A 288358-nucleotide genomic window follows, 5' to 3' on the forward strand; every position below is an offset into this window, starting at 1 on the left:
GTCTGTGCAGTTTCTAGCTCCTCTGCAGCCATCTTTGATATCCCATATTGTTTTAATCTATCTATATAAAACCCTATTATGCATATTGACCAAACAGTGGAATGACCTGCAGAATGACCAGTCAGTGGAAAGCAGGGCTGAAGAGTGGGCAGTGCCAGGCCAGCCAAAGAGGGTGCCAGTGAGCAGAGGGAGGCAACCGGCCGTGGCAGTGGCCGGGGGTGGGGCCAGCCAAGGCAGGTGCCAGCAGAGACCCTCCCCCCATTGCCTTGCTGGTTGCCTCACGGGTGGGCCGAGATTGCTGGCCAGGCCTAGGGACCCTTCCCTATATATTGGGAACAGTCTCTTAGATTAAAAAATTAAAACCAGGTACTACTCTAACACTAAAAAAACAGGATGATGCAGCGATGATATGCATGGACTCTGGCTTGCACATTTTGTGGTCAGCCCTGATTCTGACATTTATAACTGTGTGGCAAAGCCAATTTACTTAACTTCTCTCTGCTTCAGTTTTCCACCCATAAGATGGAGAAAATGGTACTAGTGCCTCAGAAGGATCATGTGCACTACTTTTTATAATCAGGGCAAACAAATATAGCTGCCCATACAACAGCAAGATGCCTTTCACCTGTATGAAAAGTATGGTCGGAGATGGAGAAAATGGTGACAGAATACACAGACGTGTTCCGAGCCTTGTCCAGGAGCAGAAAGAAAGAACAGCTGAGGGTCTCACGGGGAGTGTTTGTTGGCAAGTTAAGGGACAGCTGAACTCCAGGAGAAGGCGGGACTGCTGGATAGGGTTCTCCTGACCGGGCAGCCCCCATTGCGGCTGGGCCCCCTCCTGGAGCTACGGGCTCAGTCATGGAGACTGTGCCATTTTGAAGGGGAAAGTGGATCTTATTGGAAGCCTGAAAATCTACAACTATGGCACCCACCAATCAGCTGTGAGCCCCAGAACACGGGTCCCCAATTGGCGCAAACATGCGGATTCAAAGGAGCTCTTCACTCCACATGGAAAGGTCAGATTTCACCTGGGATAGCGTGGTCTCTCCCATGGGAGAGAGAAAGGCGTGCACTGCGGGAGCTGTAGGACCGGGGAAGTCTGTGCCTAGAAAAACCCGTGGCTGTTGGGGCTGGTGTGTTCCGTGAATGTGGAAGGGGTCCTCAGAGCTGCTCACAGAAGGGGACTCTAAAAAGCATCCAATATTAATCTGATTTGGAGGAACAGCCTAAGAATTTCAAAGGTGTGCCGGCTGCTTAGACTGGCGCACAGACCCATTGTTCGCACACTTGGGCTTCTTCCTCTTCAAATCCTTGCTTCTGATTACTAAGCCCAATACGTAGGACCACCCAGTTGGGGACACCCTGGAGACTGCAGGGGAAAGTTGTTTTTCTGGAACCTGGGGATCGGAGCAGGGAGTGACCATTGCAGAGCCAGCTCTGAGGAAGCCCACTCCCACAAACCGGTATTGAGTGTGACAGGGAAAGAAGGATCTAAACACAGGCTAGAGAGGCCAAATAGATCCGGAAGTTAATCCAGAAACACTGCCACCCAGGGGGCTGAATCACAAATTGACTCTTGTGTAATAAAAAATAAAAGAATAGCCAAAAGCGGTTTGGCTCAGCGGTAGAGCGTTGGTCTTCGGACTGAAAGGTCCCAGGTTTGATTCAGGTCAAGGGCATGTGCATTGGTTGTAGGCACATCCCCGGTAGGAGGTGTGCAAGGGGCGGCTGGTCAATGTTTTTCTCTCATCGATGTTTCTAGCTCTCTATCTCTCTCCCTTCCTCTCTGTAAGAAAATCAATAAAAAAATATTTTTAAAAAAAGAATACAAGAAATTAAGACACACTACTTGCTTAAAAATCAGGACTGGCTTACAACACTGAGAAGCAGTGGAACGCAGGGAACTGCAATACTGTCCTGACTAGGAAACAGGCATGCCTAACATAACAACAGAGGAAGTGAATGATCTTCACTACTGCACATTTCATTTTTTTAAATTTTTGTTTACTTTTAAAAATTTTTATTTTCATCTTTTGCTTAATAAACTAATTTTTTCCCCTCACTTTATTTTACCTTATTACATTTTTTATTTTCAATCAATATTATTACTATTACTATTTTACCTTTTCCCCCCTTTTTTTAAGTGTCATTTATTTTCTCTTTATTGTACTTTGGGATTAGTGTTCTACATTCTATTTTCATCTTTTCTTTAGCATTGTTTTACTCTATCTCAACTGTACCTTTAAGCCATCACTCTGTTCCTAACCTTTCCCCTTTTGATGTCTTTTATCTTAACCCTTTCTTGCTTTAGATTTTCCCAATTCTTTCTGTTTACCCCATTAATATTTCACCCTACTTATATATCTAATTTTCAATCCCCTGCTCCAACTCCATACACACCTCTCTCTTCGCTGTCTTAACTATCCAAAAAATTGTTTTTCTCTCTGTACTTTTGTTGTTGTTTGCTTGAATGTTGATTATATCAAGTTTTTATGTTTTTGTGAGATTGTTTTGCTTCTTTGCTTTTTGTTTTGTTTTTGCTTCTGTTTTCCCTCACCTCATTTGATATTAGTTAGTATTGTAGTTTGTATTAATCTACAGGTACTTGTTGCTAGCATTTGCTGGGATTAGTGGTTGTTCTATTGGAGTTTTCTCCATATACACATACATACACACACTTTGTTCCCTTTTTCTTTCTTAGTCGTTTTCTTGTCTCTCTTACTTTGTTTTTCCTTTTCCCAATTTCAGTTTGACACTCATTTTTTTTCCTTTCTGTTTCCTCTTCTTTCTCTCCTATTCCCTAATTTGCCTTTCTCTGGTAGTCACCATTATTGGAGGTTATAAATATCATGAATACATTTCTGTTCAGTGCCTTGTGTGTTGTACTTGGTTGCATTGCATTTTGTGCCTTTAAATCAATGCAGGAGAGAGAGAACTACATAACCAGACATCTGGAGAAAAGAAACCAGAGGGAGACAAAGAAATAGCCCACATATGAAAGAAAAGCAGGAATCACCAGAAAAGGAAGTAAACGAAATGGAGGCTAACAATATGTGAAAGAAATAATTCAGAGAAATGGTCATAAGGTGGCTGAAAAGAATGGGAGCCAAATTCGACAATATGAGTAAGAATAAAGAGAAAATGAAGAACCAAGAAGAAGTGAAAAATGGTACCATCTCACGCCTGTCAGATTGACTGTCATCAACAAATCAACAAATGACAAGTGTTGGCGAGGATGCGGAGGAAAAGGAACCCCCGTTCACTGCTGGTGGGAATGCAGACTAGTGCAGCCAATGTAGAAAACAGTGTGGAGTGTCCTCAAACTGAAAATGGAACTCCCATTTGACCCAGTAATCCCACTCTCAGGAATATAGCCTAAGAAACTAGAAAGACCAATCAGAATGGATATATGCACCCCTATGTTCACAGCAACACAACTTACAATAGCTAATATTTGGAAACAGCTTAGGTGCCTATCAGCAGATGACTGGATCAGAAAACTATGGTACATCTACACAATGGAATACAATGTTACCATAAAAAAGAAGGAATTCTTACCATTTGCAGCAACCTGGATAGAATTGAAGAACATTATGCTAGGTGAAATAAGCTAGTCATTGAAAGAAAAATACCACATGATATCACTAATTTGTGGATATAAAAAACATTATAAACTGATGGAAAAAAAGATAGATACAAAGGCAGTAAAGCATCAAACAGACTGTCAAATTACAGCAGGAAGGTTAGGGAGAGATGGGGGAGAAAAGAGATCAACCGAAGGACTTATATGTATGCATATAAGAATAACCAACAGCCGAAACCGGTTTGGCTCAGTGGACAGAGCGTCAGCCTATGGACTGAAAGGTCTCAGGTTTGATTCTGGTCAAGGGCATGTACCTTGGTTGCAAGAGTCAGCTGATCAATGATTCTCTCTCATCGATGTTTCTAACTTTCTATCCCTCTCCCTTCCTCTTTGTGAAAAATCAATAAAATATATTATAAAAAAAAAAGATTAACCAACAGATGCAAAACATTGGGGTGTGAGGGCATGTATGGGAGTCAGGTGAGGGGGCCAATATAAGAAATGTACACATATAATACCTTAATAAAAAAAAAAAGGAAAAAAAAATAGAAATGAAGGCCTGTCAACTGAAAAAAAGAAAAGTATGGTCACCGGCGCACGCAGCATCCCAGGGTGCAAGAGGGCTGTCTGACTGCTGGCTTGGGCCTATAACCTGGCAGTCCGCCATCTCCCGAGGGGTCCCAGATTGTGTGGAGGCACTAGCTGGGCTGAAAGACCTTCCCCCTCCCCCACCTAAGCATGAATTTTGTGCACCGGCTTCTAGTAGTAATTTCATCCCCACTAAGGCAAATTTCCAAAGAAGTATAGTTTCCAAACCAAAAGCAATTTAGCTTGAGTAAATATCCAGCAATGATATGTCCTAGCATAATATTATTCAAGCTGCAAGCCAAGAAATCAGTGTAGTTTTCATTATAACACTTTAAAAATGAAATGATAGAAAGTAGGATACACTACAGTATTAAAGGTAATTTTTATGCATACGTGTGTGTATGTGTGTGTGTGTGTGTGTGTGTGTGTGTGTGTGTGTGATATAACTGGTTGTCTAACAAAATTCATTTCTTATTGGGGGAGGGTCAATGTTTTCAAAAGGGTAAGGAAGTCATAGCTTAATGGATTAGTTTTACATGTTTTTTTTTCATTAAAAAACAAACAAACAAACAAACAAACAGAAAACTATGGTACATCTACACAATGGAATACCATGTTACCATAAAAAAGAAGGAATTCTTACCATTTGCAGCAACCTGGATAGAATTGGAGAACATTATGCTAAGTGAAATAAGCTAGTCATTGAAAGAAAAATACCACATGATATCACTAATTTGTGGATATAAAAAACATTATAAACTGATGGAAAAAAAGATAGATACAAAGGCAGTAAAGCATGGCGGACTGCCAGGTTACAGGCCCAAACCAGCAGTCAGACAGCCCTCTTGCACCCTGGGACGTTGCGTGCGCCGGTGACCATACTTTTCTTTTTTTCAGTTGACAGGCCTTCATTTCTATTTTTTTTTCCTTTTTTTAATTAAGGTATTATATGTGTACATTTCTTATATTGGCCCCCTCACCCGACTCCCATACATTTAAACCCATACTCATAGAACACAATACACTTATTAAAAACTTGGAATTGTACAAAATTAAAGTCTGTATATCTAATCCAAGGTTTAATGTTGGTATTATCTTGCAAGGTAATATCTTTCCTTTAATCAATAATATAAAATACATTTTATTCTGGAAGCAAATCATCTCCTAACTCTTCATCAGCAAAATCATCCTCCTCCAGTCTTTTCTTGGCCGCAGTCTTTGGTCTTTCTACTTGAGGGCCAAGTGGATCCACATATGAGGCATCTAGGTTGAAAGCAGGTAGTTCCATTAGAATGATATAAAAACAATAACAACAAAACAAACATGAAGCCATTTAGTCTCATTATCAAAACTGTGAGAACAATGCAGAGTGAACAGAAATGCTCTCCCCTGTAATTTTAATTCTCTGTATATATTAAATTCTTAATGCCCAATTATACATTTTGCCATCTCACCAGTTTTCAGACCTGTTGTGCCTGTGGGCTGGGTGGGGAACATGGGCACTTGCCTATTTCTTTGTGACTGCTACTTTCATAAGGCTCGTTTGTCCCGGGTAAAGCTCTGAGTTTGGCACTTAGCTGTTCACCTTTACTATTGGCACTACAGTTTTGGCCACTATCTGAAAACACAAAAATAAAAATGCATTTGTTTAACAATTTGAGAAAACAATACTACATCATGAAGTTAAAGCATACTTATTTACCAAGGTTGTTTCGTTTGAAGCCAACTTTATATGTATTTTTTCAAATGTGTGCTTAATTATAGGTTTCAATTTTACCAATTCACTTGTGAAAAGCTATAGACCACTTTGCCAAGTTTAATCTAGCAAAGAACAAAGTAACTGGAGAACGAACAAACAGGGTGTTAAGATCAATATGAGCTGTGTCATCAACCTCATATCAAGGCAGCTGAGTGTCCCTAAAAGCACATCAAATGGAAAAAAAAACACAGACAGAAACCCAAAAGAGACTATGCAAGCTCAAACTAGGTATGAAATAACATAGATATCCAATCAATTTTCTTCAAACATTTGAAGAATATTCATATAAAGAATATTAGATTTGCCCTGCATAGTATAATCCATCTTGGCTCAATATAAGGAATAATTTGAAAAGGATTATAGTGCCTGAATATGGAAGGCTGCCATGGGAAATAATGCAATTCACATCACTGCAATAAAGTTAAACACTCACATTAGTAAGAAATATTAGCAGTACTTTTGAATCTTAAATCTCTATTATATATTTTAAAGAACCATTCTTCCAGTCCCACAATTTTTATTTCTTCCTCTTAAAATAACTACAATATTCTTTTTTTTTATTGTTGTTATGAAAGCTTCACTTTCAATGAGAGTAGTCCACAGATATGCTCTGATCATTTTTAAGTATACTTTATATTTTAGCTTATTGACAATGTCAATAAATATACTTCAAAACAAGATGGCCTTTAAAATACCCACATTTTAAGACTATACTTTCAGGGATCATTTCCATAGTTTGTTACTAAAATACCCACATTTTAAGGCTGGTCAAATGAACCAAAATTATAAGTCCTCTCTGGGTTCTTATAAAAAACTTACTATTTCCCTGCATTGTTGATATTATTAAAAATAAAATGCAGAGAAAACCAAGAAGGAGGCATAGATAAACACTTAAACTGCTGCCTCGCACAACAATTTTAAAACTACAATTAAAAGACAAAACGTCTATCACCAGAACCATGGGAAAGCTGGCTGAGTGGAAGTTCTACAACTAGAAGAAAAGATAAAAGAGCACTGAGACATGCACAAGCACCGAAAAGCTGAAGTACGGAGGAGCGCGAATTGGGCTGGTGGCAGGCAACTGGATGTGCTGCTTTTTTCAGTCCTAAGGGAAACAAGCTCCCGATTACTCTGAAATCCAGTTTCTGGAGAGACACTGGCGACCCAAACTCCTATGGGGAGAAGCTGGACTGTCAACCACCGGGTCGGAAAGTGAGGGTGGCTTTCTTGCAGAGGTATGCCCAGCAATCATTGTTTACTGCGCTTGGGCGCAGGGCGCAGGGACTTGGAAACACGGAAACAGAGAGCAGGCTGACTGGCAGCCATTGCTGTTTGCCACGCCCTAGCCTAGTGACGCCCTGAGACTCCACCCCACACAATCTACAAACCCACCCAAGCTCCTCGAAGCGGCTTTTGCATATAAATGGCCTGCCCTGTCACAGCTTAACCAAACAAACTGCAGCTCTGGTCAGACAGCTCCAAAACTTCCAAACCCCAAGAAAAGAGGAGAAAACAGTAGTTCTCGCTGAAGCTCCTCCTAGGTGGCCTCAGACAGTAGCTGACCTGCACCCCATTGGAGATCCAGAAGCTAGTGTATCTAGTGGTACGTGTGAGACGACACCAGATTTCAACTACTCTCATAAGGAACACATTCAAGAGGCAGACTCAGTGAATACCAAAGCCTCACTGAAACAAGTCCTGCCCCATAAATGTATCTCCTGCACAGCAATTCTTCCATTATAGACTGAGTGGGTCCTCACAGCCAATTGGCTTGGAGGTCAATTCCTCCCAGTGACACCAAAAACAATCAAGACTTAACTACAACAAGTCTGTACCCACAGGCCACAAAGGGGTGCATCAAGAGTGTCCACCTCAGGTAACTGGGGAGGCTGACCCACCTGGGCCATAGGACACCAAACACAAAAAGCTACCCTACCAACTCAGGGAAGCAGCAAAAATGAGGAGACAAAAAAATAGATCACAAACGAAAGAAATGGAGGAAAACAAATGACTGAATAAAGAGTTCAAAACCACAGTTATAAGAATTGCCTAGAAAAGGTTGATAAATTTAACGAGACCCTTGAGGATATGAAAAAGGACTAAGTAGAAATTAAACATACGCTGACTGAAATAAAAAATATTATACAGAGACTCAACAGCAGACTAGAGGAAGGCAAGAATCAAGTTAAAGATTTGAAATACAAAGAAGCAAAAAACAATCGGAAAAGCAAAAATAAAAAAGAATCCAAAAATTTGAAGATAGTGTAAGGAGCCTCTGGGACAACTTCAAGTGTACCATCAGAATTATAGGAGTGCTAGAAGAAGAGAAAGAACAAGATACTGAAAACCTATTTGAAGAAATAATGACTGAAAACTTCCCCCACCTGGTGAAAGAAATAGACTCAAGTCCAGGAAGTGCACAGAACCCCAAACAAAAGGAATTCAAAGAGGACCACACCAAGACACATAAAATGCCAAGAGCAAAAGACAAAGAGAAAATATTAAAAGTAAGGTGACCAGATCGTCCCGCTTTTGGAGGGACAGTCCCGATTTTTAACAATTTGTCCCGCATCCCACAGCATTTTAAAAAAGTTGGGACTTTTTAAAAACGCCACGGGATGCAGGACAAATTATTAAAAATCGGTACTGTCGCCGAAATCGGTTTGGCTCAATGGACAGAGTGTCGGCTAGCGGACTGAAAGGTCCCAGGTTCGATTCCGGTCAAGGGCATGTACCTTGGTTGTGGGCACATCCTCAGTGGGGGGTGTGCAAGTGGCAGCTAATCGGTGATTCTCTCTCATTGATGTTTCTAATTATCCCTCCCTCTTCCTCTCTGTAAAAAAAAATCAATAAAATATATATTTTTAAAAAATCAGTACTGTCATGCCAAAAACAAGACAATCTGGTCACCTTAATTAAAAGCAGCAAGAAAAAAAAACCAGTTACCTACACGGGAGCACCTATACAATTGTCAGCTGATTTCTCAACAGAAACTATGCAGGCCAGAAGGAAGTGGCAAGAAATAGTCAAAGTGATGAATAGCAAGAGCTTACAATCAAATTACTCTACCCAGCAAAGCTATTATTCAGAATTGAAGGTCAGATAAAGAGCTTCACAGACAAGAAAAAGCTAATGGAGTTCATCATCACCAAACCAGTATTATATGAAAAGCTGAAAGGTGTTCTTTAAGAAGAGGAAGAAGAAAAAAGTAAAGATAAAAATTATGAACAACAAATACATATGTATCAACAAGTGAATCTAAAAATCAAGTGAATAAAAAAATCTGATGAACAGAATAAACGTGAATATAATAGCAGCATTGAATGGGAGGGGATTGATAATTTTCAGGGGAAAAGGGGTGTGGAGGGTACGGGAAGTGACTGGACAAAAATCCGTACACCTATGGATGAGGACAGTGGGGTGGGGGAGGTAAGGAGAAACAACTGTAATAATCTGAACAATAAAGATTTATCAAATTACAAAAAATGAAATTTCAAAAAATTTTTTAAAAATGCAATAAATGTGACCACAGTATTTATTTTGTTCTTTTCTAATTTTTTATTTTGGTAAAATTAAGTCAGATTTTTTCATCTACAAATGCAAATGGGGGTCTTTCAAAGTGCCTGAGTGAGCTCACCCAAAGAAAGTTTGAAAACTATTGCTCTGGGCAATATTGCTTTCACTTCACTTTTCATACAGATATAAGTTATCTATATGAATATAACAAAACCCCAACATTGCTCTCAGGCATCCAAAGCCTTTCTGAAATCCTAATGTGTAATTCCAAGACTGAAGTACTACAGTCCCACAGAAAGAATAAACTTTTTTTTTCTTTTAAAAACAGTCTTTTAAAGGTGAAAACTGGCCCTAGCTGGTTTGGCTCAGTGGATAAGCATCAGCCTGTGGACTGAAGAGTCCCAGGTTCAATTCCAGTCAAGGGCACAAGACTGGGTTGTGGGCTCAATCCCCAGTAGGGAGTCTGCACGAGGCAGCCAATCAATGACTCTCTCTTATCATTAATGTTTTTATCTCTCTTCCTCCCTCTCCAATTCTCTGAAATAAAAAAAATATATTTTAAAAAAAGATGAAAGCTGAACTCTTCAGAAAACTTTAGTTGTCCAGTTGAAAAGTCGTGAATAGAATTGATAAATATTTTATATTTTAAAAATCTCTAAGGTTATAATGTGAATATCTTCATTTCATTATTTTCATAAACTTTCATGGAGTAACATTGCCATAAACGGGCAGGTAAAAATGGAGCAATATTTGTAAGTTGGGGTGGGTTTTATGTCCAACAAACAACAATTACTATTTCATAAAGGGAAGATAAAAACAAATAGGTTCAGAAAATTGAATTGTGAAAGATCAAAACATGCCAGGGCATGAACTAAGCTCTGGAAAAGCAGCTGCAAGAGCTGAAGGATAAGCAGAAATCCGATGTTAGTGCTATGCAGGACACAATCAACAAATTAAATGAGTTGAGAACTACAGAGAGTGAAATGGCATGATATTTAAAAGAATACCAGGACTTCCTCAAATTGGCTTTGGACATTGACACTGCATCTTACAGGAAACTCTTGGAGAATACCCTGCTCAGTTCACCGGTGTGGGAAGCATAGCCAGTGGCTACACCCCGAGTTCCCAGGTCTTTGGCAGATCTGCCTAAGGTGGTTTACAGACTAGCTCTTACTTGATGTCCGCTCGCTCCTTTCCTTCTTAATACACCAGCCACCTCCAGGAGGAGCAGATTGAGGTGAAGGAGACCATTAGGAAGCTAAGGGTGAGCTCCCGTCTGAAGGAGAAGCTGAAGAAAAGGAAAAGGAAGAGGCTGATGAAGAGGAAGGAGAGGAAGAGGAAGAAGGTGCCAAGGAAGAATTTGACGATGCAAAGGAGGAAGAAGGAGGAGGTGAAGGAGAAGATGCCTGAGAAGCTGAGGATGAGAAGAAAGATGAAGGTGCTGGGAAGGAGTAAGCAACTAAGAAAAGATTGAGCCACCCTTTCCTTAATTATTCCAGGAATAATCCTCCTGAAATCAGGTCAACCTGTCACCACCCAAGCAGTTGAGTTTCTGATACTGTATGCATTAAGAAGTCAATATATATAACATTCTGAGGTGACTCAGGTTGAACATTAAATATTGTGTTATGACTTTTCTCCTTGTGCAGAGTTATCTGTTTGCTTGCAGAGTGGCTTCCTGGCTTGCTGCCTGCCTGAGCATGGTACATGCTTATGATTTCGGGATCTATGACAATGTGAATAATTCAGATGTTTATAATAAAAGTACATGAATTCACTGATGTTAATGTTAAACCTCATGAAAAAAATAGTCCTTTGAATCTTTGGTGGTTAGAAATTAAAGACCTCAAATCATGTGCAATAAACAGTAAATAAAGTTACACTGAATGACAAAAAATAAAAATAAAATAAATAAATAAATAAATAAATAAATAAAATTAGGGGCCAGGAAAGGTTCAGAGAGCTGGGGAACCATTCCCAAATCAGGAAGGAAAGTCACAGGGTGTATATTATTGCTATGAATATGGTATTTTCTACTACTTACAACATATACAATGTAATGTATTAGATGCCTTCCTATCACATGAAGTATGTATTCTCATAGAGTAATGCTGATACATGTTATAGTTATGGCAATATGTCATATCCTATCTATATTAATAAAAGGGTAATATGCTAATTAGACCATGAGACCTTCCAGAATCCTTCTGGACAAAGCCATGGTGGCAGGGCCGAGGCAGAGGTGGTTAAGGGTGATAAGGCCAGGAGGGGAAGGCAATTGGGGGATGATCAGGCCAGGAGGGAGCCAGTTGGGGATGAGCAGGCCGGCAGGGGGGTGCAGGCAGAGTGCTTAGGGGTGATCAAGCAGGCGGCAGGCAGGCAGGTGGGTGGTTAGGAACCAGCAGTCCCAGATTTCGAGGGAGTTGTTCGACTGCCAGTTTAGGCCCGATCCCACAGGGATCTCAGATTGGAGAGGATGCAGGCCAGGCTGAGAGACACCCTCCGGCCCTTCCTGCACAAATTTTGTGCACCGGGCCACTGGTCCTATAGAATAATAGCCTAATATACTAAGTGTCTGGTTGACCGGTCGGCCATTCAACCAATTAAAGCATAATATGCTAATGATATGCTAAGGCCACTCAATTGCTCACTATGGCATGCACTGACCACCAGGGGGCAGACAGTCAACTGGTTGGGCAGTTACTATGACATGCACTGACTACCACCAGGGGGCAGATACTTGGCTGGTAGGTTAGCTTGCTGCTGGGCTCCAGCTGATCGGGACTGAGCGAGACAGGCCGGACATGCCCTGGAGTTCTCCTGCGGTCCCTCTGGTTTGGCGGTGATGAATTTTTTTAGCTTTTTATTATCTGTGAAGCTCTTTATCTGACCTTCAATTCTGAATGATAGCTTTGCTAGGTAGAGTAATCTTGGTTGTAGGTTCTTGATATTCATCACTATGAATATTTCTTGCCATTCCCGTCTGGCCTGCATAGTTTCTGTTGAGAAATCAGCTGATAGTCGTATGGGTGCTCCCTTGTAGGTAACTAACTGTTTTTCTCTTGCTACTTTAAATATTCTCTCTTTGTCTTTTGCTCTTGGCATTTTAATTATGATGTGTCTTGGTGTGGTCCTCTTTGGATTCCTTTTGTTTGGAGTTCTCTGTGCTTCCTGGACTTGTAAATCTATTTCTTTCACCAGATAGGGGATGTTTTCTGTCAATATTTCTCCAAATAGGTTTTCAGTATCTTGCTCTCTCTCTTCTTCTGGCACCCCCATAATTCTGATGTTGGTATGCTGGAAGTTGTCCCAGAGGCTCCTTACACTATCTTCATATTTTTGGATTCTTTCATCTTTTTGCTTTTCTGATTGGGTGTTTTTTTGCTTCTTTGTATTTCAAATATTTGACTTGATACTTGCAATCCTGATCCTCTAGTCTCCTGTTGGATTTTTGTATATTACCCTTTATTTCAGTCAGTGTATACATAATTTCTAGTTGTTGTTTTTTTTCATACCCTTGAGGGTCTAAATTTATTGGCAGTTTCTAGAAGATTCTTGAGTAACCTTATAACCGTGGTTTTGAACTCTATATCCAATAGTTTGCTTTCCTCCATTTCTTTCATTTGTGACATGTTTCTTTGTCTCTGCATTTTGGCTGCTTCCCTGTGTTGATACAGTGGCCTTGTGTGCTGGGTGTCTTCCCAATTATCTGAGGTGGACACTCTTGGTGCACCCCTTTGTGGGCTGTGTGCACAGTTTTGTTGTAGTTAAGCCTTGATTGTTGTTGGTATCACTAGGAGGAATTGACCTCCAGGCCAATTTACTGTGGGGACTAGCTGTGGGGGATGTGCCCGCAAACAAGGTACTTGCCCTTGACAGGAATCCAATCTGGGACCTTTCAGTCTGCAGGCCGATGCTCTATCCACTGAGCCAAACTGGTTTCGGCAAATGTGGGTTTATTTTAATAGATATGCTGGATACAAAGGGCTGAAATAAATGAGTAATTGTTAACATAAACTAATATATTGATAACATTTTTAAAAAAATGTATTTTATTGATTTTGTACAGAGAGGAAGGGAGAGAAATAGCTAGAAACATCAATGAGAGAAACTCATCGATCAGCTGCCTCCTGCACACCCCCTACCGGGGATATGCCCGCAACCAAGGTACATACCCTTGACCGGAATCGAACCCAGGACCTTTCAGTCCCCAAGCCGACGCTCTATCCATTGAGCCAAACCGGTTTCGGCCTAATATAACATTTTAATAAAAATTAATATTTTTTTTCTTGAACATTTACCAGCCACTGAATAACTACACAAATTAATAAGGGCAACACAAATAAACCAAATTTTCTTGTGTGTTTTTAAAAAAATATTTTTATTGATTTCAGAGAGAAAGGGAGAGGGAAAGAGATAGAAACATCAATGATAAGAGAGAATCTTTGATTGGCTACATCCTGCACACCCCCTACTGGGGACTGAGCCCACAACCAGGGCATGTGCCCTTGACCCGAACTGAACCTGGGACCTTTCAGTCCACAGGCAGATGCTCTATCCACTGAGCAAAACTGGCTAGGGACTATTTTTCTTATTCTCTGAAAAGGAAATATTTCCTGTTGCGCACACCAAATAAATCAGTTCAAGACTAATGACATGACAATAGCTGATAAAATATTTGCTGCTAGTATTAGTGGAGAGAAATGGTGTGCCTGCATATAAGGCACATAAGGAAAATGAATGTATCACGATTATAGTAATCAGTCATTAATGAACATTGGAATTCGTTACTGATAACTAGTGGCCTGGTGCACGAATTCATGCACATTGAAAGGAAATTAATTAGAATATTTTAATATTGCTGTTTGCCCTTTCTCTATAATAGAAGTGTCAACCAAAGTCACAATTGACAATGACAGATCAAAACACACTTGTGATTAGCGCCAGCAAGATCTTTACATATACCACGTGTGCGTGAGTCCACTTAGTCTTTTATATATATATAGAGGCCCGATGCATGAAATTCTTGCAAGGGGGCACCTTTGCAGCCTCAGTGGATTGCCTCAGACCTCATAGCCGTGGCTTTGCCTGAAAGGTCATTCAGAAGGACATCTGGTTTAATTAGCATATTAAGCTTTTATTATTATAGATAAACTTGCTTAAGTAGACCTGCTTTCTTATTTAGCTAAACTTTTCCAGGCCCAGTGAAGCACCCCAACTTCTCTTTCAAGTAATTGTCAGTAATACAGCAGTAAATATCAACATGAAGATCATGCAGGGAGAACGAAGGGTAAAATATTTAACTGCAGCAGTGTTTGATTATAATCTGTGTAGTGAGAAATCCTGAAGTCATTTTCTTTTTTTTTTTCTTTTTTTTTTTTTTTAAATATATTTTATTGATTTTGTACAGAGAGGAAGGGAGAGAGATAGAGAGCTAGAAACATCCATGAGAGAGAGTCATCGATCAGCTGCCTCTTGCACACCCCCTACTGGGGATATGCCCGCAACCAAGGTACATGCCCTTGACCAGAATCAAACCCGGGTCCCTTCAGTCCCGAAGCCGATGCTCTATCCATTGAGCCAAACCGGTCTCGGCAATCCTGAAGTCATTTTCAAGGTCCACCATTTCTTACTTCTTTTCAGTCGGGTCAAGTTTCTAAGCTTTCTAAATCAATCTCCATTTTCTGGCTAACGAAAAGATTCTACTGAGTCTCCTATCTATCTACTCCAGGATTTCTGTGAGGATCAAATGAGATGAGGCATGGGAAAATGCTTCACAGACATTTGGTTAAGGTGTAAAATGTTTGCACCTGGCTATAAAGCAAGTCGTGTTCCTGGGCTGAAGAAACTCCAAGGAGGCTACTCGCTAGGGAGAGGAAGCCGGGCATTGCTATGTGACATCATTACCTGGTGCCCACAGCGACTGTTTCTGGGCTGGGCTGGGTTGTGGGCCACATTTTGCACCATGGGGTCTTGGCAGCATTGGCTGCAATTTGGTGGGTTGTTGCTCTGGGGTGGTGGTGGGGCCTGTGTCCTACTTGAGGGAAGTCGAATGTTGCATTGTGGGTGCTGTTTCTTTGTAAATGGCCAGTGCGCATAATGGCAGCTCCTGTATTGAGCATCTACCTTCTGGTGGTCAGTGTATGTCACAGCAACCAGTTGGACACTTAGCATATTAGCCTTATATGTACATAGATTATGTATAACAGGATATTGTAAAAATTAAATTACAAAATTTTTATTAAAAGTTTCTTACATACTGTTATATTGGTTGGGCCACAAAAATATTTGTTGTGGGCTGCATATGGCCTGTTTGACATGCTTACCCTAAACAAACTAAGAATAGAAGGAAATAACCTGAACATAATAAAGGGCATACAGTATGTGAAAAACCCACAGTGAACATAATACTAGAAGGTGAAAAACTGAAAGCTTTCCCTCTATGAACAGGAACAAGGCAACAATGACCACTCTCACCACTTTTATTCAATACTAGAGGCCTGGTGCACAAAATTCGTGCACTGGGGGAGAGAGGGTCCCCTCAGCCTGGCCTGCACCCTCTGGCATTCCAGGATCCCTTGCTCCTTACTGCCCTCCTGCTTGCTCCTTACCGCTTGGCTCACTGATCCTTAGTCGCAGGTTCCTTACTCTTTGGCTTGCTGCTCCTTAGCACTGCCGTGGAGGCGGGAGAGGCTCCTGCCTCCCCCCCCCTCCCCCCCCCCCCCCCCCCCGCACTTGCCAGCTGTAATTCTGGCTTCTGGCTGAGCAGCGCTCCCACTGTGGGAGCACCCTGACCACCAGAGGTCAGCTCCCGAACTGAGTGTCTGCCCCTGGTGGTCAGTGCACATCATAGCGACTGGTCATTTGGTTGTTTTCCTGTAATGGTCACTTAGACTTTTATTATATAGCTAGTACTGGAAGTTCTACGCAGAGTAGTTAGAAAAGAGAGAGAGAGACATTCAAAAAGAAAGGGAAAAAGTTAAATTCTGTCTGTTCATAAATGACAAGAACTTATTATACATAGAAATCCCTAAAGAGACTGTCAAAAAACTGTTAGAACTAATAAACAAATCCAGTAAAGTTGTAGGGGCAAAATCAATTGCATTACTATACACTAACAGTAGACTATCTAAAAATGAAATTAAGAAAACAATTCAATTTACAAATGCATAAAACATAAGATACTTAAAATATACGTATATATATGTAAGAGGTGAAAAATTTGTACACTGAAAATTACAAAACACTACTTAAAGAAATTAAGGAAGACACAATGATAGAAAGACATTCCATATTAATGGGTTCTAAGACTTAACACTCTTAAAATGGCCATACTACCCAAAGAAATATCCAGATTCAATGCAATCCCTATCAAAATCCAAATGAATTTTTCCCCCAGAAATTAAAAGACATTCTAAAATTTGTATAGAATTTCAAAACTAGCCTAAACCATGCTGAAAAAGAACAATAAAGTTGAAGACTTTACACTAAGAGATTTTAAAACATACTGCAAAGCTACAGTAATCAAACAATATGGCACTGATATAAAGACAGACATAGAGACCAAAGGGACAGAATAAGTAGTCCAGAAAGAAACCTAGATGTATGACCAAGTTATCTTCAACAACTGTATTAAGACAATACAATGGGGGAAGGATAGTCTCTTCAACAAATACTGTTGAAAAAACTGGATAACCATATGCAAAGGAATGAAGCAGGACCACTACCTTAAACCATATATAAAATTAACTCAAAATGGATTAAAGATAAAAATGTCAGACATGAAACTATGTAACTCTTAGAGGAAAACATAGAGGAAAAGCCATGACACCAAAAGCACAGGCAACAAAATAAACAACTGACAAACAAAACCACATCAAACTTTAAAAACTTCTGTTCAGCAGAAGAAAAAATCAAGAGGGTGAAAAGATATCCTAAGGCACAGGAGAAAATTTTTGCAAGTCATATAACTGATAAGAGGCTAGTATACAAACTATATAAATTCCACAACTCAAGAACAAAAACACAAACAATGTAGTTTTAAAATGGGCAAAGGATTTAAATAGATATTTATCCAAAGAAGACATTCAAATGGCCAACATGCATATAAAAGATACTCAACATTGCTAATCATCAGGAAAATGAAAATCAAAACCACAATGAGATAACACCTCACATCCATTAGATAACCAGTATTAAATAATAGAAAATAAGTGTTGGCAAGGATGTGGAGAAATTAAACATTTGTACAGCACTGGTGGGAATGTAAATGTTGCAGTGCTATGGAAACAGTATGAAGGTTCCTCAAAATATTAAAAACAGAACTATCATATGATCCAGTAATCCCATTTCTGTGTATATATCCTATCTAACAAAAGAGTAATATGCAAATTGACCATAACTCCAACACAAATGGCTGCTCCCATGTAGTCAAAGATGGCTGCCCCCATGTGGACACAAGATGGCCGCCATAAGATGGCCAGTAGGGAAGGGTAGTTGGGAGGGACCAGGCCTGCAGGGGAGGGCAGTTGTGCTCAATCAGGCCAGTAAGGGAGGACAGTTGGGGGTCATCAAGCCTGCAGGGAAGGGCAGTTGGGGGGACCAGGCCAGCAGAGGAAGGAAGTTGGGGGCAAACAGGCTGTCAGGGGAGCAGTTAGGCATTAATCTGGCTGTCAGGGGAGTAGTTAGGGAGTGATCAGGCTGGCAAGCAGAAATGGTTAGGGGCAGTCAGGAGGCAGGCAGGCAAGCAGTTGGGAGCCAGCAGTCCTGGATTGCAAGAGGGTGCAGGCTGGGCTGAATGACACCCCCCACCCAAACCACCTGCGCACAAATTTCATGCACCGGGCCTCTAGTTAAAAATAATTGAAAACAGAATCTCAAAGAGATATTTGCACACCCATGGTTATAGCAACATTATTCACAACAGCCAAGAGGTGAAAATAACTTCAACATCCATCAAAAGATAAATGGGTAAAGAAAATGTGGTAATGACATAAAATGGGATATTGTTCACCTTTCAAAAGAAAGAAAATCCCGACATATGCTACACTATGAATGAACCTTGAGGACACTATGCTAAGTGAAATAAGCCAGTCACAAGAGGACAAATCCTGCATGATTCCACTTATATGAATTATCTGAAGCCGTCAGTTAATTATAAACTGAGAGTAGAAGAGTGGATGCAGAGATATGGGAGGGAGAAAGAGCAGTCATTGTTCACTGGGTTTAGTTTCAGTTTTGCAAAATGGAAAAGTTATAAAAACCTACAGCAGAGCAATATACACTAGTTAATACTGTATGCTTAAAAAAGATTGATGACAAATTTTACATTTTTTACTACAATTTTCAAAAATTATTAAAATTTATAAAACTTTATATTCAGCAATTCCATCCTAAAATATTTTACTAAGAAAATCATGAAAATATTTGATGATAGGAAAGTAGACATGATATAATGCTGAATGAAGAAAGCAGAGCACCACAGTGTATAGCACTATGATCTCTTTTAAAAACATACTAGTACAACATTCATCTTTGGATATGATGTTTTGAGTTTATTTTTATCTAGAAGCCTACATTTTCTAAGTTAGACAGTATTCACTTTTTTGTAGTATTTTAGGAAATGTTATTACCTTTATGAAATAAGAGACTTCCCTGAGGACAGCAAAGTGATGATTTAATTCCATATTTTTGGTTTTCATTTTTGACTTTGAAAAGTCAGCAAGTTGCTGGGACCAGTTTGGCTCAGTGGATAGAGCGTCGGCCTGCGAACTGAAAGGTCCCGGGTTCGATTCCAGTCAAGGGCATGTACCTTGGTTGCGGGCTCATCCCCAGTAGGGGGTGTGCAAGAGGCAGCTGATTGATGATTCTCTCTCATCGATGTTTCTAACTCTCTGTCCCTCTCAATTCCTCTGTGTGTAAAATCAATAAAATATATATTTTAAAAAAGAAAAGTCAGCAAGTTGTTTTTTTTTCTCTCCAATTTTTGCATATTGTAATTTGACTGTGATATATGGAATTATTCTATTTATCCCACTTTTTGTTGTTGTTAATCCTCAACCAAGGATATTTCTTCCACTGACTTTCAGAGAAGGGAAGGAAAGGAAGAGAGGGAGAGAGGGAGAGAAACATCGATGTGAGAGAGACACATCGATTGGTTGCCTCCTGCTTGAGTCCCAACCAGGGCTGGAGAGTGAACTTAAACCCAGTATGTGCCCTTGATGGAGAATTGAGCTGAGACCCTTCAGTCAGAGGGCCAATGCTCTAACTACTGAGCAACATTAGCCAGGGCTATCTCACTTTTGATTTAGCTTTGTAAATCTGAGTAACATTGAAAATTCTCAGCTATTAATTCTTTACTTTCCCTCATTCTGTCTTCAACATGTATATCCCTTATATATCTCTTAATATCCCTTAATATTAATATCTTTTAATCACTCCTATTTCCCATCACTTGGACTCTGTCCTGCATTCTGAGTAATTTCTTCAACTCTCTTCCAGGACATGAATTCTCTCTTCATCTAATCTAATTTGCTTTTCAGGTGTTAGGATGCTTTTTCTGTAAATGACCAGACAGTAAATACTTTAGGCTTTGCATACCAAATGGTTTCTGACTACAAATGATTGAATATGGCTGTTTTCCAATAACACTTTACTGTCAAAAGCAGGTGGTAGATCAAGCCAAATTTGGTCATGTAAGTTGTAGTTTCCAGACCTCTGCTTTAAACCATCTATTGTGTTTCTGATTTAAATTACATTTTTCACTTTTGGAAATTCAATTTGTTTTTTTCAAGCCTGCCTAGTATAATAATTTTTATATTATTTTATTCTGTTGTTGTCATACTTAAAATACATAAGTATGACACTGTTTGAATCCAATTGCTGAGTTTGTATAGTGAGAATTTGGATAGTGAATCATTGTGTGTTACCTAATTCCTAATCTTAAATACAACACACACACACACACACACACACACACACACACACACACACTGATTTCATAGAGAAGAGAGAGGGAGAGAAAGATAGAAACATCAATGATAAGAGAGAATCATGTGCATGAATGCCCCCCATTGGGGATGGAGCCCTGACCAGGAATGGAACCGTGACCTCCTAATGCATAGGTCAACACTCAACCAGTTGAGCCACACAGTTCAGATTCCTAAATTTTAGATAGCGTTAGAGTTCAGATAGCAGGAATTTTAGGCTGTTATCCCTACCTAAAAAAAGTTACCTGAATCTATTCAGTTCTAGAATTCAGATAACAAGAGATATGTGTATTCTTACCTTTACAATATATTCTTTATCTGATAATTATAATATACTAGAGGCCTGGTGCACAAAATTCATGCATGTGTGTGTCAGGGGGCTGTCCCTCAGCCCGACCTGCACTCTCTCCAATATGATACATCCCTCTCACAATCCAAGACCACTGGCTCCTAACTACTCACCTGCTTGCCAGCCTAATGCCCCCAACTGCCCTCCCCTGCCAGCCTGATCTTGCCCCTAACTGCCTAGGCATTGGCCCCCACCACCGTGGCTTTGTCTGGAAGGAAGCCGGACATCCGGAAAATGGCTGGATGACCTGGTCTAATTATCATATTCCCCTTTCTTTTATTAGTATAGATATGTAGTCTTTGAAGACTACATTGTATAGTTTCTGTTGCTCACTCATAGAGGCTTATTTCCTCATGTGTTTTCTTAAAGTAGTAGGTTCCTGTTCTTTAGAACTTTATCTGAAAAAATTTTTGAAGCTTATTTACAGTGTGTTCCTCCAGGAAGGGTTACGCTTATTTCCTCCAGGTTCCCGGGAGCACCACAACTCAATCCATTCGATTCCAAAGTTCCAGGTTGGATTCTTCAGGCCACACAGGTAATAATGTATTCTAGCTCCAAAACCATATGAAAACTTATGGTTAGGAATTTCAAGGAAGTGCTTCCTGTTTATCACATTCCAGTAGAGACAAGGTGGAAACGCATCCTTTGTGGGTGAAATTCTTTTCTATTTGATCCACTGAGGGTACTGTTTATTAGGGACCTGGCTTTCTGAAGGGGATTCTTTGGTCTGACCTCTGACCTTTTGGGGGCCCAGGTTTTATCTTTTGTTCTCTATGAGTGCCTATAAACCCAGGCTCTAGGCCACAGGAATTTGCTAGAAAAAAACATTAGTTTCTGTACTTAATGTTTTGCATTTAAAATTTCTACTCACTTTTAGTCTCCAAATAATATCCTTCTTTATTAACTCAGCCATAAATTTTAAAAATGTTTTTCATTTTCTCATTTCTTTTTCCTTCCTTTTTAAAAAACAAAAACAAAAAAAAAACAACCTGATTTTAGAGAAGGGAAGGGAGAGGGAGAAGAGGGTAAAGATGGAGAGAGAGAAACATTGATTATTTGCCTTCCATACACACTTCGACCAGGGATTGAACCCATGACCTGGGCATATGCCCTGACTAGGAATGGAACCCTCCACCTTTTGGTGTACAGGATAATGCTCCAACCAACTGATCCATACTGGCCCTGAACTTTTTTATTTTTATTTTTATTTTTTTAATACTCAGTCCACCATTATCAGGAGTGCTCTACTTGCAGGAGTTTCCCTGAATATTCCATCTTACTGTCAGAAATAGAAGTCTATAAGAATTTCAGTCAGGAAAAACACACAAAAATGTAATTAAAAAGGTTAAATCTAACTTCTTTGTTTTAAAGGTGAAAAAACAGGCCTAGGGAGGTAAAGTAATTTAATAAGAGTTCCTAGTTAGTGGCAAGACCAACACCAAAATCCAGGTTTTCTGTCTGCCAGCATGGTTCTTAACCATCACATAGGAATGTCTATTTTGGCAAAGGATCTATGTAAAGTCATAAAGACATGGAAAGTTTATATGAATAACTATGGCCTCATTCACATATTCCTGCCATATGCTATTCTAAGCTTAGCAGCTTAACTGACCATGAAATACAGCTGTCTGAATAAAGACAAACATCCAGACATAGTTAACTCACAATCTCCTTTCACAGTCCTGTTTTAGACTCTCCCCCCATCCCCAGTGACCATCTTCTTGTCTTGTGACTTACAAAGCAAGTTTGTAATCTTGAAACTTGGAAAAATCTCATACTCCTTTGCTACAGGGGAGATGACATCCTGCTTTGACCAATTTTTTTTTTTTTTTTTACAAGGCAATTTATACTAAGAAGGTGACCTATTGTAACATTTTAGAATGTTGTAGTTTTTATTTTATTTTTTAATTGTTTTATTTTATTGATTTTTAGAGAGGGAAGAAAGCAGAGGGAGGGGAGAGGGGGAGAGAGAGATATGAGAGAGAGAGATATGAGAGAGAGAGATATGAGAGAGGGAGAGGGAGGGAGGGAGGGAGTGAGATATGCTGTTCCACTCACGCATTTACTGGTTGATTCTTGTATGTACCCTCACCAGGATCAAACCTGCAACCTTGGTATAGCCAAATGACGCTATAATCAACTGAGCTACATGGCCAGGGCTAAAATGTTACAGTTTTTATTTTTACTTTAAAAAAATATATATTTTTACTAGAGGCCTGGTGCACAAATTTGTGCACCATAGAGGTCCCTCAGCCTGGCCTGCAGGATCAAGCTGAAACTGGCTCTCTGACATCCCCTGATGGGTCCCGGATTGTGAGAGGGTGCAGGCCAGGCCAAGGGACCCCTCTGGTGTACAATCAGGGCCAGGAAGGAACATGGGAGGTTAGCCAGCAAGGGAGGGACCATGGGAGGGCTCCAGGGTGTGTCTGGCCCATCTCACTCAGCCCCCATCAGCTGGACCCCAGCAGTGAGCTTACCTACTTGATCAGTGCACATCATAGCGACTGGCCAATCAGTTGACCGTCTGCCCCCTTGTGATCAGTGCACGTTATAGTGAGCAGTTGAGCAGCCTTAGCATATAATTAGCATATTATGCTTTGACTGGTTGAATAGATGACTGGACACTTAGCATATTAGGCCTTTATTATATTGAATTTATTTCAGAGAGGTAGGATCAGGGGGAGAGAGATAGCAACATCAATGATAAGAATCACTGACTGGCTGCTTCCTGCATCCCCCACAGTGGGGACTGAGCCTGCAACTGGGATTGTGCCCTGACCGGGAATCAAACCATGACCTCCTGGTTCATAGGTCAACGTTCAACTACTGAGCCATCCCAGCTGGGCTAGAATGTTACAGTTTTTAAATACAAGTTCTTTTTTGGTGAGAAACTGAGTTTCAAAACATAAGCTCTATTTATGGAACAAATTAAGAGGCTAACTACATAAACTTCCATTTCCAAGGGAAGACAGTCTTTACTTATTTAGAAAGAATATGGTTAAGAGCATGAAAATTATTTACAGTTGTAGATAAACTGAAGTAGAAAAGAAAAACTAAAGAGAAGATGAAAAGCCATGTACTTCATTTTTGTTAATTCTTTAAACAATTAGATTATGGCAAATATTTTATGATTTAAATTCAACAATTTTATCAAATTGAGTACATAATACATTTACTCTAGTAGTGAAAATAAGAAAAATATATAGCTTTTTAAAATCTTTAATACCACCAATGATACTTAAAAATTCTGGTGACTGCCGAAACCGGTTTGGCTCAGTGGTAGAGCGTCGGTCTGCGGACTGAAAGGTCCCAGGTTCGATTCTGGTCAGGGGCGTGTACATTGGTTGCGGGCACATCCCCGGTAGGGGGTGTGCAAGAGGCAGCTGGTTGATGTTTCTCTCTCATCGACGTTTCTAGCTCTCTATCCCTCTCTCCTCCTCTCTATAAAAAAATTAATAAAATATATTAAAAAAAAAAATTCTGGTGACTATTAACTATGCTCCATGGCAGAGGAAAAGGAGACATAGCCACCACCATCAGTCAGGTCCACCGACTGTGGGTAACTTTTACCAGAAACGTTTGCTATAAATAATTTTCCATGATGTTACACCTTTAACACACTTTTGAAATCCAATAAAATATCTGACTTTTCTGTCTATTTCTTATTTTATTGACTTTCGTATGCTTTTAAGTGGACATTATTTTCTTTATAGAAAAGTGAGAAGGAAACCACATTGCAAAATTACTATTAATCACTGCTCTCTGGTTGCAAATAAGATTGTTTCTCGGGAACTGCATGTTCTCCAGCTTTGGGGCTTCCAGTGGCAACATAACGCCTCCTAGATGAGGCGGGAAGCAGGATGTGGAATCGAGCACAGGGAAGGAGAAAGGGGCCTGTGTAACTGCCACAGTGAGGAGACTGTGCAAAACACAACCAAGCCCATGATTACTCCTGTTGAACATTTCACTTATTCTCAGCATTTTCTGTCATATATAATATGACCAACATGTGTGTATATACAGTAATTCTCTGAGTTTATGGTGTGGAACTTTTAAAGGTCTTGAAGAATATTACCAAACACACCCTGCAAAGTCCCACTTCCAGCTTCCACCAGCAGCATTTAGCTCATAAATACAGTCTTCTCTCTGGGTCCTGGAGAACTGGCCTTCCTGACGGTGCAGCCTTCCCTTAATAACTGGTGAGGCTGCACACACACCACCATTCACAAGAGAATGACTTATACTTTTTAATCACCTTTCTGCATCCCACACTTTCCTCTCCTTAAAATCATGGAAATCTGACTTTTGCCTCCAACAGTGTATTGAGAATGCTGTCTTTAGGGTTTCCAACACTGTAGAAATTGAAAAACTGAATGGCCTCTTTTTTTTTTTTTTTTGGCTTCAAGTTTAATTACATAATATGTACCTGAAAATTCCTTAAATTATCTATATATATAAACACCTAAGTGACCATTCGACCAATAGCTATGACATGAACTGACCACCAGGGGGCAGATGTTCTGACCGGTAGGTTAGCTTGCTGCTGGGGTCCAGCTGATTGGGATTTGGTGAGATGGGCCGGAGATGGGCTGGACACACCCCCGCACATGCATTGGTGCGAGGGACCCCACCAGTGGACAAATCCATGCACTGGTCCTCTAGTCAGATAATAATTGATTATCTTCCCCCACCACTTCCCTTAAGTTAAGAAGCCTTATCAATTGTTCCATCACGTTCTTATTTTTTGACAATGTATCCAAATGAAACTTAAAAAATTCTTCTCATTTCTCGGTGTGTTACAAACATAGTGCCCTTACTCACTGAAATATCTTCTGAAGGGATCCTCTATTGGTGAACTATAAACTCTGATTTCACTCTTCATTAGACATTAAACTTTTTTTGGTGTCTCTCTTTCATCCCCAGGATGATATTCAATTTAGCACCAACTAAAATGCAGTCACTAAGGAAACTACTCACTCCATAAGTATGAGGGAGTTTTTGTTTATGGTTACAAACACTAACGGACTTCAGAAAGCACACTGAGACCTTTTGCATGAAGCTACTATCCATCTTACTTCATAGTCTGACTTGCAAGTGACCTACCCTTTGTCATGAGGAAACTGCTCTTCCTTTGCTTCATCTCTTTACAGAGTTAAGGGGCTACAAATCCAAAGTTCCCTCCCAAGCCCCAGCATCATGGCCTGTAAGCACAGATGATACAATCAGTGCAAAACTACACAGGGTCCAAGGCTAGGGCCCAGCTGCACTGTGAGAATGTCAGCTCATTTTTACCTTGTTCCCAGCTGTAAGGCTCAGTTTAACTCCACCACTCCCCTCCCTCCTTCGTTTACCTAACTGTGTATAACCATCAAAACTGAAATTAGCTCTGACAGCCACTGTGATAGGCAACACTCAGGGGCAGAGTGATCCTGTGGAGAGATCAATGAGGATGAAGGCAAAGTAGACAATTCATTTATTCTGCTTTAACTATAATTCATATCCTAAATGCTTAACTCAATGCTTGGCATATAAAAAGGATTAGAAGAAGTTGGAAGGGAATTGGTACTTCCTGAGTACCTAGGATGGTCAGGAACTCGGTAAAAGTTTGTTGATAGGAAGGCAGAAAGATAGGAAGGTGATCAGTGCACATTATAGTGAGCAGTTGAGCAGCCTGGGGGGAAAGAACTAGATGTATAAAATATGCATACATGTGAATATATTTATAGATATACAGTAATACATATACTGCACAGATTTTATATTTAAATATATAGTACACATATCTATAAGATTTTTAGACTGGATTTCCTGTGTCTTTCGTAATTTGCCTCTGATGGAAATTCCAAAAAAGGTGTTTGATGAATGTTTTGATTAACTGCAGCATTACTGGAATAAATATTCCACTTTCCAAGTTGGTAACTTCAAAACCAACATTCATTTGTAGATATAATTTCTAGTATTTTGTTAAATTTTATAAAAGTAAGGCAGTGGGGTCCATGTGTTGACATTCACCTTCATGCACAAACCCACGTGAGCCTTCAGAGTCAGGAAAAAACTGAGAACAACAAACTCAAGGTCATACGTCAAGCAAAGGTACACACATGGACCCTCACTATATCCACAGGTGGACACTAAAATTTGGATTCTCTTTTGTCAAAGGAATCACCCTTGCCAGTGCTTCCTGGTTATAACCTCAGTTCCTTCTCTCAACCACCCTACCAGGTACATCCTTATTTTCACTACCATTTAACTGATGAAACTGTGACAAAAGATTAAGTAACTTGTTGGAGATCGCATAAGATGCAGTAACTTGAAAAAGGGAGTCCATGGATGCCATGGATGCTGAATGAACACCAGGACTGAGGAACTAATTCAAATGACCTCAGACTAAGGGCAGTGAGCCAAGGGCCAGAGGGAAGGAGCACCTTCCTTTGGTGCTCAAAGTCTCATCACTGCGTTGTTCTGTGTGACGTATTTGGAGGTGGCTGAGCTGTAAACAGTCGAGATCACTTTAAGAGGGAAAGGTAAACAATAGTCTCATTGTAGAGCTGTATCTTTAGATTAGATAGCTGTAACTGGTGCTTTGGTCAAAAGGAAATTCCTGAGTCCCCACCGGTTATGACTGAGAACATTCATGTAGAGCTGGGTGTAGAGTAGGGATCAGCTAAGTATAGTCTGTGAACCAAACCTGGCCCGTCCTGTTTATGTATGTCTAGTGGGTTAACAATGGTTTAGATACTTTTTTAATGGTTGCAGAAAAACACTAAAGAAGAATATTTTGTGACACAATGATATTTATACAACGTTCAAATTTCAGTGTCTGAATATGAGGTTGTGAGACTCACCTACATCCACCCCCTTATATGTTGTCTATGCTGCCTCTCACCACAGTGGCATGAGAGGACGTGGCCCTTGAGTCTAAACTACCTGCTGTCTGGGCCTCTGTGGGAAAAGTGTGTTGAGAGGACCACTCGGCTTAGAGAACCTGTGTGCCAGAAGATAGGCCACTTGTTAGCAGATCAGACCAGCAGGGTCTGTGACTGTACATGCTGGTGCGACCGCCATCCTGCTAACTATCCTCTAATACTTATCACTAACAACGTTACACTGTGGCGTCAAGCCGCAAAGTGCACAGCAGTCAGGGTGTCCAGCACAGTTATCCTGAGACTTGTGTGAAGTGGGCACTTACATGGGACGAAGCTGTTGGGAGTGCCGCTCTTTAGAAGTAAGAGCCCCAGTCCTGCCAGCTTCTGAAGGCTTTTCCCACCCTGTACAGACTCACTCTCTTTTTCCCAGGAAATTACCTTCGTTCTATTGATTTGATTGTGTGAATTGGCTGTATTCACATTGATTTTCTATCTCCCCTCCTTAGTCAGTGATCTTTTATCCCTCATATGTGGTGGGCACTGAGCATGCACCACTGGATCCCAGAAAAACTGTGCAAAGGTATTCTAGTCAAAGAACTTGTTCATCCTTGACTATAATCTTAAAATAAAAAACTTTGATTAAAAAAATGGTTACAATTTACTTTATAAAAGATGTTCTTTAAAAAGTTGATCTTACAATGAATTTCTGTTCATTGAGTCATAATATCCTATAATTTTAATGATGAAATTATTTTAGGTATGAAATTGAGACATTTTTCTTAGGAAAAGTTGGCACCCAAGGCATAGTAAAAATTAAGCGTAAAATGCAGCAAACCATTAAGTACACATATTAACAAAACACAACTTTAAAAAGGAATGTTAACAACATAGCACTCAAAATTTTTTTTTGAGTCAGGACTGCCACCATCATGCAAAGGGAAGAGGCCCTCCGGAAGGCTCTCCCTGTCTCGAGGACCGGGGCTATGAGAAGCAGAGGTGTCCGGTGGTTTCCTGGCCTTTAAATGCAGCCGGCACACGGGCGGGCGAAGCTCCATCCACTTCCCCCGTGCACAGGCTGACTACTGAAGTTACCAATTTGGATAGTGGAGGACACAGCTCTACTTGTGGGAGTTGATCTTTTATGTGACACGGTTTAATTTTTCTTCTAAACTGATTGATGCTTGGCACTGAGCTGCTAAAACCTTAACTCAAAATTGTGCATTTAAAAGAAAAATACGGCGAAACAGGTTTGGCTCAGTGGATAGAGCATTGGCCTGTGGACTGAAGGGTCCCAGGTTCGATTACGGTCAAGGGCATGTACTTTGGTTGTGGGCACATCCCCCGTGGGGGGTATGCGGGAGGCAGCTGATCGATGTTTCTCTCCCACTGATGTTTCTAACTTTCTATCCCTCTCCCTTCTTCTCTGTAAAAAAATCAATAAAATATATTTTTAAAAAATAAAAGAGAAATACATCTTTACTTCAAGTAGTTAAAACAAGTTCATGTCATTTAAGTTAATTCTATTTTGCCTTCGCTGGCATTGCTCAGTGGTTAGAGTGTAGGTCTGTGCACCAAAGGGTCATGGGTTTAATTCCTGGTCAAGGGCACATACCTGGGTTGCAGGTTTTATCCCCTGCCTGGTTGGGGCACGTGCTGGAGGCAACCAATCGATCTCTCTCTCTCTCTCTTTCTCTGTCTCCCCCGTTCCCTTACCCTCTCTCTAAAAATCATGGAAAAAATATCCTCAGGTGAGGATTAACAACAACAACAAAATAAGTTAATTCTGTTTTAAAAGAAAACTAATGTACTAACAATCCTGGAATAGATATTCATAATTCTAAACCAGATAGTACTGCCTTTCAATGGGATTTGTATCAAGTAATAATCAATAACAGTCACACTCACTCAGCACCAGCATGTGCCCTCTGTGGGTTGTGCGTGTAATACTTATATCACCTGGGCTGTGACAGAGCTAGGAAAAGAGGCCGAGGCTGGATGACTATGCACTGCCACACACTGTGGTTTTAAATGTGGTGCCCTTTTTATAGACACTCTGTCACATCGAATCCTGTAGTATCTCAATGGAGATACAGCAGTGGCTCTCAAAGTGTGGTCCCAGAACCAGCAGCATCAACTGGGACCTTGTCAGAAATGCAGATTCCTGGGCCTCCAATGTGGGTGTGGGGCATGGCTGCTTCATCCCTCATATCCACATTGGCCACCTGGCTGCTCCGACCCGCACAGATCTGCTGCTTCCATCATTGCCCATTTCTCGGCTGTTCAAAATGAACCTGTGGTCATTCTGGAAGGAAACTTGCCCAGCAGATCAAGTAGGAAGTGAGGCAGGACGTGGAAGAGTGGGTGGCAGCCAGCAACAAACGGCCATACCTGAGCGTGGTTCTGGTTGGCAAGAATTCTGCAAGTCATTCCTGTGTCCCCAACAAAACCACGGCTGCTGCCGATGTGGGAATCAGCAGAGACAATTGTGAAACCCGCTTCAGTTTCAGAGGAAGAGCTGTTGAACTTAATCAATAAGCTAACTAATAATGGTAACATCGATGGCCTCCTTGTTCGGCTGCCGCTTCCTGAGCTCATAGATGAGAGAAACATCTGCAACGCTGTTTTTCCAGACAAGGATGCTGATGGCTTCCATGTGATTAATGTGGGGCAAATGTGTTTGGAGCAGTATTCCATGTTACCGGCTACGTCATGGGGTGTGTAGAAAATAATTAAGCAAACTGGCTTTCTAACCCGAAGGAAGAATGTGGTTGTAGCTGGAAGGTCCAAATACGTTGGGATGCCCATTGCAATGTTGCTACACACAGACAGGGTACATGAACGTTCTGGAAGTGATGCCACTGTTACAATATCTCATCGATATACTCCCAAAGAGCAACTGAAAAAACATACAATTCGTGCACATATTGTGATCTCTGCCGCAGGCATTCCAAATTTGATCCCAGCAGATATGATCAAGGAAGGAGCAGCCGTCATTGACGTGGGAATAAATAGAATTTAGGAACCTATCACTGCTAAACCCAGGTTGGTTGGAGATGTGGATTTTGAAGAAGTCCGGAAAAAAGCCGGTTACAGCACTCCAGTCCCTGGGGGTGCTGGCCCCACGACAGTGGCGATGCTAATGAAGAATACCATTATCGCTGCCAAACAGGTGCTGAGGCCTGAAGAGCGGGTAGTACTGAAGTCTGAAGGGCTCGGAGTGGCAACTAATGAACTATTGAGTGTTCTGGGTCATGAACAGTAATCCACGCCAGTTCAAGAGGCAAAACAGGCCAGAAATGCAGCATCTCTTATTTACTCTACTGACATGTTTTTTACAATAAACAATGCATTGTATTTATTGAAAGCTTAAATGGGTGGATGCTTGTGCACATAGCTCTCCTCAGTACCTTACCAGGGGTCATGCCATTATCATGCTGGGGCATGCGATCTGGCTATAAGAGGAGCCAATAGCCTGGTGATTGCATGGGGCACACTCATATTGAGAAGGGGTGCTTTACTTTTCTGACCACTTCAATTACAAATTGCCTTTTCCAGGATTGCATTTCCCAAGTGCTATTCCAATAACAGCTGATACTCACTTTTGAGTTCAACTGGTCAAAGCAAAGGAAAAATGTTGCTAGAGAAAATTAGGGGAAAGGTACAAAAGAAGAAATGATAGTAATCTGAGTAGAAAAAAATTACCCCAATTTTATATTGACTGATAACCAGAAGAAAAGCTACCTGTTAGTAGCATCCTGTCATTTTAAAGCTTAGTCGTTGGGAAAACGTCTGTGTGCTATTAGCCTTTGTTTTATGTGTGTTACCATTCATGAGGTCTCCTTTTGGTTTTCTGGGATTGAAAGGCTTATTTCATAAATAATTCACGTGTATTTGGTTTTTCCCATATCCTTAATCTTTATTGTTAATTTTTTTGTACTTATGGGGATATCTGTATCATTTCTTTAAACCCATTTTTGAAAAATAAAACGTGGGCTTGATAATCATTAGGGCAATTGCCTTTTCCACCAAAGAATTGTCAGCCTGCTGCCTGCTTTCTCTGATGTACCTATTGGCTTTCATTGATAGGTTTTTGAGAGCTTGAGTTAATATTGCATTTAATCAGACTTTCTGATTAAGTTTTTTGTTTTATTTTGTTTTTTAAATAAAATACTCTGACGAGCATGAAAAAAAAAGAAAGAAATATAGTCTATCATAGGTTGACTGACTCAGAAGTACTAGAGCTCTGTGGTCAGTCTCAAGTGATTCTGACTAACATCTGAGAACCACTGAAAGGAAAGGAGGTGAGGTTTACTGAGCAAATTAATAGCAAAAATCAGACTTCCAGGAGACTAGTCCGATCCACAAAAAGGACAATTTCGTAGGATCTCCGAGCATTTCAGAAATAGTTATTTTATATAAATAATGATGATGTATTAGTTCTCCATGGTCTTCTGTCCTAGGCAATTCTTCAAAAATCAAGTTGCAGGAATGCATTTAAATTATTATATTTACACTAGCTCATGACTAACTTTATTTGGATTCACACAAAAATTGTTCTTTCAGAGGGAAAAACCAAGATGGCGGCATAGGTAAACACCTGAACTGCTGCCTCTCACAACAATTTCAAAACTACAACTAAAAGACAAAAAGGACACCATCCAGAACCACAGTAAGGCTGGCTGACTGGAAATTATACAACTAGAAGGAAAGAGAAAAGTACACTGGGACTCAGAGGAACTGTGGAAGGCAGAGGTACTGAGGTGCATGTGTGGAGAGGGCTGGCAACTGAGTATGCGGCTGGCTTTCTCAAACGGGAGGGAAACAAAAGCTCCCAATTGCTCTGAACTCCAGTTCCAGGTGAGACTCTGGGGACCCAGACTAATACAGGTAGAAGTTGGACTGTCTGGCAGCAGGTGAAACTCAAGGGTGGCTTTCTCTCAGAGGTGCTTGCAGTGATTACTACGGGACACTGAGACACAGGGGCCTCTTAGGGCAGGGCTGATGGGAAACCATTGCTGTCTGCTCCACCCTGAGAGTCCGACCCATCCTAGCTGAGCACAGAGGCTTTTGCAAGTCTTGTCTCATGAGAGTGTCTCCAGCACAGAAATTCTCCTAGCATAGACACGGCTGATCCTCACAGCCAATTGGCCTGGAGGTCAATTCCTCTCAGTGATACCAACAACAATCAAGGCTTAACTACAGCAAGACTGTGCACACAGCCCACAAAGTGGTGCACCAAGAGTGTCCACCTCAGGTAACTGGAAAGGCTGAGCCACTGGGCCCTATAGGACACCCACACACAAAACCACTCTATCAACTCAGGGAAGCAGTGAAAAATGCGGAGACAAAGAAACAGGTCACAAATGAAAGAAATGGAGGAAAGCAAACGAATGGATATAGAGTTCAAAATCACGATTATAAGGTTTTTCAAGAATTTTTTAGGATAGGCCAATAAATTTAGCAAGATCCTCGAGGATATGAAAAAGGACCAACTAGAGCCGAAACCAGTTTGGTTCAATGGATGGAGCGTCGGCTTGGGGACTGAAGGGTCCCGGGTTCAATTCCCGACAAGGGCATGTACCTTGGTTGCGGGCACATCCCCAGTAGGAGGTGTGCAAGAGGCAGCTGATCGATGAGTTTCTCTCATTGATGTTTCTAGCTATTTCTCTCCCTTCCTCTCTGTACAAAATCAATAAAATATACTTAAAAAAGAAAAAAAGAAAAAGGACCAACTGTTGTAGAAATTAAGCATACACTGACTGAAATAAAAAATATTATACAGATATCCAACAGCAGACCTGAGGAAGGCAAGAATCAAGTCAGAGATTTGAAATACAAAGAAGCAAAAAACACCCAACTGGAAAAGCAAAAAGAAGAAAGAATCCAAAAATATGAAGATAGTATAGGGAGCCTCAGGGATAACTTCAAATTACCATCGAATTATGCGGGTGCCAGAAGAAGAGAGAGAGCAAGATACTGAAAACCTATTTGAAGAAATAGTGACAGAAAACTTCTCCCACCTAGTGAAAGAAGGAAGCACAGAGAACTCCAAACAAAAGAAATACAAAGAGGACCACACCAAGACACATCATAATTAAAATGCCAAGGGCAAAAGACAAAGAGAAAATATTAAAAGCATCAAGAGAAAAACAGTTAGGTACCAACAAGGGAGCACCCATACGACTGTCAGTTGATTTCTCAACAGAAACTATGCAGGCCAGACGGGAGTGGAAAGAAATATTCAAAGTGATGAATAGCAAGAACCTACAACCAAGATTACTCTACCCAGCAAAGGTATCATTCAGAATTGAAGGTCAGATAAAGAGCTTCACAGATAAGAAAAAGCTAAAGGAGTTCATCATCACCAAACCAGTATTACATGAAATGCTGAAAGGTATTCTTTAAGAAGAGGAAAAAGAAGAAAAAGGTAAAGATAAAAATTATGAACAACAAATCCATATATATCAACAAGTGAATCTAAAAATCAAGTGAATAAAAAATCTGATGAACAGAATAAACTGGTGAATATAATAGAATCAGGGGCATAGAAAGGGAGTGGACTGACAATTCTCGGGGGAAAGGGGTGTGGGGGGTGCGGGAAGAGACTGGGCAAAAATTGTACACCTATGGATGAGGACAGGGCCGGGAGTAGGGGTGATAAGGGCAGAGGGTGGGGTGGGAACTGGGTGGAGGGGAGCTATGGGGGAAAAAAGAGGAATGACTATAATACAATAATTGGAACAATAAAGATTTATTTTTAAAAAAGTTGTCCCTTTCTCCTAACTGCACTGGGTATCTAATCCAGGATGAAGGCTCAAACATTTCCAAGTTAAGCTATAAATGTGCAAGTCTACGTTTTACAGGTTAGAGGTGGGAGATGGGTGAGATCGGGGCTTCCTTTACATAGAGGTTTGTCCTAGAATTTCCTAATGGCAAGTGGGTGACAACCATGCAGAGGGACTGCTGTTTGCGTGGAAGTGGGGGAGCCTGCAGGATAGCTGCTGAGGATAGGTGTGTCCAGTGTACAAGGAGAAAAAGAGGAGACAGTGAGAGAGGGGTCCACAGCATGGTTTACGCAGACTTCAAAGCAAGGGATAGCCTTGCCCTGGGCTGTGCTGAGAACTGGAGAAAAGAGGCAGAAAACATGATTCCTGTCACCAAAAGTGGCACTCCAACTTGGACTTCAGGATGAGGGAAGAAATAAGGAACAAAAAGGCAAATGGTGGGGAAAGTGGGCAAGTCCCCTAGGAAGGAATTGTTTAGTGCCTTCAACTTGTGCCAAGGAACTGGGAACATGAAAACCGGCTTGTAAAAATGCCTCCAAACCACAGTTTCAACTCCAAACTGCCTTCATGTGAGAATAAAACTTATTTATGCACTTGAACTGACTATTTGTGCTGGACTGAAGTGGACTGGAGCAGAGAGAGGAAAACTTATTTACGAAGAACAAGAACAAGCAACAGTGGGGAGGCCAAGACCACAAGGTGACTTTCTACAGACGCCTCTCTCTGCACACAGGCGTCAGACAAGGCAGCTCGCCTTCCCACACTTCAGTCTTGGCTTCACTGACCTGCCTGACTGTGAGGAGGTCTGGGCCTGTTTTGTTCTGAGGCACAGCATGCGTCCACTAGCATGAGGGAAAGGTCACCTAGGCAGGCCGTGCAGACCTTTATGTCAGAGGACTTGGAACCTGGTGCCCCGAAGTGCAGCTTGACCTTTCTGATGTTTCCGAGAGGCGGACATTGGAGTTGGCCTGGGGTACTTTCTCAGGGTTCTGGTTAAGCCTCAACCTGCTCAACAGTTCTAGGCCTGCCCCAGCACCCTGTTAGGAGGTCCTGATGTTACAGATTTTCAAAGTGAAGACATTGGGGTAACTTAGGCTCAGGTTAGGGATTAACACTGGAGACATTTCATGAGTGACCAGGGAAGGCTGAGAACATCCCATAAGGCTGCTGCTGCTATTTTGGGAGAGACTGGTTAGTGACTGACTCTGAACTTAAAATTCTTAGAGGATGTGCAGGATACTAGAGTATCTGGTCCCAGAATGTTAGTTTATAATTAACACTTCCCTAAGGGTTACTCAAAACAATTATTCCTTAGCGGAACATTCAACCTCAAAAGAGCTTGTATCAAATGGCCTGCTTTCTAAAAGCAAGCATGAACCAGCAGCAGAAGTGGGTCTGGTAGCCTTCCAGTGGTTCTTTTGTGGAAACAGAGTGCCTGGTCTGCTGACTTTGTGGCCATTCAGATCATGTTTGGTAATATACATCCACGATTCCGCATCTACAATTCCAAATAAAGAGGTCTGAAAGCTATGTGTTCAGGTGGCAGTATGTAAAACTTAACTTGCCCTGAAGCAATTTTTAGCCACTATCTATCCTAAGTGTGAGTATTCATGTTTCACTGAATTAATACTTTATTTGGTGATGAGGTGTTCCTATGGGAATTAGATGCTATATAGCTAATGCACCTCATTACTTTTTAAACTCCAAAAAAAAAAAAAAAAAAATGCCGAATTCAACAGTATACTTGGCCCCAAAGGCTTGCTTAGGGGCTGTGGGCCCGAATTGCTCTTTGGCTTAAAGGCAATTGTAGGGGCCTGTTTCTTAGACCCAGGATGGAGCTAAATCCAACCCCAGACAGCCAAAGGAATATGGTAAAACTGGAGTGGGGTTGGGTTAGGGACAAAACAGAGGTATATCTGAAGGCTGGGGGGACATATGGCAATATCAGTGTCCATCATGACCAGGAGTCTGACAAGACAGGAATCGGCTGCTCCTTGAGGTGGGAGCCCCTTTGCACTCCCAGGATGCAGGCTCTGGCACCAGCCCCTGTGACCTGAGGGCTAACTGGCCAGGACTCTGAGGTTCAGTGGGAGGAGCTGGACTCATCCTTGGAGAGTCAGGCTGTCTCACTGGAACTAGAGGCCCAGATGACTACTAGTAAACACCTAATGTACTTAGTGAAGCAGAGCTCTGATTTCTACAGAGTCTTTGTTCCTTCTCAAGTCCTGAATCTTGGAAGACACACATGCTTTTGTTGTGGCAGCATCCTCATCACTAGAACCTTGTGTGTCTTTCCAGCTAGATTAGAATTTTCTTAAAAAAAAAATATTTTATTGATTTTTTTACAGAGAGGAAGGGAAAGGCACAGAGAGCTAGAAACCTCGATGATAGAGAAATACTGATTGGCTGCTTCCTGCACATCCCCTACTGAGGATGGGCCCGTAACCAAGTTACATCCCCTTGACTAGAATCGAACCTGGGACCCTTCAGTCCACAGGCCACCGCTTGATCCTATCCACTGAGCCAAACCAGGTAGGGCTAGATTAGAATTTTCTTGAGCACAGGGGCCACCATGTATTCATCCCTGTGATCTTGGCACTGAGCACAGTGTTGGGCACTGAGAAGGTATCCAGTGAACGTTTGTGAATTAGTGAAAGGCCTGCCTATCTAAGGGTCACACCTTGCTTTGTCCTGACTCCTAGATCAGAGACAGATACTATGCAGCTGGGCAGTTGCATGGACCTATGTATGTAGGGATGTGAGAGAATGGAGCTGTATTTAATGGTCACATTTAGCATTCGTTTTTCCAATGGTTTATTTAAAACCACCAAATTTCTACTAAGTTTAACTTAAACTATCCCCAAAGCAGAGGGAGAAGGTAGATTTTGCTGACTGGGAAAAAGAGAAGGAAGATTTGCCAAACAAACATTCTTAAAGTAACTAGAGACCTGGTGCATGAAATTCATGCACTGGGGTGGTGGGGAGAGGTGTCTCCCCTTAGCCCAGCCTGCACTCTCTCCAATCCGGGGCATGTCTGACTGCCGGTGTAGGCCTGTTCCTGGAGATTGGGCCTAAACCGGGCATTGGACATCCCTCTCATAATCGGGGACTGCTGGCTCCTAACTGCTCATCTGCCTGCCTGCCTGATCGCCCCTAACTGCCCCCTTGCCGGCCTGATCACCTACAACTGCCCTCATGCCAGCCTGAGCACCCCACACAGCCTGCTGTTCATTTGGTCATTCCTCACTAACCCCCCTGCTGGCCTGGTCGCCCCCTGCAGTCTGCTGCTTGGTTGTCTATCTGGTCATTTAGGATGTGATGGCCCCTGGCTTTTTATATATTAGGATGATGTCACGAGCAGTTACAGAGTCAAGGAATTTGGAGATGCACAACTTCAGAAATCACCTAAATCCTACAGCAGTTATGTGGTTGCTCCAGAGACACATGGTTATCATGATCAAGTCTGGAACAAGAACCATGCCCCTGAGTTCCCAGACTGGCACTATTTCTACACTGAAAGTGGAACTGAAGACCTGAGACTGTCTGCATTTTATAAGACCACCTTACTTCTCATGGTACTTCCTTAAAATGTAAATTTTAAACATCACACAGTAAAGCCTTATTAGGATGGACACAGAGAGCTAGAAACATCGATGAGAGGCACAGAGAACTGTTTACAATAATTTATCCAACCCAAACTTGTTTGTTATGCTATTAGCAGAAACAGTTCTGGTTAAGAACTAAAATTGCTTACTGGCCAGACAGCTCAATTGGTTACAGTGTCATGCCGATATGCCAAGGTTGAGGGTTTAATTCCCACTCAGGACACATAAAAATATGAATCAATAAATGCATACATAAGTGGAACAACCAACCAATATTTCTCTTTCTCTAAAATCAATAAAAAAACAATTTAAAAACGAACTAAAATAACATTTATATTTAATTTATAAATCAGACTGACTGCCTACAAAATTAATTAGAATAAGTGAGGTTTAACTGTGTATACAACACACACACACACAGAGATAAAGGACATTTTTAGATTGTTCCAAAATGTTTCCAGAAGCCCATGTACTAATCTGCAACTTCAAGATGACAGAAAAACTTACCGCTGCCAGCACTACCCTCTCTCTTGCCGCGGGAACCTCCGGGGCCATCTCTGCCAGACTTGATACGCTAGAACAAGAAGATGAGTTTAAAAGAATAACTCACATTTCTTCAAAGTTGAATATAACTAAATGTTGATTTTTAAATTAACGTTACTATGTAACTCTGAAGACTTATTGCTCCTACATTTCTGAAAACTGGGGTCAGATTGATTATTACCTGAATTGGTTCTATAGGAATAAAGACTATGTTGTGTAACTCAGAAATTCAAAGCCTGCCCTCTAACGTGCTGAGTGATCAGTCCTTGTCACACTCAAGTGGCACTTATACTTCAAACTGCAGTGAAATCTCTGCTTGTACAAACATCCTAATAACCAAATATTCTGTTTTTAAAAAATATGTTTTTATTTATTTTAGAGAGAGAGGCAGAGAGAAGGGCAGACAGAGGGACAGAAACATTGATGGGAGAGAAACATCCATCTGCCGCCTCCTGCATGCCCCCATTGGAGATCGAGCCCCGGCCGGCTCCATTCGAGGACCTTTGGTTCACGGGTTGATGCTCAACCACAAAGCAACGACGACCAGGCCCCAAATATTCTCTTGATGGGGAAGTTCAGGTTTAAACACAAGTAGAAGGGCAGATAATCTATTAAAAGGCTATTTCCTGTCTTGTTCTATTCTATAATAGTTGGACCTAAACTATTATAGGGATAAAGGCAAAATGGCTTTTGAAATTCAACTTCTATAATAAACATGCTATTAAAATCTCAGAAAATGCCTAATCTGTTCAACAGTCTACTTTCTTAAACACAAACTCACCCTTAAAGAAAAATATCTCCAAGCTGTGACATCCTTATGTTTCCTTTTGTATAGAGTCCCGGTGCATGGAATTCGTGCATGGGTGTGTGTGTGTGTGTGTGTGTGTGTGTGTGTCCCTCAGCCTGGCCTGCACCCTCTCCAATCTGGGATCCCTCGGGGACATTCTCCTCACAATTCAGGACCGCTGGCTCCTAACCACTCTCCTTCCTGCCTGATTGCCCCTAACCTCTTCTGCCTACCAGCCTGATCCCCCCCAACTGTTCCCCCCTACCCACCACTTCCCATCTCCTTTTCCGGGACCCACCTCCTCTGTGCTGCGCAGAGCCACAGGACCCCAGGCCTCACTGCACAGAGCAGCTGCTGGGCCCCCACCTCTGCCCTGAGCATGGCCATCTTGTGATGACATGAAGCGTGACGCCACCTAGGCTATGATTAGTATAGATTGCTTTGTATTTTGCTTAAGTGTTAGATTTTTTTAAAAAAGAGGAAAGCCTTTAAAAATATTTTTATTACCCTAGCTGGTTTGGCTCAATGGATGGAGTGTCTGCCTGTGGATTGAAAGGTCCTGGGTTTGATTCCAGTCAAGGGCACATACCTGGGTTGCAGGCTCGATCCCAAACGTGGAGGAGGCAGCCAGTCAATGATTTTATCTCTCATCATTGATGTTTCTATCTTTCTTCCCTCCTCTCTGAAATCAATAAAAAAATAAAAAAAAATAAAAAACTTTCATTGATTTTTAGACCAAGAGAAAGGAAGAGGGACAGAGAGACAAAAACATCGATGAGAAAAATTGATCGGGTGCCTCCTGCACACCCCCTACTGGGAGTCCACAACCTGGCATGTGCTCCGACCAGAATCAAACTAGTGACCTCTTGGTTCATGGGCTGAGGTTAACCACTGAGCTACACTGGCTGGGAAAGTGTTAGAATTTTTATATCAACACAAATATACCTCAAGTCGCTCTGTGACTGGTGTGAGGCAGGTCCTGACAGCAGGTAAAAGCAGCAGCTTTGGAATAATAACTGACAAAATGATTCTCATCACAGCAAAACTAAAATGTGAGGGAAAGAGCCACATAACGTAACACAGATCAGAAAGTGACAGAGGTCTACACAGAAAGCTGACCATGTTATTTTGGGGAAAACATATGGGGGGGGGGGGAGAAAGTCCCATTAAAAAAAGATATATATTGCTATGTTTGTGTTTATTTGTAAAATGCCCAGGAAGACACATACTAAAATGCTAGTGTTCTGAAAGTGCTAGAAAGGATGATTTTCACGTCTGTATTTTTATTTGAATTAAAATATTACTTACAAGAGTGATCTACCTGACTTTTTAAAGGAATGTCTATTTTTTAATAATTTATTAAAAGTTGACATTCTTATTCTAAAAAATATGATGCCATTCCCATTTTGAAAAAAAAGAGAGAAGGTACAAGTAAAGTAATATAGATAACAAATAACAATGGGACAAATTAAAAAACAGGCATTGAGAGTAAGAAACATTTTTTCCTTTTACATCTACTGTTCAATATGAGCATGACTATTATATGTCTTCTACTACTATTCTGGAATTGGAATAAAACCAGAGCCTTACACGTTCTACTCAGAGTAGAGGTTGAAAACCTGCCACCCTACAAACTGTTACCTGTTCTTGATGAAGTGAACAGAACTCAAGGTGGAGGGCTGACAAACTTGCATACCAATTTCATGTTTCTGACATCCAATTGCATGATCATTTTTCTAGTGGCGTCAATGACAGATTGAGACAAAAAAATTAACTGCACCACAGATTGTTGAGAAGCACTGATCTAGAATACTCTTCCAATGTTACAGCTAATGAGAATGAGAACCACTGTCCCTTCCATGTCTCAGAGCTGGCCAATGGTCAAGCCAGGAGAGAAGTCCAGGATCCTGTCCACCACACTTGCACTTATTACATAAAACTTAGATATTTGTCCAATAGTACAAGTAGCAGTTAGTTGTTTCCTAGTTAAGGATTCCTAAGAAGATTGGCCCTGACTTCAAATTCAAGAGAAAACTCCAAAAGAATGCATGGACCTGGCTGTAACTTCCTGTACTCAGACCTCTATACACACTTCTTTGTAGAGATCTCCATACCTTATTAAGCACTAGCTCCCCCAGGAATGATCTCTGAGTCCTCCTCTGAAGCTGAACCCCTCCATCTCCATTCCCACAGCTCGTTTCCCTCACATGCCCATGACCCTGGAAGAGGAACTCCCATGTTACGAACACTTTCAGCATGTGGCTGATTCTTCTACATCACTGTGTCTTCCACAGAGCACAGCACTGTGATAAATGTTTCCTGAGAGGAGGAATGAGGAATAACACCAGGCAACACATGAAGACACTGACATCAGTGGCCTTTAACAAAAGAAGTGATTAGGAATTTACACCTGAAAAATGTAACTAATGCTCAAACAAGTACTATGAATTTGATATCAATGATGCATATTTCTTCCACATTTTTGTTAGACTTTGTAAATGCATTAATGTATAAAATGTGTAAGACATTCTTGTAACTTTCATTAAATACATAAACTTTAAAGCCATGCCTTTATGAGGTCTTATTACTAAACTAGAGGCCCTGCACTTGAGGGAGGGGAGGTCCTTCACCCGGGCTGCACCCTCTCAGTCTGGGGCCAGCTGGCATGAACTGAAAAGCAATCTGCACATGCTTTCTACTTGTGCTAGTCTTGAAGGTGCCCAGGAGAAAGCCAAACTGCAAACCAAGGTCAGGTGCCACTAGTGCTGGGCCTGTGGCCACTTAGTGAGCGGTACCAGCCATGCCCAGACCAGGTGCTGCTTCTTTAAGAGAGTTTAGTAATGCCTAAAGCATGAGCCAATACAGGCCATTTGTATGGAAAAGCCATTGAAAAACAGCTTGGGTGGGCCTCTAAGTCTCAGGGAAGCACCACGGCAGGATGACTAGTGTGAGCCAGATTGATGAGGCTCAGCCCTGGCACCTTCCGGGGGCTCTGTACGGGGAAGGCTCAGAAAAGGAACAATGGCCTCTGCCAGCACTTCTACCTGGGAGAAAGCTGCCCTTACAGCTTGTGTGCTGACGTTAGACAATTCCGTTCCTCCCTGTATGTCTCTGGTGGCTTTCGAGTTGCTGCCCCAGCACTGGAGCTCAGAGGGAACGAGTCCCAGTCCGTCCGTGTCCTTCTGAGAGGAACTGCCTGAGTCTCCAGCTGCACTCAGCCTCACGCAGCCACGATCCTCACTGGGTTTTACAACCAGAAGTTATAAGGACTTCTCTTCCTGGCACAGCTGGTACAGGCTGGGGAGAATGGTGTGAGGCTTGGACCAGTCTCTTCAGGGAGTCTCTACAGCCAAGATATCACTATTAATTTTTATCTTTTACATATTGGTGTAGGGCTGTGGGACCAATATGTAAAAGATAAGGGGCCCTCCTACCAATCTCAATGTGATTTCTTTATTATTATTTTATTTCAGCGGGCATATGCCCTGACTGGGAATCAAACTGTGGCCTCCTGTGATGCCCAACTACTGTGCTATGCTGGCTGGGCTCAATGAGAATTCTTTATATCCTTAATTGTAGGATTTCTGTTTAGCTAGATTTTAGGTGATTCTGAATGATGCTTATTCTGTAGTTCAGTTATAATTTTGATGCGGTTGTGGGAGAATGTGAGTATCATGTTTACCTACCACTCTATATTGAACAGAACCAAACTTATATGAAGTCTTAAAACTTTAACTCCTTCCATAAGAATCCTGGCTTCTTTATTAGATAACTTTACATAACTAATTAAAAGATATGTATTTTTAAACTTATTTTTAGAGACAGAGAGAAAGAGAGAGAGAAAGGAAGAGAGGGAGAGAGAGACATTGGTTTGCTGTCCCACTTATTATGCATTCACTAGTTGATTCCTGAATTTGCCCTAACTGGGGATAAAACTCACAACCTTGGTGTGTCAGGAAGATGCTCTAAACAACAGAGTTGCCTGGCCAGGATCTTGATTCTTCTTAATGAAACAAATTTAATAGTAATTATGATGACAATTTTGATAACTTGAACTTTCATTTATACAAGTTTATACTTATAAAGCTTTCACACAGATTATAACATTTAATTAGCAATTGGTATATGGTAATAAATTGGTATTCACAGCATGTTTTAATGATATACCCTAGTGTAGCATTACAATACCAACTTGATATTTTAAGAATTTTTGAGGTAAAAATCTATATCATGGTCATATTCTTTTCCTGTTGACACTTTATTTTTAAAATCTTTATTATTGAGAGTATTACAATTGTCTCTCCTCCCCACCCCCCACTGCCTAACGCCACCTGGCTCCCACCCCACTGTCTGTGTTCACAGGTAATGCATATAAGTTCTTTGGTGATTCTCTCCCTGCCTCCTCTCCCCTCCTTCTCTCTGAGATTCGTCAGTGTGTTCCATGTTTTCATTCATCTGATTCTATTTTATTCATTAGATTTCTTGTTCATTTATTTTGATTTTTAATTCAATTGTTGATAGATATGTATTTATTGGCATTTTATTGTTCATATATATATATATATATACATTTTTTTTTAATATATTTATTGATTTTGTACAGAGAGAAAGGGAGAGAGATAGAGAGTTAGAAACATCGATGAGAGAGAGTCATCGATCAGCTGCCTCTTGCACACCCCCTACTGGGGATATGCCCGCAACCAAGGTACATGCCCTTGACCGGAATCGAACCCGGGACCCTTCAGTCCCCAAGCCGACGCTCTATCCATTGAGCCAAACCGGTTTCGGCTGTTCATATATTTTTTATAAATGCTTCTTAAAAAAAAGATATTTTATTGATTTTTTACAGAGAGGAAGGGAGAGGGATAGAGAGTTAGAATCGATGAGAAACATCGACCAACTGCCTCCTGCACACCACCTACTGGGGATGTGTGTGCAACCGAAGTACATGCCCTTGACCGAAACTGAACCTGGGACTTTTCAGTCTGCAGGCCGACACTATATAAACTGAGCTAAACCGGTTAGGGCTGTTCATATTTTTTAATCATTTTTCTCCTTTTTCTTCTCCTCCTTCCTCTTCTTAAAGACTACCCTTCAACATTTAATGTAATATTGGTTTGGTGGTGATGAACTCCTTTAGCTTTTTCTTGTCTATGAAGCTCTTTGAGAGCTTTGCTGGGTAGAGTAATCTTGGTGTAGTTCCTTGCTATTTATAACTTTGAATATTTCTTGCCACTCCCTTCCAGCCTGCAAAGTTTCTGTTGAGAAATCAGCTGACAGTCCTATGGACGGTTCTCTGTAGCTAATTGCTTTTCTCTTGATGCTTTTAAAATTTATCTCTTTGTCGTTAAGACTTGGCATTTTATTAATTATGTGTCCTGGTTGGGCCTCTATGGATTCCTCTTGTTTGGGACTGTGTGCTTCTTGGACTTGTAAGTCTATTTGTTTCACCAGGTGGGGAAGTTTTCTGTCATTATTTCTTCAAATAGGTTTTCAATATCTTGCTCACTTTCTTCTCCTTCTGGCATCCCCATGATGAGAATGTTGGTATGCTTGAAGTTGACCCAGAGGCTTCTTAAACTATCCTCACATTTTTTTATTCTTTTTGCTCTTCTAATTGGGTGTTTTTTGCTTTCTCATATTTCAAATCGTTGATTTGATTTTTGGAATCCTCTATTCTACTGTTGTATCCCTGAAAATTATTCTTTATTTCAGTTAGTGTATGCTTAATTTCTAATTGATCCTTTTTCATGTCTTTGAAATTCTCATTAAGATCTTTCAAAGTCTCACTAAGTCCCTTGAAGCTCTCATTAAGTCTCTTGATAGATATGTATTTATTGGCATTTTATTGTTAGGGCCCTTGAGCAATCTTATAACCATTAGGGCCCTTGAGCAATCTTATAACCATTGTTTTGAACTTTGTATCCAGTAGTTTGAACCCTTCCATTTCTTTCATTTGTGACATGTTTCTCTCTCTCCCTATTTTTGCTGCTTCCCTGTGTTTGTTTCTATGTATTAGGAAGATCTGCTCTGTCTAATGGAATTGGAAGATTGGCCTTGTGTATTAGATGTCCTGTAGGACACAGTGGCTCAGCCTCTGCAGTCACCCGAGTTGGGCACTCTACGTGTGCCCCTGTGCAGGCTGTGTGCAGTCTTGTTATAGTTGAGCCTTGATTGTTGTTGGTGTCACTGAGAGGAAGCGAACTCCAGACCAATTGGCTGTAAGGACTAGCTGAGACTATAATAGAAGAGCTGCTATGCAGGAAACACCCCTATGGAGCAGGACTTGCTTCAGTGGGGCTTTGGTGCTCACCAAATCTGCCCCTTAAATATATCGCTCATGGATATGTAGAGCTGTAATCTGGTATGATCTGAAGCTTTCCACCGGGTGCATTAGTTCTGGGGCCTCCTGGCAGATGCAGTCAGCCACTGTCTGGGACTACCTGGCAGGAGGTACAGAGAGGTCTGCAGATGGCTGCTACTTGTATTGTGCTTATAAGTCTCCAGGGCAAAAACCAACTGTGAAGCAAGGAAGGCTGGTGCTAGTGTCAGTCTTGGGCCTTTTATTGATATGTTTGCAGCACATTGATGCCAGCTGCTGCTTGTTTGAAAGATTTTAACAAAGTCTGAAGCCTGAGCCAGGACAGGCCATTCATATAGAAAAGCTGCTACAAACAGCTTGGGTGGGGTTGCAAATTGGATGGGGCGGGGTCTCAGGGAATCACCAGGGTGGAGAAAACAGTGTGAGCCAGGCTGATGGAGACTCAGATAGCTGGTCAGCTCTGTGACATGGGAGATCCCAGCATAGGAACAATGACCCCTATGAACGCCCCTGTCTGAGAGAAAGCTGCCCTTGAGTTCTTGACCTGATGCCTGACAATCCAATTCCTCCCCAAATGTCCCTGGTTCCTTTCAAGTCATGGCCCCAGTGCTGGAGCCAGAGGGACTGAGTCCAAGTAAGTTGATGCACTGCCCCTTTAAGAGGATTACCTGGTCTCCAGCAGCCTCTGAGTCCCTCAGCCACAATTCCCCACTGGTTTTTACAGTCCGAAGTTATGGGAACTTCTCTTCCAAGCTCTGGAACCCAGGGCTGGAGGTCTGGTGTTGGGCTGGGATCCCTTGCTCCTCACTGGGGGGGAAGAGGGGGGTAGGCGGGGAGGGAGGACTCTGCAGCTAAGATATCCCTCCTGATTAAAAAAACAGCACATGTGGATATCGGACCAGTCCATTCCGCCCCTCTGCCCCTCCTACCAGTCTCAATGTACTTTCTTCTTTACTTTTCCAGTTGTAGGACTTTCATTCAGTTAGCTTTTAGGAGGTTCTGAACAATGGTTGTTCTATAATATATTTTTGTTGTAATTTTAATGTGGTTATGGAAAGCTGCAGGTACCAGCGTTTACCTACACCACCATGTTGGTTCTCTCCCCTACACTTGATACTTTAAAAAGACTGTACAAATTTCAGATCACATCTTCAAAGCAAAAACAAGGTATCCACATTTTGAAAGCAAATATGGAATTTAGACTTAATTATCCAAGATAAAAAGTCTAAGGTAAAAAAATATATCTTTTATGAAAGGCAGACACTTAAAAAATGACATTAAACTTTTAAATATTCTTGGCTCAAAGGAGAAATTATTCTTTTAAATAAGATAAGTACATTGTTACTCCACATACTTCATGGAACATGGAAATAGACTTAAAATGCTCCCATGTATGTTAATGTTATTCTCAAAGCCATCTCTACTATACTAGTGTAAAAGTACTATGTTGTATACAAGTAACTGTTTCTTAGTTTCCATGCGTCACAGGACTGTCAAATTAAAATTAAGTCTATAATCTAACTTATTCTCTAAAAATCAAGTCTGGAAAACGACTGAACAAATTACTTTGTATGGTGGAAAATTATAATTATTTGCCCATTAGTATGATCCACTAAAAAGTATGAGTCTACTGAACTTCCTCCTATTTGGAACTCACTCTTGACAGAACTTCATTCTAACATTAGGATTTTAGTTATTGTTTTTCCTTTATGCCAGAGCAGAAAAAAAGTTCAACTTCAGCCGAAATCGGTTTGGCTCAGTGGATAAGAGCGTCAGCCTGTGGCCTGAGAGGTCCCAGGTTCGATTCCGGTCAAGGGCGTGTGCCTTGGTTGCAGGAACATCCCTAGTGGGGGTGTGCAGGAGGCAGCTGGTCGATGTTTCTCTCTCATCAATGTTTCTAGCTCTCTATCCCTCTCCCTTCCTCTCTGTATAAAATCAGTAAAATATATTTAAAAAATTCAACTTTATTTTACTGACAGAAGCCCCAACATCACTCAAGTTATAGAAGGCTGACATTTTGAAAATTAACAGACAGTAGTTTTTGGCCCATATGGGATACCTGTTCTTTTATTTCTTTAATTTTTTCCAATCTCTTGAGTTTTGTTGCATATTCTTGAACTTCTTTTAATCCAATATCTGTGCAGAGACGAACCAGGAAACGCAGACCTAAATTGTAAAAAATATATTTAGAAAAGTATTTGTGTATTGTGTTGAAAGTCTAACAAATCATTAACCATAATCTTTTGGGACACAGGAATGATGCTCATGAACAGTGATTGTTTTTCTCATGAAAATTGTGTTATAGAATTGTGCATTGAATCTTATATAATTTTATTAAACAATGACAGCCCAATAAATTTTTTTTAAAAAGTATCTACACTCTGTATTTTCTTGACATGGCAAGATAGACTTTCCTGAAAGGGGTTTAAAGGGACTCTCTTGACTCTGGCCGAGTAGCTCATTTGGTTGGAGGGTTGTCCTACAACAAGGTTACAGGTTCAATCATAGTCAGGGCACAAACAAGAATTGACCAATGAATGTATAAATAAGTAGAACAACAAATCAATGTTTCTCTCTCCTGTCTTTTCTCTCTAAAAATAAATTAAAAAGAAAATAAAACAAAGGGACTCTTTTTACTCACCTGTCCACACCACCTATAATCAGAGCCCTTCCAATGCGCTTTACCCTCCTTGTCTGCTTTCCTTCATGGCACTTCTAACTTCTGACATATTCTGTAAGTGTGTTCTCTTAGTCTTTCCACTAGCAAGCTCCATGAGAGCAAAGACTTTCATCTGTATTGTTTTCAGCTCAGTGCTATGCCAACACAGTAGTTAAAGAAGTGCAAGAATATGCAACAGAACTCTGTAAGAACTTGTAAATAAATGACCTATTCATGACCACCAATGTTTTGCAAATAACAGTACTAAAATAATTTAATATATCATACATACATTAGCATATAAATTGCCCACACATACATTAGTAATTCATAATAAGGTAATTTAAATTTCCTATAAATAACACACAACTATTCCTCTTTACCTATCCTTAGAGTGACTTAGGAATATTTAGTGTAAAACGAAAATTATTGTTTTGAGTATATGTTCTCTGAAATTCAGTATGTCAATAGTAACTCCATAGTGCAGGTCAATTTTTGATAAATGAAGGATATATTTTAAGACTAAATGATCTTGTTCAGTTCACTGGAAAACTAATCTGCTCAAAACAATATATTCCTAAGACTACAGTGAATATAGACTATTTAAAAAAATATATTTTATTGATTTTTTTTACAGAGAGGAAGGGAGAGAGTTAGAAACATCGATGAGAGAGAATCATCAATAGGCTGCCTCCTACACACCCCCTACTGGGGATGTGCCCACCACCAAGGTACATGCCCTTGATTGGAATGGAACCTGGGACCTTTCAGGCCACAGGCTGACGCTCTATCCACTGAGCCAAACCAGTTTCGGTTAATATAGACTATTGATGACATTTGTTTTGAAAATTATCCAGGCCAAGTTCATCTTGAACATTCCCTGAGGCACAGGTAAACATTCATTTGATATTTAGAGTGAACCTTATACTCTCCATAAAGGAAGACATTTGGTGTTGCTTGAAGACAGTCCCTTCACTGGTCCAGTGCCAGGTGCTCAGGTTACCGCAGTAATTCTGAACAGGCAGCAATCCTGCCCCCAAGAGACACCTGGCAATGTGTGGGGCATTTATGTTTTTAATAACAACAGTGTGGGAATAGTGGGGAGTGCTACTGCTATCTCATGGGCAGAGGCAGGAGTACTGCTAACACACTGCAACCCCTGGGAGCCAGAATGGTCCGTCCCAACGTCAGTGGTCCTGAGAGATTTTTTCCCAGGTGACTTTTCGCTTGCATCATATCCACAGAAAATATCACTGCTCTCTCTCATTTAATCTCTAAAGCACCAATTCCCTAATGTGACTGAGAATGAGAATTAAATAATAAGCTTAAGTAGGGAAAATTAAATATCTGGGTTCACTTTGAACCTACATGAGAATCTCTATAAACAGGGCAATAAGACTGTAGTTCTTGAAAGTGTGACAAGGAATTCCTCCCAAGAACCTGTTTTCTGACTGGCTTACAGAAACCACTATTGAGGGTTAATGAATCTGCTCTAATTAGAACTAAAAATTACTTACTCCTAAGCTACCAGTAACATTGAAGCTCTGAGTCAGCTGCTGCTGAGCTTTTATAAAAGCCAAAGTGAGGAAAATGTTAATTAAGGAAGGGGCAGTACTTTTTTTATTTATTCATTTTTTGATTAAGGTATTACGTATGTGTCCTTATCACCACATTGCCTCCCCAACCCCCCACTCATGCCCTCATCCCCCTGGTGTCTGTGTCCATTGGTTAAGCTTATATGCATGCAATAAGTCCTTTGGTTGATCTCTTCCCCTTACCCCTACCCTCCCCTACCTTCCCTCTGAGGTTTGATGGTCTGATCAATGTTTCTCTGTCTCTGGATCTGTTTTTGTTCATCAGTTTATGTTGTTCATTATATTCCATAAATGAGTGAGATCATGTGATATTTATATTTCTTCAATTGGCTTATTTCACTTAGCATAATGCTCTCCAGGTCCATCCATGCTGTTGCAAATGGTAAGAATTCCTTCTTTTTTTACCGCTGCGTACTAATGGGGCAATACTGCTAATCCCAAAATCAGGAACATTGACTTTACTAAGTTGCAATGTGCTGTTTTGTGTTCATTATCATTAAAGGACAAAATTAAAAATAGTTTTTCCAAGTATGCTATTTTATTTGCTGTAGGGATGTTTTAAAGCAAGGAGCTGCATTATCTTTCAATGGCTTTATCTATTGTATCTCTCAGTGTCTCAACTTGAATGAATTACAAGTTGAAAAATGTTTCTTCTTCCTAAGGAATTGCTTTTTATTTCCTCATAAACAGTAAAGATTATAGAACAGATTGCCTTTTATGTCTTTCCCTTAGCCGCAAAGCTATTCAGGGCCAAATATACAGTCTAGTGGAGATATACTACATATGATTATGGTTATTTTGTGTTTTACCTGATCCTGATTTGTTGTTATTGCTGTAATACTTCACACTATTTTAAGTCACATCAAATCCATTGTACGTCAAGATGGGAAATATAGATGCTTACTTTTGAAAAGAATTCAATGGTTCTCTTCAAATGTAAATCCATCAACAATTAAATTCTATAAAGATGTGTATAGTCAGATACTCTGATCCTGTAAACTCCTATTTAAACATATGTACCAAAATTATAACTTGGTATTTATATATGCAATTATAATACTATAGCAAATGTAAAATAGGGCATAAAACATGAGAACCTACACTTTCAAGCTATAAAATGTAATCTCACTTACATTCAACATTTTCTGGAAATTTTCTGTGAATATCTTTATAAGTATCTAATGCTTTTTGGTAGTTACCTACAAATAAAAAAAGAAAGAGAAACCCATTAGCAAATTATAGAAATTAATAGGATTCAGCAAAAACAATTTGAATTCAATATACTGGCACCACTAATTGGTTTAGCAGGAAGACTTTTTTTTTTTTTTAAAGCAGTAAGACTTGCATGTTTGCCTCAAGGATATGTAACAAGTAACATAACTTTTGGAAGAAAATGTATAGAAAAATAAATTTGAAAAGGTTTACAGCAGAAGGAAATGGATGATGGTTAACACTTAGTTCCATTTCTTAAAATAAATGTTTGTGGTACAAATTAAGATGCATTCAATTTAATTTCCTAAAAATTAAATATTTCAAGTGAAAAACTGAAAATTTAAAATAATTTACATGATTACATGATAATTCAATGTCATTTACTTAATTGGAAAAGATGAAACATTTTCTTTAGTTGTCATTATGGAACATTAAAATGTTTACAGAAAACATTTTGTTTTGTAATAAAATAATTAAGTTTCATGAAATAGCAAAGAATGAGGAAATGAATTTTGGGTCAAGATCTTGGCTAAAATCTCAGTGAATGAGCTAAGAATCTTTCTGGGCCTCAGGATTCAAGAAGGATAGCTATACTAACCTCAAAGTGTTGTGAGAATGAAATCAAATAGAGAGGAAGCAGGTTCTCAATAAATACTAGTTTCTTTTCTAACTTGCCCTTCAATAACTCCAGAAGGTATATGTCTTTAAATTATTCAGAATGCCCCACGAATGTACTACTCTACATATGACTGATGTGGAAATGAACAGAGGCAATCAGAACTCAGCTGAGATAAAGTGTATACGTTGTATGTTATTCGATAGGACACACAGTCACATTAAAGATCAACCCTTCAAAGACTTGATGATGACACAGAATACGTATTTTGATGGCACTCCGAAGGAGCTCACAGAGATCCATCAAGAAAGAAGCTATAGCACTCAGCAAGAGAACCCTGTTAACACTTTTATAACAAATGCTTCCCTGGGATTGAGGAGTTTCTTTTCCTGGGTCATATGTATGCTCTACAAGAGGGATCACATATTTGTTAATGCTCGTCTCCTGCTCAATCTTTGTATTTTAAACATCATTCTCATCAGTTCAAAACTATTAACATCGCTACCCTTCAGGACATGGTCAACAGCACAGAACCTAGTAGAGCAACTGATGCAAACACAAATGATATCTGGTATAAAAATATAAATCAGTGTTCCAGTCCTGGGCCTTCCCCAGGGAGGTGAAGATAGTCTCATTAATGTGGCCGCACACATAGGACATTTAGAATTAGGTGGCAGAAAATCTATACTATAATAGAGGAATGTGCAAATTGTCCAGGACACCATCACAGTAACAATAACTATCAGCAGGCTGCCTGGTGCAAGAAGGCTGGCAGGGGGGTTAGTGAGGGACGACCAAACGACTGAACAGCAGGCTGTGTGGGGCGAGAAGGCCAGCAGGGGGGGGTCAGTTGAGGGCAACGGGCCAGCAGAGGGAGCAGTTGGGAGTGACAGGTCAGCGGGGGGTAGGGGGGTGTGGGTGGAGGGCATTTAGGGGTGATCAGGCCAGCAGGCAGAGGTGATTAGGGGTGATCAGGCTGGCAGGGAGGCATTTAGGGTTGATCAGGCAGGCAGGCAAGTGAGCAGTTAGGAGCCAGTGGTCCCGGATTGTGAGAGGGATATCTGACTGCCAGTTTAAGCCTAATCCCTGGGATTGGGCCTAAACCAGCAGTTGAATATCCCCGGAGGGGTCCCGGATTGGACAGGGTGCAGGCTGGGCTGAGGGGACTCCCTTAGTGCACGAATTTCGTGCATCAGGCCTCTAGTGGAATATAAATTGATGTGTACAGAATGCCTGTTTTTCTGTAGCTAACTTGTGAAAATGATTACATGTTAACTTGAGAGATAATAAATCTGTGTCCAACAGTGGTGTTGAAATACATGACTAAGACCTACTTTTAAAGCATAACTTTTTTCTGTCTGTAGTAATTATTATGTTTTTCATATAATGCTTCAAATATGTATAGTTAGCAAAAGTTAATGTTTTAATAAATAAATATGCAATTGGAACACATTTTATGCATAATTACCTAAAATACAGAAGCAGCAAAATATGTTAAAAATAAATAAAAGCATTTACCACTTCTTCTAAAACAACTAGCTACCATCAGCTGCCATTTCACTTGTGTGGGCCTATAAGAGAAATAAATAATATGAAATTAAAAAGGAAACAAAAGTAACCTGAGATAGTCAACCATACTTATAAAGCTACAAATCTGTGCTATCTTTCAATTTCTTTTTGGCCTCTGATTAAATCATCTTTATTATTGAAAAGAGCATACATACAGATATTATTTCATTCTCTCCATTCACCTTAAAAAAAGAAACAGACCAGCCAAGGGTAAGAGCTATGTCTACGATGACACGCCCAAGAGTATATACCAGTATAATATCCCATGTTAATCCCTCATTTCACATTTCCACAAAGCAATGAGATGAAGTTTGAAAACTGACACCAGGAAGAATTATTTCTGTGTTTGGAATAAATAAGTAAGTACCTGAAAGAGAATCATGACGTGGTTTTAAAAGGGCAGAGTAAAGACTTTTTACATTGCAACGTCTCTTCTAGAATTAACCCCAAACAAGAAGGAGAAAGGCAGTCTCATGCTCCATCTCAGATGAAACTGGAATGGAATAAAGCCACAGACAGATGATGGGTGATGGATGAAGGAGATAGAAACTGCCTTCAGCAGGACAGAAAAAGCTAAAACCCAAGGGTGAACAAAGGGCATATGAGGAGAAGGAGCAGATCTTCCCTGAAAATCTCCAGAATGCTGGAGAACTGAAAACAGCAGGACAGACTAGTAATGTTACTGGGAAGCAGCTGGCCCCCATGCTCCAGAGTTACCCACGGAGGCTGTAATCAGGGCTCAGGCTAGTTCGAGGTGAGAAATGAAAACTGGAGGATGAAGTGGGAATCACTTCAGGAACAGTGAGACCCTAAGCCCAGGCCCCTTCCAGCTACAGGGATGGCAGCAGTCAGGTTGACACTTTCCCTTGAACACATCAAATGGCCCCAGAGAAAAGACTTTCAAGTTTTAAGATGACAGACAGTCTCAGTGACAAAGCCATACAATTAACATGCTCTATACTAGTGGAAGGTGCTGTTAGCATTTGGGGTGACACTGTTCACTATGCAAATCCTCTACACATTACTGAGTGTTCACCATCTCAGGCAGCTGCCCACCTAATACCCACTGTGTCCCCATCATCAAGACCATAAAATGTCCCTTCCCCACATTTCCAAATGGTGCCACAAGGGTGGGGCAGCAGTCCTTTCTTGACTTGTGTTGCCTTTTTTAAAAAAAAACACACACACACAAAAAAAACACTTTTAAATCTTTTATTGTGAAGTATAACACATGGAAAAGCACACAAAACATAGCTGTGCAGCTCAGTGAATTGTCACATGTAACTGCACATGTAACTGCTCTGCAGTTCAAGAAACAGGACACTGCCAAGGCCCCCGATGTCCTTCTCGCTCCCTTCCACCACGCCCTCCTTCACTGTGAAGGTAACTGCTATTCTGACTTTAAAACTGTTGACTTAGTCTGTTTCTGAACTTCATATGAATGAGCTAACAGAGCTTGTATCCTTTTAGAACAGCTTTGAGACATAACTCATGCAACATATAATTTACCCGTTTAAAGTGGGTAATTCAAAAGCTTAGATATATTACATTAATAATTTTAAAAAGTTATTATTGAAACAGATGTAACAAAAACTTGTCATTTTAACCATGGTTAGGTACAGAATTCAGTGGCATTAATTACATTCGCAATGTTGTGCAACCATCACCATCATCTATTTCGAAACCCTCTTACCAAGGCAAATAAACCAGCACCCCTCCATAAAGTGCAAATTCTGATGTATGGCGCAAAAAATAAATGTTCAGGAAGAGGAGAGGTAACCAATGCATATGGAATGTCTCTGTCATTTAGTCAGAAGGAGGCAAATCAAGATGCAAGTGAAAGCAAATTTATAGGGAAGCAGGGAGAGGGAAATATTAGGGGAGTTCCTGGTAAACTGAAGTATAAAATAGAAACTTTGAGGTGATCTGTGAGGGAAATAAAAAGGGGAGTTAATGAGAAACACATCAGATTTATGAGCAGTTTTCACATAACACAAATATGTGTGGCATCAGTTTAGCCATGTAGGATAGATCTTCCCAGGCTGCAAACAAGAGTGGGAAGGCTGTATCAACCATGAAATTTTGGGGGACAAATGGGACAGCAAAGTAATTAAAGAATGTTGGCAAAAAAGGGCACAGCTGTGAACAATGAAGCAGCCTAGGAAGAACAGGTTCAGAACTACAGCCTGAAGAACCTGTGATAGGAAAGAGGGTCAAGAGACTAGAGGTCTTGGTCTTACCCAAGAGAGGCACACTGAGAGTAGGGGTAGAGAAGAAGAGAGATTATGTTTAGGCAGCTGGGTGTTATAACAAACTAGAGGCCCAGTGCACGGAATTCATGCACGGGGGAGGGGGAGCGGTGTCCCTTGGCCTAGCCTGAACCCTCTCCAATCTGGGACCCCTCAAGAGATGTTTAGGCCCGATGCCTCTCACAATCCAGGACTGCTGGCTTCCAACTGCTCGCCTGCCTGCCTTTCTGATTGCCCCTAACAGCTTCTACCTGCCAGCCTGATCACCCCCTAACCAGTCCCCTGCCAGCCTGATTGGTGCCTAACTGCTTCCCTGCCAGCTGTATGCCCCCAACTTTCCTCCTCTGCAGGCCTGGTCACCCCTAACTGCCTTCCCCTGCAGGATTAATGACTCCCAAACTGCCCTCCCTTGCAGGCCTGGTCCCCCCACCTTCACCCCCAACTGCCCTCTCCTGCTGGCCATCTTGTGGCTGCCATCATGTGTCCAAATGGGGGCAGCCATGTTTGACCACATGGAAACAGCCATCTTGTGTGTTGGAGTGATGGTCAATCTGCATATTACTCTTTTATTAGATAAGATAGAGGCCTGGTGCACGGGTGGGGGCTGCCTGGTTTGCCCTGAAGGGTGTCCCAGATCAGGGTGGAGGTTCCCTTGGGGCATGGGGCGGCCTTGGTGAGGGGCCTGTGGTGGTTTGCAGGCTGGCCACGCCGCCTGGCGACCCAAGCAGAGGTCTTGGTATTTATTTATCTTCTACAATTGAAACTTTGTAGCCTTGAGTGGATGCCTGCCAGGGTGTGCAGAAAGCTTGGCTTCCTCCATTGCTGGGGAAACCCAAGTGTCCTGCTTGCTCCTTGGCCGCAGACATCTTGACTGTGTTAATTTGCATACTCACTTCTGATTGGCTGGTGGGCATGGCTTGTGGGTGTAGTGAAGTGATGGTTAATTTGCATATTATTCTTTTATTAGATAGGTTATTTGATTGGTAAAAATATGCTGGGTGGTAATCACGTAAGATCTAGATGGCTATTCTAGATCAATGAATTTAGGGAGGTTGACACTTGTGAGGCTCGACTACTGATGGGATAGAAAGAGAGCATGAACTAGATGAGATCAACATGTGACATTCATATGGGAACAATGGTAGATGGAGTCTCAAAGGAGGAAGGATCTTACCTGAGCTAAAAGGGCTAGAATTAGGATTAAGTATAATAAAAAGGTTACAGTGTATTATCTCTGCAGCCATATCTAGAGCATATAATTAAAGTTAAAGCTTTTCCTCTTATACTTTTTGTTCTATAATTCTCAAAATGTCATACAAATTAATTGTATAATATGAATTCTACATAGAGATCACTCAAATTTTTAAGCATTCCTTTATTATTCAAATGATTAAAAATCATATTTAATGTTAACATTAAATTTGGCCAAATACAAAGCAGAATATTATATACTAGTATTTCAATTATTTTTGAAACATTCATGTACAAAACATTGATATAAAATTAAAGATATTTTTAAAAGTTTAATTTTTAATATACAATGTATACCAATTAAAATTGAAATTTATTTCAGAATTGAAACTTTGTTCTAGAATTGAGATAGTAATTTTCTTTTTTTCTAGGGAAGTAAAAAACTTTTTTTTCTTTTTCTTTTTTTTTAACTTTATTTTTCTCTTTGAAAATTTTATTTTTCAACTACAGTTTACACTCAATATTATTATTATTTTTATTTTAGATATATTTTATTGATTTTTTTATTTTAGATATATTTTATTGCTTTTTTTTTTTTTCCAGAGAGGAAGGGAGAGGAGAGAGCTAGAAACATCGATGAGAGAGAGACATCAACCAGCTGCCTCCTGCGCACCCCACACCAGGGATGTGCCCACAACCAATGTACATGCCCTTGACTGGAATCGAACCTGGGACCCTTCAGTCCTCAGACCGATGCTCTACCCACTGAGCCAAAGCAGTTTTGGCCATTCAATATTATTTTGTATTAGTTTCAGGTGTACAGCATGGTGAATAGACAATCATATAATATATTAAGTTCTCCCCTGATATTTCCAGTGCTCACCTGGCACCACCCATAGTTATTATAATACTAAAGGCCTGGTGTGCAAAATTCGTGCAGGAAGGGGGGGTTCCCTCAGCCCTGCCTGCATCCTCTGAACTTTGGGACCCCTACACCTTTTTCTTATCTAGCTAACCTCTTCACATTAAAAAAAATAATAATAATAACGGAGGACCGCATCAGTGAGCTAGAAGACAAGATGGAAAAAAATACCCAATTAGAGTAACTTCTAGAGAGAAAAAAATTAAAAAGCAGGAGGAGAGCCTAAGGGAACTTTGGGACAATACAAAACAAAACAATATTACTTAGATCTGGAAACAAAACAAAACAAAAAAATATTAGAATAATAGGGGTTCCAGAAGGAAAGGAAACTGAGGAAGACATGGAAAACGTATTTCAAGAATAATGACAGAAAATCTTCCTGAGATAGAGAAGAAAACCCCCACACAAATCCAAGATGCTCGCAGAGTCCTAAGTAAAATGAACCCCAGAAGACCGATGCCAAGGCACATTATAATTAAACTGGCAAACACCAACGACAAAATAAGAATCTTAAAAGCAGCCAGAGAGAGACAGAAAGTTATATATAAAGGAACCCCCATCAGACTAGCAACTGATTTCTCAACAGAAACTCATCAGGCCAGAAGGGAATGGGATGAAATATACAAAGTCATGCAAAGGAAGGGTCTGAATACAAGAATACTGTACCCAGCAAGGTTATCAATCAAAATTGAAGGTGAAATCAGGAGCTTCACAGACAAAAAAAAAAAAAAAGACTGAAGGAATTTATCTCCACCAAACCAGCAATGCAAGAAATGCTAAAGGGTCTACTGTAAAAATAAAGAAATAGAAAGCAAAGAAGGAACACAGGAGTATAGAATAAAAATGGTGTCAAATAAATACCTATCAATAATAACTGTAAATGTAAATGGATTAAATGCTCCAATCAAAAGACATAGGGCAACAGATTGGATAAAAAAACAAGACCCATATATCTGTTGTCTACAAGAAACCCACTTCAGAAAAAAAGACGCACACAGACTGAGGGTGAAGGGATGGAAAAAGGTTTTCCAGGCAAATGGAAATGAAAAAAAAGCTGGGGTAGCAATATTTATACCTGACAAATTAGACCTCAAAGTCTAAACAAAAACTCAGCAAAGAAATATCAATCCTAAATCACACACTAGACCAGATGGAATTAATCAACATCTTCAGAACATTCCACCCCAAAGCCACAGAATATACATTCTTCTCAAGTGCACATGGGACATTCTCAAAGATAGACCACATGTTGGGACATAGGCAAAGTCTCTTCAAATTCAAGAATATAGAAATCATATCAAGCATCTTCTCAGATCATAGTGGCATAAAACTGGAAATTAACTACAATAAAAATAATCCAAAGAAATCAAACACATGGAGATTAAACAACATGCTATTAAACAAGGACGGTTACCAGAGAAATCAAGGGAGAAATTAAAAACATCCTGGCAACAAATGACAATGAAAACACAACAATCCAAAATCTATGGGACACAGCAAAAGCAGTTTTGAGAGAGAAGTTCATATCTCTACAAGCCTATTGCAAAAAACAAGAAAAAATGGTAACAAATTATCTAACTCTACAACTGAAAGAGTTAGAAAAAGAGCAACAAGAAAAGCCCAGTGTAAGCAGAAGGAAGGAAATAATAAAATTCAGCGGAGATAAACGACATAGAGACCAAAGAAACAATACATAAGATCAACAAAACCAAGAGCTGGTTCTTTGAAAGGATAAACAAGATAGATGAACCTCTAGCCAGGCTAACCAAGAAACAAAAAGAGAGGACCCAAATAAACAAAATCAGAAACGAAAGAGGTGAAATAACAACAGACCCCACCGAAATACAAAGGACTGTAACAAAATACTATGAACAACTCTATTCCAACAAACTGAACAACCTGGAGGAAATGGACATATTCCTAGAAAAATACAACCTTCCAAAACTCAATGAGGAAGAATCTAAAAACCTCAATAGACCAGTGACTTGTGAAGAAATTGAAATAGTCATCAAAAAGCTTCCAGCAAACAAAAGCCCAGGGCCAGATGGCTTCACAGGGGAGTTTTACCAAACATTCAAGGAAGAACTAAAACCTATCTTCCTCAGACTATTCCAAAAAATTCAAGAGGAAGGAACACTTCCAAACTCCGTCTATGAAGCCACCATACCACTCCTGATTGGCTGTGGGCATAGCGGATATATGATCAATTAGCATTTTTCTCTTTTATTAGTGTAGACTAGTGGCCCAGTGCATGAAACTCGTGCATTGTCGACAGGGGTTGGGGTGTGGGGGAAGGGAGTATTCCTCAGACCAGTGTGCACCTTCTCCAATCTGGGACATCCTTCTCACAATCTGGAACCACTGGCTCCTAACCGCTTCTGCCTGCCGGCCTGAACACCCCCTAACGGTTCCCCTGCTAGTCTGATGGACACCTAACTGCTCCCTTGCAGGCCTGATCGCCCCCAAATCCCCTCCCCTGGCTGCACCTGGAGAGTTTCTTAAGTGGAGGCACAGCTATTTCAGCTAAGTGTGTAATGTTGAATTAGGTTACCCAGAGACCAGATGCATAAGTTACTTCAAATAAACATATTTGAGGTGTGTGTGAAAATTTAGGTCTCTGATATTGAGAGGAAAAAACAATTGCTTTAAAACAGAAAAGCACAACACCTATTTCAAATATTGTAATAAAAGTATGAAAAAAAAACACCTCGCATAAAAAGGCTGCAAAAATGTTATTTTACTTTGAAGATAGTAATAAATGAAAATAACAGGTTTTTTTCAGGCCACATCCTAAAAATGTAGATGCTTTTTCTTTTATGTTTTAGGACTATACAAAGGTCTTAAAAGACCCCTAACCCTGCCTTCTGAAGATTTTAGGTTAACATGTTTGTCTTAAAAACTGTGAAGTGCCAAATTTTTAAAAACAACCGGCCATACCCTCTTCCTCAACCATATTGTCACATCATCCAAGTTATATTTTATAAACCTTGATGTGCTACACACGTCAAAAAGTACACAAAGTGAGTAAACTACTTTGCCTTAGAAGTATATATTTAGTACTCAGTTACATTGTTTTATTTTTGTGAAATGAGAACTGATTGACTAAACCTTTCAAACAGACCCACCTGATGATAAATATCAGCATATATTTGATTCACAGTACATTTGGGCATAAACACTTTATTTATTTATTTCATTTTTTTTTATTAAGGTATTATATGTGCACCTATCTTACCAATTCCCCCACACACACATTCCCATACATGCCCTCCCTCCCCAGTTTTGCGTCCATTGGTTATGCTTATATGCATGCATACAAGTCCTTCGGTTGATCTTTTATCTCCCCCATATCTCACTCCCCTCCCCACTATAATTTGACAGTCTGTTTGTTGCTTAACTGTCTCTATATCTATCTTTTTGTTCATCAGTTTATAATGTTCCTTATTATCCATAAATGAGTGAGGTCATGTGGTGTTTCTCTTTCATTGACTGGCTTATTTCACTCAGCATGATGTTCTCCAGTTCCATCCAGCTTGCAGCAAATAAGAATTCCTTCTTTTTATGGTAGCATAGTATTCCATTGTGTAGATTTACCATAGTTTTCTGATCCAGTCATCTGCTGACGGGCACCTAGGCTGTTTCCAAATCCTAGCTATTATAAATTGTGCTGCTATGAACATAGGGGTGCATATATCCTTTCTGATTGGTGTTTCTAGTTTCTTAGGATATATTCCTAGGAGTGGGATTACTGAGTCAAATAGGAGTTCCATTTTCAGTTTTTGAGGAAACTCCACACTGTTCTCCACAGTGGTTGCACCAGTCTGCATTCCCACCAGCAGTGCACGAGGGCTCCTTTTTCTCCACAACCTCGCCAACACTTGTTGTTTGTTGATTCGTTGATGATAGCCATTCTGACAGGTATGAGATGGTACCACGTTGTTGTTTTGATTTGCATCTCTCGGATAATTAGTGACTTTGAGCATGTTTTCATGTGCCTCTTGGCCTTCCTTCTGTCTTCTTTTGAGATTCTATTTAGATCTATTGCCCATTTTTTAATTGGATCATTTATCTTCCTTTTATTGAGTTGTGTAAGCTGCCTGTAGATGTTGGAGATTAAACTTTTATCAGTGGGCATAAACACTTTAATTACACCTTTGTGTTTAGTATCAAAAACATTTTCTTGTGTGCATGTTTTTGCTACAGATCCCTTGCTCTGGATTACATTTTGAAAACTTCCTCTTACAGATAAAGCACCTTTCCAGGTATGCTTCTGAGAAACAGATGTATTTATGCACACAAAGGTGTGCACACCTTTCACACACAAATGTCCATATGATGCCTGCGCCGGGCTCCCAGCACATGCCCACAGCGGCCACTCACCCGGGTCCCGACATAAACGTGCTGCCCTGGAACACGCTGGAGCCCCTTTATTTTATTTTGGGTTTTTTGTTTTTTTTTACTTTGAAATAGTTTTATTGGCTCATAAGACCTTTGCATATTAAAAACATAACCCAGAACACTATGCAGTATTAAATCACAATTGGATTTTTTTTTCAATTAAAAGTATCCAGAATATACATTTTAAAAAATATATATTTTATCGATTTTTCACAGAGAGGAAGAGAGAGGGATAGATAGTTAGAAACATCGATGAGAGAGAATCATTGACCAACTGCCTCCTCCACACCCTCTACTGGGGATGTGCCCGCAACCAATGTACATGCCCCTGGCCGGAATTGAACCTGGGACCTTTCATTCTGCAGGTCGACGCTCTATCCCAGGTGTCGGCAACCTGCAGCTCCAGAGCCGCATGCGGCTCTTTTGAAGCTTTACCGCAGCTCTGACAACTTGCAAGCCTGTGTGAAAATGAAGGTAATGTCTTACAGCCCTGATGTGCTGACACTGTGCACTGAGGTTCAGGAGCAAAAATCCCATTAACCAGGTAAATTAAATATTTTAATTAGCTATTAATTTGCAAAAATATATTTTACATTGTTAAGTGAAAAAGTCCTTTTTTTCTTCAGATTGACAGCTAACTGCACGATCTGGTATATAGCATTAAGGTAAGAAACAATATATGCAGTGTTATATTTGTTTTAAATGTCGCAATGGTTTTGCAGCTCTCAGGTTTTTTTTTCCTTCGGAAATGGGTCCAAGTGGCTCCTTATGTCTTAAAGGTTGCAGACCCCTGCTCTATCCACTGAGCCAAACTTGTCTTGGCCAGAATATACATTTTTAAAGGGAAAAAAATCCTACAGAACTGAATTCTGAAATAACATTATATTAAGTATCCGGGCTGAGTGGCTGGGGTGGGTGTGGATCATACTCAGCCAGTATGATTTAAATACTATGACAAAATAAATATTCCTTATAACATTAATCCATTGCACCAAGCTGCCAGACACTTCCAAACGCATAATCATTGCAGAGTGCAAATGAACACAATTCATCATTACACACTTAGCTGAAGTATCTGTGCCTTCACTTAAGAAACACTCAAATTTCTGGCACAAAAAGTTGGGCTGTTTTAACTTTTACCAGGAAACCAACTTCACAATCCATTAACTCTCTGGCCATTTCTATTAAAAAAAAAAAAAAAAAAAAAAAAGAAGAAGAAGAAGAAGAAGAAGAAGAAGAAAGGAAGGAAGGAAGGAAGGAAGGAAGGAAGGAAGGGAGGAAGAAAGAGAGCCTCAAAGAGTCAGCATCGCTTCTGCTTGAAGAAATCCACTCCTCTCAATTCTTCTGGTAGGTATTCCCGGTCCAAAGGCTCACTGTACAATGCAGCCCTTACCATAGCCCAGGTCCTGTGTGAGCTGGGTCAGCGCATTCCTCCAGTGCAGCGGGAGAGGGGAGGGGGGGGTGGCAGAAGCCCCTTGTGGTTCCGCAGGGAGGCTTTGATGCTGTTGAAGGCGCTATACAGCTCAATAGACTTGGGGTTCTGGCAAAATGGACTACACACTGGGCCAGAAGCACCTCACATTCGGGCATGCCTATGAAGTGACAGCCCTGGTGGGCGGCCACTGCTTGTGGTAACGTGGATGGGTCTGTCAGACCTATGTCTTCATGGCAAACCTCACCAGCCTCCCTGCCACATACAGCGGGTCCTCTCCTCCTTTGAGGATGCGTGCCAGCCAGTAGAGGGAGTGGATGAGCCCTGAATCGACTGATGAGGAGCAGAGATGCACATGTAGTGCTCTTCTCCTGCTTGGTCAGATAACATATGAGACTTCTGGAGGCCTCCCTTCACATCATTCCCAGTGATCAGAACTCTACTGGGAGAATAGGCTTGCCCACTCTTCTTAAAAACATTTTCCTAGAGCCGTGGTCGGCAAACTGCGGCTCGTGAGCCACATGTGGCTCTTTGGCCCCTTGAGTGTGGTTCTTCCACAAAATACCACAGCCTGGGCAAGTCTATTTTGAAGAAGTAGCGTTAGAAGAAGTTTAAGTTTAAAAAATCTGGCTTTCAAAAGAAATTCCAATCATTGTACTGTTGATATTTGGCTCTGTTGACTAATGAGTTTGCCAACCACTGTCCTAAGGCTTAATCTGGCCAGCACTGCCAGCTGCAGTCCATTCAGTCCAATTCGGACCCCCCAGCAAGTTAACCGGCTTCAGCAGGAACCCTCCACCCACAAAGTCCACACCCACCCCAGCCGCCCAGCCTCAGGCTCAGCACAGGGTGGGGGTGGGGCGGGGCAGCCAGTACTAGGAGGCACCGGGAACGCCAGCCAGTCTTTATTTTTATTTAATTTTTTAAAGGCAAAAACCTATTTTTCATTAAAACTGAAAAACTATCAGGGACAGGAACGACGGAGGACCTGTCTTAGGTGGATGGTATCCTGGGTGGTGGTGGTGGGGAACATTGTTGACACAGTTGTCAGAATTCAAATGGGGTCTGTGGATTGAACCTTAAAACCGTTTGAATGGAGATTTCCTCACGTGGTAGGAGTGTCTGCTTTTGAGAAACACACAGGGGAGTATCCGGGCATCTTGTCATGTGTAGAATATGCTCTCAAACAGCTCAGAAAAAGACTGGGGGAAATTGGCATATATGTGTATAAATGCCCAGTCTAGCCTTGCTATTTTTGATTCCACCTTTGTGCCCCTGCCTACTTGCTAAGATCCATACTCCAGAAGCAAGGCCTGCAGAGCTCCCTGAGCCACTGGATGCGGAACCCCGCAGACAGACTTGTGGGCACAGACCCAGCTGAGGTCAACAGGTGCCACTGTTTTCTTGTTTCCACTCCAGTATGTGAACTGGGGTCTATTTCGCGATGGGTTCCGTTGGGGCTTTGGCATTTCTGTGCTTCCTGTGGCCTCTGGCTGTAAAGATTGCGTTGTAAGCAAGTTCAGGCTGCTTGTTTCAACCGTAAGGAATCAATAGCATCATCACATACAGTGTCCTTTCCATGGAAACACAGAGCGCGCTGCCCTGGGCAGCACGGTGTCGGCTAACGTGGCCCACAGACCAGCAGCCATGGCCACTTGCGGGTGACGTTGTGACGCTGAGGAGACCGGGGGGAGGGGGGGGGGTGAGTCAGGCCGCCAAGGCCATATCCTGGCCCACGTCCAGGCCTACGCCCCACAGTGAGGCCTGCGGTTAGGCACCAACAGATGGCTCGGGGAACCGACATAGCCATGTTGGTACCGCAGCAGTTTCTCTGTGCACATTTAAACCATCCGCGTTCACTCTGGACGGCCACGCTCCCCTGGTGGTGCCTGAGGACCCTGTGGGCCCCTGCCCGAGCAGCTCTGTACCTCTGCGGCCCTCCGCGCAGCCCACGGCGCTGTCCAGTGTGGTCCATCCGCTGGGTCCGTCCATCAGCCTGGCCCCTGGGGCTTCCCAGCCACACGCGCTCGGACCACTCCCACCCGGGCTCCGCTTTCCTGCACCTGGTGGTGGGCCCAGTGAGCCTGCGCAGAGCTGCGCCATGGTGGCTGCACTTTGAGAAGCTGCCCTTTCTTTATTTTTAAAGACTACATTGTACATGCCTGGTCTCCAGCGCAGCCCCTGCCTGGGCTAGAGGCCACCGTGGTTTGAAGGTCGGCCACGCCCCTGACCCAGGCAGGGTCCCCTTATGGTGACCAGTCGTCCAACTGGTCAAGAGGGCCCTAGACTATAATTAGTATAGACTACTGAACTGGTGCATGAAATTCATGCATGGCGGGGGGTTCTCTCAGCCCAGCCTGCACCCTCTCCAATTGGAGACCCCTTGGGGGATGTCCAACTGCTGGTTTAGGCCTGATCCCACAGGAATTGGTCCTAAACCAGCAGACAGACATCCCTCTCACAATCTGGACTGCTGGTTCCTAACTGCTCATCTGCCTGCCTGTCTGATTTCCCTTAATTGCCCTCCCCTAACTGCCTCTGCCTGCCTGCCTGATCACCCCTAATTGCCCTCCCTTGCTGGCCTGATCTTTCCCCCAACTGCCTGATGGCCCCTAACAGCCTCTGCCTCGGCCCCCTCCACCATGGCTCTGTCCAGAAGGAAGTTAGACATCTGGAAGATGGCTGGTCAAGCTGGTCTAATTAGCATATTACCCTTTTAGTAGTATAGATAGATTATACAAGATAGGATTGCTTAAATGGGGGAGGGGGGGCTAATGGAGATGCTCTTGGCAGACAAAAACACATAATCCCTATATCTGGACTGATAGCCATCCACATGCACTATACTGCCAAACTGGTCATTACAAAATTGAACCGCTTTCTTACATCTTACACCAAACAGCTGCTGCCCTTAAAACCTCTCCTCAGCCCCCACCTTAGGTTCTGCCTTTACAATTCACCCAGATTAGGTACTGATTGGTTGGTTTCTATGCCAGTCAGTGTCAAAAGCTCCACCTCCTAGGCAGTCATTGGCTCCTCTCACTTCACCCAGATTTGGTTCTGATTGGTCGGTTTTTATACCAGTCAGCGTCTCTCAGCCTATCAATGGGCCTGATCAGAGAGAAAGAGAGAGGCAAGTGTGGATCAACAGCTGCCATGGAGGCTACAGATGAGACTCTGCTTCTCTCTCCAGACCTCTCTTCAGGGCCTGATCCACAGCCGGCAGCAGTCAGTGCTGAGTCGCCATGGCAACCATGCACTGACCTCCTGTTGGTTGAGCCTTTGGTAGTTTTGGATGTTACAGACCCTGAGTTTCTATATATTAGGATTATGACTACATTCCATATACTGTACTTTACATCCTGTGACTATTACGAGATAGTAATTTTTCTGGCTGATAAAGAAACAATACTTGCTTGCTGAGATATGAATAAGAAAAATACATAAAGTATTTTAAAACAGGTATTTTTAAAATTTTTGCATAAAAAAGAAATATATTTATCCCAATAAAAGCCAAGTAAAATGGAAAATAACACAAGAAAACAGAAATAATGTTCATTAATATTTGTTCATGAACTTAATGTGTCTATCAGATTCTAATTATATAAATTAAATTAAATCATATCAGGAGACATTTAATTAAACATAAACAAAAAAACGGTTACTTACTGAATAAGAGCGGCTCTTTCAAAGTATTGAATGGCTTTTTCACAAAACTGGGTGTCAATATAATAGGCTCCAAGCCACTCAATGACTTCAATGTTAGAAGGGAAATACCTGTATGACTAGAGAAAATACAGAACATGACAATACAACTTTAGTTGCAATTCATAATTTACTTCCTGGACATTTTACTTATTGAGTGGGTTAATGTATCCAGTGTAGAATTTCTTAATAAAAGAAGTATGAGCTGTCATATGCACTTCAAAAGACAAACTATATAAGATTTAGAAAACAAGACTTGTTTGACACATTTTCTTGACTATCTTTTTTATGTACTGATACATAATCTGAGTCAAATCAAATATGTAATAGAATAAAAAAGATATGAAAATCATGCTTCAAGAGAAAAATGAGTCTCTACTAATTTCATTTATTAAATTTAATAAACAACTTAATATTCCACAAATGCATTAATTTTAAATCATTATTCATTTAAAAACTAATAAACATTTCTACAGTGTAATGATGGCCAGAGGGAGGAAGGCAGGGGCTGGTAGAAGGTGGGGAAAGGGGGGGAACATTGGGGGCATCTGTAATAGTGTCAACAATTTAAAAAACTAAGTTAAAAGGCCACTGCATTTAATAAAACAATTCATAAAAGCTAAAAAGTAGCAGGAAAGATTATCCACCTACCTCATAGTAGTATTGAAACGCTTGTGACTTATCTCCTTCACTATCATATAATTCTCCTAGTTTAGACAGAGCTCTAGAATCAGTTGGAACAACACTGATCAGCTGCATTAACCATTCAATAGCTTGATTGGGATCTTCCATTAATTCATATCTTGGACAATTTCAGTTAAGGTTAGCACAGTTTTTCTGAATTCATCCTGATCAATAAGCAAACTTAAAAATAATATTACAACAAAAATATTCCCTAGGCTATGGTGATGTGCCTTTTAATACTATTTATTCTGGATTTCCTTAGGGATGAAAACGAAAAATGGAGCAGCGCTATACATGACTCTTGTTCCATATGTACACTTGGCTTTTCCTTTGCCTCATTACTATCCATAGAATCGATTTCCAAAGTATTGTCCAAAGTTTGTCCTTAATAAAAGGCCTGAGTGTTGTATTCAATCATCCTACCTCTTGTAACACATTCAGCATATTCAGGGCATAGTTTCATGTATTTTCCTAATTAGAGTATGAGCCCCAAATAGGGAGTTCTTTTTTTTTGTAGCCTTTGTGCTTAGTGGGTCCTTTGGATACACTCAGATACCTTGTTCACACTTATTCCAATCCTTTTTTTTAAAAATAAGAGTCTCCAATTTTTAATGATGAAAACTGTGATACTATAAGGAAAACATATAAAAGAAGGAAATATATTCAAACAGCTTTTTACTTGACAGGTTCCAAACTGATCGTGATACTGGCAATTTTAGATAAATTAAATGAACAACAACAAAAAAAGGCTAAAAGAAATAACTATTAAGTCATTTGCTCTACAACTAAATTTTTTAATAAAAATATTTTTATCTACTCTACCAAAAATGCCAGATAGTACTTAAGCTTATTAATGGTGCCCTGGCTGGTATTACTCAGTGATTAGAGCATCGAGCCACGTGCCAAAGAGTTGTGGATTGATTCCTGGTCAAGGGAACACACCTGGGTTGAGGGTTTCCTCCCCACCCTAGTCAGAGTTGCTGTGTCTCTCTTATGTTGATGTTTCTCTTTCTCTCCCCCTTTCTCTTTTCCTTCTACTTTCTTGAAAAGCAATAGAAAAAATCCTCAAGTGAGGACTAACAAATTAATGGTACACTTCAAAATATATTTTTTTCTAAATCTATTTGCATAAAGTTTTTATCAAGATATAACTTAAACCTTCATAAAATTTTAATCCTTCACAAAATTTTCAAAGCTTATTATTATCTATATTAATAAAAAGGTAATATGCTAAGTAGACCGGGTCAACTGGACATCTTCTGGACGTCCGACTTCCTTCCGGACAAAGCCACAGTGGCAGGGCTGAAGCAGAAGTGGTTAGGGGTGACCAGGCTGGCAGGGGAGTAATTAGGGGGTGACCAGGCTGGCAGGGGAGCAGTTAGGGTGCGATCAGGCCAGCAGGGGAGGGCAGTTGTGGGTGATCAAGCCAGTAGGGGAGGACAATTGGGGCAATTAGGCTGGCAGGCAGAGGCTGTTAGGGGCCATCAGTCAGGTGAGCAGTTAGGAGCCAGCAGTCCTGGAATTTCTTGCACCAGGCCTCTAGTTTCTATATATAAAAGCCTAAGCAACTAAATGACCAGACAACCAAATGACTGGTCGACTGGTCACTATGATGCACACTGACCACCACTGACAGACGCTCGATGCAGGAGCTGCCTCCTAGTGGTCAGTGTGGTTCCACAGCCAACTTCCCATGGCTGGTCCACCTCCCACGGGTCCTTTCCCCCCGCCTCCCAGCCAACCTCCCGCAGTCCCTCCCTCCACCTAGCCAGCCAACTTCCCACAGTACCTCCCCTTGGCCAGCCGGTCCCAGTTGGCTCTGATCAGCCCCGATCTGGCCAAGTGGAGGGATTCCACCTGTGCACAAATTTGTGCACTGGGCCTCTAGTTTTTAAAATAAGAAGAGAAAGTAAAGTGTTTTTTCAAATAGTGTCAAAGACATTAAATATATTTCATTGATTTTTTACAGAGAGGAAGGGAGAGAGATAGAGAGCTAGAAACATCGATGAGAGAGAAACATCGACCAGCTGCCTCTTGCACACCCCCTACCGGGGATGTGCCCGCAATCAACGTACATGCCCTTGACCGGAATCGAACCTGGGACCTTTCAGTCCGCAGGCCAAACTGGCTTCAGCTCAAAAACATTAAAAACACTAACAGATTTCTTCTCTTCCAACCAGAAAAGCTAAGAGTTGCAGAAGAAACTGACAGGAGAACAATGTTTTATATTTTAGCAGTTCCTGAGTCCTAAATAAAACATGGCACATACATTCCACAGTCAGTGAGTATACTACTGAGAAAATAGAAAGAATAATTTCAAATTCAATTAGTAGTACTAATTAGTAATAAACAATATTTTCCTTTTAATTAGTAATTTACTGCTTCAAAAATACCCTATGAAACTCAGAGTTGCCCTAACCGGTTTGGCTCAATGGATAGAGGGTCAGCCTGCGGAATGAAAGGTCCCAGGTTCAATTCCGGTCAAGGGCATATACCTTGGTTGTGGGCACATCCCCAGTAAGAGGTGTGCAGGAGGCAGCTGATCGATGTTTCTCTCTCATCGATGTTTCTAACTCTCTATCCCTCTCTGTAAAAAATCAATAAAATATATTTTAAAAAAACACCTCAGAGTTAATACATTCTAAACTATCTAATTTACATTTGATAAATAGCTTATGAGTACTCAACACGTTATACTCAATTACTTTAATGATTATTTCTAGAAATTTATAAGTTTTAACCTTTAAATAATTCCTCTTACAATGCAAATGATCCTTTAAAACAGGATTGCTCAAATAATATTTTCGCCACATATTAATCTATTAGGTTTTAAAATATTACCCTCATCAATTACTTAGTTAAGCTTACATAATAATTGGTAGGCAATTACCAATTGAATGAATTAATAATGATCCCTAAATTTTTCACGTAGGATACACATTGGCTATCTGGTACAAAACTTGAGCGCTATTTCTCAGGATTGCATGAAGCTTCAGGAAACAGTCCAAAGCCTCGTCAAGCCGGTTTAGCTTCTTATAGGTAAGGCCTTAAAAAGGAAAGAAAAAAAATTATAAGGAAGTTTCTCAAAATAACAAAAGGAACATTTAAATACATTTAAATATTCATCCAGAAGAAAAGATGAACAGATTATTTTGTTGTTGTTAATCCTCACCCAAGGATATTTTTCCATTGATTTTTAGAGAGAGCAGAAGGGAGGAGAGACACAGAGGGAGAGAGAGAGAAACATTGATGTGAGAAAGACACATTGATTGGTTGCCACCTGCATGCACCCTGACCAGGGCTGGGGATTGAGCCTGCAACCAAAGATACATGTCCTGGATCAGAATCAAACCTGGGACTCTTCAGTCTGCAAGCTGAGGCTCTATCCACTGAGCCAAACCAGCTTAGGTCAATTTTTATTTTATTTATTTATTTTTTTTAAAGAACAAGTTGGGTCCTGGCTGGGTAGCTGTTGGTTGGAGCATCATCCGGAGGTTTCGGGTACAATCCCTGGTTGGGGCACAAACGAGGAGCATTTTTTAAGTGAAATAACAAATCAATGTTTCTCTCTCTAAAACTTAACAAATAAATAAAAAATTAAAAAAGAACAAATCGGGGGCAGAAATGATCTACTAATATTTGGCAGACACCAAAAAGTTTTAGTGATGGTAAAGTGTGGTAGGAAAAGGAAGAGGTAAAAAGATTAATAGAATAGCATAAGCAGTTTAGAAATGGACTCAGTTACAGAATTTAGTTAATGGGCATTAAAAATTAATGAGGACTTAGGGACTAGTTGAATATGGTGCCAGGACAACTGATTATGCAAGAAGAAAAAAAATGTAGATTCCCATTTTCAATTTGAATAAATAGGAAAAGTATTTTAAAACTAAACAAAGCTGTAAACTATAAGAACAAAATAAAACAAAACAGAAAATCTTGGGGAAAAGAAGGACTTTATAAAGCAATAAACAGGCGAAGCCACATATTTTCTTTCTTTTTAAATATATTTGAATACATTTAAAAATATATCTTTATTTATTTCAGAGAGGAAGCGAGGGGAAGAGAGATAGAAACATCAATGAGACAGAATCATTGATAGGATGCTTCCTATACGCCCCCACTGGAGATGGAGTTCGCAGCCCTGGCAGGTAGCCTTGACCAGAACTGAACCCAGGATTCTCCAGTCCACAGGCCGATGCTGTATTCCCAGAGTGCCACATATTTTCAAAAAGCAAAATTTGTATAAAAAAGTAGAAAAATTCTATTTGACAAAAGAGATGATAAAGTCAAGCAATGAACTAGGACAAGTATTTAAAGTGTATAAAGAGGATAAATATGTACCAAGGCACGACACCTCCTGCAATGGAGGCCTTTGCTCTCTACCTGTCAGTAATGTTAGTTTCCCGGATGCCCAAAAGGCAGTACCCTCCCTACCTTCCAGGATGACTGCAAATGTCTCCTCAGGAGGTTCTTCTTAACAACACCTAATTTATAAATTCCCCCTGCCTCCTTGCCTCTTGGCCCAGCTAGGTCTTCCTTTTTTAGTCTTCCCTGGGGGAGAGATCTGCAGATCCCCGATTGGACAGGTCAGACAAATGGCCTGTGGCAGATAGTAGGTACGCAAACAGCCTCATTCATGCCTTGCAGCTCCTGCTTGGCTTCAGCTGCACACTCCTGAACGTGAGGACACAGCAGTATACTCAAACATCAGAGAAAAGGTCATAATGAGTAAGAGAGGATAAAACCACACACACATCCCAATATACAGGAAAAGAAAACTGGAAAGCAAACTTCATAAATAACCCGAGATGAGACATACTGCATTGAACTATGTATGAACACTGCAAACTCATGACAGGGAGGAATGCACTCATTTCAGGTGACCTCTGACAGGGAAGGGAATGAGGTGATGAGTTTTCAGGTCTGGTATCATTTTCTTAATTAAAAACTGATAGATCGTCCCTCTCTCCAATAAAAGCCTGTCTCCTGGCATCCCGGGTTTCGGCACCATCATGATAGATTAAATAGAGAAGGTAGACCGGAGACCGGGATGGCAGGACACAGGCTTTATTGGAGGGAAGTGTACCCCTGCTGGCTGCTTCCACGGAGAGGAGCGGAAGAGAGCGAGCGAGCGAGGGGCTTACAAGCACCTTTAAGGATAGGGGGCGGGGCTTAGGACACTCAGCACATGCTGATTAGGGACCTAGGGACTTAGGAATGGGGGCTTAGGGTATTTGGCAGGTGCTGATTGGTGGTTCAGAGCTCAGGAATGTCTGGCCGCAGGTGGGGTTTATGTCTGTCCATCAATTGGAGAAAGGGTGATCTATCAAAAGCAATCCGAAATAAATATTACAAAATGTTAAAATACATGAAATATAGGTAGTAGGTACATGGGCATTTATTTTTTCAGTATAATTTTTTTTAATATTTGAAATTGTTCATAATTAAAAAGAAAATAAGATTTCCCCTCATACCTATCAGTTTGGCAAACATTTAATTACTAGAGGCCCAGCGCACAAAATTCATATACAGGTAGGATCCCAGGCCTGGCCTGCAATCAGGGCTGATCTTCTCCGGCTGCTGGCAGCTGGCCTTGTCCCCCTGCTGGTTGCCCTCTGTGTGTGGGCAACCGGTGGGGCTATCAGGGCCCTGCTCACACCCACCTTCGCCTGCCGCCACCCGTATCCGCTGCCACCCACTCCTGGTTCCCTGTTTCCCATTGGGTGATTGGAGCCTGCTGGCTATGGGGAGGGACTGAGAGGTTGGCTGGCAGGCCCTGATCAGGTGATCAGGGCGTACAGGCTAGGGGCTGCTTCTGTGTTGAGGTCATTGCACATCACAGCAACTGGTCATTCAGCCAACTGGTAGATTTGCATATTATACTTTTATTATATAGGATAATATGCAGCATTAGCAAAACTTTGGGAAGTTAGTCTCATAAACCATGGTGGAACTAGACATTGGAAAAACCTTATTTTTATTTAATTTTTAATCTTCACCTGAGGGTATTTTTTTCCTTTGATTTTTATAGAGAGTGGAAGTGAGGGAAAAAGAAAGGGAGGGAGGGAAGGAGAAAGAAAGGAAGGGGGAGAGAGAGAAACATCAATGTGAAAGAGACACATTGACTGGTTGCCTCTGGCATGTGCCCTGACCAGGGCCAGGTATCGAACCTGCAACCTAGGTCAGGTAATCGAACCTGAGACCCTTCAGTGTGTGAGCCAATGCTCAAACCATCAAGCAACATGGCCAGGGTGGAAAAGTGTTTTTAGAGGGCAATATGGCAACATCTCTGTAAATTTTACAGGTACACAGCTTTTGTCGGCATCATTAATTCCATTAAAAATAACCTATAATCCAAGAGTCTTCTTTTTAACTGTTTGTTATAAGGAAGTCAACTCCTCATGAATTATAGCTCATTAAGTAAAGAGAGAAAAGGAAAGATAATTACAGAGTGCAAGGAGCAAAACCAAAAACAATAACAAAACAACAACAACAAAAACAGGGCACATCCCCCCGGGGGTTGGAAGATAGTGGCAGAAGGTGGATCTTTCTCCCACTTCCTCCCAGACTCTAACTGGAATTAAAACTAAATTGGGGAATATCACCCTGAAATAGCTGATGATTGGCTGAAGAGACTTTTGACCAAGGAAGGGCAGGAACCACCTTGTGATCGGTAGGAAGGGAGGGGACACGAGAGGTGCTGGCCTAGTACCCAGGAGCGGCAGGCCAAGGGGGATCAGGATTCCCCTCGAGAGGAGAGGCCTGGACCCCAGGAAGGGCTCCCCGTCATGGATAGCCAGAGCTGGAACAGCCTCCTCTGTGGCAACTAGTGGCCAGAGCTCTTATTATCCAGGGAGCCGAGCTGTCTGGAAACAAAGCCACCCTTTAAAAGGGCTGGCACACAGGAGTTTCATTCCCAAAGACTCACCCTATGCTTTGCTGACGGGAGGGCGATGTGGAAGGAGTAGGGAAGAGTCATGAGGAGGGAGGCTGCAGGGATACCCGAGTTGAGTCACTCCCCCTCACCCCCACACCACATATGGCAGCAGCCATTTTTCCTGAGAGGCACAAGCCCTTCCCAACAGCAGAAGCTAGGGAAAGGCAAATACCTGCCCTCTGGGATACAGCTCACCCCAAACTAAGGAATCCCACTAGCACCACCTCTGTAATCCAGTGCTCCCACCCTGTATCTTGACCCCTGCTGAGGAGGCAGCAGACTTGGGGGCGGGGAAGTAGTCTCAAGTGACTGTCAATGGCTGGTTCTGGGCGGGGATATTCCCCCCATTTTCCTGGGAACCGGCACTTCTCTCACACAGAGAGCGGACAGAAACTTCTGGCTCACTCAGACCCACCAGCTGGCCTGACAGGGACTCCACCTGGCTGACGACAGGGAAATGGTCTACCTAACATATTTCGTGAAGCCTGAACATTTGCAGATTTGCCTTAGGGACCTGTATTGCTAAAAAACTGGAGGCAGCCACAAGCAGTGGATTGCTTGAAGCTTTGAATAGGGTACTAAGAGCCAAGATTGGAAAGCTTCTGACATTGGCTAGCACAAAGGTACCTGCTGGGAGGTCTGAAATCAGCATACAAAATAGCCTCAGACAACATACCGATATAAGCAGGACCCAAGGGAAATCCTAGTAGGCACTAAAATCTGTTGAGACAAATATTACGTGATTGGATTTTTTTGTCTCCCCACCGCCCCCCCCCCATTATTTTCCTTTTATTGCTTTAGTATTACTATTGTTCCTCATTCTAATTTCTTTCATATCTCTTATTTGCCTCTTTCCTTACTCAATTTTTTTGTTTCTTTAGCTTAATCTTCCTTTGTCTTCTATTCATCTTTTCATAACATTTTTCTTTCATCTTTTCCTTTTTACCTAATCATTATTCTTAATCATTATTCTTTTTCCTAATCATTATTCTTATTTTTCCTCTCCTTTGTTCTTTTTCAGAATCCTATACCTTCCTATTTTCTCTTCTAGTATTATTTTAGTTATTACTTTATTCCTTTTTAGTTTATTATTCTTATTCTTTAATTTTTATTTAATTTTTATTATTTAAAGTATTAGAAATAATAGTACATATGTCTCCTCCCCCCCCCCCCCCATTGACCTTCACCTGGCCTCCCCTAATCCCTGTCACATGCCCTCACCTCCCCAGTGTCTGTGTCCATTGGTTATGCTTATATGCATGCATACAAGTCCTTTGGTTGATTTCTTATGCTCCTCCCCGGCCCCCGCCACACTCCCCATCCTTCCCGCTGTAATTTGACAGTCTGTTTTAGGCTTCTCTGTTTCTGTATTAACTTTTGTTCATCAGGTTATAAAGTTCTTTATTATCCATAAATGAGCAAGATCATGTGGTATTTTTCTTTCATTGCCTGGCTTATTTCACTTAGCATAATGCTCTCCAGTTCCATCCAATTTGCAGATACACTCAAGGTGTTTTCCATATGAATGGCCTGTCCTGGTTTGGGCTTCAGATTTCACTAAAATCTCATAAATTAGCAGTTGAACACATTATGCCTCATACCTCTGGGTAAATGACCCATGGCTAGGCACTAGCAGCAGCCTGCCTTGGCCCACAGTTTGGTCTCTCCTGTGGATACCATAGGAAGAAGAGAGCAAGAAATTGAAAACCTATTTGAAGAAACAATGACCAGGTGAGAGAAATAGACTTACAAGTCCAGGAAGCACAGAAAGTTCCAAACAAGATAAACCAAAGAGGCACAAACCAAGACACATCATAATTAAAATGCAAAAGGTAAAGACAAAGAATCTTAAAAGCAGCAAGAGAAAAAGCAGTTAATTACCTACAAGGGAGTGACCATATGACTATCAGCTGATTTCTCAAAAGAAACATTGCAAACCAGAAGGGAATGGTAAAAAATATTCAGAGTGATGACAATAAAGGACCAAGATTACTCTACCCAGCAAGGTCTCATTTAGAATTGAAGATCAGATAAAGAGCTTCACAGACAAAAAAAAAAAAAAGCTAGAGGAGTTCATCATCATCAAACCAGTATTACATGAAATGTTGAAGGATTTTCTTTAAGAAGAAGAGAAAAAAGAACAAGAACAAGAAAAGAACAATAAAACGACAACACATATCTATCATCAACTGAATCTAAAAAAAATAAATGAACAAGGAATCTAATGAACAAAATTAAATGATGAATAAAATAGAATCAGAGATATGGAAACATGATACAGACTGACAAATCTGAGGGAAGCAGGGAGGAGAGGGCAGGAAGAGATTAACCAAAGACCATATGTGTATATATGCATTACCTATGGCCACAGACTATAGGTTGATGAAAGCCTGGGGCAGGGTAGGATCAGTGGGGATGAGGGACGGGCAGAGGGACATCTTTAATATTCTTAGTAATAAAGATTAAAAAGATAAGAAAGATAAATTAGAAAAAAATACTCAATTAGAGCAGCAAACAAAAAATTAAAAAGCATGAAAAGAGTTTAAGGGAACTTTCTGACATTAAACAGAACAACATTTGGATCACAGGGGTACCAGCGGGAGAAGAATGCAAGTAAGGGATAGAGAAACTGTTTTAGGAAATAATGGGAGAAAACTCCCCTAAATTGTTGAAGGAAAGACTCACACAAGTTTAGAATGCAAATAGAGTCCCAATCAAATTGATCACAAAAAGACCTACATCAAGACATAACATAATTAAAATGGCAAAAGTAAAAACATAGAGAAAAATCATAAAGGCAGCAAGAGATAGTAAATTATGTACAAGGTAGCTCCCATAAGGCTGTCAGCTAATTTCTCAACAGATGTGCTACAGAATAGATGGGAACAGAATGAAGTATTCAAAGTAATGAAAAGTGAGAATCTTACCCAAGAAATTCTACCCAGCAAGGCTATCATTCAAAATTAAAGGTGGTGAAATGATAAAAACAACAACAACAACAAAAACCCAGCTAGTTTATTACCACCAAACCAGTTTGCAAGAAATGCTAATGGGACTGTTATATGAAAAAAAGAAAAAAAAGAAAAAGAAATAGAGAAACATAGGCATAAAGAATAAAAATGGCAATAAGTAAGAATCTCTCCATAATAGTCTTAAATGTAAATAGATTAAATGCTCCATTCGAAAGACACAGGGTAGCGGAACAGATAAGGAAACATGAACCATCTTGGTTGAGGTTAATTTGCATACTTGCTCCTGACTGGCTTGTGGGTGTAGCAGAGTGATGGTTAATTTGCATATTACTCTTTTATTAGATAGAATGAATGGGTTACCAATGAGATCAAAAAGGAAATAAAAAACTTACTGGAAACAAATAAAAATGAACACTCAACAACCCAAAATCTCTGGGACACAGCAAAAGCAGTCATGAGAAGGAAGTTCATATCACTACAGGCCTACCTGAAAAAATAAGAAAAATTAATAATTTTTAACTTAAAGAATTAGAAAGAGAACAACAAGAAAAGCCCAGAGTAAGTAGAAGGAAGAAACTAATAAAGATGAGAGCAGAAATAAATGACATAGAGACTAAAAACAAAAAAGGGGAAAAAAAAAAACCCAATGGAACCATGAGCTGTTTCTTTGAAAGGATAAACAAGATTAATCAAATTAGCTAGACTAGTCAAGAAACAAAGAGAGAGGATCCAAATAAATAAAATCAGAAATAAAAGTAAGTAACCACTAACACTACAGAAATGCAAAGTATTGTAAGAAAATACTATGAACAACTAGATGCCAACAAGTTGAACAATGTGGATGAAATGGACAATTTCCTAGAAAAAGACAATTTCCCAAAACTGAATCAGGAAGAATCACAAAACCTAAATAGGCCAGTAACTGATTAAATAGAAGCAATAATTATAAAACTTCCACCAAACAAAAAACCTGGTCCACATGACTTCACAGGGATTTTTTACCAAACATTAAAGGAAGAACTAACACCTATACTCCTCAAAATATTCCAAAAAGTCCAAGAGAAAGGAACACTTCCAAGATATTTTTATAAGGCCAGCATTATCCTAATTCCAAAACCAGATAAAGACACTACAAAGAAAGAGAATTACTGGCTAATATCTCTGATGAACATAGATGCTAAAATCCTCAACAATATATTAGCAAATTAGACCCAGTAAATATGTTAAAAATACCATACACTATGACCAACTGGGATTTATTCCAGGGTTGCAAGGCTGGTACAATACTTGCAAATCAATAAACGTGATACATCACATAAACAAAATGAAAGACAAAAATCATATGATCATATCAATAGATGCAGAAAAAGCATTTGACAAAATCCAACACCCAGTTTTGATAAAAACTCTCAGCAAAGTGGGAATAGAGGGAGTATATCTCAAGATGATAAAGGCTATATATGGCAAACTTACAGCCAGCATCATACCTACTCAATGGGCAAAAACTAAAAGCATTTGGTGTAAGAACAGGGACAAAACTGGGAAGTCTGCTTTCACCACTCTTATTCAACATAGTAAGAAAAGTCCTACCCATAGCAATCAGACAAGAAGAAGGAATAAAAGACATCCAAATTGGAAAGGAGGAAGTAAAACTGTCATTATTCGCAGATGACATGATATTGTACATAGAAAACGCTAAGGACTCCATAAAAAAAACTACTAGATTTAAGAAATGAATTTGGCAATGTAGCAGGGTACAAAATTAACACGTAAAAATTTATGGCTTTTTTATACACTAACTAGAGGGAAAGGAGGGGGAGGGTGTTCCTCAGCCCGGCCTGCGCCCTCTTGCAATCTGGGAACCCTTAGGTAGGGTCCCAAGTCTGGCCAGCAATCAGGGCCTATGTGGGTCTTCCTTCCCCTGCTGCTGGCAGCTGACCCCTACCCCACCACTGCCACCACTTGCCATCTGTGCAGGGCTGCCCCCACTCCCTTGCCACCAGTCACCTCCCTCTGTGGGTGATAGGCATGGGGTGTGATTCCTTGGCTTACCTGGGCCTCCCTCTGGGGGGCAATCATGACCAGCCCCGCACACCCGCCACAGCATTGCTGGCCAGTGGCCTGGGCTGCCCTCTGTTGGGCTATCAATCATGGGCCCCCCAAGATGGATTGCCCCACAGAGGGAGGCCCTGCTTGTACCTCCCCCTATGGCTGCCAGCTGGGTGGCCTAGGCCTCCTTTTTTGGGGCACTTGACTGCAGGACTTCATGATCAATTGCCCAGCAGAGGTAGGCCCCACCCACCTGAGATCGATTGCCATACCGAAGGTGGCCTGAGCCTCCCTCTTTGGGGCAATCACAGAGCCCCTTCTTCCCCGCTTCCCCCGATTGATTGCCCAGACAGCCCGTGGCCTGGGCTTCCCTCTTTGCGGTGATTGATCGTGGAGACCACCTTCAACTGAACTGCAGAGGGTGGCCCGGGCCTCTCTCTGTGTGGTGATCGTGGGGCAATGGTGGGGTCCCCCAGACCAATGTCATCGCACCCACTTTGGCTGGCCTGGTGCCAGTGTGTGTCATAGCATGGTAGTCCTGACGGTCATTCTGCTGTTCGGTTGTTTCGGTAGATTTGGATATTACTCTTTTATTATTATAGATAATGATTCTCAGACATAGAAACTAAACAATCTCATTTACCAGTACAACAAAAAAATTAAGATACTTAGGAATAAACTTAACCAAGGCAGTGAAAGATCTATACTTGGAAAACTACAGTTCGTTAAAAAAAGAGATAGTGGAAGATATAAACAAGTGGAAGAATATACTGTGTTCATGGATTGGTAGCATCAGCATCATTAAAATGTCTATACTACCCAAAGCAATCTACAGATTCAATGCAATCTCTATTAAAATACCAACAGCATATTTCACAAACCTAGAACAAATAATCCATAAATTTATATGGAACCAAAAAGACAAAACAAAACCCAAACAAAATCTAAGACCCCTAATAGCTGCAGCAATCTTGAGAAAGAAGAATGAAGTTGGAGAAATCACAATACCAGATATCAAATTATGCTACGAAGACATTATACTTAAAACAGCATGACATTGGCACAAGAACAAGCATACATATCAATGGAATAGAACAAAGACCCAGAAATCTACCCACATCATACAATGGAATTAAGATAGTCTCTTCAATAAATGGTGTTGGGAAAATTGGATGAATACACTTAAAAAAATAAAATTAGATCACCAATTCTATCTAATAAAAGAGAAACATGCAAATTGACTGTACCTCTGCTACGCCCACCAGCCAATCAGAGAGAGTATTCAAATTAACCCAACGAAGATGGCGGCGGCCACGGAGCTGGAGTGAGCAGGAGGCTTGGGTTGCTCCTGGCGATGGAGGAAGCCAAGCTTCCCTCCTGCCCTGACTGGCCTCTGCTCAAGGCTACAAAGTTTCAATTATAGAAGATAAATAAATCCCAGATACCTGCTTCCAGCCGCCCTGGCCTCCACTCAAAGAGGCACTGAAAAAAAAAGGAGGAGCTGAGAGGTTGGGTCGCTGGGGGAGGGGGTGTGGGGGAGAGTGTGTGAGGGGGGCGTGTCTAGCCTGAAAACAGCCATCAGCCCCTCACCCAGCCTGGCCATTCCCCTGGGGTGAGGGTCCCCATTGGGGGGCTTGGCCAGCCTGAAAACGGCTCTCAGCCCTTCACCCAGGCTGGGCAGGCCAGGCTGGGCAGGCACCACAGTTGGGACCCTCAACCCATGGGGGCAGGACCGACCTACAAACACCACAGGCCCCTAGCTCAGGCTGTCCCATGCCCGAAGGGAACCCCCACCCTGATCTGGGACACCCTTCAGGGCAAACCAGCCGCCCCCCACCCATGCACCAGGCCTCTATCCTATCTAATAAAAGGGTAATATGCTAATTAGACTGGGAGACTTCCCAGGAGACCTTCCGGATGTTCTTCTGGACAAAGTCATGGTGGCAGGGCCCAGGTAGAGGTGGTTAGAGGCCAGGAGGGGAGGGTGGTTGTGGGTGATCAGGCTGGTGGGGGGCAGGCCATTGGGGAAAAGCAGACCAGCAGGGGGGCCAGTTGGGTGTGAGCAGGCCATCAGTGGGGGTCAGTTGGAGATGATGAGGACAGTGGGGGAGCAGTTTGGAGTGAGCAGGTCAGCAGGGGGGCAGTTGGGGGCAAGCACACTGGCACAGGGGGCAGTTTGGGGTGATCATCCTGGCAGGGGGTATTTGGGTCAAGCAGGCTGGTGGCGGGGCAGTTGGGGTCAAGCAGGCCAGTATGCAGAGTGGTTAGGGGCAATCAGGCAGGCAGGAAGGTAAGCGGTTAGGAGCCAGCAGTCCCAGATTGTGAGAGGGATGTCTGACTGCCAGTTTAGGCCCAATCCATGTAAACCGGCAGTAGGACATCCTTTGAGGGGTCCCAGATTGGAGAGGGTGCAGGCTGGGCTGAGGTATGTCCCCCCCACCCCTGTGCATGAATTTTGTGCACTGGGCCACTAGTTTATACCATATACAAGAAAAACTCAAAATGGATAAGACTTAAATAAAAGTTGGGAAAACATAAAAATCCTAGAAGAAACAATAAGAAGCAAAATCTCAGACATCTCTTGTAGAAATAGGTTTATGGACACATCTCCTAGGGCAAAGAAAATGTTTTAAAAGGATAAAATAAACAAATGGTACTATATCAAAATTAAAAGCTTTTGCACAGCAAAAGAAACCATCAACAAAACAAGAAAGCCCACTGTATGGGAGAACATATTTGGCAATGATATATCTAACGAAGGGTTATTATCCAAAATATATAAGGAACTCATACAACTTAACAAAAGACAAACAATCCAATTAAAAAAATGGATAAAGGACCTAAATACACACTTCTTCAAAGAGGACATACAGATGGCCAAGAGACATATGAAAAAATGCTCAATGTCACTGATCATTAGAGAGATGCAAATTAAAAGGACAATGAAGTATCACCTCACACCTGCCAGAATGATTACCATCAAGAAATCAACAAATGACAAGTGCTGGCAAGGATGTGGAAAAAAGGGAACCCCAGTAGTGCTGGTAGGAATGCTATATGAAAAATAGAATGGAGTTTCTTCAAAAATTTAAAAATGAAACTGCCATTTGACCCAGCAATCCCAACCTTGGCAAAATATACTAAGAATCCTGAAATACCAATCAGAAAGAATATACACACCCTTATATACACACCCTTATGTTCACTGTATAGGTATTTACAATAGCTAAAACCTGGAAACAGCTTAAGTGCCCATTAGTAGATGAGAGAATAAAATAGCTGTGGTACAATCACACATTGGAATACTATATAGCTGTAAAGAAGGACCTCTTACCCTTTGAGACAGCATGGATGGACCTAGACATTATTATGCAAAGTGAAATAAGTCAGAGGAAGATGAATATCCCATGATCTCATTTATATGTGCAATCTAATGAACGAAATAGGTCGAGTCATGGATGCATGGAACAGACTGACAGATATCTGAGGGAAGTGGGGAAGGGAGGGCAGGAAGAGATCAACCGAAGAACTTAATATGCATATTAGAAGCCCAGCACGCGATTGAAATCGCATGAGGAGGCGCCCGTGGCGGGGCGGGGATCCGCGCCTGACCCACATAGTGGGCCACTGCGTGTGTCCACTGGGGTGGGAGCGGCTCCGAGCTGCGCAGCGGCAGCTTGGAACACGCCCCAGCCACTGCGATGTGTCGGCTGGGGCGGGGGCAGGCGCTCCGGTGTGTTGTGTCTCCACTCCAGCCCTCTCCCAGCCCCAGCCTCTCCGTGTGTTGTGTTTCCACTCTGGCCTGCCCCCAGCCCCAGCCTCCCTGTGGCTGTTGGGGCTGGGGGGGTGGCACATAGCTCCCTCCCACCCATCTGCATGCGCAGCTCCTCCTGAGCGGTCCTGAAGCCTGGCTAAATTAGCACATTCCTGTTTATATATGCATAGCCCATGGACACAGACAATAGTGGGGTGAAAGTCTGGTGGGGTGGGAGCTGGGAAGAGGGGAGCAAAGGGGAAAGTGGGGGACATTTGTAATACTATCAATAAAAATAAATTTTAAAAAGTACAAAAAAAAAGTCCTCTCTTACTTACCAATATTATAAAGTGCTTCAGTACAAGAAGAATCATTTCTCAGAGCCTCTTTATAGAATTCAGCTGCCTTCTCATAATCACCATTTGCAAACACTGTATTCCCTTTGTTAGTAAGAGCAGATGGATTATATCTATCAGAGTTCACAGCTAAATCTGCATAGCTGCTGGCTTGTACAAAGTCATTTTCCTAAAGCACAAAATATATACAATTTATTTGAAGTTCATCAAATATTTTTTTGAGATTATAAACAGGAAAAACAGAAACAAGTATTTTACATATCTTGGTTTTGCTAGGCTTATTCTACAAAAGATTTGTACTTGTCAGCAATTTCAACTCCACAGTGTCATGTTTTGAATAACATCACTATATGTAGATGGTTCCATTTCAAATGCCACACCATGCTTCTTAAACCTCGAATCCTAAAGAAGCTATGATCTAACTGGGTGGGTCACCTACTAGGTCCTGCATTTCTAGCCCTCGGTTGTCTGCACTCCTTCATGCTGCCTTGCTGCCCTGCTCCATCAGGACCCTGCCATCCTTCATGTGAGCCACGGGACCTCACAGCTCTCAGGTGGTGTGGCCTTTGGTGCTCTATTGCCTCAGCAAGGCTAGGGGCCACAGTTCCCAGAACACCTTTACCTGCGTGGGTCTTGTTCAGAGTTGGCTGAGGGAACTTCTAGAATATGAAGCAGCAGCCTTCCTCACAGGTCCTTTTCTGGCCATCAATGCATGCCCCATGGAGAGATGCTGGGTTTCTAGCCTGTCCTCATTCACACACTCCATACTGACTTTTCTCCCTGCACTGTCCCTCCTAATAATGGTGACCCAGATCCATGCTAAGGCTTGGCAGTGGACCCAGAGGAGGCAGCCACTCCATGAAGTCCCCCTTGGGTGGCTTCTGGATGTGCTAAGCAATTCATCTGAATGATGACCTTTGCTCAGATCCCCAAACACCTCTTCTTCTCCTTAACCCCCACAGCACCCACTACTGTGCATGTTCTAAATCCTATATCCCTTCTTTCATAACACTCTCTGATGGAATTTCTGAAAAATGCAAATATATTTTAAATATTTACCCTTTAAAAATGTACAGTTCAATGGCATTTTATATATTTTATGTGATCAGACCGGAAAGAGGCAGTTGGGGGCAATCAGAATGGTAGGGGGGCAGTTGGGAGAAGGCCGGGGGTGGTGGGGCAGTTGGGGTCGAGCAGGCCGCAACCAGAGTGGTTAGGGGCAATCAGGCAGGTGAGTGGTTAGGAGCCAGCGGTCCCGGATTGCGAGAGGGATGTGCTAACTGCCGGTTTAGGCCCGAACCCACAGATATAGCCGGATATTCCCTGAGGGGTCCCAGATTGGAGAGGATGCAGGCCAGGCTGAGGGACACCACCACCCTCCCCTGCACCAATTTTGTGCACCAGGCCACTAGTCTTTTATGAAAACTTATTATTCACAGAGACAATAATCAAATTTTATCTCTATTCTGACTTCCAGTCTGAGATCAGTGTTCCACATGCTTCCTTGGCCATTTGAGTTATATCACCATCACTACAAAATTTTAAAAATGTATTTAATAACAAACTTGGTATCTTTCCCTCTAATTCACACACTCATCTGGACATGCCCCTGGCATCACTCTCATGCCAACAGAATAAAACCTGGGGTCCTTCCTCACCAGGGGTTTTCTCTCTTGTCCCTCTTCACACTGAGGGCTGCAACACCTTGCCACCATAACAGAGGTGCTATATGGCAACAATTCTCATTGTGCACAAACCAGAAGCTGAGAGGGACTGAAAGTGTAGTAGAATCGAACACAATGATCCTAAGCACCCCTTCCCTCCCAGCTTTCTTGCCTCAGTGCTTTGTTTACTCCCTTAGTTCCTGACAAATGTCCCCTTCACTTTTATCTACAGTCTGACTTCTAAGATCCAACTTCTATCTGGGATTGTCCCCCAATCTCTAAGTTAAAATGCTATTTGCTTCCTCAGAATTTTTTTTTTTTTTTTAAATAAATTTTTATTGTTCATATTATTACAAGTGTTCCTTTTCCGCCCCCTTCCCACCCCACCCTCTGCCCTTTCCCCAACCCCCATTGTCCTCATCCATAGGTGCACAGTTTATGTTCAGTCTCTTCCCACATTCCCGTCCCCTTTTCCCCAAGAATCATCAGTTCACTCCCCTTCCATACCTCTGATTCTATTATATTCAACAGTTAATATTGTTCATCAGATTTTTTTTTTTAATTTCCTTGGTTTTTAGATTCACTTGTTGATAGTTACGTATTTGTTGTTCATATTTTTATCTTTATTTACTTTCTCTTCTGAAAGAACCCCCTTCAGCAATTCATATAATTCTGGTTTGGCAGTGATGAACTCCTTTAGCTTTTTTTTATTAGTGAAGCTCTTTATCTGACCTTCGATTCTGAGTGATAGCTTTGCTGGGTAGAGTATTTTTGGCTGTAGGTTCTTGCTATTCATCACCTTGAATATTTCTTGCCATTCCCGTCTGGCCTGCATGGTTTCTGTTGAGAAATCAGCTGACAATCGTATAGGTGCTCCTTTATAGGTAACCACCTGCTTAGCTCTTGCTGCTTTTAATATTCTCTCTTTGTCCTTTGCTCTTGGAATCTTAATTATGATTTGTCTTGGTGTGGTCCTCTTTGGATTCCTCTTATTTGGAGTTCTGTGTGCTTCCTGGACTTGTAAGTCCAATTCTTTCCCCAGGTGGGGGAAGTTTTCTGTCACTATTTCTTTCAGTATGTTTTCGATATCTTGCTCTCTCTCATCTTCTGGGACCCCCATGATTCTGATGTTGGATCGTTTGAAGTTGTCCCAGAGGTTTCTTACATTATCTTCAATTTTCTGGATTCTCTTGCCTTCTAGCTTCTGTGGAGGAGTGTCTTCTGGCTCTTTATGTTCCAAATCTTTGACTTGATTCTTGCGATCTTCCCTTCTGTTTTTAGGACTCTGTAGAATATTTTTTATTTCAGACAATGTATTCTTTATTTCTTGTTGATCCCTTAGCATTTCTTGTTGATCCCTTTTCATATCCTCATAGGTCTGATTTATTTTATCGGCCTTTTCTAGGAGTCTCTTGAAAAACCCTATAAGTGTGGTTTTGAACTCTATATCCAGTCGCTTTTTGTCCTCCATTTCTTTCTTTTGTGATCTATTTGGTTTAGGCATTTTCGCAGGCAGCTTTCCTGATGGGGCGGCGTTTCAGGGTGGAGCCTACAGCCTCGGCTTCCGTCAGCCCCGCCCTATGCGACTCCTGAGACTCAGGGTCCTTCAGTACTTGTTGCAAGCGCCTCTGAGAGAAAGGTGCCCTCGATTTTCGCCTGCTACCAAACAGTGTAAGCTCTCCCGCAATGGGCCCGAAACTGGGGTTCAGTTCAGTTGGAAGTGGAGTTGGAGGTGGCGTTCACAGCAGTCTGGAGCCCCAGTCTCCTTCCCGTCAGGGCAATCCCGCGGCACAGCCGGCCGGCCCTTCTCTGGGGGCAGTGTGCGCGCCTCCGGGACCTCCTTTCTCCGCTACCCCGGGGTTCCGACTTACAGCCCAGCTCCCTATGGCTGAGCCTGAGTCCCCGGGGTCTGGCCCAGAACTGGGGTTCAGAGCAGTCGGGGGCCCAGCACAGTCGGAGTTTTATCTCCTTTCCGCTAGGGAACGCCCGCCAGGCACTCGGCCTCCCTCCTCTCCGGCTCCGTCCTCTCCGCGTGCGCCGCGTGTCTCCGTACCTTAGGCTTTTACAGCTCCTCCGTGCTTCCTTCTGGTTTTCTCCTTGCTTCTTGTTGTAGGATTTCCAGTCAGTCGACTTTCCTGTAGTTCTGGGTAATGTCCATTTTATATTTTAGTTGTATTTATTAAAATTGTTGTGTGCGGCTGCGGCTAGTTGCCTACCCGAGCAGCCATCTTGGATTCTCTGCTTCCTCAGAATTTCTAAAGCATTTAACATCTCACATTAATTTTATATTCTCTACTTTCAACCAACCTTTCTCCTTCCTACTCTACCCACCTGCCACCTTCACTCTAAATTATAAATGTTCGTTTTTAGGAAGCTTTTAGCCTTTAGTCTTCCCCATGATTGGCATCCATAGATATTCAACTTCTGCTTGTTACAGATGACACTGTGACCTTACATAAGTCATATAACCTAAGATGTCACTTTTGTTATTACTAGGATTGAATTGAAATATGTCTCCAGCTCATCTCCCAGGTCTACACTCTATAATTTCATGATGTGATTTTTCCACTACTTTTCACCCTCCTTTCTCCTCCTGAGATGGTCCTCTTACTCATGCCCATAAACTCAACCCCTTACCCAGAACTTTTCATGACCTGGCCCTCCACATATGCCATTCCACTGACATTCTGCATGTCCTCTCGTGAGCCTCTCCCTACGCATGCTCCTCAGCCAGAAATTTAGCAACATGAAAATACCACATTTCAACTCTTAATTATAAAAACATAAAACTTACTAAATAATACAGGAATGAGAGGTTGGTTGCAGCTGCACTTTTCACTCTACTGTCCTTTTTTTCAAACATTTTCAAAGTCTCTATAGCCTAGAAATAAAATATCTGGAAGTTATTACCATTGTAATATGACAATGTTCAAGCTTACAGTTGGGGAAAGATTAGTATCAGAACTGTAGGAGCAGGGACTGACAAAAGGCAGTTTCACTAATATATTTTTTAAAAACAGATGACAAACAGAGAATTTCATTTGAGAATTAAATTTTATAAAAAATAAAATTACACTAAAATATAATATCTAAAATTAACAATGGCCCTACCTGGTTTAGCTCAATGGATAAAGCGTTGGCCTGCAGACTGAATGGTTCTGGGTTTGGTTCCGGTCAAGGGTACATGCTCAGGTTTTGAGCTCGATCCCCAGTAGGGGGCTTGCAGGAGGCAGCCAATCAATGATTCTCATTACTAATGTTTTTATCTCTTTCTCCCACTCCCTTCCTCTATGAAATCAATTAAAATATTTATGTATTTAAAAAATAAATAATAAAATTAAGAATGCAATAGATGGGTTTAATTCTATATTAGACACAGCCAAAGAGAAAGTAAATATCTAGCCAGTGAGTTTTGTTATATAGTTTCATTTGCCCTGCATAATGGGGTGGGTGATAAGATTTTACATAAAAGACATGATCCAATTTGCTCTTTGCAAAATAATTCTAGAATTTCTGCTTCTGGCTATTAGAAACTAGCCTATAGAAGACCATTCTCACCAAAACCGGTTTGGCTCAGTGGTAGAGCCAGTCTGCGGATTGAAAGGTCCCAGGTTCGATTCCGGTCAGGGGCATGTACGTTGGTTGCGGGCACATCCCCAGTAGGGGGTGTGCAAGAGGCAGCTGGTCGATGTTTCTCTCTCATCGACGTTTCTGGCTCTCTATCTCTCTCCCTTCCTCTCTGTAAAAAATCAATAAAATATATATATATATATTTTTTTTTTAAAAAGACCATTCTCCTACAGAGAACAATTAGAAAATTAGATAAAATACTGAAAATATTTTGTGAAGACACTGAAGAGCTACAGAGACAAGAAGAATTTGAAGATCAAACAAGAACCCAGAAAATGTTCCAACTAAATACTAGTAAAATAAGCACAGAAAAATAAAAGGCTTCAAAATGTTCTTAGAAAAGACCGTAAGAGACATATAGAAACCCAGTGAAATCTCATATAAACATGTTCGAGTAGGCAGCTAGAAAGATTTGAGCTGGGAGAGGCAGCTGGGGCTTGGAGAAAATACGTGTGAGAAGCGACAAACTGAAAAGAGACAATGGAGGTGGCAGCCTCTGTGCGAGGGGGAAAGATTCAGAGCCCTCCAGGAGGTGGTCTAACTGGTGCGCAGCACCTAGATGAAGGAGCCTTATAACTTACAGATACATTGTTCTGAGACATGAGGAAGAGGGTGACTTGTTCCTTGCTTAGGAGTGTTCCAGCCTAGGAATATAAACCTCTAAACTTCCAAATATCAGGGCACTCGGTTTGGTCTCAGCCAGCTGAGCTGCCCGCTCAGGGCACTTGGTTCAGCCTTGCTGGCTGAGTTGCCCATTCAGGTCCTGAGTATATTTCTTTCCTACAAATAAATCCTCACCTATTTTTCCTATTTGTTGTCTCTTGTTTGGATTCATTCCTATAAGCAAGACAAGAACTAGGGGCATAGAGTACTGTCTCTGTCAGAACTTACTTTCCTAGGCCAGAGACCCCCCCCTTGACCACCACTGACAAACATAACTGGAATTCCAGAAGGGGAAGAAATACAAAAAATAATATGAAGTAGACCCAAATAGAAGTACATTTTAAAGCTATGAGAAATCAAAGTTCACTTTTAACCACCTGGAGGTCTGAGATAATCGTAACCCAACAGGACATTTGGAATGGCCAGACACCTTGCATGAAAGGTGAATGAGTTATCAAACTAGATATTACTGAGATATATCAGAGTGTAAAAAAAGATTTTAAAAAAGATGATGGTCTTCCTTCCTCCTCTCTCCTTTTCGTCCCTGCTTCCCTTCCTCCCTTCCTCCTTTTCTTCCCCCTCCCTTCCAAATGCATTACTGAGTAAAAAATGCTTTGCCTCGTTGTGCCTCCTGCTCCCAGAGAGCACTGTGTCCCAGCAAAAGTCCTATTGAGTTTTGACAATGGCTACCAGCCACTGGTATTGAAAATATCTGACCTATACAAACTCTGACCTATACGCTGTTCAAATGTCTGAACTCAAAAGAAGTGCCATGAAACATAGTTCACTCAATGTTTTTAAGGGTAGAAGATTTAAAAATACTAGATTCCATAAGCCTTGGTTATAATATAACTAAACAACTATTATTTTCAGGGGTTTTTATTACTTTAAAGAAAACTGTTGGGAGTTTTGGGCCAGCAGTTTATAATTCCACAAAGTAAAATCTGGAAGAAAAAAACATAAGCACGCCCTTGCTTTTGAGATTCTCTTTCACTTATATTCTTGAACAAATCCGCTATTAAACTGCCAAGAAGCTCCTAAAACTTATATCAGAAGTGACTGTGGCTTTTACTGCTCACCAGTGGAAGTCACCTCATTGACCCCTCACTCAGTATCCACACTATTCATGGAAAAGCCACTATTTATGCAAGTTTATAAGTTGCATTTCACTTTGAATAAGAATTGAGATGTTTTCATCTTTTGTAGGGAGCAGTTATAGGGTTAAGCCTCTGACTGACTTGTGGCAAAGTCACAAACAAGTCCCAGTTTAGAGGGCACATAACTTTTTAAAAAAAATATATTTTATTGATTTTGTGCCGAGAGGAAGGGAGAGAGAGAGTTAGAAACATCGATGAGAGAGTCATCGATCAGCTGCCTCTTGCACACCCCCTACTGGGTGATCAGCTGCCTCTTGCACACCCCCTACTGGGGATCGAACCCGGGACCCTTCAGTCCCCAAGCCAACGCTCTATCCATTGAGCCAAACCGGTTTCAGCTAGAGGGCACATAATTAAGCTTGGTTTTGTGACTGCTCCCTAGATCTTTCCTGGGTAGCTAATGGGCTGTGGGAGGGGCAGCAAGTGCTGCCAAAACAAGAGAAACTTACAAGAACATTGTAAATTACCTTGTTTGTCCCTGACTATAAATAAAGCATCAGCTTTGCAGTTTGGATCTATTCTGTGACCTCAGCCAGGCACAGAAGATCCACCTAGACCCAGCTTATTCTGTCTGTCTTTTCTTCATCCTTCACCAGCCCTCCCTCAGGCTCACAGAACCCTTGGCTGTGCTGGCACTTCAGATTGTGTCACAAATGTATTTGCTTATTTACTTATTTATTTTAAGTATATTTTATTGATTTTTTACAGAGAGGAGGAGAGAGGGATAGAGAGCTAGAAATGCTGATGAGAGAGAAACATCGACCAGCTGCCTCCTGCACACCCCTACCGGGGATGTGCCCACAATCAATGTATATGCCCTTGTCCGGAATTGAACCTGGGACCTTTCAGTCCACAGACCGACACTCTACCACTGAGCCAAACGGTTTTGGCTGTATGTGCTAATTTAAAACATAAGTCATGTGAACAGGAATTAGTACACAGCCATTAATACCTGAAGTCACCTGAGAGGGAAAGAAATCTGCCCCCTAGTATGCGATAGCCACGTTGAAAAGAAAACAGAAATTACATTCTGACTTAAAATACAGGTAAAGAGATTGTTATTAAAGTCTTAAACTATGATATACATTGTTAAATCTATCTAAAAAGGTCATTTAGCCAGCACCGGTTTGGCTCAGTGGATAGAGTGTCGGCCTGCGGACTGAAAGGTCCCGGGTTCGATTCCGGTCAAGGGCATGTACCTTGGTTGCGGGCACATCCCCAGTAGGGGGTGTGCAAGAGGCAGCTGGTCGATGATTCTCTCTCATCGATGTTTCTAACTCTCTATCCCTCTCTCTTCCTCTCTGTGAAAAATCAATAAAATATATTTAAAAAAATAAATAAATAAAAATAAAATAAAATAAAAAGGTCATTTAAAAATAAAATGTTGAGAAAATTGGCAAACATTTTTTCTTTTCTTTCTAGTTTGTGACCTATAACAGTACTTACCTCACAAACTAAAATTATTACTTTTGGTCCAGAGATGACCTTAACAGGTTAACAAAGAACAAGCTGTCTCACTTCACTTCCATTCAAACAGCATGACAGCAGCATTAAAGAGTTATCAGTGGCACTTTCAATGGCCAACAGTGTAATGATCAAATGAAAGAATAGACATAAAGATCCTTTGTAAAGTCTTTTTAGTGCTTTATAAATGCTAAAAAAAATTTTAAAACCCTCACCTGAGGATATTTTTTCCTTTGATTTTTTTTTGTGTGTTTTTTTGTGGGTTTTTTTTGTTATTTTTGTTTTGAGAGAGTGGAAGGGAGGGAAGGAGAGAGGCACTGATGTGAGAGAGAGACATAAATTGATTGTCTCCCACACACTCCGACTGGGCTGGGGATGGAACCTGAAACCCAGACACCTACCCTTGACTAGAAATCAAACCCTCTATCCTTCAGGGCTCAGACTGACACTCTAATCACTGACCCACACCAGCCAGGGTGCTAAAACAATGTTAAGCGCACTAAATTCATACACAAAATGGAATTAGTCCATGGCACTGTATTGTACTAATCACATAATCATAACATGAACAGGGTACATGGCATTCTCCTCACTGCTCTAGAAATGACTAGAAGGGGTTAGTCATTCCTATTGTCTCCGAGACAAAAGAAAGGCCTTTCAGTTGGAAGAAAGCCTGAAGACTCAGGCTTGGGATAGGATGCTCTCTGGTCCTTGCTCTCTGAGTCTAAACTCAAAGGAGCTGAGCTTTCTAGTTGCTCGCACATATGACACTAACCATTGGTTTTACAAACTAAAATATCAAGTTTCATTCTGTTGAATTCTCTTTTGTCCCCCTTCCCCTTTTATAAAGCTGTCTATTCTGGTTTGTCAACTATGTTTCACCTGTGCCACCTTCATCCAAGGCAGCAAGAAAGCCGTGGCAGCAGTGAGAGATCCTGGAGGATTCTAAAACTGTGTTATCAGTAGGACCCTTTTAGGCCCAATGCAACATCAAAAACGAAAACAAAAACAAAAAACAGAGAACAGGTGAAAACAGTGGATGGGAGCACCAGGCTGCTATTCCAGATCCTGGACTTCCTTCTTATACACATAATAACTAATTCTGAAAAACCTTGCAGCTTCAGATAGCAGCTTGAAAACCTCTAGGAGAAAGTTAATTTCTGGATTAGAACATGGTTTAGTAATTTAGCAAACAACCATGTTTTACCTGAAAAGCATTTACATTTTAAGAAGCAAGACTGCCTTGGCCAGGTGGCTCAGTCGGTTAGAGTGTTGTCCCATGCACCAAAAAGCAGCAGGTTCAATTCCTGGTCAGGACACATACATAAGGGTGCAGGTCCAATCCCAGACAAAGTGCATTCGGGAGGCAACCAATTGATGTTTCCCTCTCATATTGATGTTTCCTGTCTCTCCTTTCCTCTCTAAAGTCAATAAAAACATGTCCTAGGGGAAGGAAGGAAGGAAGGGAGGGAGGGAGGAAGGAGAAAGAAAAGAAAGAAGGAGAGAGAGAGAGAGAGAGAGAGAGAGAGAGAGAGAGAGAGAGCGCGCGCGCGCGCGCGCGAGCAGGCAAACCGGTCAAAATTCAAACAAAGTATCATATAGTGGAAATTATGATCAGACGGAAGTCACTCAACTTCAAAATATTCAGAGGTAACTTTATTCTAGAGAGGAGTTTCCCAATACTATTCGTTTTGCTCCATTAATATATGAAATTTCATCTAATTTTTTAAACTTACTTGGTTAAAGTCCTTTTGCCTCAAATATGTAATTGCTTTATTTATTTCCAGGTCATTTGCTAGCTCTACATATTGAGAAGCTTTCACAATTTCGACACACCTATAATGTAAAGTGGAAAAAAGGTTATTCGTTTTAGTATTTTGTTATTGTTGGTTTTTTAAATGTGACTTTTGAAAAAAAAATTTTCAAGTGCCCCTAGTATTATGTAAGGCTAAGTACTTGCTTTCTTCCAATAATGACAGTAAGTAACTGAATTTTTCAGTTCTCAACTGATTTCCTCACCCAATTTTTCACTAGCTTGCTGTCATTTCTAAATATTTATGGTATTTTAAGTGAAATTGGATTGATAGCTACATTCTGATTTTTTTTATTTACTAAAAAAATTTCAATTTCCAACATATAAAATTTATATATATATATTTTTTTTCACCTTAAATGATGTGATGGTGAAAAAAATTCAAAATAAATTATAGAACATATTTAATTTTTTTTAGTTCAAACTTGAACAAACAATAGTAGGTCTGTTCCCCAAAGCACACATAATGTCTTTTTTTTTTTTTTTAACAATATATTAGGCACTGTGCCAATTCTTTACAAGCATTGTCACATTTAATCTCCATAACATCTTTGAATGACAGGCATTGTCTCCATTTTATGGGTAGGAAAATGGAGACCTGAGCCAGGTAGGAAACTGTCAAGTAAGAATTTGAACCCAATACCAAAACCCATTTTAAGAAGACTATTGGTTTTAAAATTTGAGGTCAATTGAGATGAGTTTAGGGTTAGTTAGATTAATTAACATGATTAATTTAAAATATCATCATGAACCGTATCTTTAAAAAAACAGAATACAGCCGAGACTGGTTTGGCTCAGTGGATAGAGCATCGGTCTGCGGACTGAAAGGTCCCAAGTTCGATTCCAGTCAAGGGCACGTACCTTAGTTGCGGGCACATCCCCAGTGGGGGGGGGGGGTGGTGGTGGTGCAAGAGGCAGCTGATCCATGATTCTCTTTCATTGTGTTTTTAACTCTCTATCTCTCTCCCTTCCTCTCTGTAAAAAAAATCAATAAAATATATTTTAAAAAAAAACACAGAATAGAAAAATATCAATGGGCATTGTTCATAATAAGGGCAAGGACTGTTTCATGAAACTTTATAAATTTCAGTAAACAATAGAAAATATATTTCTTACTGAGGGTCTGGTTACCAAATGTCTCAAATTCACTGGCTTAAACCAATAGTTTAAAACTATTAAAGCAGATCTCTTTCTTTAAGCAGAATCTTTAATTTTGATTTATAAAAGAGACCCTGTGCTTGAAGTGGGGAGAGAGGACTTGAAACCCAGCCTGCTCAGTGCTCCTTTCAATGACCCTCTGTGCACAAATGTGGAAGACCAAAAAAGCAGGAGCTATTTAAGAAGTGGATTAATTCACTCTGGTGCCATTGACAATTCAAGGGCCTCAAAGACAAATGCATCGTGCTCTCCTGCCTATCTTTCTCAATGGGGTTCTGCAAAGAAAAATTATTTAGTAATTTTCCCACAATTTTTCTAAAGATGGTACATAGATCTCATCATTCTAGGTGCACACGATGCCTCAGAACCTTAGGACTTAACTGTATAGAGCACATATGACAAACACAAGGCCCGCGGGCCAAATCCAGCCCGCCAGGCCTTGCAATGTGGCCCGCACCGCGCTGTCATCACTGCACTCCGCTGTCAGTTTATGACATTGTCAGTTTATGACTGTTCAGTAAACCATTCGGCCCGCGATTTAGGCTGGATTTTAGATTTTGGCCCCTTCTCTGATTGAGTTCGACACCGCTAGTATAGAGGATTCTATGTGAGAAGGACTGCTAGTGCTTGCCCTTTCAAGAACACTCTTCTTTACTTAGGATGTCCTTCCTTTCCTCCCTTTTATTCTTACTAACCCTTTACTTTAACTGGACATTTGACTGTGTCACCCCAAGCCCCAACCCACCCCAGCACTAGGCCAGATGTTTCAAAGCCACTGGCCAAGACCAATAGACCAGCTAAGGCCAGCTCCCATAGACTCAGATTTCTGGTCCACTTAAGTGCCACAACAATCCCTACAGACCCAATCTCCAAGTCAGTTCCTGAAGGCCCCAGGCTACAGGCCAACTCCTATAGCCCCAGACTCCAGGACTGCTCTGGGGCTAGGCTGGTCCATGTAGCCCTAGCTTCCAGGTAGATTCCTGCAAAACCAGGCTCCTGGCCAATGCCAGTACCAGACCAGCCTCTGTGGGCCTAGATGCTAAACACATCCCAGTAGTCCCTAGTGCCTGATTTGCCTTTAGAGACCTAGAATCCAGATGTGTCCATGCAGACCAAGTCCCAGCCACAAAACCAGATTCAAACACAAAGCCTATCACAACTGATCCAAGTTCCAGGTCCATGCCTACAGATCCAAGTACTAGGGAAGTCCCTATGTACCTAAGTACTAGACCTGCTGGTCTGCTAACTCAGGCATCAGACCTGCCCACACAAGTACTCCAGCAGCCTGCTGGCAAACACCACCAGATGGTTCACCCAGAATCTCTGCACAGGCTGGTTGGTGAGGGGCTTTGCCCAACAGAGTCAACCCGTAAAGACTGGAAGAGGTTCCAACTTCCTCAAATGCACAGGCACCAACACAAGGGCACAAGGATCATAATCAATGAAATATATTATCACCAAAAGAAACTAAAGACACTTTAATGAGTGACCATAAAAAATGGAAATCTATTAACTGTCTGACAAAAAATTCAGAATAATCCTCTTAAAGTAATTCAGTCAATTACAAGAAAACAGATAGAGAACTAAATGAAATTAGGAACACAATGAATTAATAAAAAAGTTCAACGAAGACATAGAAACCATTAAAGAACAAATAAATCCTAGAGGTGAAGAATACAATTACTGAACTGAAGAATTCATAAAAAGCTTCAATAGGAGACTCAACCAAACCAAGAAAGAATTAGTGGACTAGAAGACAGGTCATTTGAAATAATCAGTCAGAGGAGCAAAACAGAGAATGAATAAGAGTAAAAAAATCCTACGTCCATTATGTGATATCATTAAAAGAAATAATCTATGTATTACTCAAGTCCCAAAAGGACAAAAGAGGGAGAAGGAGCAGAGAGCTTATTTTAAAGAAATATGGCCAAGAATTTCCCAAATCTGGAGAGAGGTTTGAACATCCAAGTTCATGAAGCTAATGGGTAACTTTCAAAATTTTAACCCAAAAAATCTTCTCCAAGACACATTATAATAAAGCTGGTTAAAGTTACACACAAGAGAAAATTTTAAAACCAGCAAGAGGAAAATAATTACTTACATATAAGGAACCCCCACAAGGATTTTAGCAGATTTCTTAGCAGAAACCTGCAGGTCAGGAGAGTGAAATGATATATTCAAAGTGCTAACAGAAAAAAAGAAAAAAAGAAAACCAAGAATACTTTACCTGGCAAAGTTGTCTTTCAGAAATGAGAAATAGATTTACCCAAATAAACAAAGCTGAGGGAATTCATTACCACTAACCTGCTTTATAAGAAATGCTGAAAGGAGTTCTTTTAAAAATATATATATTTTATTGATTTTTTTACAGAGAGGAAGGGAGAGGGATAGAGAGTTAGAAACATCAATGAGAGAGAAACATCGATCAGCTGCCTCCTGCACACTCCCTTACTGGGTATGTGCCTGCAACCAAGGTACAAGCCCTTGACCGGAATCGAACCTGAGACCCTTCAGTCTGCACGTCGACGTTCTAGCCACTGAGCCAAACTGGTTAGGGCTGAAAGGAGTTCTCTAGGATGAAATGAAACAATACTAACTAGTAACATGAAAATGTATAAAAATATAAAATATACTGGAAAAGGTAACTATATAGTCAAATTCAGAATACTTTAATGTTTTATTATGGTGGTATGTCAGTCACTTAACTCTGGTGTAAAGGTTGAAAGACAAAAGTATTAAAAATAAGTATAGCTACAAGAATTTGCTAATGGATACACAATATAAAAAGAGGTAAATTATGACATCAAGATCAAAACTGTGGGAAGTGTAAGTAGATAGCTTTTATATGCAACTCAAGTTATTAGCTTAGAATAAACTGTTTTATCTATAAGATGTTTAAGCAAAAACCTACAGTAGATACACAAAACAGAGAGAGAGGGGGGGATAAAACCATACCACTACAGAAAATCATCAATTCACAAAGCAGCAAGAGAGAAAGGAGGAAGAAGGAATAAAGCAACTACAAATGAGCCAGAATACAATATGATGGCATTAGTGCCTATCAATAATTACTAATTAACCGATAAATATTCTTAGCCATAAAAAATTACTTTTCGTGTAAATAAATTAAATTTTCCAATAAAAATACATAGAGTGTATTTTTATAATACACTTCAGCCTGAATGGATTAAAAACACTTCAGCAGTAAGGACACACATAGGCTCAAATTCAAGGGATGGAAAAAAAATTCCATATATAAGGGAAAGCAAAAAAGTAGCTATACTTAGACAAAATAGACTTTAAGTTAAAATCTGTAACAAAATATAAAAAAGTCACTATGTAACAACAAAAAGGTCTAGTTATCAAGAAGATATGATAATCATAACATACAATACAATATCAGCAGAATACACATTCTTCTCAAGCAAACACACAACTTTCTCCAGGATAGATCATGTGTTGTTACAAAACAAACCTTAGCAAATGGTACGGATTTATAAATAAATAAAAGAGGAAAACTGAAAAATTCACAAATACGTTGAAATTAAAAATCACATCCGTGAATAACATAAGGGTAAAATAAGAAATCAAAAGAAAAAAATTAAAAAATTTTTTAATTTTAAAACAAATAAAATGAAAACAAAACATACCAACACTTATAGGATGCAGCAAAAGCAATTAAAAAAGGGAGGTTAATAGCAATAATACCTACATTAAGAAAAAAAATCATTTAAAAAAACTCAACCTAATTATATACCTTAAGGCAGCATTTTTCAACCGCTGTTCCGCGGCACACTAGTGTGCCGCAAGATGTTGCCTGGTGTGCCGTAGGTGCAGACAAGACAAGAATTTTATAATTTTTCACTATTTTGTTTACTTAATATTTCATAATAAAGTAATTATAAAATACTTTCTGTTTATTTGATTCCTATTCAAGAGAATTACTTTATATATAGTCAATATAGGCACAGAGTTAAATTTTTTAACATTTTCTAATGGTGGTGTGCCTCGTGATTTTTTTCATGAAACAAGTGTGCCTTTGCCCAAAAAAGGTTGAAAAACACTGCCTTAAGGAACTAAAACTATAAAAACAAACTAAGCCCAAAGGAAAAAAAAGAAGGAAATAAAGGAAAAACACAAAGACCAGAAAAGAAATAAATGAAATAGAAACTAGAAAAACAGTAGAAAAGAGCAACAAAAATAAGAGCTAGTTTTTTTGTAAAGAAGGCAAAACTGGCAAATCTTTAGCTAGATTATCTGGGAAAAATAGAGAAAAGACTCAAATAAAATCAGAAACAAGAACCATAAACTTCCTAGAAAAAAACCCACACACATGAGGAGAAGTTCCTTGGCATTGGTCTTGGCAATGCCTGGATATGACACATAAGGAGCAAAATAAAAACTAAACAAGTGACGCTACATCAAACTAAAGTTTCTGCAAAGCAAAAGAAACAATCTACAAAATAAGAGAAAATATTTGCAAATCATCCTATATAATAGAGGCAATATGCAAATTGACCATCACTTCAACACACAAGATGGCCAGCAGGGGAGGGCAGTTGTAGGTGATCAGGCCAGCAGGGGAGGGTAGTTGGAAGGAACCAGGCCTGCAAGGGAGGGCAGTTGGGGGTGATCAGGCTGGCAGAGGAGGGCAATTGGGGAACTCAGGCCTAAAGGGGAGGGCAGTTAGGGGTGATATGGTCGGCAGGAGAGGACAGTTAGGAGCAATCGGGCTGGCAGGGGAGGGAAGTTAGGGACAACTGGGCCATCAGGGGAGCAGTCAGGTGTCAATCAAGCTGGCAGCGAAGTGGTTAGGGAATGATCAGGCTGGCAGGCAGAAGCGGTTAGGGGCAATCAGGCAGGCAAGCGAGCAGCCCTGGATTGTGAGAAGGATCCCAGATTGGAGAGTGTGCAGGCTGGGCTGAGGGACACCCCCCACCCATGCATGAATTTCGTGCACTGGGCCTCTAGTCTATATATATAAAAAGGCAGCTACCATAACAGCCATAACGACCTAACAACTGGTCACTATGATGCCCACTGTGGCGAGTGAACTGGCTGATCAGTGGGTGGGGCTGGTGGCCAACTTCATGGCCCCTCCCCCCCGCCTGCCTGCCCCTGATCAGACTCTCCCACTCTGATCATGAACAGGACCTGCCAGCCAAATGCCCCCTCCCTTACTCTCCTCCCCTGGGCAGCCGTGCCCCTGATCAGCCCACCCCACCAAGATAGACCCATAGCCCCTCCCCCTGGCCAGCTCCCAATAGGAGGTGAGGCTGGGCAGCCCAACTCCTGCAGCCCCTCCCCCTAGTCAGTCCCACTCCACACCTACCCCCCCCCACCCCAATCAGGGGCAGGGCCGGCTGGCCAACCACCCATGGCCCTGCCCCCAGGCTGCTGGCCCCTGATTGGCACCCCCACCCACCCCATTCAGGGGCAGGACTGACTGGCCCACCGCCCCTCCCCATGGATGGTCCCACACCCAACTGGCCCCCCATCCCCAGTTGGGGGTGGGGCCCACCAGCCAATCAGTCGCAGCCCCTTCTTCCAGCGGCCTGGCCCTGATCAGGGGCCCTGATTGGGCCCTAATCAGGTGGGTCCTCCTCCTGACAGGCCCAGCCCTGATCTGCCCTGATTGGGGCTGGGCCGGCTGGACCCCACCCATGCATGTATTCATGCACTGGGCCTCTAGTATCATAAAATTTTACACCAGTAAAAGTATAAATTATGAAAAGATAATGCCATACACATCTACTTATAATGAATATCCCTCTTACCAATCATATCCTACAGCAAAAGATGTTTCAATTACAGGAGCAATGAGTTTTGCAGCTGTCATGATGTATTTTTCGGCCATGGCTTTTCTATATCAAACAAACAAATTTTTACATTTTATATATAAAAAAAAAGTGTAAACATTAATATATCAAAATTAACATACCATGAAGCCTACTAAATTGTTAACAGCTTCACTAGAAATCTATTTATAAGTCAGGTTGAAAATCATGACTAGGAAATGGAAGCCATGACTGCCTTCTGAGTCAACAGTTCACTTTTCTTCTACTTTATGATAAATGCTGACAAACTAAAGGAAGAAAGAAGAACTTGGGAGAAAAAAGGCTCTGCAGCTGACATTACATAACCTACACTATCTGTGGACATTAAAGAAAATGGCCATTAAAGAAATAGTGTGTGGTAAACAGTAAAATTGAATTACTACATGTGTATATAAACTTGCCTCATCTCTACATTTCTTTCATGTAAGTGAAATCACAGGATATGTGGTCTTTTGTGACTGGCTTTTTTAATCCTATATAATAATAGGCTAATATGCAAATAATAGGCTCCCTCAACTGGGAGTTTGACTAGAAGTTCAACGAGGAGGCAAGGCCAACAGGCCAACTGCCCACAGCCCTTCCCCACAGCCAGCCCGGCCTGATAAGCAGATCAGGGTGAGCTGACTGGACCTCACTTGTGCATTAATTTGTGCACCGGGTTTCTAGTTTATCATAATGTTATGGTTCATATGTATCAGTACTTCATTCTTTTTTATGGCTAAATATTACTCCACTGTATGAAATAATACAGTTTGTGGACATTTGGATTGTTTCTACTTTTTGGATAGTATAAATAATGCTGCTATAAACGTTTCTATACAAGTTACTGTATGGGTAACTGCTCTAATTTCTTTTGGGTACACACGTAGGAGAGAAATTGCTGGGATCAATCTTTTGAGGAATTTCCAGTTTTCCAAGTGGCTGTACCAATTACATTCCCACCATCAGCATATAATAGTTCAATTCCTCTACATCTTTGCCAATACTTATTACATCTGTCTTTTTTATTAGTCATACCAGTGGCTGTGACATCGCCAATACTTATTATTACAGCTTGTCTTTTTTTATTATAGGTATATTAGTGGTATCTCATGGTGGTGCCAAGTTATACATTTCTCTAGTAAGTACAGAAGTTAAGCATCTTTTACAATACTTATTAGGCATTTGCATATCTATTTTGAAGAAATGTCTACTCAGATCCTTGTACATTTTTAACTAGGTTATGGTCTTTTAATTATTGAATTAGAAGAGCTCTTTATATATCACAGAAATAATTCCCTTCTTGAATACATGGTTTGCAAATATTTTCTCCCATTCTGTGCATTGTCTTTTCACTTTCTTGAAATTCTTTGAAGAACAAAAGTTTTAAATTTTGATGAAGATTAATTCACCCATTTTTTTCTTTTCATGTACTTTTGGTGTCATATCTAAGAAGCCATTGTCCAACACAAGGTCTATAATATTTACTTCCATGTATTTTTTTCCACTAAGAATTTTTCAGGTCTAGCTAGCCCTTACATTTAGTTAGGGCTATGTTCTATTTTGAAGTATTTTTTGAGGTTGGTGTGAGAGAGAGGTCCAGCTTCCTTCCTTTGCATGCAAATATCTATTGTCCAGGCACAATTTGGTGAAAAGATTAACTTTTCCCTGTGGAATGGTACTGGTACCTTTATTGACAACCAGAGGCCCAGTGCACAAAATTCGTGCACTCAGGCAGGAAGGTTCCCCAGCCTGATCTGTGCCCTCTCTCAGTCCAGGAGTGGGCCTAGGCCATTAGTCAGACTTCCTTCACGCTGCTGCAGAGGAAGGAGAGGCTCCCGCCACTGCTGCTATGCTTACCAGCTGTTAGCCTGGCTACTAGCTGAGCTACTAGCACTTGTGTTGAGCGTCTGCCCTCTGGTGGTCAGTGCGCGTCACAGTGACAGGTTGTTATTTATTAGCCTTTTATTAGCCTTTTATTATATAGGACAGGGGTCCTCAAACTTTTTAAAGTGGGGGCCAGATCACGGTCCCTCAGAGAGCTGGAGGGCCGGACTATATGAACTACTAATTCCTACTGTAACACCTCGGCTGCGCTCACTGCCCAAAAAACCTGGCGGGCAGGATCAGACTCCTCTGCGGGCCGCATGTGGCCCGCGGGCCGTAGTTTGAAGACCCCTGATATAGGATATCTGTAAGAGTTTATTTCTCGATACTCAATTTCATTCCAATGATGTGTGTATATGTGTGTGTGTGTGTGTGTGTGTGTGTGTATACCTTTATACTACTACTAGATTAAACACTAACACACTATTTTGATTGCTATAGATTTATAGTTTGAGTCCTCCAATTTTGTCTTCTTTTTCAACATTGTTTTGGCTATTCTGTATCCCTTACATTTCCATAGAAATTTTAGGCTCAACTTGTCACTTTCTTAAAAAACAAAAATAAAAAACTGATGGGATTATGATAGCAATTAGATTGAATTTATAAATTAATTTGGGGAGTACTGCCCATCTTAGTAACATTAAGTGCCTATCCATTAACATGTGATGTCATTTCATTTATTTAGCATTCCTTTCAAAATGGATAATAGTTTTCAGGGCATAAGTTTTGCATTACATTTATTCCTAATTATTTTATGCTATTGTAAATATAATCATTACTTTCATTTTCATATAAGTCATTAGTTGTAGAGGGCGCCTGGGAAGGCACATGGGCATTTCTTTAATTATTGTCAGCTGAATCCAGTGGCGTTGGCAAAGCTACATCCTGGAAACACGCTTTGCCAAAAGGCAGGAGTGTTATCAACTTGACCTTCAGTCCAGGTGCCAGGGAGTGCGTTTTGTTATTAAAATCCAGCCAACCATTAGGAATGAATATGACTGGGGCCCACCCAAGAATGAGCATAATCTCCTTTGTCTTGACTTTTAATAAAACTTCCTGTCTTTTGCTGTATAAAATAAACACGCTGTTTTGGCTCTGGGTCCCTGTCTCTGTCAAAGAACAGTGGTCTCACCTGGCACCAGTTTTTCCCTTCTATCTGTGTGTCTGTCTCTTTCTTTCATTTTCTCAATCCCCAGCAGCCCCTACTCAGGAATTGGATCGCTCTCTAGCTGCGCTGGACTCAGAAAAGAAAGAAATATTTATAATGAGTATAGTAGCCCTAACTGGTTTGGCTCAGTGGGTAGTGCGTCAGCCTGTGGACTCAAGGGCCCCAGGTTTGATTCCAGTCAAGGGCATGTACCTTGGTTGTGGGCACATCCCCAGTGGGAGGTATGCAGGAGGCAGCTGGTTGATGTTTCCCTCTCATCAATGTTTCTAATTCCCTTCCTCTCTGTAAAAAATCAATAAACTATAATTATATAATATCTTTCTATAATATACATTGACTTCTGTACATTGATCCTTTACTCTGCAACCTTTGCTGAACTTATTAGTGGTAATAATTTTTTAGTGGGTTCTAAAATTTTATGTTGGATATTCTGTACTTAAGATCATGTGATCTATAAACAGAGATAATTTTACTTCTTCCTTTCCAATCTGGATGTCTCTTAATCCCTTTTATTGCCAAATTTCCATAGCTAGAATCTCCAGCATATGTTGAATAGAATTGGTGAGAGCAGATACCCCTTTTTTTTGTTCCTCAACTGAGGGGAAAGCAGCAAGCCTTTTTTTTTTAAAAAAAAAATTTTTTTTTTCTTTCATATCTTACCAACTCCCCCCGACCCCCATACATGCCCTCCCTTCCCAGAGTTTTTCGTCCATTGGTTATGCTTATATGCATGCATACAAGTACTTCAGTTGATCTCTTATCGCCCCCATATCTCTCTAGCCTCCACACTGTAATTTGACAGTCTGTTTGTTGCTTTACTCTCTCTGTATCTATCTTTTTGTTCATCAGTTTATAATGTTCCTTATTATCCATAAATGAGTGACATCATGTGGCGTTTTGCTTTCATTGACTGGCTTATTTCACTCAGCATAATGTTCTCCAATTCCATCCAGGTTGCTGCAAATGATAAGAATTCCTTCTTTTTTATGGCAGCATAGTATTCCATTGTGTAGATGTACCATAGTTTTTTTTGATCCAATTATCTGCTGATGGGCACCTAGGCTGTTTCCAAATCCTATTGTAAATTGTGCTGCTATGAACATAGGGGTATATATATCCTTTTTGATTCGTGTTTCTAGTTTCTTAGGATATATTCCTAGGAGTGGGATTACTGAGTCAATGGAAGTTCCATTTTCAGTTTTTTCAGGAAACTCCATACTGTTCTCCACATAGCTACACCAGTCTGCATTCCCACCAGCAGTGCACAAGGATTCCTTTTTCTTCGCATCCTCGCCAACACTTGTCGTTTGTTGATTTGTTGATGATAGCCATTCTGACAGATGTGAGATGGTACCGCATTGTTGTTTTGATTTGCATCTCTCAGATAATTAGTGACTTTGAGCATGTTTTCATATGTCTCTCGGCCTTCCTTCTGTCTTCTTTTGAAGATTCTATTTAGGTCCGTTGCCCATTTTTTTTATTGGATCATTTGTCTCCCTTTTATTAAGTTGTATAAGCTGCCTGTAGATGTTGGAGATTAAACCTTCATCAGTGATAACATTTGCAAATATGTTCTCCCATACAGTGGGCTTTCTCGTTGTTTTGTTGATGGTTTCTTTTGCTGTGCAAAAGCTTTTTATTTTGATGTAGTCCCATTTGTTTATTTTCTCTTTAGCTTCCATTCCCCTAGGGGCAGTATCAGTGAAGAAGTTCTTTTGGCATATGTCTGAGATTTTGCTGCCTGTGGATGTCTCTAGTATTTTTATGGTTTCCTGTCTTATGTTTAAATCCTGTATCCATTTTGAGTTTATTTTTGTGTATGGTGTAAGTTGGTGATCTAGATTCATTCTTTTGCATGTATCTGTCCAATTTTCCCAACACCATTTATTGAAGAGACTGTCTTGACTACAGTGTATGTTCGTGCCTCCTTTGTCAAATATTAATTGAGCATAGCGATTTGGGTTGATATCTAGATTCTCTATTCTATTCCATTGATCTATATGTCTGTTCTTGTGTCAGTACCAGGCTGTTTTGAGAACAGTGGCTTTGTAATACAGCTTGAAATCTGATTTTGAGATTCCTCCTATTTTATTCTTCTTTTTCAGGATTGCTGTGGCTATTTGGGGTCTTTTTTTGTTCCAGATGAATTTTTGGAGAGTTCTTTCTAGATCTGTGAAATATGCTGTTGGTATTTTAATGGTGAGTGCATTGAACTTATAAATTGCTTTGAGAAGTATGGACATTTTGATGATGTTGATTCTGCCAATCCATGAATATGGTATGTTCTTCCATCTGTTTACATCTTCCTCTATCTCTTTTTTCAGTGTCCTATAGTTTTCCGTGTATAGGTCTTTTACCTCCTTAGTTAAATTTATTCCTAGTATCTTAAGCAGCCAGTCTTTTACCATTAGTGTGATGTCAAATGTAGATTCGTCATATATGGCCTTATGGGGCACTTCCTTCCTACTTGGTTAAAGTTATTTGAATTTTGAATTTTGTCCAAAATGTTTTTTGGTTTAAACTGACATGATAATGTTATTTTTGTTTCATTCTATTCATATCATATATTAACTGATTTTTAAATGCTAAGCCAATCTTGAATTCCTAGAGTAAATCCTACTTTCTCAGGGTACATAATCCTCTTTATATTTTTATAGTATTTTGGTTCACTAGAATTTCTGAAATATTTTTGCATCTCTATTCATAAGATATTGGTCTATATTCCCTGCCCCCACCTCCTTGGTACTTTGTTTTATCTTGGTACCAGGGTAATACTAGCTTTATAAAATGAACTCTTTTCTAGAAGAGACTATATAGAACTGATGCTAATTCTTCTTTAAACATTTGCTATAATTTTTCTATTGGGTCAGATTTATTGGGATTTTTAAAATAACAAATTCAATTTCTCTCTCTCTCTCTCTCTCTCTCTATATATATATATATATATATATATACATACATATATATATATATATATACATATATATGTATATATGGTTCTTATTTCACATTAGGTGAGAAGTGGTAGCTTGTGTTTTCAAAAAAGTGGTCTATTCAGTCTAAGTTGTCTAATTTATGTGTATAGGGATGTTTGTAGTAACCCCTTATTATCCTGTTGATGTCTTCAGGGACAGTAGTGAGAGCCCATTTTGTTCCTGACATTGGTATCCTCTCTCTTTGTTTATCAGCTATGTTAGGAGTATTTCATTGATGTTATCTATTGTTTATCTCTCTAATGTTAATGATTTCTGTCATTCTTCTTTCTGCTTCCTTTGGGTTGGTTTTGCTCTACTTTTTCTAGGTTTTTCAGCTGAAAGCTTAGGTTACTGATTTAAGACTATCACTGTCATTCTAATCACTTTCCCCTTATGTGTTGTTTTTCTCTGCCTCGTTTCAAGATGTGGCGTTTAATTCCCAGAAGTTTAATCACTATATATCTTGACATAGATTTCCTTGTTTATCATCTTTGGGATTCATTCAGTTTTTCTAATTGTAGGTTTTTTCTTGCTAAGTTTGGGGAGTTACCAGCCATCATTTCTTTGGCCCAGTCTGTTTCTCCTCTCCTTCCCAGACATGGATGACAAATGTTAGATCTTCTGTTAAAGTCCGAGAAGTTCCTGAGGCTCTGTTCATTTTTTAAACATGGTTTGGATCCACTTTCCCTCTGTTGTTCAGATTCAGTGATTTCCATTTTCTATCTTGTAGTTCACTGAATCTTTCATCTCTCCTGTTCATTCTCCTATTGAGACCATTTGTGGAAATTTCTATTTCAGTTAGTGTAATTTGTAGTTCTAAAATTTCCAATTGGCTCTTTAAAAAAAAAAAAATATATATATATATATATATATATATAGTCTTACATTTATTGGAGGATGTTTAGGTGGTATAATAAAATGACCTAACTATTTATTTTATAATATTTTAACTGAGGTCCAATAGTAATATTTCCTTGCTGAGACTACTGCTTTTCTGAAGGGTTTTATTTTTTATTTATTTTTTAATCCTCAACCAAGGATATATTTTTTACTGATTTTTTTTTTTTTTTTTTTTTAAGATAGAGGACGGGAGAAAGAGAAAAACATTGGTATGAGAGCGAAACATCCATCAGTTGTCTTCCATACATGCCTTGACTAGGGATCAAATCTAAAAACTAGGTATGTGCCCCAACTGGGAATCAAACCTGCAAACTTTTGGTGTACAGGATGATGCTCCATGTGGGCCAGGTGGTATTCTATTTTTTAATTTATTTTAAGCATGTTCATAATTGCTTGTTGGAGCCCTTTTTAACAGTTGCTTTAAAGTTTGTCAGATAATTCTAACATCTCTGTTATCTCAATATTGGCATCTATCAACTGTCTTTATTCAATTTAAATTTTCTTGTTACTGTGAGTGATTTTTTAATAAAAACTTAAACATTTTGCATTATGAGACTGAATTTTATTTAAGTCTTTGTTTTGGCTAGTTGTTTTGTTTTTGTTTTAATATATTTTATTTATTTTTTACAGAGAGATAGTCAGAAACATCGATGAGAGAAACATCGATCAGCTGCCTCCAGCACCCCTCCAACTGGGGATGTGCCTGCAACCAAGGTACATGCCCTTGACCGAAATCAAACCTGGGACCTTTCAGTCCGCAGGTTGACGCTCTATCCACTGAGCCAAACCTGTTTCGCATTGGCTAGTTTTTTTGACATCATTATGGCAGTGGAAGAAGAGTATTGCTAGATAAAAGAAGTCCAATTCCCCCACATGGCCTCTCTGACACCCAAGATAGGAGGGGATCCTCATTTCTGCTTGGTGGTGTAGGAGTTCTTGCTCTCACCATGTTCCTACTGACACCTTGTTACTGCTGCTGCTGAAATTCCTAATTATCTACTACAGTGTTTCCCCGAAAATAAGACATCCTCCGAAAATAAGACCTAGCGCATGGAAAGATAAGACATCCCCTAAAAATAAGACCTAGCGCAACTTTGGGAGAAAAAATTAATATAAGACACTGTCTTATTTTCGGGGAAACAGGGTATCTCCTCTGACACCACCCCAGGTGAGAGGGAGCAGTGCTTCGTTCCTGCAGGCCGGGGTGGAATTCTAGACTCCACAGGCACTATCCACGGAAACCACAGAGTGGGAGACTCATTAGGGCCTTTGCAGATTAAAGTCCTGGTTCCCTACTTGGCTTTGTGAGGTCGGAGTCTGGCTCTCTCTCTCTTGGCTTTTGCTGGCATGCATGGGGTAGGGCCAGGTGTTTTTTTTTTCTGTGGTATTTGTCTAAAAGTTTTCTGTCTTGCTGGCCTATCCCTTTCCTTGTCCTGTGGCTAGAGAAAGTAGGTCTTTTGTTTAATGCACCCATGAGCATTTTCTGCTTTCCAGCTTCTTCAGCTCCAAGACTGGGAAAAATGAAGGGAATTCACTGATCGTGTCCCAAGATCCCTTGATCTGTCCTTTTTTTCCATCTCTCTCTCTCTCTCTCTCTCTCTCTCTCTCTCTCTCTCTCTCTCTCTCTCTCTCTCTCTCTATATATATATATATATATATATATATATATATATATATTACATATAATTTCCAGGGTTGTTATTTGATTTGGACTTAGTAAGAAGAATAGGGCAAAGTGCATCTATTCTTATCTATCCAGAGTATGTTTCTGTTTTATTTTTAAAGTTAAACTACTTCCTAAAGATTAAGGGCCCTCCCAAACATATAATGGAATATTGTACAGACTTAAAAAGGAAGGAAATCCTGACACTTGTTACAACATGGATGGACCTTGAGGACATTATGCTAAGTGAAATAATGTGATTCCACCAAAAAAGGTTCCTAGAGCAGACAAATTCATAGACCAAAAAATAAGTAGAAACATGGATGCCCGGGGCTGAGGCGGGGATGCTAGAGAGTTGTTCAATGGGTACAGAGTTGCAAGTTTAGGAATTTGGGGAAGTTCTTGTTACAAATCATTGTGAATGTACTTAATACTACAGAAACATGAAGAATTATGCACGATAGTTTAGATGGTAAACTATTGGTTATGTGTATTATACCACAATTAAAAAACAACTAAGGGCCCTGTATATCATGTGACATACTGCTAATATACAAGTTGAATATTCAATAAGTATTAGAAGTTTCAAAACATACTTAGCAGAGACTAGGTACCAGACTGAATGAAGGACTAAAATAGAAATAATTTTGTCTTTGGGAGTTGAAATTTAATTGGGAGGCTGGACAAAAACACATAAAGATATAATTAAAAAAAAATAAAAGTAAAACCAAATTCCAATGTTGCACCAAATACAGAGAAAAAGTGAGTTACAAGGAAATAAGAGTAACTGAGGGAGAATAACTGGAATCAAATGAATAATGTGATTATCATGAAGAAAAAGAGAATCCAGTAAAGTACAGAAATGATGAAACAGTAAGACTATTCAAGAAATATACCGCATATAACAACTTTTCAAAGAAATAATCATATGCACATTTAACCCTTTTATATAAACTTAACCAATATTATCAAGTTTTAATTACTTAGTGCCCCAAGCATTACCTTTCACGTTCCATTTGCCTTAAATGATCATTTTTTATAGCTTCAATCACTAAGTTAGTATGTGGATCATCCTGGGAAATAAAATTGGGGAGAAAAAAAGAACAAGTCACGAATAAAAACCAAGAACTTGGATTTGAACCTCACCACTAACTAGTTGTAGAAAAGTAACAGAAAATTAATCTTTTTACACCACTTTCCCTTATGTAAAGTAGAATTTTTTTTTTTTAAATTTTTGATTACCTGTCACATTTTTTAATGAACTAACAGATTCTGGGCAGCTGATAAAAAAGTCAGGCTAGACAAGTACACTGAAGCTTGTACTTGTGATATTGTCAATTCTTTTTGTGTTTTGTTTGTTAATCCTTACCAGAGGATTCTTTTTTAAGATTTTGACACTTCATTAGAACTGGTAAAATGATGACACCAGTAGACTTTAATAATATATATACAAATGTAATACCTAGAGCAATCCTAAAAATGCTATATGAAGTGATACACTCAAAAACATTACAAAATAATAAAAACTGAATCCCAGAAAACTCCTGCCATAAGCAGGAAATTAAAACAGAAACAAACAAAAATACAAAAATTACACACCTAACCTCTAATATAGTAATAATTAGATGAAAATATATGGTCAAACTGCACCAATTATAAGACAGAGATTGCCCAAGTGAATGACAACAACTATTTACTAAGTATAAAAAAACTTATTTCAAATAAAACAACATAGGCAGGCTGAAAGCAAAAGTATGAAACATATATATCATGAAAACAATCTTAAAATGTTATAGTGGCTACATAATTATCAGAGCAAAGAAAATAACCAAAGTCAGATTGGGACATTGTATGATGATAATGCATAGAAATTTGACAGCTTAGATCAAATGAACCAATAGTTTAACAATTACACACTACTACAATTCACGAATGTGAAATAGATAATTCAGATTGACTCACAATTATTAAGGCCAAATAGAGCAAGTGGATGCCAGAACCTGAAATGTGAAAGTCTCGTATAGAAAGCCATCTGGAAGGATGATGCAAACTTTAGTTGAAGTACAGCCAACCTAAATCAATATTAGAGAGAGGCAGCCAGAGGAACAGACATCTGATGGTACACATTTTTCCCTTCTGTCTACGATGCTCCCCATTAGCCAAACTCAAATACAAATGCTTTAATGATCAATTACTTAATAAAAGCTATATCTCTACTCCCTCTTAAAAAAACTGATTTTTCACAACATATATTTTTTTCTCAATATGAAAGTAATATATAATAGTTAACATTTACCCCAAACTTCCTATATTCCAGGTATTGTTTTAAGCAATTCATTGCATAACCTCATTTAATCCTCACAATTGTATAAGGTAGATTATTATAATTACATACCAGCGGCCCAGTGCATGAAATTCGTTCATGGGGTCGGGGGTTTTCCTCAGCTCAGCCTGCATCTTCTCCAATTGGGGATCCCTTGGGGTAGGGGTGTCGAACTCAATCAGAGAAGGGGCCAAAATCTAAAATCCAGCCTAAATCGCGGGCCGAATGGTTTACTGAACAGTCATAAACTGACAATGTCATAAACTGACAGCGGAGTGCAGTGATGACAGCACGGTGCGGGCCACATTGCAAGGCCTGGCGGGCTGGATTTGGCCCGCGGGCCTTGTGTTTGACACATGTGCCTTGGGGGATCTTAGACATCACCCAAGGGGTCCCCGATTGAAGAGGATGCAGGCTGGGCTGAGGGAGTCCCCCAACCCCGTGCACGAATTTCATGCACTGGGCCACTAGTATGCAATTATAATAACCTACCATATACGGTTGTGAGAATTAAATGGGGATCAGGCCTAAAGAGGTGGTCGGACATCCCTCTTGCAATATGGGATCACTGGCTCCTAATGGCTCACCTGCTTGCCTGCCTGATTGCCCCTAACTACCTCTGCCTGCTTGATTGCCCCTAACCCCTCTGCCTGACTGCCTGATCACCACTAACCTCTCTGCCTGTGTGCCTGATCACCCCTAACTGGCTCTGACTGCCTGCAATATCACCTCTAACTGTCTACCTTGCCGGCCTGATCTCACTCCCAATTGTGTCTGCTTGCCTTATCACCCCTAACTGTCCTCATTTGTCAGCCAGATCTCACCCACAACTGCCCTCTCCTGCAGACCTGATCTCACTCTCAATTGCCCTTTCCTGCCAACCTGGTTGCCCCCAACTGCCCTCCCCTGCTGACCTGATCTCGCCCCCAACTGCCCTCCCCTGCTGGCCTGATCTCGCCCCCAACTGCCCTCCCCTGCTGGCCTGATCTTGCCCCCAAATGCCATCCCATGCCTTCCTGGTTGCCTCCAACGGTCCTCCACTGTAGGACTGATCTTGCCCCCAACTGTCTTCCTCTGCTGGCCTGATCTCTCCCCAACGGCCCTCCCCAACAGCCTGATCTCACCCCCAATGGCCCTCCCCTGCCAGGCTGATCTTTCCCCCAATAGCCCTTCCCTGCTGGCCTGGTTGCCCCAAACTGCACTCCCCTGCTGGCCTGATTTCACCCCCAATGGCCCTCCCCTGCCAGCCTGGTTGCCTCCAACAGCCATCCTCTGCTGGCCTGGTTGCCCCCCAACTGCCCTCCCCTGCTGGCCTGATCTTGCCCCCAATTGCCCTCCCCTGCCGTCCTTGTTGCCTCTAACTGCCCCACCCTGCAGGCCTAATCTTGCCCCCAACTGCCCTCCCCTGCAAGCCTGATTGCCCCTAAAGGCTTCAGCCCCCACCCTCCACCATGGCTTTGTCCACAAGAAAGTCGGACATCCAGAAGATGGCAGGTTGACCTGGTCCAATTAGCACATTACCCTTTTAGTAGTATAGATTATATAGGATAGGATTGCTTAAATGGGGGGGAGGGGCGCGCTAGCCTTTTTCATCAGGAGGAGATGCTCTTGGCAGACAAAAATACATAATCCCTATATCTGGACTGATAGCCAGCCATATGCACTATACTGCCAAAAAATTGAACTGCTTTCTTACATCTTATACCAAACAGCTGTTGCCCTTAAACTCCCCCCTCAGCCCCCACCTTAGGTTCTGCCTTTGCAGTTCACCTAGATTAGGTTCTGATTGGTCGGTTTCTATGCCAGTCAGCATCAAAAGCTCCACCTCCTAGGCAGCCATTGGCTTCTTGCACTTCACCCAGATTTGATTCTGACTGGTCGGTTTCTATGCCAGTCAGTGTCAAAAGCTCTGCCTCTTGGCAGCCATTGGCTCCTCACACTTCACTCAGATTAGGTTATGATTGGTCGGTTTCTATGCCAGTCAGCATCTCTGTGCCTATCAACAGCCCTGATCAGAGAGGCGGGGCTGATGAGCAGCAGCTGCTGGCCAGGCCCAGAGCAAAAGAGAGAGGCAAGTGCTGACCAACAGCTACCAGGGAGGCCACGGATCAGACCCTCCTCTGTCTCCCCGGCCTCTCTCTGGGCCTGATCCACAGCCCCCTCAGCAGTCAGAGCTGAATCTGGGCTCCCACAGCTGAGGCAGTCAGTGCTGGGTCGCCAAGGTAGTTTTGGATGTTATAGACACTGGGTTTTTATACATTAGGATACTTTTTATGTTAAGGAATTGAGGTACAAGAGAGTAAGTACCGAGTGGTGGGGCCAACAAAAAAACTGCAAATGCCCTTAAAACCTATTAAGAAAATCAATTCAGTTCAACTTCTGAAATTGATAGTATTATACTATTTTGATTTATAAATACAGGCAAATTTATATGGTTTGAGTTAATGTAAAATAATAGTGGTTAATGAAAAATATTTTGAAAGCATTAAGAAAAATAATCTTTTTAAAAAAATAAATTTTTATTGTTCATATTATTACAAATGTTCCTCATTTTTTCCCCCTCCATTGCTCCCCTCCACCAGGTTCCCACCCCACCCTCTGCCTTTTCCCCACCCCGCATTGTTCTCATCCATAGGTGCACAGTTTATGTTCAGTCTCTTCCCACACCCCTCACTCCCCTTTTGCCCGAGAATCGTCAGTTCACTCCCCTTCCCTACCTATGATTCTATTATATTCACCAGGAAGAATATTGTTCATCAGATTTTTTTAATTCCCTTGGTTTTTAGATTCACTTGTTGATAGTTACATATTTGTTATTCATAATTTTTATCTTTATTTTCTTCCTCTTCCTAAAGAACCCCCTTCAGCAATTCATATAATTCTGGTTTGGCGGTGATGAACTCCTTTAGCTTTTTTTTACTTGTGAAGCTCTTTATCTGGCCTTCGATTCTGAGTGATAGCTTTGCTGGGTAGAGTATTTTTGGCTGTAGGTTCTTGCTATTCATCACCTTGAATATTTCTTGCCATTCCTGTCAGGCCTGCATGGTTTCTGTTGAGAAATCAGCTGACAATCGTATGGGTGCTCCTTTATAGGTAACTATCTGCTTTTCTCTTGCTGCTTTTAATATTCTCTCTTTGTCTTTTGCTCTTGGAATTTTAATTATGATGCGTCTTGCTGTGGTCCTCTTTAGATTCCTTTTGTTTGGGGTTCTATGCACTTCCTGGACTTGTAAGTCTAATTCTTTCCCCAGGTGGGGGAAGTTTTCTGTCACTATTTCTTTCAGTATCTTTCTCTCTCTCTTCTTCTGGGATCCCCATAATTCTGATGTTGGTTTGCTTGAAGTTGTCCCAGAGGTTTCTTACATTATCTTCAACTTTCTGGATTCTCTTGTCTTCTTGCTTCTGTGGAGGAGTGTCTTCTGGCTCTTTATGTTCCAAATCTTTGACTTGATTCTTATGATCTACCATTCTGTTTTTAGGACTCTGTATAATATTTTTTAGTTCAGACAATGTATTCTTTATTTCTTGTTGATCCCTTATTATTTCTTGTTGATCCTTTTTCATATCCTCATAGGTCTCATTTATTTTATCGGCCTTTTCTAGGAAATTCTTGAAAAACCTTATAACCATGGTTTTGAACTCTATATCCAGTCACTTTTTGTCTTCCATTTCTTTTGTTTGTGATCTGTTTCCTTGTCTCGTCATTTTTGCAGCTTCCCTGAGTTGGTAGCCTTAAAAGCCTCTGTGCTCAGCTTGGATGGGGCGGAGTTTCAGGGTGGAGCCTACAGCCTTGGCTTCCGTCAGCCCTGCCCTATGAGGTTCCTGAGTCTCAGTGTTCCTCAGTGTCCTTTGGTACTCGCTGCAAGCACCTCTGAGAGAAAGGTGCCCTTGAGTTTCGCCCACTACCAAACAGCCTAGGCTCTCCCCCAATGAGCCTGGAACTGGGGTTAAGTTCAGTTGGAAGTGGGGTTCAGAGCAGTCTGGAGCTTTTGTCTCCTTCCCATTAGGGCAATCCAGCAGCACAATCAACCGTCCGTTCTCTGCGCGCAATGTGTGCGCCTCCGGGACTTCCTTTCGCCGCTCCCCTGAGTTTCCGCCTTATAGCCCAGGCTCCCTACATATAGCCTGGGTCCCCAGGGTCTGGCCTAGAACTGGGGTTCAGTGCAGTCGGAACTGGGGTTCATCACAGTCTGGAGCTTTTATCTCCTTCCCATTAGGGTAATCTAGCAGCAGAGTCAACAGTCCGTCCTAAAGCGTACTGTGCACGCCTCCAGGACTGCCTTTCGCCGCTCACCTGAGGTTCGCCTTATAGCCCAGACTCTCTCCTTATGTGTCTGGGTCCCCAGGGTCTCGCCCAGAACTGAGGTTCAATGCTGTCGGAACTGGGGTTCAGCACAGTCTGGAGCTTTGATCTCCTTCCCGCTAGGGAACGCCAGCCAGGCACACAGCCTCCCCCTCCTCTCCGCTCTGTCCTCTCCGCACGCGCAACATGTCTCTGTACCTTAGGCTTTTACAGCTCCTCTGATTTTCCTTCTGGTTTTCTCCTTGCTTCTCATTGTAGAATTTCCAGTCAGTCGACTTTCCTGTAGTTCTGGGTAATGTCCATTTTGTATTTTATTGAAATTGTTGTGTGAGGCTGCAGTTAGGTATTTACCTATTCTGCCATCTTGGTTTCTCCTACGAAAAATAATCTTGGAAGTGAACCACGATGTAAGCATAGGTAAACACCGGAACTCACTACCTCCTACAACTACATTAAAATTACAACTAAAATACAAAGCAATCATCATTCAGAACCACCTGAAAGCTGACTGAATGGAAGTCCTACATATAAAGAAGTAAAGAACAAAACATATTGAGACAAGTAGGAGGTTGAAGACATGGAACAGACTGGTCTAGCACCATGTGTGCCATTTTTTAATCAGAAGGGAGATTGTCCCTGCAGAGGCTGCCTGTGAGGAGCAAGGAGTCTCAGCCCCATACCAGACCTCCAACCCTGGGTTCCAGAGCTGGCAAGAGAAGTCCCCATAACTTCAGGCTTTAAAAATAAGCAGGGATTGAGGTGAGCGACACTGAGGCTGAAGGAGACCAGGGGTCTCCTTCAGGGTTGGCATAGGAACTTACTCCTAAATCCTCTGAGCTCCAGCACCAGAAGGTGTTGGGGGACCCAGACACATATGGGGAGGAACTGGATTGACTAGCAACATGGCAGGAACTCAGGGGAGACATTCTCCCATACAGGGGTGCTCACAGAGGTCATTATTCCTATGCTAGGACCTCCATTGTAGTCGGTTTCTATGCCAGTCAGACTGGTAGCCATATTTAAGTCTTCGTGAGCCTGGCATACACTATTTGCTCTGCCCTGGTGATTCCTAAACCCCAACCCATCCAATTTGCAGCCCCACCCAAGCTATAGGCAGCAACTTTTCCATATGAATGGCCTGCCCTGGATCAGGCTTCCGACTTTGCAAAAATCTCTCAAACAAGCTGCAGCTGGTGTCACTGTGCTACAAACCTATCAATAAAAGGCCCAAGACCAGTATTAGCACTAGCCTGCCTTGCTTCACAGCTGGGCCTCGCCTGAGCACTCTTTGTAGCTCCTGACAGGTGACTCTAGGCAGTGGCTGACTTTGCACCTCCCTGGAGACTCCAGAGCCAGTGCACCCAGTGGAAAGCTTCAGACCATACCAGATTACAACTCCACACATCCACAAGCAACATACTCAAGGGGCAGACTCAGTGAGCACCAAAACCCTATTGAAGCAAGTCCTGCTCCATAAGGGTGTTTCCTGTACAGCAGTTCTTCCAAAATAGTCTCAGCTTGTCCTCACAGCCAACTAGCCTGGAGGTCATTTCCTCTCAGTGACACCAACAGCAATCAAGGCTCAACTGCAACAAGAATGTTCACAGTCCACACAAGGGTGCACTTAAGAGTGCCCAGCTCAGGTAACTGGGGGGACTGAGCCACTGGGCACTACAGGACACCTACTATACAGGCCATTCTACCAACTCCAGGAGACAAAGAAGCTCTACTTAATACATAGAAACAAACACAGGGAAGCAACAAAAATGGTGAAACAAAGAAACATGTCACAAATGAAAGAAATGGAAGCAAGCAAGCTACTGGATACAGAATTCAAAACCACAGTTATGAGATTACTGAAGGATCTTCAGGAGAGCTTCAGGTGACTTAGTGGGACTGTCAAGGATCTTAGTGAGAATTTCAAAGACATGAAAAAGGACCAGTCATAACTTATGCATATACTGACTGAAATAAAGAATAATTTACAAGGAGTTAACAGTACACCAGAGGATTCCGAGAATCAAATCAAGGATATGGAATACGAGGAAGCAAAAAACACCCAATCAGAAGAGCAAAAAGAAAAAAGAAGAAGAAAAAAAAGAAGATAGTGCAAGTAGCCTCTGGGACAACTTCAAGCATACCAACATTCTGGGGATGCCAGAAGGAGAAGAGAGAGATATATATATTGAAAACCTATTTGAACAAATAATGACAGAAAACTTCCCCTACCTGGTGAAAGAAATAGACTTATAGATCCAGGAAACATAGAAAGTTCCAATCAAGAGGAATTCAAAGAAACCCACACCAAGACACATCATAATTAAAATGTCAAGGGTTAAAGACAAGGAGATAATCTTAAAAGAATCAAGAGAAAAGCAGTGAATTACCTACAAGGGAGCGCTCATATGACTGTTAGCAGATTTCTCAAAAGAAACTTTGCAGGCCAGAAGTGGGTGGCAAGAAATATCCAAAGTGATGAATAGCAAGGACCTACAACCAAGATTACTTTACCCAGCAAAGATATCATTTAAAATTGAAGGTCAGATAAAGAGCTTCACAGACAGGAAAAAGACAAAGGAGTTCATTACCACCAAACCAGTATTACAAGAAATGTTAAAAAGTATTCTTTAAGAAAAGGAATAAGCAACAGAAGAAAAAGATAAAAAATATGAACCAATAAAACGGCAATAAATTCATATCTACCAACAACTGAATCTAAAAACAAAAATAAATGGACAAGAAATCTATAGGATAAAATAAACATGATATATAATAGAATCAGAAGCATGGAAACTTGGAATAGACTGATGAATATCAGAGGGAAGGGGGTAAGAGATTAACTAAGGATCTTATATGCATACTAGAGGTCCGTTGCATGAAATTCACACAAACGAGGGGTCCCTTAGCCTGGCCTGCACCCTCTCGCAGTCTGGGAGCCAGGGGGATGTCTAGCTGATGGACATCGTTAGTGCTGCCATGGAGGCAGGAGAGGTTCCCACCACTGTGGTTGCGCTCACCGGCCATGAGCCCGGCTCAGGGCTTCTGGCTGAGCAGTGCTTCCCCTTTGGCAGTGCACAAACTACCAGGGGGCAGCTCCTGCATTGAGCATCTGCCCCCTGGTGGCCAGTGCTCATCATAGTGACCAGTCATTCTGCCACTTGGTCAATTTGCATATTAGCCTTTTATTATAATAGGATATGCATTAACTATGGAAACAGACAATAAAGTGGTGGAGGCCTGGAGTGGGATGAAAATTGGGTAGAGCGGGGAAAAGGAGGGAAAAGAGAGGAACATCTGTAAAGACTTAAAAAAATAAAATAATAAGAATATGGCCGAAACCGGTTTGGCTCAGTGGTAGAGCGTCAGTCTGCGGACTGAAAGGTCCCTAGTTCGATTCTGGTCAAGGGCATGTACCTTGGTTGCGGGCACATCCCCGGTAGGGGGTGTGCAAGAGGCAGCTGGTCAATGTTTCTCTCTCATCGACGTTTCTAGCTCTCTATCTCTCTCCCTTTCTCTCTGTAAAAAAAAAAAAAAAAAAAAAAAAAAATGAATATTAACAAAAAAAGAAAAAGAATATTATTCTAGAAAACACAGTGTTTATTTTGGTATACTTTTTTCTAGGTTATGTTCAAGTATGAGTGTATATCAGTACTTTTCACTTGTTTTATTTATTTATTTTTTCACTTTATGTAGTATCTGCTCAGGTCTTTGAAAATAGGTTTTTTGTATTATGCTGAATTTTATGAGTAAGGATGAGGAATTACTTATTTTCATTCTTTATGAATTTAGTAATATGGTTTAAGTTTCCTCTGCTCAACTAAAGAAACAATTAAAAGGCTTTATATTACTCTTTTTCTTTCTTTCTTTCTTTCTTTTTTTTTTTTTTTTTTGGTTAATCCTCACTCAAGGACATTTTTTCCATGATTTCTAGAGAGAGTGGAAGAAAGGTGGGGATGGAGAGAGAGAGAGAAACACTGATGTGAGAGAGACACATTGATTGGTTGCCTCCCACAATGTCCAACCAGGGCTAAGGATTGAATCTGAAACCCAGGTACATGCTGTTGACTGGGAATCGAATCTGCTACTGGGACAACACTCTAACAACTGACCAACACTGGCCAGGGCTATTGCTCTTTTTCTAAATTTTATTTTTACTCTTGAGAGTATTACAGATTCCTGGCACATAGTCTTGTTTTTCCTAATATATATTTTTTCTGACTAGAACTGCAGTCTGTCTTAACCATACTTTCTATCCCTATTTCAATGGAGTTCTGTTCTCAAGCTAATTTAAATAATAAATGAAAATGCATTAATTAGCCGAGACCGGTTTGGCTCAATGAATAGAGTGTCGGCTTGGGGACTGAAGGGTCCCTGGTTCAATTCCGGTCAAGGGCATGTACCTTGGTTGCGGGCATATCCCTAGTAGGGGGTGTGCAAGAGGCAGCTGATCGATGACTCTCTCTCATCGATGTTTCTAGCTTTCTATCTCTCTTCCTTCCTCTCTGTACAAAATCAATAAAATATATTTTTTAAAAAAAAAAGAAAAAAGAAAATGCATTAATTAAATTTAATTAACATATATTAATACAGGGCTGGAAGAAACCTAAGAAGTCATCCACTCCAACTTTTTCATTTCTGGAAACAGAAAAGCATGGATAACCAAGAGCTGGCTTCCAGTCTTCCTCATACTCACACTTGGTGAAATGTATTTATCATCTTCATCAATTTCTAATGGAACAGCAATCAGTTTTTGGAAAGCCTTCTTCATTTTCTCTCGATCTCCAACAGCAAAGTAACTGAGAATGAGGTTGAAGCCAGCCTTCAGGTTTGGTGCCATGCTCATTATGTGCTCAAACGAATTAATGGCATCAGAGTACTGGCCAGTTTTAATAAATGTAACTCCAATGTTCTGCATAATTTTAATCCTAAAGAGAAATAAATAGGGATCAGCTTCAAGTCTGAACTCTTCAGTACAGTAGTCAGACACTCCACAGATAGTTCCCTTCATTTCTATTCTACTTGACTTTTTTGCTTTGTTTTCCTAAAGCTTTACTGAGGCTCATATCATAAAATTTATTTGTTTTCAGTATTTGCTTCAATGATTACTACTATGTTCATACATTCGTGGAACTACAATTATCCTATTATTAAGTAACTAGAGGCCCGGTGCACGAAATTCATGCACGGGGTGGGGGGTGGCCTTCAGCCCAGCCTGCACCATCTCCAATCTGGGACTCCTCGAGGGATGTCCAACTGCCCGTTTAGGCCCAATCCCTTTCACAATCCAGGACTGCTGGCTCCCAACTGCACGCCTGCCTGCCTTCCTGATTGCCCCTAACAGCTTCTGCCTGCCAGCCTGATCACCTCCTAAACACTCCACTGCTAACCTGATTGATGCCTAACTGCTCCCCTGCCAGCCTGTTTGCCCCTAACTGTACTCCCTTGCAGGCCTGGTCACCCTTAACTGCCCTCCCCTCCAGGCCTGGTCCCCCACAACTGCTCTCCCCTGTAGGCCTGGGTCCCTCCCAACTGCCCTTCCCTGCAGACCTGGTTGCCCCCAATTTCCCTCCTCTGCTGACTTGGTCACCCTTAACTGCCATCCCCTGCACGCCTGGTCCCCCACAACTGCTCTCCCTTGCAGGCCTGGTCCTTCCCAACTGCCCTCCCCTGCTGGCCTGATTGCTCACAACTGCCCTTCCTTGCAGGCCTGGTCCCTCCCAACTGTCCACCCCCGCTGGCCATCTTTTGTCCACATGGGAGCAGAATCTTTAACCACATGGGGGCAGCCATCCTGTATGTTGGAGTGGTCAATCTACATATTACTCTTTTATTAGATAGGATAGAGGCCTGGTGCATGGATGGGGGCCAGCTGGTTTGCCCTGAAGGTGTTCCGGATCAGAGTCGGGGTTCCCTTGGGGTATGGGGCAGCCTGGGCAAGAGGCCTGTGGTGGTATGCGGGCCAGCCATGCACCCTGGTGACCCAAGCAGAGGCCCTGGTATCTGGGGTTTATTTATCTTCTACAATTGAAACTTTGTAGCCTTAAGCGGAGGCCTGGGCTGGCCAGAGTGTGCAGAAAGCTTGGATTCCTCCATTGCCAGAGAAACCCAAGCCTCCCTCCTGCTCTCTGTGACCACAGCCATCTTGGTTGGATTTCTTTGCATATTTGCTCCTGATTGGCTGGTGAGCGTGGCAGTGATGGTTAATTTGCATATTACTCTTTTATTAGATAGGATTTCCATCACCCCAAAAAGAAAACCTGTTCCCATCAGTGGTCACTCCCATTATCATCTCCAGCCCTGGGCAATGCTAACCTTCTTTCTTTTATGAGAGAAAGAGAGAGGGGGGGGAAGAGATATCATTTTATTGTTTCACTTATTTATGCATTTATTGTTTAATTCTTGTATGTGCCAACCATCTGAACTACCCAACCAGGGCCCTAATATCCTTTCTTTGTCTCTGGATTTGCCTTTTCTAGATGTTGCATACAAATGGACTCATTCAAATGTGACATTTTGTGTTGATGTCTCTCAATCAGCAGAATCTTTTTATTTTTATTTTATTTTATTGTTTAAGGTATTGCCAATAGTAATACATGTCTGCCTTTTTTTTCTCACCATTGATCTCCAGCAGCCTCTTCTAACCCCTGGCACTTGCCCTCCCCACCTCCCCCAATGTCTTGTGTCTGTTGGTTGTGCTTATATACATGCACACAAGTCCTTTGTTTGATCTCTTACCCCCTCCCCCAAACCTCACCTACCTTCCTGCTGTAGTTTGACAGTCTGTCTGATGCTTCTTTGCCTCTATTTCTGTTCAACAGTTTATGATGTTCTTTATATTCCACAAAGGAGATCATGTGGTATTTATCTTTCACTGACGACTTATTTCACTTACCATAATGCTCTCCAGTTCCATTCATGCTGTTGCAAATGGTAAGAATTCCTTTTTTACAACAGGGTAGTATTCCACTCTATAGATGCACCACAGTTTTCTAATCCATTCATCTGCTGATGGACACCTTGGCTGTTTCCAAATTTTAGCTATTGTAAATTGTGCTGCTATGAATACAGGGCTGCATATATTCTTTTTGATAGATGTTTCTGTTTTCTTGGAATATATTCCTAGAAGTGGTATTCCTGGGTCAAATGGTAGTTCCATTTTTAATTTTTTGAGGAAACACCATACTTTTTCCCAAAGTGGCTGCACCAATCTGCATTCCCACCAGCAGTGAAAAGGGGTTCCTTTTTCTCTGAATCCTCTCCAACACTTCTCATTTTTTATGACAACCATTCTGACAAGTGTGAGATGGTGCCTCATTGTTGTTTTTGATTTGCATCTCTCAGATGATTAGCGATTTTGAGCATGATTTCATATGTCTTTTGGCTTTCTGAATGTCCTCTTTTGAAAAGTATCTATTTAGGTCCATTGTCCATTTTTTTTTGAGTAGGTTGTTTATCTTCCTTTTGTTAGGTTGTATGAGTTCTCTGTAAATGCTAACAGATGAAACCCTTATAGGATATAACACTGACAAGTAAGTTCTTCATTGCAGTGGGCTTTCTTGTTGTTTTGTTGATGATTTCTTTTGCTGTGCAGCAGCTTTTTATTTTGATGTAGTCCCATTTGTTTATTTTCTCTTTAGTTTCCATTACCCTAGGAGCTGCATTGGTAAAGATATTGCTATCACAAATGTCTGCTATCTTGATGCCTATGGCTTCTTCTAAGATTTTTATGTTTCCCAAATTATGTTTAAGTCTTTATCCATTTTGAGTTTATTTTATTTTTTATTGATTTTTTTACAGAGAGAAAGGAAGAGGGATAGAGAGTTAGAAACATTAATGAGAGAGAAATACCAATCAGCTGCCTCCTGCACATCTCCTACTGGGGATGTGCCCACAACCAAGGTACATGCCCTTGACCGGAATCAAACCTGAGACCTTTCAGTCCATAGGCCAACACTCAATCCACTGAGTCAAACCGGTTCACAGGGGTCTTCAAACTACGGCCCACGGGCCACATGCGGCCCGCAGAGGAGTCTGATCCGGCCCGCCAGGTTTTTTGGGCAGTGAGCGCAGCCGAGGTGTTACAGTAGGAATTAGTAGTTCATATAGTCCGGCCCTCCAGCTCTCTGAGGGACCGTGATCTGGCCCCCACTTTAAAAAGTTTGAGGACCCCTGGTAGGGCTTGAGTTTATTTTTGTCTATGGTGTAAGTTGGTGATCTAGTTTCTTTTTTTTTGCAAGTATCTGTCCAGTCTCCCACCATTTATTGAAGAGACTGTCTTGTCTCCATTGTATGCTCTTGCCTTCTTTGTCAAATTTGTCAAAAATTAATTAAGTATACTGGCTTATGTTGATATCTGGGTTCTCAGTTCTGTTGTACTGGGCTATATGTCTGTTCTTGTGCCACTACCAGGCAGTTTGGAAAATAATGGCTTTGTAATATAGCTTGATATCTGATATTGTGATCCCTCCAACACTGCTGTTCTTTCTCAAGATTGCTGTAGCTATTCAGGGTCTTTTTTTATTCCAGATGAATTTTTGGAGAATTTGTTCTAGGTCTTTGAAGTATGCTGTAGGTATTTTAAGAGGGATTGCATTGAATTTATAGATAGCTTTGCATAGTATGGACATTTTAATGATGTTGATTCTACCAATCCATGAACATGGTATATTCTTCCATATGTTTATGTCTTCCTCTATCTCTTTTTTTAGTGCCCTGAAATTTTCTGAGTACAGGTCCTTTGTCTCCTTGGTTAAGTTTATTCCTAGGTATCACATATATATAGTTGTTGTTGTTGTTTGTTTTGCAATGGTAAGTGGGATTTCTTTTTTAGTTTCTATTTCTGTGAGTTCATTATTGGTGTATAAAAAAGCCATAGACTTCTGGGTGTTAATTTTGTATCCTGCTACATTGCCGAATTTATTTATTAAGTCTAGTTTTTTGATGGTCTTTGGAGTTTTCTATGTATAATATCATATCATCTGCAAATAAAGACAGTTTTACTTCTTCTTTTCCAGTTTGGATGCCTTTTATTTCTTCTTCTTGTCTGATCTCTTGGCTAGTACTTCCAGTACTATGTCAAACAGGAGTGGTGAGAGTGGGCATCCCTATCTTATTCCTGCTCTTAGGGGAAATCGTTTTAGTCTTTGCCCATTGAGTGTGATGTTGGCTGTGGGTTTGTCATATATGGCTTTTATTATGTTGAGGTATGATCCTTCTATTCCCACTTTGCTGAGAGTTTTTATCAAGAAAGAGTGTTGGATTTTGTCAAATGCTTTTTCTGCATCAATGGATATGATTATGTGGTTTTTATCTCTCAGTTTGTTTATGTGGAATATCACATTTATTGATTTGCTGATATTGTACCATTCTTGCATCCCTGGAATAAATCCCAGTTGGTCATGGTGTATGATCTTTCTAATGTAATGCTGGATCCTATTTGCTAGAATTTTGTTGAGGATTTTGGCATCTATGTTCATGAGGGATACTGGCCTGTAATTCTCTTTGTACTGTCTATATCTGGTTTTGGTATTAGGGTAATGCTGGCTTCGTAGAAAGAGCTTGGAAGTGCTCCTTCCTCTTGAATTTTTTGAATAGTCTGAGGAAAATAGGTTTCATTTCTTCTTAGAATGTCTGATAAATCTCCCCTATTAAACTGTCTGGTCCAGGGCTTTTGTTTGTCGGAAGTTTTTTGACTATCAGCAGAATCTTTTAAAGGTTCTTGATATTGTAGCAAGTGTCAGCACTTCATTCCTTTTACGTTGTAAAATAATATTCCATAGTACGAATACACCATGTTTCATTCATCCATAGCCTAAGTGATGGATATTGATTGTTCCTCTTTTGGTGATTATGAATGATTTTGCATGAATATTCACACTGGATCATTTGTGACATGTTTTCACTTTCTTTCTTATATACCTAAGAGTGGTACATATAATACCACTGGTCATACAGTAAACCCATGTTTATCTTTTTAAGAGATTGCCTAATTATATTTCAAAGTGGCTGTATCATTTTAGATCACCAATGTATGAGGTTTCCGATTTCTCCACATCTCTTCAATAATATTATTGCCTGTCTTTTGATTATAGACATTTTAAAGGCCATGATCTCATCTTATTTCTAACTACTTCTCAAAATAATCCCTCTGTTTTAACTACATTCATTCATTCATAATTCTCTGACCAGATCATGAATATTGATTTTCCTGACTCTTTTTATATTACTCCTTTTGTCTGGAATGTTTCCCCTTTTTTCCTCTTCATTTAAGTTACTTATCTCAAGTACACCTCCTTCATAATACTTTTATTAACTATTCTTGTTCTTAATAATTATTCCCTCAACTTAATTACTATATCACCTCTTTTTTTGTTGTTGTTAATTTGAAGAGAGTTGAAAAGAAGGAGAGAGAAAACAAGGGAGGGACAAGAGAGAGAAAGAAACATCTATGTGAGAGACACACACTGATTAATTGCCTCCTTCACAGGACTGACTTAAGCAGGAGATGCAACCTGCAAGCCAGGTATGTGCTCTTGAATGGGAATCGAACTGGTGATTCTTTGGTGCTTGGGCCAATGCTCTAATCCCAGAACACACTAACTAGGGCACCACAGCACCTCTCGATTCCTGATTAGTGAGCACTTAATATCTTCTGTCTAATATTATATCGAAACCAGTTTGGCTCAGTGGTAGAGCGTCGGTCTATGGACTGAGGGGTCCCAGGTTCGATTCCAGTCAAGAGCATGTACATTGGTTGCGGGCACATCCCCTGTAGGGGGTGTGCAAGAGGCAGCTGGTCTATGTTTCTCTCTCATCGACGTTTCTAGCTCTCTATCTCTCTCCCTTCCTCTCTGTAAAAAAAAAAATAAAAAAAAATCAATCAATCAATCAATAAATATATATATATTTATATAAAAGAAAGGAAATGTTATTTAAAAATAAATAAATAAATAAATGAATAAATGAATAAATAAATAAATAAATAAATAAATAAATACATCTTCTAAAAAGCTCAAATTCTTGGCATCACCTGGGTTAAAAGTTCTTCATGGGTACTGTTTTATAAGCCAGATATTTACTGATGATGATAAGATATTGTGCACAATTAAAAACAAATTATCATGGAAGGTGGCATTTACAAATAATTAAGTTTCACTGAGGGAGAGTACTGGACCTAGGGAAAATTATGACCAGTAAATATCCTGGAAACATATGTTCTTACATTTATTACCAGACCATAAGGTAATTTACTATGTCTGTTCTTGAAATATTACAGGAATAGAAGGAATCCAAATATCCCCCTCCTAACCGTATCTTCTCAAATTCAGAAGCAATCCCTTCCTCCCATGATTTTACTCTCAATCTATAGCACTAATGCCAAGGGGGTCTGAATTTCTAGCCTTGCACTCTAGAGAGTCTGGTATGTCCTAAAGAACTAAGTTTTGCTTTTGTGTTGGCAGTTAGCTGCATTTGGTGATTATCCCCTATATAGGCCAAATAGTCTATTTTTACTTCAATTGGTCACATATTATGCCTTTAACCTTTAACTTGTCATTATACAAATGTGCGCAAGAAGAGACATCACATAAATCTAAAATCACTCCTATACAAATATCTCAAAACGTTAAACCTACTGACAACAGGTCAGAAGAGTTAACTTGTTTCTGAAAATAACACAATTTTACAAAGTTATCATTATGTAAACTCACCTCATCTCTTTATGGACACTTGGAATTTGATCTAATGCCATTCGGTAGAATTTAATGGCTTTGGAATAATTTCTTTGCTTTAAGTAAATATTTCCCATATTCACTTTCAATCTTCCTAATTAAAAAGAAAAGAAATATATAATACTCTATGTTTTTCATTTTTCTATGATATTTTAGATAATCTTAATTCACATTATTTGAAGTCTTAACAAGTACAAGTTATAAAGGTTCAGGCATTGTCTAAAATTCTCCCTTGAAAAATAGCCATACGATTTTCATGTATCCATATACTAATTAATTATGTATCCAATTAAGACAGTTAGAGTCCTAAAAATTACAACTAAAAAACAACTGGTTTACATTAGAAAATTGGAGTTTTGTTCTGCTAAGAAAAATATAAGACTTTAAAATTAGACCTAATGATGCTACACACATTTTAATATGATATTCAAGAAAAGGATATTAATAAACTTTAATACTGCTACCAAATTTTACACAATGTGCATGCTAATATAAACTACAAACTCTTGGTGATGAATATACAAGGGGAAGCACACTTGATGGGGTTGCCATAGCTCATTCTATTAATACTTGTAATGACAGAACACATTTTTTGTTTACTATAAGGTTATATACCTCATACCAGCTGTATTTCCTAATTTGCATTTGTGTGGATTTTAATATAAATAGTATTTTTAAGCAGGATTCCTCTATATAAATACAAATTTGTTTTAGAGTATAGGTCACTTCATTGTAAGAAACCGTACAGGGAGGAAACATACACAAACACTACAAAAGAACTATACTTACTAGACAAACTGACTATTAGCACCTACCTGCATTGATAAACATTTTATTTTTCACTATAACTTGATATGTGTTTAGTGCTTCAGCATACATTTCATTAGCTGAATACTGACTGGCCAAGTTGAAAAGAACCTAAGGAAGGAAAATATTGCAAAAAGATACACAATACCATTTAGACAAAAGACCTTTTACCTATAGTCTTTCTAGAGATTAAAGTCACATAACGAAGTTAGCTGCTCATATCAAGACACCTAACCAATTAGGAAATGAAGTAGATAGAAAATTTTGCATTCCAAATGAACCAGAACATTGAGATAGGTAAAGCTGATGTCTGGCTTTTACATTAATTTTCTACGTATTCTTTTATTTTAGATAATATTTGCCATCCATTAATTTCAGGAAGACCTACAAAGAATAACTGTGTCTTCTTAATGTTGCTAATGATAAAAGGAATAAGCAAAATAGTGAACCAAATTATCTTCATAAACATAAATTAAACTTCATGCAGGAATTATCTTAAACCTTTATTTGAATAGTGATCCTATACAAGCAAAATTATAATTTGTTATTAAGTTACTGTAAATTATCTTTCTAGAGGACAGGAAAAATGAATACTATAAATTGATCATGGAATTAAAAAATATTAGCTATAAATGGTAAACATCTAAAGATTCTTATTCAGTTTCAAGTGTACTTTTTCTCATGGGTTTGACATATGATTTTCCCACTAAAAATATATCCTTTTAAACAGCCCTATCAACATATGGAACTGTCTTTTCAGAATTAAAGAAATTTTGCTAGAAATTAGTGTTGTTTTTTTGTTTGTTTGTTTTTTACTACCTTCACAGAACATTCTGTTATTTGCCTCATTTAAAGTTCTTGAAATTCATAGGCCAAAATGTCCACATCAGAATCTCATTAAAGTAACCACACTGAACAGAGCATAAATATTAGCAGTCTTCAAGAAACAGTCATTGGCTGGTAAGCACTTACTAAGTTATTAAAAACAACTAATCAAAAAACTAAATAAAAAAATTATCTTTGCCCTCGCTAGGTAGCTCAGTTGATTAGAGTGTGATCCCAAAACACAAAGGTTGCAGGTTGGATCCCCAGTCAGGGCACATACAAGAATCAATCAATGGGTAAAAAAATAAATCATATTTTGAATGGAACAACAAATCAATATTTTTTCTCTCTCTCTCTTTCAAATCTATAAATAAAATTCAAAAAAAGATCTTCACACAGACCAAAGACAAGGGTGTCTCATGAACTCTTGTTCAAAAAAAGATTATCAGTAATCTAATTCTAAGCATCTGAGATTTAATAAATTTTTAAAAATAAAAGGAAACAAGAAATATAAAAGATAAAAGGCTTCTGGAATCTACCAATTCTAGCCCAAATAATTTTACTCATCGGGTATTTCATACTTACTGAGTAAGTTAAGTCCAGATTGATGTTTTCTGGAGTTGTCACCTGCTCACGTTGTCTCACCAGCACTCTCTCTTTTCTTCCTGCATCTTTTGCCTTTTCTAAGGCCTGAAATTAAGAATACACTCTGAACATTCATTCCGAGTATGTATGCATTTGGGAAACATCTGCATGTAGCTGGGCTGATACCATATCCAAGCCTGGATGCCCACAGCCCAGGGAACCCTTACCACAAACTCCCCTTGACAACTAAAGAGCCCAGACCATTTATTTAAACTGGAGCTCACTATCATAAAAATTTGAGTTTATTCTGGAAAAGAAGAGGGAGTCTGAGGGGCCAAATGTATAGTAGCTTTATCTCAAGTCCAGTCTCTTCATCACCATGCCTTCCATCACTTTTAGGTTTGACCCTGTCTTTGATTTCCTTTTTCCCTCCCAACTCATGAATCTTTGGATATTTTAATTCTATCTTGCGAGATAGGAATTTAGATGGATTTGTTTGGTTTCTGGGATGCCCCAAATCTAGACAAGTCACAGGATAACTGCTACTCAATGTTAGGGCAGATGCTTAGTTTGGCTCTCTTCTTAGAATGCCAGGAACCTTCTATTCCACTGAGACTAACTACAAACAGATTAATTCAACAGGGGATTTTTGCTTTTTAGAATTAGATTAAAAAGGTACCAGTTCTATGAGCAACAAAAGCAGCTTTTCATATTGAATAATTTCTCCTAATGGTAGTCATTAACCCAATAACTAAAGTCACAGAAATTATATTTATATAGTATAACATTCAAAGTAATTGAACAAAAGCAAATTAAAAGAAAATATTTAATAATTTTAAAAGTAGCAGAATAGGATTCCCAACAAACAAATAATTTCCTCAGTGAAAACTCTAAGGCCAGTCAACAGCAAAACAAAAATATTTATCTATACATATGCTTGTATGTGTGCACATATATACACACTTCATAATTATGCACAATAAAACCATATATACATACATATATATGTGTGTGTATATATATGTGTGTATGTATACATATATATGTGTGTGTGTGTGTGTGTGTGTATGTATATGCACACACACTTCATAATTCTGAATCCTGTTAGTTATAAACTTACCAGTTTTAAGTCTCCACAAGTGTTGGCAATACAACTTTCTTCGACCAACTCATTTACTTTCTTCTCTAATTGTCTAATCTTTTCTTCTGGACTATTAAAGAAGAATGCAGGTAATCATTCAACCTCTAAAGATATATACTAAAATGTAATTTGCTTTTAACATGCTTTTAAATGTGAAGAATAGATCATAGATAAGAGAAACGTATAAATGGCATTAAAAAGCATATATACTACCGTTTTTAAGAATTATATAACTATTTAGAATAAATGTAAAAATAGGTAACATTTACTTAGCATAAGTCTAATTTCACACTGAGCTACATGCTTTACCCTGATCATAATCACATACAAGTATTATCATTATTCTTTTTATTGAGGAAAACCGAGGTTTAGAAACTTAAGTGCTATACTCAAAATCACACAGCTAGAAAGTTAGAATACCAGGATTTTAACCCAGTAAGGTAAATCTAAGAGCCACACTATTGAATTATTATCCCCAAGAAAAACAGATCCCTTTTTCAGATGTTTGGCAAATGGAAACTTTACCTAGTAGTTAGGAAAACTGAAGCTCCCCATAAAAGAGATAATATAATAATTATTATTAACTACCAGATAGGTACTGAAGAGAAGCTTTCTAACAAGGTGAGAAGTTTAAAAACCCCGACTTGATTAGTAGCAAACACAGTATCTCAAATCAGTCACTTTTCAAAATGACATTAATTTCTTTTTTGCCCTTAATATCTTCCAGCAACATACCACAACACTGAATGCACAACAGTGCCTAGATAAAATTTTACTGAGTATACTGATACACATTGTACTTATGGGATTAAAAAAAAAAGAATACAGGAATAAATTTAATAGCATAGCCTTGTCTATAGAATCATGTTCTTCAGTGGAACCTGCCTACAAATTTCATCAGGAAGCATACAAATTTTATGAGTTTACAAAGATCTGCAAAGTTCTAACTGAGCAATGAACATAACAGATGGTGATTTTGTAAAGGTTATAATGAAGTATAGAAATCTATTTTCTGGTTGCCAATAGTTTGTTATTAAACCTGAAATATCAATGTAAAATTTTAAAGCAAAAATCAGTAAAAGAACTCTATGAAGATACACTATGCCCTTATCAAATGCCAAAACTTTACCCTGTATGCACACAGTGCTATATGCAGACAGTGCTGGGAACCTACCCACATAAGATCCTGCACCCAGCCCCTGGATCTACACTTGTCAAATCTCATTCTGTTGTCAAATGTTTAGATCAGCCATAGGCAAGTGATGCTTTTCTGCCAATGAAAAGTGAAAACAATCTTCTTGGGGTAGAGGGCCGTGGAAAGATTTTCTTTGCTTTGCTTTTTAAAAGGGACCTGAGACTGGAACTTTCTTGACTCCAGGTAGGCTTTATCAATGTTCTCATTCTGAAAAGTTTGAACTCTGTAATGGCACTCTTGGCATTGTACAGATGGGTAGGCTCTTGAGAAAAGCCAAGAGAATCAGAGGGAAGCTGAACCAGGACTGATGCTACTGGGAAGTTAAATTAAACATCTCTAAAACTGCCCTTCCACCAGATTTCCTGTTAGTAATTAATAAATGTTCTTACTATATATGTGTTTCTGATGTGTCTTCTGTTGTTAGCAGCTAAAAGGATTCCAGAATGATACATTTTTAAAAAGTTTTATTAGCAGACATGCTGTCATTAACTATGTTACAAAATAAACTAGTTTTACTTTATTTTATTTATTTGTTAATCCTTACCCGAGGGTATTTTTTCCATTAATCTTTAGGAAGGGGGAGAGACAGAGATAGAACAACACTGATGTGAGAAAGACACATAGATTGGTTTCCTCCTGCATGGGCCTGACTTAGGGCTGGACATCGAGCCTGCAATCCAGGTATGCGCCATTAACCAGAATTAAGCCTGAGACCCTTTAGTCCTCCAACCACTGAGCCAAATCGTCTAAGGCTAAACTGGTTTTCTATAGAGGTTCCTTGTTAGTTGAAATGGAAATTATGTAATTTACACAATAGTTCAAATACTGGATTTAAGAATTACAATTTAATAACATCTACTATATAGAAACAAAGCAGTATTAGCTCTGGAAATAGTCTGAATTCAAATTTCAGTCCTGCAATTTATTAGTGCTACCAAGTCAAGATCTCTGTGGTTTATATTCTCTATGATAATAATAGCTCAGTCTCCATTTATGTATTGCACTGCAAAATGTCTGGCACACACTGAATACTCAGTAAGGGTTTGTTTATAAAACTATTTGTAAAATGTAGATATCAATGTACCTCGATACTAGTACATATATACAGCTGAATTTATACCATAGTTTTTGGCTACTTTCTAACTATTAGCACAAAACTAAGTTAATTCAATAAAAATTAAAATTTTCAAGACTGATATGACAAACTAACTTCTTAATGTTCTCTTAATTCTTTTCATTGAAATATTATTTTAAAATAAGCACATCTTATTACATTTGCAACTCTATTTGACCTTCAAGAGAAGGCTCCATAAAAATTAGGTATATCTTCAAGTCAAATCTATATCCTATATAATAAAAGCCCAGTGATTGAACAGTGGAACCACCAAACCACCGGTTGACCAGTCTATGGTCAACCAGTGGCTATGACGCGTACTGACCATCTGTACAACCATCCTGCATTGAGCATCCGTCCCCTGGTGGTCAGTGTGTTCCTACAGCTGGAGCACCACTCAGCTGACTGAAGGGCACTAGACGCAGGGCTCATGGTGGCCACTGCAGCTCAGAGACCACAGCGGAGCAGCAGCAAGCCTACTGAGCGGTGGTGACAGCAGGTGCAGTGAGGCCGGAAAGAGCAGGAGCAGCAGGCGGTATTTGACTGCTGGTTTCGGCCTGATCCCTACAGGCAATGCCAAGGGATATCACCTGTGCACGAATCTGTGGACCAAGCCTCTAGTAATATATTAAAACTATATAGGATACACATGGCTATTTTTATTAGGCTTGATTCTTTTGCTAATTCCAGGAACTAGGGATGGTACTATAATTACTATTTTAGTGACAAAAACTTTTAAAATACTTACTTGAAAAATTTTAAAGATGCAACAATAAAACAACAGCATAAGGACTTACATACCTATCTTCGTTCTTGACTTCCAAAGGAGGAGCAGGGCCCCTTGACTGACCAAGAGGGTCAAATGCAGAACCTGAGACACAATTCAAGAGTTCATATTTAATCTGGGACCCAACATAATTGAAGAAAATATGAAACCTTGAACGTTACTTAATTATTTATTAAATGACTTGGATTACCTATTTATTAAATAGGCAGGACATTTATTATGTCTACATAAACATTTTGTATAAAAAAATGGTGAGATTTTTTACATACATAAACTTGTGTTAATATTAAAAAAAAAAAAAAATGAAATGCTCTCTCAGTATTTACTCACCTCCCACGGTAATCTATTCCCATTATGAACTCTAAATTACCAATCATATGAGTAATAACTTGGCATTGGCTTTTTAATTGTCCTTATTTATATAAAAATTTGACATTTACCCTAATAATTTTATTTTAAAATCATTTATCATATATTTAAATATTATTTTTACCTTTAATTTTTAAAAATGAGCTCTAATTTATAAAAAATAAAAAAATTTTAATGTACAATTTAGTACAACTTGACAAATTATATGCCAGTGTAACTACCACCCCACTTGTGATACAGAGTATTTTCATCACCTCTTTCCTTTCTTATGGTACTTAAAATAATGACGCACCTTATAATCAATGGCATGTTAGATTTAAAATGGTAACAATAATTACACATAAAAAACAGTAAAAAATATTAAAAGATCTGAAAAAAATTAACAGAGACAAACCTCTCAAAGCTGCTTTGGTAAAACCAGCTGCTCTCACTGCTGTCATGGGTCTAGTAACTCCATCCTTAAAAGAATAGAATAATTTAAAAGTACTTAGAGTTCTGCAAATGACACATAACTGCAGTTTTTATTTTTTATTTTATTTTTGTTAATCCTCACTGGAGGATATTTTTTCCATTGGTTTTAGAGAGAGCAGAAGGGAGAAGAAAGAAGAGAGAGAGAGAAATATTGACGTGAGAGAGCTACATCAATTGGTTGTCTCTGCACTTGCCCTGCATCCCTGGGGCGGGGAACCTGCCATCCAGGGACATGCACTTGACTGAAATCAAACTTGAAACCCATCAGTTCACAGGCCAATGCTCTAACCACTGAGTCATGCCGGCCAGGGCTAACTGCAATTTTTAATTCTGTACTTCTGCTCCTCTATGTCAACTCTGTCTCTACTTTCATTTCCCCCTATAAATGCTTTTCTTTTTTTTTCTTTCTTTCTTCTTTTTTTGTTTTGTTTTGTTAATCCTCATCCAAGGATATTTTTCTATTGATTTTTAGGGAGAGTGGAAGGGAGGGAGAGAGACAAAGAAAGATTAGTTGCCTCCCTCACGTGCTAGTCAGGGACCAAGCTTGCAACCAGAATCAAGGTATGTGCTCTTGACTAGACTCAAACCTGCTACCTTTCAGTCCTTGGGCTGATGCTCTCTCCACTGAGCCAAACTGTCTAGGGCTCCCCTATAAATTGATAATTCCTTGATTTAACTGGGCTTACTCCATTTGAAAGAAAAAATACCTCATAGATTTTTACAGAGTACCTTATATAGCCTACTAGAGGCCTGGTGCATGAAGTTCATGTACAGGAGGGAGGTTTCCCTCAGCCCGACCTGCACCATCTCCAATCTGGGACCTCTTGGGGGACATCCCTCTCACATCCGGGACTGCTGGCTCCTAACCACTCGCCTGCCTGCCAGCCTGATAGCCCCCTAACCACTCCCGTCAGCCTGATTGACGCCTAACTGCTTCCCTGCTGGCCTGATCACCCCCAACTGGGGGACTCCGGTTGGATGATGTGGGGCTGAAGGGACTGGAGGACTCTGGCTGGATGAGGCAGGGCTGAGGGGACTGGAGGACTCTGGCTGGATGAGGCAGGGCTGAGGGGACTGGAGGACTCTGGCTGGATGAGGCAGGGCTGAGGGGACTGGAGGACTCTGGCTGGATGAGGCAGGGCTGAGGAGACTAGGCGCCTCTATCTTGTGGCTGTGGGTGCTACCATCTTGTGAGGGCATGGCAGTCAATTAGGATATTCCCTTTTTATTGGCTGTGGACACCACCATCTTTGTGAGGGCATGGCAGTCAATTAGCATATTCCCTCTTTATTAGATAGGATAAGCTGGCTATTCCCCTACTTTTGGATGGTATCCTCTATGCCCATGAGAGAAACCAAAGGCATGGTTGTAAATGGCAGCATGAGAAAAATGAGTCCCAGGCTAACCATACAATCAAAACATCAGTTCATGTCCATTCCCCAGTAGAATTTCATCTGAGACTTCAGTAAGTCCAGAGACTTTGCCTCCAAAGATTTCAAACAGCCCAATCTGTAGCCCACACTTTAAAGAATCAGGGTAATTATATCAATAATATATCCTTTAAGATTTTAAATAATATAATAAAGAAAAGAAAGCTTTGGTAATATTCTAAGTCACAAGAGAGGCCCCAAATGGACAACCACACGACAGAGATACCTGGATAGCCCCTGTCACTGGTCTTCCCATTGATGATGTCAGGGATGTCTTGGACTAGTAAACAGAAAACTAAGTTAAAACAATTTTTAAAAATCTACACTTAATTTTATAAATTAAATTATAAAAGTTTTTTTTATAACCTTTTCTTCATTCTACTGGCAAATTAACTTAAACATAATTTTTTCCATGTATCATCTGAGGACATAGGGTCAAACAGTAAAACTCTAAAGCAGACATCAGCAAACAACAACTTTCAGCCTTTGTAAAAAAAGTTTCATTGGAACACAGCCACATCCACCTGTGGCTGCTTCTGCATTAGGAGAAGCCCTGAGGAGTGAGTGGGGCTGGCACTGGCAGCAGGTGCAAGCACCAGGCGGGACTGTGCTGTGCGGGAGCAAAATTTTCATTAACCACCAGAGGTTCTCCCCAATGATGACTGGTGCCCTGCCTTGGACTGGCACCCCCGCTCACCTGTTCCACCATTCCGCTACATCCGATGCCCCCCATGTTCTGTGCTCTGCCACCTGCTGCCGATGCCCACCATTTTCCGAGAGCACCCCTGGTGGTCAGCGGATGTCACAGAAACTGGTTGTTCAGTTGTTTGGTTTTTCCACCATCTGGTCTATTTATATATTAGGGTTTTATAGGTAAGGCTACTTTTTTCATTCATATAAAGGGACAGTATGAAGGCAACTGCCCTAGACCTCGGTTCTGAAATCATTTTTTGACCTCTATTATATATATTTTCTGACCTCTATTATATATAAAATCTTAAGGACTGGGAAATGATATCCCACCTCATTCTCTTATTTCTCTATTATTTCATGTAAGCTAAAACATCCAAATTTGGGAAACTTATAAAAGATTTTCCTTTATGGATTTTTATATAGCATCCTTTCTCCAAAAATCTCAAATAAGAGCAAGACCCAAATATATGTCTTTGAAATTTTTCTTAAATTTTACTTTTTAATGCATTAATTAGTAAGTTTTTAAAAATTACAAACATTATATTTATTATATAACTTCAAATAAAATGTATGAATGGAATACACATGAGACTTGGTCATATTATGTAAAAAAATGAAAGGAAGTGGATCAACAAACACAAGGTTTACAAATAGAAAAGGTAATAAAATGTTTTCTGACATATTTACAATCAAAATGACTAGAATATTCAAAGCTATTAAATTAGATTTTTATAATGTTTTTAACTATTCAAAATAGAAAATATATTTGGTTCATAGACTGAATAATAGCCAAAATTGCTAAGGACTGCCTAAAATGAATTTATGTATAAGAAAAAGCATCTTAATATTTTCAGCTTAAGAAAACCTACCCCATATCCAGTAGCTACAGGTCTAGTAACTGCTGTGCTTGGTATTTTAGCAGTTATCTTGGGGAGAGGGGAAAGAAACATAGTTAATAGAATTCAGATTAAGCTACATAATAGAAAACTGGAAGTATAAAATATAGATTTATCAATAGAGAAATGTTAATATAATACTTAGAATAATTACCTTTTAAATTATCCTATATATTATGAAGCTTAGGAATTTTAGATATTTATTCTGGAATTAACTTCATAGGAGAAAGGGAACTTGAGAATGATCTGAAGTGCCAATAGCAATGATCTGTTTTCATGGTGGCTTCCATCATTCATCATGAATTCTTATTACTGCCAGCCACTAGGTCTAACAATAGACAGGATTTGGATTCAGAGAATTTGGTTTGAAGCTCAGCTCGTTCCTCTACTAGTTGAGTTTATTGAATCTCTTTGAATCTCTTTGAATCTAAAATTTCTCATTTTTGAAATAAGGATACAAGGTATGCATGTTGATCACAACACTGTAGTTGGAATCAAACAGAACCACGTAGGTGAAACTGGCCTAAACATGTCAGTTGTTAGGCATATTGTTTGAAATACTTGTTGCTTTTTGTTACTCCTCACCTGAGGATATTTTTCCATTGATTTTTAGGGAGAGTAAAAGAGAGAGGGAAAGACAGAGAAAGAAACATTGATGTGAGAGAAACACATCGATTGGTGGACTCCTGCATGAACCCTGACCAGGGGACTGTGTGGGAGAGGAGCCTGCAACAAAAGTACGTGCCCTTGACCGGAATTGAACTTGGGACCCTTTGGTCTGTAGGCTGATGCTCTATCCATTGAACCAAACCAGCGAGGGCTGTTTGAAATATTTAATTAAAACATCAATAGATAAGTTCTACTTCTCGCTATGGTGGACTACTGTTTTAAATAACATTGCCACTAAGAAATAAAAAGCTGGGTACAATAATATTTTTGTAAAATATTAGTTTAAATACATTAGAGAACCATTAAGGCAGTTAAGAATTGCAAAGTCTCCAGTTAAGGAAAGGGGAAGGTTGGAGAGGTGAGCCAGCATTAGGTTCTGCTTTTCTCCTATAGGCATCTGCTTGTTCCAAAGACATGGCTGAGAAGCTGTGCTTAGCTTTTTGTAGACTCACAGGCCTGAGGAGATAAACACTGGAGTTGGGGGCCTGCCCAGGTGGCTGCCCTTGTAATCCTTTCAGCTATAGACTGTGATCTCAAAAGGTTAAGACTGAAAAGTAAGTTAGAAGCATACTAGCCCTTATAAGGACTGAAGTCCAAGTCAGGATCACCTCAAACTCAAATGGATCAGGGTGAACCAGGATTTCTAATATCTCTAAGGTCAAAAGCAAGAGTAAATTCTCTCTACTGAAAGATTAGATCACTTTTGGCTGCGTTATCCAGTAGAACTTTTCTGCACTGATGGACCATTCCATGCCTGTCCTGTCTGATGAGATAGCTACTAGCCACATGTTGCTGCAGAGCGTTTGAAAAGTGGCTGGCATAACAAGGATCTGAATTTTAAAATTGTATTTAATTTTAAATAATTTAAATGTAAATTGCCACATGTGGCCAGTGGTTATCATACTGACAGCAAACACATATAGCCTTAAATTAACTCTCAAATTTTTCATTTATACTGTCTGTCATTCAATCAAAAATAAAGAGACATAAATGAGGCAAGACTACCTAACCAAAAGCCAAGAAAAACAAAAGAATGAAAAGAAACCCCGAAGGTGATACATATAATGAAAATATCAGACAGATTTTAACATAAATATGCTTAATATGTCCAGTGAGCTAAAACACAAGATTGATAATTTCAGCAGAGAATGGGAAAGTATAAAAAAATATATAAATTCTAGAACTGAAAATATAAAATTCTAGCATTGTCCAGGAAACAGTAAAATACTAATTTATATCAGACTTTAATAAGTTAAAGACGAGTATTATAATTTTTAGGAAAACACTAAGAGAATTTTTATAGATGTAAACTTCTAAAATAACAATGGGGGGAAACGGAAATAACAAACAAACAAAAGAAGACAAGAAAGAAAATGAAACATAAAAAGGCAGAAAAATTGAAAAGCAAATAATAACACAACAAATTGAAGCCAATCCATTAATTTCATTACATGCAAATGGATTAAATAACTCACAAAAAAAAATGATTATCAGACTGTATTTAAAAAGCAAAACTCAATTACATGCTGCTAATAAGAAATAGAAGGATATGAAAAGGTTTGAAGTTAAAGACTGGGAAAGACATATCATGAAAACACTAGACAAAAGAAAGCTGATATAACTATATCAATATACTAATATCTGACAAAATAGACAAACAGAATTACTAGAGATAGTAATTTCATAGCAATAAAAATCTCAATTTACCATGAAAATATAACATTTCTAAATATTTCTATTCCAAATATATAAAGCAAAAAACTAAAAAAATCCATAATCATAATGTAAAGTTTGATCATATCTTTCTCTTAATAATAGCCCCTTTCCCCCAAATCAGTAAAAATATAAGACAAAAAAACAAACAAACAAAAAAAAACCAACACACATTAAAAACTTGACCTAATTGACTTAATAGGTCTTAGAAAAAGCTGAAAAAGATAGTCTTAGAATTTTTTTCTATGAGAACAAACTGAAGGAAAGATCTCCCCCGCCCCCCCCCAACTACTTACAAATTACTAAATCTGGTGTGTGTGTGTGTGTGTGTGTGTGTGTGTGTGTGTGTTTAAGCAATGGTCAGATCTCTTCAGATAGAGCCTACCCTGTCTCTTCCTTTATTTATCTTATATACTCATGTGTCATACCTTTCTTCCCATACCTTAAGATCAGTCTTAACTGTACATACCCTTTACTATTCAACTGTAAATTTATCTTAAGTAGCCTCTACTGATTGTCCCAGTGACAAATAACCTTTCTTTATGGTCCCATAACAACTTATACTCTTTCTGACAGAACTTTCTATATTTCACTTAGAATCAACCTGTTTGTTTTCAACTACAGAAGAGAGTTGGCATATTCCATACACTGTGCAAGTTAGATGTCTATGCTTTGCATAACATACACAAAAATTTTAATAATATTGAAAAATATCACTCTAGCAATTCATATGCTGATAGAATATTAACAGAGGATCATTAATCCAAGGGAAGAATAATTTGTAAATTAAGCTCCAATGTTTTGAAGAATCAATGTTTATGTAACTTTAAAAATTACAAATATTTTAAAACAATGAGTGATTTAGGAAAACATATTCCAAACCTTACATAAAATTTATCTTCTCAAAAGCATAAAAAATTATATGATCTAATATATAATTATAAAACATTGCTGAAAGAAATTAAAGAGAAGACAAATAAATGCAAAACATCCCATGTTCATGGATTCAAAAACTTACTATTGTTAAGATGTCTATACCACTAAAAGAAATCTACAAATTCAATCCAATCCCTACCAAAATACCAATGCCATTTTTTTAAGAAATAAAAAAATTCATTCTAAAATTCATTTGAAATCTCAAGGGATCCTGAATAGCCTAAAGAATTTTTTAAAAGAACAAAATTAGGAAACTCATAGTTTCCGATTTCAAAACAGATTACAAAGTTATGGTTACAAAAACACAGACGTACTGGTGTAAAAACAGAATAGACCAATGAATCAGAATAAATGGACCAGAAAAAAACCCTTGTGTATATGGTCAAATAATCTTCAACAAGGGTATGTATATAGAGTTACACATACGTTGATACATAAGCAATTTGATACATATGCGATTTTGTTGTAGTGACAGCAAGCTTCAAAACTTCATATGTCAAGTTTTGTAAAGATGTTAACATCATAGATATTTTATGCTTTAAAGTTTAAAATGTCGAATTTCATGCCAAATAAAGAGCATTTGTGGGAAGTTTTAATTCATTACTTTATTTTGAAGAAAAGTGCTGCTGAATACTTCAGGAAGCTTCATGGTGAACATGTTCCATCTCAAGATACTTGTGAACACTGTTTAAACGCTTTAAAAGTGATGAAATCGATGCGAAAGACAAAGAACATCCAGGTCAACCAAAAAAGTTTGAAGACCAACAATTACAAGCATTATTGGATGAAGATGCATGTCAAACTCAAAAACAACTTGCAGAAAGATTAAACGTTGCTCAGAAAACAATTTCCAATAGTTTACATGCAATGGAAAAGATTTTAAAGGAAGGAAAATGGGTGCCACATCATCTGAACAAAGGACAAATGGAAAACTGAAAAGTCATCAGTAAAATGTTGCTTCAACGGCACGAAAGAAAGTCTTTTTTTGCATCGAATTCTTGCATGTGATGAAAAGTGAATTTATTTTGAGAATTCCAAACGCACAGAATCAGGTCAACCATCAACATCGACAGCAAGGCCAACTCACTTCGGAAAGAAGACAATGCTCTGCGTTTGGTGGGATCAGAAAGGTGTGGTGTATTATGAGCTTCTAAAACCAGATGAAACTGTTAATACTGATCACTACCGACAACAAATAATCAACCTGAACCATGCTTTGATCGTGAAACAACCAGAATATCCCAAAGACACGACAAAGTAATTTTGCTTCATAACGCACCATCACATATTAAAACCAGTTAAAGTCACCTTAAAAGATCTTGTGCCTGGAAAGTGTTAACCCACCCGCTGTATTCACCAGAACTTGCTCCTTCAGATCATCACTTGTTCCAATCAATGGCACACGCACTTTCTGAGCAGCACTTCAAAATGTACAAAGAAGTGGAAAATTGGGTCTCTGAATGGTTTGCCTCAAAACAAGGCAAGTTCTATTGTTACGGTATCCACAACTTACCTGAAAGATGGGGGAAATGTGTAGCTAGCAATGGACACTACTTTGAATAAAGCACTTTTGATGTTTCTCTTGAAATTATTACAAAATCCGCATTAGTAACCAGTACACCTAGTATTCGCAATAGCTAAGAAGTGGAAGCAACTCAAGTGTCCACAGAACAAAATGTGGTCTATCCATACAATGAACTATTATTCAGTCTTAAAAAGGAAGGAAATCCTTTCACATGTATGAACTTTGAGAATATTATACTAAGTGAAATAAGCCAGTAACAAAAGACAAATACTGTATGATTCCACATATATGATGTATCTAAAGTAGTCAACTTTACAGAAACAGAAAGTCAAAGGCTAGTTGCCAGGGTCAGGAGGAAAGAGAATGGGGAGGTTTTTAATGGAAAGAGAGTTTCAGTTTGGGAAGATGAAAAGGTTCTGAAGATTGGTTTCATAACAATGAGAATAAACATATTTAACAATTACTCAACTGTACACTTAAAAATGATTAAGATTATAAATTTTGTTGTGTGTGTTTTATCACGATAAAAATAATTTACTTACTGGAGGTCTTCTGCCATGATTAGTTCTCACAGCTTGCTGAAAAGCTGTATCATTCTCCAATTCCTAAAATGAAAAGAAAATTTAACATTCAACATGAAGTGAGAATTTTTTTTTTTTAATGTTTAACCTCTGTCCAGCCAGAGTGGTTCAATTGGTTGGAACATCTTCAATGCACCAAAAGGCTGCCGGTTCAATTCCTGGTCAGAGTACATACCTGGATTGGGGTTCAATCCCTGGTCAGGGTGTGTATAAAAGGCAACTAATGAAGAAGAGGAGAAAGAAGAGGAAGAAGAGGAAGAGGAAGAGGAAGAGGAGGAAGAAGAGGAAGAAGAAGAAGAGGAAGAGGAAGAAGAGGAAGAGGAAGAAGAAGATGAAGAAGAAGAAAAGGAGGAGGAGGAAGAGGAAGAAGAGGAGGAAGAGGAAGAAGAGGAAGAGGAGGAGGAGAAAGAAGAGGAGGAAGAGGAAGAGGAAGAGGAAGAGGAAGAGGAAGAAAAAGAGGAAGAAGAAGAAAAAGAAGTTGTTGAACCTCTTCTGTTTGGTATTCATGATCCTCTCTAATTCATCTTACCCCATCTGTTGATGTTCAGTAGGGGCTCATAGTCTCCTATCTTCAATTATCCCTCCTTCCCACTGCCCAAAATATTAAGGCTCCTTCCTCTGCTAGGAAGAGGAGTACTGATAATGTTGTTCAATTGTAAGGACACTTTATTGGACACTGTTTAAATGGGTGGCATCATTATGTCTAGTTAAAGATCAAGTTTGCAAGGATATGGCCTTTCTCCTGTTTCTTTCCTCCAAGTAGGAAAGAAAAGCAGGAACAGAGAACTCATCTCTCTCTTCTTTCATATGTGGAGCCATGACTTAGAGGAACTTGCTGAGAAAGCCTTGGGGAGAGAAAAGAAAATTTTCTCTATAAGCAATGGGGAAAGGCTTCATCTTGCTCCATTTTTGTTTGCCCAAGTGAAAATGGCTTCATCACTCTGGAGCAATGAAGTCTGAGATTCAGACTAGAGTTAACCTGGGTACATGGAGAGCTCCATGGAGTCTAACTTATAAGATCATTTGGAATCAGAACCTCAATTGAAATAAAATGTTATGCTGTATCGGTGAAGATATTGCTTCGGCATATGTCTGAGATTTTGCTGTCTGTGAATTCCTCTAATATTTTTATGGTTTCCCGTCTTATGTTTAAGTCCTTTATATCAATTTTGAGTTTATTCTTGTGTATGATATAAGTTGATGGTCTAGTTTCATTTTTTTTTTTTTTTTGCATGTATCTGCCCAATTTTCCCAACACCATTTATTGAAGAGACTGTCTTGACTCCATTGTATGCTCTTGCCTCCTTTGTTAAATAATAATTGAGCATAGTGGTTTGGGTCGATTTCTGGGTTCTCTATTCTATTCCATTGGTCTATGTGTCTGTTCTTGTGCCAGTACCAGGCAGTTTTGAGAACAGTGGCTTTGTAATACAGCTTGATATCTGGTATTGAGATCCCTCCTACTTTGTTCTTCCTCAGGATTGTTGCAGCTATTCAGGGTCTTTTTTTATTCCAGATGAATTTTTGGGGAGTTCATTCTAGGTTGTGGCACATCTACACAATGGAAGAAGAGGAAGAGGAAGTAAAAAGAAAGTAATTCTTAAAGATAAATATCACATGATCTCACTCATTTGTGGAGTATAATGAACAACATAAACTGATGAACAAAAACAGATCCAGAGACAGAGAAGCACTGATCAGACCATCAAACCTCAGAGGGAAGGTAGGGGAGGGTCAGGGAATGGGGGAGAGATCAACCAAAGGACTTGTATACATGCATATAAGCTTAACCAATGGACACAGACACCAGAGGAGTGAGTGGATGAGTGGGGGGAAGGGTAGGGGAGCAATAGGGGGAAAAGGACACATATGTAATTCCTTAATCAGTAAAGAAAAAAATGTTATTATTCTTTGTTGATTCCTGACCTGTACTCACATTCTCCCTTAGGAAATTTGAGGAAAGGAACAACTGTCAACAGCAAAATGAGTGTTTCTGGGTTTCTTGGACAAAATGCCATTTTACACTCCCAAAAGGAGTCTTTTTTTTTTTTAATATATTTATTGATTTTTTACAGAGAGGAAGAGAGAGGAATAAAGAGTTAGAAACATCAATGAGAGAGAATCATCGATCAGCTGCCTCTTGCATACCCCCCACTGGGGATGTGCCCACAACCAAGGTACATACCCTTGACCGGAATCGAACCTGGGACCTTTCAGTCCGCAGGCCAACGCTCTATCTACTAAGCCAAACCGGTTTTGGCCCAAAAGGAGTCTTACCAACAAATAATCTAACCTGTAGGAAGTGGTTATAGGGTTAAGCCTCAGACTGACCTGCTGGCAAAGTGGAAAAACAAGTCCCAGCTTGGAGGGCACAGCCCTCTAAGAATAATTAAGCTTGATCTTGTGACTGCTCCCTAGATCTTTCCTGGGCAGCTAATGAGCTGTGGGAGGGGCAACAAGTGCTACCAAAACAAGAGAAACTTAAAAGAACATTGTAAATTACCTTGTTTGTCTCTAACTATAAATAAACCATCAGCTTGCAGTCTGGATCTGTTCTGTGGCCTCAGACAGGCACAGAAGATCCACCTAGACTCAGCTTATTCTCTTGTCTGTCTTTTCTTCATCCTTCACCAGCCCTCCCTCAGGCTCACAGAACCCTTGGCTGTGCTGGCGTGGCACACCAACCAGCCTTTACATCCTATTCCTTTGCCAAGATCACTCTAGCTCTATCTAATGCTTCATATACAACTTATGTGCAATTTTTATACGAGCCTCTGATTTATTTCAATCTACAGTAGTCCCCCCTTTTCTGCAGTTTTGCTTTCTGCCATTTCAGTTATCCAAGGTCAACCACAGACTGAAAACATGAATCATTCCTTTGTCCAGGGTATCCATGCTGTATATGCTCCCTTCCTGTTAGTCACTTAGGAGCCACCTAAGTTATCAGATTGGTTATCAGACTGATATAGTATGTAAGTGTGTTTGTTCAAGTGACACTTATTTTACTTAATAATGTCTCATTCGCCTCTGTTCATGTCATCACGAAGGCATTTTATCATCTTACATCATCACAAGAAGGGTAAGTACAGTATAATAAAATGTTTTGAGTGAGAGAGACTATATTTGAGGGAGGTCATGGTTTGACTCCTGGTCAGGGCATATGGCCAGGTACTGGGCTCAATCCCCAGTATGGGGTGTGCAGGAGCAGCTGATCAATGATTCTCTCTCATCACTGATGTTTCTTTCTCTCTCTCCCTCTTCCTTCCTCTCTGAAATCAATATATATATATATATTCAAAAAAACAAAAACAAAACTACCCTGAGAAGGAGCCATTTAGCACTGTAAGGGACACCAAAGGAACACAGCTAAAATATCTAAAGGATGCTCCCTTGCTGACAGGACTGCAAAGGATGCTGCCAAGTTAGATAACTCTATTATGGCCCTAATTCTATATATTTTTCTTCTGTACATCAAACCAAATTATGACCCTGATGAAAACACCTGGGCAGAAAGGCCAGGTTTTTCCCTAAACAATGAAGGATAGTAGATGAGATATCAAAAACTGCTGTTCCCAACTAAGGATCAATGGAAAATTATAAAATCCTTCCATGACTCTCTCCATCTAGGTCAAGATGTCACATACTCTTTAGGCCTATCTCAAGCAATAAAAGAAGTCACTCAAGCCTGTGCTCTCTTTTCAGTTCCCATCCCCATCTTCTTAAGCACGTGCAGAGAAAGGGTACCTTCCCAAAGAGGACTGGCAAATAGATTTTACACAAATGCCTCCCGCCCCTGGGCTCTGCTCTCTCCTAGTGTTCAGACATTTTTCCTCGATGGGAAGGGGCCTTTCCCACGCTGAATAAAAAGGCAGTGGAGGTAACCAAAGCCCTCCTTCAGGAAATCATTCCAAGGTTTAGACTGCCCAAAGCCTCCGAAGTGACAACTATTTTTATTTTACTGTACTATCACCTGGACCCTTCCTTTGTGGCCAAAATCATCCAACAAACAGCCAAAGCCCTAAACATTAACAACCGTTTACATAGTTCATAAAGGCCTGTCTTTTAAAAAGGTAGAAAAAGGCTAATCATACCTTAATGAAAATATTAGCAAAATTATGCCAGGAGACTTTGGAGACATGGCTTTGGCTACTGCCCATAGTCCTCTAAGGTACAAAAGCGCTCCCAAGTCAAACTTAGAACTAAGCCCTTTTCATGTTATACAGGAGGCCCTTCCTAACCCCTGACATATATTTTGACCCAGAAGTCTAGGAGCAACTTAAATATATCATCAATCTGATATGGAAAAGAAGACATTTTTGGGGAGTGGGGGTTGGAAGAGAGTACAACAGCCTGGTTAATTAATATCCCTAATGCACATTCCCGTTAGCCTATAGTCTAGTCACTTCCCCTTCCTTAATACATTAAGCACCCAGCCTGTTTTGTCTTCTGAACGGAAAGTATAGTGTCCGACACCTGTGACTGGCTGGGCACTTAACGTGTTAATTATCTGCAAAATCTGTTTAGCTAAATACTCACATTTTATAGAGGCCATAAACCATGAACAATACACAATCCCTGGAGGGCGTTATCAGTGCTGGTGCCAGGCCAGGCCTTTAGGTGTGTGGTCTCACAGCTCCCCTCCCAGCACAGGAAGCTTTTTGCAAAGCCTGAGAAAGGTCAGGAAGTCTGATCCTTATTTAGGGGACAAAGAAACAAAAGGGTATAAAGAGAAAGCTTCCTCCATATTGGCTTGCTTAGGATTTGGAAACAGGCTTCCCTGAGTCAAGGTACCAGTACATCTGGAAATAAATGGGTTTCCCTGTATCTCTGGGTACTCCTGTGTATTTTTTGGTCACTTGGTAAATTCTGTAACAAATCTAGGATAGGCACAACAGGCTCTCCAAAAATAAGGCAATTAAATCCTTCCATCCCTAGGGAACACATCCTCTAATATCTAATGGGGACTGGTTCCTCCTTAATATTTGGAAGGAAAGCTCCCCAGAGGGTCAGTTAACTCCAAAATGGAAAGGCCCCTACCAGATCTTGCTTGCCACCCCCAAGGCAGTCAAGCTACCTGGTATATAATCCTGGGCACATTTATCTAGAAAAAAAACCTTTCTTTCCTGAACTCTGCAGAAGGACAACCACACCCGTGAACCCCTGGAAGTCTCCTTGACCTAAAAATAAATGTTCCACCACATGGCCCCTGAGATTGTAGGTTTTTTTCTTTGCTTAGGGTTTCTCGTAGCCCTCATTCTTTTACTCACTCTGCATCACTAAGATCCCACTTAGCAACTTATATCCCTTGCTCTTAAAATGGTAATTCTAGCCCTACTTGTTTTACTTCCCCCGTTACCCTACAGGTATTAAACACAAAACTCTCTTGTCAACCTTACAAATATCACTTTAGGAAACAATCTTTCTGTCTTTCTGCCATTCCCACCCACGGATCAGCACTATAAGCCTTGAGTATATCCCCATAAGGACAAGCCCAGACCCCTATTCTCCTTTCAGGTTCCCCAAAGCACTTTAGAAAGTCTCACCCTCTGGAGGTTCATCTCAGTATCACAAAGACCCCTTTGGCTGTGTTCACCTCACTCTACCTTATAATCATAACCCAGAGAAAATGACAATACACATTTATTTGTTCTTCCCTCAACATCACTTGGGTCCCCTGCAACACACGCACCGATAAGCCCACACTAAATTGAACACTTCCTGGGGTTTCCCCACCTCCACTATCTTTCCCACAATCCTGACGGCCTAACATCACCCACTTGTGACCTGCCTCCCACAAAATTTTTGATAAAAATAAAATACAACCTCCTTTTGGAAGATGCACTTATTGGGAGGAATTTGTAAACCAGGCTTAAAAACTAATTTATCACATTCCTTGAGCTTGGAAGGCCCCTATGGGGCTCAGAGAGTACAAACTAACAGAAGGGTCACTTTCACTGTCCTATAGTGTAAGTGGCCCTTCTGTTAATTTGGCATCTCTGGGCCCCTAGGGGCCTCACTTCCTGGCTAAACTACAATCACCTGGGAGAGCTAGTGCACCCTCAGGATATGTCTTCCTTTGTGAACATCTTAAACACCAATTCCCCATGAGGACAGCCCCAAGGAGCTTTACTACCCCTGCATAGACAACTCCCAATTTAAGGGACAATGCACTCTTGATCTTATCAGGGCCCACAGGAGCGGGAATAAGTGTTCACAATATAACCTCCACAACAAGAGCCAAAAGATTCATAAGCCTAATCTTAAGAGGCACAGGAATGACAATTGGCATAACCACCCCTTGGATAAGATTCAGTTATAGTGAGGTAACCTTACACAATCTAACTCAGGCCCTAAAAGACCTTGCTACCAACACAGGGGAGGCCCCACAGGGAATTCAGGAATCCTTAGATTCTCTAGCTAATGTAGTTCCAGACAATAGACTTGCCCTTGACTACCTCTTAGCCAAATAGGGAGGCATCTGTGCAGTCATTAACGCACATAAATAAACAAATTAGGTCAGATTGCATGTAATATCCAAAAAAAATCTATGAATGGAGTCCTGGCTTCACAGGTATAACTAAGATACAGATCTCCATGTCCTTTGCAACACGATTAAAAAAGTTCTTCCTTCTTTCACCTGAGTATTTCTACTCCTTGATCCATAAGTAACTATTCTCCTTTTTTTCTTTTTTCTTTTTTTTTTTTTTACTATTTGATTCAGACCTTTTTAATCTTTTTAAATTTATATCTTCTAAATTATAACAGTTTCATGTAAAAATGATCATAATCCAAGGATTCCAGACCATACCTCAACATCCAGGGGATATAGGGCTTGGGCCCTTAGATCAGGCAGGAAGAGATCTTCAATCCCAGGCTAGGCAGGGCCTATACCAAATCTCAGCCTGAAGTAACTACAGAAGAAACAACAACCCTTAATTTCCCCAAATGATTGTGGGATTGAAATATCTCAGAGGGAATGTAAGAGTCAGGAAGTTTAGAAAAGGGAACAAAGCCCTGAAAGTCTATCCCTCCCCGTTTCCATCCTGGATATGCCTTTTTCTGACCACCTGTTCCCCGCGTTTCCTTTCCAATCTCCTGTATTTAAGATAAACAAAAAACATTCTAAAGCAGATTCAGCAGCCTTATTGACAAATGATCAACAAGTCATTATATCACTAGTGGCCTGGTGCACGAAATTTGTGCAAGGGGGCGGGGGATGTCTCTCAGCCAGGCCTGCACCCTCTCCAATCTGGGACCCCTTGGAGGATGTACTACTGCCAGTTTACAGGGATCGGGCCTAAACTGGCAGTGGGACATCCCTCTTGCAATCCTGGACTATTGGCTCTAACCGCTCACCTGCCTGCCTGCCTGATTGCCCCTAACCATTCTGCGGGCCTGCTTGCCCCCAATTGCCCCTGCCACTGGCCTGCTAGGCCCAAATGCTCCCCCACCAACCTGATCACCCCCAACTGCCCCTTGTTCCAGCGTGCTTGCCCCCAACTTCCCCCCCTGACAGCCTGCTCACCCCCAACTGGCCCCCTGCTGGCCTGCTCATACCAAACTGCCCCTGCTGTCCTGTTCACCCCCAACTGAACCCCACTGATGGCCAGCTTGCCCCCAACTGGGCCCCTGCTAGTCCGCTCACCCCCAAATACCCCCCACCAGCCTGATCACCCACAATGCCTCCCTCCTCCCCCCACTGGCTTGATCACCCACAACTGCCATCCCATCCTGGCCGATCACCCACAACTGCCTTCTCATCTTGGCCTCTAACCACCTCTATCTCGGCCTCGCCACCATGGCTTTGTCCAGAAGAATGTCCTGGAAGGTCTGCCAGTCTAATTAGCATCTTATCCTTTTATTAGGTAGGATAGAGGCCTGGTGCATGGATGGGGGTTGGCTGGTTTGCCCTGAAGGGCGTCCCAGATCAGGGTGAGGGTTCTCTTGGGGTATGGGGCAGCCCTGGGTGAGGAGCTGAGGGCTGTTTTCAAGCTGACCATACCCCTTCAGGGTAGGGATTCCCACTGGGGTGCCTGACCAGCTGGGTGAGGGGCTGGTGACTGTTTACAGGCTGACCATGCCTCCCAGCAGGATCCTCACCCCATGGGGGTGTGGCCAGCCTGAGTGAAGAGCTGAGGGCTGTTTTCAGGCTAGCCACACCCATTTCAGGGTGGGGGTCCCCACGAGGGTGCCTGACCAGCTTGGTTGAGGGGCCGATGGTTGTTTGTAGGCTGACCAAGCCCCCCAGCGGGGACCCTCACCCCATAGGGATATGGCTTGCCTGGGTAAGGGCTGAGAGACATTTTCAGGCTGGCCACGCCCCCTGTGACCCAGGCTCCCAGCCCCTCCTTAAGCAGAGGCCAGGGTGGGCTGGAAGCTTGGCTTCCTTTGTCACCAGGGAAAACCCAGGCCTCCTGCTTGCTCCAGCTCCATGGCTGCTGCCATTTTTGTTGGATTAATTTGCATACTCACCCCTGATTGGATGGTGGGCGTAGCAGAGTGATGTTCAATTTGCATGTTTTTCTTTTATTAGTGTAGATTAAATTTACATTGCAGTTTTGGAACCACTCCACTGAATCATCATGACAGTTACAGGAGGACCAAAAAGAAATCATTATCCAGAGGGAAGGGTGGAGCACAAATGCATCAGCAGTCACCCCACCAGCATCAGAAACTGAAGTCCAACCTATGCCACCCTCACCCACATTATAAAAACCTTCTACCCAGACTCCACTGTGGTATCTAGTCCTTTGCGTTCACCAGTACTCCCTTCTCAAATGAATACTTTTAATACATTTATTGTGCTTCGCTGAATCTTTCTGTCCTGTCCTCAAATTCTTTGTGCGGTGACAAAGATCTGGACCCAACTATGAAGTTGCAGCCTTCCTTGGCCTCCCTGGTGCCCTCTGGCATGACATTCACATAACTTTTATCACAGTATATTGTTATAATTATTATATTTTATTATCAGTTATTGTTATTATCTGTTACTGTGCTTAATGTATAGTTAAATATTACCATAATATGTATGTATAGGGGAAAAAACATAGCATTTATAGGATTCAGTAGTATTGCCAGTTTCAGGCATCCTGGGAGACTTGGAACATGTCTTCTGTGGATACTATACATTCCACAAAAATATACTTGATTATTAAAAATAAATATAGGCCTGGACTGCGTTGTTCAGTGGTTAGAGCATTGGCCCATCACAGAAGGGTCTTGGGTTCATTCCCAGTCAAGGGAACATTCCTGGGTTGCAGGTTCAATCCCCTGCCCTGGTTGGGGTGGTGCATGCAGGAGGTAACCAATCTATGTGTCTCCCTCACATTGATGTTTCTCTCTCTCTGTTTCCCCTCCCCCCCTCACTTCCACTCTCTCTAAAAATCAATGGAAAAAATATCCTAGTGTGAGGATTAACAAAAAATAAACAAAAACAAATATAAATAAATACAAACAATACATTAAAAAGGAGTCAATATCAATTCACTTTTTAAAACTATACAAAGTAAAATTTTTGTATAACTAGGAGTTAATACTGTGTACTTTAAAAGTACAAGCATCCTTCTTTAATTTTTACTTAAAGCAATCTTTAATACCTTGCATATAAGCCACATAAAGTTAAATAAGTACAGAATTTTTGGTTAGCTATAGAAACTAGGCAACTTTCACATGAAATATATAAACAAAGGCAACCTTTAGCATAATTGATTTTAGTATTTCAGCAGATTTTTTTTGAAAAGGAAGTCTTCTAATATTCCTAAACTATTAGTAAAATTTGATTAATCAGCTCAATGAATTCTGACAAACTAAAAATTTTCAGCAAATTCTCCAATTACAAATACAAATACTACTTTTGTAATTGTTTCTATTTCATTAACAACTTGCCTAATCACTGGAATATTTTAATAACTATTTCATGTAACTCAGCTATATGTTAAACTTACTATTCCAATTAAGTAAGAGAAAAGAAAACCATGGGTAAAGTAAAGCAAATATTATTTTAATATTACTATATGGTTTATTTTGGTTTCTTCTGAATATTCACCTCAAATGAAACAATGAAGCCACACTGCGATGACCTAAGGAGTTAGGAAGTTTCTCTGGTGCTTTAAAAATGAGCATATTCATGAACTATCTACATTCCATTTCTTGGACTCTATCCTAGAAAATGTTTGATCAAAATATAGAAAATTACTTATGCATAAAATTATTCATTGCATTGTTGTTATATATATTAGCAGAAAACTGGCAATAGCCGAGACTGGTTTGGCTCAGTGGATAGAGCATCGGCCTGTGGACTGAAAGGTCCCAGGTTCGATTCCAGTCAAGGGCATGCACCTTGGTTGCGGGCACATGCCCAGCAGGGGTGGTGCAAGAGACAGCTAATTGATGTTTCTAACTTTCTATCCCTCTCTCTTCCTCTCTGTGAAAAATCAACAAAATATATTAAAAAAAAGAAAAAAGAAGAAAACTGGCAATAAATATCCTATGATTGAAAATGGTTATAAACAACTGTACATCTTCAGTATTATGTAGCCATTAAAATTATATTTACTTCAATTTTTACTATCATGAGATGCCTACAATGTAGCTGTATGTAAAAAAAGCAAACAGAAAAGTAAATGCTAGTTCAATTCAAACATGCTAAAACTCTATGCATGAAGGAAAATCAAAGCAAACATTAACTATAATTAGTTTTGAATAATATGATTATGGGCAATTTTTTTTAAATAATGAGCATATATATTTTTATAAATACAATTTATTTTCTTTATTGATATTACATAGAGGAATGGAAAGAGACAGACAGAGACTGAGAGAGAAACATCCACGTGAAAGAGAACTATCGATCAGTTGCCTCCCATACCCACCATGGTCAGGGATTGAACCCGCAACCCAGGCAGTGCCCTGATGGGGAATTGAACCTACAACCTTTTGGTATATAGGACCATACTCCAACCAACTGAGCCACACTGTTCAGGGCTATACATATTACTTTTATAACTGGGAGAAAAGAGAAGATCATCAGTGGTTTTCATAATTTATACTAATGTAGAAAAATGCCTGTTTTCATGCAAATTTTTAAAAAGGAGTCTATATAATCCTCTGTGTGTGTGTGTTGAGAGGAAAACACCTACATAGTAGAAGACAAGGAATACAGCAAAATATCAGGTAATATGTTTAATGCAGGTAATCTTTGAGTGGATTACTGTATTAGAAAGGATTTACATCATTCATTTTTTTTCTCCAATCTTCTGTATTTTTCAAATTTTCAACAATGATCATTATCTCCTATATTTTTGTTTCATATAGAGTAAGTAAATGGTTTCTATTTTCTTTCTAGGTCTCAAATTCATAGACTACCATTTTTCTCTGGAGGAAAATATAATTTGAAAATGACTATATGAAAAATTTCAGTAGAAGAGAATGAGATTTCCTAAATTAGTTTGAAGTCCTATAAATGCTAATATTTGACTTTTACACACTAATAAGTAAATTAGCTCCCACATCCTTCATCCTTTTTTCACACACCAATTCAAGATGAATTTATAATGAGTTTTTTTGTTTTTTCTCTCTTAAAATTGGGAAAGTATAACTCAAAATGTAAAAACATTTTAAATATTCGTTTTAGTAATAATTTCACTTTTTAAATAACTACATCATGGGCCAAAACCAGTTTGGCTCAGTGGATAGAGCGTCGGCCTGTGGACTGAAAGGTCCTAGGTTCGATTCCGGTCAAGGGCATGTACCTTGGTTGCAGGCACATCCCCAGTAGGGGGTGTGCAGGAGGCAGCTGATTGATGTTTCTCTCTCATCGATGTTTCTAACTCTGTGTCCCTCTTCCTTCCTCTCTGTAAAAAAAACACAATAAAATATATTTTAAATAAATAAATAGCTAAGTACCACAGAATATAAAGTAGATATAGATTTGTTGATATGAGTGGATCTTAATAAAAGAGAAAATCCAGAGAAAACAGCACAGAGTATGACCATTTTACCCCAAACTATAAAGAGATATATACTGCCAACAGGAAGGCAAGCTACAAGATAGTGTGTGTGTGAGAGAACAAAAAGAGAGACTGTGGACGTACAGGGGCTGTCTAGTTGTGAGTGAGGGACTGTTGGGGGCTGCCGGACTGGGCTCCCCTGACTGGGCAGCCTCCACGGCTGCTGAAATCTCTCCTGGAGCGACTGGCTCTGCTGCAGAGACCGCACCATCTTGAAGGGGGGAGTGGCTAGTATCAGAAGCCTAACCTTACCTTCAATTGGGAAGAACCAGATACTTCCCAAGACCCTACAACCACAACACCCAGAGACCAGTTGCGAACCCACAAACACCAGGTTTTAAACAGCTCAAATACGCAGACATGGACAAGCTAAGCTCTGCACCTTCTCACAGAAAGGTCAGATTTCACCTCACCCTGAGGTCTGCGATCCAGGCTGGAGACATAAATGGGCGCAGTGGGATCTAGAGGTCAGAGGAAGTCTGCACCCCACAAAATCTGCGGCCGTTGGGGCCAGTTTAGTCCTTGAATGTGGAAGAGGGTCCACAGGGCTGCTGGCAGAAGGGAACTCTAGAAATCAACCCATAGCTGGGCTGGGCACAAAAAGGCAGCCTGAAGCTTTACCAGAAAACCAGCTGTGCTGTGCCAGGGGGAAAAGACCTGCACAGAGACATGAGCAGAGTTCCATGCAGTGCTGGGGTGAAAAAATTGCAAGTTCATGCACTTACTCTGGCTCTTTTTTCTCTTTAAATCCTTGCTTTTGATTACAAAGCCCAGTACATAGGATCAACCAATTAAAAACACTCTCAGAGACTGCAGGGGAAAATTGTTTTTGTGGAACTCAGGGAACAGAGCGGAGAGAAATGATCAGAAAACCAACTCTGGAGCAGTCCATATCCCCAAACCAGTATTAAGTACGACATGGAAAACAAAATCTAAATACTGGCTGGAGAGGACTTATAGCCTCAGAGTTCAATACAGATATACTGCCACCCAGGGGTTGAGTCACAAATTGACTCTTGTGAAAATACAACCACAGGCAGGCTGAAAAAGCAAATACTGCCTGCTTGAAACAGGATTGTGGCTTACAACACAGAGGAGCTGTGGAGAGCAGGGAACTTCAATAATGTCCTGACTACCTGACAGGAAACAGGCATGCCAAACTGAACTGTTGAGGAATGACCTTCATTAATGCACATTTTTATCATTTATCTTTTACTTAAGAACCTAAATTTTTTTCTCAATTGATTTTTACCTTTTTAATTATTATATTTTTATTTTTAATCTGTATTATTACAACTATTATGTTACTTTTTAAAAAGTATTATTTTATTTTATTTTGGGATTGGTGTTCTACATTCTATTTTCATTTAGCATCACTTTACTCTATCTCAACTTTACCTTTTTTAATCTGTATTATTACAACTATTATGTTACTTTTTAAAAAGTATTATTTTATTTTATTTTGAGATTGGTGTTCTACATTCTATTTTCATTTAGCATCACTTTACTCTATCTCAACTTTACCTTTATGCCAACACTCCCTTCCTCACTTTCCCCTTTGCTTGTCCTATTTCTCTTATGCTATCACTGCTTTAGATTTTTCCTATTCCTTCTTTTTATCCCAATAAAAAATTAATCCTGCTTATATATCTAATTTCTGATCCCCTGCTCCAAGTCCATACACACTTCTCTCCTCTTTATTCAATATCCAAATTTTTTTCTCTCTTCCTTTTTCTCTTGTTTTTTTATTTATAATTTGTTTTACATTGTTTTGTTTTGCCCTTCTTTCTCTTTTCTATTGTTGTTGTTACTTTCATGATTCATTAGACTGTTTTATTTTTTTGTTTGTGTGATTGTTTCTCTTTTGTTTTTCTTCTTTTTTTCCACTTCTAACTTGTTATTAGTTGTTGTTTGTAGTTTGCATTCCTATCTGGCTGTTAATTGTTAGTATTTTTTGGAATAGTTGTTCCATTGGAGTTTTCTCCCCAGGTAAAGTTTTTCCCCCTTCTTTTGTATTCCCATTCTTTTCTTACTTTTTATCCTTTCCTCGATACAATTTCTGCACTATTTTTTTTTTTTATCCCCTAATTATCTTTTCTCTAGTGGCCTCCTTTATTTGGGGTTATTAGTATTGTGAATACATTTGTATTCAGTGCCTGTGTGCTTTGCCTTGTTGTGATATATTTTCTTCCTTCAAGTCAATACAGGAGAGAGAGAGCTACAAAACCAGGCAACCGGAGAGGAGTGATCATGTGGAGACAAAGAAAAAGCTTGCATACAAAAAAAAGGAGGCAAGCAATATGTCAGAGAAAGAATTCAGAGAAATGGTCATAAGATCGCTGAAAAGATTGGAAGACAAATTCAACAGTATATGTAAAAACCAAGAGGAAATGAAGAATCAAGAAGAAATGAAAAATGAGCCGAAACCGGTTTGGCTCAGTGGTAGAGCATCGGTCTGCGGACTGAAGGGTCCCAGGTTCAATTCCGGTCAAGGGCATGTACATTGGTTGCGGGCACATCCCTGGTGGAGGGTGTGCAGGAGGCAGCTGGTCAATGTTTCTCTCTCATTGACTTTTCTAGCTCTCTATCTTTCTCCCTTCCTCTCTGTAAAAAAAAAATCAATAAAATATATATTTTTTAAAAAAGAAATGAAAAATGACATCACTGCAATAAGAAATTCAATAGAAAGCATCAAGAGTAAACTAGAAAAGTGGAGGAGCACATCAGTGAGCTATAAGATAGGGTAGGAAAAAATACCCAAGCTACTAAACAAACAAACAAACAAACAAAAAACTTAAAAATCAAGAGGAGAGCCTAAGGAAACTTTGAGACAACACAAAATGAAATAACATCCACATAATAGGGGTGACAGAAGGAGAGGAAACTGAACAAGGAATAGAAAAACCTGTTTTAAGAAACTTCTCTGATACAGGAAAGGAAAAAATCACACAAGTCCAAGAAGCTCACAGAGTCCCAAACAAAATGAACCCCAATAGACCAACACCAAGACACATTATAATTAAATTGGCAAACACCAACAACAAAGTAAGAATTTTAAAAGTGGCCAGAGAGAGACAGAAAGTTACCTACAAAGGATCCCCCATTAGAATAGCGACTAATTTCTCAACAGAAACACATTAGGCCAGAAGGGAATGGAATAAAACACACAAAGTCCTGCAAAGAAAGGTTCTGAATTCAAGAATACTGTACCCAGCAAGGCTATCAATCAAAATTGAGGGTGAAATCAGGAGCTTCACAGACAAAAAAGGACTAAGGGAATATATTACCACTAATCCAGCAATGCAAGAAATGCTAAAGTATCTGCTGTAAAAAGAAGAAATAGGAAGTGAAAAAGGAACACAGGCATAAAAAAAAAAAAAAAAGGCAAGAAACAAGTACCTATAAATAATTACTTTAAATGTAAATGGATTAAATGTCCCAATCAAAATACATAGGGTAGCTGAGTGGATAAGAAAACATAACCCATATATCTGTTGTGTACAGAAACCCACCTCAGAAAAAGACTCACACTGACTGATGGTGAAGGGATGGAAAAGGGTATTTAAGGTGAATGGAAATGAAAAAAAAAAGGCTGGGGTAGCAATACTTGTATCTGACAAATTAGATCTCAAAGTGAAGGACATATAAAGCGAAAAGGAAAGCCACTTCATAATACTAAAGGGAGCAATCCAACAAGAAGAAATAACTCTGGTAAATATAAACACACCCAATTCAGGAGCACCCAAATACATTAAAAAAAAAAAAAAAAAAAAAAAAACTTCTGGAGGATATCAAGGGAGAGATTGACAGCAATACAGTCATAGTAGGTGACTTTAATACCCCACTATCACCATTGGACAACTTCTCTAAACAAAAAATCAGCAAAGAAATATCAATTCTAAATAACACACTAGATCAGTTAAAATTAATTGACATCTTCAGAACATTTCACCCCAAAGTCACAGAATATACATTCTTCTCAAGTGCACATGGGTCATTTTCAAAGATAGACCATATATTAGGACACAGGCAAAGTCTCTTCAAATTCAAGAAGATCGAAATCATATCAAGCATCTTCTCAGATCACAATGTCATACAACTAGAAATCAACTTCTAAGGGAATATAACTTATTAATAAAAACAATAAAAAATATCAAACATCTGGAGACTGAATACTATGCTATTAAACGACTGGGTTACCAGAGAGATCAAAGAAGAAATAAAAAGCATCATGGCATCAAACAACAATGAAAACACAATAATCCAAAATCTATGGGACACAGTGAAAGCCGACTTGAGAAGGTAGTTGATAGCTCTACAAGCCTACTGCAAACAAACAAACAAACAAAAAAACCCCACAAGAAATAATGGTAATAAACTATCTAACCCTACAACTCAGAGAGTTAGAAAGAGAGCAACAAGAAAAGCCCAGTGTAAGCAGAAGAAAGAAAATAATAAGATCACAGTGAAGATAAGCAACATAGAGACAAAAAAACAACAACACACAATACAAAAGATCAGTGAAACCAAGAGCTGATTCTTTGAAAAGACAAACAATATTGATGAACCTCTAACCTGGCTCACCAAAAAGCAAAGAAAGAGGACCAAAATAAGCAAAATCAGAAATAAAAGAGGTGAAGTATCAACCGATTCCACAGAAATACAAACGATTATTAAAAAAATACTATGAACAACTCTACTCCAACAAAATGGACAACCTAGATGAAATGAACACATACTTAGAAAAATACAAGCTCCAAAAAGTCAACCAAGAATAAAAAAACAAACAAACAAAAAAACAAAACAAAACAAAAAAACCTGAAAAGGCTGATAACTACCAAAGAAATTGAAAGGGTGATCAAAAATTTTCCAGCAAACAAAAGCCCTGGCCCGGACAGCTTTACAGAAAAGTTGTACCAAGAATTCAAAGAAGACCTAAAAACTATTCTCCTCAGACTATTAAAAAAAAAAAATTCAAAAGGAAGGCACACTTCCAAGCTCTTTCTATGAAGTCAGCATTACCCTAATCCCAAAACCAGATAAAAACACCCCACAAAAAGAGAACTATAGGCCAATATCCTTGATAAACATGGATGCTAAAATCCTTAACAAAATTTTAGCAAATTCGATTCAGCAATTCATTAGAAAGATTATACAGCATGACCATGACCATTCTGGGAATGCAAGAATGGTACAATATCAGAAAATCAATAAATGTGATACATCACATAAATCATATCAATTTATGCAGAAAAAGCATTTAACAAAATCCAATGCCCTTTCCTGATAAAAAGTCTCAGCAAAGTGGGAATAGAAGGATCATGCAACATAATAAAAACAATATATGACAAACCTACACCCAACATCATAATCAATAGGCAAAAACTTCCTAATAAGAACAGGACCAAGACAGGAATGCCCACTTTCACCACTCCTGTTCAACATAGCACTAGAAGTACTAGCCATAGCGATCAGACAAAAAGAAGAAATAAAGGCATCCAAATTGGAAAAGAAGAAGTAAAACTGTCCTTATTCACAGATGATATGATACTATACATAGAAAGCCCCAAAGACTCCATCAAAAAACTACTAAACCTAATAAATGAATTTGGCAATATAGCAGGATACAAAATTAACATCCAGAAATCTATAGCCTTTTTATAAACCAATAATGAACTCACAGAAAGAGAAAAGAAAAAAACAATCCCACTTACCATTGCACAAAAAAAATTAAGATACCTAGGAATAAACTTAACTAAGGACATATTTTATGTCCTGTACTCGGAAAAATACAGAACATTGAAAAAAAGAGCTAGAGGAAGACATGACCAAATGGAAGAACATACCATGTTCATGGATTGGTAGAATCAACATCATTAAAATGTCTAGACTATCTAAAGTAGGGGTGTCGAACTCAATCAGAGAAGGGGCCAAAATCTAAAATCCAGCCTAAATCGCGGGCCGAATGGTTTACTGAACAGTCATAAACTGACAATGTCATAAACTGACAGCGGAGTGCAGTGATGACAGCGCGGTGCGGGCCACACTGCAAGGCCTGGCGGGCTGGATTTGGCCCGAGGGCCTTGTGTTTGACACATGTGATCTAAAGCAATCTATAGATTCAATGAAATACCTATTAAAATACCAATGGCATATTTCAAAAATCTAGAACAAACTCTCCAAAAATACATCTGGAATAAAAAAGACCCCAAATAGCCACAGCTATCCTGAGAAAGAAGAACAAAGTTGGAGGAATCACAATACCAGACATATATTACCAACCCATGATTTTGAAAACTGCCTGATACTGGCACAATAATAGACATACGGACTAATGAAAAAGAACAGAGAACCCCAAAACTGACTCAAGCCATTATAGTCAATTAATATTTGACAAAGGAGGTAAGAGCATACAATGGAGTCAAAACAGACTCTTTAATAAATGGTGCTGGGAAATTTGGTCAGATACATGCAAAAAAATGAAACTAGATCACCATACACAAAAACAAACTTAAAATGGCTAAATGACTTGAATGTCCGATGGAAAACCATAAAAATCCTATAAGACTCCATAGGCAGCAAAATTGCAGACATATGTCGTGGCAATATTTTTACAGACACCGATCCTAAGGCAAGAGAGACTAAGGAAAAAATAGACAAATGGAACTACATCAAAATAAGAAGCTTCTGCAGAGCAAAATAAATCATCAACAAAACAAGAAAGCCCACTGCATGGGAGAATATATTTGCCAATGTTATCTCCAATAAAGGTTTCATCTCCAATATTTACAGGGAACTCAGACAACTTAACAAAAGGAAGATAAACAATCCAATAAAAAAATGGGCTAAGAAATTTAAAAAGGACATGAAAGGATTTAATCCCTTTCACTGTGTAGAGGGCCCCCTGGGAAGGCACCTGAGCATTCTATATTGGTCCCTCTTGCCCTTTTGGTCAAAAGGGACCCTTTTTCACAATCCAATTGCCAACAGCTGTTGCCTGAGCTTTTGATTCATGCCGAGGTTGAAGCCTTGTAAAGGCTGGTACCATGGATCTGTCTCTCACCCAGTGGGGTGAGCTGGGCCCTCCCTGGAGAACCTGGGTTCCACAAGATATGTGATCAGTGCTGGGTGGGACCCTGACAGCAGGCAAGGAGATCCCAAGAAAGGCGCTGGGCGTGGAGGCCATAGGGGCATAGGCTACCAAGGAGATAGAACTGGGCCTCACATCACCCTGCTTGGCCCAGGAGGATGGATGATTAGTCAGAGACAGGTAAGATTCCACAGGGAAGGAACAACCTAAGACAGGCAGAGTTGCAGAGGAGCCGACAGGAGAGAACTTGGGGTCAATACAGGTGGAACACAGACATTCATCCCCCAACTTTTCAGGGGCCTGAACCCTCATCCCTTCCGAGAGAGTTCTCCTGTCCCCATGGTTGCTTCACTTCCCAGGCCCAGCTCAAATTGGGACCCAGGTAACAGTCAAAGACTTGGCTGATAGCAGCTGTCCCCTCAATGAAACAAGCCTTGTTTGAGTTGTCTTGTGCCCATGATGTGGAGAAATGGGTTTTTGATATCTAAATCCAGCCTAGCACCAGAAATACTCAGAAGCTACTCAAGAATGCAAATAATCCTTTCCACTAATATTTACAGGGTAAAATAAGATTGTTATTAGAGTATTAAATTTGACGGTAAAATAGCAGTCAAGTTTTCAGACTAACTTAAATTGGCTAACTGAAATAATCGAATATTCTAGAAAAATTAATTGTACTGGACAAAAAGCTGTTCCTAAAGTGTTAACTAAAATTTTTATTGATAGTTCATCTCATGGTAAAATTGTGTAACATGAAATGAACCTAAGCAGTCATATTTTAGTGCAAAATATTAAAATTTAAAAGTTATCAAGACTGCATTATAAAATTTCCAAAACCTCCTAATATTTAAATTTAAAAAATGGGATAGTAGAAGAATATCATGTAAGGAAAAATTCCTGTAAGTAAATTACATCTAGAAAATTTGTACTTTAGAAAATTAACTTTCATTTGAAATGCTAACAGCAAGACACCCATGTAAAACACACATGGTATCAAAATAAGCCAGAGGAAAATCATTTGGGCAAAAAATGAAAAGGATTGCAAGTCAAATTTATAGAAAATATTTCTTTATTAACTTTTGGTTGAGAATATGTTTGTATATTTTCAGAAAACTCCAAGACCACGTGGGGCTTTAGGCCTTCTTTTGGATTTTCTGAGCCTCACTGTTTCAGCTGCAGTCTGTTAGGTAAGTTTAGTTTTCAAAGTACCAGGCCATTGATATGCAAAAGCCTCCGTGCATAAATTGGGTGGGGCGGAGTCTCAGGTTGGAGCAAACAGCAATGGCTTCCCATCAGCCCTGCCCTAAGAGGCACATGGGTCTCAGTGTCCCTTAGTAATTGCTGCAAGCACCTCTGAGAGAAAGCCACCCTCGAGTACCAACCACTGCCAGACAGTCCAGTTTCTCCTCGTATTAGCTGGGTCCCCAGAGTCTCGCCCGTAACTGGAGTTCAGAGCAGTCGGGAGCTTTTGTCTCCCTCCTGCTTGAAAAAAGACAAACCACGTACTAAATTGCCAGCCCTCTCTGCACATGCCTCCAGACCTCTGCCTTTACTAGTGCAGCTCCTCTGAGTCTCAGTGTGCTTTTCTCTTTCCTTCTAGTTGTAGAATTTCCACTCGGCCAGCATTCCTGTGGTTCTGGATGATGTCCCTTTTATCTTTTAGTTGTAGTTTTGAAGTTGTTGTGCAAGGCAGCAGTTCAGGTGTTTACCTATGCCGCCATTTTGGTTTCTAGCTTAACTTTTCTTTATACCTATTTCTATTTCCTAATTTTTCTAGAAGATATTTACATAATTTAATTAAAGGAATTAAAGTAACTCTACATGACATTTCAAATTTAGAAAATTAAAAAAACTGATTTTAGTTACTGCAAGTGATCTAAGTATTTTTAGCTCATACATTCAGATACTTAGTGCTGAAGAATACAGTATGCATAGACCACCCTAGTTTGTTCCAATAATATTTCTCATGATTTCCCCCTCTGCCACTATTATTATTACTAATGCAAGTTAGCAGAGTTTTCAGTAAAAGCACTTTTCTAAGCTTTTAATCAAATTACTTAATTAAAAGCATAATAAGACAGAACCTCAAATCCAAACTTTTCATCAACTAGATGCTTAACAAAAACCAATATTAAAAAGCACATTTTTTTTTTTTTTTTTTTTACCTCAGTATCATAGGTTGGATTGTAGTCATTGTAACCAGAATAAAGGTCGTCTTCATCTGTCTCTGGGGCAAGGTGTACATTCTGCATCATCTGTACCTAGGAAAAACCAGCTGTATAAATATCTTCTTGGGATGAGAAATAATTCTTAATTGAAATAAAGTATAACTATTTAAAAACCTTTCCGGTCAAATTTACTTCTACACATTTTTCCAGCCTTGAAACTTTTTTCATGTCAAAATTTCAAAACTACTAGTAGGATTTACCATCGCACCAAAAAAATTAAGATACCTAGGAATAAACTTAACTAAGGGGTTAAAAGATGTATATGCAGAAAACTACAGGACACTAAAAAAGAGATAGAGGAAGACTTCTATCTCTTCTAAATAGATGGAAGAACATGCCATGTTTACGGATTGATAGAATTAACATCATTAAAATGTACAAATTCAAGGCACTCCCCATTAAAATACCAACAGCATATTTCACAAACCTTGAAAGAACTCTCCAAAAATTCATCTGGAATTTAAAAAAAAAAAAAAAAAAAGACCCCAAATAGCCACAGCAATTCTGAGAAAGAAAAACAAAGTAGGTGGGATCTCAATACCAGATTTCAAACTGTATTATAAGGCCGCAGTTCTCAAAACAGCCTGGTACTGGCACAAGAACATACATATAGACCAATGAAATAAAATTGATAATCCAGATATCGACACAAACCATTATGCACAATTAATATTTGACAAAGGAGGCACGAACATACAATGGAGTCAAGACAATCTCTTCAATAAATGGTGTTGGGAAAATTGAACAGATACATGCAAAAAAATGAAACTAGATCACCAACTTATATCACACACAAAAAATAAACTTTAAATGGATAAAGGTCTTAAATGTAAGACGGGAAACCATAAAAACACTAGAGGAATCCACAAGCAGCAAAATCTCAGACATATGCCAAAAGAACTTCTTCACTGATACTGCCCCTAGGGGAATGGAAGCTAAAGAGAAAATAAACAAATGGGACTACATCAAAATAAAAAGCTTTTGCACAGCAAAAGAAACCATCAACAAAACAACGAGAAAGCCCACTGTATGGGAGAACATATTTGCAAATGTTATCACTGATGAAGGTTTAATCTCCAACATCTACAGGTAGCTTATACAACTTAATAAAAGGGAGACAAATGATCCAATAAAAAAAATGGGCACCGGACCTAAATAGAATCTTCAAAAGAAGACAGAAGGAAGGCCGAGAGACATATGAAAACATGCTCAAAGTCACTAATTATCTGAGAGATGCAAATCAAAACAACAATGCGGTACCATCTCACATCTGTCAGAATGGCTATCATCAACAAATCAACAAACGACAAGTGTTGGCGAGGATGTGAAGAAAAAGGAATCCTTGTGCACTGCTGGTGGGAATGCAGACTGGTGCAGCCACTGTGGAAAAGAATATGGCGTTTCCTCAAAAAACTAAAAATGGAACTCCCATTTCACCTAGTAATCCCAATTTCTAAGAATATATCTCAAGAAACTAGAAACACTAATCAGAAAGAATATATGTACCCTTATGTTCATAGCAGCACAATTACCATAGCTAGGATTTGGAAACACCCTAAATGCCTATCAGCAGATGGCTGGATCAGAAAACTATGGTACATCTACATGATGGAATACTAAGCTGCTATAAAAAGAAGGAATTCTTACCATTTGCAACAGGATGGATGGACCTAGAGAGCATTATGTTAAGTGAAATAAGCCAGGCAATGAAAGAAAAATACCACATGATTTCACTCATTTACGGATAATAAAGAACATTATAATCTGATAATGCATGTTGAAATGACCTGGGTGGGGGAATGCCCCCTCAATGTAAAACCAAATGGCAGGATAGAAAAATGTTGGCAGAATAGACAGTCGGGTCCCGAGCCTTGTCCTGGAGTAGAAAGAAAGAAAGAACAGCTAAGGGTTTCACGGGGAGTATTTGTTGGTGAGTTAAGGGACAGCTAAACTCCAGGAGAAGGCGGGGACTGCTGGACAGGGTTCTCCTGACTGGGCAGCCCCCACTGCTGCTGGGTTCCCTCTCAGAATGCCCGGCTCAGACATGGAGACTGTGCCATCTTGAAGGGGAAAGTGGATCTTGTCACAAGCTTTAAAAGCTACAATTGAGGCAACCACTGAACAGCTGTGAGCCCTAGAACACCGGTCCCCACTAAGCGCAAACATTTGGATTCAGAGGAGCGCTACACCCCTCCACAAAAAATCAGATTTCACCAGGTTAAGGAGAAAGAGAACTACATTACCAGACATTAGGAGAAGAGAGACCATAGGGAGACAAAGAAACAGCCTGCATATGAAAGAAAAGCAGGCATCACCATAAAAGGAAGTAAACAAAATAGAGGCAGGCAACATGTCAGAGAAGAATTCAGAGAAATGGTCATAAAATGGCTGAAAAGAATGGAAGACAAATTCGACAATATGAGCAAGTACCTAGAGAAAATGAAGACAAGCCAAGAAGAAATGAAAAACGAATTCATTGCTTTAAAGAACTCAATAGAAAGCATCAAGAGTAGATTAGAAGAAGCAGGGGACCGCATCATTGAACTAGAAGACTAGGTGGGGGGAAATACCCAATTAGAGCAGCTTCTAGGGAAAAAAAAAAAAAATTAAAAAGCAGGAGGAGAGCCTAAGGGAACTTTGGGACAACACTAAACAAAACATCCACATAATAGGGGTCACAGAAGGAGAGGAAACTGAACAAGGAATAGAAAATCTGTTTGAAGAAATAATGTCAGAAAACTTTCCCCGATACAGGGAACAAAAAACCCACACAAATCCAAGAAGCTCACAGAGTCCCAAGCAAAATGAACCCCAAAACACCAACACCAAGGCACATTATAATTGAATTGGCAAACACCAACAACAAAGTAAGAGTCTTAAAAGCGGCCAGAGAGAGACAGAAAGTTACATACAAAGGAACCCCCATCAGACTAGCAACTGATTTCTCAACAGAAACTCATTAGGCAAGAAGGGAATGGAATGAAATATACAAAATCATGCAAAGGAAGGTTCTGTATCCAAGAATACTGTACCCAGCAAGCTATCAATCAAAATTGAAGGTGAAATCAGGAGCTTCACCGACAAAAAAAGGACTAAGGGAATTTATCACCATCAAACCAACAATGCAAGAAATGCTAAAGGGTCTGCTGTAAAATATATATATGAAGTGAAGAAGGAATACAGCTGTAAAGAATAAAAATTGCAAAAATAAATAAATAAATAAGTTCCTATCAATAATTACTTTAAATGTAAATGGATTAAATGCCCCAATCAAAAGACACAGACTAACGAATTGGATAAGAAAACAAGACCTATATAACCGCTGTCTAAAGAAACTCACTTCAGGAAAAAAAAGACGCACAGAGACTGAGGGTGAAGGGATGGAAAAAGGTTTTCCAAATGAATGGAAATGCAAAAAAAAAAAAAAAGCTAGGGTAGCAATACTTAAATCTGAAAAATTAGATCTCAAAGCAAAGGACATAACAAGAGATAAGGAAGGATACTTCATAATACTAAAGGGAGCAATCCAACAAGAAGACATAACTCTGGTAAATATATATGCACCTAATACAGGAGCACCCAAATACATAAAAAATAAAATAAAAATAAATAAAAATTAAAAAAAACTCCTGGAGGATATCAAGGGAGAAATTAACAGCAATACAATCATAATAGGAGACTTTAATACTCCACTATTTCCATTGGAAAAATCCTCTACACATAAACTTAGCAAAAAAACATCAATCCTAAATGACTCACTAGACCAGATAGAATTGACATCTTCGGAACATTTCAACCCAAAGCCACAGAATATACATTCTTCTCAAGTGCACATAGGTCATTTTCAAAGACAGACCATATGCTGGGACATAGGCAAAGTCTCTTCAAATTCAAGAAGATCGAAATCATATCAAGCATCTTCTCAGACCACAGTGGCATAAAACTGTAAATCAACTATAATAAAAACAATCCAAAGAAATCAAACACACGGAGACTAAACAGGATGCTATTAAACAATGACTGGGTTACCTGAGAGATCAAGGAGGAAAAAAAAAACATCATGGCAATGAAAACACAACAACCCAAAATCTATGGGACACAGCAAAAGCCATCTTGAGAGGGAAGTTCATAGCTCTACAAGCTACTGCAAAAAACAAAACAAAAAATTGTAATAAACTACCTAAATCTACAACTCACCAGAGTTAGAAAGAAAGCAACAAGGATAGCCCAGTGTAAGCAGAAGGAAGGAAATAATAAAGATCAGAGCGGAAATAAATGACATAAAGACCAAAGAAACAAAACAAAATATCAACAAAACCCAGAGCTGGTTCTTTGAAAGGATAAATAAGATTGATGAACCTCTAGCCAGGCTCACCAAGAAGCAGAGAGAGAGGACCCAAATAAACAAAATCAGAAATGAAAGAGGTGAAATAATAACAGGCCCCACAGAAATACAAAGGATTGTTTAAAAAAAAACAAACTACTACGAACAACTTTATTCCAACACACTAGACAACCTGGAGGAAATGGACATATTCCTAGAAAAATATAACCTTCCAAAACTCAATCAGGAAGAATCTAAACAGCTCAATAGGCCAATAACTATGAAAGAAATTGAAGTAGTCATCAAAAAGCCTCCAGCAAACAAAAGCCCATGGCCAGATGGCTTCACAGGGGAGTTTTACTAAACATTCAAGAAAGAACTAAAACCTATCCTCCTCAGACTATTCCAAAAAATTCAAGAGGAAGAACACTTCCAAGCACCTTCTATGAAGCCAGCATCACCCTAACACCAAAAACAGATAAAGACAACACAATGAAAGAGAATTACAGGCTCATGAACAAAGATGCCAAAATCCTCAACAAAATTTTAGCAAATCAGATCCAGCAGTACATCAGAAAGATCATCCGAAAGCAGTTTGACTCAGTGGATAGAGTAGGGGTGTCGAACTCAATCAGAGAAGGGGCCAAAATCTAAAATCCAGCCTAAATCGCGGGCCGAATGGTTTACTGAACAGTCATAAACTGACAATGTCATAAACTGACAGCGGAGTGCAGTGATGACAGCGCGGTGCGGGCCACATTGCAAGGCCTGGCGGGCTGGATTTGGCCCGCGGGCCTTGTGTTTGACACATGTGGGATAGAGCGTCGGCTTGGGGACTGAAAGGTCCCGGGTTCGATTCCGGTCAAGGGCAGTTGCGGGCATATCCCCAGTAGGGGGTGTGCAAGAGGCAGCTGATCGATGACTCTCTCTCATCGATGTTTCTAACTCTCTATCCCTCTCTCTTCCTCTCTGTAAAAAATCAATAAAATATATTCAAAAAAAAAAAAAAAAAGATCATACACCATGACCAAGTGGGATTTATCCCAGGGATGCAAGGATGGTACAATATCTACAAATCAATATACGATATATATCACATAAACAAATTGAGAGATAAAAATCACATAGTGATATCAATCGATGCAGAAAAAGCATTTGACAAAATCCAACACCTTTTCCTGATAAAAACTCTCAACAAGGTTGGAATAGAAGGATCATACCTCAACATAATAAAAGGTATATATGATAAATCCACAGCAAATATTATACTCAATGGGCAAAAACTAAAACCATTTTCCCTAAGAAGAGGAACAAGACAGGGATGCCCACTCTCACTCCTGTTTGACATAATACTGTAAGTATCAGTCATTGCGATCCGACAAGAAGAAATAAAAGGCATCCAAATTGGAAAAGAAGTAAAGCTGTTCTTATTTGCAGATGACATGATATTGTACATAAAAAAACTAAAAGACTCCATCAAAAAACTAACAGATTTAATTAAATCAATTCGGTAATGTAGCAGGATACAAAATTAATGCCAAGAAATCTATGGCATTTCTATACACCAATAATGAACTTACATAAAGACTAAAAAAGCAATCCTATTTACCATCGCACCAAAAAAATTAAGATACCTATGAATAAACTTAACCAAGGAGATAAAAGACCTATATGCGGAAAGCTACAGGACACTGAAAAAAGAGATAGAGGAAGACATAAACATATGGAAGAACATACCATGTTCATGGATTGGTAGAATCAACATCATTAAAATGTCCATACTACCCAAAGCAATCTACAGACATATAGACCAATGGAATAGAATTAAGAATCCTGATATCGACACAAACCACTATGCTCAATTAATATTTGACAAAGGAGGCACAAACATACAATGGAGTCAAGACAATCTCTTCAATAAATGGTGTTGGGAAAATTGAACAGATACATGCAAAAAAATGAAACTAGATCACCAACTTATATCACACACAAAAAATAAACTTTAAATGGATAAAGGTCTTAAATGTAAGACGGGAAACCATAAAAATACTAGAGGAATCCACAAGCAGCAAAATCTCAGACATATGCCAAAAGAACTTTGCTGGAAACCAAATCAGTTTCACTGAAAAAGAGATATTGACAGGAAGCCAGGAAGGCTGGTCAAAAACCTTAATTGCTCTAACCTTTAGTTGAGATTTTGTTAGCTGAAGCAGAATCTACAAGTTTCTGTTATTTCCTGCCTAAGGGCTATATGTAAGTTTCTGTTTATATTGCTTAAGATATGTTCCCCAAAGCCTCAATAAAAGGGGATGGCAGGGCCAGAGCAGGAGTAGTTCTCCCACTAGAGTCGGACTACCGCCTGGCCCCCCAAATCGCCAAATTGAATTTCTTCAAGTCTCTTTTCATTTGTGTGCGGCCCTTCTCCAGAAGCTGAACCCTGAATTGGAACTCTTTCTACGCGGGCCGTGAAAGAGAGTTCTATAGAACTTCTTCACTGATACTGCTCCTAGGGCAATGCAAGCTAAAGAGAAAATAAACAAATGGGACTACATCAAAATAAAAAGCTTTTGCACAGCAAAAGAAACCATCAACAAAACAAGAAAGCCCACTGTATGGGAGAACATATTTGCAAATGTTATCACTGATAAAGGTTTAATCTCCAACATCTACAGGCAGCTTATACAACTTAATAAAAGGGAGACAAATGATCCAATAAAAAAAAAAAATGGGCAACGGACCTACATAGAATCTTTTTTTTTTAATATATTTTATTGATTTTGTACAGAGAGGAAGGGAGAAATAGAGAGTTAGAAACATCGATGAGAGAGAGTCCTCAATCAGCTGCCTCTTGCACACACCCCCCACCGGGGATGTGCCCGCAACCAAGGTACATGCCCTTGACGGGAATCAAACCCAGAACCCTTCAGTCCCCAAGCCAACGCTCTATCCATTGAGCCAAACCGGTTTCGGCCTAAATAGAATCTTTTTGAAAGAAGACAGAAGGAAGGCCAAGAGACATATGAAAACATGCTTAAAGTCACTAATTATCTGAGAGATGCAAATCAAAATAACAATGGGGTACCATCTCATACCTGTCAGAATGGCTATCATCAACGAATCAACAAACAACAAGTGTTGGCGAGGTTGCGGAGAAAAAGGAGCCCTCGTGCCCTGCTGGTGGGAATGCAGACTGGTGCAACCACTGTGGAGAACAGTATGGAGTTTCCTCAAAAAACTGAAAATGGAACTCCCATTTGACTCAGTAATCCCACTCTTAGGAATATATCCTAAGAAACTAGAAACACCAATCAGATAGATATATGCATCCCTATGTTCATAGCAGCACAATTTACAATAGCCAAGGTTTGGAAACAGCCTAGGTGCCTATCAGCAGATGGCTGGATCAGAAAACTATGGTACATCTACACAATGGAATACTATGCTGCCATAAAAAAGAAGGAATTCTTACCATTTGCAGAGACCTGGATGGAACTGGAGAACTGCTGAGTGAAATAAGCCAGGCAATGAAAAAAAAATACCACCTGATTTCACTCATTTATGGATAATAAAGAACATTATAAACTGATGAACAAAAAGATACAGAGAAATAAAGCAACAGACTGTCAAATTACAGCAGGAAGGTTAGGGAGATGTGAGGGAGATAAAAGATCAACCGAAGGGCTTATATGCATGCATACAAGCATAACCAATGGATGCAAGACACTGGGGGGTTGAGGGCATGTATGGGAGTGGGATGGGGAGTAATGGTAAGATATGTACACATATAATACCGTAATTAAAAATGAAAAATAAAATAAATATCTTTTTTTAAAAATCCCAGCAAAACCTTTGTTTGAAATGTGAAGGGTATTTGTTTTTATGATATTCTGCTGACTATGCTGGACAATCTTCTTCCAACAGGCCCCCTGTAGTCCCTATTAAAGCTCACAGCTAGGACATCGACCCTGTAGAAAAAGTGGGATTTTAGGCCTAGAACCAATTTGGGGGAAACAGCCTTCCAATCTTTGGATGTTTTCACCTTTGGGAGAGTGAGAACGTATTGCTGTGTGCTTGTACACCTCAGGAATTCCACCTTTCCTGGAACCACTTTTCGCAAGCTTTACACCACACAGACATTAAAGGGGTGTGTTCTCGCTGCAAGCTTTCCTGATTCAGGCGTGACTATGACTTGGGACCGGCGGCCACACAAACTTGATGGCAATGGGCGCCCGCGCTCCTGGCGGACAGGCGGGCCCAGGAGGGAGATGCCGCCTGGCAGGCCGAGGCCACAGGAGGCCCCACGCCAGCCCCGAGTCCCTCTCCCCCAGGAGGCGGAGAGCCGCGCCGGCCCCGCGGCGCCCGGCCCCAGCCCTTCTCCTACCTCGGGATGAGGGGAGCGGAGCGGCCGGGAGCGGAGTCCGAGCGACGCGGAGATTTGGAGAAGCTAAGATCGTGCGCAGGCTGAGCTGGGAGCCAGGTCGTTGCCAAGCGCGTATCCAAGGAAGCCGCTCCCACAGTCCTCCGCGCCAGGGCTGGGCCGAGGGAGCCGGGCGCTCTGAGGCCGGAAGGGAGGAGGGGGCGGAGCCTGAGAGGCGGGGGTGGAAGAGGACGGGGCGGGGCACGAGCGGAGGGGCACCCGGAGGGGCCCTGGAGGGCTGCTTCCAGGGAGAAGGGAAGGAAGCTAAAGTCTTGTAAATTCTTCTGAAATCAGCCGGAAAACAGAATAGTAAAGAATGACACTCAGTAACTATGAACTACCAGCCACCACTCTGAATATGTGAGCCTTTGAATCCCGTTTCCGGGTGCTCAGCATTTGGGCGCCCTATGAAACTCCTCTCCGGAGACATCTATGGGCCTGGGAGGGCTCAGCTTCTCTTGCCTTTTCTTCTGTTTGCATTACGTGTTCCCCAAGCACTCTGCGCACACCTTCATCTGAGCCCTTCGCGCGCTCTGGTCTGGTGAGGGCCTGGAAAGGCAGGACTGAAACTGTCCCCAGCACGGAGAACCAACTTCAGAGTAAAGCTTAAGAAATGCAAAATGAATGAGATTAAATTCATAATTGCTTAATAAAATTAAAATGGAGGGAGGGCAGGGGGAGTCTAAAGACAGGAATTTATAAGTTTTAAACATTAAGTACATGTTGTAATACAGTTCTTCATGAGTGTCTCTTGCTTTTGTTCTGGACTATTGTGATGGTTAATAACGTGGTCGGCAAACTGCAGCTCACGAGACACATGCGGCTCTTTGGCCCCTTGAGTGTGGCTCTTCCACAAAATACCACTGCCTGGGCAAGTCTATTTAGAAGAAGTTTAAGTTAAAAATCTGGCCCTCAAAAGAAATTTCAATCATTGTACTATTGATATTTGGCTCTGCTAACTAATGAGTTTGCCGACCACTGGATTAATTTAATGTCAGCTGGACTAGTTAATAGCACCTAGTTTTCTTTCAAACACCTGATGCTGTAAAGGTATTTCGTTACAGCTGATGCTGTAAAGGTATTTCGTTAGGTGTGATGGATTAGCAGTTAAAAAAAAATATTTTGAATAAAGCAGATTACCTCCATACTGTAGGTGGGCCTCATCCAATCAGTTGAAGGATTCAGAGAAAAGACTAATGTCCCAAAAGGAAAAAGGAATGTTGCCTCCACATTTGAATGGCACCATCAATTCTTCCCTGGCTCTCCAGTCTGCCTTGTCAATTTTGGACTTTGCAGCCCCCACAATTGCATGAGCCAATTCCTTAAAATAAAATTCTCTCTCTCTCTCTCTCTCTCTCTCTCACACACACACACACACACACACACACACACACACACAACTATTTTTCAAGACTGTTTAAATAGGGACAAGCTTTGGAAGGTTGAGGTAGTTGTCTCCTTCCAATGAATAAGGCAGGTTTGTGGCTGTCCAGTATATTCAAGACCATCTCCCTCTGGGGCAAAGGCTAGGCATTTAGGCTTATTATTCATTATAAAAGATTGAGGTTTTCTAAGTTTGTGGCTCCTCAATTGTGACACAAACCCATTGTATGTGTAGTAGCCCCATGGGACTTGGGAGGCAGGGAGAACTGAAGGGAATAGAATATTCAGGCTCCTGGTGGTGACCCAGTACTTTCTATTATCGTTCATGAAACTGTGTTAGCTTGGAATCGAACCCGGGTCCCTTCAGTCCCCAAGCCGACGCTCTATCCATTGAGCCAAACCGGTCTCGGCCATATATAGTTCTTGATAGTATCTATCTACAGTGCCTAACTCAATACAGATGTTCACTAGGTATTTTCTAATTAATGAACACTATAGAGTCCTTCACATCACTGCACTTCAATATATAGAAACAATTTTTGTTAATCTCTTTAGGTCTCCTAATTCCCTCAAAAATATTTTTTTTATTGGAAACAAATTCAAATTTCTTTAAGCTTGGTTGCTCTTTAAGTGTGGTGCAGTTCCTTGCCAGAAAGTGGTTAATCTCTCCATTTTATTTCATTTGTATTATCTTTTTTATCCTTATATGAGGATATGTTTTATTTATTTGGAAGAGAGAGATATATAGAGAAAGAAACATCGATTGGTTGCCTCCTGTATGCGCCCCAACCAGGGATCAAATCCACAACCTTTTGGTGTACGGATGGCACTCCAATCAACAGGCCAAGGCTCTGTCATTTTACATATTGTAAGACAGTGCTGTTTATGCAACACACCCTAAATCACCAAAATGGTAGGGCCACACAGCTGGTATTACTAAGACCTACTATATGCTCCACAGGGAACAGAGACTTTGTCTTTTTCATTCTAGACTCTTTCCCCAGTGCCTAGAAAACTTTCTAAAACTAGGTGGCTTTCAATAATTACTTATTGAACAAAGTGTCAGGGCCTGTAATTCACCACGTGTAGAGGTGGTGATGAATGGAAGCTGAAAGAAACATGAAACCCAGTTTGGCATAAGCTGGAGCTGTTTGTTTAACATGAAGAACCCAGAGAAGAAGCAGGTTTGGGAGAGAAAATACATTTATTTTTAAACATATTGGGTTTTAGAGACCCATAAAATAGGCAAATAGAGGTGTTGAGTAAGGTGATTGCATAGAAAGATGTAAAGCTGAGAAGTGATTCCATCTGCAGACAGACATTTGGTATTCACTGGTCCTTAAAATCTATGGCCTCGAAGTCTGGGATGAGTGAGCTTGCTGCAGGAGAGCGGGATGTAGAGGCACAAGGAAAGGGAGCCCAGAACCAAGCCTTAGGAACCAGGGGGCTTTAGGAAGGGTGAGACCAGCCTGCTGACTGGAATACATGCTCTGGGTGGTGACTAAGGAAAAAACAGGGCTGTGAGAGGGTGGGGATGTAGCCTGACAGCCTCTGAAGGGTTTGGACACATGGTTCTAATAGAATTCTGTAATAGCATGAAAGAGGGGCTTAGTGGTTCTGGCAAGAGATGCAATATTCCCTCGATTCGTGGTCAGCTATTGACAACAGCTATAGGTTATCTGCAGGGGCTGGTGACCAGGGGCTAGTGGACCTTGTGGACATTCATTCAGTGGTGGAGGATGGGCATGTTCAGTCTGCTTTTCTATATTGGGGCTTAGGATTTAGTATTCTTGAAGGTCTCAGTTGTTCGTCATTCATCAGTAGTTTAATCTAGCCTGCCTCCTCTCTCTGTCCCCCTAGCACAGGGCTGAGGAACCTTCTTTCTGCCAAGGGCCATTTGGGTATTTATACCAAGTGTGCCAGTTACTAATGCAGATTTTGTAATCAAAGAAAACACGACAATTTCAAGAGAAACATCAAAAGTGCTTTATTCAAAGTAAAGTCCATTGCTAGCTACACATTTCCCCCATCTTTCAGGTAAGTTGTGGATACCGTAACAATAGAACTTGTCTTGTTTTGAGGCAAACCATTCAGAGACCCAATTTTCCACTTCTTTGTACATTTTGAAGTGCTGCTCAGAAAGTGCGTGTGCCATTGATTGGAACAAGTGATAATCTGAAGGAGCAAGTTCTGGTGAATACAGCGGGTGGGTTAACACTTCCCAGGCAAGATCTTTTAAGGTGTCTTTAACTGGTTTTAAAGTGTGTGATGGTACGTTATGAAGCAAAATTACTTTGCCGTGTCTTTGGAACATTCTGGTTGTTTCACGATCAAAGCATGGTTCAGATTGATTATTTGTTGTCGGTAGTGATCAGTATTAACAGTTTCATCTGGTTTTAGAAGCTCATAATACACCATACCTTCCTGATCTCACCAAACGCAGAGCATTGTCTTCTTTCCGAAGTGAGTTGGCCTTGCAGTTAATGTTGATGGTTGACCTGGATCAACCTATGATTCTGTGCACTTGGGATTCTCAAAATAAATCCACTTTTCATCACCAGCAAGAATTTGATGCAAAAACAAAACAAAACAAAACAAAAAAACCTTTTCTTTTGTGCCATTGAAGTAACATTTTACTGATAACTTTTTGTTTTTCCATTTGTCTTCTGTTCAGTTTGATGTGGCACCCATTTTCCTTCCTTTAAAAATTTTCCCATTGCATGTAAACGATTGGAAATTGTTTTTTGAGCAACGTTTAATCTTTCTGCAAGTTGTTTTTGAGTTTGGCATGCATCTTCATCCAATAATGCTTGTAATTGTTGGTCTTCAAACTTTTTTGTTTGACCTGGATGTTCTTTGTCTTTCACATCGATTTTATCACTTTTAAAATTTAGACCAGTATTCACAAGTAGCTTGAGATGGAGCATGCTCACCATGAAGCTTCCCAAAGTATTCAGCAGCACTTTTCTTCAAAATAAAGTAATGAATTAAAACTTCTCACAAATACTCTTTATTTGGCATGAAATTCAACATTTTAAAGTGTAAAAGTATCTATGCTGTTAACACCTTTACAAAATTTGACATATGAAGTTTGAAATTTTGACTCAGGGAGATCCCATCATGTGATATTTTCACTTGTCCAAAAAGGAAAATCCCAGGCTAACCAGGACAGTTGGTCACTCTACTTAGTCTGCTGCTGTAGGCATCTGCCATCTTGATACCTTGATACCTGCCATTCACTTACCACCTGCCATCTTGACATTAGAAATGTGCTTCGCTAAACTTTCCCCTACCATTTTGGGGATCCTCCCAAGTACAAAGGCTAGTAAGCTGTTGAACAGCCAAAAATACAAGTGGTGTCCATGACCCCTCCCCTCCATTGCTCTCCCCACCTACTCATTTTGCCCCAGCCATGCTTCTTTCAAGCCCCCAGAAGGCATCATGGCCTCACTCATCCCTCAGCCTTCACGTGTGCTATTCTCTCTTTCAGGAATGTCTTTCCTTTTGTTCTCTTAGTCTGGCCATCCTTTCTGTAGAAGGCTTCCCCTAATTCCTGGTGCATTAGTTTACTAGACCTGCCAGAGCAAAATACCACAAATTAGTTGGCTTAAACAACAGAAATTTATTATCTTAGTTCTGGAGGTTGAAAGTCTGAGATCAAGGTGTTGGCAGGATTGATTTCCTCAGATGCCTCTCTCCATGGTTTGCAGATGGTCCCTTTCTTGCTGCCTCTTCACATATTCATTCCTCTATAGCTGGCAACCCTAGTGTCTATCTGTGTCTCCTAATATTCTTTTCTTATAACGACAACATACAGATTGAGTAAGGCCCACCCTAAGAGCCTTGTTTTAACTTAATTGCCTCTGTAAAGTCCCATCTCCAAATATAGTCACATTCTGAAGTACTGGGGATTAGGATTTCAACATATGAATTTTGGAGGTTATGATCCAATTCATAACACTGGTTTATGTTAGGTCCTGAGAATTCCTATAGCATGTTGATTTTCCACTATCAGAGCATGTAACACAATTTTATAGTTAGTGTCTATTAATACAAGTTTACCCAGGTAGACTACATGGATTCCCACCCCAGCATGGCAAAACTTGGCTTATCTAATAAGCAATTTATTAGGCACTGTGATAACATTTGGTGCTGGACACAACATGGTACCAAAAGAAATTGTTGTTTCCTAGGTCCATGATGCTTAGGTGTAGTTTTCATTTTTATGAGTCAAAAGCAGAGACAAGGTTGAATCATTTTTAGCATTTATTTAATATTGCCAGCAATATGGAGTGAGCAGCAGGTTTCATGCCCTGGAAAAATACCTGCTCCCCCTTTTCCTGTAAGGGGTGAGAGAAAATAACTATGTGCAGCTGAGAGTATAAAGGGAGAGGGTAGGATAGGGTTTTCAGTCTGTATATTTGCCTCCAGGAGCTTAAAGTCCCATAACAAGGTGGCTAATCTATACATATAAAAGGCTAATATGCTAAGTGGCCCTCCTACCATTCAACAGGTCACTATGACATGCACTAATCACCAGGGGACAGATGCTCAATACAAGAGCTGCCATTATGTGCCCTGGTCATTTATAAACAAATGGCACCACAGACCTGATACCAACAAACCAACACTCGGCTTCCCCCAGGTGGGACACAGGCCCCGCCACCACCCCAGAGCGACACTCCACCAAATCACAGCCAATGCTGCCAAGACCCCATGGTGCACAAAGCGGCCCAAGGCTCAGTCCAGCTCAGAAATGGTGGCTGTGGGCACTGGGCAATGATGTCACATAGCAACACACAGCTTCCTCTTCCTAGCAACTAGCCTCCTTGGAGTTTCTTCAGTCCAGGAACACAGGTAGAAATATTTTACATTTTATTTTTATTTATCTTTACTAATAAATCTTTATTGTTCAGATTATTACAGTTCTCCTCTTTTTCCCCCCCATAGCTCCCCTCTACCTGGTTCCCACCCCACCCTCTGCCCTTATGCGCCCCCCCCCCACTGTCCTCATCCATGGGTTTATGATTTTTGTCCAGTCTCTTCCCACACCCCCACTCCCCTTCCTCCCGAGAATTGTCAGTCCACTCCCTTTCTATGTCCAGATCCTATTATATTCACCAGTTTATTATGTTTATCAGACTTTTTATTCACTTGACTTTTAGATTCACATATATATATATATATATATATATATATATATATATGTATGTATGTGTGTGTGTGTGTGTGTGTGTGTGTGTGTGTGTGTGTGTGTGTTGTCACTTTGTTGTTCACAGTTTTTGTCTTTTTTTATTCTTCTTCCTCTTCTTAAAAAATACCCTTCAGCATTTCATATAATATTGGCTTGACATTGATGAACTCCTTTAGCTTTTTCTTATCTGTGAAGCTCTTTATCTGACCTTCAATTCTGAATGATACCTTTGCTGGGTAGAGTAATCTTGGTTGTAGGTTCTTGCTATTCATCACTTTGAATATTTCTTGCCACTCCTGTCTGGCCTGCATAGTTTCTGTTGAGAAATCAGCTGATAGTTGTAAGGCTGCTCCCTTGTATATAACTAACTGTTTTTTTCTTGCTGCTTATAAGATTCTTTCTTTGTGTTTTGTTCTTGGCATTTTAATTATGATGTGTCTTGGTGTGGTCCCCTTTGGATTCCTCTTGTTTGGGGTTTTCTGTGATTCCTGGACTTGTAAGTCTTATTTCTTTCACTAGGTAGGGGAAGTTTTTTTTCCCCCCATTATTTCTTCAAATAGGCTTTCAGTATCTTGCTCTCTCTCTCTTTTTCTGGAACCCTCATAATCAGATATTGGTACGCTTGAAGTTGTCCCAGAGGCTCCTTACACTGTCTTCATATGTTTTGATTCTTTCTTCTTTTTGCTTTTCTGGTTGGGTGTTTTTTGCTTCTTCATATTTCAAATAATTGACTTGATTGTTGGGATCCTCTAGTCTGTTGTTGGATCTCTGTATATTATTCTTTATTTCAGTCAGTGTATGCTTAATTTCTAATTGGTCCTTTTTCATATCCTTGAGGATCTCACTAAATTTCTCAGGGGTTTCTAGAGGATTCTTGAGTAAACTTATAACAGTGGTTTTGAACTTTATATCTAGTAATTTGCTTTTCTCCATTTCTTTCATTGTGACCTGTTTCTTTGTCTCACATTTTGGCTGCTCCCCTGTGTTGATAGAGCAGCTTTGTGTGCTAGGTGTCCTATGTGGCCGAATGGCTCAGCTTCTCCAGTTATGTGAGGTGGACATTCTTGGTGCACCCCTTTGTGGGCAGTGTGCACAGTCTTGCTGTAGTTTAACCTTGATTGTTGTTGGTATCATTGGGAGGAATTGACGTCCAGGCCAATTGGCTGTGAGGATCAGTTGTGTCTAATGGAAGAACTTCTGTGCTGGAGACACCCTTATGGGGTAAGACTTGCTTCAGTGGGGTTTGGGCACTCACTGAGTCTGCCCCCTACTTATGTCTCTTATGGATCTGAAGATTTGTAGTCTGGGTGGTCTCTCTCTGACCACTGGGTACACTGGCTCTTGGATCTTCAAGGAGAGAGGCCACCCAGCAGGAGCTACAGAGAGATCTGCAGATTCCTTCTCTTTGGTTGGGGTTTGGAGGTTCCCAGATAAGGCCCAGCTGTGAAGCAATGCAGTTGAGCACTGGGTCTTCTTTTGGAGGCTCTGAAGCTTTTTGACTCAGCTGCAGTATGTTAGGTTTCAGATTTCAAAGGGCTAGGCCATTCGTATGCAAAAGCATCTGCACACAAATTGGGTAGGGTGGGGTCTCCAGGAATCACTGGGGTGGAGCCAACAGCAATGGCTGACCATCAGCCCTGCCTGTAAGAGGTCCTGTGTCTCTGTGTCCAGTGGCACTGTGCAGGAACAATGATCGCTATAAGCACCTCTGAGAGAAAGCCACCCTCAAGTTCTGCCCGATGCCAGACAGTCCAGCTTCTCCCTGTATGAGTCTGGGTCCCCAGAGTCCTGCCCAGAACTGGAGTTCAAAGCAGTAGGGAGCTTATATCTCCCTTCCGATTAGAAAAGACAGCTGTGTATTCAGTTGCCAGCCCTTTCCGCATGCATGCCTCCGTACCTCTGCACTTCACTTCTGCACCTCCGCTCTTCCTCCAAGTCTCAGTGTGCTTTTCTCTGTCCTTCTAGTTGTAGAATTTCCACTCAGCCAGCCTCCTATGGTTCTGGATGATATTCATTTTGTCTTTTAGTTGTAGTTTTGAAGTGGTTGTGCGAGGCAGCAAGTTCAGATGTTTACCTATGCCACTATCTTGGTTTCTCCACATTTTACACTTTGGCCAAATGTCTGTGAAGCATTTTCCTGTGCCTCATCTCATTTGATCCTCACAGAAGTCCTGGAGAGGTTGATAGGGGACTCATTAGAATCCTATTTTTTTTTTTCATTAGCCAGAAAATGGAGATTTAGAAGGCTTGGAAACCTGACCTGACTGAAAAGAAGTAAGAACTGGTGGACCTTGAAAATGACTTCAGGTTTTCTCACTGAGCATAATATAGTCGAACACTGCTACAGTTAAATATTTTATCCTTTGTTCTCCCTGTGTGATCTACAATAATAATCTGCTTCATGGTGATATTTACTGCTGTGTTGTTGACAATTACCTGAAAGAGGAGTTGGGGTACTTCACTGGGCTGGAAAAAATTTAGCTAAATCAGAAAGCAGATCTAATTAAGCAAGTTCATTCTCAATATATAAAAGGCTAAGATGACTTGTGCATGTGCGATACAGATAAAGCTCTTGCTGGCAACAATTGCAAGAGTGTGTTTCAATCTGTCATTGTCTCATTGTTGGTTGTGAATTTGTTTGACACTTCTATTATAGAGAAAGGGCAAATAGCAATATTAAAATATTTCTTCTAATTAATTTTCTTGTAATGTGCATGATTTCATGCACTGGGCCACTAGTCTTCTATTATATTAAAAACAGCACAGTCTATTCCTGGGACCAGAAAATGGTCAGTATTCCTGAGGCAAACTCCTTAGCTGGGCACAGCAGCTAAGTCAAAATGTGTCCTGTCTTTTCAAAATGTGTTTTCTTTTCTGAATAATGAATATATCAGGGCTTCAAGGGCACCTTATCTTTATATATATATATATATATATATATATATATATATATATATATATATATATATATCTTTTCTTTCTTCTTGCAACACATCCTCCAGTTTCCCAGGGTCTGTAAGAAAAATCTTTTTCTATAGTAAGTAAGGTGAATAAACACTAAACAACTATGGTACTGTTATAGGCACCTTTTAGCAACACTAAAGAAGTGTTATCAGACAGGACATCCTGTGAGCCAGTGAGAGAGGGCTGTCCTCAACCTTGATCCTTGTCTTCTCATATAAATGAATTGATATGAGAGACCTTGACTGCAGTGTGAAAACCCAATCTATTAAAGCCATTTAAGTATGCACATTTATTGAAAAAGCAAAGCAAGCAGACCTATACATCTGTCTTACGAAGCACAGATGGGCTCTCAGCTAATCTGAAGAGCAAGTTGGGTGGGGGTCTGGGTTATTAATATACCCTCCTGTCTATAGGTCTCAAAATTCCTCTGCTGAATATTTTGGTACAGATTAATTCTTAAGGTCCCTTTTCTTACTTTGTTGTGGCCTTCCTAGAAATCATGAGAAGCACCTGGCAACTTCATCTTGCCAAGCCTTAGGCAAGGGAGTAAAACTGAAATAGGATGAATTCAAATTCTAAGCAAGGTTACAGGCAGAACTTCCTTTTTCATTAAAGAGCCAGCCCTATGTGACTTAGTGGTTATCTTGATGCTGGCCTTGAAAAACAATGCTGTTCTATCCAATTAAAAAAAAAAAGTGCACCTGGCATGGTATTGAGATTGTGGGCATATCTGGTCTCTGGCCTGTAAGGTCAGACAATTAAGTTTATCTTCATCATTCTTCAAAAGAGCTAAAGCAAACAAGAAAGCAACATTTTATCCAGGAAGAACAGCAGAAAATTCCAAACAACAGTTTGTTGCAGAATGGGGGTTGTTGGGAGCCAGTCCCCTGCCGACCTGAGAATCGGGGGATGGAGCAAGGGTAGGTAGCCCTGCCTGCTCTCCCCCAGGAGTCGGGTCTCTTGGGGACGTGGCAAGCAACAGTGTCCTTCGTTCTGCTGTGCGTGCAAAATTGGAATCTGTAAACATGTCCTTGAATTAACATAGCAGAGTACAGCTAGACGAAATATCCCAGGCAGCTATCTCCCTGTGTAGGTCTTAAGGAACTGGCACGTAGCCATCATGCCGAGAGAAGGCCATTTGGAGGAATGCCCAGCTTTAGGGTATAAAAGAGTTTGCGCCTTTAATAAACGTGCTGCTGCAGTGCCATCGAGCATTCCAGCCCCCCTGAACCCCCGCTGTTCTTGTCCTTTTCTTTTTTCTTTTCTTTCTTTTCCTGAGCCACCTAGCCCGATCTTCAGGACCTGTAGTACCGGCTGGTTCCGGTAGGGGGTTTTCCTTCTCAGAACCTTTAAAAATAACTACCTGCCCCTAAAGTGGCGCAGTCGTTTGGAGTCCGCCTGCGTGTGGTGCTCTTGCGGCTGCCCTGGCCAGATATTTCAATAAATTCTTTGCCTGCTTTTTAAAAATTAATCATCAGCTTCCGGTGGTCTTATTTTGAACCCAGGATTCGACCCCACAACAAAAACTGCCCTTTTTTCCTTTCCCCATTCTCCCTCCTTTCTGCATTCTAGCATTAGGGAGTTTTTTTTGTTTTTTGTTTTTTTTTAATTTGCTCTGTGTCCTTGACTGGGGAAGATAATGGTTTGTTAGTTACAAGCTGGCTGCAAATTGCCCATGCTTTTGGCCTTGTTTTAACTTTACTGTCTCAGTTTCCCTATTCCTCCTGCCCTGGAATCCTGTAACATTTCTGTTCCTATTATGTGCACTTTTTCCTATCACTTTCACCTATTCTGCCCAGAAAAATAGCATGGAACCCTAAAACTTAAAAGCAAATGAGCCTGAAAATGCAGAGTGAAATTTTGTTTACCTTATCTTTCAAATATCTGAGACTGGTTCTTTCCTGGGGCTAATGACATGACCAGTGAAACTTACAATCCTTAAAAAATATATTTTTATTGATTTCAGAGCGGAAAGAAGAGAGAGCCATAGAAACATGAATGATGAGAGAATCATTGATTGTCTGCCTCCTTCATGTCTTACACTGGGGATCAAGCCTGCAATCTGGGCATGTGCCCTGACCTCTTGGTTCATAGGTTGACGCTCAACCACTGCTGGCCTGGCTTATTATCCTTTTTATACTTAGGAAGATAATCACCACTCAGTGTCTTGAAAATAGGATCACTGAAGTTCCTGACCCACTTTTTCTATTCCTGTTAGTGTGACATGGCAGCAAATCATGCTCTTTCTGGGTGTTTTTTCAGGGGCTCTCTTTGTGTTGAAATGTACAAGACAAAGAATGATTAGACCTAATTTTGCATATCTTACATAAAATATACTGGACTTTTCCCCTTCAGAACCTCCTGATTGAGATTCAGATTCCTGAATGTAAAAAACACTGTTTTTCCAATTGGCACAGATCAAGACCAGAGAAATTATCCTCATGGCCTTTGGAAAGAATTATTAGACCCTAAACTATGAATAAACAGTGTACTCACAGGTTAACCGAAGTCTCACACTTTGTGGTGAGGCTGGCAAGATTCTTTACTTCCAAGTTACAAATTAACTTTAGCCTGCCAGTAACTCCAATCTGTTCTAAAATAAATGGACATTGGACCATAAATTATTCTAGTGAAAGGGGATACTTCTGTTCACACCGCAAAACCCAAGATTAACAAGTGGAAATTAATATGTAATATATAAGGAGGCATAAGATATTTAAGTTGTGCCCACACTATCACATGCCCATTTGTTTATTGTGGTAGCATATGAAATAAACAAAGCACAGTTTAAATTATAATTTATAACTAGGGAGTACTCACTAAAGTCCAGCCATTAATTTTACAGTATATTGTTTGCCAAAGAGTAATTGGTCAAGATATATAATGACTAAGTATTATCATGACTTTTGAAGGATGAAAAAGGCAAGCTGATGGCCTCAAAGTAACTCAACTGAAAGGTACACATAAAAATAAAATCAATGACATTGGTTATGAAATCATGCATATATGCCAGTCACACAGTCAGTAAAAAGCATTAAGTTGCTTTTCCCTCTAATTTCTCTTTTGAATTTTTTTTTTTTTTGGCCTGGGTTATTCTTGCCACTTTAAATCAAGTTCTAAAATGCCACAATCATGCTCCTATTACTACCAAAGATTCTTAATGTATACAACAAAGAAGAGCCTAATAATTGAATTGATTTATGCAAATATCTAGAATTTACATATTTATTATAACTGTTCAATTTTCTTTTTAATTTTCCATCCCAAATGATTGTTTTTCAGTAAAAAACATGTCCCAGTTAACTGGGGATTTCAGAGGGATTTCTAATTATTGTATTGAGTTTACCACTTTCTAGGTATAAGCAAAATTTTCAGTTTCTATTCTCATCAGTGTTGCCATGAATTTGCAAGCATTTACATAATCTGCATTCAAAGCTGTACACATGTTGGACTTCACCTGCCTTTCTAACTTTATTTTCTTTGGTTAAGGAGAAATAAGACCCTGGGAATAAAGATGAAACACTGAGCAAAGGTTTACTCTCAAGCCAGGTCAGGGATGAGATGCTAGAAATTTGGGTCTCTGTCAGGAAAGCAGAATCTCTGAATTCTGGGAGCTGTTGGGACCAATGAGTGGACTTGGTGTTGTGTGAGCAAATTTCTGTGTTTTGTCAGAGGGCAGTTTTACTATGGAAGTGACATGCTCATTTCAGGATAATGGTGCCTCAGTTGCCCTTACTGCCTCCTCCTTCTTGGAGTAACATCATGGTCACTATCATCATCATCAAATTAATAACATCACTGTAAGCCTCTGGAGAAGGGCCATGCCTTATTTTTTTCCATCCCCCGTGGATATCCAGTCCTCTATCACAGAACACTTTAGTTATTTCCGTGTCTTGGCCACCATGAATAATGCTGCAGTGAGCAAAGGGGTGCATATGTCTTTGCAAACACATGTTTTCGGGTTTTTTGGATATATGCCCAGGAAAGGGATTGCTGGGTTCTATAGTAGTTCTAGTCTTAATTTTTTGAGGAATCGCCAGACTATTTTCCATAGTGGCTGTATCAGTATACAGTCCCAGCAGTGAATGAGGCTTCTCTTTTCTCCACCACCTCTCCAACACTTGTTATTACTTGTTTGATAATAGCCATTCTAACAGGTGTAGTTTTGATTTGCATTTCCCTAATTGCTAGTGAGGCTGAACATCTTTTCATATATTTATTGGCTGTTTGTACAATATATCTTCTTGGCAGAGGTATCTGTTCAGATCCTCTGTCCATTTTTTTATTGGGTTGTTTGTTTGTTTCTTTGGTGTTGAGTTTTATGAATTCTTTATATATTTTAGATATTAAACCTTCGTAAGAACTATTGTTTGCAAATATCATCTTCCAGCCCTGGCCAGTTGCTCAATGGTTAGAGCATCAGCCAGTAGACCAAAGGATCTTGGGTTCGATTCCTGGTCAAGGGCTTGGGTTTGCAGATTCAATACTTGAACCTGGGTTGCAGATTCAATACTTGGCCCTGGTTGGGTGCGTACAGGAGGCAAACAATTGATGTTTCTCTTTCTCTCTTTTTCTCCCGGTTGTGCAGTTATTTGGTTGTTCAGTTGCTTATGCATTTATATATATAGATGATTATCATATAATTCATTTTTTAAATTGTTGAAAATATTACATGTGTCTCCTTTTTTCCCCATTGACCTTTCCCAGTCTACCCCCACACCCCACTGCAGGCCTTCCCATCCTATTGTCTGTATCCATGGGTTATGCATATATGCATGTAAGTTCATTGGTTGATAACGTCCCACCCACCTTCCCTCTGAGGTTTGACAGTCTGTTCGATGCTTCCATGTCTCTGGATCTATTCTTATTCATCAGTTTATTTTGTTCATTAGATTCCACAAATGAATGAGATCATGTGATACTTATCTTTCAGTGATTGGCTTATTTCACTTAGCATAATACTCTTCAGGTCCATTCATGCTGTTGCACATGGTAAGAATTCTTTCTTTTTACAGCTGCATAATATTCCATTGTGTAGATGTACCACTGTTTTTCAATCCACTCATCTGTTGATGGGCATTTAGGCTGTTGCAACATATTAGATATTTTAAACTATGCTATTATGAACATAGGGGTGCATATATCCTTTCTGACTGGTGTTTTGGGTTTCTTAGGATATATTCCTAGAAGTGGAATCACTAGATCATATGGGAGTCCCATTTTTGTTTGAGGAATCTCCATACTGTTTTCCACAGTGGGTGCACCAGTCTGCATTCCCACCAGCAGTGTACTGGTGTTCCCTTTCCTCCACATACTTGCCAACACTTACCATTTGTTGATTTGTGGATTCTGACAAGTGTGAAGTCATAGATAGCTCATTGTCATTTTGATTTGCATCTCTTGGACAATTAGTGATGTTGAGCATTTTTTCATATGCCTTTTGGACTTCTGTATGTCCACTTTGGAAAAGGGTCTACTTAGGTCCTTTGCCCAAGGATTATTTATATTCCTTTGTTAAGTTGATTATTTATATCCTTTTGTTGAGTTCCTATACATTTTGGAGATTAACCCCTTATCAGATATATCATTGGCAAATATATTCTCTCATGCACTGGACTCTCTTATTATTTTGTTGATGGTTCTTTTGCTGTGCAGAAACTTTTGATGGCTGTTCTTCTCAGATATACACAGAGATTTGTGCCATTATGCCAGGGGTATGAGAGAAAATGGTAATATTTTCTGAAGCTCTCATTACACTAGAATATGTGCCATTGGAGTTTTTATTTTTATTTTTTTTTATTAAGGTATTATATGTGTACATATCTTACCATTGCCCACCCCCTCTGTACTCCCATACATGCCCTCACCCACCAGTATTTTGCGTCCATTGGTATGCTTATATGCATGCATATAAGTCCTTTGGTTAATCTCTTATCTATCCCACATCTCCCTAACCTTCCCACTGTAATTTGATTGTCTGTTTGTTGCTTTACTGTCTCTGTATCTATCTTTATGTTCATCAGTTTATAATGTTCTTTATTATCCATAAATGGGTGAGATCATGTGGTGTTTTTCTTTCATTGACAGGCTTATTTCATTCAACATAATGTTCTCCAATTCCATCCAGGTTGCTGCAAATGGTAAGAATTCCTTCTTTTTTTGTGGCAGTGTAGTATTCCATTGTGTAGATGTACCATAATTTCTGATTCAATCATCTGCTGATGGGCACCTAGGCTGTTTCCAAATCTTAGCTATTGTAAATTGTGCTGCTATGAACATAGGGATGCATATATCTTTTTGATTGGTGTTTCTAGTTTCTTAGGATATATTTCTAGGAATGTGATTACTGGGTCAAATGGGAGTTCCATTTTCAGTATTTTGAGGAAACTCCATACTGTTCTCCACAGTGGTTGCACCAGTCTGTATTAATACCAGCAGTGCACGAGGGTTCCTCTTTCTCCACATCCTCACCAACACTTGTTATTTGTTGATTTGTTGATGATAGCCATTCTGACAGGTGTGAGATGGTATCGCATTGTTGTTTTGATTTGCATCTCTCAGATAATTAATGACTTTGAGCATGTTTTCATGTGTCTCCTGTCCTTCCTTTTGTCTTCTTTTGAGTAGATTCTATTTAGATCCGCTGCCCATTTCTTTATTGGATCATTTATCTTCCTTTTATTAAATTGTATAAACTGCCTGTAGATGTTGGAGATTAAATCTTTATCAGTGATAACATTTGCAAATATGTTCTCCCATACAGTGGGCTTCCTTGTTGTTTTGTTGATGGTTTCTTTTGCTGTGCAAAAGTTTTTTATTTTGATGTAGTCCCATTTGTTTATTTTCTCTTTAGCTTGCATTGCCCTAGGAGCAGTATCAGTGAAGAAGTTCTTTTGGCAAATGTCTGAGATTTTGTTGCCTGTGGATTCCTCTAGTATTTTATGACTTCCTGTCTTATGTTTAAGTCCTGTATCCATTTTGAATTTATTTTTGTGTATGGTGTAAATTGGTTATCTAGTTTCATTTTTTTTACATGTATCTGTTCAATTTTCCCAACACTATTTATTGAAGAGACTGTCTTGACTCCATTGTATGTTTATGCCTCCTTTGTCAAATATTAATTGAGCGTAGTGGTTTGGATTGATATCAGATTCTCTATTCTATCCCATTGATCTATATGTCTGTTTTTGTGCCAGTACCAGGCTGTTTTGAGAACAGTGGCTTTGTAATGCAGCTTGAAATCTGTTATTGAGATCACTCCTACTTTATTCTTCTTTCTCAGGATTGCTGTGGTTATCTGTAGTCTTTTTTATTCCAGATGAATTTTTGGAGAGTTATTTCTAGGTCTGTGAAATATGTTGTTGGTATTTCTATGGGGAATGCATGGAACCTATACATTGCTTTTGGTAGTATGGACACTTTAATGATGATTCTACCAATCAATGAACATGGTATGTTCTTCCATATGTTTACATCTTCTTCTATCTCTTTTTTCAGTGATCTGTAGTTTTCTGCATATAGGTCTTTTACCTCCTTAGTTAAGTTTATTCCTAGGTGTCTTAATTTTTTTGGTATGATGGTGAATGGGATTGCTGTTTAGTCCCTCTTTCAGTAAGTTCACTATTGGTATATAGAAATTCCATAGATTTCTTGGGCATTATTTTAAATATATATATATTTTATTGATTTTTCACAGAGAGGAAGAGAGAGGGATAGAGAGTTAGAAACATTGATGAGAGAGAAACATCGATCAGCTGCCTCTTGCACACCCCCTACTGGGGACGTGCCCACAACCAAGGTCCATGCCCTTGATTGGAATCAACCTGGGACCTTTCAGTCCACAGGCTGACTCTCTATCCACTGAGCCAAACCGGTTTCAGCTCTTGGTGTTAATTTTATATCCTGCTATGTTGCTGAATTCACTTAATGAAGTCTGTTAGTTTTTTGATGGAGTTCTTTGGATATTTTATGTACAATATTATGTCATCTGCAAATAAAGACAGCTTTACTTCTTTTCCAATTTGGATGCCTTTTATTTCTTCTTCTTGTCTAATACTTCCAGTACTATGTCAAACAGGAATGAGAGTGGGCATCCCTGTCTTGTTCCTCTTCTTAGGGGAAATGGTTTTAGTTTTTGCCCATTGAGTTGGCTATAGGTTTATCATATACAGCTTTTATTATGTTGAAGTATGATCTTTCTATTCCCACCTTTTTGAGAGTTTTTATCAGGAAAAGATATTGGATTTTGTCAAATGCATTTTCTGCATCAATTGATATGACTATGTGATTTTTATCTCTTAATTTGTTTATGTGATGTATCACATTTATTGATTTGTGGATATTGTACCATCCTGGCATCCCTGGGATAAATCCTACTTGGTCATGGTGTATGATCTTTCTTATGTACTGCTGGATCTTATTTGATAGAATTTTGTTGAGGATTTTGGCATCTATGTTCATGAGGTATATTGGCCTGTAATTCTCTTTCATTTTATTGTCTTTATCTGGTTTTGGTATTAGGGTGATGCTGACTTCATAGAAGGAGTTTGGAAGTGTTCCTTCCTCTTGAATTTTTTGTAATAGTCTGAGGAGTATAAATTTTAGTTCTTCCTTGAACATTTGGTAAAACTCTCCTGTGAAGCCAACTGGCCCTGGGCTTTTGTTTACCGGAGGCTGTTTGATGACTGCTTCAATTTCTTCCATAATTACTGGCTTATTGAGCTGTTTAGATTCTTCCTGATTGAATTTTGGAAGGTTATATTTTCCAAGGAATATGTCCATTTCCTCCAGGTTGTCCAGTTTGTTGGAATAGAGTTGTTCATAGTACTTTTTTAAACAATCCTTTGTATTTCTGTGGGGCCTGTTGTTATTTCACCTCTTTCATTTTTGATTTTGTTTATTTGGGTCTTCTCTTTTTGCTTCTTGGTGAGCCTGGCTAGAGGTTCATCAATCTTGTTTATCCTTTCAAAGAACCAACTCTTGGTTTTGTTGATCTTTTGTATTATTTCTTTGGTCTCTATGTCATTTATCTCCACTCTGATTTTTATTATTTCCTTCCTTCTGCTTACACTGGGCTTTTCTTGTTGCTCTTTTTCTAACTTTTTGAGTTGTAGGGTTAGTTAATTTATTACCATAGTTTCTTGTTTTTAGCAGTAGGCTTGTAGAGCTATGAACTTCCCTCTCAAGACAGCTTTAGCTGTGTCCCATAGATTTTGGGTTGTTGTGTTTTCATTGTCATTCATTGCCATGAAGTTTTTTATTTCTTTCTTGATCTCTCTGGTAACCCAGTCATTGTTTAATAGCATGCTGTTTAGTCTCCATGTGTTTGATTTCTTTGGATTGTTTTTATTGTAGTTGATTTCCAGTTGTTGTTGCTGTTGTTTTTTTTAAAAAATATATTTTATTGATTTTGTACAGAGAGGAAGGGAGAGAGATAGCGAGTTAGAAACATCGATGAGAGAGAGTCATCGATCAGCTGCCTCTTGCACACCCCCTACTGGAGATGTGCCTGCAACCAAGGTACATGCCCTTGACCGGAATCGAACCCGGGACCCTTCAGTCCCCAAGCCGACGCTCTATCCATTGAGCCAAACGGGTTTCGGCTGATTTCCAGTTTTATGCCACTGTGATCTGAGAAGATACTTGATATGATTTCTATCTTCTTGAATTTGAAGAGACTTTGCTGATGTCCCTACATGTGATCTATCTTTGAAAATGACCCATATGCGCTTGAGAAGAATATATATTCTGTGGCTTTGGGTGGAATGTTCTGAAAATGTCAATGAATTTCATATGGTCTAGTGAGTCATGACCAAGTAGGATTTATCCCAGGGATGTTTCTTTGCTGATTTTTTGTTTAGAGGATTTGTCCAGTGGTGATAGTGGGGTATTAAATTTCCTATTATGATTGTATTGCTGTTAATTTCTCCCTTGATATCATCCAGGAGTTTTTTGTTTGTTTGTTTGTTTGTTTGTTTTTAATGTATTTGGGTGCTCCTGTATTTGATGTATATATATTTACCAGAGTTATGTCTTCTTGTTGGATTGCTCTCTTTAGTATTATGAAGTGGCCTTCTTTATCTCTTGTTCTGTCCTTTGCTTTGAGATTTAATTTGTCAGATATAAGTATTTCTACCCCAGCTTTTTTTTTTTTTTTTTCCCATTTTCATTAATCTGGAAAACCTTTTTTCATTCCTTCACCCTCAGTTTGTGTGTGTCCTTTTTTCTGAGGTGGGTTTCTTGTAGACAGCATATATATGGGTCTTGTTTTCTTATCCAATCCATTAGTCTGTGTCTTTTGATTGGGACATTTAATCCATTTAACATTTAAAGTTATTATTGATAGGTACTTATTTGTCACCATTTTTATTCTCTACCCCTGGTTTTCTGTTATTTTTTTTTCTTCATATTTATTTTATTCTTTACAGCAGACCCTTTAGCATTTCTTGCATTGTTGGTTTGATGGTGATAAATTCCCTTAGTCTGTTTTTGTCTGTGAAGCTCCTGATTTCACCTTCAATTTTTATTGATAGCTTTTTGGGTACAGTATTCTTGGATACAGAACCTTCCTTTGCATTATTTTGCATATTTCATTTCATTCCCTTCTGTCCTGATGAGTTTCTATTGAGAAATCAGTTGCTAGTTTGATGGGGATTCCTTTGTATGTAACTTTCTGTCTCTCTCTGGCCACTTTTAAGATTCTAACTTTGTTGTTGGCATTTGCCAATTCAATTATAATGTGCCTTGGCTTCAGTCTTTTGGGGTTCATTTTGCTTGGGTCTCTATGAGCTTCTTGAATTTGTGTGGGTTTTTTCTTCCCTATATCAGGAAAGTTTTCTGTCATTATTTCTTCAAACAGATTTTCTATTACTTGCTCAGTCCTTTCCTTCTGGAACCCCTATTATGTGAATATTGTTTTGTTTAGTGTTGTCCTAAAGTTCCCTTAGGCTCTCCTCCTGCTTTTTAATTTTTTTTTCCTAGAAGCTGCTCTACTTGGGTAGTTATTTTTTCCATCTTGTCTTCTAGCTCATTGATGCGGTCCTCTGCTTCTTCTAGTCTACTCTTGGTGCTTTCTATTGAGTTCTTTACAGTAGCTATGTCATTTTTTATTTCTTTTTGGTTCTTCTTCATTTCCTCTTGGTTCTTACTCATATTGCTTAGTTTGTCTTCCATTCTTTTTAGTCACCCTATGATCATTACTCTGAATTCTTGCTCTGATAGGTTGCTTGTCTCTAATTCATTTACTTCTTTTCTGGTGATGCCTGCTTTTCTTTCATATGCAGGCTGTTTCTTTGTGTCCCCATGGTCTCTCTTTTCAGGATGTCTGGTTATGTAGTTCTCTCTCTCCTTTTTGTGGTGGAGTGAAGGTCTCCTTGGAATCCAAGTGTTAGTGCTGATTGGAGAGTGGTGTTTTGGGGCTCACAGCTGTTCACTGGTCACCACACTTGTGGATTTTCAGGCCTCCAACAAGATCCACTTTTCCTTTCAAGATGGCGAGGTTTCCCTGTCTGAGCCCAAAGCTCTGGGAGAGGACCCAGCCCCAGTGGGGGCTGCCCGGTCAGGGAACCCTGTCTAGCAGTCCCCCTCCATCTCCTAGAGTTTAGCTGTCCCTTAGCCTGCCAACAAACACTCCGCAAACGACCCTCAGCTGCTCCTTCTATCTGCTCCGGGACAAGGCTCAGAACATGTCTGTCTATTCTGCCACCATTTTCTCCAGCTCCTGGAGTTTTGATGGGAAAGAAATGAGAAATGAGAAACACAGGTCCTGGAAATCTGACCTTCCTAGGAGTTCAGCATTTAGGTTCCTTCCTCCAACATTACCTCTGAGTCATTCTGTGACTTTGGGAAAATATCTTCCTTCTCTAGGACTGTGTCTTGTCACCTGTAAAATGAGGGGCATCCTGGGCCCCTTCCAGCTCTATGTACTTCTGAGGCTTAAATCTTATCCAAATTCTCAATTGTCAGAGGATGACTCTCCCATAGCTCCCCATGGCTGCTAATTCTGATGTTCACATGAAAAGAATTTTACCTATTGTTAAGTTTAAGTTCCTGAGTATTAATGTTCAGGTTCCAAAGTAAGTTTCCCTTTTCCACACATCTTTCACTTGAAAAACCAGAAAAGTACCCTAGATTTTAGGTGATAAATCTATATTTAGTGTGGAAGAAGATGGCTGATTAAAACTGGGGAGTGGAACAGAGGAAAGAAAGCGGAGGAACACTAATAAATGTTCAAACGCCTTTTATGGCTGGAAACTGGTAAAAAGCAGCCTGTGGTACATTGTAACTGCTGCCCTGGGCTTGGAGCAGACCAGGACCATGTGGAAGGGTTTCTTGGAGAAACAGCACACTTTGGCCCTTTTATGAGCCTCACACACAGCACTACTGTTCCAGCCACAGCTTTCATGGTGCTCCAAAGCTGACTTTGAAAGGGATGTTTGTGTGGTTTACATGCAAAGTAAACTTCATTGCTTTTATTTTCCTTGCTTATGAAAAGAGCTTGCTTGTAAAAAGCCTTGTTCCCTAGTAGAACATGTCAGTTTTTTCTACTTTCCTGAATCTATAATTAAATCAGCTTCATAATAACAGATGTGAATTTGAGCTTGAAAGGAGGATCAGTGAAGGCTGGAATATGGTTTGGAAAAAACCCAGTAACTCTTTCCCCATCCAAAGTAAATGACAACTTATGCATCTTCTGAAATAAAAACACACACACAACCAACCAAGAATGCTCAAATAACTAAAACATTTAGAATATTATTCCAAAATATTTGATAACACAGTGGAATTAAATACACTATACTGTCAGCATTAAATATTTTTATTGATCTGTGTCAGCTATACATAGTGTCTAATAGAAACATATTCATTCATTTGTAGGAATTTCACAAATGGATACCACATTCATGGCAGAAAGAAGAATATACATGCATAAGCTGTACTGTCTAAAGTGATAACCATTAGCCACCGGTAACTATTTGAAATTAAATTTAAATGAATTCAAATTAAAAATCCAGTTCCTTAATCTCATTAGAGACCTTCAAAGTGCTCCATAGCCACATGTGCCTGCTAACTACTGTGGTGGAAAGGATACATATAGAACATTTCCATCACCACAGAAAGTTCTACTGGGCAGGGCCAGGAGGGTGGAGAGAATATTAAAATCATTTGACAGCACCATTTAAAAACAATTTTAAATAAACTGCATTTGTTTGTAAGCCCCGAAGCATGGGTCAAAGAATCATTAGTGACATTTTAATATTTTTAAAAGATATCTGAGGTAAACTTTTCTGACTATCTATCATATATAATAAAAGTCTAATGTGCAAATTGTCCCCTGGGAGTTCAACAGGGAGATTGGGAGTTCTATCACTTGCTATGATATGCGCTGACCACCAGGGGGTGGTGTGGAATGAAGAAAGGCCCTGGCGGCAGCCAGTAGCTGGGGACAGGAAGGCCCTAATGGGCCCTGATCACCAGCCAGGCCTAGGTAACCTACCCTTACATGAATTTTGTGCATCAGGCCTCTAGTGATAATATAATACAGAATGTTGCACCTATTTCCATGTGCTTATCAAAATTCTCCTTAAGAAGAATCTGATGTCACTTCAGTAAAACATTGTTAATCTTCCCTTTCATTTCGCACCTGATTGGGGAAAGCGGGAGTGGTTTGGGAAGATGGGAGGATTTTGTCTTTTTGTGGTGGTTTGTATATAAAGTTGTAGAGTTGTGCCAAAAGACAAGGAGATTCTCCCCCTGCCCCCGCCCCCATCACAAATGTGTCTCTAGCCAGTAATGACTTTGAAGGGCCATCTGAGTACTTCCTCTAAAATTCCAAAAAAGTCAAGGGTCACTCAGGGTGAAGGTTTTAATTGTCCTGTTTGCTGAAATAAAAATATATGCCTGTTAATTTAGCCTCTCACCTTCTATCTTGGTTTTACAAATTGAGGCTCTCCAACCATCACCTATTCTCTTTCTCATCCTCCTACCACCCCCAGAATACTAAGCCTAGACAAAGATAAAATCTATAGTGACATCTTATTTAAATGAATTTAGACATTTTCATATAGTCAAGGTCTTAGTTACATTTTCTGCACCACTCCTAGGAGTAATAATTGAAATAAGTGAATATTCCAGAAAAATTGATTGTAATGTACAAAAAGTTGTTCCTAAAGTATTAACAAAAAGTTTTATTGGCAGTTCATCTCCTGGTAATATTGCGTAATATGTAATGAACCTAAAGCAGTCATATTTTAGTGCAAAAATTAAAATGTTAAAGCTATCAAGACTACATTATAAAATTTTCAAAAGCCTCCTACTATTTAAGTAAATAAAGGGGGGATAGTAGAAGAATATCATGTAAAGAAAAAATATCCTGTGAGTAAATTACATCTAGAAAATTTGTACGTTAGAAAATTAACTTTCATTTAAAATGCTAACAGCACGACACCCATGAAAAACACACATGGTGTCAAAACAAGACAGAGGAAAATTATTTGAGCAAAAAATGAAAAAGGATTGCAAGTCAAATTTATAGAAAATATTCCTTTATTAACTTTTGGTTGAGAATATGTTTGAATATTTTCAGAAAACAACTCCAGGACCATGTGGATTCCTGCAACAGAGAGGAATTGCCAGGACTGCTCCAGCCATGATGACAGAAGAGAAACAGTCCAGAGATGGAAGACGCTGACGATGCCTTGTCATACTAGCAGACTGCAGCTGTGCATTGCTGCAGGCTGCCCAGGACCAAACCAGAGAGGGTCGGGCCTGCATCACCACCAATCAGATCTTAAATACCATGACTGACATGTACACATAAATAACTGTTTGACATAGAAATTGGGACTCAAAAGAACTGTTGGCCCAGAAAAAAACTCACTACAGACTGATTTATTTGCCTCTCAGCTTAACCATTATGGCTGGTCTCATTTTCGGTTCTTATAAGTGTATTTCTTGTATCACACGATCTCAGACATCTAGGGGAAATAATGAACAACATAAACTGATGAACAAAAACAGACCCAGAGATAGGGAAGCATCTGTCAGACTGTCAAACCTAAGAGGGAAGGTAGGGGAGGGTGGGGGAAAGGGGGAGAGATCAACCAAAGGACTTGTATGAATGCATATAAGCCTAACCAGTGGTCTTGGACAACAGGGGGTGGGGACATCTGTGGGGAGGGGTTTGGGGTGAGGATGGGGGATGAGGACAATTATGTGATACCATAATCAATAAAAAAATTATAGCCGAAACCGGTTTGGCTCAGTGGATAGAGCGTCGGCCTTTGGACTGAAAGATCCCAGGTTTGATTCTGGTCAAGGGCATGTACCTTGGTTGCGGGCACATCCCCAGTAGGGGGTGTGCAAGAGGCAGCTGATCGATGATTCTCTCTCATTGATGTTTCTAACTCCCTATCCCTCTCTCTTCCTCTCTGTAAAAAATCAATTAAAAAAAATAAATGAATTTAGAAATCCTTGGGGAAGAAGCCATAGTAATAACAATGGTTATGAAGTTCTAAGTTTCTGACAAGGAGCTACCATTTATCTGGAAATAGTTATATTCAAGCACATGAATTTCCCTAAACAATATTATACTCATCACAGCATCTATCAGTATATCTGAACTATATGTATAGATTGCAATATGAAATCTATACATATAGTTGTATAGATTGCATACTGCACAAGGGGGACACATCTAAGGAAATGTTATGCACATGACAGATATCATAGATCTGTATACTTATTTGAACATTCAAAACCTGTTCTTTTAGGAGAAGCCTTTCCTGACCATTTATTTAAAAAAAAAAAATCTTCCCTTACCATCATCCTCAGTCTCCTTAACCTGTGTTATTTCCCACATAGAACTCACATAACCTGAATTTTCATTTATTTATATATTGTGCCATTTTTGTCTTTTTGTTTATTTTCTGTCTTTCACTAGAATATAAATTCTGTAAGTCTAGAAGTCTTTATCTGACTTGCTCACCACTTTGTACCAAATGTCTAGAACTAAGCTAATACAATAGCCACTAGCTACATGTAGCTATTTAACATAAGTTAACATTAACTAAAATGAAATACAATGAAAGTTGGTTTCCTTAACCACATTAGCTATACTTCCAGAGTCAATAGCTACATGTAACTAGTGGCTACCATAGTTGGTGCAGATGGATGGTACAGATGGTGGTACTTTCTGTACCACCACAGAAAGTTCTGCTAGACAATGCTGACTCAGAATAGTGGCTAGTGCATAGCAAGTGCTTAGTAAATATTTAATAAATGATGTTAAATCGATGTAAGTTGTTGGACTTGCCTGTTTGAGCTTTCTGTTTTCTTACCTTTAAGATGAGGAAAACAACAATGAATAGATTGTGAGAATTCAATGAGATGACTAAGTAAAATAACCTCATATTAAAAGAGTGTGAATGATTATTGTGGTAATTCAAGCTTACCCAGGCTTCCTGGAACCCTGGGTACAAATGTGACTATTAAAATAAGAAGAACTCACATTTCACAGGCTCTTGCCCTTCTGTAAATAATTCACAAGTTCTTGAGCCAGCAGAGTCCCTTACTAGCTACTTCTGCCAGGGATCAGCCTGACAATGTTGGTAATGGGGCCATGGATCTGTCTCCAGAAGTACTGAGATTCACAATTAAAAATAAAAAGTCTATAAGTTAAATAAAGAAACACAAACCAGATTTGTGGACTAAATTTAACCAACATTAAAGTGTTTATGACTTTCTAGGATCTGACAGAGACCTAAATCAATGTTGATTATCCAGTTGTTTTTTTTTTTTAATTTTTTAATTGACTTCAAAGAGGAAGGGAGACTGAGAGATAGAAATGTCAATGATGAGAGAGAATCATTGATTGACTGCCTTCTGCATGCCCCACACTGGGGATTAAGCCTGCAACCTAGGCATGTGCCCTTAACCAGAATTGAACCTGGGACCCTTAGTCTACAGACTGATACTCTACCCAGTGAGCCAAACCTGCTAGGGCTGATTATCCACTCTTCATGGAAACTTGCATCTTTCAAACCAACTGGAAGGCTAATCTCTCTTCTGAAACATGCTCAGAGGCGGGGCCTGGGAGAGCTGGGCATACCTGAAGGTATTTGAGAGGCAGTGTCTACCAGGGCCAACAGAACTGGACACAGAACGAGTGGAGGGAACTAGTGTGATGGCTAGGGTGACATTAACAGGATCAGCACGCTAACATCTCTCTCCCTCTGATTCCCATTTTTCTCTAGTGGAATCTAACAGGAAACCTGCTTCAGCACCACACACCAAAGTATAGAAGGATGGACTGGAGCAGGGAGACAACTGCCCCAAAATCTTGGCACAGACCCTTCTGCATACACCCCTCTGCACGTGGTTGAACTTCTGAGCCATAATAGTGAGAACAATGCTTTCTCCCAAGACAACGCAGTTCTTCTCCCACAGAGATGCTCGCATGTCCCTAAAAGGGGAGATGGAACAAACATTGACAGTTGTTGTGTCTATGTTATCATAGACTAAGCAAGCATGTCAAACTTGTGGCGGGCTGCAAGTTTGACATGCTTGCCATAGAGAGTCATTCGGAGTGCAGGGAAGTCTCCCTCATTGGCCAAGATAAGCCAGGGAAAGTTTCTTACCCTGAGTGAGCACAAAGCTAGAAGGATGGATAGAGTCCAAGTATGCCAACAGTTAGAAAGATGAACAGCAGGACCCCAGCAAGTGGAAAACTTGAACGATGAATGGATAGAGGCTGAGCACATTGAAAGCTAGCAAGATAATTGGATAGAGGGGTGGGGAAAAAGAAAGATAATTGGATAGAAAAAAAAAACAAAAAACTTCTCCTTTCCCTATAAGAATTGGGGGCTTGAGCAGAAAGGGGAGATGATTTCTGAGATGGGAGTCAACCTTCCCCAGGTTGCATGGCACCTGAATAAAACCTTTTTCCTTTTGCACCGGCACCTGCTTTGGCTTTTGTTTTGGCAGGCAGCTGAACCTGTGTTTTTCAGTTACATCCACCTCAGGACATTTGTGTTTAATTCAGTCTATATCTCACCTGAGTATTCTGCAACCTATAGACTAAATTACCAACAATCCTTACAGAAAATAATAAGGGAAAAGGAGGAGGGAGGAAAAGAAATGAGCTGACAGACACACATACACACAGAAAAAGAAAAGAAAAAGAAAAAATGCGTGGCTGCTACAGTCTTCATTTCTATAATATTACTGGTCAGAATAACATAATATTTATTACTTCCTTTTACAACTGCTGGTTACAAGTCCAGAATCTCATCTGATCAAGGTTTTGTGTATGTGTTTTCCCCCTCGTTGTTCCAGGCATCAGTAGTTTGTTTTTTCTTATCCCTGAGTAGTATTCCATTGTATGAATATACAAAATTTGTTATTCTATTTCCTATTTGAGTTGTTTCTGGGTTTTGGTTATTACGAGTAAAGCTGCTAAGAATCTTCATGTACACATCTTTGTGTGGACACTAGTTTTTATTTCCCTTGTGTAATACCTGGGAGTGGAGTTGCTGAGTCATACCAGTATGTTAAGTATATGTTTCACTTCAGATGACTGCTAAATTTTTTTCCTTTGCATTCTTACCAGAAATAATCTGAGAATTCAACTGTCCCATGTCCTTACCCACACAAGGTGATTTTAATATTAATCCTACCCAGTATGTAGTAGTATCTATTTGTGATTTTAATTCACATTTTCTGATTTCTAATTATGTTTACCATCTTTTCATTGCTTACTGACCGTTAATATATCTTCTTTGGTGAACTGTCTCTTCAGATCTTTTTCCCACTTTTTAATCAATTGTTTCTCCCTTTATTGAGTTGCAAGACTTCTCTGTATGTCCTGAACACAGGCTTTTAACTACATAAGTGCTTTGCCAATATTTTTTCCAATGTGGGATTGCTATTTTTATTTTTCTTAACATTGTCTTTTAAAGAGCATCTTGGGTACATGCAGAAATCCTTTGTACTATAATTCTCAAAACTGTTTCTTATTAATAGAATTCATCATGTTTTCATTATTTTTCTATTAAAAACTATGCTGAAATCAACAGCTTAGCCTATCTTGGTGTCTACTTGTTAGTATAATATTTCTGTAGGACTGGAATCAGAAAGCCATAGGGTACATACATTTAAAATTTTGATGTTTCAAGTACTGTAGGGGTCAGGGGGGTGGAGGGAAGGATAGTAGAGGGTCTGAGGTTTTTTAACCTTATTGCAGACTAACAAGTTAATGGGTCATAGTTTTGTGGAAGTTGACAGAAGACATGAGATCCATGGGTTAGAGGTAAATAACCTTTTTACTATATATATATATATATATATATATATATATATATATATATATATAGACACCCTGGCTATTACTATTACATACACACACACTTGGTTTTGGAGCCTCCAGTTCCCACAGGGTTACATAGAGGGCAATTTGCACGGCCAGCATGTTTTAAAGCAAAGAGCCACTGGGCCAGAATGGCTCAGTTGAGCATCGACCTATGAACCAGGAGGTCACGGTTCGATTTAGGTCAGGGCACATGCCCTGGTTGTGGGCTCAATCCCCAGTGTGAGGAGAGTAGGAGGCAGCTTATCGATGAGTCACTCTCATTGATGTTTCTATCACTCTCTCCTCCCTTCCGCTCTGAAATCAATAAGAATATATTAAAACAACAAAAAAGATTGTCACTGATAATCTCATATATCTTTCTACCCCAAGAATAGTCATAATCACTTTGCAGCTGCCGTGACCCCTTTAGCTGCATGTGTGAATAGCTACAGAAACTGCACCTTTCAAATATTTATTGATGGTTTGTGAAGTGGATCTTCAAACTTAGCCTTCCCTTTGACATCCCTCTTTCCATGTTTACGACTGGGGGAAACAAATAAGGAAAAGCTCCATTTGCCACGAGTCTGCTGGTGTTGGATGTGTTTTCCACTTGAGTAATAATCTTGAGTGGATGCCGGCAGCACTTCCCGGAACTGTGTGTGCTGTATAGACATAAACTGCTGTCATGTGATGTGTGATGGATGCCCTTTATTTTTGGTCTGTTTGCTCCTGGGTTCCGAAAAGGGCCAGCACACTGACTTTAGGGTGCGGCGTGGAAAACTGAAAAATAAACATGAATTACTGAACTCCGCGAGTCTGGTCCCCGTGCCTCCCACTGGCATTCCCTCCAGGGGGTTTGCGGGGACAGCTCGGCCCACGTCTCTACGCCCCTGGGGTGGGGGGCGACGGAGGGGGGAGAAACGGGGGAGAGGAGGCCAGGCTCCGTCCGCAGCTTCGCCCGGCCCGCTCTTTGCAGGGGGCGGGCGTCAGCCCTGGCCCCGCCCTAGCCAATCCGCAGCCAATCCGGAACCGATCTGGGCTGCGCGATTCCGAGCGCAGCCAATAGGCACGGGTCATCGTTCGTCTGGCGGGGGCCCTGCATTGCCGCGAGCCCGAAGTCCTAACCGGCCACTCGCACCCTCGGTCCCTGCACAGGGCGGCTCCGGCTCCGGCTCCGGCTCCGGCATGGCGACCTCCGTGCTCCTCGTCGGCAGGTAAGGGCGCCGCGGGGGCCGGCGGAGCCCTGACGCGGGGCGGGCCTGAAGCTGACGGAGCTGCGCGCGCAGACGCCTGCGGGACTCCGGGTGGTGCCGCTGCCGGCGAGCGAGCTCCTGCGAAAGCGCCAGTCCTTCCGAGTGGGCGGCAGGAAGGCTGGCTGCAAACTGAGTTGTTAACCATTCCCACTCATGGAAGAGAAAACCGAGATGGAGCAGTTTAGAGACCCAAGGCCACACACCAGTGAGGGACCGAGATGGGACGAGCCCAGCCGGGGTACCCGAGGTTCTGGTTCCACCTCGCCCCTGGTGCGAACAGGTGCTCGCCCAACACCCAGCAAGCCTAGTTCCCGGGGAAATGCGCCCTTTTCAGTTTGCTAAGCTGAGTCAGCCTAACAGCCTAAATCGCGCCCAAATTGTTACGGTTGGTGTTCCCATCCCTTTTCTATTCCCTGCTACTTTTATTTAAAAAGGCATTTATGTGTACCTTACCATGGGGAAGCCCTCATAGCACTCTACCCGTATGTTGATACTTTCCACATGTTGATACCTGCTATTGATAGTTAGAAGCACCTTTTTTTGGGTGGCTTTGTGAACATTTATGCCACTAAGGAGTTTGTCTACCTGACCTTTCCCCCCTTCCCACCCCATCCCCCACCAGTTTTACAGTCTGTTAAAGGAAGGAGTCAGGATGCAATGGCATTAACTGTGCCCTCATCCTTTCCAGGCACGAGGGTATGTGTGGCTGCCTAGTAAAATAATAATAATGAAAAAAAGTATGTAAGTGCACTTTGCACCAGGTAAAGTGACTCTGCTTGCTTTGCATTTTTGATGTCCAGGGCTGGAGTGTTGTGTTTTCCACTGTGCCTTGGAATAGTGTTCTGTCTGCACCTAATCAAGGGGGAAGGAATACAGTTTAGAGAAGAGGAGGAGCTGCGGTTGGGAAGTCAGAATTAGGGGCGGGGAGCGGATTATGGCCACAAGACATAGCACAGGATAGAAATTCCTATCTACTCACACACTCGCAGCATCTCAGAGGCACTCATCTCTGCTTCTAGGGTAGCATTGCTTACCTGCCCTTCATCCTTTTCTCTCCCCTCCCTTTTCTCACTCCCCCTTTCTTTCTCTTTCTCTCCCAGTCCCATAGGTAATTCCAAAAACATCAATTTAAATTTTCTAAAACCTGGTTGAGTTTCATTCTTGGATTTCAACAGACTGAAAACTAACATATTTCAATTTCAGGAACCTGTTGGGCTATTGTTTTTCCATCAATACCAGACTCCCTCTTAAAAGTACTTGCTAGAAATAGAATCTTTCTTTAATTCTTTTCCAGTGATCTTTTCATAAAGGCCACTCTTTCTTAGGGCCACTTAGCTTTTCTGTGACCCCCAAGGCAAGTCCCTTCAGCATGGTGGGGCTGAGAGAGTAACAGTGTGCTTTTGAAAAGAATAAGGAGTGTAGGGATGTGGGAACGTAAAGAGGCAAACTCTGATAATGAAAACCTAAAAAAAAAATTTGAAGTAGAAATGGATATCCTAAAGACAAATTTGCCTTTGCGGGGAGACCTCAGGCATTCATTTCTGTTGGCCTACCACTGTGGTCAGCAAACTGTGGCTCTCGAGTCACATGCGGCTCTTTGGCCCCTTGAGTGTGGGTTCTTCCACAAAATACCACGGCCTGGGCGAGTCTATTTTGAATAAGTGGTGTTAGAAGAAGTTTAAGTTTAAAAAATTTGGCTCTCAAAATAAATTTCAATCGTTGTACTATTGATATTTGGCTCTGTTGACTAATGAGTTTACCTACCATTGGCCTAACACATCTACAGAGAAACTTATTCCTGTATATAACTGAATAACTGAAGTTTATTAAACAGAAACCTCATGTAGATTAGCTTCAGGAAGGTCTGTAGGGGGAGCTCTCATGCCCTATCACTCAATGCCAATTAACCTAAACAGGAAAAAGCATACTTTCCATCTCCAAAAGGAAGTTTTTCTATTCTGCTACTTCATCAGGAAGAAGGAAGATCTTCTCCTAGGTCAACCACTCAGCCAACTCCAAACTACAACTCCCAGTTTCCACTAATGGACTCTGTTTCCAGCAGTCCCTCTGAACTCCCCCTTTTCTCTGTAAGAGAATGTTCCTCTCCTTTTTCCTTTGGACTTACTTGAACTTTATCATTAGACTCCTTGTCCAGAATTGCAATTCTTTGTTGTTCATAAACCCTTTTGCTGGAGAACTATCTGGCTCTTTGGTTACAGTCAACGATATGGCAATGTATTTACCCAAATTTTAGACCTTGAGCTTGGTTTAAAATTGACATCTGTATTGGGGAGAAGACCAACCTTGTCATATTCCTGGGTCTCCTTTTCAGTGGGCATACTCCTTCAGGACTGAGCTTAGGAGCCATCTCCTCCAGAAAATACTCTACTTCTGAGACCTTCCTATTAATGTAGAGACTGTATAGTCACTGGTTGTATATTTACCATAGTAGACAAGTATTTGAGTGTTTATAATAGATTGCATTAAAAAAAAACTGGTGCAGTGTGAAGGGCTTATTAGGATGTTTTATATCAAGTAATGCATCCTCGAACTAGCCTTCATTATTTTTTCTATTCCAAAATTTTACTTTGAGGTGACTATGTACATTTTTTGTATCAAACTTTTGGAGGCATGAATTTTTTTTCAGAGTGCTACTGTAGGTATTTCCTTGCTAATTTTTGTATTTAAACACACAAACAGATGTTTATATGGAGACACACAGAGCAAACAATAGGATGTTCTAGTTACTTGAGTCAGGTCAAACATTAAATGTTCTTCCTAGAAAAGTTTTAATAGCTCTTATTGGCAAATAACCCATAACCTACTTAGATCAAGATTATGGGCCAGGACCGGTTTGGCTCAGTGGATAGAGCGTCGGCCTGCGGACTGAAAGATCTCGGGTTCGATTCCGGTCAAGGGCATGTACCTTGGTTGCGGGCACATCTCCAGTAGGGAGTGTGCAAGAGGCAGCTGATCGATGATTCTCTCTCATCGATGTTTCTAACTCTCTATCCCTCTCTCTTCCTCTCTGTGAAAAATCAATAAAATATATTAAAAAAAAAAAAAAAAAAGAGTATGGGAACAGTTTTACCTCAACTTTTGCCAAGTAAATGGGTAGAATGAAAGATACTTTAAAAAGTACCGTATTTTTCCGACCATAAGACGCACTTTTTTCCCCCCCAGAAGTGGGGGGGAAAAGTCCCTGCGTCTTATGGTCCAAATATAGCCTACACATATACTGTAAAAAAAAAGTTTTTTTACTTGCCCGGCTCTGTGTGGTCTCTGTGTGCTTGCCCGGCTCTAAAATGGTTCTAAATGCTGCTGTTTACTTTACAGGGTTGATTACATGTGTTTATGACTGTGATGTTGGGTTTTAATGCACATAAAATATTTTAGGACACTATTTGTTTCAGAATCTTTTTTTCTTCATTTCCCTTCTCTAAAAACTGGTGCGTCTTATGGTCCGGTGCGTCTTATGGTCCGAAAAATACGTTATGTAAGGTAGATTTATTCAAAGCTACTAGTAAATGCCATTAATGATAAAATTAGAATTGAACTACCTTTTCTCTCCTGCTGCTTTGTGACTGTGTAACAATACTTTTTTTTTTTTTTTTTTTTTTTTAAATGAATTTAGGAGCTTTAAAGCATATTAGAATAGTCAGAATGGTAAGGGTCCATTATATGATCTCCAGGTATATAGGGCTTTAGAAAAAGTTAATAAGATGTCACAGGCTGTAAGGAGAGGAAGCCAATGGTATTTGGGCTGATGTAAATTAGTGCTGAGGACTAGAAAGCCCAACAGAAACCAAGGCGGTGAACTTTCCTTCTGGGCCTGTACAGTCTGCAATCTTTATACCTCTCTCTATATTAGTCAGTTTTGTACTGACTAATTCCCCTTGCCTGAGTATGCTCACTTTTCTGCCCCCTCTCTCGCTTCTTTATCTTGCACGTTCTAGGAACCCCAACATCATAAAATTTCAACTCTAGTTCCTGTTATTGACTTTCAGTTTCCATATTTTGGGCCCGATTTTCAGGAGAGGAAATCTGATTAGCTCAGTTCCTCCATGCGGGCTACAGATATCACTGGGTGCTAGTAAGCCAGTTTATTGGCTGCTTCAGGTTATGTGTTCACTTCGTGTCCAATCAGCAACAACTGAGAGTGTGTGTGTGACAGTAGGGGGTAAGGTTTGCTTGTGGGTTCCCGGGAGTTGGCATTTTGCTGTTGGTGGGCCCTATAGGGGAATGTGGGCAATACAGGCCATAAAAATTATTGCAGTAAAAATAAATCAACTTTGTTTTTAATGGCTGTTATATGGACTATAACTAATTTCTCCCCAAATTTTTATTATGAAAAGTTGAAAGTATAGAAAAAAGAATACTCACACACTCACCTGTTTTCAATAATTGTTAAAATTTTGTTATATTTGCTTTATCTGTGCTCAATTTCCTAACCAATAAAATATATTTACAGAGAGGAAGGGAGAGGGATAGAGAGTCAGAAACATTGATCAGCTGCCTCCTGCACACACCCACTGAGGATGTGCCCGCAACCAAAGTACATACCCTTGACCGGAATCAAACCTGGGACCCTGCAGTCTGTAGAGTCCAGGGGTCTTCAAACTACGGCCCGCGGGCCACATGCGGCCCGCAGAGGAGTCTGATCCGGCCCACCAGGTTTTTTGGGCAGTGAGCGCAGCCGAGGTGTTACAGTAGGAATTAGTAGTTCATATAGTCCGGCCCTCCAGCTCTCTGAGGGACTGTGATCTGGCCCCCACTTTAAAAAGTTTGAGGACCCCTGCCAGTGTAGACCAACGCTGTATCCACTGTGCCAAACCGATTTTGGCTACAAATATAGTTTTGATACAGGGTATTAGATTGTCTCCAGATATTTTGCATCAGTTATATACCTCTAATAGTTTGTGTGTACCCATTTCCCCACAATGTCACCAACATGAAGCATTGTCAGTCTTTTTAGTCTCTGCAATTCTGATCTATATCTTATTTGCTGTTATTAGACTAAAGCAGTAGAATCTGTTTTCAAGTTAGTTTTTGCCTATTCATATAATTTTTTCAGGCTTTTCCCCCCTCTCATGTTTGTTACATTCATTTTTTACTTCTGGGTTTTTTATATATACTTAGTAGAGGCCCCAATGCACGAAATTTGTGCATGGGGAAGGGCCCTCAGCCCAGTCTTCACCCTCTCACAACAATCTGGACTGCTCCAGCCATGAAGGGATCAGGCCTAAACGGGCAGTTGGACATTCCTTTTGAAATCCGGGATTGCTGGCTCCTAACTGCTTGCCCACCTTCCTGTTCACCCCTAACTACTTGTCTGCCTGCCTGATTGACCTTAACTGCCTCTGCCTACCTGCCTGATTGCACCTAACCACTTTGCCTGTCTGCCTGATGCCCCTATCTGCTAAGCTGCCTGATCATCCCTAAACACTTGCCTACCTGCCTAATTGCCCTAACCACTCTGCCTGCCTACCTCATAGCCCCTAACCACTCACCTGCCTGCCTGATCACCCTTAACCACTCACCTGATTACCTCTAACCACTTGCCTGCCTGCTTTATCACCCTTAACCACTCCCTGCCTGCCTGATTGCCCCTAACCCCTCTGCCTGCTTGCCTGATCACCCCTAACCACTCACCTACCTGCCAGATCACCGCTAACCACTCGCCTGCTTGATTGCCCCTAACCACTTTGCCTGTCTGTCTGATTATCTCTAACTGCTTTCCTGCCTGCCTGATTGCCCCTCACTGCCTCTGCCTCGGCTCCCGCCGCCAGGGCTTCATCTGGAAGGACATCTGGAAGGTTGTTCAGCTGTTTGGTCTAATTAGCATAATATGCTTTTATTATAGAATTATTATAAATATTATTTCCTCTTGGATATTTGTGTCATGTTGATTTTTTTTTTTTTTGCCATAAACAAAGATATTAAGATTAGTGTTGGTGTCCCTTGTTAGAGCACCATAAATGCCCTAATGAGGGACACCAACGGGGGTTCTTGTCCCAGCCTTACAAAGGGTTCAGCATTCTAGAGAAAGGGACTGCGTGTCGATGATTAAAGAGTCCAAGGACGAAAAATATTTTTGAAAGGCATTGGGGGTCAGAGGAGCTTCAGCTAAAGGAAACTGAAGACTCTCCTTCTTCACTCAGGACCCTGCTTTTATTCACACAATTTATCCTAAGGCAAGGTGGAAATATACACTTCAAAGGGTAAGGTATCAAAGGGTATACAGAAACTTTGTCAGTTTGGGGAATAGCCTACAGCTACTCAGGTGTTTGGCCAACAGGAGGCAATAAAATGCCCTGAGCAGTCTGGCAGCTAACAATCCTATTCAGGTTTGGGGGAAGTGCCCTTTAGCCATTTCCAACAGGTAAACTCCATCTGTGGCTCACCTTGTTGAGCTCTCCAAGACTCATCAACCTTTTGATGGAACTCTTGTCATTATTACATGCTGGAATTGGTTCTTGGCAGATTAGTTAGTTTATTTGACAAACACTATTCAAACATGAGGACCTTGTGTCTTGGAGTATTGTAAAAAGATCTTTGATGGGAAGGTTATAAGCTAGTGTTCTTGTGTAAATATCTCCCTCCTCCCACTGCATTTGTAAATGGCTATAGCCCCCTTGGAGACTTGACTGACTTCTGTATGATTTTAGTAGAATAGCTGGGGGTGGAGCAAGGCTTCCTGATATAAATTAACTATTGATTGAATTGTAAGTGATTGATTGATAGCACTAGATAATTGTTTAAGTGATCACTGTCCTTTAGAAAAGGGCAAGCCACATACATAATTAAATTTTCTCTTGATATCTTAAAAAAGTAAAAAGAAAAGGTCAAATTAATTTTAACAATATATTTTATTAGCATAATATTTCCAAAGTGTTATTTCAATATGTAATTTATATAAAATAATATTAATGAAATAGTTTACTTTTTTTGGGTTGTCTTCAAAATCTAGGGTGTATTTTATACCTACAGTGCATATCACTTCAGACTGGTGTTGAACTTTAAACAGATAGCTAAATATTTCTCCAGCAAAAAATTTTCTTTTTTTAGGAATAACAAAGACTTGCAATTTGGGACATGTGATTTTCTGGCAAACATCAGGCAAATCCTCAGAACAAAGGAGAAAAATGCTGCTTTAAAGGGGAGGAGAAGTTTGGAGAGCTGTGATAAAAAGTTCTTCCTGTTGGATTCCACTATCTCAGAGCAAGAGAGTATTCCATCTGGCCTTCTGACTTCATTTTATTTATTTATCTATCTATCTATCTATCTATCTATCTATCTATCTGTCTATCTACTTACTTGAGGCCTGGTGCACGAAATTAGTGCACAGGGGATGGGGAGATCCTTCAACCTGGCTGGGATGGGGAGATCCTTCAACCTGGCCTGCAATGATGCCAGCATTCCATGCCCCAACCTCTGGCCAGAGGCCCCTCCTTTCCTCTGCACAGCTGGGGTGCAGGACGTTGGGCTTGTGTTGCCCTCAGAGGCCCCTCCCTCCCTTCATGCCACCAGGGCACGAGACGCTGCTCCGGTTGCTATGGGCACCGCCAACTTTGTGATGGAGTGATGGTTAATTTGCATATTACCCTTTTATTAGACAGGATTTATTTATTTACTTAGAGGCCCGTTGCAGGAAAATTCCTGCAAGAATATGGCTTCCTTGGGCCTATTCCTGCAAGAATAGGGCTTCCTGTGGCCTGAGTGAAGCAGAGAAAGGAGCAAAGCCCATCTTGCTTCCTTCTCCACTGCCTCGCTTCCTCCTGTCTCCTCTGCTTCACTCTTTCCTGTCTCCGCTGCCTTGCTCCCTTCTGCAGTGCCTTGCTCCCTTCCTTCTATGCTGTCTTCAGTCTTTGCTCTGTGTCTGGGTATTCAAATTAACCACAATCTTTGTTGGGTTAATTTGTATACTCGCTCCTGATTGGCTGGTGGGTGTAGTGGAGGGACAGTCAATTTGCATGTTTCTCTTTTATTCATATAGATTTATTTATTCATTCATTTATTTATTTATTACTTTGGTTAATCTTCATCTGAGGATATTTTTTCCATTGATTTTCAGGGAGAGTGTCAAAGAGGGAAGGAAGAGAGAGAAACATTGATGTGAGAAACTTATTGATTGATTGCCTCCTGCACCCCAATCAGGGCCCGGTCTGGGGAGGAGCCAGAATCGAACCGAGGACCCTATGGTCTGCAGGCTGACATGCTATCTACTGAGCAAAACTGGCTAGGGCCTAACCTCCTTTTAAGTGGGGTTTCTGTTTATTAATTATTTTATTAGCCCAAAGTGCTATAGCTGCTTTTACAGAAAAGACTTTCCATAAAGGAGATCATAACAGATTCAAGGTAAACCTCCTCCCACTCCTTGACTTGCTTTTTCATGCTAAGTCTAAGCACCTCTCAAATGAGTCTGCATTACAGTGGGAGCCATTAAAAGTGGGAGAAGGCAGCTTTCTCAAAATCTGCTTTCTTGTACTTTTATAAAAAGTACAATTGAAGCAACTCTCCCTTCTATCATTGTTCAGCCTGCTAGCGCTTCCTGTTCCCCATGCCTGGCATTTGCAGTTCTGTTTTCCTCTGCACAGTTCTCAGTTTCACTGTGTGGTGGACACAGGTTTCAGAGGACCCAATAGATTGAGGGTCTGATGCTAAGGTTGCTTTAGAGATTAAGTGGAGGTCTCATCCCTGAGGGAGTGAGGGTCAGGAGCCTGATCACCATGTGGCGAAGGCTTTTACATGTATGGATGAATCATTTTGTAGGGGTATGGTATTTTCTTAAACTACAAAGTGGCAAAGAAAATTATTTTTTAAAGGAACATGACATGTCTTAATAGAGTAAAGTGCAGAAATCATATGCATACAGCTTGATGATTATCACAGAATGAACACACCACTGTAAACCCCACCGTGAAGTAATTCTTCATTCTAGATTTAGGCTGCAGTAAGAACTTCTTTTACAATTAAATAAGTCACTATATGTTTCAGACATTATGAGAAAGGCAATAGGAATGTTTAAGGCCAATAGCTAGTCAGTTGGGATGACCAGCATGAATGTTAATTGGCCTTCTAACTAACTGCCTTGCAGCTCTAGAGTGAGTGAGTGTGTGTTTGTGTTTGTTGTTGAAGGAAAAGATGGCTTCATGCATGGACTTTCATTTCCCTTGCTGTCCGGTAGGCACTATCACCTGTGGCTGTTGAGTACTTTAAATATGCTTAGTATTTTGGATAAACTGAGTTTTAAAATGTACTTAATTTTAATTAATTTAAATGTCTGCATGTGGCTAGAGTCTACCATATTGGACAGTGCAGGTCTAGAGCACAAAGCATTTCAGAAAAATTTTTATAAGAATTGATATATAAATTTTAATTGCAAAAGATTTAAGTATTGCAGAAGAATATGGAATAAATCCACTGTATAATCCCGCTCCCTTCTCCAGAAGGTCAGAAGTTGTGTAAAGATTATTTCAGTTGCTTTCACTTTCCCTCCCCTAAACAATTTCACATAAGTTACCTTATAAGAAGACAGTAGCCCCTTTCAGTGACCCTTTGTATGCATTAAAGGCTTAGCTCAAGCGAGCATCCTGCGAGAGCTTTGAAGCTTGGATAGCACTTCTGTGGCAATTGCAGGATTTTTTGTTAATGGGAGGTGTGCTAAGCTTTTTGCTTCAATCACTTGAGCATGAAAGCTATGACAGAAGATATAGGGATTGTAAGTATCTCTGCTGTGAAGCCAGAATTACAGAACTTGAATTACAGATTAGCTGAATAAAGAGGAAGTGGGAGGAGATAGAGTGGGGAGAACGCTTCTTGGAGCCCGCCCTGCGACTGCTATTCTAGTCTCCCTTCCCCACTGTGGCTCATATAATTACTACAGTGAAATAACACCACAGGTGAGACAAGCTTGCCGTAAGGTACATTCAGGCTACCTGCATGCCGGTAAATTAGCCGGTTACTGTTTCTTGAAAGTTGGCAGAGGATATGAAATGCAGGGTCAGAGACAAAAGACTATTAATTTCAGCAGAGCAAGCCACATGAACATTCATACTTGGGATGGTTCCCTTCTCCCCGAGTCCCATGGAGGTGAAGTGGAGGGGCTGGTGGACACCTCCTATGTTTCAGAAGAGCAACATTGAACTTGGGGAAGCCACTGTTCTTATGGTAAGAGGTAAGCAAGCTTACTCTTTGTCCTTGAGGGATATATTTCCTCTTCCCTGCAAACATAACTCTGAGAAATGGTCTCAGTCCTGGTAGTTACTTATTGAAGAACATGGATCATTTGTAAAATTTTCCATTCTGGAATTTGCTGAATGTAACACTGTAATGTCATTTAACACATTCCTCTGTCCCTATATTTCCAATATATCTGAAACAGTGGTAAGGATTCAAGAGTCAGACTGCTGGAGTTTATTTCAGCTCTAGCACTTAGAGCATGTATCGCCTTAACCCACCTTGCCTCAGTTTTCCTTTGTATAAAATGGAAATAATAATACTACTGACCTGTGGGATTGTTGTAGAGATTAACAGAGGTGGGACACATAACATTCTTAATGTTGCCTGGCACCTAAGGCATGGTCTACTGCCCACTGATAGCAGTTATTTATTTATTTAAGAGACGGGAAATTCTGCCTGTTCTTCAGGATAAGTGAAATGGTCAGATGGAGGATCCCTGTCACATCCACGACACCCTGTCACCTCCCTACTCTAACTTTTTGTTTCAGTGTGTGAGTGCATGTCAGCTACCTGTCCGAAGGTACTCTCTGCTCATTATTAATGCTGGGCTGGAATTGAGGATTCAGGAGCTCCTATGTGGAAAAAGACAACATTTAGACCCAATGCAGCTATCAAAATAAGTTTTTGAGAGTATTACAATGCCCCCCCTCTTATTCCTCCCCATTGCCCTCCTCCACCTGAAGTTATGGGCACTGGAACCCTGCGGTGGGGTTCTGGTGTGGGGCTGGGACCTCTTGCTCCTCACAGGAGACCTTCTTAGCCTTTTATTCAAGACATCCCTCCTGAATAAAAACAGGCCACATGCCCTAGCCCAGTGGTCGGCAAACTCATTAGTCAACAGAGCCAAATATCAACAGTACAATGATTGAAATTTCTTTTGAGAGCCAAATTTTTTAAACTTAAACTTCTAACGTCACTTCTTCAAAATAGACTCGCCCAGGCTGTGATATTTTGTGGAAGAGTCACACTCAAGAGGCCAAAGAGCCACATGTGGCTTGCGAGCCGCAGTTTGTCGACCACGGCCCTAGCCAGTTTGGCTCAGTGGGTAGAGCGTCAGCCTGTGGACTGAAGGGTCCCAGGTTTGATTCTGATTAAGGGCACATGCCTGGGTTGTGGGCTCGATCCCCAGTAGGGAGCATGGAGGAGGCAACCAATCAATGATTCTCTCTCATTATTGATGTTTGTACCTCTCCCTCTCCCTTCCTCTTTGAAATCAATAAAAATATATTAATAATAAAATAAAAACAGGTCACATGTGGGTGTTGGACCAGCCCATTCCATGCTTCCACCCTCCTACCAGTTAGTGCACTTATTTCTTTAATTCTCTAGGTTTTCAAGAAGTTCTGAATGATGGTTGTTCTGTATTTTAGTTGTAGTTGTGGGAGGATGTGAGTACTGGTGGTTACCTACCTCAAGATGTGTAATTTCAAGATATAAATATTTTAAGAATAGGATGCTGTATAATTTGAAAAAAAGTTATTCTGGGTTAGGAATAAAAAACTCTTCAATTACTAAATTAACTGGGAGCCTCTCCTGACTTTGTCTCTCTTTAGTGGCCTCATTGGGCGAAGCTGGGCTATGTTGTTCACCAGTGGAGGCTTCAGGGTGAAACTGTTTGATATTGAGCAACAGCAGATAACGAACGCCCTGGAAAACATCAGGTGAGTCAGCTGGCACGTTGGCAGGAATATTGACTTGTTGCTCTCAGTAGGTCTTATTTATCACACTCTCAAGGCCATCGTCATCTGGGGCTTCATTCTTTCACTTCAGTTATAGTGCCATTGAGCTGGTAAAGCCAGGCCTACAAAGGTAGAGTCGTCCACTAAGAAGAGGTTCATATTGTGAGGAAAGGACGCTGAGGGATGTAAAGATGTGTAAGGGGAGAAAGGGAACTCAGTGTGGATCTCAGGCTTCCAGCCCGAATAAATCTGTAAAGTCTTGCTGTGTCCCTGCAGGCCTGGGTATCCTGCTTCTCTGTGGGTCAGCGAGCTGGTTTACCCCCTGTGAGCCACAGCTGCATGGGCATTGCATCTTAGGAACAGGGGTCCTGAGGTTTGTTTTGACTTATTGATCTAGTGACCGCAGGACCCAGTTTAACTGTGATAACTCTAGTAGTAAAGTTGTGAGAGTAAATGAACTTACCAGATGCTGAGGGGTGAATTTTAGGCATAACCATAGGGGGCAGAAGAAGAATAGGAACCAAACAAGAAAGGGTGAGAATTAGATCAGAAATAGAAGAATCAAGCTAATGCAGGGTGCCAGATGGCAAGGTCCCAAATGAAATGATGGTCACTGAACACAATTTGACATCTCAGATGTTGTTTTATTCAGGCGATTATTGTCTGTCTTTGGGGGCTATCCATGAATGTGTAACTTGAATTTGCTTTTTTTTTTTTTTTGTAACAGAAATATTCTTTATCATTTACTTTCTGAAAAGACTAATATATAGGGTATGCTGTCAGGCTATAGGCATCAAGCAAAATATAGGGCCCTAACTGGTTTGGCTCAGTGAATAGAGCATCTGTCTGCCAACTGAAGGGCCCCGGGTTTGATTCCAATCAAGGGCATATGCCTTGGTTGCGGGCACATCCCCAGCAGGGGGTGTGCAGGAGGCAGCTGATCGATGTTTCTTTCTCATTGATGTTTCGAACTCTCTATCCCTCTCCTTTCCTCTTTGTAAAAATTAATAAAATATTAAAAAAAGAAAAATATATGTATCAAATATGTATATTTGAGCCTAATTCTGTTGTGTAACAGATTAAGAACCTGAAATCCAGAGAAGTCAGGTTGCTTGTTACATATAGTGACAGGTAGCCAATGTCAAGGTAAAATGTCAATCTAAAAAACAAATGAAAACCCCAAAATGCAATAACCACTATATAGCTATCCCCAGGCACAGTGCTTTATTCTGTACTGCTATGGAGGGAAGAGGAATTGACATAAATACCTACTACTGTCCAGACATATTCTATTCACTAAGGCTACACAGAGGAACAAATCAGACATAGTCCTTTCCACCATGAAGCTTATAGTCTAGTAATCTTACCATATTAATTCTCATAATAAGCCCTATGATTTGGATATTATTGCCATTATTTTATGAGAAAAGTTAGGTCTATAAATGGTCAGTAACCTGCTCACAGACCTAGTAAGACACAAGATTCTAGCCCTGGTCTACGTACATGTTAAGAGTAGGTCTGAGCCCTTCAGCATCCATTTATACTATTTGCTTTATAGAGAGCCTACAAATACTACTTTTAATATAATATCTGATATATGTAACCAAATAGATCATTTATGCTAGTTTATGAAGAATATAATAAATTATCCAACTTGAGACCTAGAATATTATCAATACCCTCTGTACATCTCATAGGTTTGACTCTCCTGCCTTTCCACCAGAAGCAACAAATATCCTTTATTTTGTATTTATATTAACTTGCCTTAAAATAGTTATGTATTTATTTCCAAACAATATATGGTTTAGTTTTCCTTATTTTTGTGCTTTATAAAAATATTTTTGAGATATATCCACATTATTGCTTGTAGCTATAATACATCTGTTCTTATCTTCTATAATAATAAAAGTGTAATATGCTAATTTGACAGCACAACCAAATGACCTTCCGGATGTCATTCTGGACAACCTTCCAGATGAAGCCGTGGAGATGGGGGCCGACACAGAGGCAATTAGGAGTGATGAGGTAGGCAGGCAGAGGCAGTTAGGGACAATGAGGCAGGCAGGCAGAGGGGTTAGGGGTGATGAGGCAGGTAGGCAAATGGTTAGGGGCAAGCAGGCAGAGGGGTTAGGGGCAATGAGGGAGGTAGGCAGAGTGGTTAGGGGTGATCAGGCAGACAGGCAGGCAGGTGAGCGGTTAGGAGCCAGTAGTCCCAAATTGTGAGAGGGATGTCTGATTAAACTGGCAGTTGGACATCCCCCAAGGGGTCCTGGATTGCAAGAGAGTGCAGGCCAGGCTGAGGAACCTCCCCCATCCCCCCTCCCCTCCCCTGCTCTCCCCCCAACCCCCTCCAGTGCAGGAATTTCAATTTTGTGCACTGGGCCTCGAGTTGCTATATAATACTCTACTCTGTGACTTTGCTATAATTTATTTATCTTAAAAAAAATTTTTTTTTAAATGAACATTAGAGTTGTTTTCAGTTTGGGGCATATGCCCAGGGCATAAGTGCTTGAGTCTCTATAAGATACATATTGAAGAATGAGATTGCTGTTTTTTTGTTTCTTTTTCCCTTCCAGGATTATGATTATATAGATGCACGAAATTCATGCACAGGAGAGGGGGCGGTCCCTCAGCCCGGCCTGCTCCCTCTTGCAATCTGGGAACCCTTGGGGGATTTCTGCCTGCTAGCTTAGGGGATTGGGCCTAAGCCATCAGTCAGACATCCCTCTCACAGTCTGAGGCTCTTGCAGTCTGGGGCCTCTCGTTCCTTACCGCCCTCCTGCAGCGGAGGCAGGAGAAGCTCCTGCCACTGCTTCTGTGCTTGCCAGCCTTGAGCCTGGCTTCTGGCTGAGTGAGACTGCACTGACCACCAGGGGGCAGCTCCTGTGTTGAGTTTCTGCTCCCTGCTGGTCAGTGCACATCATAGTGACTAGATGTTCTGCTTTTCAGTTGATTTGCATATTAGGGTTTTATTAAATAGGATGTATATTGAATGAACTCAGTCATCTTTTGACCTCTCTCTTTTTTTTGGTCTTTGATTTATCCTGACTTTCCTACCCCCTCTTTTAAAAAAAGATATATTTTATTGATTTTTTTACAGAGAAGAAGGGAGGAAGGGAGAGGGATAAAGAGTAACATTGATGAGAGGAAAACATTGATCAGCTGCCTCCTGCAATCCTATTGGGGATGTGCCTGTATCCAAGGTACATGCCCTTGACAGGACTCGAACCTGGGGCCCTTTAGTCCGCAGACCAACGCTCTATCCACTGAGCCAAACCGGTTTTGGCTCCCTCTCTTTTTATTGAATTTGTTGGGATGACATTAGTTGCAATATTATACAGGTGCACAATTCCACAACACATCATTTGTACACTGTTTTGACCTCTCTTTTATATATTCTTTCTCCCTATTTCTTTGGAATATATCTGGTTACACTTCTTATTTTTTTATCTTTATTTTTTTTTTGTTAATCCTTAACTAAGGATATTTTTCCATTGATATTTAGAGAGAGTGGAAGTGAGGGGAGGGACAGAGAGATAAATATTGATGTGAGAGAGACATATCAATTGGTTGCTTCCCACACACACCTTGATTAGGGCTGGAATTGAGCCTGCAATTGAGGTATGTGCCCTTGACCAGAATCAAACCTAGGACCCTTCAATCTGCAGGCTTACGTTCTAGCCACTGAGCCAGACTGGCTATTACAATTTCTAGATCTTTCTTCTAGTTCACTAATTCTAGTTTTAACTGTGTCTAATCTGCTGTTTAAACCATCAATTGAGTTTATTTCAGTAATTAAAATTTTATTTTAAAAGTTTTATTTACTTCTTTTCCAAATATACCTATTCATTTTTAATGGTTTTTCATTGTTTGCTCATTATTTATGGTACCACTTTTTATTTATATTTATTTTCTTATTATTTTTTAATTGATTTCAGAGAGGAAGGGAGAGGGAAAGAGAGATGGAAACATCAATGATGAGAGAGAATCATTGATCAGCTGCCTCCTGCACACCCCCTACTGGGGATGGAGTCTGCAACCTAGGCATGTGCCTTGACCAGACTTCCTGGTTCATAGGTTAATGCTCAATCACCGAGCCATCTGGCAAGGTAACACTTTTAAATCTTTGAGCATTTAATATACATTGCTTTAAATTATGTTATCTTAGATCAGGATTTTCAGAATCAGGTCCTGAGATGAGAGTCCTGGGGCCAGGGGTTGATTTAGGAAATGCTCTCAGGAGAAGCCAGTTTGGTAGTGAGGGGACATGATGAGGAAGACAAAGAAATCAACTGAGGGCATGATTTCAGAAGTGCAGAGTCATCAAGATTCCACGGAGGTTCTGGAGCATGAACTACTCTCTAAAGCTTGTCCCTCCCGCTCCCTCCCTTCCCGCCCTTTAAGGCAAGAGAGCTTAGCTTTCATATTCCCTTACCAATCATTGTCTAGCAGCTGTCCTTGGTTGGTGTGAACTCCCAGGCCCTTTCACTTCTCTGGTCTGGGTCCAGTCTACTGAAAGGTTGCTGGTTTAATCCTGGTCAGGGCACATGCTGAGGTTGTGGGCTCCATCCCTGGCAGAGGGCCTGCAGAAGGTAGCCAATAGATGTTTGCTCATGATGTTTTTTTCTCTCTTCTCTCCTTTCCACTCTTTCCAAAATTTAATTAAAATTTTTTTAAACAATCAGTGGGGGACTTTAAATAAAATCATTTTTTCCCTATTGACTTATTCCTACTTTATTTAAAAATATCTTTATTGTTGAAAGTATTACCTATGTCCCCCTTTTCTTCACGATTGACCTCTTCTAGCCTAACCCCTCCCCCACCTTGCCCAGGCCTTTACCACTCTATTGTCTGTGTCCATGGGTTATGCATATATGCCTACAAGTTCTTTGGTTAATCTCTTCCCACCAATCCATCCTCCCCCACCTTTCCTCTGAAATTCGTCAGTCTGTTCCATGCTTCTATATCTCTGGATCTATTTTGTTCATCAATTTATTTTGATCATTAGATTCTGCATATGAGTGAGATCATGTGATACTTATCTTTCTCTGACTGGCTTATTATCCACTTTGCCTGTGGATCATACCTCAAAATAATAAAAGCCAATATATGGTCTATCTTTGAAAAAGACCCATGAGCACTTGAGAAGAATGTATATTCTGTGGCTTTGGGATGGAATATTCTGACGATGTCAATTCCATCTGGTCTAGTGAGTCATTTAGGATTGATGTTTCTTTTTAAAAAAAAATGTTTTATTGATTTTTTACAGAGAGGAAGACAGAGGGATAGAGAGTCAGAAACATTGATGAGAGAGAATCATTTATCAGCTGCCTCTTGCACACCCCCTATTGGAGATATGCCCGCAACCAAGGTACATGCCCTTGACCAGAATCGAACCTGGGATCTTTCAGTCCGCAGGTTGATGCTCTATCTACTGAGCCAAACCAGTTTTGGCATAGGATTGATGTTTCTTTGCTGATTTTTTGTTTAGAGGATTTGTCCAATGATGATAGTGGGGTATTATAGTTCCTTACTATGATTGTATTGCTGTCAATCTCTCTGTTTTTATCCTCCAGAAGGTTTTTTTTTTTTTTTTTTTTTTTTTTTTTTAAATGTATTTGGGTGCTTCTGTATTGGGTGTGTATATGTTTACCAGAGTTATTTCTTCTTGTTGGATTGCTCCTTTTAGTATTATGAGGTTGCCTTCCTAATCTCTTTTTATGTCCTTCACTTTGAGATCTCATTTGCCAGATATAAGTATTAATACCCCAGCTTTTTTTCATTTTCATTTCCATTGCTTTTCTTTCAATGTGTGTTGTTCCTTTGACTCCCCATTATCTCTCTTCTCTGGGTGTCTGGTTATGTAGTTCTCTCTCTCCTGTGTTGATTTAAATACACAATATACAACACAACAAGGCACAATGCACAAGGCATTGAAACCAAATATATTGACGATATTAATAACCCTAAATAAAGATGACCACCAGAGAAAGGTGAATTAGAAGATAAGAAAGAAAGAAGAAAAGAAAAAAAAGGAGTGCAAAAATGAAATTGGGAAAAGGAAAAAAAATGTAAGAGAGAAAAGAAAGAGAATAAGAAAGAAGAGGGGATCAAACTATTTATATGGGGAGAAAACTCCAATAGAACAGTCACTAATCCCAACAAAGGCCAGCAACAAATACCTAGATATGAATGAAAACTACAAACAACAACTAATATCAAGTGAGGCGAGGGAAAACAGAAGCAAAAAAACAAACAAAAACAATACACAAACAACCCCCCCCCAAAAAAAAAAACACAAAAAGAAAATGTGAAACAGTCTCACAAAATAAGCATAAAAAATCGACATAATCAACAATCAAGCAAATAAAAACAAAAGGACAGGGAGAAAATAAATTTGCTTTTTGGATAGTGAAGAAAGAGAAGAGAGAGGTGTGTATGAACTTGGAGCAGGGGATTGGAAATTAGATATATAAGTAGGATGAAATTTTAATAAGAGGTAAAAAGGAATAGGGAAAATCTAAAGCAGGAGTAGTGTTGGCATAAAGGTAATGTTGAGATAGAATAAAATGATGCTAATGGAAAGATGAAAATAGAATGTAGAACACTAATCTCAAAGTAAAATAAAGAGGAAATAAAATGACACTTTAAAAAAAAAGGTAAAATAGTAGTAGTAATATTACTACTGATTGAAAGTAAAAATGTAATAATTAAAAAGGTAAAATCATGTGAGGAAAAAAGAAAATTTACTTTCTTAAGTAAAAGGTGAAAAAATAAAAAAAAATAAAAATGTGCAGTGGTGAAGGTCATTAACTTAAATTTACTGTTCTGTTTGGCCACCTGTTTTCTAGTCAGGACAGTATTGAAGTTCCCTGCCTTCCACTGCTCTGTGTTGTAGGCACAGTCCTGATTTTCAAGCAGGCAGTACGTCTTTATTTCTTATAGGCCTTTATTTGTGTTTACACAAGAGTCAATTTGTGATTCAATCCCTGAGTGGCAGTGTTTCTGGATTGACCTCCAGGTTTATAGGTCCTCTCTAGCTATTGCTTGAAATTTGCTTTCCTTGTGGTACTTAATACCAGTTCAAGGGAATGGGCTGTCCCAGAGCTGGTTCTCTGATCATTATTCCCCACTCTGATCCCCGGGTTCCACAAAAACAACTTTCCCCTGCAGTCTCTGAGAGTGTCCCCAATTGGGTGATCCTGTGTATTGGGCTTAGTAGTCAGAGCAAGGATTTAAAGAGGAAAAAAAAAAAAAAAAAAAAAAAAAATAGAAAAAAGAGCCAGAGTAAGTGCACGAACTCTGGCGCTGTGTGCAAGTCTGTGCAATTTTTTCCCACTGGGGTCTAAGCAGCCGGCACACTTTAAAAATTTTTAGGCTGTCCTTTTCCGCTCAGGTCAGCTATGGGTGGCTTTTTAGAGTTCCCTTCCACATTCGCAGATCACGCCAACCCCAAGGGCCACGGATTTTTCTGGTCACAGACTTCCCCACGCCCTCCAGCTCCTGTGTGTGCTTTTCTCTCTCCAGCCTGGACCACAGACCTCACCTTATCCCAGGTGAAATCTGACTTTTCCATGAGGGGGTGCAGAGCTCCTCTGATTGGGCCACTTGGGGACCAGTGTTCTTGGGTTCGTAGCTATTCTCTGGGTGCTGTAGTTTTGTAGATTCCCAGGCTTTTCAGGCTTTAGATAACATCCACTTTCCCCTTTAAGATGGCGCGATCTCCGCATCAGAGCCGGTCACTTCGGGGGGAACCCAGCACCAGCGGGGGTTGTCCGATCAGGGGAGCCCCACCCCGCAGTCTCCCACCTTCTCCTGGAGGATAGCTGTCCCTCAACTCACTAGCAAACACTCCCCATGCTACTACACACTCTTCCTTTGTGCTCTCACACACTGTCTTGCAGTCTGCCTTCCTGTTGGCAGCCATCTTACCTCTGAGGATATGTTTGTATGATTTTTAGAGAGAGGGAAGAGAGAGAGAGAGAAAGAAAGAGAGAGAGGGAGAAACATCGATGTGAGAAAGAAATAGCAATCGGTTGCTTCCCATATGCTCCCTAACCAGGTATTGAACTCAAAAACCTAGGTATGTGCCCTGACCAGGAATCAAACCCACACCCTTTTGGTGCACAGGGTGACACTCCAACCCAATGAGCCACCCAGCCATGGCTGAAAACTTAGTGTTTCTTAATGTTATTGGTGCCCAAATAGATTGAACTTTTAGATATGTCTGTAAGACTTTTAAATAAAAAATTTCAAAATAATTTATTTTTAAACAGAACATATCAAATATACAACTTAATTTAATTTCTTGCTATTACCTGACTTATTGTAGAAAAAGCAAATGTACTGAATTCTTATGTATTTAAGACTTAGAGTGCGCACAGTTCTTTTGTCAGTAGCAGAGACTGAATCTTTACAATTCATTCAGATTTAAGCTGAGTTAACGTAAATATGCAGTACTGGTTGTACCTCTTTGGCTGAAAGTAGGGAATCTCAGGATATCTTATAACTGACTTCCTCTTTCTTCTCAAGTTATTGTGCACAAAGTGCTTCAGGAAAATAGGTTGAGGAGTGTCATGTTGCCTTCCTCAGGAGTACTAAATTTTTGGTCTTGTGCCACCTGCTTTCCTTTTTTAAATCAAAAGATTTTCAAAGTGCCTTTCTTGTACAGAGAGACCATTTAAGAGAACTGAGTTCAAGCCTTATTTTGATCAGTAAGGTGAATTCTGAGTTTCAAAATTTTTTTCAGCCAGGTAAGAATTATTGCTGCTTCTTTCAGTCAGCAAACTGTCAACCTCAGGTTAACAGTAAGGTTAGCTTATGTCAACAGCAACCACTGTGTATTGTCTATCGTCCTTATGTGTTCAGGAACCCACGATTAAAATGTGCCTGACCACATATTTGGCATATTGGTAAGGTATAAGGAGAACCTTTTGTTAAGAAATTTAAACAGCTTGTCTCCCTGATTGGGCCCTTTTATGACACTCTTCATTCATTACACGAGGCTGTGTGCTTCAGAGGACTCTCAGTACCCCTCGTTATTCAGATGTTATGTGATCTCTGTGAGAGCCATGTGGGCACAGAAATAGCAAGGTGCAAGTTCCTTGTCCATTGAGCCTGGAATATAATGGGCACCGGCTCAGTAATTATTTTAACTGAGTAATCGGAACCTTTTCTTGAGTCTCAAAAGGCAGTTCTTCATAGTTTTTTTCCTGCCATCAGTTCCATCCTTGTAGTTCACTTCCATTATTCTGATTCTCCTGAATATGGCCCAGTTACTGGGAGTAGAAAATAAATGTTGAAATCCATTACCTCTGAAGGAAAATTCTGTGTAACAACTATTAAACTAATCTTAAATGAATAGAAATGGTGCTCTTGATTCTAAACTTGTAAAAATGAACTTAAACTGGCTGAGGATAAAACAGAAGATTTAAGAAATTATTATCATAACTCATACCATGCCCAGAGAGCTTAGTAAATTAAAAAATTAAAATTAAAAAGCTGCCATTCAAGACTATTATTTTCTACTACAAGGGTTAGCAAAATTAGTACTAGTAACTTAAAACTTAACATTTTTATGAACGTGAGAAAAAAAAGGGGATATATGTAATACTTTCAACAATAAAGATTAAAAACATACACACACATAAAAATTTAACATATTTAATTTTTAAAAATCTTCACTTGAGGCTTTTTTTGTTTTGTTAATCCTCATCTAAGGATATTTTTCATTGATTTTTAGAGAGTGGAAGGGATGGGGAGAGACAGAGGGAGAGAAACATCCATGTGAAAGAGACACATTGATTGGTTGCCTCACACACGCTCCCCTACCACCTGGGGCTGGGGATGGAGCCTGCAGCTGAGGTACATGTCCTGGATTGGATTCGAACCAGTGACCCTTCAGTCCGCAGGCTAATGCTCTATCCACTGAGCCAAATCACCTAGGATGAGAATATTTTTTAACGGAGTTTTTTTTTTTTTTTTTTTTTTTTTTTAAGAGAGAGAAGAAGGGAGAAAGAGAGAAACATCTATGTGAGAGAGAAACATTGATAAGCTGCCTTCTGTATGTATCCTGAGCAGGGGTCAAACTTGCAACTTTTTTGGTATATGGAACAAAGCTTTAAACAACTGAGCCACCTTAGGGCAAAACTTAACGTATTAAATCTCAGAACAGAAAGATGGTTACGTATTTTCCGGCGTATAAGACGACTTTTGAAACGAAAAAGTCAACTGAATTGGGGGTTGTCTTATACGCCGAGTATATCCCGAAAAACGTCTCGATATGCCGCTAAACGAATTTTCCAACTCGATCCTGAAAATCGTCTGGATATGCCGCTAAATCACATGTGTCAAACACAAGGCCCACGGGCCAAATCCAGCCCGCCAGGCCTTGCAATGTGGCCCGCACCGCGCTGTCATCACTGCACTCCGCTGTCAGTTTATGACATTGTCAGTTTATGACTGTTCAGTAAACCATTCGGCCTGCGATTTAGGCTGGATTTTAGATTTTGGCCCCTTCTCTGATTGAGTTCGACACCCCTATTAATTTTCCAACTCGATCCCGCACCAATCACTGCAAGGCTGCTCGGACCGCCTCTCTAACTCAGCCAATCCAAGCAGGCTTTTTATGCATGCAAATTATACATGTTCTGTACCTGAAGCTACACTCTGATCTAGTAAAAAGCCTGCTCAGATTGGCCAGAGTCAGAGAGGCGGTCTATTATAACCTTTGAACCTTTGCTTGTTGTGATTGGCTCACCGTGGTACATACAGTTGCAGCACAGGAACGTTCTGTGTAGCCAAAGCTGCTGTATCAGGACACGTACAGTGAGTTAAAAGGTACCGTAATAGAACATTCTGTGTGTAGCTGAAGCTACAGTTCTGTATAACCCCGGCCTAAAAGATTAGTGGGTGTACAACAAATGGCTGGTAGAAAAGAACCCATCATGGCTCCAGCAAGAAGAAGGAAATTTGAAGCCAGTTTCAAACTGAAAGTTGTAAACTTTGCCAAGGAACACAATAACTGTGCTGCGGCAAGACAATATGGAGTAACAGAAAAGATGGTCCGAGACTGGAAAGCAAATGAAGATGCATTAAAGAATATGCCAAGGAGTAAGTGTGCATTAAGAAGAGGCACCTCTTATTGGCCAGAACTCGAAAAGCATGTAGCAGACATGGTTCTTGAGCATCTTCAAAATGGTTATGTAGTGACACGAAACAAAATACGTATGTTTGCACTTCAGTGGGCCAAATCTAACCCAGATAACAGCAAAGGATTTAAGGCCACTGTATCCTGGAGTACTAGGTTCTTGGAAAGGCACAATCTGGAATTGAGGCAAAAGACCAAAATTGCACAAAAATTACCTGCAGATCTTGACGGCAAAGTAAGTCTTTTCCATCAATATGTAATACAACAGCGCAAGAAACATGGCTATGCATTAAGTCAGATCGGAAATATGGATGAAACTCCTATGAATTTTGATGTGGTTGGAAAAAAAACTGTTAATCCAAAAGGTGCAAAAACAGTGTTAATTAAAACAACAGGACATGAGAAGTCCAGTTTTACAGTGGTACTAGCATGTACAGCTGATGGTGCCAAACTAAGACCAATGATTATTTTAAAAGAAAAACAATGCCAAAAATCAAGTTCCCTGTTGGAGTTTTTGTACATGTGAATGAAAAAGGATGGATGGATGGATGAAGGGGTAAAGCTATGGCTTGAAAACGTATGGAGTAGGTGACCAGGTGGACTTCGTCAAGAACGTAGCCTACTGGTGTGGGATATGTTCAGGGCTCATTTAACTACCAGCACAAAGAACAGGCTGGCAAGAATAAACACAGATGCGGCAGTTATTCCTGGAGGATTGACATCACTGGTACAGCCACTGGATGTGTGCCTAAACAAGCCATTTAAAGATCGCATTAGAGAACAGTGGAATGAGTGGATGGTTAGCGGCGAAAAGTTATTCACAAAAGGAGGAAACATGCGTGCGCCACAATTGGATGTTTTGTGTAACTTTGTCATAAAAGCCTGGAATGATATTACTGAAGAAACAGTAATCAGGTCTTTCAAGAAGTGTGGCATATCAAATTCTTTGGACGGTATGGAGGATGACTTCTTGTGGCAAGATGAAGGGGAAGCCGAAGCTGAAGCCACACCATCTATTCGGAATTTGATCCATGTGATGACTGTCTTATAAATGTACCACAAGAGGTCATTGATGAACTTATGATGTCAGAAGAAGAACATGGTGAGGATTTTGAAGGATTTTAAGCTCACAATGCTCTTCTGTCTAGAAAAACCTCTTATCATCCCAGTCAGTCACAAACAAGCGTTTCTGCAAGTTCTTCATGTAATTTTCTTTCCAGATGATGCCATCATTGTTAATGTTTTCTTTTGGATTTCTTGTTTCTTGGTCAAGTTCATGGCATTGCCATTTGTGAAGAGACCTTCCATTTATCGTATCAATGTACGGTATATTACGGTATGTTTGAAAAATGTCATTCATTAAAAATTTAATTAAAAAAAGAACTGGTGTTGCCTCGGAAGTGGCGGGTAGTCTTATACAGCGAATATAGGCCTAAACCTATGTTTTAACTGTAAAATTAGGGGGTCGTCTTATACACCGGAAAAATACGCTACCTTGGAAAAGCTCATTGACATGCTTCATTACTTGGTTTTTGTTCTACATTATATTTGCTGGGCACATACTAGGTCTTAATTAAGAATTTGAGAGGATGAATATATTTTAAGAAGAAAAAAATCAAGTAAGCAAAGTTTCATATGAACCCATAGATGAGTGTTTTACTTCTATGATTTAGATCCAGTCTCCTTGCCACATAGTGATGGGGCCAGTCTTGCCCTCGAGGGACCAGGACTTCCTGGTGTGCGCCATGTTGACATCTCAGTACCCAACACTCTCTGGGGAAGAGAACAAGCTGCCTTGTCTGGTTGGGGTTCGAATCACTGACTGCTAAACAGATGAGTAAAGACAGTTTAGACCACACATGTCAAACTCGCAGCCCACGGGCCGCATGCTGGCCCACAATGAATATTTTTGTGGCCCACTCAATATAACGGTATGCAAGAAACGTTTTATTAAAATTTTCATAACTTAATTTTTACAATATTTGGTTCTTCATAATTATTAATAACAAACTACAATGTTCACTAATGACTGATTACTATAATTGTGCTGCATTCATTTCCCTTAGGTGCCTTATGCGCAGGTGCATAAATTTCTCTCCACTAATACTAGCAACAAATATTTTAGCAGCTGATTGCCACACCATTAGTCTTGGAATGACTTGTTTGGTGTGCACAACAAGAAGTATTTCACTTTCGGGGAACAAGAAAAAACAGGTTTATTTGCATTGCGCTTATTAATTTGTGCAGTTATTATTTGCATTATGCTTATGCACAGTTATTCAGTGTCTGGTAAGTTAATGTTTAATAAAAATATTTTTATTAAAATGTTCTATTATTTTATGGTAACGATTTCTCATTTATTTCAGCCCTTTGTATTCAGCATATCTCTACTGAAATAAACCCACGTTTCTATGAAAATTGAAGCTTTTGTTTTTTTTGCCGCCCACATAAACTTAAACCTTGTTTATTTGGCCTGTGTTAGCCCTTGAGTTTGACATGGTTGATTAAGCCAATAGTTCCAACCAACAGACTGCAGCCCTCAACTTTACTGCAGCCATACAAGTGAGCCTATCCGAGCCTTGCCCAAAATTCTTAACACCTAAGATTGTGATAATAGATGGTAGAGAACTGATACATTGGCCTTGGCCAGATTCCTGTGGTGAGGTCGCTACCTCTACTGACTTTAGGGTCTCGGGGTTCCTGGTTCTGTTTTGCTACAGCTCTCCTGCTACTGTGGGAATTCCACTTCTGTAGGAAGTGAAGCAGGACTGTCCACTCTAATTCTTGTCCTGCCATAAGTTTTATTGGAGCACAGCCACGCCCACTGTTCACATATTGTCTGTGGTTGCTTTCACTCTACAAGGAGTAGTTGTGACAGAGACTGTATGACCCGCAAAACCTAAAACATTTACTATCTACCCCCATCCCCTGGGAAACAGATAAGTGATGTATGAATAGTAGGAGATTCCAGGAGAAGTTGAATACTTCTAGCCAAGTTGACAGTGAATACTTTACTATTAGGTGAAATTTAAAAGGGTGAAATTTGAACATAGACTTTGTTGGTAAAATTCCAAGGCTGGGAATAACATGTCAGTTGGAAAATAAATTGTTTCCATAAATTAACCGAATATGGTTAGAAAAATAATTAAAAATTTGCTGCAATTACCAAAAATATATGCAATCTAAGTGTAAATATTAGAAAAGTATACAAGACCTTCATGGGGACTTTTTTCAGTTTTATTGAAAGATAAAAAGCAAGACTCATCTAAATGGTAACTATATCCTGTTCCCGGACAGAAAACTTTTATTTTCACAGAGATAGAAGCAAGTGGTAGAAGAAATGGGCCCAAGAAATAAGTTACAGAAGCAAAAGGAGGGGCCGTTGGAGCTTAGGCAAGAGAAGGTAAAGGTAATACCTGAGAGTGGAGGGAGGGAGGAGGAGAGGAAAGCATGAGTGTGCTCCCAGGAGAGGGAGGGCAAAACGCTGTTTTAGTGACTAATTGAAGCGCTCCTGGGGGTAGGCTCTAGGGAAGCGAGGCTGACTGAACGTAAAAGTTAAGAAGTCCTCTTTTTACCCCATGACCTAAGGGTTCAGTGGAGTCATTCAACCTGGCTTATCTGTGTGTCACTTGGCTATCATCAGGACAGTTCAAATGATGGCTTCATTTCAGTTATGTATTTTTTCCTAACAGAAATAGCTTTGTTTATCTGATTTTTGAAAGTTATGTAAGTTAATTGCACATTAAAAATATTGACACATCAGGATGCTTTGACTGTCTTCAGATGGCAGAATGAAGAGTGACTGTTGGATATTTTAAAGTACACACACATCGTGATCCTATGTGCTTGGGCATATAGACACATACGCGTAAACAATGAAGGAAGGCTATGAAGTTCACTTGGTGTGAAGGATGTGGACTCAGTCATGTGGATTGTCTCCCTTTGAGGTTTCCAATAATGACAGATAGGAAATCAAAGTACACTTTAAAAAAATATATATATTTTATTGATTTTTTACAGAGAGGAAGGGAGAGAGACAGAGACAATATTTTTATATTTCTTTGATTAAGTTCCTCTCAACTCCCTACCCTACCTCCCCCTTTTTTTTCCTGTTCTCTTCAGCTGGGTCATTCTACCTGACTTATCTGTGTGTTCACAGGTCATGCTGTTACTTAGTTGTAATCAGGACAGTTCAAATGGCTTCACTTCAGTTATTTATTTTTCTTCCTAAGCAGAACTCTTTTTAAAAAAATAAATAAATATTTTTTGTTGAGTTTTCACAGAGAGGAAGGGAGAGGGATAGAGAGAAACATCGACCAGTTGCCTCCTGCACACCCCCTATTGGGGATGTGCCCGCAACCAAGACCGTAATCGATCCTGGAACCCTTCAGTCAGCAGGCCGGTGCTCTATCCACTGAGCCAAACCAGTTAGGGCCCTAAGCAGAACTCTTACTAAGCAGATGTTGTACCACATAGAAAAGTCTTAATTTTTTATCTTCTTTTCTATTAGCCACCTCAGTCTTTTTGTTCTTCCTCAGATATTTCCACAGATTGACCCTCCAGCCCTTTCATTAAAAATTCCACTTGAACTACAATGTATTTCATTTGTATGTTTCTATCTTTGTATGTATCTTTCTTTATCTTATTACTGAGTCCTAGATATAATATCTTCTCTAATTTTTCTGAGGATATTACAGGTGTTGTTTTTTTTCTCCCCTCTCATTTCTTGCATTGTTATGGTTTCCTCATAGTTCTACACTGAATTTTGTTTTTGTGTTTGTCTCTACCTTTAACACTAGAGGCTGTCTAGTGATGGGTGATGGCATATTGTACTTAAGAAAGAGACACTGACAAGATCTATGGGATTTGTGTTGTGGGTCAGGCTAACAGTCCCTGGGGATCTTTTCAGAATAGTGGGCAGAGATTTCCATATGTCTCGTCTCCTTGACACATTGTCTCCAGAAGAGGACCTGCTGCTCTCCACGCATATTCTTTTTTTTTTTTTTTTTAAATATATTTTATTGATTTTCCACAGAGAGGAAGGGAGGGGGATAGAGAGCTAGAAACGTCGATGAGAGAGAAACATCGACCAGCCGCCTCCTGCACACCCCCTACCGGATTGTGCCCACAACCAAGGTACATGCCCTGACCAGAATCGAACCTGGGACCTTTCAGTCAGCAGGCCGATGCTCTATCCACTGAGCCAAACCGGTTTCAGCTCCACCCACATTCTTGTTGCTCATCTAAGGAGAGTGCCTGAAGGGGTGTGTATGTTTGTGGGGGTTCTCACCATTCAATGTGTATATTTGAACTCAACTCCATGTTTCTATAGGGTGTCATGCCTGCCCCTCACGTGTCTGGTGTGTTCCAGATGAGTTTCTGCAGGAGTGGGGAGGGGAGGGACTCAGGGGCTCCAGGCACCTCACTTATGTGTGTCACATTTGGTGTCTGCAAACCCTGACCTTTGCCAGGTCCTTTGGGAGACACTTTGACTTCTTTCCCACGGGACATTTCCTTTCTCTGTATGTAAATAATCAGCTGTGTTCACTCCACTCATCACTCACCTTACCTCTCTGGCATTATTTCCCATCTTTCCCCCCCTCCCAAAAAAAGAATTCAATCTTTATTTATTATGTATCTTAATATCTTTCACCTGTGGGCCCATATTTTTATTTTTAAAATTTTATTGAGATGTAATTGACATATAGCATATTATTTTTAGGTGCACAATATAATGATTTGATATTTGCATATATTATGAAATAATCACCACAATAAGTCTAGTTAGGACAATTCCTTTAGTCTGGTTTTACTGAGATTTCTGGAGGTAGAAGAAATAAATATTGTGTTTCATTCACCATGTGTAATTGGAAGTTCAAGGTCTATATTGTTACATAAATTAATTGAAACAAATCTAGCTAAAAAGATTTTTCCCCCCTCAAATCTACAAGCTGGTCCCTAAGTCAACGTATTTCTGAATTGTAGTTTGTATGGAGTTTTGTCCTTGCTTGACTCCTACCCTCTCTTACCTTCTAGAAGATTCAAATTTAAACAAAATTTAATGTCAGTTAAAACAGCCACTCGTTTAGTAAAAAAAACATATTGGATTTATCTTTTTAATTTTTAATTGTAAAAAACAATACATGGCAAATTACCTTCCTTACCATTTTTAAATATATAGTTCAGTGATATTAAGTACATTCACATTGTTGTGCAACCATCAGCACCATCCATTTTCAAAACTGTTCATCTATCAAAATTAAAATGCTGTATCCATTAAACAACAAATCCCCATTCCCCCTACCCCTACCCCTGGCAACCGCCATTCTGTTTTCTGTCTATGAATTTGACTCCTCTAGGGACCTCATAGGTAAATAGTGTGGTATCATACACTATTTGTCTTTTTGTGATGGGCTTATTTCTCTCAGCAAGCTTAATGCCCTCAAAGTTCATTCATGTCGTAGCATGTGTTAGGATTTCCGTTTGAAGGCTGAATAATATTCCATTGTATATTAATACCACATTTTGTTTATCCATTCATCCCTTGATGGGCATTTAGGCTGCTTGGCTACTGTGAACAATGCTCCTAGGAATCAGGATGTACAAATATCTCTTAAAGTCCCAGCTTTCATTTTTTATATATATCCCCCAAATGGGACTTCTGGATGATATGGTAATTCCATTTCTAATTTTCTGAGGAAGTAACATACCATTTCCCACAGCAGCTACATCATTTTACAATCCCACTAATAGTGCACAGGGTTACACTTTATATTTTTAACTTACTGAATGCTCCTTTTCAATAAAATTTTAAAAGTAGAAATATAAAAAAATCACCCATATCTTACCCGACACTAATCATTAATATTTTCTTTTCTCTAATTTTAAGTAAAAATTTAACTTTGCTGAAGGATGTAAGTACTATTTTGAGTTCTAATGCTAGGCTGACCTCTAGAGGTTGCACTGGTGTGCAATAGCCACTTAGCAATGCGCTTTGAACTAGAAGGTTCTTCACTGTTAACAGGGGGTTTGAGACAGCATGGAGGGACCTGGAGAGTATTATGCTAAGGGAAATAAGTCAGTCAGAGAAAGACAAGTATCACATGATCTCACTCATATTTGAAATTTAAGTAACAAAGTTAACTGTTAAAGGAAGTGAATCCAGAGACATAGAAACACGGAACAGACTGTTGAACCTCAGAGAGAAGAAGGGGGAGGGTGGGTGGGTGGGAGAAGAAATCAACCAAAGAACTTGCATGCACATGAGCATAACCCATGGACACAGACAGCAGTGTGGTGAAGGCCCTGGGCTGTCCACTGGGGGACAGGGGTGGGCTAATAGGGGCCAATGGGAGAAAAGGGGAGACATGTAATACATTTAACAAAGATTTTTAAAAAATGTTAATTAAACAACAACAAAATAAACTGTAAGGCTGAACACTGTGACATACATGAGGCTGCTACAGCTGGTTGGGAGTCATATCAATTTTTTTTTGTTTTTATCTAAGTCTTCTGTAAACCTTGAGGCAGAAGTTCTTTCAGAATACTCCATGAAAGATACTGCAACTAGTGGTCTAACTGGGACAAAACACTGCCACATGGCTGGGTTTGATTGTGGTATTTGCGGAACTTGAAGGGAACTCGCGGGGTTGTTTGAGGTTGTCTGAAAGTTCCTCCCAGCCTTTAATCTGCCTTCCCCTCAGGACCTGGTGTGCAGTCTGCCTGTTTCCACCCTGGAGGGAAAAGACCCTTGGGTCAAATCACTTAGGTAGCTTCTTCATGAGTCTAATTTTGGGGAGACCATTGTTGTGGCTGTTGCGGTGCTGGCTTTCTGTCCCCACATGGCCTCTTTCTGCTCTGCTGTATAGGGATGTCCCAAGGAAGGTCTGAAAACAGTAGTCCTCAAAGGAACAAGAGGCTCCTTTGTCCTGGCATTGATTTGATCTCATATGACTCAGGACATTTGGAAGAAAGTCCAAAAGTTTGCTTTGACCTGTTGAAGCTTAAAGAAGTTGCCTTTGAGCACGTGAGCTACTCAGGGCAAAATGGTTAATCATTATATTATTGGGCTTTGGCAATAAAAACCCTATCTGAGTTCAGCAGAAAAGTTTTGTGAGGTTGGAGGCTAAAGGAACTTTAATGTTTTTTAAAATTATTTATTTTTAAAACTTTTACATTTAACAAATGACCAGAACCAAATATGTCAGGATTGGTTGTTGTTAAATTTTGATTATAGAAATATGAGCATGTTTATTATTCTTTCTCTAATTTTTTAAATTCTCAAAATAAGTTTTGAAAAGAAAATAGTCCTAGAAAAGAAACAGGGTACTCTGTTAAATTTATTTCATGTTTCTTTGTGATAGCAAATACTTATTAATTGAATTGAAGTAATATGTGTGTGTGTGTGTGTGTGTGTGTGTGTGTGTGTGTGTTTGGTGGTCACACACAGTTCTGGCCACTTGTATTCTGTATATTTATGGGCAACGTAGTTATCATATACCAATGCCATTGAGTCCCAGGCTTAGCCATTTCTTCATGTCTAACTTACATAAATCATATAGTTCAAAGCTGAGCAGTTTAGATGTGTTGTCGTTTCTTTTAGCTCAAAGGTCCAAGCAAAGTAGGTGCTACATGCTTTCAGGTTGACAAGGATGAAAGTACTCAGATTACATCTGTCGATGAGGATCAGTTGTGAGACTGAGGGAGTAAGGAATACAGGAAGCTGTCACTGCCACAGAAATGGGACATTGTTCAGGAACACCCGAGCCTCTCATGGTCATATAGCAGCTGCAGCAATGCTAGTGGGAGAGGTTGTTTCATAGCAAGTCCTGGTCTCTGGATTTGCTTTTCTAAGGTCCATAATTGTGACTGTACCACTGGCTATTCATCTGTTGCTCAGCCTGTCTTTAACCAGTCTACTTTGTAGGTCTTCATTTCAAAATTGTCCAAGGATGAACTGATTGGTTGGCCACATGCCATTAGCACAGACTCCCACTGGGCTGTCCTCTGGAGCCAGGCTGCAGGCTCACCTGTGCACAGCTGCCTTCGGTTCGGCTTCCCATCTTGGCCCAGTACAAAAGTCATAGTTTTGGCTGACATGGGACACAGCTGTTGGTAATGAAATCCTGAAAGGAGACATCAGGTTTGCTACCCTGTTTCCCTGAAAATAAGACAATGTCTTATATTAATTTTTGCTCCCAAAGATGTGCTAGGACTTATTTTCAGGGGATGTCTTATTTTTCCATGAAGAAGAATACGGTACACATTTATTGTTAAATGAAAATAAAGGAAATTTATTACCTGTATACGGTACGGTAGTACGGTAGTTGTCAACACAAACCAGACAAACTGTGAATCCTACAGTATCAAGAATTTACTCATTTATTCAATGACAATCTTGTCATCATCTTCTGGAACATCATCATAACAATCCAATTCCTGAATTTCCTGGTGAATTTCTTGTGACTCCATTTCTTTCAGAATCAGTGGACCAAATCTCTCATGTTTAGCAATAGCATTCTGAGACAGAGCCTAGGTGGGGCCTTATTTTCGGGGGATGCCTTATATTTCACTCAGAAGGAAACCTGAAAGTAGGTCTTATTTTTGGAGGGTGTCTTATTTTTTGGAAAACACAGTAGATACACTGAAGCTCCCTGAAGGGAACACACGAACCTGTTGTCTAAATTCAAGCTCAGCAGGTTGGAGCTCAGGTGTTAGCAGCATTCATGAGGGAGGAAGTGCATACAAGTTCCTCTTTTTGTAATCTCTTCTATATCGAGTACCTAGAATCGTCAGATTTTAACGCAATAAATTGTGCCAAAAAGCCCAATAAATCATTTCAGATAGGATTCTTTTTTTTTTTTTTTTAATGAGAGAGCCTTTATATAATAGTTTTGGAGGGAGAGTCAGGAAGAGGAAGAGGTTCCAATTGATATGTTTGAGAAAAGAGTCTGAAGATGGTTTCCATCCCATCTTGCTTCCCGTAGCTTGATGTCCATGGGCAAATCTGTAACTAACTTGGGCATCGGTTTCTGTTATCAAAGTGAACAAGTTAGACTAAATAAAAAAAGAAACATTCAATGATGCATTTCATTGAAATATCTATAGTTATTTTTAAAGCTAAGTTTATTGGATTCAGGTAACATATATATCTTTCCAAATGGGCAAAACTAGGAAACAAAAGAGCAGGCAGGCATTAGCAGTAATGTTTTTGTTCCTGTAAATGTGAACAAGAACTGTAACAAAATCGCTTAATAATTATATAAATTTATTTGTAGAGTAGAGCTCAAATTTACATTGAATAACATTATCATTACAAAATTGAAGGCAGTGAATATTTCCCTTTTCTCATGAAATATAAAATATACCAAGTATCTAGGGATATTATACCTTAAAGAAACAGTCTAGAGATTAGTTTCTGGCAATATGGCAAAGCAAATATCCTGAAAATCCTTTCAGGTCGAAATACTTAAAAATATAGAGTGGATGTATATAGTTGATAGTTTCTTTGTAATGTATAGCTGAACTACAATAGTAAGAAAGTAACAAATTCTGAGAGACCAGTCTGAGAGCAGGAATCCCAAGGGATGTGTGAAAACTACAACTGCTCTAAGTATTTTCATATCTTGCTAATCTAGACTTTTGGTTCTAATAGCAAACCTTGGTCTGTAGATGATGGGGGATCAAATTGGAGATCTCAAATGAAGCTAGTATTCAAAGGGCTACATTGTTAGTGAAATGGAGAACTAGGAAGAATATAACTCACTTATATGTGGAGGCGCTGACTTTGACTCTGGGTGGAGAGGAGAAAGGGTTTCTCTGAGAGTTTATACATAAACTAGAGGCCCGGTGCATGAAATTCATGCACGGGGGAGGGTGTGTCCCTCAGCACAGCCTGCACCCTCTCCAGTCTTGGACCCTTGAGGGATGTCCGACTGCCTGTTTAGGCCCGATCCAACTGGGATTGGGCCTACATGGGCAGTCGGACATCTCTCTTACAATCCAGGACTGCTGGCTCCCAACTGCTTGCCTGCCTGTCTGACTGCCCCTAACCACTCCTCTGCCAGCCTGATCAATGCCTAATAGCTCCCCTGCTGGCCCTATTGCCTCTAACTGCCTTCCCCAGGCAGCCTGGTTGCCTCTAACTGTCCTCCCCAGCCAACCTGGTTGCCCCTAACTGTCCTTCCCTGCAGGCCCAGTCACCCCCAACTGCCCTTCCCTGCAGGACTGGTCCCCCCCCAACTGCTATCCCCTGCTAGGTCTGGGTCCCTACTCCCCCAACTTCCCTCCCCTCCAGGCCTGAATACCCCCCAACTGTCCTCCCTTGCAGGTCTGGTCCCTCCCAATTGCCCTCCCCTGCTGGCCTGGTTTCTCCCAATTGCTCTCCTCTGCTAGCCCGGTCCCCCCTAACTGCCCTCCCCTGCAGGCCTGGTCCTCCCCCAACTGTCCTCCCCTGCAGGCCTGGTCCCCCAGCTGTCCTCCCCTGCAGGCCTGGTCCCCCAGCTGTCCTCCCCTGCAGGCCTGGTCCCCCAGCTGTCCTCCCCTGCAGGCCTGGTCCCCCAGCTGTCCTCCCCTGCAGGCCTGGTCCCCCAGCTGTCCTCCCCTGCAGGCCTGGTCCCCCAGCTGTCCTCCCCTGCAGGCCTGGTCCCCCAGCTGTCCTCCCCTGCAGGCCTGGTCCCCCAGCTGTCCTCCCCTGCAGGCCTGGTCCTCCCCCAACTGTCCTCCCCTGCAGGCCTGGGTCCCCCCTCCACCCCCAACTATCCAAGCCCCCCTAACTGCCCTCCCTTGCTGGCCTGATTGCCCACAACTGCCCTCCCCTGCAGGCCTGGTCCACCTCCCCACAATGGCCCTCCTCTGCAGGCCTGGTCCCCCCTCAACTTTTCTCCCCTACAGGCCTGGGTCTCTTCCCCCCACCCCCCCAATTTCCCTTCCCTGCAGGCCTGGGTCCCCTGCAACTGCCCTCCCCTGCAGGGCTGGGTCCTCCTCCCTCCCCTCCAACTGTCTGTCCTTTACTGCAGGCCTGGTCACCCCCAACTATCCTTTACTGCTGGCCCAGTCACCCCTAATTGCCCTCTCCTGCTGGTTTGATCGCCCACAACTGCCCTCCCATGCAGGCCATCTTGTGTACACATGGGGGCAGCCATCTTTGACCACATGGGAGCGGCCATCTTGTTTGTTGGAGTGGCAGTCAATTTGCATATTACCCTTTTATTAGATAGGATCAGCTCTCTTAGAGTTTGAAATCCAAATTCATGCTACCTAGGTGGTCTTAAAAACTCCGCGCCAAGAATTCAGATTGGTCTATTGGTTATTAGTTCTCCAAGTGCTTGTTAGAAGCAAAATACATTCTGTCTCCAGAATAATGTACCTTTAACCCAAGGCTAAAAGAATTGCTACAGATAGAGTTCAGCTCTCAACCAAAAATCACAAAACACAGGAGAGACCAGGTATTATGAGCATAGTGAATTGACCTGAAGTCAGATTTGAAGATACTATTTAGCATGTAATTCAGGAGATGAAGTGACGGAACATGTAAAGTAGTTCACTAGAGGTCTGAAAGATTTAGAGAGACTAGGGAAAGGAACAATTTATGAAGACATAATGATTGAAAGTTCATGACAACAGATATGGATCCTCATTTTGGAAGAATCCAGTGTCCCAAGGAGCATAAATACAAAGGGTGTCTATTCCTAGATGAGTCATAGTGAAATTATAAAACACCAAGAAACACAAGAAAAGTCTGAAAAGCAGCCAGAGAGAGAAAAGACAGACTGCGTATAAAGGAACGACAGATTGACAAAGCCAGTGGAAATTCAGAACATGATAGAATAATATCTGCCAAGCACAGAGCCAGTCATAATAAACAGGTCCTTTCTGTTCTGTAAGCATAATTTTAGATAGTAATTTTACAGGAAATTTATATATATATTACATATTTTTCTTTTATATTAAAAAAACCCAGGTATGGTAGACAGAATAATGGCTCCCCAAAGATGTCCAGGTCCTAATCCTGGAACCTGTGAATATGTCATCTTACACGAAAAGAGGCTTTTGAAAATATAATAAAATTAAGAATATCAAAATAGGGAGATTATCTGGGTGGTCCAATGTGATCACAGAGATCCTTGTGGGAGAAAGAGGGAGGCATGAGACTCAAAGAAGGAGGTCTGATGACAGATGCAGAGATTGGGATGAAGGTGGAAGAGGGCCATGGAGCCAAGGAAAGCAGGTGGCTTCTTGGATCTGGAAAAGGCAAGGAATAGATGCACCTCCAGAGCCTCTCGGAGGAACGCAGTCCCAACACTTCGATATTAGTCCACCCGAGTTTCTGACCTCCAAACTATAAGATGGTAAGTGTATGTTGTTGAAGCCACTGAGTTGTGGTAATTTATTATAGGAGCCATGGGAAACAAATACAACAGCTTTATTGAGATATAATTTATCAACTTGATTAAAAAATATATATATCTTTGTTGATTTTTTACCTAGAGGAAGGGAGAGGAATAGAGTTAGAAACATCGATCAACTGCTTCCTTCACACCCCACACTGGGAATGTGCCCACACCAAGGTACATGCCCTTGACTGGAATTGAACCTGGGACCCTTCAATCCACAGGCAGATACTCTATCCCCTAAGCCAAGGCAGCTAGGGTTATCAACTTGTTTAAAGTGTACTATTAAACATTTTTTAAAAATAGATTTTTTTTAAGAGAGAGAGAGAGGGAGAGAGAGAGAGAGAAACATTGATGTGAGAGAGAAACATAGATCGTATCTCAACCAGGGATCAAAACTGCAACCCTGGTATGTTCCCTGACCAGGAATTGAATCCGCAACCTTCTGTTGCACCGACAGCTCTCCGACCAACTGAGCCATACCAGCTAGGGCTTGCATGGTTTTTAGTATATGTATAGTATTGTATAATTGTTAAAATTTTTGAAAGATGCATCAAAAGGGTGAAATGGAAAAGAAATGATCTTTGAATCATATGGAGCTCTCCTCACTGTGGTAATTTGAATAAAAAAATGCAGCTGTGTTCTGGGACGTTTGCTGGACAATACTGATGTGTGATTCTAGGACTTGGAAACCCCTGCTTTCCCTTTGTATCTCAGTAGGGTAACCTTTTCTCATGACTCTTTTGCTGCATTTCCCTTGATGGTGTATAAAATATGTATTTTCTGGCACTTAAATAAGTTCTTTTTTGTTGTTATTGTTAATCTTCACCTGAGGATATTTTGAGAGAGAGAACCATTGATGTGAGAGACACATTGATTGACTTGGTTGTCTCCTGAATGTAACCCCACCAGGGGCGGGAATGAATCCACAAGCCAGGAATGTGCTCTTGATTGGGAATTGAACCTGAGACCCTTTGGTGGGCGGGCCAATATTCTAATCACTGAGCAACATTGGCCAGGGTGGTTCTTTCTTGATTTTTAGGTATCAAACTGATAAATCTTAAATTTTGAATCAGTCACTATGACATGGTACAATACTCTGTACAACTAATATAAGCTGCTTGATGAATTGGCTCAATAGCCAGAACTGAAAAATGACAACACACATGAGACACTAGGAATTATGTTGCACAGAGAGCTGATCTGAAGTAAAATCTGAAGACACTATTTTGCATGTAATTCAGGAGATGAAGTGATGTGTTCTTGGGCTGAAGGACTTTGACAGCTTCAAGGTAAAAAGCATGACATGAAATCATGTACAACTTATTTGACTCACTGGCAGAAAAATCCCCAAGATTTTTTGGAAAGCTTGAATGGTGCTCCCTAGGTAACTGTGTGTATGTGCTTGTGTCTGTGTCTGTTTGTGTATGCACTCTACCTTGTTTATTTAACTGATCTTGATTTTCAGTAGGACTGACTACATAATTTGTGAGGCCAAGTGCAAATGTGGGCTTTTGGTTCAATATTTATTCAGAGTTTTAAAGTGCTGACAGCAGAGCATTATATCGAGCACAGGGCTCTTCTGAGCACAGTTCCTACAGCAGGAAGCCAGATGGTGCTTATTAGAACATACCCCTTTCAGCCCTTCTCCCCAGGGACTGAGGGTAAGGATGAAGAACTCCCGCTTTCCAGTTTTATCTCTTGTCAGCCTTGTTTCATCCTTTCTGAAAAAAAAAAAAAATTAATTGTAAAATATTAGAAATTTACTATCATAATAATTTTAAGTGTATAGTACAATGGTATTAAATACATATTTATTTATGCATCTAGCTAGGGATATTTGGGTTTTTATCTTTCTCAAATTAATTTTTAGAGAGAGAGGAAAGGGTGGGGGTGGGGAGAGGGAGAGAGAAGAAGAGAGAGAGAAAGAGACGTTGATTTGTTGTTCCGCTTATTTATGCATTCATTGGTTGCTTCTTGTATGTGTCCTGACCAGGGATCGAACCCATAATCTTGGCATATGGGGACAATGCTCTAACCAACTGAGCTATCCCAGGGCCTTGTTTCTAACTTTTTACTATTGCAAACAATGTCTTTATGAACATGAGTGTACAGATATCTGTTTGAGTCCCTGCTTTCAATTTTTTTGGTTATGTACCAAGAAATGGAATGCTGGATCATGTGGTAGGTGTATTTTTAATTTTTTGAATAATCACCAAACTGTTTGCCACATGTTTTACATTCCTACCAATAGTGCATTGGTTCCAGTTTGTCCACATCCTCACTAATGCTTGGTTTATTTTCTCTTCTTTTGTTTTGATTGGTATTTCCCTACTGGTGAGGGATGTTGACCTTTTTGTTTTAAAAAATGTTTTTGTATACTCACAGTGATTACACCTTCCTTTTTTTTTTTTTAGGAAAGAGTTGAAGTTGCTGGAGCAGTCAGGCTCCCTGAAAGGCTCACTGAGCGCAGAACAGCAGCTGTCCCTCATCACTGGTTGCTCGAATATTCAAGAAGCAGTAGAGGGCGCCATGCACATTCAGGTGAGTTAAGGGCCTGTGCTCAATTCCATAAGGGCTAGAAGAAACAAGTCACCCCACATCCTTGGAAGAACAGGGGAAGATACAAAGCAGTTAAAAGTATGGACCTTCTGTCCTGGTGGGATGGCTCAGCTGGTTGGAGTGTCATCCCGTACACCAAAAGGTTATGGGTTAGATTTCCAGTCAGGGCACATACCTAGGTTGCCAATTGATCCCTGGGAATCAGCCAATGGATTGTTTTTCTATCTCTCCATTTCTCTCTTTATCAAATCAATTAAAAAATTATATCCTCAAGTGAGGTTTAAAAAAATTTGTGGACCTCTTGTAGCATGAAGGTCAGAATTATGATGATTTTTTTTGTGGTTGTTAATCTTCATCCAAGGATACTTTTTCCATTGAGTTTTTAGAGAGAGTGGAAGGGAGGAAGGGAGAGAGAAGAGAGAGAGAAAGGGAGAGAGAGAGAGAGAGATTGGTTTTCTCCCACACATACCCTGACTGGGGCTGTGAATCAAATCTGCAACACAGTATAAGTCCTTGACTAGGATTCAAACCCATGAACCTTTGGTGCATAGGCCAACCCTCTAACCATCCTCTCACACTGGCCAGGGCAAAATTATGATTTTTGTCACAGGAAACATTACCATCAAAACATCTTATAGGCTTTAAACTACTGGGATGATGATCTTTCGGAGGTGTTAGGATTTTGAGCAAAAATGGATTTTCTGGACAGCTTGTTTTATCTTTCTATTGAATGAGAGATTATATTCAATTTAAAAAAAATAAATATTTTTTCCATTTACAGTTTACATTCAATATTATTTTGTATTAGTTTTAGGTGTATAACATAGCTAAGAATTTGGGAACAAACCCAGCAGTTTGAGTACACACATTTTATGGTCAGCTGCTGCCCTGAGATTCAGGTCCAATACACGAAATCTTAGAATCTTAACTTTGTGGCTCTAAAATTTCTCTGGTTCATTTAACAAATGTATATGAGTCAAAACATAAGTAGGGGCCTATTTTTCAATACTTTACCTTTTTCTAATATTTTCATCTCTATTTTATATGGTGAAAATTGTGTAGCATTGAGGAGGGATCAGATAGGTGCTTCTTTAATTAGCTTTCATATGCCTGTTTCACCCTTACTGAGGTGCTGGCAAGCCTGTACAGGATTTGCTTCTAGAGAGAGCATGGAAGCTTTCTACCATGGTCTCAGCACAGAAGGCTCTTGCCACAAGCTTAAAGAAGTGTGTGCTTCTTATGCTGATGTTGCTGGAGGAGGAGAAACAATTTATGTCCAACAATCTTCCCCAAACACAGACATGTGGGAGCCGCCTGCATGGAGGCAGTGGTTGAGAACACAGACTTTAAGTCAGGCAACTTTGTATTGAACAGCTGTCTGACTTTGGCAAGTTAATTAATGTACGAATATGAGCACATTTCCTCACCTGTGAAATGGGCATCATACCCCACGCACTGGGTGATGGTGAAGGAACCATCTGTGCTCAGGTCTAAGGGGACCCTAATGTAAGGCAAGGCTCCATTTTTCCAATGAGAAGATTAAAACCATCCTTTTTGGGGTCCATTTGATATGTAATATTTACATGATGGAAAAAGAGTATTTTAATTACCCATGTATGTGATATGAAATATGAACATGTGAACATGTTTTCCAGAGCATATCTTTGCTTTCCTCTGAGAAGTTTTTAAAAATCCATATATGATGATGGCACTGGAAGTTTTATTTTCACTCAACTACGAATTCTCAGACCTATAGGTGTGTTTTTTCTCCCCGCAGTGGCATGCTTGAGATTTGTGGTCCCACAACATAACTTGCTGTGTTCCTTTTTTAAAAAAAGTGATCTTTATAAAGCTTACTTACAAATTTTGCAGCCCAAGAAATAGTAAAGTCATTTCCTAGGAATCATTAATATGCTGATGTTAAATTTCTTTGTTTCCTGGACCGATTTTGAAAACTAGATTCTGTCAGATGGTTTCCACACTACCATGATTGAATTAGTTTAGGTTAATTCTTCTTCCCCAAACAGTATATTATTTTTCAAAAAGTGGGGAACCTCCACAACATAACTTTAAAATGACTTGAATATAAAGCTGGTACTTTTATAATTTTTGGGAACTCTTTCAGCTTATGCATGTAAAGTGCTTAGCACAGTACTTGGCACATAGAAAATGCTTAATAAATTTATAAAATAAATTTTTATAATGTAGCCATTTGTGTACAATTTTGGCAAAAACAAATGATAGGGGATAATATACATTGTTCTATGTGTAGTAGGTACTGAAAACTGCTCTTCAAGGCCAGTCTTTGTTGTATGGATTAAGTGGAGGTATTTACATGGCATTTACTTGTTGAGTAGCATCTATTGTGCACAATTCTTGAGTCAGGCAGTGTGGGGAGAGGATACTAGAGAAAGATGATGTAAGCTCCATTAGGTTTAATTCCTGTAAGATATTGTGTTCTTTATAAATTGTTTAAAATTTGTTTAAAATTATATTTTTAACTTTGTGAAAGAATGAAAGAAATGGTTTGTACTTCTAGTACCACAAAGAATAATGGGGAAGGAAGCAGTTTGACCATGAGGATTAGGAAGGGTTAATGAAGGTGGGGCCCACCTTAGCCTTTGACAGTGGGTTTTTGGGGTTGAGGCCAGGTCAGAGGTGGGGACAGTGTCTCAGAGAGAGGTGAGCAGAGGACCTGAGGTACCTGTGAGTGTGGTCCAATAAGTGAGTATAATGGCAGCTGAAAAGGTGGGGAAAGGCTAGAGGTTAAGTATAGCTAGCCTATTGAGGAATGCTAAGTGCCAACCTGAAGAGTTACTTAGATATTATAAGTTAATATACATAAAGTGCTTAGCATATAACAGCAGTACTCAAGTGTTTTGTGTTTTGTTTTTTCCCCCAATAAATGAGATGTTATTTTTTATTTTAATTTTAAACTAAATCTTTATTGTTGAATGTATTACATATGTCCCCTTTTCCCCCATTGGCCCGTTCTAGCCTGCTCCTGTCCCTGTCCTAGGCCTTCACCACCCTATTCTCTGTGTCCATGGGTTATGCATATATGCATGCAAGTTCTTTGGTTGATTACCTCCCACCCTTCCCCACCTTCCTTCTGAGATGCCCCAATCTGTTCCATGCTTCTGTGTCTCTGGATCTATTATATTTTTTGTTCATCAGTTTATTTTGTTCATTAGATTCTCTGACTGATTTATTTCACTTAGCATAATACTCTCCAGATATTTCCATGCTGTCTCAAATGGTAAGAGATCCTTCTTTTTTACAGCTGCATAATATTCCACAGAATAAATGTACCACATTTATTTTTTTATCCACTTGTCTACTGATGGTCACTTAGGCTGTTTCCAAATCTTAGCTATTGTAAATTGTGCTGCTATGAACATAGGGATGCATACATTCTTTCTGATTGGTGTTTGTGATTTTTTAGGATATATTCTTAGAACTGGGATCACTGGATCAAATGGCAGTTCCATATTTAATTTTTTCATGAAATTCCTTACTACTTTTCATAATGGCTGCAGCAGTCTGCATTCCCACCAGATGTACTAGTGTTCCGTTTTCTCTGCATCCTCGCCAGCACTTGCCATTTGTTGGTTTGTTGATGGTAGCCATTATGACAGGTGTGAGGTGATACCTCATTGTCATTTTAATTTCCATCTCTCTGATGATCAGTCACTTTGAGCATTTTTCATATGTCTCTTGCCCTTTTGTATGTCCACTTTGAGAAATGTCTATGTAGGTCCTTTGCCTTTTTTTAAAAATTTGATTGTCTTCCTTTTGTTGAGTTGTATGAGTTTTGTATGCATTTTGGAAATTAACACCTTATTGGATGTATCTTTGGCAAATATGTTCTCCCACACAGTGGGCTTTCTTGTCATTTTGCTGATAGTTTATTTTGCTGTGCAGAAGCTTTTTATTTTGATGTTCATTTTCTCCTTTGCCCTAGGAGCTATATCTGTAACATGGTTTCTTCTAAAATTCTTATGGTTTCATGACTTAACATGTAAGTCTTTTATCCATTTTGAGTTTATTCTGTATATGGTGTAAGTTGATGGTCTAGTTTCATTTTTTTGAATGTATCTGTCCAATTTTCCTAATAACATTTATTGAAGAGACTATCTTGACTCATTTGTATGCTCTTGCCTCTTTTGTCAAATAATTGAGCATAATGACTTGAGTTGATTTCTGGGTTCTCTGTTCTGTTACACTGATCTATATGCCTTTTTCACATCAATACCAGGCTGATTTGATTACGATGGCTTTCAGGTATAACTTGAAATCTGGTATTGTGATTCCTCCAACTTTCTTCTTCTTTCTTAAGATTACTGTGGCTATTTGGGGTTTTTAATGGTTCCATATAAATTTATTCTAGGCCTGTGAAATATGCCATTGGTATTTTAATAGAGATTACATTGAATCTATAGATTGCTTTGGGTAGTATTATGTTGCTTTTACCCATCCATGAACAGAGTATATTCTATTGATTATATCTTCCTCTATTTCTTTTTTCAATGTCCTATAGTTTTTGGCATACTAGTCTTTTACCTTCTTGGTTAAGTTTATTCATAAGTATTTTAATTTTTGGTTGTAATGGTAAATGAGATTGTTTAGTTTCTTTTTCTGAGAATTCATTATTGGTGTATAAAAAAACCCATTGATTTTGGGGTGTTGAATTTGTATCCTGCTGCATTGCTATATTCATTTATTAAACCTAGTAGTTTTTGGTGGAGTCTTTAGGGTTTTCTATGTAAAATATCATGTCATTTTTGAATAATGAGAGTTTTACTTCCTCCTTTCCAGTTTGGATACCTTTTATTTCTTCTTCTTGTCTGATCACAATGTCTAGGACTTCCAGTTACGTTAAATAAGAGTGGTGAAAGTGGACATCTCTGTCTTGTTCCTGTTCTTAGAGGAAATGGCTTTAGTTTTTGCTCATTGAGTATATAATATTGGCTGTTGGTTTGTCATGTATGGCCTTTATTATTTTGAAATATCAAATTAAAAGGTGAGTAAAGTGTTGGCTGATTTTGCTCAGTAGATAGAGCATTGGCCTGCAGACTGGGGGTCCCAAGTTCGATTCCGGTCAAGTGCATGTACCTTGGTTGTGGGCACATCCCCAATAGGGAGTGTGTAGGAGGCATCTGGACGATGTTTCTCTCTCATCGATGTTTCTAACTCTCTATCCCTCTCCCTTCCTCTCTGTAAAAAATCAATAAAATATATTTTAAAAAAATAAAAGGTGATTGAAAATAATTAGAAGGAAAAAATGGGTAAGGGAAAACAATTGAGATTTATTTTTGTCTGTTGCCTTGACTGATTTTCTTGAGCATGTTTACACATTTCTTTATATGACATGCAGCAAATTTGATTTTCAAAAATTTGCAACTAATGCCTATTAATTTCACCTTATTTACCAAACAAATAAGCAAATAAAATTTCCAAATCAAAACCTGATTAATGCTATACTATGTGTTTGTTAAATTTTATTAGGCTTCTAACAATTCAGGAATGTTAAAAATATATTTCAAAGAAAAATAAAGTTTAGGAAAATACTGATTAGGTCCACTATTCAAAAAATGTTTTAATAGTTTTGTGTGTTTGTACTTCTTTCTATTTCTTCTACTTATTTTCTGTCTTTCTCTAACATTCTATTAGCAAGTAATAGTATTTTGTATCAAGATAGATTTTTATTTAAAATTTAGAATATTTCTTACAGCACAATTTGCTCAGGACTCTGTCAGATAGAGGTATAATTTTTAGAGTGAAACAGTTGTTATGTATATTATATGATGTTTAACCTAAGAATGACATTAAAGCTGAAGGATCAAAAGGCCATGGTCATCTCTCGTGCATCTACTCACCAGGTCTTGTTATGCTTCTTCACCTTAGTGTCTAAAGACTTCTTTGTAGCTGTACCTTCTTGTCAACTCTTGGAACTCCTTTTTATGTTTTATAAAAGAAAAATTCTCATTATAGAAAAATTAATCTAGGCCCTTTGGACACATTTTTAAATACAAATAAAAGTATCATTACTTTAGGGAAGTGTTCAAAAGCAGAAGGCAGAACTTGCGAGTTAACAATTGAATTGTTCTCTAATGACAAACAACCCAATGATAGATGTTGCTCTGTCCCCAAGGATGAAAGTCCCAGAAATGTGAGTGTAAATCTCCATGATGGATTTTTTTTTTCCTACCTAATCCCCAGTGGGCAGGAGCATGGGTCAAAGCTTCCTAATTCTCTGCTGAAAGGTCTGAGAGTGCAAGAATGAAACCTGAATTGCTAGAACTTAGTGTAATTTAGAGATCAAATCTTGCCTGGCAAGAAAAGCTACTACTCTGGAAAAATAACTTTATTCTGAAAAAGCCTGTCTAAAGCATTGACTCTTAAAGAGCATTAAAGCTCATTAGCCATGGTACAGAGGTTTTGTTTAATCTCTGGAATTTAAGACTTGAGTCTGAGGTAGCTGGTAGAAGCCGTGGAATGAGTTATAGAATTATGAAGTTTAAGTGGAATTTCCTAACACAAAAATCAAGACAACAGCTGAAATCTAGAAGTAAAAATTATATTATCAATACAGATGATCAGAATTTCACTTTATCTTTAAAATTTAAAAAATGCTAGTTATTTTGATAAGGACATTCAGACTTTGTTAGTAATTATAAGAAGCAGTGTTTATTACTATTTCTTTCTTTATTATTATTTTTATTTAAGAGAGGAAGGAAGAAGGGAAGAGAGATGGAAACATCAATGATGAGAGAGAATCATTGATTGGCTGCCCCCTGCACATACCCCCATTGAGGATCGAGCCCACAACATAGGCATATGCCCTGACTAGGAATTTTGAACCGTGACCTCCTGGTTCATGGGAATATTAACGTTTTTAAAATTTACTTTTTATTTTTATTTATTCCTTATTTTAATCCTCACCTGAGGCTATTTTTCATTGATTTTTTTTTTTTTTTTGAGAGATTGAAAGGGAGAGGAAGAGACACACAGAGAGAAACATTGGTGTGACAGAGACACATTGGTTGCCGCCTGTTCAGGCCCAGATAGAGCCTGCGACTGAGGTACTTGCCCTTGACTGTAATCAAACCTGTGACCCTTCAGTCTGCAGGCCAAGGCTCTATCCACTGAGCAACTGGCTAGGGCTAGATTTTACATTTTAGACTTTATGTTTCCTTAAAGGATGGGAGCTTGGTGGAATTTTGTTTTGGTTTACTGAGGCTCAGAGTAATCCTTTTGGTAGGATGGAGGTATGGGTGGAGGTGAGGGATGTAGTAGCAAAGTGCATGTGGGATGCCAACCTTGAGAATATATAGGAGTGTGCACTGAAACTTGAATTTCAGTTTTCCTGTTGCATGTGTTTAAAAAAAATTCTAAAATCAAATTTGCTGAGGTATAATTTACATACAATAAAATTCATCAATTTTCGTGTTTAGTTCTAAGTGTTTTGACAAATGCATACAATCCAGGCACCACCATCACTTTCTTACAACATTCCCATTATCCACTGTGTGCCCTCAGTCCTCTTTGCAATTATGTTCTCTCCTGCTTCCCCAGGCCCTGTCCACTCTCAGTCTGTTTTTGTCCCCATAGTTTTTTCTTTTTAATTATATATATCCTGCCTAATAAAAGAGTAATATGCAAATTAACCATCACTCCACCCCACAAGCCACGCCCACCAGCCAATCAGAGCGAGTATGCAAATAAACCCAACCAAGATGGCTACAGCCACAGAGAGCAGGAGGGAGGTGTTTCCCCGGCATGGAGGAAGCCAAGCTTTCCACTTGCCCTTGCTGGCCTAAGCCTCCTCTCAAGGCTACAAAGTTTCAACTATAGAAGGTAAACAAATCCAAATAGAAATGGCTGCCACCATGGGGTGAGCAGGAGGCTTGGCTCCATTCCAGGCTACAAGTTTCAATTGTAGAAAGTAAATATATCCCAGATACCAGGGCCTACACTTGGGTTGCTGGGGGATGTGGCTGGCCCTTGATAGGAATCAAACCTGGGACCTTTCAGTCCAAAGGCTGATGCGCTATCCACTGAGCCAAACTGGTTTAGGCTCCATGGTATTTTTTATTGCAGCTATATCACTCTTCATTTCTTCTTGATTCTTGCATAGTTGTTGATTTTTTCATCCATACAGTTTATGAACTGTATGACCCTCATTCTGAATTATTTTTCTGACATATTGCATGCCTCTGTTTCACTTTGCTGCTTTTCTGGCGATTCCTCCTTTCCTTTCCTTTGGGGATATCTTTGTCTACCCATTTTTTTTTTTTTTTTATCTCATCAACCGATCTACATGTCAAATCATGCAGGGGCTGCTCCTTGGGTGGCAGTGGCTCCTTAGGCTGTGGTTTGTCCTCTTGCGTTTGTGGCAATGGCTGCTCCTCCATTGGCAGTGGCTTCTCTGCCAGTTCCTCATTAGTGCTGAGTCAGGTAAGACAGGAACCAGTTCCTTAGACACTCCCCCAAAAGCTGGGATATTGGATGTGCATTCTGGTCTTCTCTTTCCCTTCCAAGGGAAAAGCCATGATTTGGATGTGTTTTCCTGATTAACTGAGCTGTACTGGCTTAGGGGAAGGGCTATTGTGGATGAAATGCAGTAGCTTTTCTTACTCATTTCAGGGTACTTGTTCTTGGCTTTGTGCTCACCTGGGGTACTTACTTACCTGGGTTTATTGGTTTCTGGATTTGGACTGTATATTGTTAAGTTTTTGTCTCTGTGAGGGACTGAGGTCTGGGGCTTTCTATTCCATTATCTTGGTGATATATATCCCTTTATAATTTTATAACAAAAGAATCAGATATTGGTATCAGAAGGCACCATATTCTATAGCTCTAAATGAATCTATTTGTCCACATCCAGGTCCCATGCTCTTTCTCTACAGAGATTCCTGAGCCAATGGAATGGACTCAATGAAAATCAAGTATCATTTAGAAAACAATGATCTTTGCTATTAAAAATGAAACTTGGTTGATAAGTCCCTCTATATCATATTTTTGAGTTACCTTTTTAATGACAGGTTCATTAAAATTGGAATTAAAATTATCAGCCCCTTTCTGGCTCTTGGTGATGTATTACTAAGTGACATTGTAAATTCCTATGGCAACCTATGAAGACAATTTGATTCTAAGCCTGCAAGTATTTGCTATAAGATCTTTAAAATTTTTATTAAATTGATAAGTGAAAACAGATACTTCATTATCCAAATTTGTAACAACAAACATGTCATTGTCCAACATTGACATTTTTAACTTGGTTTCTAAAATTACTGTAAAACTGAATGAATGACTATACTTTCCCCTAAGCTTAAAGAAAGTGTAAGTTCAAATCTCTGTTTCAAAGGACGCTGCATGGCTCTTTAGAAAGATGGGATGATATGATAAAAACTGGAGAATTGACATAATATTTATTTTATGTACTATAGATAGAAACAGAAATATACCTATCTATCCATCTATATCTAAACCTATGTTTTCATAGATAGAAACATAATTGTCCCTTTGTTTTAGAAGTAGTAGGCTGTTAAATTAATGCCCAAAGTAAAAATAAGCAAATGTTTAATATAAACATTTTTATTGTATGAAATAAAATAAATGAAATATAAAATATCAACTAACAAAATAATTTTTTGATGTTATCATTCAGTTAAAAACATGATAAGTCCATTTAAAAGTAGCCATGACATGCATATCTAATGCTTGGAAAATAGTAAAAACTTTAGCAATTAAAATACTAGCCTCTAATTATTTTCCCCAAAGTATTTCCACTTTTTGCTTTGGTGGTGGGTGGCCATTATATATATTTATTAAGAGTATCAGCTACCACATGTGATGCAGAACACATCATAGAGGTCTCCTTTTGTAAGAGGTATAATAGAATGCATATGAGGGAATATATCAGGGAGCTTGTATTAATAAAAATAAGGATCACCTGGGGCAAAACTCCATGGGTAAAGTCCAGGGACCCCAGCATTCAAGACTGAGTGCTATGAAAAGCATCCCATGATTGTTTTTGCCTTGTAGCTCTCGGCTCTCCTAATGCTGGCCCAGTGACACGGGCACCCTGGGATTTGTATCTGCTGACTCTAAACCTCCATGGTTATGTTTATTTTCATTTGAAAGTCAATATTCATAGACTTGTTGCCCAGTATATCTGTTTGAACATGAGAGTGGGGGCAGAGCAGGGAGAGAAATCAAAAGCTTCTTTGAAGCTGGTGACTTTCACCTTTTAGGAGATGAGTTGTTTAGGAGTTGCTGTGTCAGTCCCTGTTGCCTGGGGAGAGCTTCCTATCACTCAGAAGCCCTGGTTGTTAGCCAGCATCAGATTGCACATTGTATGAAGGAATGCATCTTGGACTCTTGAGTAGCTGTTCCTGTTTTGGCTGAGGAGGCAGCTACTGTCTGATCCTTCTGTCTAATGATAAATGTTGTAAGTGAGGGCGGAAGGAATTATATGCTTGCCTGCTTTAGCATTTGCAAAGTGTGTGCTTGGACCAGGATGAGGTGCTGATGGCCTTCCTGGATAATGTCTGTTTGCCTTATATCTTTTACACTTACTGAGAAAGTTTGCACAAGCCTTTACTTAATAGGGTCTCTTACTGCTATTTAATCATACCTTACATGGATGTGTCCTGGGGCTTTTTACATTTTCTTGCTTTGTTTACAAGTTTAAATGAATAACTACCTACCTATTGTGCCACATAAGTTGGTAGGTGGTGGGTGGGAATCTTAACCTTCCAAGGGTCCTGGGTTTTCCCTCATGACTCTACGCATTGTCCCTTGTAAGCCCTAGAATACCTGGGGACCCCAAGGCCAGCTTGGATCTTCTTTCCTCTTGGCCAGAGATCACTGCTAATGGTAAGTGCAGTGTGCCAACTCCTTACCATTTACTAGATCCTGTGCCCTGTACTTTATCCATATGGTTCTGTTCATACACAAAATAACTCTGAGAGGTTGGTACTATTGTCTATTATAGTATTTATTCTTACTTTGTTCCTCTCACTCTCCCCCAAATCCCCATCATTGTAATCTCCCCAACCCCCAAGTAATTTTGGTGGTTTTATTTACTGTTGTGTCCCCAGCACCTAAATAGTGTCTGGCACATAGCATGAACTTGGTATTAACATTTGCTGATGACTGAATGGATGATGTGTTTACAGATGAGACATTGATGACCTTGCTGAAGATGCCAACGGCAGTAAGTGGTAAAGATAACACTTGATTCAGGTCCTTTGTAACCTTCATGCTCTACAACCCTTCCATGGAGAGGAGGGATACAAGGGAGGTGGGGGGGGGCGCACGGAGTGCTGGCATATGGAGAGAGCCTTTTTCTGCTACCCTATGCCATTCATTTTGGCCGCTCACTTCTCCTTGTCTGGATCTCTGCTTTTCCCCATTCCCTTAGCCCACTGTATAACATTCTGTCGGCTAGACAGAAATTTCTACTTTGCTATATTTGAAGTAGGTGCAGTAAGAGGACTTCACTGCCTCCTGCTTATTTTATTGTGGACCTGGGAGAAGGGATACTGAGCTTTGGCCTGAAGGAGGCTTAATATCTGTCTCATTGCACAAAGACCCAGGTTATAAGAAGCTGGAGAAGACAAAACAGGAGTTCCGAGCTGGCTTGCCCCTGAGGCAAGGTGGCTTTATCCCTGATCTTTCAGAAACTGAGTTAGAAAACTGCCCCAAAATTGAGAGGATCAAATTGCCAACCCGCCTCTTCCTTTTACTGAGAATAGATGAGGGGGAAGGCAGAAGAGGATTTCTATAGGAGATCTTTTTGGGCTGGCTGTGAGGAACTTGGGAGGGGAGATGAGGGTTTTTGTGTATCTTATGGGTACCGCTGAGCAGCAGCTCCTTGTGGTCTAAGCAAGGGAATCAAGAGTGTTACTTATTTCTTCCCAAGTGTCTCTTCTCCCTCATTCTTTTTTCTAGCTAACCCTTGAAAGTTGGTTTGGCTATGGGAAAATATTGCGAATGATTTTACATAAATGGAATTCCACGCAGGAATTTTTCATATGGTCAAATATGGACGGGGCTAGCTTTTGGTTAGTGTTTTGATTGCAGCACAAAACTTTTCATGTTTTTAGCTTTATTAATTCATCACTTGATGAACATGGCTCTCTCTCTTCATAACTCAGAAATTAGAGGAAAGATTACATCCCATTTCCTGAGCATAACCTGGGGAGGGAGCAGGACAGATTGCCTTGTGAGGCTACTTGCTGTCAAGACCAATGTGGGACTTGAAATATGCTCTGAAATAACTAGTGAAAACCTTAAAGTTGCTATTATGGCTGAAAGTGTAATGAAATATGGAAAATATGCCTTAAAACTCCCACTGTTGTGTGCACTTCAAAGGAGCAGTTTTCAGTAGTTGTATGTAGTCAAGGTCTATCTGCTGTTCTTATAGAATTCATGATCTTATAGCACGCTTCTCTGCTTGTACCCAGATATTTTTATTAAATGCCTGATATCTCTCTACTCATAAGTAGGGAATCCATTTCTTTAGAGATTAAGAAATGGAAGCTGATACCCAGCCAGTGTTGCTCAGTGGTTGAGCATGAAGCTATAAACCAGGAGGCCATGGTTCGATTCCTGATCAGGGAACATGGCTGGGTTGTGGGCTTGATCCCCAGTGGGGTGCATGTAAGAGGCAGCCATATAGACCAATGGACAGGCTAGAGAATCCAGAAATTGCCTCAAGCCATTATGCTCAACTAATATATATATATATATTTTAAATCAGTATTCTTTTTTAAAAAAATATATTTTATTGATTTTTTACAGAGAGGAAGGGAGAGAGATAGAGAGCTAGAAACGTCAATGAGAGAGAAACATCGACCAGCTGCCTCTTGCACACCCCCTACCAGGGACGTGCCCACAACCCAGGTACATACCCTTGACCGGAATCGAACCCGGGACCTTTCAGTCTGCAGACCGATGCTCTACCACTGAGCCAAGCCGGTTTTGGCTCACCTAATATTTGATAAAGGAGGCAAGAGCATACAATGGAGTCAAGACAGTCTCTTCAATAAATGGTGCTGGAAAATTAGACAGGCACATGCAAAAAAAATGAAACTAGACCACCAACTTATACCATAAACAAATATAAACTCAAAATAGAAAAGAACTTAAATGTAAGATAAGAAACCATAAAAATCTTAGAAGAATACATAGGCAACAAAATATCAGACATATGTCATAGCAATACCTTTACCGATAAAGCTCTTAGGGCAATGGAAACTAAGGGGACAATAAGAAATTGGTACTGTATGAAAATAAAAGCTTCTGCACAGGTAGACAAGATGGCAACTGGCAAGAAGGTAGGGAACAAGAGTGTGTAAGAGAGTGAGGAAGCAATAGAGGAGTGTGTGGACATGTGGTGTGTGTGAGCGAGGGACAGTAAGACCCTGCAGATCTTCCAAGAGGCTGCCAAACTGGGCAGTCTTAGACTGCAGAAAACCCATTGCCACCACAACACTCTGAGGAGGACACCACCAGCACAGAGACCACACCATCTTGAAGAACAGAGCTGCTTGAGCCTAGGATCCTAGCCTTGCCACCACCCAATCTGGCTCAGTCTCAAACCGACCTGGTCTGAGTCGCAGCCACTCAGGTCAAAGACATGTAACCACAGCTGACCCATGGACACCAAGACCCTGGGCACCCCAGCTGCAGATTTCTGTGAATCACAGAGCCAATTCCTCTCCCCGCAGCTGTGGCATAGGAACTGCTAGACCCTCTCTGCACAAACAGGCCTTCTGCCCACAAAGCAGGGGTGGCTCTACCTGAATTTGAGCCTGGTTGCGCGGACACAGAAAGTCTGTTTCCCGTGACCAGACCCCATGCCCACACAGGCAGGCTGCACTGAATTTGAGCCTGGGTGTGCGAACCTGGGGAATGTGTTTCCCATGACCAGACCCCACGCCCACACAGGGAGGCTGTGCTGAATTTGAGCCTAGGTGCGGGAACTTGGGGAGTTTGTTTCTAGCAGAACTCACCTGCACGACCAAACCCCATGCCTACACAGGAAGATTGTACTGAATTTGAGCCTGGGTGCATGGGCACGGGGAGTTTGTTTCCTGCAGTTCACACCCATGTGACCAAATCCTGCACTCACATAGGGAGGCTGTGCTGAATTTGAGCCTGGGCATGCAAACATGGGGAGTTTGTTTCCCTCAGTGTACATTCCCATGACATGACCCCATGCCTACATAGGGTGGCAGTGCCACCTGACTTTGATTCTGGACAAGTGCAAACGGAAGGCTGTTTTCCACAGGGCAGGAGTAGAACTCCTGCTGACACAGTGTGACTGTGCAACCTGGTCCCCCAAGCAGACCAGGGACTCTGATTCTCCACATGAGAGGCAGCACTGAGCACCAGTGACTTGCCTCTGTTTCTCATTGCACACGTTGGGATCCCTGATTCCCAGTACATTCACACTAAGAGCCAGTGACTCTTATTCTTGGTGCATGCACACACAGAGACGCTGATTCTCAGTGCAAGGCTGTACCTAGTAACAGAGACTCTGATACTCGATTCTTGGCATAGGCACAGGTGGTCTCTGACTCCTGACACATGCTAGTGGATTCTGATTTTCAGCACATTTCAGAGGGGTCTCTGTTTCAGTGTGGTGCAGGAGGGTTCCCCGATTCTAGGTGTGCACATGAGGCCACACTAAGCGCCTCTGACTCTGGTCCTAGGCAAACGTGGCTCCCACTAACCCACAGCAGCCACAGGTCTTGGTGTTGGAGCTCTTCAGTGACACTTGGGGGATGCAAAGCTCCCAGTGCACACGGCCCAGGCCTCCACAACTCGACATTTGAACCTTCTGGTGAAAGTTAGAATGAGGAGACAACGAAACATCCCCCAGAGGAAAGAAAATGAGGAATCACCAAGAAAGGAAATAAGCCGAAACCGGTTTGGCTCAATGGATAGAGCTTCGGCCTGTGGACTGAAGAGTCTCAGGTTTGATTCCGGTCAAGAGCATGTACCTTGATTGCGGGCACATACCCAGTAGGGGGTATGCAAGTGGTAGCTGATCGATGATTCTCTCTCATTGATGTTTCTATCTCTCTATCCCTCTCTCTTCCTCTCTGTAAAAAATCAATAAAATATATATTTTTAAAAAAAAGAATTAAAAAAGAGGAAATAAGTGAAACAGAAGCATGCAACATGACAGAAAAAAAATTCAGAGTAATGGTTGCACAATTTGTACACCAACAGACGAGAAAATCAACAACCGATGCAAAAATCAGGACGAAATGAAAAGTGATATAGCTACAATAAAAAACACCATGGAAGGTTTCAACAGTAGACTAGAGGAAGCAGAGGCCCAAATTAGTGAGTTAGAAGATAAGGAACAGCTCAATCTGAACAGCAACTGGAGGAAAAAAATAAAAAAAAGAGGAGAGCCTAAGGGAGCTTTGAGACAATGAAAACAAGGTATAATAGGGCTGCCAGAAGGACAAGAAGAGCAGCGAGCATTAGAAAATCTATTTGAAGAAATAATGACAGAAAACTTCCCTTATAAGGGGAAGAAAAAAGTTACACAAGGACAGAGAGTCCCAAGCAAGATGAATCCCAAAAGACCCACGTGAAGACATGTCATAATTATAATGGCAAATGTTAATGGCAAAGAGAGAATCTTAAAGGCTGCAAGAGATAGAAAGAAAGTTACCTACAAAGAATCCCCCATCAGATTATCAAATGATTTCTCAATAGAAACACATTAAGCTAGAAGGGAATGGAAGGAGATATACAAAGTGATGCAAAGAAAGGGGCTGAATCCAAGAATACTCTATTCAGCACGACTATCACTCAAAATTGAAGGGGAAATCAGGAGCTTTGCAGACAAAAAAAGGCTAAGGGAGTTTATCACTATCAAGCCAGCAATGCAAGAAATGCTAAAGGGAATGCTGTAAAAAAAAAAAAAAAAAGAATTAGGAAGGGAGGAAGGAACACAGGTATAAAATATGGAAATGGCTACAAACAAGTACCTATCAATAATAACATTAAACGTAAATGGATTAAATGCTCCAATCAAAAGACATCAAGTGAATTGATGGATAAGAAAATATGACTCATAAATATGCTGTCTATAGGAGACCCACCTTAAAACAAGGGACTCACACAATCTGAAAGTGAAGAAATGGAAAAATATCTATCAGGCAAATGGAAATGAAAAAAAAGTTGGTGTTGCAATATTTAATAACAAAAATAAGTATTATGTTTGTCATAAATACTTATGACAAAATAGACCTCAAAGTGAAGGCCATAACAAGAGACAAGAAAGGCCACTTCATAATTCTAAAGAGGTTGATACAATAAGAGGATATAACCCTGTTAACATTTATGCACCCAAATGCAGGCACACCTAAATACATAAAAATAAATAAATAAACAAATAAAAACCTCTGGAAGATATCAGGGGTAAGATTGACAGCAACACAATCATAATAGAATACTTTAAATACCCCATTAACATCACTGGATAAATTCTCTAGACAAAAAATTAGCAAAGAAGCATCAATCCTAAATGACTCACTAGATCAGCTGCACTTACTCGAAATCTTTAGAATATTCCATCCCAAAACTACTGAATATACATTTTCTCAAGTGCACATGGGACATTTTCTTTTTTTCCCCTTCAATATGTTTTATTGATTTCAGAGAGGAAGCGAGAGGGAAAGAGAGAGAGAAGCATCAATTATGAGAAAGAACCTGAACACTCCCTATTCGGAGTTGAGCCCACAACCTGCTATGTGCTCTTGACCAGAATTGAACCTGGTAACCTTCACTCCACTGAGCCAAATCTGCCAGGGCAATATAGGACATTTTCAAAGATAGACCACATATTGGGACAAAGGCAAATCTTTCCAAATTCAAGAGGATTAAAATCATATCATGCATCATCTCTGATCACAATGGCATAAAATTAGAAATCTAGTACAGTAATAACAATAACAAAAATTCAAACACTTGAAGGCTGAATAGCATACTATTAACAATGAATGGGTTACCAAAGAGATCAAAGAAGAAATGAAACACTTCCTGGAAGCAAACAACAATGAAAGCACAGCAATACAAAATCTTTGGGACACAATGAAAGCAGTCCTGAACTCCCTTAGTTCATAGCATTAAGGCCTACCTAAAAACAAAACAAAACAAAAAACACACCCAATAAAACACACAAAAAACAAACAAACAAAAAAAACACCAAGAAAAACTGGTAATAAGCCATCTAACTCTGCACTTGAATTAGAAAGAGAGCAACAAGAAAAGCCCAGAGTGAGCAGAAGGAAGGAGATAATAAATATCAGAGCAGAAATAAATGACATAGAGACCAAACAAAACAAAACAACAACGACAAAGCTATACAAAAGATCAGTGAAACCAAGAGCTGGTTCTTTGAAAAGGTAAAAAAGATTGATGAGCCCCAGGCCAAGCTCACAAAGAAGCAAAGAGAGAGGACCCAAATAAACAAAATGAGAAATGAAAGAGGTGAAATAACAACAGACCCCATAGAAATACAAGGAATCGTAAATAATACTATGAGCAACTCTAATCCAATAAACTGGACAGCCTAGAAGAAATAGAAATATTCCTAAAAAAATATGACCTTCAAAACTCAACCAGGAGGAATAAAAAACTCTGAATAGGCAAATAACTATGGAAGAAATTGAAGTCATAATCAAAAACTTTCAACAAACAAAAGCTCTGGACCAGATGACTTCATAGGGGAGTTTTATAAAAACATTTAAAGAAGAAATAAAATCTATCTTCCTCAGACTATTTTTAAAAATTCAAGAGGAAGGAACACTTCCAAGCTCTTTCTACGAAGCCAGCATTACCCTAATACCAAAACCAGATAAAGACAACGCAATGAAAGAGAATTACTGGCAATATCCTTCATGAATATAGATTCCAAAATCTTCAACAAAATCCTAGTAATTCAAATCCAGCATTACATTAGAAAGATCATCCACCATGACCAACTGGGATTTATTCTGGGGATGCAAGGATTGTACAATATCTGCAAATCAATAAATATGATACATCATATAAGCAAACTGAGAGATAAAAACCATATAATCATATCTATTGATGCAGAAATAGAATTTGATAAAATCCAACAGCCTTTCTTAATAAAAACCCATAGTAAGGTGGGAATAGAAGGGTCATACCTCAACATAATAAAAGCCATATACGACAAACCCACAGCCAACATCATACTCAATTGGGCAAAAACTAAAACCATTTCCACTAAGAACAGGAACAAGACAGGGATGCCCACTCTCACTACTCCTGTTCAACATAGTACTGGAAGTACTAGCCATTGCGATTAGACAAAAAGAAGAAATGAAAGGCATCCGATTGGAAAGGAAGAAGTAAAACTGTCCTTACTCACAGATGACATGATATCATACATAGAAAACTCCACAAAAAATATTAGTCTTAATAAATAAATTTGGCAATGTAGCATGATATAAAATTAATGCCAAAAATCTCTGGCATTTCTATACATCAATAGTGAACTTACAGAAAGAGAGACTAAGCAAACGATCCCATTTACCATCACACCAAAAAAGACAGATACCTAGGAATAAACTTAACTAAGGAGGTAGAAGACATAAACATGGAAAACTACAGAACACTGAAAAAAGAGATAGAGGAAGACATAAACAGATTGAAGAACAGACATGTTTATGGATTAGTAGAATCAACATCATTAAAATGCCCATACTACCCAAAGCATTATATAAATTCAATGCAATTCCCATTAAAATACCAATGGCACACTTCAAAGACCTAGAACAAATTCTCCAAAAATTTATCGGGAATGAAAAAAAGACTCCTAATAGCTGCAGCAATCTTGAGAAAGAAGAACAATGTTGGAAGGATCACAATACCAGATATCAAGCTATACTACAAAGCCATTGTTCTCAAAACTGCCTGGTAGTGGCACAAGAACAGACATATGGACCAGTGGAACAGAACAGAGAAACCAGAAATTCACACAAGCCATTATGCTCAATTAATATTTGACAATGGAGGCAAGAGCATACAATGGAGTCAAGACAGTCTCTTCAATAAATGGTGTTAGGAAAACTGGACAGATACTTGCAAAAAATAAATGAAACTAGACCACCAATTTACACCAAACACAAAAATAAACTCAAAATGGATAAAGGACTTAGACATAAGATGAGAAACCATAAAAATCTTAGAAGAAGCCATAGGCAGCAAAATAGCAGACATTTGTCATAGCAATATCTTTACTGATACAGTTCCTTTAGTGGAACCTAAGGAAGAAATAAACAAATGGGACTACATCAAAATAAAAAACTTCTGCACAGCAAAAGAAACCATCAGCAAAACATAAAGGAAGCCCATTGCATGGGAGAACATATTTGCCAATGTTATCTCTGATAAAGGTTTAATCCCCAACGTTTACAGGGGAACTCATACAACTTAACAAAAGGAAGATGACCCAATCAAAAAAATGAGCAAAGGACCTAATTAGAAACTTTCCGAAAGAAGACATTGAGAAAGCCAAGAGACATATGAAAACATGCTCAAACTCATTAATCATCTGAGAGATGCAAATCAAAACAATGAGGTACCACCTCACACCTGTCAGAACGGCTATCATCAACAAATCAACAAACTTCATGTGCTGGAGAGGATGTGGAGAAAAAGTAACCCTCCTTCACTGCTGGTAGGAATACAGACTGGTGCAGCCACTGTGGAAAACAGTATGGTGTTTCCTCAAAAAATTAGAAATGGAATTGCCATTTGACTCAGTAATACCACTTCTAACAATATGTCCCATGAAAACAGAAACACCAATCAAAAAGGATATATGCAGCCCTATGTTCCTAGCAGCATAATTTACAACAGCCAAGGTTTGGAAATAGCCTAAATGCCCATCAACAGATGAGTGGATTAGAAAACTATGGTACATCTACACTATGGAATACTTCGCTGCTATAAAAAAGTAGGAATTCTTACCATTTGCAACAGCATGGATAGAACTGCAGAGCATTATGTTAAGTGAAATAAGCCAGTCAGTGAAAGCAAAATACCACATGACCTCACTCATTATTGTTAATGAAAAACTTTATAAATTGATGAACAAAAATAGATACAGAGAAGCATTGAACAGACTGTCAAACTACAGCGGGAAGGTTGGGGAGGGTTGGGTAGGGGGAGGTAAGAGATCAATGGAAGGACTGGTATGCAAGCATATAAGCATAACCAATGGATGCAAGATACTGGGAGGGGGGTGAGGGCATGTGCTAGGGAGTAGGGGAGGCTGGGGGAAGGTCAATTGAAAAAAAAAAGGAGACATATGCACTACTATTTGTAATACTTTAAACAATAAAATAATAAATAAATAAATAAATAAATAAATAAATAAATAAATAGCTGTGCACAGCAAAAAAAACCATCAACAAAATAACAGGAAAGCCCACTGCACGGGAGAGTATATTTTCCAATGTTATCACTGATAAGGGCCTAATCTCCAAAACTTGTAGGAAATTTATATATCTTAATAAAAGGAAGATAATCCAGTCAAAAAAAAAAAATGGGCAAAGGTCTTAAATAGACACTTTTTGAAAGTGGACATACAGAAGGCCCAGAGACATGAAAACATGCTCAAAGTCACTAATCATCCAAGGGATATAAATCAAAATGTCAATGAGATACCACCTGACACCTGTCAGAATGGCTGTCATCAACAAATTGACAAAAGCCAAGGGGTGGCAAGAATGTGGAGAAAAAAATGCATTGCTTGTGGGAATGCAGACTGGTGTAGCCACTTTGGAGAACAGTATGGAGTTTCCTCAAAACATTAAAAATGGAATCGCCATTTTGCCCAGTTATCCCAGTTCTAGGAATATATCCCAAGAAACTAGAAACACCAATCAGAAAGGATATATGCACCCCTATGTTCATAGCAGCACAATTTATAATAGCTAAGATTTGGAAACAGCCTACGTGCCCATCATCAGATGAATGGATTCGAAAACTGTGGGACATCTACACAATGGAATACTACGCTGTTATAAAAAAGAAGAAACTCTTACCATTTGCATCAGCATAGATGGCCCTGGAGAGCATTATGCTAAGAGAAATAAGCCAGTAGGAGAAAGATAAATATCCCATGATCTCACTCATATGTGGAATATAATGATGAAACATAAATTGATGAAAAAAAACACAAAACAGATCCAGAGATAGGGGAAGCACTGGATAGACTGCTAAACTTCAGAGGGAAGGGAGAGGGGGTGGAGGGGGTAAAAGATCAGCCAGAGGATTTGTAGGCATGCATATAAGCATAACCTATGGACACAGACACTAGTGGGGTGAGGGCATGTGAGGGGAGTGGAGGTGGGGGTGGAAGGGGAGAGGTCAATGGGAAAAAAGGAGACATATGGAATACTATATGTAATTCTTGAAACAATAAAAATTCAAAAAGATTACTCTGTTACTTATATCCAATTATCTTGATATGTTTTGAGTACTTTCCCGAAACGTTGGAATAAGTGGGCGTCATTGTTTTATTATATAAACAGTGATAAAAATGAGAAATGAAAAACAAGCTATCATTAGTCCTGCTACCCTCACACATTACACATCTTTATCTTTTCTGTTGTCTTCTGATACTTACAGAATTTTATGTATAATTTTATATCGTGCTTCCCCTCCCCCAAGGGTTTTATTCTACGTTATGTTTGTATTTCTGTAATAGAAACCCAGGGTACAGACCTTGGACTTGGGCTTGGTCCCTGTCCTGTGTAGTCTCCCACCCCACCTTCCCAGGCTGGGTCCTGGGAAGTTCTGCCTACCTGACAGAATGGCCTACACTGGGTTGAGGGAGTGGGGAAGGCAGAGATCCAGATAAGGAGAAGGCAGAGGTGACAAGGCCTCCCAAGTGCTCCTCTGGCCTAAGGTCAGTGCAGAGGCCTCAGGCTGTGATCCAAGGACTGAATCTGGTCACATGCAATTTAAAGCTTTTTATGTGTGTGTTTGAATGAGTCACTGATATTTTTAAACATTTTCACATAAAATGTAAATTTCTAGCAGCTCTTTAGAATCAGATTTTCCAGCCACAGTGAGCTGGTCTGGCAACGGTGTGACTCTGCCTGGGTTACCATCACTCCCTTTTGTTTTTTCATACTGAGGCCAAGAGGCTGTTGCCTTATGTCTCGGTTCATACACTGTTCTTCTTAGAATGGAGAGGATAGTGAAATATTTATTGTGTTTGTATCTCAATTAAAAGTTGGAAAACAAAAATCAGGCTGAAACGGAATTTTATATAACCTCGCTTATCTCCCTTTTTACCTAAGCTGGGGAGGCCATTGACTTTGCTCCCCTGCCCCTCCTCTCCAGGCCTGCATCTGACTCCAAAAATTCTAACAATCTTCCAGCAAGAAGAGGCACAGAAGTGAGTCCAAAGAGGGGTCTGTCTCCCAGATGCTGAGAGCACAGCTGGCTTCCATTCCTTGCCCACTTTTTTCTGTCACCTCCTCCGCTCTCTGTCCCACCCCATCAACATCCCAGATATCATGGGATGTATCATTTCCCATAGGCAACCCACGATCCACTGACTGAGAACTGGGAGCATTGCATAAAGCCCAGCCCCCTGGCAGAGCTCAGCTTCTCCTCACTGAGGACCACCCACATGACCCTGTGCCTTGCCTTGGAGGACCCCACCCTACCCCTATCCTCCTCAGAATTCCCTTTTTAGAGGGGAAGGCAGTGGTAGAAGAAGCTTGGACCCTATGTAGTTACCCTCTTGCCCCAACTAATGGCCAACAGTTTTGGAAATGATAGGAACTACCTGATAAGGCTCTACTGAGGGAATGGCTAACACAGGTGAAGTGCTTAGAGGAATTCCAGTGGTATGGTGAGTGTTAGCTGTGATTGTCCTTGTTATGGTGAGGTAGTGAGAAGGACCGCTGTAAACTCAGCTTTCTAATATAAGCACTACTGCCAGTGTTGGGTTTTCTTTCTCTTCTTATGTGTATGTTTTGTTTGTTTAGTGCATGGCTGTCACTAAAGGGAACAATTATTTCATGTGTATTTAAGTGAAAAGATCATCATTCTAGCACTATAATTACAATTCATTAACAGCAGCAAAATTACAGTTATGAAGTAGCAATGAAAATAATTTTATGGTTGGAGGTCACCACAACATGAGGAACTGTATTAAAGGATCACGGCATTAGAAAGGTTGAGAACCACTGGGCTAGAAGCTATATACTTTTATTTTTAAAAATGGCTTTAGATCTTGTTGACTTTCCAGAGGGTGTGTATGTAATGGTTTCATGGTTGGTGTTTTGAGACACTGGAAGAAATAAAGTTTGGGGTTCAGGGTAGCTGTTTTCTTCTTGTCTGTTATTATGAGAACAATGAGTTGGTTTTTGGTGTCTTTCCCTGGAGAAAGAGAAAGTCCTCAGAGGCCTGATGATGTCACTGTTCTTGTTTTGAGCACCCTGGAGTCCACCCAGGCTAAGTGATCCTGGCTGTCCCCTACCTTGGCTCGTCATTGCTCACAGGGGCTGCCTGTGTGCTGTGGGGGACACTGCCGCTCACTTGGAACAGGTTGGTGCTCCAGGCTCTGCTCAACTTGCTGCCAGGGCCAAGCCTGTGGTGTTCTGGGCATGGTCAAGTTTTCCAGGGCCAGAAGGGGTCCTGATGTTTCTCCTGAAGCTGTTCCATTCTCATGTGCTGCTTGTGTGACACGGAGACACAGGCTGCCTAATGGGAATGCTGGATGTTCTCAAGATATTTGAGAGAGGAGAGATCCTGTTATGTAGGGAAGATAGATTCAGCTTTATACCCAACCTCCAGGTACCATGCTGTTGAAAGGCTTCTTGAGGACCATCAGGTGTAAAAGATTGAATTCAGTCTTAAACTTCTATAATGTGTACGTATTGTGACTGTCCACCTCTGTTATGAGATAGCATTTGGCATAAAGGAATGGTCTCAGATGTAGGAGTGGCCTTAACTGTCTAATCAGCCAGGGGAGTCCCACTACCTTGCCAGCAATGAAGTCAGGCATCAGGCCCAGCTGACGACAGCACAGTTCTCCTACAGGTGATGGTCCAGGCTGAGGGAGTGGCTCCGCTAAGACTGAGAAGTGCTCCGGAATGGGGCTCTTTCTCCTGAGAACCCACAGAAAGAAGTTAAACATTGTCATACTTGGCTGTGAAGACAAGGAATACACGGCCATCCTGTCGCCAGCCTGAGGCTGAAACATTCAAGAAGGATTGTATAGCTAAGAGGTTTCAGCTGTGTTAATTGAACCCTGTTCCTCCTTTGAATTTTCTGTGATGTGAGCCAATCTGTTTCTTTATTGTTCAGGGCATTTCAAATTATTGTTATCACTAGAGGCCCGGTGCACAAAATTCACACATGGGAGGATAGGGTTCCCTGAGCCAGGCCTGCACCCTCTTCAATCCCGGACCCCTCAGGGGATGTCCGACTACCAGTTTAGGACCGATCGCTGCTGGATGGGGCCTAAACTGATAGTGGGACATCCTTCTCACAATATGGGACCACTGGCTCCTAACCACTCACCTGCCTGCCTGATTGCCCCTAACTGCCTCTGCCTGCTGGCCTGATCACCCCCTAACTGCCCCCCTGCTGGCCTGGCTGACCCCTAACTACCCTCTGCCACCTAGCTGACCCCTAACTGTTCCCCTACTGGCCTGGTCACCCCATAACTACCATCCTTCCAGCCTGGTCACCCCCTAATTGTCTGGAAGGAAGTTGGACATCCGGAAGATGTCTGGTAGACCTGGTCTAATTAGCATATTACCCTTTTATTAATATAGATTATTTTTAATCCTCAACGAAGGACATGTTTGTTGATTTTGGAGAGAGGGAAAGGGAGAGAAAGAGGAGAGAGAGGGAGAGTGAAAGAGAGAGAGAAAGGGGAAAAGTAGGAATGAGGAAGGGTGAAGGGGGGAACATCAATTGGCTGTCTCCTGTTTGTACCCAGACTGGGATCGATCCTGCCACCTAAGTATGTGCCCTGACCAGGAATTGAACCTGCAACTTTTTGTTATATAGGATGATGCTCTATCTAACTGAGCCACCTGGCCAGGGCTTGAATTATTTTTGATTACTCATAGCTGAAAGCATTCTGACTGGTAAATAAGATAATTACTTGCTGACCCTGACTTGAATTTCTGAAAGGCTTCCTGGTAGTTGTACACTCTTACTGTAGATTTAGGTGTGAACTTCAGAGTAAATTTGTATTTACAAAGGACTTCAGGGCTCGAATTTGTATTATAGGAATTAAGGAACTGAAAAGAAAGCACCTAAATTTAAATTCGTTTTACCTGGATACCTTTATGCAAACCTCCTGAAGAAGTGTATATACATTTTAAGACCCCCCCACAAGTCATTTTAAGCATGAGACCCGAAATAGCTTCAGAAAGTAAGTTAGTGTTAGACACTGAGCACTTCTTGAGAAAATTCTGACAGGAGTGGAATTACGAAAGTGAAGCTTATAATAAGCACTCCCTTATTTTCTTATTTCATATTCTAGAAACCGGGGATAGAATTCTCTAACTCATAGCACTACAGACTGGAAAATGAAATAAAAGGAGAAGATAGTGTTTGTGTCTCTAAAAAGAAGCCTGATGAGCCAGCTTCTCATTCGTCCAGGTGATCAGCCAGTGGAGTGATTCTTACAGTGGTCAATGGTTTGTGCTGGTGATTGTTGAAGGCACAACTGCAACACAAGTGTGTTTAAGGGGGAGCTGAACCAGTGTTCACTGCTGGCAAAACTGGAAATTTCTAGACATCTTTAACACCTTTTCAAATTCAAATGTTATATATTTCATTGTAGGAAAATTCAGAATAAAAGAGAGCATTCCTGTAAAGGTATTAGTGTTAAGTAGTGCATTACAGTCATGCACTACGTAACGATGGGGATATGTTCTGAGAAATGTATGGTTAGGCGATTTCATCTTTGTGTGAACAGCGTGCACTTACACAAACCCAGATGGTGCAGCCTACTGCACACCGGGGCTGCATGGTGCAGCCTGTTGCTCCTGGGCTACAAGCCTGTGCAGCGAGCGTGTTATTGTACTGAGTACTTACCATAACACAGTGGTAAGTATTTATATATCTAAACATTTAAACCTAGAAAACGTGCAGTAAAATACGGCATACTGTACTTTTACTACATGACTGGCAGCGCAGTAGGTCTATTTACACCAGCATCATCACAAACATGTGAGTAATGTGTTACACTACAATGTTAAGATAGTTATGATGTCTCCAGGTCAGTGATTTTCAGCTGCTGCGCTGCAAGAATTTTTAAAACATGCAATACCTGACTGTTTAGTCAGGAACACTGACCTCTTTTCCCTTATATTGTCAAAGAAAAAAATGACCAAGACAACAATAGCTGTCCGGTGTGAATAAATCAAAATTATACCATTTTGTGTCAGATTGGCAAAAATATAATATGTTTTTTGGTATGCTCCAGAATTTCAATAGTTAATTTATGTGCATCATAAGATGAAAAAGATAGAAAATTGCTGCTCTAGGTGTTAGGAATTGTTCTGCTCTATTATAATATTAAGAGAACACAGTTGAACATGCGGTCTATTGCTGATGGAAACATCATTATGCGAAGAATGGTTATATACTAGTTTATTTTCTCATCAGAAATATTTGAGAGATATTTAACTTTTTGCCAGTCTGATTTGTGTGCAGTGTTTTAATTTCCACTTCCCTGATAATTTGAGAGGTTGGATATCTGAGCTGCGAGAATTTTTATCCTTTCCCTACCCCTTCTTTTCCTCCTCTTCCTCATTTTTGTGTGAAGTTCCTGTCATACACTTTTCCCATTTAAATAAAATCCTTTAACTTTACTGATTTGCAGCAATTATTTAAAAGATTTAAGAACCAAATCTTTCGTTTTAATATTTAATCACAATTTGCAACTGTCTTGCTTTGTTTTATGGTGTCTTTTTATGCACTTATATTTAAAAAAAATTTTTCAGTGCAAATTTATCATTCTCTCCCTTAAGAAATCATATGCTTTTAAGGTTTGTTTAAGAAGCTGCCCTTCCACCCACCCCCACTGCTGTTTGCAGATTGGGGCATCTGGAGAGCTGTAAGAAGGCATGTCATTTCATTGCTGTCAGCATGGAAATCTTCTCCCAGCTCCAAAAGTGATGCTTTCTTCCTTGCTTAGGACTTCTGCTTTCATAAGGGAGGAAACACAGCCTGACCTTCACATTTCTCCTGAGGGGGTTCTGGGACTTTTTAAAAATCTGTGCCCAACCCTAGAAAACCTTTGACATCACTGTGTTTTGGTTCATTGCTTGAATAACTCCATGCTTGTTTTTTAGAAGAACATGGGTGTCAAATGACTTGCCCAGAACCATGCAGCTGGACACGGGGGGTACGGAGTAGCTACGGGTTACTGTGACTTCAGTTTAGTCTCTTGTTTGGTCCTAAGCTGCTTCCTGCTGTAAAGCTGTGTTGATCTGGCATTTAGGTCACTTCTGGATATGCTTAGAGAACAGTTGGGCTATTTAAAGTCTGATCTCCCTTGAGACATAGGTATTGTCCAGCCTTAAAATGTGCGCAAAGGACTGATAAAGAAATCTCTCTGCTTCTCTGCGTGAACTATGTTTGTTGATGTATCTTTTCTAAAAGTAAGAGCAAATTGAATGTGCCGTAAACATTTAAAATTTTTAAATTGATTCAGGGTTTTCTATAAAGGGAATTCATGGTCAGAAAACATGATCAAAGTTGCTTAGAAAAAGGTTGAGGAGGTTTTCTTTAAGGGGTGCCCTGAAGGCAGCTATGAGGAGGACATTTTGTTCTGAAGAATTGTTTTTATATTCTTGACAGTCATAAAGGCTTTCTAAGCCTGAAGTGGAATCTGAAGCCAATGTGACAAATTAACATTAAATTAAAACATTTATGTGAGGCCAATAAATGAACTAAATCTGTCTGAAAGCACATGGCAAATTGGGAGAACATCCATAGTAGTAAAAACAAAAATGTTTTAAAAAGGTGGATATACAAACTACCAGGAATCAAGACAGATATAAGAAATCCTATGCTAAAATGGTCAAATATTATGAATTGCTGAATCACACACAAAAATATATACAAAGCCCAGCCAGTGTGTCTCAGTGGTTGAGTGTCGACCCATGAACCAGGAAGTCACAGTTCGATTCCCAGTCAGGGCACATGCCTGGGTTGTGGGCTCGATCCCCATGCAGGAGGCAGCTAATCAATGATATTTCTCTATCATTAATGTTTCTATCTATTCTTCTCCCTCTCTTTCTAAAAATCAGTAAACACACACACACACACACACACACACACACAGAGTGGCCAGATTATTATGCATATATCGGGTCTAGTAATAATTAATGTCGTTTTTAAACATTCGTTTAAAATCTTGCTTGGCGTTGACTTGTATTGACATAACCTTCAAACACGTGGTATCTACAGAACGTGTGAAGTGCAATTAACAAGTTTTGCTTGAAAAAGTTTGTGTTTGGTTTGGTTTTTGTTGCAAAACTAGGGCTAAGAAGATGGCGGATGAAGAGCATATTCGGCACTGCATGCTTTACGAGTTCCAATTAGGAAGAAAAGCAAGTGAGGCTGCAAAAAACATCTGTAGTGCTCTTGGTCAAGATGCAGTTAGCGCCAGAAAATGCCAGCGTTGGTTTGAGAAATTTCGCGAGGGAAATTTTTCGTTAGATGACAAGAGTGGTCGAGGCCGTGTGTCCAATTTTGATCAAGAAGCTCTTCAAGCTCTTTTGGTGCAAAATCCTCAAATTACCCAACAAGAGCTTGCGACAACTTTAAATTGTTCACAAAAAACAATTTCCAATCAATTGCGTGCACTTGGCAAAGTCCAAAAGTTTGGAAAATGGGTTCCTCATGAGTTGACCGACAACAACCGTAATCAAAGAGTCACAATTTGCAGTATATATATGCACAGGCAAAGTAAAATATGAATGTCTAAGTCTCTTTTCCCTGTCAAATTAGAAAATTTAGATTGATAAAGCAGTATGGTGAGTATATGTTTATTCACTCTGGGTGGATATGGGGGATTAGCAATAATTTCATAAGGCTTTCATAACAATTCACCCCAAACTTGGTGACTTAAAACAACAGATTTATTCACTCACAGTTTTGGAGACTAGAAGTCTGACTGCAGGTGTCAGTAGGGCCATTCTCCCTCTGAAGTCCACCACACTGCCTCTTCCAGCTTCTGGTGGTGGCTGCATCACTCCACTCTCTGCCTTCACCATCATGTGGCCTTCTTCCCTGTATGTCTCCTCTCTCTGTCCAAATATCCCTTTCCTTTCCATTATAAGTACACTGGCTGTTGTATTTAGAGTCCACACTCCCCCAGCAACATTCCCCCTGAGGTTGGATGGTCTGTTCAATGCTTCTATGTTTCTGGATCTATTTTAGTTCATCAGTTTATGTTGTTCATTATAATCCATAAATGAGTGAGATCATGGGATATTTATCTTTCTCCTACTAGCTATTTCACTTAGCATAATGCTCACCAGGGCCATCCATGCTGTTGCAAATGGTAAGAGTTCCTTTTTTTAAATTTTTTACACAGTAGCATAGTATTCCACTGTGTAGATGTTTCACCGTTTTTTAATCCACTCATGTGATGATGGGCACTTAGGCTGTTTCCAAATCTTAGGTATTGTAAATTGTGCTGTTATGAACATTAGGGTGCATATATCCATTCTAAATGGTGTTTATGGTTTCTTGGAGTATATTCCTTGAAGTGGATCACTAGGTCAAATGGCAGTTCCATTTTTGATTTTTTGAGGAAACTCCATGCTGTTTTTAAGCATCAGTCTGCATTCCCACCATCAGTGCAAAAGCATTCCTTTTTCTCCACATCCTTGCCAGCACTTGTCGTTTGTTGATTTGTTGATGATAGGTGTGAGATGGTACCTCGTTGTTTTGACTTGCATCTCTTGAATGATTAGTGACTTTGAGTGTGTTTTCATATATCTGTTGGCCTTCTGTAAGTCCTTTTTAGTATGGGGTCTATTTAGGTCCTTTGCCCATTTTTTTTTTTGATTGGGTTATCTTCCTATTGTCAAGTTGTATGAGTTCCCTATAAATGTTGGAGATTAAACCTTTATTGGAGATAACATTGGCAAATATGTTCTTCCATGCAGTGGGCATTTTAGCTGGGTTCTTCTGCTGTGCAGAATATTTTATTTTGATATAGTCCCATTTGTTTATTTTCTCCTTAGTTTCCATTGTCCTAGGAGCTGTATTGGTAAAATATTGCTACGGCATATGTCTGATATTTTGCTGCCTGCCTGTGAATTCTTCTAAGATTTTTATGTTTTCTCCTCTTATATTTATGTACTTTATCCACTTTTATTTTATTTTTGTGAATGGTGTAAGTTAGTGGTCTAGTTTTGTTTTTTTGTAAGTATCTGTCCATTTTAACCAACACCATTTATTGAAGAGACTGTCTTGACTGCATTGTATGCTGTTGCCTCCTTTGTCAAATATTAATTGAGCATAATGGCTTGGATTGATTTCTGGGTTCTCTGTTCTGTTCCATTGGTCTATATGTCTGTTCTTATGCCAGTACCAGACAGTTTGGAAACTGTGGCTTTGTAATATATCTTGATATCTGGTATTGTGATTCCCCCAACTTTGTTCTTCTTAGGATTGCTGCAGCTATTGGGGGTCTTTTTTTTTATTCCATATGAGTTTATGGATATTTTGCTCTAGATCTGTGAAATATGCCATTAGTATTGTAATGGAGATTGCATTGAATCTATAGATTTCTTTGGGTAGTATGGACATTTTAATGATGTTGATTCTACGAGTCTGTGAACACAGTGTATTCTTCCATTGTTTATGTCTTCCTCTATCTCTTTTTTCAGTGTCCTGTCGTTTTCTGAGTACAGATCTTTATCTCCTTACTTAAGTTTATTCCTAGGGAATAAAGAGAGGGATAGAGAATTAGAAACATTGATGAGAGAGAAACATCGATCTTAATTTTTTTGTTGCAATGGCAAATGGGCTTATGTTTTTAATGTCTCTTTCACTCATTGTTGGTGTATAAAAAAGCTATAAATTTCTAGGAGTTAATTTTATATTCTGCTACATTGCTAAATTCATTTATTAAAGCTAATAGTTTTTTTTATGGAGTCTTTAGGATTTTCTGTGTACAATATCGCTTCACCTGTGAATAATGACAATTTTACTTCTTCTTTTATAATTTAGATGCCTTTTATTTCTTCTTGTTGTCTGATTGCTATGGCTAGCACTTCTATTACTATGTTGTACAGGAGTGGGAAATTGTTTTAGTTTTTGCCCATTGAGTATGATGTTGGCTGTACGTTTGTCATATAAGGCTTTTATTACGTTGAGATATAATCCCATATTCCTACTTTGCTGAGAGTTTTTGTCAAGAAGTGTGTTGGATTTTGTCAAATGCTTTTTTGGCATGAGTTGATATGATTATGTGATTTTGTCTCTCAATTCATTTATGTGATGTGTTGCGTTTATTGATTTGCAGATAGTGTACCAGCATTGCATATCCAGAATAAATCCCACTTAGTCATGATGTATGGTTTTTCTAATGTAATGCTGAATCTGATTTGCTAGGATTTTGTTGAGGATTTTAGTATCTATGTTCATTAGGGATACTGGCCTGTGATAATCTTTCTTTGCAGTGTCTTTATCTGATTTGGGGATTAGGTAATGCTGACTTTATAGCAAGAGCTTGGAAGTGTTTTTTCCTCTTGAATATTTTTAATAGTCTGAGGAGGATAGGTTTTAGTTCTTTGAATGTTTGTTAAAACTCCGCTTTGAATCTGTCTGGGAAAGGGCTTTTGTTTGCTGGAATTTTTTTTTTTTTTTAATTATCTCTTCAATTTCATTGGTAACTAGAGGCCAGTGCATGAAAATTCATTTATTGGAGGGGCATTCCCTCAGCCAAACCTGCCCCCTCTCACAGTTCAGGAGCCCTCAGGAGCAGGCGGTGACCCAGTGATCAGAGGAAGGTGACGCCTCCATCACACCTCTGCTGCTGTTACTGCCAGCAGTGCAAGCCTTGGCTGGTCCTGGATACTTGAGCCTCAGGCAGCCCTGGGCAACTGAGCAGCTGCCATCTGAGGCAGCCCTGAGCAGCTGGGGAGCTGAGGGGACTGGGGGACTGTGGAGGCAGATGCATAGAGTGGCTGGGCTTTGAAGGTGTGGCAGTCAATTAGTATATTCCCTTCTTTTTTTTAAAAAAAATATATTTTATTGATTTTTCACAGAGAGGAAGAGAGAGGTATAGAGACTTAGAAACATCGATGAGAGAGAAACATCGATCAGCTGCCTCTTGCACACCCCCCACTGGGGATATGCCCACAACCAAAGTACATGCCCTTGACCAGAATCGAACCTGGGACCTTTCAGTCTGCAGGCCGATGCTCTAGCCACTGAGCCAAACCGGTTTCAGCAGCATATTCCCTTCTTATTGGCTATGGGCGCCAGCATCTTTGTGAGGGTGTGATGGTGAATTATTATAGTATATTCCCTCTTTATTAGATAGGATTATAGGCCTATTCAGGTTTTTTGATTCTTCCAGATTGAGTTTTGAATGATTGCATTTTCTAGGAATATGTCCATTTCATCTAAGTTGTCCAGTTTGTTGGAATAGAGTTGTTTGTAGTATTTATTTATTTATTTATTTATTTATTTATTTATTACAGTCCTTTGTATGTCTGTTGGGTTGGTTATTACTTCACCTCTTTCATTTCTGGTTTTATTAATTTGGGTCCTCTGTTTTTGTTTCTTGGTGAGCCTAGTTAGAGGTTCATCAATCTTGTTTATCCTATCAAAGAACCAGCTCTTGGTTTTATTGAACTTTTGTATTCTTTTTTGGACTCTATATGTCATTTGTTTTTGCTCTAATCTTTATTATTTCCTTCCTTCTACTTACTGTGGGCTTTTCTCATCACTCTTACTACTAATTCTTTAAGTTGCAGGGTTAGATAATTTATTACCTTTTTTTTTTTTTTGAGGCAGGCCTATAGAGTTATGAACTTCCCTCAAGACTGCTAGTGTGTCCCCTAGATTTGGGATTGTTGTGTTTTCATTGTCATTTGTTTCCAGGAGGCTTTTTTATTTCTTCTTTGATCTCTTTGGTAACCTAGTCATTGTTTAATGGCATGCTATGTAGCCTCCAAGTGCTTGATTTTTTTTACATTGTTTTTATTGTAGTTGATTTCTAATTTTATGCCATTGTGATCTGAGAAAGTGATTGATATGATTTCAATCTTCTTGAATTTGGGGAGACTTTGCTTGTAACCCAATATGTGGTCTATCTTTGAAAATGTCAGTGTGCACTTGAAAGGAATGTATATTCTGTAGCTTTGGGGTGAAATGTGGAGAAATGTCAATTAATTCCATCAGATCTAGTGAGTCATATGGGATTTATATTTCTTTGCTGATTTTTTTTTTTGTTTAGAGGATTTATCCAGTGGTGTATTAAAATCCCTTTCTATGACTGTGTTGCTGTCAATCTCTCTCTTGATATCTTCCAGAAGTTTTTTTTTTGTTTTTTTTTTTATGTATTTGGGTGCTCCTGTATTGGGTGCATACTACCGTGTTTCCCCGAAAATAAAACATCCTCCGAAAATAGGACCTACTTACAGGTTTCCTTCTGAGTGAAATATAAGGCATCCCCCGAAAAAAAGGCCCCACCTAGGCTCTGTCTCAGAATGCTATTGCTAAACATGAGAGATTTGGTCCACTGATTCTGAAAGAAATGGAGTCACAAGAAATTCACCAGGAAATTCAGGAATTGGATTGTTATGATGATGTTCCAGAAGATGATGACATGATTGTCATTGAATAAATGAGTAAATTCTTGATTCTGTAGGATTCAGTTTGTCTGGTTTGTGTTGACAACTACCGTACTACCGTACCGTATACAGGTAATAAATTTCCTTTATTTTCATTTAACAGTAAATGTGTACCATATTCTTCTTCATGGAAAAATAAGACATCCCCTGAAAATAAGTCTTAGCGCATCTTTGGGAGCAAAAATTAATATAAGACACTGTCTTATTTTCGGGGAAACAGGGCAGTATATGTTTATCATAGTTATATCCTCTTGTTGAATTGCTGCCTTTAGTATTATGAAGTGCCCTTCCTTATTTCTTGTTATGGCCTTCACTTTAACATCTAATTTGTCAGATATAAGTATTGCTACCCCAGCTTTTTTTTTTTTTCATTTCCATTTATTTGAAAAACAATTTTCCATCCCTTCACTGTCAGTCTGTTTACCTCCTTTGTTCTGAGGCGGGTCTCTTGTAGACAGCAAATAAATGGTTCTTGCTTTCTTATTCATTCAGATACCCTCTGACTTTGACTGGATCATTTAATCCATTTACATATAAGGTTATTATTGATAGGTATTTGTTTGTTGCCATTTTTATTCTTTATACCTGTGTTCTGTCTTCTCTTACTGTTTCTTCTTTTTTACAACAGTCCCTTTAGCATTTCTTCCATTGATGGCTTGGTGGTAATAAACTCCCTTAGCCATATTTTGTCTGTAAAGCTCCTGATTTCACCTTCAATTTTGAATGATAGCCTTGCTGGTATAGTATTCTTGGATTTAGTCCCTTGCTTTGCATCACTTTGTATATTTCATTCCATTCCCTTCTGGCCTGATGTGTTTCTGTTGAGAAATCTGTTGATAGTCTAGTGGGAGATCTCTTGTAACTAACTTTCTGTTTCTCTCTGGCAGCCTTTAAGATTCTTATTTTGTCATTGGTGTTTGCCAGTTTAATTATGATATGTTTCGATGTGGGCCTTTTTGAGTTCATCTTGTTTTAGACTTTGTGAGCTTCTTGTACTTGTGTGAGTTTTTTCTTCCCAACATCAGGGAAGTTTTCTGTCATTATTTCTTCAAACAGGTTTTCTATTTCTTGCTCCATTTACTCTCCTTCTGGCACCCCTATTATGTAGCTGCTGTCTTGTTTTGTGTTGTCCCATAGCTCCCTTAGGCTCTCCTCCTGTTTTTTAAATATTTTCCAGTTGCTGCTCTGCCTGGGTGTTTTTTCCTACTTTGTCTTCTAGCTCACTGATGTGATTTTCAGCTTCTTCTAGTGTACTGTTGGTGCTTTCTATTGTGTTTGTTATTGCAGCTATGTCATTCCTAATTTCTCCTTGGTTCTTATTCATTTACTCTTGATTCTTACTCATGTTGTTGAATTTGTCTCCCATCCTTTTCAACGTCCTTATGACCATTGTTCTGAATTCTTTCTCTGACAAATCGCTTGCCTCCTTTTCATTTACTTCCTTTTCCAGCGATTCCTCCTTTTCTTTCATATGTGGGCTGTTTCCTTATGTCCCCATATTCACTCCTCAGAGTGTCTGGTTATGTGGCTCACTCTGCCACATTGACCAAAAGGCACCAAATACAACTCAAAAAGACATGACACAGAGGGAACAAAACACGAATGTATTCATGACACCAGATACCTAACAAAAAGGTGACCACCAGAGAAAAGTGAGTTATGGGAGAGAAAAGAGCACTAAGATGATATTGATAAAAGAAAAATGTAAGAGGGAAAAGAAAGGAGAAAAAAGAAGGGGGAAAATATACATATATTGGGAGAAAATGCCACAAAACCAACAACTAAACCAAAAAAATTGCAAACAACAAACACAGAAAAAAAGGAGGGAAGCTGAATCTGAGGAGACAGAGCTTATTTCCGTAATGTAAGGTAAAGGAATTGAATGAATAGGGGAATGGCCACAATTCAGTATAAAGGAGGTAGAAAAAGAATGAGTGTATAAGAAGAAAAGTAAAAAACAAAATACTCAATAATAATTAAAAAATAATAATTAAATATATATATTAAGAAAAATATATGTAATTTATATATATATATATATTTAAATAAAAGAATAAAAAATTTTCTTCTTTAATCTATCTATCTCTGTATTCATCTATTTTTGGAAAAGGAGAATGAAGTAGAGAGCAGATAGGTCTAAGTTTGGTGTGTTAAGCTATTAGTAGAAGAAGAGAACAAGTAAGGAGAGGAAAAACAAAAGCATAAAATAAAATAAAAACTTTTTAAAAACTAACAAGCAATCAAACAAAAAAGAACAACAAGAAAAAACTTGGCTAGTGAAGAAAGAGAGAAGAGAAAGGTGCATGGACTTGGAGCTGGGGAGAGTAAATTCAGTATATGAGTAAGACAACAGAGGCTACTATAATAGTAATATGTCAATAAAGCAGATAAAAAAGGTCAATTTTTAACAAGGAGTAAAAAGAAAGGAGAGAGAAAACCTAAAGCAGGAACAGGAGAAGAGAAACAGGATGAAAAAGGGGGAAGTGAGGAATAAAGTGTTGGCATAAAGGAAAAATGAGATAGAGTAAAATAATAGTAAAAAATAAAATAAAAATAAAAATAGAATGTAGAACACTTTCTGTCCATGGATTGTCTCACCAGCTGTCATTAATTCACCAATTCTGGGTGGATGTTATTCAATTCAGCTGTTTCTTTTATCTGCTCCTAGAGAAGGCGCCTGACCCATCTGCCTATTCAGCCGCCATTTTTAAAATTTTTATTTATTTATTTATTTACCTATTTTTCTTTTTTTCTTTTAGGCATTTTCTTTTCTATTTTAGGAGAGGTAAAATAGGAATTGACTCACCCACATGTAGTCATCTGTTTCTGTTTCTCAGCGCCTCAGTTACAGTGAAAAAGTACATGACAGTTTTTTAAATTGAGGTATAATTGATGTATTACAGATATTATGTTAGTGTTAGGTTTACAACATAATGATTTGCTATTTGTATATATTATGAAATGATCACCACAGAAAGTCTAGTTAACATCCATCACCACACATAGTTACGAAACTTTTTTTTCCCAATGACTACTTATGCTTTTTCACATTTAAGGTCAATTTAACTGATCTTGGTTGTATTTCTTATTGTGAAGGTTTTGCGAATGCACATTTCTTGCAACTATTAGAAAAACATTATTTGCCTATTGCTATAGGAAAAAAGAAACTCAGTAGGCTCTTTCTCCGTAGTTGACCAGAATTAGGTGAACTGCTAAACTTGAGGCTCTGCCTGGCCTTCCCTTGAAATGAGAGCCCTGGCTTACAGGCCTACATAATGCCAAGTGGGTGAAACTTGTGGTCTCTTTTTGAAAATATGGTCAAGAGTGAAACAACTACTTCGTTTTTGTTTTAAATGTAGGTTGCAAAATGGCTTATATTGGTATGTAATGCCACACCAGTAATTGAGGCTGCTCAGAAAATATTCATTTTGGCAACTCAATGAAAAGAGCACTCTTCATTAACAGGCCAGGCTAGATTCTAGAAAACCTCTTTTGGGCAATGGTCAAACCTGTCATAGTTTATTTTGTTGCTCTGTTTTCGGGCAACAGATTTGGTCTTTGCTTTTTATTGTATGAGTGCTGAAAGGTTGTCCTAAAATCCACCTACTCAAAAGAATCTGTGTCATGATTCTTGAGAGATTTCCAACTGGCACTACCATATACTGGTTTACCCAAGGCAGAAGCCTGGAGTCTATTCTCTTCCTGACTACCTACTCCCAGATCCCCCACGTCAAATAAATGACTCACTTTTTGGAATAGTCATGGAATCCTTCTGTTCTTTTTCTCTTTTGTCTTCCTAAATGGCCATTATGATCAGTATTCCTACATTTCAAACCCTCATTTATTTCTTACTGTCGACAGGATATAACCTTTGCCCCTTGACATGAACCCCAAGATCTCTGTGTTGTATCCCTTACTTATCTTTTACCTCATCTCTTCCATCACTGTCTCACCAAACTGAGCTCTTCAAAGCCCACAGGCACAAGTGTGCTTTGGGAAAGGTCCTGCTCTGATTATATGATAGATGTGAAGGCTTTCTCCGAGGTCTTCTTAAGTGATTCTTTCTTCTCTCTCCTCCCCAACTCCCAACAGAATCTATTAGGTTTTATCCTATTGCTGAACCACTCACATGATCTTATTATGGGACGAATTATGCAACATTGTGGTGATTTGTTTATTTGGGTATTTCTCCATTTGTGAGCTGTTTAAAGTCAGGACCATGTCAGCTTGATGGCATCTGCCCTAGTGCTCAAACCTAATGTCTAAAGAAGGATTGGTATCTGGAACCACCATCTTTTCAACAAAGATGATCAAAATTTACTATGTGCTATATATAAACATAAACACAAAAATAAATATTGGCTGGATTAAATAAAAATTTTTTAAATTGTAAAATGTTCAAGAAGATAGTATATGTCCTTTAACATTGACAAAGGATGACTTTCATGGACCCAGAGGAACAAATTCTGGATTTGTAAAAATTAAACCTCTGTAGGACAAGAGATACTGTGAAAAAAATCAAAAGATAAGCAGCAGATGAAAAATATTTGCAATGTCCAAATCATATTGAAAGCAATGTAACTCAGTAAAAAAGACAAAGAACTCAATAATAAAATGGGCAAAGGCAATTCATAGAGGCAAACCAAATAGTCAATACATATATAAAAGATGATAAAGCTTATTAGAATTCAGAGAACTAAAAAATAAATCAATAGCTGGCTATGGAAATCAAGGCAGTGACTACCTTTGGAAGGCACCCTTGCAGTGAGGAGGGGGCCTCTGGACTGCCAGAAAGGATTTATATGCTGGTTACACAGTGTGTTCACTTTGTGAAAACTCATATGGCTGCATACTCATCATATGTACAATTTCCTGTACATATGCTACTCTTCAATAGATTTACTTATTTAACTATTGAGAAAAGACCAGCTCTTTATTATTTTTGCCTCCAAGATTGGCAGTGATGAAAAAGATAGCATCCAATGCTACTAAGTTCTACATTTTCTAGCACCTTTCTTACCCACTCATTTGAATGTGGAATGTAATTCAGTTGTCACAGCCTGAAGTTCATTTTAGGCTCTCCCACATCCTGGTTGGTTTTTTTTAAGTTGCATAATATAACATGTTAGACTGGTCTCTTTCCTTAAGCAAAGAGTGTTTACTAGTAAGTTTTATTCACATTATTATGTGAATCAGCAGCTTGTTTGTTTTTTTTATTATTAATCCTCACCTGAGGATATTTTTTTCCATTGATTTTAAGAGAGTAGAAGGAAGGAAAAGAGAAGGGTGGGGAGAGGAAAGAGAAAAGGAAGCGGGGAGGGAGAGAGAGAAACATGGATGTGAGAGCGACACATCAATTGGTTGCCTCCCACATGCACCCCGACCAGGCCAGGGATCGAACCTGCAACCCAGACACATGCCCTTGACTAGGAATGGAACCTGTGACCTTTCAGTGCCTGGGATGTCACTCTAACCATTGAGAAACACTGGCCAGGGCTGTATTTGAGTGACTTTTAATAAAGAGACTGTAAACATTGACCATATAGTTGTTGTTGTTTTTTTGTATGCATGTACATTTTTATTTCTATTAGCTATGGAGTATTTGCCTAAATAAGAAACTTTAACTGTTTTATAAGAAACTGCAGAACTGTTTTCCAAAGTGACTATGCCATTTTGTATTCCCACCAGCCCTGTCAGAGAATTCCTGTTGTTCTGCCTCCTGGTCAGAAGTTGCTGTTTGTCTTTTTTATTTTCCATTCTAATCAGAAGGCAGTGGTGTATCATTGAAGTTTTAATTTGCATTTGTCTGATCACAGACAATGTTGAGGATCTTTTCACATGATTGTTTACCATCCATAACTTTTTTGGTGAAGAATCTACTTAAATATTTGGCCTATTTAAAAGAAACCAAAAAAACACAGCGAGGTAGGTTGTTTGTCTCACTATTTGGCATTGAGAGTTCTTTATGTATTATGGATATGTTCTTTGTCAGAAATAATGACTTGCAAATATTTTAGTGGACTGGACATTTGGAAATGTTAAAAGATATTCTTTAGAGAGAGAGGTCAGAAACTCAGATCTACATATAGAAAGGCAGCAAGAAAGAAAAGCCTAAAGAAAAAGGAATAAGTAAAGATAAATAAAAACTTCCTTTTTCTTTTTCTTAATTGATATAACAGATGACAGTTCAAAATAATGGCAACAATGTATTTGATTATATATGCTTATGCATATGTCATATATATTGGATGTGTATGCTTATATATAAACTAGAGGCCCGGTGTACAAAAGTTGTGCATGAGGGGTCTCAGCCCAGCCTGCACCCCCTCCAATCCGGAACCCCTCAGGGGATGTTCGACTGCTGGTTAAGGCCCAATCATGGTCACCCCCAACTGCACCCACTGCTGGCCTGGTCACCCTCAACTTCCCTCCTCTGCTGGCCTGGCCACCCCTCACTACCCCCCTGCCAACCTGGTAACCCCAACTGCCCCCCCCCCCCTGCTGGCCTAGTTTCCTCCAACTGCACCCCTATGAGCCTGGTCACCCCACGCAGTCTGCTGTTCAGTTGTTTGATTGTCTCTCACTAATGCCCCTGCTGGCCTTGTTGCCCCATGCAGCCTGCTATTTGGTCATTACTATGATGACATCCTGGACAATTTGCATATTCCTCTATTATTAACATAAATGAAATTAATGGCTGAAATGATGCAAGGGACAGGAAGAAAGAATTAGGAATATTTTCTTATTATAGGTACTAACACTACCTATGAATTGGTATCCTGTTACTTGAAAGTGGACTTCAAGTAGTTGTAAATTTATATCATACTCTAGGGGTAACTATTGAAAAAAGTTTAGAAAGTATAACTGATTTGCTAAAAAAGGAGAGAAAATGGAATTATATAAGATGCTCAATTAAAATCACAAAAGGCAGAGAAAGAGGGAAACACAAAAATAGGGAAAAGGGCAACAAATAGAAAATAGTAATTAATGCGGTAGATATTAACCCAAGTTATATCAATACTCCCTTTTCATGTTAATGGTCTAAATGCACCAATTAAAAGACATATTGTCAGAGTGGATCACAAAACAAGATTGCAATATATTGTATATAAGAAACCCACTTTAAATATAAAGACACATACAGATGAAAAGCAAATGGATCTAGGAAAATGCTAACACTAATCAAAGGAAAACAGGAGAGCTATATTTTCAGACAGTAGGCTTCACAGCAAGGAAAGTTATCAAGGATAAAGAAAGACATTACATAATGATAAAGAAGAGATAATGATAAAGAAAACAGTTTTTAGTATGTATGCACTTAACAACAGAAAGTCAAACTACGTATATGGGGCAAAAAAATGATAGAATTGCAAGGAAAAATAGATTAATCTACTATCATAATTTGAGACTTCATACCCCTTTCTTGGAAATTGAGACATCCAGCAGCCAGAAAATTCATAAAGACACAATTGAATTTAGCAACACTATCAACCAACTGTATATAATTGACAACTGTATAATTCTTCATCCAACAACAGTGGAATACACTTTCTCAAGCTCATATAGAACACATTTATCAAGGTAGATCACATTCTGGGCCGTAAAAGACACTTTAACAAGTTTAAAAGAATAGAAATGATGCATTATTTGCTCTCAGACCACAATGAAATTAGACTAGAGATCAGTAACATAAAGCTATCTGGGAAATTCCCGCATATGTGAAGAATAAGCAACATACTTCTGAATAACACATGTATCCAAGAAGAAATCTCAGAGAAAGGTAAAAATATTCTGAATTAAATAAAAATGAAGACACAACTTATTGAAACTTGTGGTATGCATTGCTTAGAGAGAAATTTATAGCCTTGAATGCATATGTGAGAAAAGAAGAAAGATCTAAAATCATAATGTAAGTTTCTACTTTAGGAAAATAGCAATGGAAGACCAAGTTAAACCCAAAGCAGGCAGAAGAAAGGAAATAATAAGAATTAGTGCATAAATCAATGAAATTGAAAACAGGAAATCCATGTGCTAATATGAGAGCTCCACTATTCATTTAAATGGATGATTTGTTTTATACAGAGTTATCCAGTATTTGTGGAGGGAAGACTTTTAGGTTTTCCAGTCCATCATATTTTCACAAGTCTCTATCAGTTTTATGGGAGAAATTTTTATTAGAATACACACTATATTTTTTTAACTGAAAAAAACAAAAAACAAACAAACAATCAAAGGTGCCTAATCACCTTTATTTTCATATATAGGGTTATATATGTTTACTTTAAAAAAAAAAATAGCTGTTGTGGTTCCTATTGGGGAAATCTGATGAGCTATTTTTAGCTGAATTCCATGGAAGGCCAAAGGTCACTTTTTAATAAACACAAGGCAAACTGATAAACAAGCATATATATATCCGGTCTAATTAGCATATTACCCATTAATTAATGGGTAATATGCTAATTAGACCGGATGTCCTTCTAGACCACATGTGTCAAACACAAGGCCCGCGGGCCAAATCCAGCCTGCCAGGCCTTGCAATGTGGCCCGCACCGCGCTGTCATCACTGCACTCCGCTGTCAGTTTATGACATTGTCAGTTTATGACTGTTCAGTAAACCATTCGGCCCGCGATTTAGGCTGGATTTTAGATTTTGGCCCCTTCTCTGATTGAGTTCGACACCCCTATTCTAGACAAAGCTGCAGTGGGCGGGGGCCACACAGCAGTGGGTAGGGGTGGGGGTCTAAGGCCCTTGCATGAATTTTGTGCATTGGGCCTCTAGTGTATATATATATGTATCCACACTAATAAAATAGGTATATGTAAATTGACCATACAGCTGTAACACCCACCAGCCAATCAGGAGTGAGTATGTAAATTAACCCAATAAAGATAGGTTAATTTGCGTATTCAAGTTTGGAACGACTGGGTCGGGAGGGATACCTGCTATGAGTGGGAGGGCAGGGGCAGAGGGAGCTACAGGAGTGGCACTCTGCCCAGAGCGGAGAAGTGAAAGCTCTAGCTGGAGTGAACACTATAGGCTTCAGCCAGAGCGAAGATGGAAGGAGGCGGCCAGAGTGAAGATCTAGGTCCAGGGTGCCGGAGGACAACTGGTGCCATCAGCCAGGGGAAGGAAGGCCTATTGCATGAATCTTCGTGCAGCGTTGCCTCTAGTGCAGGGGTCTTCAAACTACGGCCCGTGGGCCACATGCGGCCCGCAGAGGAGTCTGATCCGGCCTGCCAGGTTTTTTGGGCAGTGAGCGCAGCCGAGGTGTTACAGTAGGAATTAGTAGTTCATATAGTCCGGCCCTCCAGCTCTCTGAGGGACCGTGATCTGGCCCCCACTTTAAAAAGTTTGAGGACCCCTGCTCTAGTGTGTGTGTGTGTATTTATTTATATTTATATTAGCTGTCTTTCTAAATTTACCTTTTTTTCTGAATGAGAGGTAAAATATCAAAACTGCTATTAAACAGAGCTATTTCTGAGCATCTCTCTACCAGTTTTACATGGCCTGATAATGTAGATCTTCGAAGTAGGGATCCCACCACACCTTACCTTGACTTTGATTCTTTCTAGGAAACTTCATGCTTGTGTGGTGGAGAGGACTTATTTAAGGGTGACAGAACATGCCTTTTTATATAGTGTCTGGCAAGGAGCATACTGCTTGGTGACTTTCTATAAGTTTAATAGAATAAGAAGAGGCAAGCATACTAGGTGTACCAGTTAATAATGAGATGGTTCTTTTTTTCAGTAGATGGAGTTAAACATATGTTGATATATATGCAATTTGATATGTATGCTATTTTGTTGTATCGACAACAAGCTTCAAAACTTCATATGTCAAATTTTGTGAAGGTGTTAACATCATAGATATTTTTACACTTGAGGGGGGCAATGGTATATGTACACAGATAATAATTTAATTTTAGAAAATACTAAAAAAAAAAAATAAAAATAAAATAAAAAATGTCGAATTTTGTGCCAAAAAAAAAAAAAAAATGCTGCTGTATACTTTGGGAAGCTTATGGTGAACATGCTCCATCTCAAGATACTTGTGAACGCTAGTTTAAAAGCTTTAAAAGTGATGATGTCGATGTGAAATACAAATAATGTTAAGGTCAACCGAACAAGTTTAAAGACCAACAGTTACAAGCATTATTGGATGAAGATGCGTGTCAAACTCAAAAGCAACTTGCAGAAAGATTAAACATTGCTCAGCAAACAATTTCTGATCATTTACAAGCAAAAGGAAAGATTTAAAGGAAGGACAATGGGTGCCTCATCAACTATAATAAACAAAAGACAAATGGAAAACCAAAAAGTCATCAGTAAAATGTTGCTTCAACGGCATGAAAGAAGGTGTTTTTTTTTTGCATCGAACTCTGACTGGCAATGAAAAGTGGATTTATTTTGAGAATCTCAAGTGCACAAAATCATGGGTTGATCCAGGTCAACCATCAACATCGACTGCAAGGTCAAATTGCAGAAAGAAGACAATGTTCTGTGTTTGGTGGGATCAGGAAGGTATAGTGTATTATGAGCTTCTAAAGTCAAGTGAAATGGTTAATACTGATTGCTACCTACAACAAATAATCAATTTGAACCACACTTTGATCATGAAACAGCCAGAAGACACAGCTAAGTAATTTTGCTTCATGATGATGCACCATCACACACTTCAAAACCAGTTAAAGACACCTTAGAAGATCTTGCCTGGGAAGTATTAACCCACCCACCATATTCACCAGATCTTGCTAGTGATGATGAGCCAGACTGAAGCCAGATGTTTAATTAGTGCTACTCGACAGACTGTATTATATGGAGCACTTCCATCTTCAACTTAAGAAAGAATTGCCCTCTGCCATGCTTACAATAGGATTTGAGCTCATTCCCCCCCACCCTTCCCCCCCAATGTCTTTCTCCCTAAAATAGGCTAATGGAATTTCTTTGCATGTAAAATACCTTTTGTACTAAAGTCTTCCAATTTAAGTTTGTGGTTTTTTTTCTTTCTGGAAAGCACCCTGAAGATTGTTTCCAGATATTTTGCATGAGCAAATGTAGATTTTCCTAGCAACAGGATGCCTATCTAAAATTCCTAAGTGGATTTTTAAAAAATCAATGAAATTTCATTTTCCCCGTGAAAATAT

The 288358-nt window shown here is 40.0% G+C and overlaps 2 protein-coding genes, 1 long non-coding RNA gene and 1 pseudogene across 14 annotated transcripts in view; 2 read left to right on the plus strand and 2 right to left on the minus strand.

Moving 5' to 3' along the window:
* Positions 1–2072: 2072 nt before the first annotated feature.
* IFT88 (intraflagellar transport 88) lies at positions 2073–174247 on the minus strand. 11 transcript variants are annotated; one of them, XM_084878564.1, is made up of 27 exons: positions 174073–174231; positions 173161–173191; positions 165305–165400; positions 144003–144065; positions 138591–138647; positions 137255–137308; positions 135522–135585; positions 134773–134842; positions 131642–131732; positions 130522–130626; positions 129120–129222; positions 128284–128398; positions 121269–121500; positions 110952–111022; positions 101318–101404; positions 94306–94405; positions 88450–88536; positions 83974–84160; positions 70861–70969; positions 67891–68041; positions 67204–67319; positions 53292–53344; positions 51079–51144; positions 47751–47857; positions 38547–38613; positions 5679–5789; positions 2073–5434 (listed from the first exon to the last, which is right to left on the minus strand). In XM_084878564.1, exons 2-27 carry the CDS (start codon positions 173161–173163, stop codon positions 5313–5315), a joined length of 2487 nt encoding a protein of 828 aa, XP_084734690.1. In that variant the 5' UTR covers positions 173164–173191; positions 174073–174231; the 3' UTR covers positions 2073–5312. The 11 variants fall into 11 exon arrangements, with proteins under 11 accessions (XP_084734690.1, XP_084734687.1, XP_084734691.1 ...); XM_084878561.1 differs by having other exon boundaries at positions 173161–173194; XM_084878567.1 differs by having other exon boundaries at positions 5340–5434; positions 5626–5789; positions 173161–173194; positions 174073–174232.
* LOC311618526 (bifunctional methylenetetrahydrofolate dehydrogenase/cyclohydrolase, mitochondrial-like) lies at positions 29494–30953 on the plus strand (annotated as a pseudogene). Its single transcript has one exon. The product of its transcript is annotated as a bifunctional methylenetetrahydrofolate dehydrogenase/cyclohydrolase, mitochondrial-like (transcript).
* Positions 174248–204049: 29802 nt separating the features above from the next.
* The window catches only part of CRYL1 (crystallin lambda 1), a 142225-nt gene continuing 57916 nt past the window's right edge, over positions 204050–288358 (plus strand). Inside the window, exons 1-3 of the mRNA XM_084878614.1 lie at positions 204050–204208; positions 216043–216150; positions 243126–243252. Of these exons, the coding sequence (XP_084734740.1) occupies positions 204180–204208; positions 216043–216150; positions 243126–243252 (264 nt within the window). The 5' untranslated portion in view covers positions 204050–204179. The remainder of the gene's footprint in view (positions 204209–216042; positions 216151–243125; positions 243253–288358) is intronic.
* LOC311620146 lies at positions 221636–227678 on the minus strand. Its single transcript, XR_014794639.1, has 2 exons — positions 226706–227678; positions 221636–226503 (listed from the first exon to the last, which is right to left on the minus strand). It is a non-coding gene; the product is annotated as an uncharacterized lncRNA (long non-coding RNA).

Source organism: Pipistrellus hanaki, assembly GCF_964339955.1.
Source record: "Pipistrellus hanaki genome assembly, chromosome: 3".
Lineage (NCBI taxonomy): Eukaryota > Metazoa > Chordata > Mammalia > Chiroptera > Vespertilionidae > Pipistrellus > Pipistrellus hanaki.

Coding starts and splice junctions, on each gene's coding strand:
- IFT88 (XM_084878564.1), bottom strand. Junction 121,501..128,283: donor AGTGTCCATAAAGAGATGAG/GTGAGTTTACAT, acceptor ATTTCTCTTTAG/GATTAAAATTATGCAGAACA. Junction 68,042..70,860: donor TTGTACCAGATAGCCAATGT/GTATCCTACGTG, acceptor AAATTGTCCAAG/ATATGAATTAATGGAAGATC.